Consider the following 281,208-nt stretch of genomic DNA (forward strand, 5'->3'; position numbering starts at 1 on the left):
CAATTGCGATTTCCGAGGTTCTGAGATTAAAGAAGAATTAAATATATAACGTATTATTAAATATTGGTTGCAAATACTAAAGATGAATGAAAGTAGACATGTTTTTAAGTGTTATCATTTTCAGTATTGTTAAACTCAAAGTAATCAACAATGTTGGGCATTATCAGTTAAAAAAATATTATTTTCATATGGTATGGGGGAAGCTTGGCTATCACAAGGGGTGGGAAATAAATTGGCATTTTTAAATATATTTAAGCAACGTTGCAGAGATATAGACTAGCTGCAGTAAATGACAGCCCAAAACTTGTAACATATAGATGTTTTAAAACCATTTTTGGCTGCGAGAGTTATTTATGTAATTTTGATAGATCACATTTGTTAAATGTGCTTTGTAAGTTTAGAATATCAGCACATACTTTACATATTGAGACAGGCAGGAGACAAAACGTTTCTAAAAATGAACAATACTGTAATTTTTGTCGTGATATCGTTGAAGACGAGTTTCAATTCCTGTTATGCTGTCCACTTTATTCTGACATAATGAAAACATACTTACCAGCTTATTATTATACTTACCCAGATCCAATTAAATTTAATAACTTAATGAATACAAATAAACATTTACAGAGAAACATAGCATGCTATTTGATACAGGCATATACTATACGAGATAGTATTTAAAAAATGTGTTTTTCTTTTCTTCTGTAATCTTCACTAGCACTTCTTGTACTTATTATTTTTGTAACATTCTTTGTACATAAGGCCGGAGGCCAAAGAACTGAATAAATTATTATTATATTAAAAGGATCATACAAATCTCAATTGGTATATCCGATAACCCACACTTTCGCGTGGTGTTTCTGTTAATTACCATGCATTCAGCTCTGTGTACTGACAATACAATGCAATACAACCGATTACTACTAAATCTTCAATTTTATCGAGTCTGAAACACTTGGTGTGGTGTGGTGTGGTGTGGTGTGGTGTTTCTAATACATAGTAATGGCGGGTCTTCTTAATCAACATTAAATCTAATAAGAAACACAACGTTACAGATAAAATTAATAATCAATATAATTACATTATCTGAAACGATTTCTTGAAGTTACTATAGAAAATATCGTTATTCAACGCGTCTATGGGAATAAATAACAGGTTGCTCACAGCATAGTCACTTGAGTGGATATTGATTGAGTGAAACGCAAAACATCTACTGTTTACATATGCAATCAATATGCAAATAAATGGATACGTATAACCGATTACTTTCTTTTCATTGTAAACAAATGTCTTGGCTCATTGATATTCAACAATGGTAATATAAATTGAACCAATCACCAAAGATTTCAACATTATAATGTAAATATGATTCTATATTTGGGTTCATTTTGAAAGATTATTAATGTAAATTCAGAATATTTCGTTATGATCGATTAAATTGAACTGAATACAAGGAATATTTTGCATTTTTGTTATACATTATATAAAGTGGTTTATTTTCGTGGTATAAGTCGGAAACACTCACAATATAGTCGCAGGAATTGGTATTGATTGTGTGGAACGCAAAACATTTACTGTTTACTATGCCAACACATGAATCCAAATCAATGGATACGTATAACTGATCGCATTTTTCTCTACATTTAATATAAAGTGTGAATACACCCATGAAAATTAGTTTTGTTTAGAATCAGGTAGCTCCATTTTTTTACCTTTCTAAATTGTTAGCTAAAATTTATAAATTGTTAAACATGATATATACATGTTGTTAGTAGTTAGTTATAATGTTCCAAACGTATCTTGTTATTTTTGTGTTATAGGTGGAAACACTCGAAAGTGTAGGTTCGCATATTTAAACCCACAGTTCTTCTGAGTATTGTAAATTCTCGGGCTATATTAGGTATGATTGTTGTGGGTGCAATAAATAATATATCATTGATGAATTCATTACCCAACGCACGACTATAGTAATTTTCAATGTACATATATATGTAAAACGCTTTGCAATTTCAGAGAAGAATTTGAATTATGCATCTACGTCAAAGTCCACTTATTTTTTACAATAATCAATAGTAATTTAGTAAACCAAGATCATTCTCATCAGAGCTATGAGCGGTCAAATATAATCATTTCAACATCACTGCTAATGCATGTCTTCACTGAAAATGCTTGCGGCACAATTCTATGATTACAAAAACTGGAAATATGCAAGCTTGAATAGGTTTTGTTTGGAGACCACACAGTCGGGAGTCGATGAATATAAATGACGTGGATCCACTGTCAAGATTAGTTTTTCCGATGTATTTCGCTGAACTTGGTGTTATGTAATTTTCCCCACAGGAAATTTGATTTTCACAGTCACAGTTAAAGTCACTGTTTGATATCAAGTAGTGCGTTGTCATGGGAGATGATAAATAACAATTCATCTGAATATGTACATTGACTATTATTTATTTTATTCCGTCATGTAATTTGGGGGTAATATACAGCTATCTTTAATTTAAAGCGTGGGAGTCGTCACCTGCTCATGCGTCAGATGGCCATAGCGTTTCATTGTTTACAAACAAGCGTCTACCCATGAGCCTTTGCGTTTTTAGCGTTTGTTGTTATCGTCGCCTGGGACTGAATTCCCGCGCGTGCGCGTGATGACCCTCCCGCTTTAATACATGTAATTATAATTTACCAGTCGTGTGAATTCTCCAACGTCTTGGGATCAGTTTTATGTTAATTATATCGAGCGTTAGTGCTTATAATTCGTTTACAAACTAAGATTTAATTTTATTAATTATTTAACTTGTTAAATAACCGATCACTGGTAGCATAGTGGTTGTCGCATCAGACTCATGATCGGTAGACCCTAGTTCAAATCCTACTTTAGGCTGAACATCAAATGGGTCGACCCCTACCCTGGGTGAGTGTGCCACAGACTCAATGGGAAGGCCAATTCCACTGGCCGAGATTCATTCACTTACAAATGCGACTTTAAGGTCCGCAGGTGCTTGTGTTCGACCGAGCCTGGTTGACGCCAGGATAGCGCATTAAAATTGCCATTTGACAGGGAGATGGCCACACAGCCCTGTCATGTAGTCCCAAACAGGAAATGACTTCTGTGGCAAAATGCACTATGTCAGTGTCAGCACTAGCACTTGCAGTTTGCACTTAAAAAAAGTCAGGAGTGACAACAGTGACATTCAATGTCCGGAACTGTCGCCTGGCACAAAAACAATTTAATAATTAACATTATTTAAAAAAAAATATTTAACTTGTTTGATTATTTTGTTGGTTACGTGTTTTGTATTATATATTTATTAAATCAGGTGAATATATAATTATTACATATGATGAACTTTTTTTATGACAGTGCATGAGGCGGCGAGACTAGATGTTCCAACACAAACCTTTGAGTGACACTGACTACATCGTGACGTCACATTGCTTGGGCTGATTTGATTTTTTTTTGTTCTAGGGAATAATCACGTGCATTTCATGAATCACAAAAATTACTTTTATTTTTGATAAACTACCAAATCCTGCTTTATAAATATATACATCATTATGCATCTTCATGTGTCGTCTTTGTTTACTATCGCCTAATTTTAAACGCATGGGTGAAAAGGACATATCATCCTTATTTGTCTATTTTCTTGGAATTGTCCCTTTTCCCCAACTCCCCATAAACTAGTCTATCCACTTGTTGTTGAAATTACACGACATCCTCGAATTATTGACCGTGTCTGTATTATCATTATATATCATGTGATGTGAAACACGAATCTTCGGTTCAACTCAAGTCCAGCGTGCAATTCAGATCTGATTTCAACAGTTATTGTGTTTTGCACTATACCTGTTAAGACCATCGCCTTCCATTACAATTTATCACCATACTTTTACGACATGGCTACATTGTATGCTGCTGTTAAAGAAATCTGGATAAAAAAGTATGGTCACCGAATTATTGTGGAAATAATGGCAATTCACATTAACCTTTACTTTCTATGGTAAAATGTTTACGTCATATCTCAAAATTTCGTTCGGTCACATGTGGTGAAAAAAGGATATGAAGTTATAAGAAATTATGTTGATTACATTTTTTTATGAAATGTTTAATGTTTAGCGATAATTGAAAAGAAAATGATTTTTTTTTTGAAGAAGAAAATGTTTTTTTTTAAACATAAATTCATACTGAGAATAACTTGTGTCGAAATCAACATTTATGTACCTCTCCACTTTTGAATTAAAATAAAAAAAAAGAGATAATTGTGTTTCTGTCATTTAAAAAGTAAGAACGCGTGCGAATGACAATAATATAACGCAGTTGTGCATTCTACGTCCTAACAACACATCGTCAATTATCTCATGAATACGTCATGTACCCATAGTATAATTAAATTTGTTATGACATGCGTCATACTATTGAATATAACTGTTTCTTCGTCTTCAATATATATGTCATCATCAAATAAAAAATGCATGATGTTTTCTATAATTTCGCCTATAAAATAATATTTATATTAATAATTGAAATCATTTTAAAAGATGATATCAAATTAGAGCACATTGAACACAAGATTTTCTAGAACACGATTCTGACAAATGTCAGTTTGTTATTCGTCATTATACAATAGTCTATAATTAAAGAGTGGCAGTCAGTTGTATCGCGTCGTGTTAAATAAGTTCAAGTTGTTTGTATATACATAAATCTAACTCCCACTACACAGGGACCACTGCCTAAACAATAAAATTAAAGCGCGGTGGGCGTCGAGCAGCGCGTGTTCGAATTTCATGTAAATAAACAATGTATTTTACACGCGTTGTATACGTCGCTATGAGTCCCATCTCGAACAGGACGCGGCACGGCGACTGCCGCCCTTTAACAATCGCGAACCACCTAGTTATCAGTAAATCTTTGGAAAAACATGTGTCTGTGCTGACACGCCTGACACGTTTCCAAAAACGGATTGTTTATTACTATTGGCAGATTTTTTTGACGCGGATGATCACGTGACATTACATATTCGCCGGGTATACAGGCAGCTCGATTTAACCTTGTCACGTGACCATCCACGTTGTCTGGTTATTATTGCGAAACGCGTGAAACGAATCTGACTAGGTAAATAATACCTAATTGGGTTATTCGCACACGTGTTATAAAAGCTCTGACGTACGCCAAACAACAAGTACAGTAAAGTACCTCTCACCGGGTTTCTGTTCTGTCATGGTATCCACATAAACCCTCGTTTTATATATTCTCATTTTTGGGGGGGGGGGGTGATCCTTGACGCCGGCATAACAGCCGCGAAAGGTGAAACAAATATTAAAACGTTACGCCGACGTTAGGGGCTTTAATATAGGGGAGTTGTAGTCCCTTTGACATTATCAAAATCCTCATCTTTCTAATTACAGTGCGCAACACAGCCTCTCACCCACTTAGTTCTTACTCGCTTGTCCCCTTACGTGTTTTCCACGGTCATAACAGACTCGGTGAGTATTTCTTGATTACTTAACTACGGTACAGTACTAATAATTTATTGTCTTCCGATTTTCATAGTCGGAGTGTCAGGAATGAACCATCTTTCACATTTGAGCTAAAATTGAGCAAATCCAAACAAACTGTAAATAATTAATACAAATGAACCATATTGTCTTTTATTCTTGCTTGTGACCATCATGAATAATCAAACCTCCGGCTACTCGCGACGAAGATTGCGAGCTACACACCTAAGAGGAGTTCGCAAAGGATTGAGAAGGTCAATGTTAGAAACAAGCGTGATAAAATACTAAAAGTCGTCACCTGCGCATGCGTCAGATGGGCATAGCGTATCATTGTTTACAAACAAGCGTCTACCCATGAGCCTTTGCATTTTTAGCGTGTGTTGTTATCGTCGCTTGGAACTCAATTCCCGCGCGTGCGCAGGTGACGACCCTCCCGCTTCAAACGTTGTTACTCTCGTCTACTGGTCGACATTCACACAGAATATGTGCTTTTATTATTAGATTAATATTATATTCTTTAATATTTGCGCCTTAGGTAAAATATACTGCAAGTCGTCTTTTTAATATCAAGTCAAAAACGCGCTGTGTGAAACTTTTTTAAAAAACAGAAACCAGCGTGTATACCAGCACATATTGTCGGATTTGAAAATGTATATTACCATGAATACGTTGATTGTGAAAATGTATTCTAACATGAGAGGTAGCGACTCACTAAACTGCAATATTCGGGTCCAAACACAACAAATCCAGGGCCTAATTCTGTCAACTTATTTCCAAGAAATTACAAAACGAACATATGCAAAATCAAATCATTACAGTCTCCCCCATGCGATATCTTTGCTTGTGCAAAATTCGAACTCGCTCTGTCGCGATGAAAACGACACTTTAGGTTTAAAATACGACACAACAATGCAGTTGTATTCACAACCAAATTCCCACGCGCACCTTATATTATTTATACCATATTTGGTCATGTAAATCAACATATATCTATTTGGTCTTTATGCTAATTGTAAACTGGCCATTGTATTCATGAGCAGAGTGTAATTCCGTCTACAGTGTTATAGCTACATGTATTACCTATTTTGTTATAATTACTACTGTAAACCAGACCTCGTATCTTGATCAAGGCGGTACAGTCTCTCTTCAAGGTGCAATATCTGAGGTTTACGAAGTCCTTTCTCAACTACTGAACTCACAACATCAACCACAACAGTAAGCGCATCTAACAACAGAGCAATTACGATTTCAATCGAGATTCTAAATTTAAACAGGAATTAAAAGGATCATTACAATGTAAAGAGGTATATCCGATAACCCATACTGTCACGTGGTGTTTCCATTGAAAATGCAATGCAATACAACCGATCTTTCAATTTTATTGTGTTTGTTTTCGTGATATAAACCCGAAACACTCGAAGATGTGGGTTTACAGATATAAACCCACTCGTATTTTTTGGTCGCGTTGATTAGAGGTGCGCGAGTGCAATTTACTCAACTGTAAATCCACACTTTCTCGTAGTGTTTTTAATACATGGTAATGACTGTTGTCTTAATCAACTTTAAATCTAATAAAAAACACAACGTCACAGATGAAAATAATATTCAATACAATTACATTATCTGAAACGATTTCTTGAAGTTACTATAGAAAATATCGTTATTCAACGCGTCTATGGGAATAAATAACAGGTTGCTCACAGTATAGTCACATGAGTGGATATTGATTGAGTGGAACGCAAAACATCTACTGTTTACATATGCAATCAATATGCAAATAAATGGATACGTATAACCGATTACTTCCTTTTCATTGTTTAAACAAATGTCTTGGCTCATTGATATTCAAGAATGGTAATAAGAATTTAACCATTCATCAAAGATTTAAACATATTGTAAATATGATTCTATATTTGGGTCCATTTTGAATGATTAATAATGTAAATTCAGAATATTCAGTATATAATTATCGAATTGGATTGATTAAATTAAACTGAAGACTTTTGAATTTTGTCTGCACATTATATACAGCAGTGTGGATACTTTCCTTGACACATTTGTTTAGAATCAAGTTGCTTAAATTGTTCAACTTTCTAAAATGTTACCTAAAAGTTATAAATTGTTAAAAATGATATATAGTTATCCACAATGTCCCCAAACGTATTATCGTATCGTGTTTTTATTGTGGTTTAAGTTCGAAACACTCGAATGTGTAGGTTTACATATAAACCCATAGAGTCTTGTAAATTGCACTCGAGTTATACCCACATGACACTAAATGATCTATGTGGAAACCACATTTAGTCCCGCCGCCATATACATTCCCATTGAGAAAAGAAGTCTAGTAGTTCATCATATGTAATAATATGAGTTTATTACGAGGATACCGCAAAGTGTTCACCGATGCGCATCGTTCCATATTTGAAATTCGCATTTCCTAATATGGTAGTGGGATGCACATACCCAGTGCGATACCGCAAAATTACGAAATTTGACAAAATTGGTTTAATAGATATATAATGTCAAATACGTAACCAACAAGATTATTAAAATGGTTAAATAAATAATAAAATTTAAATCTTAGTCTGCGAACAAAATTATAAGACACAGTCGATCGACATCATACTTCAGAGTACATATTGGATAATCATAACTGTTAAATTGAAAGTAGCTGCTTATTTTTCCCAAGCTTACAACTGGATTACACGGCGTAATAAAGTGAATAATAGCCAAAGTACTAATATTTGGGATACTATTATTGTTTTTTTTTTTTTTGTTTTTTTTTAATTAATCGTATATTAAAGTGTGATGTAATAAAGACAATGCACAGATTTTAATTAATCGTTTATTAAAGTGTGATGTAATAAATACATTGCACAGATTTTAATTAATCGTATATTAAAGTGTGATGTAATAAATACAATGCACAGATTTTAATTAATCGTATATTAAAGTGTGATGTAATAAATACATTGCACAGATTTTAATTAATCGTATATTAAAGTGTGATGTAATAAATACAATGCACAGATTTTAATTAATCGTATATTAAAGTGTGATGTAATAAATACATTGCACAGATTTTAATTAATCGTATATTGAAGTGTGATTAATAAATACAATGCACAGATTTTAATTAATCGTATATTGAAGTCTGATTAATAAATACAATGCACAGATTTTAATTAATCGTATATTAAAGTGTGATGTAATAAATACAATGCACAGATTACTATTATTGTTATGTAGACAACTGTGATGCTGAAATGATTCGTTTGGACGCTATCTTTTATCACACATAACTCCATCGTCCGTTTGCGAGATTTCGTATTCGCCCCCCCCCCCTGCACGAATATGTGGAAGCAGTAGGCTGTAAGACGTAAACGTTATAGCCAGCAAATTCAAGACGATCTTTGTTTGCCAAATTACTATTGATTATTTTAAAATTAACATATGTCTGCTGAGTAGGTATACGTAGATGCATAATTCAAATTCTCCTCTCAAATTGCAAAGCGTTGTGTACATATGTATGTAGAAATCTACTCTAGTTTAATGCGTTGACCGATGAGCCACCAATAATATCTTGTTCATTGAAATCGCAGTTATCATATTAAATAACCAATTAGGTCACATGACTACACCGTGACGTCACATTGCTTGGGCATCGGTTCAAGCTGTTTTATTTGTTTGTTTTTTAGGGAATAATCGAGCACGTTTTATGAATCACAAAAACTACCCTTATTTTTGATAAACTACCATATCCTGTTTTCTAAATATATATAACATATGCATATTCAATGTTATCTTTATGAAAAAAGTTATATCATATTTAAATGTTCACTCTGTCCAGGACATCCGCATAAACATATACTGATGTGGTCTAGTCAAATCATGGTATACTAGTATATTCACTTGTTGTTGAAAACCTCGACATCCTCGCATCACTAGTACTGACCGTGTCTGTATCACAATTATATATGAGATGTGAAACACGTATCTTCGATTCAACCCAAGTCCAGGGTGCATTTCAAATCTAATTTCAAAAGTTATTGTGTCTCGTTGGCTTCAATTAAAATTTATCACCATACTTTTACGATATGGCTTCGTTGTATGCTGCTGTCATTAAAAGCTAGATAATAAGTATGGTCATCGAACTACATTTCTGACAAAAATGTGTAAAACAGTCATGACGAAAATGACAAATCACATTTATTAATACTTCGGGTACATGTTTTCGTCATATATAAAAATTTCGTTTGGTCAAAAAAAGTAGACCACCGCCTACATAATATAATTAATAATCGCAAAACCTATAGTTATCAGAATGTGCTTGTCTACAAACGCCTGACATATTGTCGAAAATTGGTGGTTTTTACACGATTTTTGGACACGGATGTTCACGTGACATGACTTACCCCCCCCCCCCCCGGTATAATGACAGCCCGATGTACCGTTATCACGTGACCACCCAACTTGTAATCATTTACAAACTATATTGCGAAACGAGTGAAAGAAGCTGGCCAGGTGAATAATACGCCCACGTTTCCTGAAAGCTTTCAACTTAACGTTAAACAACGGGCAACGTAAAGTACCTGTTACCGTGGTCGTACTCTGTTATACTCTCCACGTAAACAATAATTGATTATTTTCATGCATAATTGATAATGTCGTGTATGTCCTTACGTGTGTCGTTAATATACTAGCGGTACATTTATCACGTGGAGGTGTTAAAACTTTTCGATGTTCGGTTGTTTGAGACTAAACCTCAATTGACCAATAGTAATAGTAATATTTACCAGTTATGTGAGTACACGTGTTAAAACATTATAAACGTGGGAATTTACCGACTTAAAACATCTGTAGACAGTCATGAGATGGATATACAGACTTGTCATATTCGTTCGTAAACACTCGGTACGGTACGACCAATCATACGACAACACGATGAATTGAAATAAAATATGGAAATTCTACATGGAAATTAATGACATATTTTAATTAAAAGTCACGTGTCCTCTTAACATCCTTATCTTATTTTGTGATCCTTTACGCCGGCGTAACTTATAGCCGCGTAAGGTAGAATCAGATGTTTAAAAGTTACGCCGACGTTAGGGGGCTTTAATGTGGCGGAGTTTTAGTTACTTTGAAATTATCAAAATCCTCATCTTTTTAATTACAGTGCGCAACTCAGCCTCTCACTCACCCAGTTCTTACTTGTGTGCCCCCTTTCGTGTTTCCACGGTTATAACAGACTCGGTGAGTATTTCTTGGTTACGTAACTATGGCACTATAATAATAATTCATTGTCTTCCGATTTTCATAGTCCGAGTTTCAGGAATTAATCTTCTTCCACGTTTGAGCTAAAATTGATCAAAACAACTGTAAATAATTAATTCAAATAATCCATATTCTATCTTTTTGCGTGTGTCCATTAATCAAAACTGCGCCTTCTCCCGACGAACGTTACAAGCGATGGGTCAAGTAAGAAGGTCAATGTTAGAAACACACATGATAAAATACTCAACTTATTATACGATGGAGATTGCATTGTTCATTTCATTGTAATTACATTTACCGTGTCCATTTAATAAATATGAATACATGAATAGTTATTCTAGGGTGAACACTATAAGCAGCGAAATTACTAAGCATATGTTAGTTAACAAGAACATGTCTGCTGATTAATGTATAAACGTGGAAACTTACCGTTTTAAAACATATGTACACAATGATAAGATAGATAAACGGACTGGTGATAACAGGTTCGTGAATGCTCGGCACAACTCGGCATAACTCGGCATGGTACTACAAGTCATGCGCCAGGTTGGTGAATACAATATGGGAATATTCATTTATTCCAGGCATTTCTTTGCAGGCAATTTGAAGAGAACTTTTAAACTACGTTGTGTAAATATAAAGAACTATTTTGGTAAAGGGAATTTCTCTAAAGGTTTTTCAAAAAAAAAAAAAAAGATCACGAATCACCGAAGTAAGCTTTGTTCAAACTAAATTATTATTTTGTGGAATCAGGATTAGTTATTCGCGGTTTGAGCAAATTTCACATTTTATATCAGTGGCTTTCCTTTTCAGGAAATTAGTCTACTGCGACTAAACGTGACTTCGTAATTCACACAAAAAATCTAATCACTTTGCACAAGAGCGCCATTGTGGACAATATAATCAATTACTTTGTAAGGCGTCTGCAACTGAAACTTTCGGCCAATCATATTTGTGTTGACTGACTTGGTATTATCAATGAATGGCGCAGCTCATTTCACCACCGAAATGTTTAATTTTCTGGTCTTGATCACATGAGAAACATTATTTGAATGTTCCCTGACTATATAGGTCGCCTGATTACTTAACTCTTTAACCATTTTCTGTTGACCCAGCATTTGTTGCAGTGTTGAAAATAAAATTACTTAATTCCCCCGGCACCCACTATAAATGTAGTAAACAGTATGTTGTGGAAATCTCTATATCTCTAAGGATGTTTGATAAACAAGAGGTTGGGAATCTGTGGTTACACGTCAAAATCCGGCAAATAAAAAGTAACGGCCATCAAGAAGAGCAATATTCAAATGCAATATTCAAATTAGCGATCCACCGTTCTGATTGGATGGGTTCAGAAGGACGTGGTCACGTGGAATATTACGTCACATTGAATTAAAAATGTCCCGCAGATGCACGTATCATCTGACCTGATGGCTGAAAAATTTGTTGAAGAAAAAAATTATATGGCACCGCACAAAACAGAACAAATTGTTTGATTTTGTCGTTATTATTCCATATGAAGTTATAGTTATATTGACCTCGTTGTGGGAACAGTTCGAAAACTGTTGATAGAAGGAGTTCATTTATCACCCTCTAGATGCCACTAGTGACGTCAGAGATTTAACCCATGGCAACAAATGGCTCCTTGGAGAAGTCACGCGATCGAACAGTCTGAATATTTATTTAACTACACAAACACTGTTGCACATAATGTTTGAGCAAAAATTTGTCTACAAATTCCGCTGGTCAACGCCTTGCGTATACAATATTAATAACTCAACTATTTCAGCGTCCGCCATCTTAATATCCCGAGCAACGCGATCACGAGCGCCGCCGTGATGATAATAGTTATTAATGACTAACAGTGACTAAAATCAAAGCTCTATTAAAAACACAAAAGTCATATTCATTTGATTTTTTTGAGACTTTCATATAACTTTACAGAATGCTCTGTCGGTCACGCGTAGTCTAGATCTGGAATCACGTAATCCCACGTGTCTCTCTTTTGGCCAATCACCGTGCATCATCTGTATGTGGCGTGCCAATACGTTGAAGCTAAAGGAGACCCTCGTCCCGACCCCAGACAATGACAATGTTAAAGCACACAATTGTTTCCATGGAAACATATGTTTATGAATAACAGAATATTATGTCTAATTCTAAAGATAGTTCTCTTTAAATCTGTCTATAAAATGTACCTAATGAGCGTCTTTCTAAAATTGCTTTCTAAAATTATACTTTCATATTTATCGGTGCTTTGAGAGGAAGATATATTTTATGATATGAATATGTAGGAATTGTGAGAAATACGTGAGAAACATTTAAAAAATCATTTGTATTCGTCCTTGATCTCAAATACTGCGACCCACTGTCACGCAGTTCAAACACATGGAGACTGAGAGGGGAATTTGACTTGTGTATCAATGAAGAAACGCAGACGACAAGTGACGTGAGTAATGAATAAACGCAGACGACAGCTGATTTAAACAGTGCACCCACCTGCACTGGTGAAATTGTCTGCTTCAACTGCAGTATTGTGAAATTACGTATTGGGATGTCACTGTCATGACGACCTTATTACTAGGAATTAAATTCGAACAAAATATTTGTTTTCACAAATTTCCAATTATTATCCAGAAATTGTTCGACGACAGTTACAATCATATAACGCAAGTTGATAATATTTCAGATCGAAAAGTACCATGTCTTTCATGGTATATATATATATCATCCTATGTTAACTCGTAAGTAAAAAACCCGACATCGACAAGATGCTAAAACTGACAAGATGGTTTTAACAATGAATGTTCTCATTAAGTTTAAGTGACCCCAACATGTTTACTAATATTGGCTACAAATGTATGTAATTCAGAGAAATGCTAGGCATTTTTGTTTTTTTGATAAAAATTGTACCTTCCGATAAATATGACATATGACATATGTCACATTTCATTGACTGAATATACTTAATTGTTAGTCGTCTAAGATCGCGTGTTTCCGGCGAAGTTACCAGCATGACCAGTATTTAAATTAGCCGATGAATATAGTGTGTTTCACTGCCCGAGATACTCGGTTGTTTTACTAGCATCGTAGCTAGGCATTGTGGGGGTGATTATGAAACACAATTATGTGTGTGGTTTTTGCATAAATCTGAATGGGTGATGAGATATAAGTCTCGCTCCGTATAGGTCTCACACCACAATTATAATATGTAATTCTCTCTATTTTGGAAAATGCGAGAACTGTTTTATTTAATATGATACTAGAATAAGCAATTGATGATGAGATTCAAATTTTAGCTAGCATTACAGTGGGTTTGAAATGACGGACTTTAGAGCTAGTCGTCAACAGGGTCAACTTTGTTGATCGACGTGGCCAATAGTTGTGTAATCGATTCGGCTTCACGTTTAAGTCTTTCAACATCGTGATAATGCTGTCTACTATTTGAATCAATAACTAGACATATCATCATTGTGTTTATTTTTTTATTTTTAAAACGCTGGGTACTTGACTCATTGGTTCTGGATGAAAAATAGTTTTCACCGTGACATTAGAATTTAATTGTATGTGACATATGCGACATATGAATCTATGTTAGTATTGATATAACACAGTCTAAGCGCATATGGAAATACAAATATGAAGAAAAGCTGACAGTAGATATACAAAGATATCTATGCAACGTCTAATCTTCACCAATATATTCACAAGTGTCAGTGGGCATTGTGATGTGACCTGTTTTAATAACATGTCTTCGCTGAGTACGGCTCTGATAACGATGAACTATTGCTGAGAAGATTGACGGTGTCTACCCGGGAAATACTCAATAACACTTCCATCGATTAGGGTTCTAAAGACATTCTTAATGGCATTTCGGCTAATACCTATTTGATACGACACTGTTTGAAGCGTTCAGTTCATGAAAATACTATGGGGTATCTGAGCAATTTCAATTAATGTTCGCAACGGAACATTCTTTTTTTATGAGTATGGGCGCCATGTACCGCGGGAATAACGCATAAACCATATGGCCTTGGCGAATTTGATTGCGGAATAAAAACGTTTTACGATCTCGGTTAACGTCACGTCAGCAGGTACAATGTTATATTATGCTAATCGTTGAAGTTAATGTTGTTTTGCAAAATTATACACTGTGTTCGAAAGTGGTTGCGGTTAGAGTAGAGTTTAAAGGACGGTAGTCGTCGCGCCACGCATGCGCGGGATCTCATATAAACAAAGATAGCGACTTTGACTGTTGCGCAAATCAACGAGCACAAAATGAGACGTTACCATGCTTTAATTAGGTATTTTTAGGTGATTGGACGGTATCGAAGGATTCACTGTCGGTAATTAGTGCAAGTCGTGCCCAGGTCAAACCTGATACTTGTGATTTCCATTAGAAGAGTGCTGCATTGGATTGTGGGAAAATCAATGTTTATCAACACAAATGTCGCACATACGCAGCGCGACGACCGCCGCCCTTTAATTTGTCACAATCGTTTACCTAATATTACGATAACCAGATTTTCTGGCACTGAATTTGTAATAGTATTTGTAGTTTGTTGACGATGGTGAGGTTGCTTATATATATATGAATAATTTGGTGGTCAATATTTTTTTCTGCAAGTGATAAAATATTGACTTTTGTTGAATTGAAAGATGAAAAGTTGAGAAACGATTTATGGCAAACAAAAAAATAACGTGTTTTGCTCGCGCATAAACTAATTTTTAAAATACGCGAATGCGCATGCTCAGTAGAATTATGGAGTCGTGCCATTAATTCAAATTGGCACGTAGCCCCTCAAGAGGGCGCAGTCGATAACTTCCCGTCTCAAGAGGTTTACCGGCCTCCCTTGCTAAAATACGTTACCATCGCATGCATTCTGAAATGCGGGTACGTGCTATTTTTGTTCAATGTGCGTGCGCATGATTTAAAAATAAACGCTTCAATGATTAAATAATCCGTTTGGATAGGACCGACTTTGCTTTAACAACACAGAATTAATTTGAGTATCTCCTGAGAATAATATTCGTATCGACAAAAATACTTGAGACGTAATGATTCACTGCAAGTCGAATACTGAACCATGTGCTTACGTCACTGTATAACACGAAGACAATACCAAGAAATTACTATCATGTAAGTGTATGGCTATCACGTAAAATACTTATAATTATATTTTGGCCAACGATAACCAGTTTAATCCGGTTCTAGTCTGCTAACATAACCAAATAATCCTGTGGAATCTGTTTTGGCAGAGGGATATTCATTTAAAAAATGACGTACCTCGAGACAATAACATTTTGCTTTTCGTGTGACAAATTTATTGGGAAGCTATTCATGTTGTTTTTCTCGAGAGAAATACAGCCGAGAAAAAATAACTTTGTCAAAGATTTTATAAGACGATGTGCGCCGATCTGGTAGATTCAATGTCAACCATATTCTGGGTCTCGCGAGAGTGGCGTAAATGATCACGTAAAAGAAAATCACCGTCGTCAGCGTTCTGCAAATATTATTTTGACGCTCATGCACATATTGAATACTCGATGAGTGGAGTCACAATTGTCGACCTCATACGGTGCATTTAACACCACCACATACTCCTGTGAGCTTCAGTTAGCGAGATACACTCCTTATTCGCGAAATTTGGATTCGTTCTCTTTGATCGGGGCTTTGATGCATGTAGGCATGGCAACGTTGGTTACCATAGTAATCTTTCCGATTACATAGTCAACAGCAGCTTGAGAAAGTCAGAAATGTCAACAACCATAGTGTGTTTACTCGATCAATTATTTTCGACCTAATAAAGGTTGTTTTCTCGGAGAGAAAAGAACTGAACCTCGTATCAGTCTCGTACTTTTATTTCTGCCCTAAGCCATCACAAAAAAAAAATTACTGAGAAGCGAAGGAAATTAAATCCGTTCTAATGACAGATTTTCTTTCGACTTCATTTACTCCGCGAGAGATCAAACATGGAGCGAAGCTGTGTGGTGGTTCGAGGCTGAACAAGAACGACACTGTGCCACACTGGAAAGTAACAGAGGCAGTGTGTCGATAAACTCAAGAACTCTGATGAAGATTGTTGACCTAGATAAAATAAACGACTGCTGAAACAATCGATTTCCCGACAACCATCAGTTTGCAATGTTAAATATCCAATTTGCGTTGTAAATAAAACGCACTTGTGGTTTAGGTGCAAACATGCTGCGAGAAATTCTTTTCCCAGTGAACGAGGGGAATACAGAAGTACATTAACGCCGGCAAATTAGCAAGCCTTGGCGGGAAATCAAATTCCAGGTACCAGTGCTCGGTGCATGCTAACGCACATTCCCATTGGGGAACTTGACGGTTCGCACTTCATGTTACTTCATAAATGAATCGATTCGATCACTTAGTCTTGTTCGTCTCTTCAAGGCTGCATTGCTGTGTCCGACAGCTCTGCTACGGTCACAAGTTCAGTCTCATCAATGGGACTATCTATATAAATGAATTTCATTATAAAATCTGAATTATTTGGTTCTATAATTTTTTTTTTGTCACTTATTTATCGTAGTAATTTGCCTAATACTAGTATGATCAAGTATAAAGGCGTGTCATGATCTCCGAATGTCATACATCCGGGTATTTTCTGTGTCCCCGGGAAATACAAGTACTCGAATGCGTGACCTTCACAGATAGAATGAAACTCAGGTGTGAGCTAAGACCGTGGTCTGATACATGTATGCAACGATAGATGAATAGAGAATAGTCAAAACAGTGCTTGTTTTGTTTGTCTTTGATGTTGTGTTTTCTTATTTTTCTTAGTTTATTTAAGTGTGTTTGTGCCGCGCGACGATTTGTCTTATTGCAGTAAGGACGAAAAAATATTTGTCGATAATTATATTGTTGTCGATGACCTAATTAGATTATGCGATTTGGACAAAAATATGTTTTTAATATTGTTGTAATATACTCTATACTGTGGACCAATTCGGCTATTATTTACCACAAACTAAAAATGCTCGCAAGACACACAACACACACATGATTAATTATTGTAATTTGTGAACCTCTAAGTCTGTGACTTTTATCATCTTTCACAAGTACTAGACTAAGTCAAGATTCGAAACCAATGAAAAATAAAAAAAAAAATAACAAGACATTACAGAAAACTACGACAATATACCTCATATAACCATGGTAACAGTTATAACTCTATAATGGGAGAGAATGGTGAACTGTCTCTGTAATATTAGCTACGATCATAAAATTATACGAGGGGAGAACGACAGTCATTTCCATTTTTTTTATATAATACATGTATATAGTTTGTACACTATATTTTCTTTGACAACTAATTTAAGCGTAGAATGTGTACTATTATGCAACTAAACGCCGAATCCCCGGGACGTCGAGGATGCGCGATTCGCGATTCAATGTTCGCCGTTGGAGATCATTTCCGGTTCCATTTAAGACAGCATTATTGACGGTGTATAGAATGCGGAATTGTGGGCCACTTCTGTGACGGAAAATGTGTGTTCGACAGAAACACTATATCTTGATAATTTGCTGACCTTGATAATTTGCTGACCTTGCGAATCTCGTGGAGTGTGTCTTTTATTTAGAATGTATTGAGAGCATGGGACACCTGCTTGGCATTTGTTTGATTTCGTGTAATTTCGCTTTAGAATGCATACGACGACTTTCTAGGTAGGCTGTAAAGAGTCGTTCCAGCAATAAAGTTATGTTCTGACTCGTGGAAAATAAACATTCCGTCCCCTTTTCTTATTCGAGTCACGACACTCATTGTGGTTCAGCCTCGGTGTGAATGCCGAAGCAAATATACATATCTGATGTGCTTATTATTTATACTCGAAGGATTTCTACGTCTAATTCTGCATGTGGTGCTTACAGACCTGACCTTCTGGATATCTATGCTGTGCTATCTGATCAGCATTTTAGTCTGTGTGCTAATAATTGTTCACCGATCGCAACTATTCTTAGTTACACTCATGATGATGCCCGGTACTATTTATAAAAATAGCCTTTGATACATTCCAGACCACAATCCCGTTCTTTTCTTTTTCTTTTTTATATAAATATTTATAAATTTCAATTCAAACTAAAACTTGATATTTCCATTGGGCGACGAAATAACATAGGAACTTCAAATCTGTTATTGATTGGCTTAGCTCACGCAATATCTGTTTTATAGGTGTTACTTCATTGCTCAACGCGTTCGTTGATTGGCTGGTTGGATTCAACTTCCATTGAAATATATGAACATTTATAAAAAAAAAGAGAGAGGGAGAGAGACAACGAGAAGACAAAATAATATTGACTTTATTTTCTCAAAGTAGTACACATACACCGGAAATAATTTCATTTCTTAATTCATTCATGGAAATATCATTGGCAAATTTAGATGGGGGCCGAATGCCCCCCCCCCCCTATTTTTAACAATCAGTGACAGAGCTTCGCGCCATCGGCGCTCGCGAACTTGGCCTTAGGCCAACTTATCGCCCCCCCTATTCCAGAATCCTAGATCCGCCCCTGAATATGTACTCATATACTGCATATACAGAAGTGAATATGTCGTTTGCGTGATTCAAATGACGTGTTTGTCCGAGTACTTCACCACATTCGCCATGTTGTTCCACCTATATCGTGAGTAGTGTTATATTCGTATATTCAATATTCGGTGGCGCAATTGAACCGAATACCACACCCAAGTTGCACTCTGGAATCATTCATGTTGCTTTATTGCAGTATTGAGACTACTAGTATTATGGGGCATACGCGATGGTGTAAGTATGCGCGAATCATAGCGAACCCACTGCCATGCTCGCCGAAACACTTTTCAAATGCACTAGCAAACAATGGGAAGCCGAAACAATTCATACTAAACGTTCAATTCCCAATGATATTCACGCGCTCAAATGTTGGTGATCGTTTTGACTTGCTCCGATGTCATTTGGTATTCTTAAGTCATTGTACGAGGATACCGGACATAGAGTCTGCAGCATGAGAGCTACACATATTTCTAAAAGCGGGAGGGACTTCACCTATGCCCGCGCGGGAATTGAGTCCCAGGCGATGATAACAAGCAACATACACTTAGAACGCAAATGCTCATGGGTAGACGCTTGTTTGTAAACAATGACACGCTATGGCCAACTGACGCATGCGTAGGTGACGACTCCCCCGCTTTAATATATGAGCCAAATGTTACATAGTAATATAAACTTGATTTAGAGTCTGGGGGTAATTTCATTAGGTACTACATCATGATAAATCAATGTTTTGTTTTAAAAGAGAATACTTTAACGACAGTGATATCAGGATCGTAAATTACCGCACCTTCTGGAACAGCCCCCCCCCCCCCACCACACCACCACGTCAGTTTTTGTCTATACAGACGACACGTGCGTTTTCGTTGTTACTATTACCTCCGAGCGTTGTAATCACGGGATATTTTTGATTAATTTGCATTGCCAATTCACAATATTTGTGTGTTAAATAGTGAATAGATATATTTTGGCGGAAAAAAGTTGTGTCTCCTCTAATTGGTGTCTAGCAGAGCAGTTTAATACAAAAGTTAGTATACTTGTTCAGTTACGTAAACACTCTTCGCAGCACGACATGATCATGCCCGTTACCGTAAGCTGCATTCTCGTGGACGTCACGACGTGACTAATTTGTATATAAATTATTATTATTATTATTGGTACGTCCTGGGCTTTCCAATTACGACGTGCTACTGTGTACAATTCATCAGCCAAACACGCTGTGATTCGTCGTAAACAAACATGACTGCCTACGAATAAGCTTAATAAGAATGTTGGAATATATGCACACATTTCCAGCCTATACATTCGACTAGAACTTATTTGCTCGTCAAATTTAAAGCTGGAGGGTCGTCACCTGAGCACACGCGGGAATTGAGTCCCAAGTGACGATAACAACACACGCTAAAAACGCAAATGTTGGTGACCGTTTTGACTTGCTCCGATGTAATTTGGTACGAGGATACCAGACATAGAGTCTGCAGGATGAGAGCTACACAGATTTCTAAAAGCGGGAGGGACTTCACCTATGCCCGCGCGGGAATTGAGTCCCAGGCGATGATAACAACATACACTTAGAACGCAAATGCTCATAGGTAGACGCTTGTTTGTAAACAATAACAAGCTATGACCATCTGACGCATGCGCAGGTGACGACTCCCCCGCTTTAATTTGATGAATTCTATGCTGGTCGACCAAATTATTCAGGCCATGCGATCACGTGATCGACCAGAGCAAACGATTCCTACACTTGTCATATCTAGATCAAATCAGGTCAAGTACTACATTAATGATTGTCAAATACAATTATGATATGTTGTCGTTTGTGTTTGATTGCAGTTCCCGCCCAGGCTGTGCTGTACTGACGGTTGAAGTGCGATGTTATCTGTATTCAAAGGTGTGTAATTGGCGAACTACGCATACGTGATCCAAATAGAGAATACACCGGAAAACCTGATTGCGTGTGAACTGAAAAGAAAACAGACGTTGACATCTAAAGGCTGCTTTGTGTTTGCGATATCAGTCGTAATGCGAGGTGACGTCACGCCGAGAATCTCCGCGATAAGGAAACTACTTAATTGACTGTAGTCAAATACGGCTGTTATTGTGACGAATATGTTGGCTATGCTGTAGCACGGTCACCAGTGAACATGGCTGTAAACTGGGCCAACTGGTAACGAGATTTGTTGATCGACATCACCCTTCATCGATGAGGGATAAAAATTATCCAAAGATAACGCAACCCGTGAAGTAAGTCGCGTGGGTGTAAATACCTACGTCACCGATTTACAAGGTTGTCGTCCGACCCACCGTGCGCGAAAGTGCATGTAATGGTTGGACACGACGGACAATATGAAGTTCCATTATCGATTAGTTTTCACTTCGGCCATCATCTTCTTGGCTCTGTTCTTCTTACTATCTTCTCACTCCTATAATCTCGTTGATAAACTGGTGCCGGAACACGCCTCATTCGCAAATAATTTGCGCCAGACCGGAGACACTGCTTCTGCATCTTTGAATTGCACGTGGAATACGACGTCGGGTAATTTGTTTGATATGTTGAAACAGCTAGATGATGGCAGTAGCGGGAATCCCAAGAAACAGGTACGGGTCCTCGTCCACGCACGGATGCGAACAGGGTCGTCTGTCACCGGTGGACTTTTTAACGACTACCCAGATTTTTTCTTCTTGTACGAGCCTGGTCATATGCTGGTTGAGCACAAAAAGATGGATCTTTATGGGGACAACTTTAAAGATTTAGAAAAGCTACGGCCGGATTTGATGAGTTTTTTAAACGACACCTACCACTGCAATTTCAGTGGAAAGGATTTTTATTTGAAAAGTCTAAAACGGCACCGGTTTATGCGAGAGAACAACCGAGCTTTGCGCGGAATGAAACTTCCGATTAAAGAAAATGATTTGATTAAAGTGTGCGAATCAAAAAGTCACATCGCGGTAAAGACAGTTCGTCTCAATAGCTTGATTCTCGCCGAGTCAGTGCTACGGGAAAACGAAGTCCGTGTTGTTCACGTGGTGAGGGACCCGAGGGGAATGATGCCGTCACGTCGACACATGCAGGGTATGAGGACTAGCTCTGGGGTCACGTTTGAACCGAAACTCGAACGCGTCGTCAAAGACTATTGCGATTGGCTGGAACACAACCACGTGACAGAAAACACCGGTCCTGATTGGCTCAGAAAACAGTACTTTTGTCTTAGGTACGAGGATTTAGTGGATCGACCTTTGACCTTTGTTCCCGAATTATTCAAATTCGCCGGGTTACCGTTAAATGATGCGACAATGTTGAGAATCAATTCCGAGGAATGGTGGAGCAATCACGGAGAGAGGTGGCGGGCTGACGTCACGATGAAAGAGGTACTACGAATTCAGGAAATATGCGGGGAGCATATTTTTTCGACGTTGGGATATAAAATGGTGTATAATGAAGAAGACTTAACAAATATGAATAAGAGTTTACTAATGCCCTTTTGATAAAACTTGGGATATGTTCCGTCACTGATGGAATAAGACTTCCGGAAATGTAATAAGCAACACCTCGGTTTAGTTTCTGTCTCGAAGTTAGATTTTATTTTGCAAAAATGGTTGACCGAAGGTGTGGGTTTAATTATGCAAGTCGTGGTAAAATGGTATATCACGTTATTTGTGTTTAAAAGTAGGTCCCTGGTATGAATAACACATGTACATTCCCATGGGTGAATTGTGTTATTAACTGAAACGCTCAAAATATTATTTTGCGCTACAGACATATAACAAATATTCTGACGTTTTATATTCAAAAGAGATACATTAGAAAAATAATTTACGTAAACGACGCCAGGAAAATGACTTTGTCTGCAGTGGCTGGTCCGTGAACTTAGTAGTAATTACGATCCTCAAAACGTTGTATGATTTACGCCGAACGCGGGTGCGAATTTGTGCCATCGCTCGATTTGACGTATGCTAGTTCCAGGACCCATTTCATTTAATTGAGATTGTAAGTAGAACATTTCAGATGTTGTATCAAACTTGAACTTGTTATTTGGTGCTTTAAAGGTATTTGCATGCTACATGATTACATTGAAAGCGGGGGAGTCGTCACCTGCGCATGCGTCAGATGGCCATAGCGTGTCATTGTTTACAAACAAGCGTATACTCATGAGCCTTTGCGTTTTTGACGTGTGTTGTTATCGTCACTTGGGACTCAATTCCCGCGCGTGCGCAGGTGATGACCCTCCCGTTTTAAATTTGACGAGCAAATAAGTTCTAGTCGAATGTATTGGCTGGAAATGTGTGCATATATTCAAACATTCTTGTGACGACCCTCCCGCTTTAAAATGAAGTTGATATAATGTAATAGCAATAAATACCGACGCAGTCGGGTTACCACACGATACTACGCAATTCATTCTATATAAACACTCTCCGAATATTGTCAGGTAATGTAAGTAAATTGAGTTACATTGAAAGGCGGAAAACTGTACCTAAACTATATAAAATATCTTTATATTTATAACAATTTATATTTATAAGAATCAACTTTCATTCAAATTCAAATATTTTATAATGAATACCTCGAGAGCATCACATAATCCATGGCCATAATTCACAAGCCTTCGGATGACATCATGACAGCAACTGCGTACGCGCCTGCTAACTCATTCAAAATGGAAGGCTTATTGGTTAGATGATGCTGAATTGATTCATTAATATTAATTAAACCTCGCGACGATGTCACCATATTGTTTCTGCATTGGTAAATTTGAATTTTACCTGTCATTTTTTGTTTATAAACATTTATAAAACGTTATTAACACCCCTGGCTTTATGCCCTTCACTGTACTGGTTTTGCACATTATTTCATTCCTTCACTTAGTGTTGTGCCGACCCAATTTGTTCAGCATGATGAAATCTTCAGTGATTTTTTTATGTTCTTTTACTTATATTGTTTTCGGTGCAGACCCCCCCCCCCCCAAGCAAAATATCTACAACCCCATCCAAGGGACAAACCAATAATTGGTGTAACTGCCCTGTGCGTTCATTGAATAACTGCAACAAACTCCCATTAATTCAAATGACCCAACCCTGAGTGAAACACGCTCGCACATTTTAGTCGGTGACGTGTTTTGACACGCGCATCAGGGTTATGAATATTTAATTGAGGTTATTACAAAAGGCTCGTCTGAATACGTGTCAGGGCTCTGGAGCGATCCATTTATTTTACATCATGCCAATTATTTTCAAACAAGAAATGCAACGTCACGCTGTGTCTCAAAGGTCACTATGATACAACAATCCACGTGTCCGTTTCCCACGCACAACATAGCAGTCAGATAAGAAACGCGCGGGAAACGTGGGAACATATAATATAATTAGTAGTAGAATACTGTGGAAAATGTCTCATATGTAGCCACAGATATATATGTTATTTTTTCTCAGATTTTGTCGTACTATGCTATATGTAAAATAGCAAGTTGATCGGTCAAAGCATTAACGAGACACAGCTGCGACCAATCACTGTGACTGATCAACATTATTTAATCTTTTTTTCTTCAGAAAATGATGCAGGCAAAGCATCAAGTTGATCGGTTAAAGCACTCATTAGAAACAAATGCCTCAAATTGATTACATTTTTGAGTCCAAACAAACGTGGACCTAACCCTAAATATGATATGAAAAATAAAAAGAAAAGAAAGTTTACTAATATCGTTTGTGAAATTGCTATGCATATAGAGTGTGGAGCATTGGTTAATGTATTCATGTCATTAGTCTGCGTCACGTATAAACATTGTCAGTGTTTTTAATAATCTGGGAAAGTAGGTCTTAAATGTAATGTTCAGAAAATATATTTCGTCTTTCAAAAGATCACTGTCACACTGTTTACAAATTCTCCTCATGATTAGTGTTTCGGGATATATATATATCTTTCTTTTCAATATGCAAATCATGGTTGCGGGTTCTAAGTTTGGCCATACCAATATTATGTTTTATATTAGTAATAGATAAGTATGGTCCATAGTCTTTTTTAAATGTGCCAAATTTCTTAACATCCTTTCTAAGTTGTGATTAGTATAGTTTTCTTCAATTTTGGGTTTACAGTATTTAAAGGTTTGTTTGTGAAAGTTCTGATTTTAAATTATTATTTTTATGATATCATTCACTAACGACAGTCACTTATGATCATTTGGTGATTTTATTGTTTGTTTTGTGCTTTTTAGTTAAATTGTTTTCTGTAAATATTTGAGCAAAATATTCGAAATATCAATTAATAATGCAAAATTGCTATCTCTTTTCTTTAAGCAGCATCACTTGCATTATATCTATTCAGTCAAAATTTTCTTTTGCCGAGTGACAGGTGTAATCTTCAATGAAGCTTTTTGTCCCATCGTGTAAAATCAATAATTTCAGATCCCCATATATCTATATTCTATAATAGAATTAGTTTGATGTTTGACTCACACAACTTGGTATAGATTTTAACATTTGTGTTGTATGGAGGGGTTTTGTTGAGTACAAATATAGCATTTGCTGCTTTTCCAGCGAAAGTCTGTCTAGCTCCTTGGAAATTCGTAGATGATGTCACCAGGATGCATATATAGTGTAGCTAAGTACAGACCTGATTTTGTTGTCCTATATCCATTTCTCCGATAACCTTAGTGATCTTTTGCGGAAAATCATGACTTTAGTTTAAGATAAATTAATCTCCATATTCACCTTGTTACAATACTTCTGAAGAATGTTGATTTATTTCTGTAAGCCAGTCGATTTTATTATGACATTAATACTAAGTCATTTGCATATCCGTGAAGTAAAAGTGTAACCATTCAAAGTAATTGGATCAAATGGTTTCTTTCTATCTAATTAATTACTTAGATTATTAATGAAAACGATGAATGGAATAAGGCAAATTGCACATTTTCTTAAATTGAATATCTTTGGTTTTTAATCACTGAATGAAAACAAAAATATAGAAAGACTATAGCTTAATTGCTGTACTACGTTTTCATGTTGCATAGAACACACTTTTGTAACTAGACGGAAAGTAGAGATGCACTGTTTGAGCTCATAGAGGATACCAATTTGTCTCTTCTTGGTAGATCAGAAAAAAAACTCGAGTAAATACTGACATCTTAACTTTTTTATAAAATGGACATACCAGACATGAAATGAAATTCATCTTCAATTTGGTTATTGGTACTGAATATGCAAATTATAACGGTTCGGCCATTATTTTGTTGTCAGTTTTTATTCTCAAATTATGTGCCGATAATCTAAATTTACATGAACATATTGTCAACTACTGTGAGGTACATTCCATATGCAAATATAAATTTGAATTGACTACATGTTGTGAGCATTGGTGATTGGTTTAATTTGCTTTGCTTAAACAGTAAAAAGAAATATTGAGCATTATCTACACCTCGGTTCAGCCATGCATCCACCATACCATATAAAAACAGTAACTGCACATGCCTTGTCCAGGTTACCCGTTCGTTGTCCGTTTCAAGCGTGAGCACGACGGTTAAGTAGGCATGGTTAAGAAGTGCAGCCAATCTTTAACGATGTGAACGAGTCTACGCAAACGTAATGTATAGCGCCCAGGTGCCACGTGAAGCGAGAACTGCAGAGAATTATTTGAGAATTGAGCGAGGATTCAATTTCGTCCTCACTGTGGAATCAATAAATCTCACTACCTTACATTAGGACTGGCAAAACAATCGAATATAATTAATAACCAAGCACGCGTTTAATTCATCGAAACGTGGCATAGCTTTTATATCACCACTGACTGTGCCAATTTATCCCAACTACAGAAAACTATTCCGAGATAAATGGGCTCTATTTTATGTATGGCTCTATTTTTTGAACTGCCAGCTCTACTGCTTTTCCGAAATTACGAAGATTTACGAAAAAATCGACAAGTTGAATTTAAGTTTTCTTTTAAACAAGCATTAGAGTCCGATTGGCGACTACTGACTAGAGCTAGATCGTCGGCGAAGAATAAATAAAACAACTTATATATACAGAGACCTGACTTTTTATGTTGAATACAGTCACAAAGGTGATTGATGACAAGTAACGGGGATAGAACGTTTCCTTTTTGTATTCCCATTTTACATTGCCGGGAAAAATTCAGTTATTCCCGCGGGAGATCGAACACAGGCAGACATGGAATACAGACCTCGAAATAGTTTATCCTTGATATACACTTTTAAGCTTGTAAAACAATAAGTTATGGTTAATTCGGTCAAAAGCTTTTTGAAAGTCAACAAACACACTCCACCCTTGATACGTGGATATCTCGAAATAAGTGCCTATAGTATGTATTATAAGTAGTTAAAATGTTTTTTTGAGAAACTAGCGGATTATATATTTCGACCCACTAATTTAGTCTTCGATACAGAATGTGACTGAAAATTTTAACAATACATGATATTAGGACAATTCTACTATAATTAATTGTTGACATCCTCCAACGTCTCTTTTTTGTGTATAATTGTGCAAATAAACCCGCCGATCTACTGAAGGGGAAATATACCTGATGTGAGGCGTTTGTTGAATAGACCGTGCATAAGATGGTAATTGCGCATTTTTCATTGTTTCTGGTGAAATACCATCAATAACAGGGGATTTATGCGTGCTATGGTACTGTCAACCCCAGTAGTTCAAAATCAATGTGGATATCAACTTTAAAGGCTGGTATTCCATGTGTTTAAGGGGTTAGCACATGTTCGCTGGTTCAATTGTTTGGCCTCAGTACACAGACCGAAACATATTTTACGCATACATGTACATGTTATATACCAAAATAAAGATCTTGTTTCAAACTTTGGAAATATGGCATTTTTTATTATGCAAATACCAAGTCACGTGATCACATGAATGAACGAAAATGAAGTAAAACGGTTAATGACGCAATTAATAATTAATTTGCAGCACGACTGAATATATTTTTTATGCGTGAATATTCTGGAGGAGTGCTTCAGGTACAATGTTCTTCGTTTTTCGGGAACTATAATTTGTTTTTATGCAGCCCTATTTCAAATGCTTGTATGTAAAAACTGAGTAAAAACAACATATACAGTTTGCCATTAACTCATGCTATTAACATTTCATAAAACAGACCTCTCCAAACAGAATCAAAATCTTTTCGAAAATCTATGAAGCAGACATAAAACTTATTGTTTTAATTCGATCTGTTGTTCAACAGTTTTTGCAAAAACCTGGCAGGTTAATATTTATTATTTTTTTCCCGTCTAAATATTGTATTAATCTGTTATTCATAATAATACATAGGGTTTTTCCTACACTTTGTCACTGAGATTAATATCACTTTTCTTATATATCTGAGTAATGAGACTAGTATTCCATAAATTAGACAATGAACCTGTGCTAAGAATTAACAACTTATTAGTTAATAATTTTGTGGGTGATTGGTTCTGACCGATTCTGGGCATATGCCGTTTAACCCCCCCCCCCCGCTGATTTATTTGACTGACTGCCCTTTCTACTTCCTTTTCAGTAATCTCGCTATTCAAAATTAATTCTTTTTGTACCGTTTTTTTCCAAGTCTGTTATATCAATCTTTATATGTGATTCATGATTTATATGGAGCCACCCCACCCCCCGCCGCCGTTTACTTCGAATGAAATCAATTCCCCTGCTTTATTGCAATTAACCATGTTCCTCGGACTTATGAAACGAGCTAGACTACATTGCTGATCACAGTTATTCTAGCTGTGCCATCGCAGCGCCTACTTTCGCTAAGGTTGTCGTGAGATCTACACAATGCTTCCCTCTTCAAACTAAGAATCAACAGGTTTCTGGCGCGCGTCATATTCTCATCGATGACGTCAACAATTTATAGGCTTGTTCGATGTTGATTTTGATTTGCACGATCATATTTTCAAAACAGTATTTTAACACTGCATTTGAAGCCGTCTTTGGAATTAGCGCAATATATTGATGTATTTGTGACAGGTTAAGTAAGGGAAGTCATAAACAAACATAATGACCATATAAATTAAATCTTATTAGCTACTCAACTAAAACACCCGACCCGCTATCCAATCAGTGTACACGTTAAAGCCAGACATTTATGATTTAATTTGTGTGTGTGAAAGAGTACATTTCCACCACGTGACTACCTACAATGGTACACGATGTCAGAGACGATGAAATCGAACAAGCAAGATGGATCGGTGTGCGTGTATAGGACAATTGCAAAGTGATAGTGTTTTAATTGACGATCGATTGTCGCCATAGCAACTTGGGTATACAATCTAACATTTCACTAAACCAAGCTTATTTCTTATGAATTAAAAATGAAAAGTTGTCTCGCGTGGTGCTAGAAACGCCTAATCGAATGTCAGTAAGAAAAATCCAAGATTACTAGTGAAAATGTGCATAGTTTGTCATTGTATATTTTGCATCGTTACATTTTTGTCAGAAATTAATATATCTGTCCCTTAACCATTTGAGCGCCAAACAGTAGTAGTCATAAAATAAATAATCCCTATTTTTTCCCCTAACTTTTTAATTTTTGTTATCTAGACTTGTGAATTATATAACTATCTGGTCCAAAATTAAAACAAAAATATAGAAATAATGCATAAAAATCTTCAAAAGTGGCGCACACTGTTTTTTGGCGGGATACTCTGTGGCGTTCAAAGGGATAACGTATCGTCTAATGCAGAGCAGGTAACCTCTGTGGTAAGTTTCATTTCGGCGCCAAACTATATTATACTCGCATGATCGTCTGCTGTGCATGGCCCGAAGGAACTCATGTCATGTGATATCGACATCATATTGCTTTTTGCGTAGTGGAATGACGATCAAGTGTTAAGAACGCATGCGCGTTTTGGTTGTTTCGGTTAGTCCGGTTACGATCTATTTATGTCAGGGACATTAGTATCCGTGGCAACAATATACGAGGACTAAAGTATGGTTTATATATGCGGGTCGTTTTTCATTATTAACGATACAGCATTGATAAATGGGCGTTCATGTCATATTTGTATTAATTCAAAATCACTTGTTTCACACATCAATAATTCGTTTGACTATTATGTGATGAAAAATGGTGAGTTAATATTATTGTAAAAGAGAGTGCAGCGCCCTCAGCGCAGTAAACATCTTGAATGTGAGTATTCAAGGCTCTAGCCTACTGAACCTGAAGGTACAGTTTTGAAAATCCCCGACAACCACATTTATCACGGATATCGAAACAGTACATGATTTTAAAATCTTTTTTTAGTTGTTTGTTTGTTTATATATTTATTTGCAGGATTTTGTTTTCGATTGCGAAACCTTTCGCGACCAGACCAAATTATCAGTCGACCAATGCAGCAGATACAGATATGACTTTGCATCCGACATAATCGGCAAAGATACTGTTTATAACAGTAGTTAAATGCAAAAAAATCCATTCATCAGCTTGTTTTGGCAATGCACTCATGTATTTTCATGTAACGTTTTTGTCCTGATCAAAGCTATGAAAATAGAAATAATCGAAGTTGAAATATTTACAGACCACTTTCCCGGAAGTCGAAGATACGGCGTTTCACATGTTCGCGCATACCGTTTTGGGGTATAACGTAAACTTGCACGCGTGATATTGTGCTTCTTTGTGTACCAAACGACGTCAAAAAAAAAAAAATTCACTTCTATCGACTATCAGCAAACTGACATGTTTGTATTTTTCCGTTCGTTGTGTCTGTCCTCGGTGCACATCAACAAAATCACGATGTTCTTCTCGTAACGACGCGGTGACACATAATCATCATGGGGAATTGCGTGCGTTACTGTGTTTAAGGGATGTGAGCTAAGCAAGTCTGTGGTTATCAATCCCGTTTTTACTAATACCCTTTCAAGACCACGTGTTTGTAAATCCTATTTTGTCATACCCTTTACCCAGGCCAGGCACACAAGACAACTTTTCATTTCTAATTCATAAGCAAAAAGCTTGGTTTAGTGAAATTTTAAATCGTATACCCAGGTTGCTATGATGACAATCGATCCTCAATTAAAACACAATCACTTTGCAATTGTTCCTATACACGCACAGCGATCCATCTTGCTTGTTCGATTTCATTGTCTCTGACATCGTGTACCATTGTAGGTAGTCACGTGACGGAAATTAACTCTTTCACACACAACAATTAAATCATAAATGTCTGGTTATAACGTGTTCACTGATTGACTCGAGGGTCGGGTGTTTTAGTTAAGTGGTCAGTAAGATTTCCTTGTTATGGTCATTATTCTTGTTTATGGCATTCGATGAGTGTTGAAAAACAGTACCTTCGTTTTCACGAATTAAAGAGTGGTATTATATTTACATTCCATGGTAGTCAAAAGTCATTTCATAAAAATCAGTCTGATAGAGGACATTGTTATTTCATTATATTTGTATATTCTGGAAACGGTCGATTTGGTAACCCAAAAGACGTAACACAATTTTCTTGATTTTAGCCGAACACCCTTTCCATCCTGCGTTTCTCGTAACGCAAATGGTCATCAACGTTTGTCTTACTAACCCCCCCCCCCTCCCCCTCCCTCGCCCGCTTAACATGTAGCGGATAGCCGATGGACAAATGAAAACGAAATATCAATCTCTATAGCAACAATAATTCTTTCTCAGTGTTCAACATCCGCCCCTTCAAAACAGAATTATTACATGTAATATTCAAAAACATGATTAATTAAAATTGAGCATCCACGGTTACCGTGGTTGAGCAAGGCTACACTGCACAGCTTAGTCTGATGCACCAATCAGTCGTGTGATGTACGTTTGTTTGTTACTTACTTTCTACATTTATATCAACTTCCTTCAAAGCCTCCGGCCACACGCCGACGTCATGTATCGTATGTAATAGACTGATAGCTGGCGTTCCCAGTTGACTCACCAGCTTCCAGCTGCGAGTGAAGAGCACCGACCGTTCGCATGGGAAAACTAAAAGATTAGAATTGTTAATACTAAGATAACCATGGCAAAGTAGTGGCACTATCTTGATATGGAAACCCGCCAGAATGTTTTGAGTCGGCATTGTTATGAACGAGTATTGATCCCCAGACGAGGAACTAATGTCAATGTTGAGAATCAATCGATATCGGATAAACTCACGTGATAACAAGAGAACAAGAAATCATTACAGTACCATAGAAAACACAGTCCACTCTGTACACAAAACTGAACCAAGCCGAAACACAGTCAACACCGTGCAGTACAGAGCACCGAACCAAGCCGAAACACAGTCAACACTGTACACAACACCGAGCCGAGCCGAAACACAGTCAACGCCACATAGAACGCCAAATCAAACCGAACACACCCACAATTACATAATTAATTAATGATCCTAATTTTGGTACGACATTTGTACGTATTTTCTACAGAATTTCCATGTTCTAGATACCATGGTTACATACTGAATATTTACTTTCAGTCCGATCCCAAAACTGTAATATTGTGAATATTCCCTAATCGCAAAACCAACAGAATTGACAAACAGACTTGAATTATCATTCAACACCTGGTTACTGAACATCTTACAAACGGACATCACATGATACGAGCAATCTGATTGGAGGTTAGGCTTGCGGTAGCTGAAATTATATTTCTGATCAGATGATCTGATGTACGACCATTTAATGAGCTAAGCAAACAGAAACATCAAACAAATAGCAGTGTTACAAAATGTGCAAGATCTTTCTTTAGTAACGTTTTATGGTTACGTAATTGTATATTTTTATTTTCAGTAAATCAACCAAATCGCGATACACGCTATAATTCTACATTTCACAGCAGAGCGATAGCATTTACTTTATGGCATAGAAATACATACATCTTGCCAAGTAAAATATAAAAGGGCTACGCAAATACTGAAACAAACTTTTCCAAACTGAACATTTTTGTATTCACATTATTACGCCCTGTCTCCCGACTGGAAACGTGGAATCTAATGGAAATAACTTGTTTATCGATTTGTGTATGAAATCGCTTCTAGTGATACATCAGAATCCCATACAGCCGATGGTTACTGAACTAACACATCGCGGTATAATCGTTTTTGTGTTTTTTTCAATCATGTGTTACTATTTTAATTAACGAGATGTGTTTCGCTCTCCAAATACATACATAAACCTTAAAAGTAAATGACAAATGTCCTCTGAGATCTCCATGAGAGCGATAAGGCCACGAGACTTTATGCACGTATCAACACTCGTTCGAACTTTTTATTTTCCCTTTCATACTGGGCAAAGTCACCAACATCATTGACGCGCGTTCGAGGTTCGAACACTTACTTTTTGTTGAGATTAGATGTAGACGTCGCCACAGAAGCGCTATAGTGCACTATGGAAATAGAATCCCGTCACTAAACGCAAAAGCTCGTATAGCGCAAACCTTTTCTGATTGCCATTTTACATATTTTCTCATATTTTTACATATTTGAGCAGTACGGGGTCGCATCTCCGCGCTGCCTTCGTGCATACTTTTATTCACGTGATAGCTTCCTAGTATTTGGAAAATTGAATTCAATGACGAAATAGCATGGAACATTATTTGGGGGCCAACAACAAATCTCATGGCTCTCGTGCTCAACGAGATCTCGGCGGTCATTTTTTGCGTAAGATCGAATCACTTAAGCTACCACTCCGATGTTGTGTATTGTCGATATCCTATCCTTGTCCTATGTTCTAACACCCCTTCGTTTTACAATTTTGTGCGTATGTGTGTGCGTTGCATGAGAAAAATGGTATGACAAAGTGTTCTAAAATTAAGCGCGAACGCGTTTCTGTCTTCGGTTTGTTTTGGAGAAATTCATTTTGCCGGCGCTGATAATATATATTTTAAAATTGAAAGGCATATCTTCGAAATCTAAACTGGAAACGCAACAAAAACGTGTATGGCGGAAAGACGGGCAAGGAGAATTCGGGAGAGCGCAGATGACCCTGGACGAGGTCGTGATGTCACGGACTATACAAATAATTATGATAAAAACACGTATACTAGATAAACGTTCAGTTTAGACACAACCCGCATGTAGAGACCCCGTTTCCACCCTATGGAAAAATAGAACGACCCGTCCATGTACGCTGACCATGTATCGATCGACTTCTTTCACATCTTTCTCCTTGAAATTCACGAGAAGCACTCGTCGGAATTCTAATATGAATTCACTCCTGGCAAAGATTCCTAAGTAAATCCTCGCTAAAGGTCATTGCTGTCTCTTACAACATCTGCAATTTAAATCCCATATCTTAAGATCACTATAATGTCAAATGAAAGCGCATCAATATTTATATTTCGAATGTTATATTCAGTCCAATTAGGATTCTGCTACAAATGAGTAACTCTTGGGAGGCACATCACTCAAAATTAAATTATCGAGTATCGTGACCTATGGCCGCCTAAGTCAGCTTTGTCACCTTCTGACTCTAAGGCATTGATGAAGTGCACATTTCACGCATATTTTCAACTCCGGGTTCCCTTGTTACAAGGCCTTCATGTTTGATACCTGACCTAATACAGAACATCGTTCCAACTGGGTAAGTGTGGTACAGCTATTAAGAGTTGTATTTATATTGAAAAAAGATCTTCACAGAGTTAACCTTAGAATTTATGATTGAACTTTGAGAACTTCTACTGAGGCAGCCGTCACATGCAACACTTGCCAGAACCAGGGTCATCAACAGGCACATAAGCACCAATGTAATGACAGGAACAATCTCAATGCGGTAAATAGATGACTAGATGGCTTGATGTGAGTAGCAGTCATCCCAAATACAAACACAGGGCGTCCAGTAGGCAGAGTCCATCGTCGATTGATGATGCACCCTCTCCTTCCCTTTGAAGTTCTGGTAGACAAATTGAGGGCGTCACTGATATGGATGGGGCTGCTTTTAGGACTTTTTTGAAAACTGGACTACATTGATAACAAAACTGGTATCAATGACATTGCTGTAAGATCTGGCCACCAGAAGACACATACGCTCCAGTGTAATGACAGGGACAAATCTCAATGCGGTAAATAGATGACTAGATGGCTTGATGTGAGTAGCAGTCATCCCAAATACAAACACAGGGCGTCCAGTAGGCAGAGTCCATCGTCGATTGATGATGCACCCTCTCCTTCCCTTTGAAGTTCTGGTAGACAAATTGAGGGCGTCACTGATATGGATGGGGCTGCTTTTGGGACTTTTTTGAAAACTGGACTACATTGATAACAAAACTGGTATCAATAACATTGCTGTAAGATCTGGCCACCAGCAGACATATACACTCCAGTGTAATGACAGGGACAAATCTCAATGCGGTATATAGATGATGGCTTGATGTGAGTAGCAGTGATGATGATGACCCTCTCCTTCTTTTTGAAGTTCTGGTAGACAAATTTGGGGGTGTCACCGGTGTGGATGGGGCTGTTTTGGGACTTTTTTTGAAAACTGGACTACATTGGTAACAGAACTGGTATCAATGACATTGCTCTAAGATCTGGTAAGACTAATTTTGACACATGACCGAGTTTAGTAAGATTGTCACAAGAGCAAATAATCTTGTTACGCTCCAGAACAACCAAGGAATTCACTGAGGGCTCTAATGAACATTGTGAAAATTACTTCATCCCCAAGCAGTGCTCAGTGTGTGCCCAATTCAGGTGCCCAAATTCCAGAATTGTGGGTTGCTATTGGGGACACAGCATGGATCTGGAAAGTCTAACAACCTTCAGTTACTGGACAGACTCATCCAACATAAGACGGGGATTGCAGATTGATTCATTGACTCCTGTCGCACCACTGAACACATATGCATAGAAAGTGGGAAACATCACATAAAAATTGCTCTCAAGGGGACGGATATCTAGAACGCCATCTTGGATTTCATGGGGACAAAGGTCACAGAAGAATGTCAACATTGTTTTTTTTCGTTCTGAGTTTGGTGACAAACAATTATATCAATGTCGCCACATTTTAACAAGCATTGTACATGGAATCACAATTTACTTGCGCCTAGGCATATAATAGGTAATTTATACACAAAAAAATAAAGTTAATAAAATAACGATATCCCAAAAAGTACTTTCTGATTTAAGATTGTATTACAAATTTGGATTCTACATTAAAATACCTCTCACGTGATGTATTACATTATGGATTTTGATAAAAAGAAACTGTTTTTGGGAAAGAAAACATTATTTTACTTTACTTCATCGGTACTGTCTATATTTAATACAGTCAATACAAATTGCAATGGTACTTTAATCGTAAGTATCCCTGTAATATATGACAATACAAACTAATATATGAATTCGCATCGTTGTTTGATTATATTCAATAAATCAAATAATAACATTGTCGAAATATATAGCCCGTGAATAATGTTTACGATATCGTTATAAATCGTGATTATATTCATTCTGTTTTGCTCGATTACTCTTAACTAGCTTTCACAGTACAGGATTCGTTTCACCGAGGATCTCACGAGATCTCACGAGATGTCATGAGTTGACAGTAAACATCGCAAATTCTCCGATACTCACTTGTTAACTTATTAAATTACCATATCTCTGGATTTTTATGTGGCCTCTTAACCCACACTGTGCAATCGATATGCATTATTCTCCCCTGAAAATTGCTCGCCACGGTTTTCGCTTTGGGTGATTACCATAGATGACGTAGGCAACGCCATCTTGTTGCTACGTAGCTTTCAATCAAGAAGAGCACATGATAAACAAGGCACATCACCAGGAAATCACGTGATCGCAGCAATAAACTAACCAATGAGTGGAGAGTAATTGACTTACATGATGACATCAACCAAGCACGTTCCTAGGCATTGTGGGAAACGATCCTGCAGTCCTTCGAAATCGCATATATGTATATATTGTAGCTTTGTCATGTAGTCTATTTCATTAGAGTCAATTCAATTGGTGAACTCTTTAATTTGCCAAGGAACGGAACGCATGGCACAAATAACATCAACATGCACACAATCGAACTCTGACACGTGATTATTTCGTTTATATAAACAAACTCAATCAATGATGCAAATGTTCAGTCGGAAATATATCGCTTGACGCCAGTTTCACGCATGCGCATACACTATAACTAGTAGCTATGGAATTGATAGCTTTTAGTGGACATCTGATGTCGACAGGGGTTTCTGTTGTAGAATATAAATTGACTGGAAAGAACTGTAAATATGTAACGATATTAATATTCAGTAAATAAAATGCCGTTGTTGAGTTTCAAACGTTTCTAAAATTGGCAATTGGAACTACGCAAACGGGGCTAAGCTGCTACAAATCCGCCGACAGAGGGCGGCGCTTCTGATCAATGAACACCAGTTTGAAAGAGTAATTACCACGGTATCATAAGGATAACTGGATGTCGCCAGCGAGCCACTTGCGTCAGTCACGGTTCTACGCACGCGCCGTGACCCGGCGAGGTCGCTTTCCTGCTTAAACTGAACACTGTGGGAACTGAGCACTGAATAAACTGAACACTGTGCGAACTGAACACTGAATAAACTGAACACTGTGCGAACTGAGCACTGAATAAACTGAACACTGTGCGAACTGAGCACTGAAAAAACTGAACACTGTAGGAACTTAGCACTGAATAAACTGAACACTGTGGGAACTGAGCACTGAATAAACTGAACACTGTGGGAACTGAGCACTGAATAAACTGAACACTGTGGGAACTGAGCACTGAATAAACTGAACACTGTGGGAACTGAGCACTGAATAAACTGAACAATGTGGGAACTGAGCACTGAATAAACTGAACACTGTGGGAACTGAGCACTGAATAAACTGAACACTGTGGGAACTGAGCACTGAATAAACTGAACACTGTGCGAACTGAGCACTGAATAAACTGAACACTGTGGGAACTGAGCACTGAATAAACTGAACACTGTGGGAACTGAGCACTGAATAAACTGAACACTGTGCGAACTGAGCACTGAATAAACTGAACACTGTGCGAACTGAGCACTGAATAAACTGAACACTGTGCGAACTGAGCACTGAATAAACTGAACACTGTGCGAACTGAGCACTGAATAAACTGAACACTGTGCGAACTGAGCACTGAATAAACTGAACACTGTGCGAACTGAGCACTGAATAAACTGAACACTGTGGGAACTGAGCACTGAATAAACTGAACAATGTGGGAACTGAGCACTGAATAAACTGAACACTGTGGGAACTGAGCACTGAATAAACTGAATACTGTGTGAACTGAGCACTGAATAAACTGAACACTGTGGGAACTGAGCACTGAATAAATTGAACACTATGGGAACTGAGCACTGAATAAACTGAACACTCTGTGAACTGAGCACTGAAAAAACTGAACACTGTGCGAACTGAGCACTGAATAAACTGAACACTGTGGGAACTGAGCACTGAATAAACTGAATACTGTGTGAACTGAGCACTGAATAAACTGAACACTGTGGGAACTGAGCACTGAATAAACTGAACACTGTGCGAACTGAGCACTGAATAAACTGAACACTGTGCGAACTGAGCACTGAATAAACTGAACACTGTGCGAACTGAGCACTGAATAAACTGAACACTGTGTGAACTGAACACTGAATAAACTGAACACTGTAGGAACTGAGCACTGAATAAACTGAACACTGTGGGAACTGAGCACTGAATAAACTGAACACTGTGCGAACTGAGCACTGAATAAACTGAACACTATGGGAACTGAGCACTGAATAAACTGAACACTATGGGAACTGAGCACTGAATAAACTGAACACTGTGCGAACTGAGCACTGAATAAACTGAACACTATGGGAACTTAGCACTGAATAAACTGAACACTGTGCGAACTGAGCACTGAATAAACTGAACACTATGGGAACTGAGCACTGAATAAACTGAACACTATGGGAACTGAGCACTGAATAAACTGAACACTGTGCGAACTGAGCACTGAATAAACTGAACACTATGGGAACTTAGCACTGAATAAACTGAACACTGTGCGAACTGAGCACTGAATAAACTGAACACTATGGGAACTTAGCACTGAATAAACTGAACACTGTGCGAACTGAGCACTGAATAAACTGAACACTATGGGAACTGAGCACTGAATAAACTGAACACTGTGCGAACTGAGCACTGAATAAACTGAACACTATGGGAACTTAGCACTGAATAAACTGAACACTATGGGAACTGAGCACTGAATAAACTGAACACTGTGCGAACTGAGCACTGAATAAACTGAACACTGTGTGAACTGAGCACTGAATAAACTGAACACTGTGGGAACTGATCACTGAATAAACTGAACACTGTAGGAACTGAGCACTGAATAAACTGAACACTGTGTGAACTGAGCACTGATTAAACTGAACACTGTGTGAACTGAGCACTGAATAAACTGAACACTGTGTGAACTGAGCACTGATTAAACTGAAAACTGTGTGAACTGAGCACTGATTAAACTGAACACTGTGTGAACTGAGCACTGAATAAACTGAACACTGTGGGAACTGATCACTGAATAAACTGAACACTGTAGGAACTGAGCACTGAATAAACCGAACACTGTGGGAACCGAGCACTGAATAAACTGAACACTGTGCGAACTGAGCACTGAATAAACTGAACACTGTAGGAACTGAGCACTGAATAAACCGAACACTGTGGGAACCGAGCACTGAATAAACTGAACACTGTGGGAACTGAGCACTGAATAAACTGAACACTGTAGGAACTGAGCACTGAATAAACTGAACACTGTGCGAACTGAGCACTGAATAAACTGAACACTGTGGGAACTGAGCACTGAATAAACTGAACACTGAAATGAATATTGAAATGAGACAGAAATAATACCGATTTTTATTTGCGCAGAGGAAATATGATACAATTACGTTGCCAATGGTAACAGTGCATGGATAAGTCAGATAGGATTACATTTCAACGCAAACAGGTCAAATGTTACGTCTAATTTCTCGGATCACCAGCTGACTTCAACCAATATGGTTGATGGGTATTTAGCTTTTCAAAAAATCAATTGCATTTCAAAATTAATTAAGCTGTTTCGAAACTGGTCTCACATATCAGGCCCTTCTAGACGGTGATTGTGGTTGTTCCTCGGCTCAAAAATAACACAATTAAGCCGACTCTAAACAGAAATTACGTGATTTATTTGTCACGGGTACAGTCGGCACCGTCTTTAAACCTGTGCGAAGAAAGTGCTTTTGAATTTATTTTTAGTAGTTGTATTTAAATGCTATTTCCTGTATCACTTTCAGGTTACGCCAATTCGCAAACTGTTTGGGTGTAGACAGTACAATTCGCTATGGAAAGTATCACGGCGCCCGTCATCGTACGTGTACTTCGAAACAAAGCAATTCTGTGAAACACATACACATGGGGGTTACTAATCCTGTGCATCGAATTTGAAAAAGTTGGAACTGGGTTTCTTTGCAGTTAATTTATTGCTAGCGATACACTAAATCCATTTATTTTTACTGACATTTAATTTTACGATTTTGAAATTTCGAGTATATTCACTGTGATTTAAAGCGCGGTGGTCGTCGCGCAGCGCGTCTTTGAATTCCATGTGAACAAACAATGTATTTTACACGCGTTGTATACGTCGCTATGAGTCCCATATCGAACAGGACGCGACGCGACAGTAATTTGAAATGTATAGGTTCAACAAAATGGCGAGATTAAACCCCGGTGAACAGTAAATGCATTTAAATGACAGATAATGTTTTTGTAAAATACATGTCATACAGACATTTAGTAGATTTTTTTCATTATTTGTCACCCGATCCTCCATCTGATCGTTCACAATGTGGAGCAATCCATAATTACTAGTATAACGACATAAACATAGCTATCTCTCACACCAATGTATGGCAGATAAACGTTTGATTTGAAACGTCGATCTTTACAGAATTGGATTTTGCGCATGCGCGGCGAACGTGTGCGTCGGCGTTAAAATCGCATTCTTGGGGGTATATATATATATTTTCAATGCTTTGATAATCGCAAATATTGCTCATTTTTTTCAGTCTACGTTTCATTTGTGAATATCCCTGGCGATTCCATCGGGGAATCTCCAGGTTGAATCTTTATTCCATCATACAATTCCCGGAATCCCCCTTTTCCAAATGTACGTATTAAGTGTTTTATTTTTTTTAAAGCTATGCTTGAGCATGGGTACCCAGGCTCCACCGCTTGCAGTGAGATGCGTTTCAAACACATACCACTGAGAACAGTATACACACAATTGATTCCTGGAACCTCTCACTGAACCCAGTCGAGTCGAGGCGAGGCGAGACGCGGAATGGAAATCGAGTCGAACCGAATCAGTTGCTATCTGGGAACGGCATTCAAGCGAAAAATCGCCCTCTATTTTGAAAACTAAAAATAGGCGAAACGTTGAGTGACGGTGAGGGCGATATTCAAAAATACGATCAAATGTCATCCTTCAAGCTGAACGGTCCGACGATTATGTTGAATTTTCAAAGAATCCGTAGTTGGTAGATGGTTATTTTCATATCTAACAGCCCGTCTTAAGGCGATAAAACGTGCATCCAATCGCAACGAACTCCCGAGAAATAATGTCTCTAATTTCATTCATGAGATTTTTTTAGAAATTCAATATACATAATAAAGGCAGTTCTTGAAGAAAGCCGTCACGTGAAATCTCATCTATCAGATTTTATCATCATCAAAATCCTTTATATATTAAAATGTATATTGTTGCTGCTGATGTTGTTCGTTGTATATTTTAATTATTTTACACGCATTGTTTACGTCGCTATGAGTTGCAAAACGACCACCGCCCTTTAATATCAGGAAGCAACCTTTAAAGCGAATAGGGTCGTCACCTGCGCACGCGCGGGAATTGAGTCCCAGGCGACGATAACAACGCACGCTGAAAACGCAAAGGTTCATTTGTAGACGCTTGTTTCGGCTCTTGCATTTTGGTCAAGACCACCATCCCTTGGGTAGGCAGGCAACAAATCGTGATATTATCCTCACAAACATGTGTTATGGACCAGCGGTCTAAATGGGAATAAAGTGATTTACCGACATTGACATGAATGGCAGGTTGCGTATTTATGAGTTTCTTAACAATTCTCGTTTAGTTTTATCCAGAGTTTAGTTTTATCCAGAGTTTAGTTTTATCCAACTGATGAAGTCGTCAACGGGCAACGGAATTGACATTCCGCCTGTTTGCCCGTTAGATATATGCAACAGTCGACCGTGATTTTCGAGTTCTTGAGATAAACTAATAAATTTAGTTGTTAATTTATTTTTTGTTGTTGTATCTTTTTATACTGTAATTATTTTTTTTTAAATGGAACGTTCACATAATGGTAGTGTTAACGCGACCCCGCCCCATTACGTCGTCATTTTTAGTACCACAACAAAACAATCTGATAAATAAAATACTTTATGATTTCATTCCTGTATTTAATGGTCTATCTGGCCTTGAGAGTTCGTGCGACAAAACTATGCACTATTTATAGTATAAATAGATAGATAATGGAGATGTCGTCCGATAAGCGAGGAACATCGAAACACAAACACACAAGGTGTGAGAGAGAGGGCACGCTGACGGACGCATAGTGAGGAACAGTGTAGCGTATCAGGGTGACGAGGGCTTTCATATTATTTACGTTTCACATAACGATACCGCTATGTACATTCTGTACCAGTGTTTTATTCAATAATCTGAAAAAAATACAATCAAATAATGACACCCCCTTTCCTCCTAACAGCTGAAATCAATCCGTGCTGCGAGGGATTAACTAAATCGGTCTTAACACGGATTACCTGCAGCACATACCACCAAACAAAGTAAAAACACACAGTTATGAGCCAGACGTTGAATCTGTTATCAAAATGAAATAAAATACATGCATCAACAGAGTGTCACACACTCCATACAGATATTATTTATTGTGCTGAGATACAAAGGAAAGCGAATGACGAGGGAGATTTGTTTTGTATGTGCCCAGCCAGCCATATTAACCGGCGGCGGTGACTGCTGCTGTCTGCGGGACGGATATATCTACGACCTTGGATTAAAGGAGTTCATTTGCTGGCTTTCATGGCGTGGAATCGCATAATGACGATTTGACGCGGGGCAATCTATTTATACACTATCAAAACAACCAAGGACGAGTCGATAGTACCATTGAACTTGTAAATCAGAGTGCGACATGAGTTTGAGATAGATGTATATCTTAATCTTGAAATTGATTTGTCGGGCCTGAGCTTGTTCGCAGCGCGTGTTCGAATTTCATGTAAACAAACACGCATTGTGTACATCGCAATGAGTCCCATATCAAACAGGACGCGACGCGACGCGACGACCACCGCCACTTAATATTTCAAATCGAACTGCCAAAAAAAATTAAAAATACATCTAGCGACAGTGTCTCTTGTTCAGTCATGTTTGTTACGAGATGTCGCACACGCGTACCTGTATTAAAGGGCGGTGGTCGTCGTGTCGCGTCATGTTCGATATGGGACTCATAGCGACGTAACAACGCGTGTCAAATATATAGTTTGTTTACAGGAAATTCGAACACGCGTTGCGCGACGATCACTACCCTTTAAAACTTCCATTGAAGCACATGTAAATTGCAAGAACAGAAATGCCGAAAATGAGAAATTGTAATGACCCACTAGTACTATGTGCCAGTACAGGTGATTACTTCGCAGTCTAGCTGTTTTTTGTCCATATCTTCGGGCGGAGCTACGTCACGCCGATCGAAGAGCCGGTGAAAAAAGTAATCCTGAACAACCCAATTTATATATGTTGCTTATGCAGGGGTAATCTTGTTACACTGTTCAGGAGAGTCTCAACAATCATCCCAAAGTACCGTTTTCTGAAAGTTTTAGGCCTTTGTTTTCATCGTGATGGTTGCCAGGCCCGAGAATAAGAACACATTACAACTGAGGACGCACTTCAATAACCGTCGAACACACAAAGCAAGTAAACCCGAAAACACTGATATTAAAAACTTTAAAAAAAACTTTCATGTTAAAATTCTTTGTTGCTTCAACTTCTGTTATCCATCTATTTATTTTGACTAACAAAGAAAATAAAAGATGATGCTACCCCAGAAATTAATTCGCAAACTGAAGAAAATAAAAGTGTGCCCTACATTCGTCATCCGATGGAGGGACCCTAAGAAATGGTGTATCCCAGCAAAGACACTTTTCTAGTGTCTAGTTCGTCATGTACTGGGTATATGGCTTCGTGGATATTCGTGATCACATTCGGCATACCTCGGAAAGAATCCGGTATACTTCGTGACAGTCCAGATTGCCATGCCGACAACTTACCATTGACGCTATAAGTTGGCGACCTCTACACCGATCTGTCGCATGTCGCGCAAAAAGTGTCGGGAGGTTATTCGAAACTACATCCGTAGTGTTGAAGCCAATGTTAAAACAGGAAAGTATGCGGGAAAATTGAATTTCTAACATTAGATTTAACTTGTATTAGCGGCAGCTGCTATGAACATTTAATTATAACTAATGAATGAATATTTGAATCACTAAACAATATTCCATGAATATTCGAGATGGTTCGGGCACATGTACATCCAATAAATATAATACCGGTAGTAAATAAAATACAAGCACGTCCTCCCAAAACGTTGTGGATTACATTCGCTTCGACGTACTTCTGGAAACCTCGCGAAAACAAGCGGAGTGTACGCGGAGTGGAGTTTGTTCCACCTCGTTAACATCAAGTGTGGTTAACGTGTTCGCCTTCCATCAGGATGAGTTGTATTAGATTCCCCTGCCCAACTGCTTAATCAGTATCATAAAACAGAGTACAGACTGCCGTGTGCCCGCCTTCCAAAAAACGCGGTAGTACAGGCGGACCGGTTCGCATGTAGACGAACTTGCAATTAGCAGCAAAACAAACAAAAACGTCACCGTCAGGAGTGGAATAATAAAGAAATGGCTGCTCCCATTAGCTGTTTGATTCATTCCTAACTATCAAGATCACATTTAGTTATCATCACGTGATGAACACGCATTTAACTACCCAGTATCCAAAATGATAACCCGAAATTTTGCACTGTGCAATCATGATGTTTTTCACGTAAACGGATCTAAAGTTCAGTTGACCCGAGCCTTATCAACCGTGACTTCCCGCCCCTTAACACACACAAGTGTTGTGTGATTTGTGTCACTCCTGATGTCACCATGACTTTAATCTGGCATAATGTCGCGATGACGGAACAGATCATGAAATTGTTATTCACATTTTACATTTTTTGCAAAGTTGGAACAAATAACCAACACTAGCTGGATACTACGATCGAGTCAGTTAAAGTGCGGGTCATCGCATTCGGAAAATTGAATACAGATTTCAAATTTCATTCAGTGGCAGTTACACTAATCCTAATCTGAGTGGAGATTTGTCGCGTTATCGCCTATCCCGATTATAGGCTAGGTTCGGATTACGTGCATTGACAGCTGGACAACGAACCAACGCCGGTTCTGGCAACTGAATGTACGTCGGTATTTGTTATACCGCCCTCCTGAGGTGAAAACATTTCACTTTGGACTCAAGGGTTCGAAAATTGGTTGGACTTCGATTTACTGGGACCTTTACAAAGGCATGCTACTTGGTTTTCATGGCAACGCATGAATTGGTGAATATAAAAATTGGAACATGTGTTGTCTAACTCATATTACCAATACGGAATGAAGTGTAGCCCAGCAAACCAATTTTCGATACACAGTGACAGATCGCTACTGTCATACAATGTGGTAACTTTCAAGACGAAATATATCATCGCGAGTATTTTTATGGTGCTCTGAAAAAGACTCCAAGATCACGAATACTAACTTTCAATAATAAAATATTAGAATAGATAACCATTACAAGTTATGATTGTAATATAAACGGATATGAAAATTAATTTGCGGGAATGGGTCCCAGAGGACTGTTGTGTTTTGTCATACCACCTCCAATCTGGCCGACAGTTTTGCCAAATAGATCGACTCAAATTAATGATCTGATTATTTATACGAGTTTGGTAACCTGCAGGTGGTCTAGCGACGTTAATGACGATACTGTTGTCAGTTGTCAGCCTCAAGCCCTCAGTGGCCAGTGCACGGCTGATCGACGACAGTACTTCTATACAAAATACTGATAAATCAGTGACATATACCTGCTAAATTACCACACACATATATATTTTCCCCGTGGCGAGCTAGGATGGCGATATGATTTCACTAAGTTTACCCTTCGGGGACGGTGGACGCTCTGAGAGCGCTGTGGACCATTGAGATAGCAGCTGGTCAGAAAACTGCCACGCGACGTATCACTGCCCGTTCTCATGATTTTTCCAAGAAAACCGCAGATATCTACGAGGTCCTTAAACTACTTAAAATGACCGGGTTTTGTTCTTTCGAAATCAACAAATGTGTCTAACAGATTACAAGAAGGTTAGACAGATTCAGGGGCGGATACAGGATTTTTTTTATTGGGGGGGGGGGCAAACTTTAAAATCGCTAGACTAAGTTAATATTTTTTTTTTATATTATACAAAAACAAATTGAATACACCCCCCAGATCCGCCACTGAGATTTGTTTCTGTAAACAACGTCGACCAACTCTACGCAGTCACGGTTCAGGCATAAGGATTGACAGCGCCCTCTTCAATCATTTGCTAACCGTCGTTAAAAGGGTCTCATTCACAGTCGCAATGATTGAATGCACTGGTCACACACAATACATGTAAAAATCAAATGTGCGTATCCAAACAATAAATTAATTCCCTGGAACACATGGGCACAATAAGTTGTATTCTGTATAATGTATGTCCGGAGCGAGAACATTCTCGGAAGTAAACTACACTTTTTGTAATCATGTTTCAAATTATTGAGTTATTGTTTATTTGTATTGATTGTTTGTCATCCTTAAATAAATATTTCTAATATGCTGGCACATAATATATACCAGTCGAAATTTATTAATTGATAACCAGTGATGACGTCCGCTTAATGATCAGAATGATAGGTCATTTGGAATTTATTGATAAAAATCCGCGGTTGGCTAAGAAGTTTGGGAACAACCCACGTCATCTGCAGTGGGGTGCAAGGCAATGGATGTCAGGCAAATTAAATTTCATCGGCGCCCTCTAGTGTCAAAATTGAGGAAGTCACTTCCGGGAGTTGTTGACAACTTTTCGCTCTACTCTACGAAGTTAATTGTGTCACCATCCCCTTTGTTCAAACTTTATACCCCGCTGGCTATACTCACATTAAAACGCCTGGAGGGCCCTCGAACCGTAAAACTCCTCTATAATGGAACGGTGTTTTTTCCAAAATTAAAGTAGGTCAGAAAATGCCAAAATGCTGGCTGGATTTTGGAGAAACACGGTGATCTGTCAGATTTATTAATAACCAGGTCATTTGTCATTGTCAAAGCTAATCTGTGTAGTTTAATCTGATTCATATTTACTTCTCCCAAGTTCGGTCAGATCTCTCTCGAGCTTCTAAAAATAGCCAAGCGCCCTAGATATGCCGTGTTTGTTCGTCCTGTTTTTCAAATTTTTTAAGTTGTAAATTACCCCAAGGGTCAAAAGAGATTGGCAGTTTTGATAACCTTCCAATAATCAGTAAGCTAGGGTGGCCCTTATTTAGTGACACTGTCGTGTGTTGTGTTGCATGATCAGTGTGGCTGTGCAAGCACGCACCGCTACCGTTTCTTTTTGATTACCAAATCATGGATATACAATGGTAGATTGTGTATCTATGGTAAGGTCTTAACATTTGAAAAGCACGTCTGTTCGCCGTGTAGCGTCGCCAATTATTCAAGGCCTTTTAGCAACAATACTTCCAGAGCGCCCGTTGTATGTTATGTTACCCCAATGCGGTAAACAACTCCCTTCCATGGCTCGCTTTTCACGTGTTTTACATTAAAGAGGATAGTGTGCATAGAAATGCAAATATAATTTGAGTTGAGTTGAATAGACGTGCCGGTTGAAATAAACGAGCTGCTAGTAGTGAATATGTGCTCGGCTGGAAATCGATGTTAAGATCCATACGACCCCTTTTAATAAAATTGCTCTGTGACAGGCTCGCGCGCTATATCTGCCCGGTCTCATACGACTCGGCGGCCCGCTCACCGGCAGGACCGTGAGAACTAGAAATATCATTAATTTGACTTAATAACTCCCCGTATGTGTTCTATGCCAACTGCACAATCATCTATCTAATTGCGTTGAAGTGACAGAAAAATAAAATTGCGAAAAAAATAATCCCTGGAAGGTCACGTGAATCATTTGCATAAAGCTTGCCTTACATCATGGGGGCGGATACTCCGACACAGTACCTGGCTGTGATTGGTCCATGGATGGTTCGTTCTGACTGACGTTTTCCGGTGTTGGCCTTTGGAAAAAACAGCTGATCGAGGCGATTGCTTCACTCGCTGGCCAGCTGACTGATAGCAAGTGGGTAAACTATATACTGTGAAAAAGACACTGAATGAAAAACAGCTGATTTTTTTCGGAGAAATGAACGAAGTCAAGAGTGAATCGACTACTTTAACTATGAACACTACTAACGCCACGTTTACTGGCGTGAAACTACAGGGTATCGTGCTCGGAACCGTTAGCAGTACAGGCGTACCGAGCTTTGCGATGACGGGAGTCACCGCCGCTTCACTTGTCAGTTCGGCGGCGGCAGCGGCCGCTGCTGCCTCGGGTAACGTCACAAATGCGACACAGGCCGCCAATTACAAGTGGATGGAAAAAAAATCCGTGAACGAAACAACCACTACCAAGCAGAAGAAAGAGCCGCGTATTCGGAGACCCATGAACGCGTTCATGGTATGGGCAAAAGACGAGCGCAAACGACTCGCCGATCAAAACCCCGATCTCCACAATGCCGATCTGAGCAAAATGCTCGGTAAGTTCACCTTCTGTTTTACGATACTTATTGTTGGACCTGTGTAGTGTTTAATTACTTCGCCCCGAAAATAACTTGACCCTGTATCGTTGAGTGGGTTTCACTTAGCTTGGGAAAGCAGTGGTGTTTTTTTTTTCTCTCAGTTCTGACTCGCTACTTATATATCGGCGCCTTGTTGATCGCTCAGCTGATCAGTGCCCGGTACTTTGCGACCCCTGACTGCGGCGGCCTATCTCCCTGTCAACTGATTTATGTAAGCGTCAACCATATTCAACATCCCTCCGTTGTCAAGAAGTACAGTTGAATTTAAATCGCACACTTTTTTTATTTTTTTATTATTAAACAAGCTCAAGTTATTTATTGCGTTAGGATGAATTAAATTAAAATCCATAAGCGCTGCTAGCAACTCGTGAAAAGTGTGTCACAACTGGTCCTGAAATCACGGCTATTTTTATAACGGGAAATCGCCGGATAACACTTTTTTTGTCATTTTCATAGCAACATTTTTCTGATGTGTCACGGCCGGAAAAAAAAAAAAACCTTTGTGACAAAAGATTACAAGGCTGATTTTAATATTTAAAACACATATTTTCATTATTGAGTTGTTTTTTTGTTTTTTTTTGTAATTGGACTGAATCATCGTGAAGTGCGTATCAGAAAATTTGCTTATTCGCACTCATCTCAGCAAAATATTCTTTTATGCCAGTAGAAGGACAAGTTCTTTCGCTTTTTCCTAAACTGCATCGATATGGCACAAACACCCTTTGTCTGCCCAAAAAAGCGTTCTGATTACCAAAAGTCGCCTTTTTTATGCTAATGTGGGATTCGGTATTTTGTGCGTTTTAGCGCTGGTTGAGGTGATTAGCATATTCAATGACTTGTTTTTGACAACCAAGTTGACCTGCTGTTGATCGTGACCGTGACCCCATTCAGTTCGCTCTTCATTTTTCCATCGGCTTATTGTTATGATGAAATACCGGTTTCGGGACTTTTTTTTTCTTTTTATCAACTTCTTTGTGAATATGCTTTTTGGTTACGCTGACTCCTGTGCTCCACCCCAACAAAATGAGCCCTTATTTCATATGCAAAACTCGTGTCTTATGCGCATGTGCCAAGTTGTTTTTCTCTTCGCTCCACTGACAGATCCGTTGTTCTTTTATTTCAACAGGTAAAGCTTGGCGCAATCTCAGTTTGGTCCAGAAAAGACCGTTTGTGGAGGAGGCCGAACGATTGCGCGTGCAACATATGACGGACCACCCGGACTACAAATACCGCCCAAGACGTAGAAACAAGCAACCTAAACGAGTTTGCAAACGCGTGGAACCGGGACGATTTCTGCCATCACTTGGCGACCTGACTGCCCCGGCGAATACCGATCTGGGAGCGACGCCACAGACGCCGTCCACACCGGGAATCCCATCTTCGTCTCCCCCTACGCCGAATGTTAGCTCCCTTCACACTCCAGATGTATCACCGCGTACATCGCCAACTCCTGACCAGAATCGTTTGAAATTAACGATCGGCGGTGAAACTGCTGCAACTTTGAAAACAACCAGTATCCTTTCCAACCTATTTGAGAAAACGACCACGGCAAATACGGCAAATGTCGATCCACTGGCCGCCATGAACTTACCAACACCGGTCATGTCGCCACTCAACACAGTTGAAACGGACAATAACATTTTCACTTTCCCGACAACTTTTGACGAGCTTGCCTGCATGCCGGAGCCGATGACGCTGACGCCACACCAGCAGCAACTTGCGAATACAACAAACATTGCCAACTCTGTTTTTACGACTTACGCCACCACTCACCCTGCAAGCGCTAGTACGAACAGCCTTAGCAGCATGAACGGAACCCAGCACCTGAGTACTCTTCGGGCCTTGGTTGCTAGCCCTCATCCGCTGTCGTCAACTTTGTTCAATAACAGCAGCCTTAACCCTCTTCAAATAACGCCACCAATGCTCCCTGCGTCTACGATCACCGGAAGTATTCCGACAACTCCCATCACCATGGACACGAATGTCAATTTCCCAATAAAAAACGAACCTCTTTCATGTCAAACAAGTCTTCCAGGTGAAATTGACATGACACCCCCTCTCATATCTCCCAGTGACCTTTTGAACAATAATATGGTCAAACAAGAAAATACGTCACTTCAAGACGAAATTACGAACCAGATCATTATGACTGACAATGGAAATATGAACATCTCGCAGACGACCATAGATAGCGTTATCTCCGCTTTTGAGCAGTTCACGGATGCGGAGTTGCTAGGCGACGTTGACCGGGATGAGTTCGATATGTATCTTAATACCCAGCAACCTAACTTTGAAAGCACGTTGATATCGGTGCTGGCTGACGCCAGCGCGTCTATGTACTATATGAACTGAATCCAGTCGAGCTTTTTGTCATGAATGAACTCGTATCCGAGGCTGTGTATATTTACTGCGAGTCCTCTTCCCGAATTGGCGTAGCTTCGATCAACTACCGGGAAAAACATCAACGGTGCAGCTTTATTCGAGCGCCACCACGAAAGACATTATTCAACATATTTACCACTGTTTAGAACCATTGTTTGAAATACGCATGCGCATTTCCAACTTCACTTAATTTTGTCTATATATTTTATTGTTTAACAATTTACACCAAATCGTTTATATTAAAAGTAATTTTTAAAAATTGTTTAAAAAAAAATGCAAGCATGCATGTTGATTTAGCTTCACTGCATACAATTTACAAAGATAGAGGGCCCATATTAGGCAGCGACATTCCATAAAATCATGATTTCCCTGAAACATAGTGCTGCTTCAATAGACACATATTCGTTTTTTCAGTACTTTCAACTATTATAAAGCAACAGTATCTAACATTGTTTGTCAATGGTACAAGTTTGTTGCCAGAATCATTTCATTGTAAATAATTACACTTGAAAATCACATTTTTAAGATTTACTCCGATATTTTGTTAGACGAAGATTGGGTTGGAAACACTTGGCTGCCATCTTGTTAAGTATGTTTGATTATTGACTGTTGATCTCTGCGCACTGCTCTGTGTGCACTGCTCGTGCGCAATAAAAGCTGCGCAGTGTTGCGTTTTAGTCGGAAGAGGTTATGAAGTTCGTGAAAATTTGTTCCAAGTGCAACGAGAAGTGTTTGAGACAATAGGCTCAGTGTATACGTACTTTTTAGTTATTATTACAATATGCCTTGCACTAACGTTCTTTAAAACATAATGACTATTACGAGTATTGTTACGAGTGTGGCCTTAGTAAAACCGAACTCTCGCTCAAAAAAACAATGGTTGTCATGTCAATTTTGGCTGTGACTATACATGGGAAAGAAAAATCAATGACAAGGTCTCGCGCATCGCGAGATATTGCGAGAACGGAAACTTCCTGATACATTCCGCCATTTTGAATTATAACAAATAACGCAACAAATATTTTAGCTTTGGAGAAAACCTATTAGAGAAATATCTTTTCAAGAGTTTATATTGTTTTATATGTGTTTATTAAAAGTGTTTTAAGTGTGAAGAACGGAGAAGAAAAGATTGTTATTTTGATTTTAAAAGAATGTACATGATCGTCTAAAATACGGTGCTGGACACAATAGATTGTTATGCAAAAAAACTTATTAAAGTTATTTTAAATTTGATTTGTGCTCATTTTATCCCATAAGTACATACATCAACTATGCCAATTCACAAAGCATGCCCCATAATGGTCCCAATAGCGAATGAAAACTTCAATCTCCCGTGTACCCATGTATGGTTGTCATTCTTGTTGTTGTTGTTGTTGTTGTTGTTGTTGTTGTTGTTAACGTTATGATTGTCGTTATTCTTGTTCTTGTCGTTGTTTTTGTCGTTGTTCTTGATGTTGCTGTTTTTGTTGTTGTTGTAGCTGTCAACAATCTGTTTATCGATGGAGATCTCGAGTGTTATGGGAGATGTCGGAGAACGGCATCTCATTAATTATGTGCATGAACTATTTCTATTTAAACTGCGAACCATCTTGACGTTCACGTCTGAGATCATCCATAACACTTTAATTGGGGTCATTAGACTCTCTGGTGTGAAATTTAGCAGTATAAATATCCACCCCACCAACACCAATAGTATTTTATATTCTACCGTCTTCGTGCACACTGTTCGAGTGATATTTAAAATAGGGGACGCGATCGGGGCAGAGAATGGAACATTATTTAAAGCGGGGGGGTCGTCACCTGCGCACGCGCGGGAATTGAGTCCCAAGCGACGATTACAACACACGCTAAAAACGCCAAGGCTCGTGGGTAGACGCTTGTTTGTAAAAAATGACACGCTATGGCCATCTGACGCATGTGTAGGTGACGAACCCTCCGCTTTAAACGTACTTGAATCACATTTTTGGTGAGGGTTACGTGAAAAAATGTAGCGAGGGTAACAAGCAAATTGGTAATGTTTATATAAATTCCGTGTTGTAAATTATGTAAATATAAACATCGGCTGTGGTTGTATTGCCCAGCAACAACCGTTTGTTAGAAACAAAATATGTAAAAAAAAAAACGCACCTAAATGACCCAGAGTAAAATGCCACATGTTTTGCTAATATTGTGTGACCGAAATCTGCGAAAGAGTCGAGCGATGTCCTTTGTTTTATAATACACCAGTGCGGCAAGTCTCTCTGTCGAAGGGCAGTCGTCGGGCAGCATCCTGTTCGCTATGGGACTCGTAGCGGCGTATACAACGCTTATAAAATACATTGTTTATTTACATGAAATTCGAACACTTGCCGCGCGAAGATCACTGCCCTTTAATTAAACGTAGTCCTAGATTCGGACGAACACGAATAGTATGTCGCAAATTAACATACACTCATTGAATTTATTATTACTTTAGTTGTTTTGAACAGCTCGGGACGACTCTTAAAGTCACCGATCGATTTGAAAATTGGAACCCCTGACCCGCAGATCGATATGATACTAGTATATATTGGCAGTTACGTGAGAAACCCGTGTAATAAATAAAATGCGACGATAAACACAGTGCTTGGCCCGTATTTATGATGTTTTGTATTTCTTGGAAATCAGTAATAAAAAAAAACTCATTATGTATATCAGTATAAATATTTCCTGGGTGGAGGAAGTCGCAAATCGTCTTTAATCGTCACACGTTCTGGAACTTTCTGGCGCAAACCTATTGTTGGCAAATAAAGGCAATATTTCCCACAATCGTACCGCAATTATGAAATTCATCTACAGCTTATCGCATTTTTTTAAGAGAATAATTTGAAAATCGGTGTGATATTTATACCTCAGAAAATACCCATATGGATGATCATTATGGGACATGTTTGAGGTCACGACAGCGGAAACTAAATACTAAAAATGTTAAATACAGACGGGTCTGTTCATTTGAAATTCCGACAAATAAACTAATTAAACTATATTCTATGAATTGATTATAGTGCTTTCTAATTCCATTGCACAGTTTATCACACTGTGGAATTCTGAGAGTTGAGTTCTTGTTGAACTTCGAGAGTGGCTTACGTCAACGCATTTAGACGTACACTTAGACAAACCCTAAACTTTACTGGGAAAATCAGATTGCCTCGTGTTCGAAACGATTAGAAGTTTATTGATGGGAATGAACATATTCACGTATAAATGCATGGAATAACACTCCCAATATAATTATAATTCACCCCCAAAATCGTGACAATGTACTTTGTTCAAAAATTGTTATGTGACGTTTTCACTATTCTTAGATGTATGTTAAATACAATTATATGCAAATTAGGCGAAACAATTCAAAACATTGTTCTTCTGATTCAGAGATATTTTTTTATAATACTTATTTTTCAAAGAACCTTTTTTTCTTGCATTGTTATAATAAAAAAATAATCAAGCGGAAAATAGTTATATGTAATTTATATGCAGATTAGCTAATCAATATGCACATTATCATTCATGTATCTACACAGACACACAGCATATACTGTGATTTAATCCACATGAGAGCAAACTGCTAAGATGAAACAAAGCGTGGAAACATTCAATTGGTATGCAAATTAGCTAATTAATATGCATACAATAGCAGAAGCTATTATTAGATTAGTCGTCTCAACAAACGGTGAGCATGTTACTATTATTATTATTGTGCCAAGTTATATTTTTATCCAGCCAGTGGTTCTTGAGGTAGTATTAGTAGAACAAGATTTGGCACACACGCACATACTGGTGGACGGACGGACGGACGGAAAACATACATCGGTGCGATAGTACCCCTAGCCTGGAATTCAGTCATTCCAAATGCCCTTCCCAGTGCACTCAGATTTTTCAAAATCTCACGATTATACACACGAGAGTACAAAACGGAGTATATTGTGTCAATTTTCACCAATGATGTCTAGATTGTTAACAACAACAACAACAACAACAACAACAACAACAACAACAACAACGACAAGAATGACGACAAGCACACATGGGTCCACGGGAGATTGAAGTTTTCATTCGTTATTGGGACTACTAGATTTCGGTTTGTAGTAGGAAAGAGGGTTGATCTAATTGGTGGTTAGTTGGAGGTTATATTGGCGACAAGATGGTCGGGTGGTTTGTCTGATTGGCTGAGGTGGAGGCGTTGGTGCGTAGGTGTAGTTTGGTTTAATGTCGAGTGGGTGGGTTGGTTGGTTAGGGTCGATTTGAATGGTTCTGTGTGACTGTTTGGGTATTTTGGTTGGAAGATAGGGAGATGGACTGGCCTGTGTTAAGTTGAGGTGGTGGGTGTTCGGGTTGTTCGAGTGAATGAGTGCGAGTAGTAAGTGAGTGGGTGAATGAGTGAGTGATTTTTTTTATGGATGATTGGTTGGTAGTTTGGTTGGAAGTTTGATTCGGTGCATGATTGTTTGTTTAGCTGGTTGGTAGGATGGTTTACGTGCTGACTGGTTAGTTGTAGTTGATTTATTGATTAATTGTTGCCCACGTTTTGGGAAAGTCGAATGGTAACTCAAATGTATTCGTCTAATAAAATAATTTAAATGTATGTCGTCTCTCTACATGTAATTGCTCGCGTGAGAGCAAAAAAAAAATAGCAGAGTTCGAAATTCATGTTGAAACACATATAAATGTCTTGCTGAGTGGAAAGCACCCATGATCTGCCCAGGGTCAGTGGTAATCTGCGATCACAGCTGTTCGTAAGGTCATTCAATCGTGTCCAGCTATTTTTAGCAACTGTTGCTAAGTAACTCAATGTTGTCTTCTCCAAGTGGCCATGCCAACCAATCAGCTGTTAGTTAACCCCGGAATCCCTTGTCTCGCTGCCAATGATTTATCGCTGTTCAACCGCAAGCCATGCGCCGGTTAGCTGAAACGCACGTGTACTGACGACTTGTCACTGTTGGTAATTTCGGAGGGGGGGGGGGCAAACAATTTTTACACTCTCGTAAAAAATAGTCTTATTATACTTGTTGTTTTGAAATATCATTCCGTGTTTGGCATGTAGCAGTGCCTGGCAGCAGCGTTTATTGGCACGTCCATCCTCTCAGCTGTCAAAGTTGTTTTTCTCACGAAGCCGGGTGTGATGAGATAACTTGGTGTACGTAACGGTTCCTATGTAAGCAATACGTTACTGTTTACATTGATACTGTCGAGCGGTTATCAAACAACTGTGACAGTGATTGAAATAGTCCAGATTTACGATGGACCCCACAAAGGGTAAGGGGAGTGAGGGGTAAATGGGGCTGCCGTACAGTGGCGGATCCAGCAAAAATGTATTGGGGGTTCAAGCTTCGCTAAAATATACGGAGCGTAAATCGCAGAGAAGCTATGCGTAATCCAGATGATATGAATCGCCATGCGTTTGGGGGGGGGGGTATGGCCCCCTAAACCCTTCTTCCCCTCCCCTGGATCCGTCACTGCGTATGTAGAAGATTTCTCCTGGTTTGCGGGGCGACTGTATGAAATCGCAATCGTGTACAACATGATTCATTCACGCGTGTGCCGAGCGTGACAGGAACCGGGCAACTTTTCATATCACATTTTGGACTAAATTACACTACGTCTCAGATCACATACTCCAGGCCTCCTGTTGTTAGTGCATATATTTGTCTTCTCCTGAATATCTCTAGAGGGAGGAGAAACTATTGCCCACGTAATGACTATCACCTTGATTCAACAATGAATGAATGAATGAATGAATGAATGAATGAATGAATGAATGAATGAATGAATGAATGAATGAATGAATGAAGCATGAATGAATGAAAGCATGAATAAAAGCATGAATGAAAGCATGAATGAATGAATGAACCATTTTCTAAACCACCTGTATCAAATCAAACTCAAATCGTTATCGATCGAAGACAGATAAAATGCTAATTTGTGGTGTAGACCTCATACCACATCAAGCGCGACAGCATGTCTTTTTTTTCGAACCAAAAGGGGGAGATCCGTATTAAGTTCTGTTCTGTTCGTCGGTAAATAGTAGACTTTAAGTTGGCCGTTCTTTGTTTTGCGGACTTTCAGATGTTTAAAAAAACACCTATTGACTCATTCACGTGCACTATGAGCACATCAAGTAGACCGTATGTAACACCACGCGTGGGTGTTGACTGCCCGCGGCCTAAAGTGTTGAACACAATCAGCAAAAGGTTCATTCAGGTTAATAATCTATGCTATATTATGAATGGGTGTTGATCAGTGATGAGTCAAAACAGACAATAAATCCAGGTGACTCAGATTCAGAATATAAACGGTACAAAAACAACATTGTCATCATCATTGGTTGTGAAAGTCGTGGAGGAGAGAATTCATTGACGCAGTCACGTGACGAGAGTGGATGACGTCATGAATTATTATATAATGGTGGGAACGAGGATGCGTAATGTACCTGGTCGGTCTCAGTCGCTGGTATGGTATATATTAGTAGTTGCTTTGCGTAAAACGTCGTGGCCAGCGCAGTGCACGTCGAGAAATCAGAGAAGTTCAAGTTCAGTGGAGACAATAGATGACCAAAATGATCTGAAATACTAGTATTTATGCCGGGACCGCCCACCCTCCCCAGGATGATATATTCCACAATTGAATCGGGTTTCAGTCCGAGTCGGTTCAGTCGGTGGTCCAGAGTGCACTTCGTGAAATGTGGTGCGTATTTGTGGTACGTCCATGCCGACACTGAGTCTCGAGCCAGTGTGCAGTGAAATCGTGCATAATTCATCTTTATTTTGGAATCAATATGCTTCGATTTGCAAGTTTAGAATAATTGCATGCGTGGTACTTTGCTTTATCCCTTCGCGATAAATCACTAGTCATCGCGATTAGAGGAGAGTCCAGAAATTTCGCCGTTTGGATGAAACATTACACAGGCAGATTCAAGCCCTATTTCTACTATTATTGTTGTTATTATTATTGTTCTATTGTACATTTTAAATACAGATGGAATAAATAAAGATTTGGAATAAAAGCTCTAGTTCCTAAGAGACACCAAACCATTCGATTCGGCTTACATGATCTGGTGACACGCGCCGCGAGATTTGTAGATTAACGCGAGAATTGGATACCTACGCGATAGCGCGATAGTCTGTAGTACGACCTAATGTTGCCGAATTTTTTTTCGCGAGACACGTCCACACATCATGTTTTTTGCGACGGAAAACATAAAAATACGCTTACACAAAAGTACGCGCTTAATAAAGCCACAGTTCGCGCTGGCTCGTTATGACTTGTTACTACTAGGGTGACAAAATCAGATAACCTAAATTGAAGACCCAAAGTCGAACCAATAATCAAACAGAATCGGGGTTATCGGCTTGTTTTCCCCCAATCCTCACTCTGGTTTATCATATATCGATACCCGGTGCTCATAAATGATTGATTTAAAATCGTTATGAGATACGCACGCAATGTCCGGCAGAACCCGGCACGATAAATTATTTGTCAATGACCCATATATAAGTGTAAGTCGACACGCCCCGGCCCTCCTACCTTGGGCGTGAATTAGAAGTTATAAGCAACGTTTAACATTACGTTTGAATATCAGGTTTACTCGGTATCCCGTACGTACATGATCTATATGTAAAACATAGGAGGACATTACTGTAGAATACTTTATTTTCGCTGAAGGAATGATTCAGCGAAAATATAATCCAGCGAATATACCCTTTTTTTCTATAATTTACATTAAACTTGTCGAAAATCAGTAAAAATAAACTCCATACAAAACACCAAAAGAAGTCTATTCAGTGAAAATTAAATCCATCTAAAATAAAGTATTTTACAGTAATGCATATATTAGAAGCATAACTTGTCAGTAGTTTTTTTTTTCATAATAATAAACATGCACACCGTTTCCTTGTGGCTATGGGATGCAACGTCGCCTACATTAGCGTTGCGCCGTCACCATTTCTAGAACGTCCTGGAAGTTTAGAGGTTCTATCGGGTGCTCTCGTTGCGGACTACCGATCACTTTGATAATGATTGCACACGTGCCAACTAATTTGTTATCACCGATCATAAGTGGGATGTGGCAAAATGTGCACGTTACCCAAGTACACATCCCACCTGAAATTGAACACCTAACACGGGTCGAACCCTCTACCCTGGATAAGTACGCCATAGACTCAATATATAGGAAAAATCCCGTGACCAGAGTCACTAGCCGAGAGCCATTCTTCCATTTAATTTGATTTAGTGTTTGATCGGGTCGCAATGCCGCAGGATAATGCATTGGCATACTGTCATAGAACCAAAAGCAACGATACGAAGAACAGATACTGAAAATCGAATGTATTAGCTAAAGCGCGGTAGTCGTCGCGCTGCGCATGTGCCACATTTGTGTTGATAAACATTGATTTTTCCACGCGCTCTACAAATGGAAATCACATGTATGAGGTTTGACCTGGGCGGGACTTGCACTGATTATCACCGGTGACTCCTTCGATACCTTTAAATAACATGAAAATTACTTAATTAAATCTTGGAAACGTCTCAGTTCGTACTCGTTGATCTGCGCAACAGTCAAAGTCGCCATCTTTGTTTATATGAGACCCATATCTCGCGCATGCGCTGCGCGACGACTACCGCGCTTTAAATGAACTAAACCATAACAAAATGCCGAATTAGTATTCGAGATTGTTTTCAGTTATCGCAACAAATTGCTATAAGATATGACAAGGCTCGGGATGGTATGCAAATTAGCATGATTAGTATGCACAGATGCACTCAACATGTTGCACATTGACACGGAGCGAACGTAATACGCGCGTAACTGGTTAAAGCGTGAGAGTCGTCACCTGCGCATGCTTCAAGAGGCCATAGCGTGTTATTGTTTACAAACAAGCGTCTACCCATGAGCCTTTGTGTTATTAGCGTATGTTGTTGGGACTCAATTCCAGCGCATGCGCAGGTGACGACCCTCCCGCTTTAAGGCATCCCGCTTTAAGGCCTGTGACTAATTTTAAATTGGTGAATGAGTACAGATGACGCTCTGTGGCGGTTTCTAACCTATGAGTAATTGAAAAAAAACGCGAAAGGCGTAATTTAACTTTTTATGCGTCAGGGGTGTTGGTGGTGATGCACTCTACATTGTACCGTGTGACGGGGAATGATATATTTGTGGAAGGGGGTACATGGCGTCAAGTGGCCCACAGGTAAAACACCGAGTTGATGTACGGTTGTGGTGACAATAACTGAGAAATCATTTCTCGAATTTGGATCTAGGATGCTATGACAGGTGTTGAGCTGCGGTGAATCACCTATAACACTAAATCGAACGGAGGTGATTCACGGTACTAGTATAACACTAGGGTCGCGTAAATTGTGATGGGGTTATAGGGAACAAGGATATGACATCATATTTCGTGGGATCGTTTCTCATCTTCGACTTCACCGTGAACACAGCCTTTCATCACAGAATGTTTTCACTGACTTCGAGATATTTTACGGTTTTAATTAAATCACTGTTATATCTGTACAACTGAGTACCGCAATTGGACGCCTGTCGGTATCTCTCTGTCGTCAAATAAACAAAATAATAAATAAACAAACATATTAAAAAGTAATATATCGTCTAAGCTTATTTCTCCGAAACGACATCGAAAGCTTAATTGATCTCTGATGCACGCCGAACTGCCGGCCATGGTAAAAGCTGGCAGTATTCAGTGACGGAATCGACAAGGCGGTTATAACCACAATAATAGTACATTATATCGCATGTAAAGTAGGAATACGTTTTTCCAGCCTGGTACAACCACAATTTTTTTAGTAACGTCATCGCGGTATGAGTTCCAAATTAAGACCAAACTATTTATACATTTACGGTTTTGTTGAGTGGTAACTACAACAATTAAAACTACCGTACTGCTGTGTGACATACACACTAGCGTGGACCTTGAAATGTACCCCCCCCCCGTGACCTCGCTACTACCTGTAAAATCCAGTGAGCTACTTTAATATAGACATATCTTGCTTCCTTGAGTTCGTAGAAATACTGGTATTATTGATCCCCTATTTCCGTCTTTGTACTCAGATTTCATCATCCAACTTTAATAATCATTCGAATTAATAATATTTGAAAATAATACATACATTTAATGTGTAATATCAACACCTTTTCTAGTTTTTTTTTATATAAATATTTATGAATTTCACTAATCAAAATTAAATAGGTTTCTTTAGGATATGTTTTTTTTTTTTGGACGATCATGATGGAATTACTTTAGCAACATGTTCAGATGACATGATGTACACTTGACCCGGCTGGTTGTGTTCAACTGCCGTCACTGAACGCAAACGACATGGCGGAGCCTATAGAATGTGATCGCTGGCATTTAGCGCCACTACGTATACCCTAAACAAGCGAGAGTTACTCGTCGTTCGATGCGATCGTACAGTCTTTGTGTAAACTTTTGCAGTAACGTTTGAAAGTATAAAAAGTACATCTATTGTTATTACTATTATTATCATCGACTTCTTTCAAATGCAAATTTTCATAAATAATAAAAAAAAGTTGGGCAGCAATTAACTTAATGAGAAATACAGATCCAATTAACGCGAGAGCTGGCAATGGCTTCCGTCATCCGTATCGTTCAAATGCAATTACTTGACGGAATCCAAAATAGTCGTGTATTTTTGGCAAAGATTTATGCGTATCAGCTGGTATTAGTTAATTGGATCACGTGACTCTACTGTGTGATAATTGTCAACCAAGGACTTCACCGTTCTCATATGACACCCTAAGTCATGTGTAATTAATTGGATACCGCATCGGTTCATCATATACTCGCAGTGATATTGATAGTGGTACTGCATTACTTTTGTGATTATGCCGCTAGCTGCATATTTCCAACAATTGTCGTCGAGTGTTTGTTGTAAATGAATATTTTGTCTTCCATGTGGAATGCGTCTACTGGATTTATATTATGCTATTATTTTGATATTTTCCGCTGAAATTTTACGTGACAAACAACCCGAACCAAGGTCATCGCATTTTTGACGCGGCCTTTATTATTGCACAATGTGTTTAGCAAAGTAACTTGTAATTTGTAAAAAAAAAAAAAAAAAAAAAAACTCACTGACCACCGTGGACATCATAGGAACTTTTCTGTACAGCTCATGATGAATTTTATCTAATCATAAAATTCTGAAATCAAATTTAGAAGTATACTCTGAAATAAGTGCAACTGGGTTTGAGTGATGTTGTATCGGGATTACACATCACGATCTGCAATGCAGACTGGATTCAGTGCTCCAATATTTAGGGGATTGAAGCCATAACAACTGATTTCATCACTTTCTTTCAATAACCAGTGGGAGTTATTCTGCGTATAATACAAAACGGAAATGCAACTTTAAACTACACACAAAAAAATGCCAAGACCTCAACAAAAATGCATCAGAGGTCTAATTCATATTACCCAAATTATGAGCGGGTGTCTAAAATTAAGCAATAGATGGGGTGCCAGTTCCGATCCCACGCTTCGGAAGTATGCATAATTCTGCAATTATTAAATTAACATTATAATATTGATTTATTTCAATTTGTTAAAGTAATTCCATAAATTTAAAGTGATCAATAATAAGGCCCCTCTCTCCATAGTACGTTTCCAGTACCAGTGCATAGGTATTATATTATAACGCCTCCAACACGAGATGCTCACAAATAGTGCACCTTATCTGCGATAGGTTTGTTCACGTGGAGCATCAACATTCCAATTCAAGGTGTGACCATCATACACTGGTGTGCGTGTTCACCTATTCGTCACACCGAGTAAATGAAAACACGGAACGTTCCCGTGATTTGCCAGGAATGTCGATTGATATTAAATTACACCCTTATGTCGACAGATAAACACAGTTAATGGGGCCGCAATACTTTCCGATTATCGCCTACAAGGGCCGTATTTCTTCGTGTCCCGCGAGTGGCAGCAATGGACAGCCACGTCAAACATATGAGCGCACGCAATTCAAGTACATTTGCGGTTTTGTTGATATCTGTTTGTTTGTTTTTTCGTTATTATTTTTTTTTTGACGAAAGACAAAATAGAATCACGGGATCACATAGGCGGTGACTTGCAAACAGACTCTGATTTTTACTTTTTGGTGTTTTTTTAATAAAATGAATTAAAATATTATGAAAGTGTATAGATAGCGAAAGGTGGGTTACTGTTTATTTCACTGCAACCCAACTTTCACCATTTATACACTCCCATAATATTATATTTTATTGAAAAAACAAAACAAAAAATATACAAGAGACTATATGTAAATCTAAGCGCGAGTTTCCAGTTCAGCGTACATCTTCAAATTATTTTAATATTGTTGTTTCAAGTAGCAGTTGCGACACTGTTGTCCCCGGACATTTGTCGCATAAACCATATGCATGATGTTTGTTGTGGGATGGCAAAGCTGTGCGGCTACCTCTATGTCAAATGTCAGTTGAATGCACTATATATCCCGGCGTTTACTAGTCCCACTCGAACACAGGCACCTGTGGATCTTAAACAAAGTTCCCACCGTGATTCCTAAGTGATTGAATCTCCTTTAGTATTGTTGGCCTGTGAGTCCATGGGACATTCGCCCTGGGTAGGTGTAAGACTTAGCTTCAGTTCAAGCACCGAGTAAGTCCACTACGCTACCGATTGTGGACGATTTTCTCGCTTAGTTCCAACCACAATCGTATTGAAACTTTTTTACCTGCAACTAAACACTACTTAATTAATTATATTACTGAATATATACATATATATATATTCAGACCGGTTAGGATTGTTTCAGTTAATGTTAATGACTACCTGACACCCTTAAAAGTTGACCTGCCATTGCTGCGTTGGGTCGCTGTGACCTATCGATTTTGGGATAGTGTGAACTCTAATTGGCTTTGCCATGACCTTGATCAGTATGCTCCTCGGCAACAAGATGGAGATCTGTAAACACACACTACAGATATCAGCAATTTGTGATAACACTCATCAAGATGGGGAGGTGTTTCATAATAAACTTGGTAAATGATCAAATAAAAGAGATATCACACAGTCAACTCGGTTTGAACTATTTTGACTCATTTTTTGACCATGGAACGATCCTCGACAATAAAGCAATAAATCACGTGTGGTTGGGACGGGTGTCCGTATAACGCCCAGGGTAACTACTGCCAGTGATTATTCAGACTCAAATTCCCACATTCAGAGTCGGTGAGGCCAACTTACCCCCCCCCCCCGCCAATAAGTATTCACACACATCCACACAGTGGTGGTAAGGCCAATATAGACCCAGTTTTTATTCAGACCCATATATCCACACCCAGTGGCGATAAGGCCAATTTATACCCAGTGTTTATTCAGACCCATATATCCACACCAAGTGGCGATAAGGCCAATTTATACCCAGTGTTTATTCAGACCCATATATCCACACCAAGTGGCGGTAAGGCCAATATAGACTTAGTGTTTATTCAGACCAATATATCCACACCAAGTGGCGGTAAGGCCAATATAGACCCAGTGTTTATTCAGACCAATATATCCACACCAAGTGGAGGTAAGGCCAATATAGACCCAGTGTTTATTCAGACCCAAATATTCACACCCAGTGGCGATAAGGCGAATTTATACCCAGTGTATATTCAGACCAATATATCCACACCCAGTGGTGGTAAGGCCAAGTTATACCCAGTATATATTCAGACCAATATATCCACACCAAGTGGTGGGAAGGCCAATATAGACCCAGTGTTTATTAAGACCAATATATTTACATCCAGTGGCGGTAAGGCCAATATAGACCCAGTGTATATTCAGACCAATATATCCACACCAAGTGGTGGGAAGGCCAATATAGACCCAGTATTTATTCAGACCAATATATCCACACCAAGTGGTGATAAGGCCAATATAGACCCAGTGTGTATTCAGACCCAAATATCCACACCCAGTGACGATAAGGCGAATTTATACCCAGTGTATATTCAGACCAATATATCCACACTCAGTGGCGGTAAGGCCAATATAGACCCAGTGTTTATTCAGACCAATATATCCACACCAAGTGGCGGTAAGGCCAATATATACCCAATATTTATTCAGACCAATATATCCACACCAAGTGGGGGGTAAGGCCAATATAGACCCAGTATTTATTCAGACCAATATATCCACACCAAGTGGTGGTAAGGCCAATATAGACCCGGTATTTATTCAGACCAATATATCCACACCAAGTGGGGGGTAAGGCCAATATAGACCCAGTATTTATTCAGACCAATATATCCACACCCAGTGGCGGTAAGGCCAATATAGACCCAGTGTTTATTCAGACCAATATATCCACACCAAGTGGCGGTAAGGCCAATATAGACCCAGTATTTATTCAGACCAATATATCCACACCAAGTGGTGGTAAGGCCAATAAAGACCCAGTGTTTATTCAGACCAATATATCTACACCCAATGGCGGTAACGCCAATTTATACCCAGTGTATATTCAGACCAATATATCTACACCCAATGGCAGTAAGGCCAATTTACACCCAGTGTATATCCAGACCAATATATCTACACCCAATGGCGGTAAGGCCAATTTATACCCAGTGTATATTCAGACCAATATATCTACACCCAATGGCGGTAAGGCCAATTTATACCCAGTGTATATTCAGACCAATATATCTACACCCAATGGCGGTAAGGCCAATTTATACCCAGTGTATATTCAGACCAATATATCTACACCCAATGGCGGTAAGGCAAATTTATACCTAGTGTTATTCAGACTAATATTTCTACACCCAATGGCGGTAAGGCCAATTTATACCCAGTGTATATTCAGACCAATATATCTACACCCAATGGCGGTAAGGCCAATTTATCCCGATTGTATACTCAGACCAATATATCTACACCCAATGGCGGTAAGGCCAATTTATACCCAGTGTATATTCAGACCCATATATCCACATCCAGTGGTGGTAAGGCCAATATAGACCCAGTGTTTATTCAGACCCATATATCCACAACCAGTGTGTTAAGGCCAATATAGACCCATTGTTTTTCAGACCAATATATTCGCATCCAGTGGTGGTAAGGCCAATATAGACCCAGTGTTTCTCAGACCCAAATATTCACACCCAGTGGCGATAAGGCCAATTTATACCCAGTGTATATTTATACCCATATATTCACACTCAGTGGTGGTAAGGCCAATGCATACCCAGTGTATATTCAGATCAATATATCCACCAAGTGTTGGTAAGGCCAATATAGACCAACTGTTTACTCAGATCCAAATATTCACACCCAGTGGCGATAAGGCCAATTCATACCCAGTGTATATTCAGATCAATATATCCACACCCAATGGCGGTAAGGCCAATTCATACCCAGTGTATATTCAGATCAATATATCTACACCCAATGGCGGTAAGGCCAATTTATACCCAGTGTATATTCAAACCCATATATCTACACCCAGTGAAGGTAAAGCCAATTTATACCCAGTATATATTCAAACTCATATATCTACACCCAGTGAAGGTGGATTGATACCCATTGCATGCTCAGACCCATTTATCCACGTTCAATGGTAGCGAGGCTAGACGAATCAAAATTACGTTTTTCAAAATACGTTATGATAACACAATATGTCAACACCCAGTGGTGGTAAGGCCAATTTATATCCAGTGTATATTCAGACCAATATGTCCACACCCAGTGGTGGTAAGTCCAATTTATACCCAGTGTATATTCAGACCAATATATCCACACCCAGTGGTGGTATGGCCAATTTATACCCAGTGTATATTCAGACCAATATATCTACACCCAATGGCGGTAAGGCCAATTTATACCCAGTGTATATTCAGACCAATATATCCACACCCAATGGCGGTAAGGCCAATTTATACCCAGTGTATATTCAGACCAATATATTCACACCCAATGACGGTAAGGCCAATATATACCCAGTGTATATTCAGACCAATATATCCACACCCAATGGCGGTAAGGCCAATATATACCCAGTGTATATTCAGACCAATATATCTACACCTAATGAAGGTAAAGCCAATTTATACCCAGTGTATATTCAAACCCATATATCTACACCCAGTGAAGGTGGATTGATACCCATTGCATGCGCAGACCCATTTATCCACGTTCAATGGTAGCGAGGCTAGACGAATCAAAATTACGTTTTTCAAAAACGTTATGATAACACAATATGTCAACACCCAGTGGTGGTAAGGCCAATTTATACCCAGTGTATATTCAGACCAATATATCCACACCCAATGGCAGTAAGGCCAATTTATACCCAGTGTATATTCAGACCAATATATCCACACCCAATGGCGGTAAGGCCAATATATACCCAGTGTATATTCAAACCCATATATCTACACCCAATGGCGGTAAGGCCAATTTATACCCAGTGTATATTCAAACCCATATATCTACACCCAGTAAAGGTAAAGCCAATTTATACCCAGTGTATATTCAAACCCATATATCTACACCCAATGGCGATAAGGTCATTTTATACCCAGTGTATATTCAGACCAATATATCTACACCCAGTGGTGGTAAGGCCAATTTATACCCAGTGTATATTCAAACCCATATATCTACACCCAATGGCGGTAAGGCCAATTTATACCCAGTGTATATTCAGACCAATATATCCACACCCAGTGGTGGTAAGTCCAATTTATACCCAGTGTATATTCAGACCAATATATCTACACCCAATGGCGGTAAGGCCAATTTATACCCAGTGTCTATTCAGACCAATATATCTACACCCAGTGGTGGTAAGGCCAATTTATACCCAGTGTATATTCAGACCAATATATCTACACTCAATGGCGGTAAGGCCAATTTATACCCAGTGTTTATTTATACCCATATATTCACACCCAGTGGTGGTAAGGCCATTTTATACCCAGTGTATATTCAGACCAATATATCTACACCCAGTGGTGGTAAGGCCAATTTATACCCAGTGTATATTCAAACCACATATATCTACACCCAATGGCGGTAAGGCCAATTTATACCCAGTGTATATTCAGACCAATATATCTACACCCAGTGGTGGTAAGTCCAATTCATGCCCAGTGTATATTCAATCCAATATATCCACACCCAATGGCGGTAAGGCCAATATATACCCAGTGTATATTCAAACCCATATATCTACACCCAGTGAAGGTGGATTGATACCCATTGCATGCTCAGACCCATATATCCACGTTCAATGATAGCGAGGCTAGACGGATCAAAATTACGTTTTTCAAAAACGTTATGATACTTTATAATTTTATAACATTATTAAATCATGCATTTATAAAGTCAACAACAAATAACAGCATTGTTGTTGTTCACAAAATTATTCAAATAACAAAATTAAAAATCAAGTTTTTATTTTTTTCTCAAAATGTTGTTACATCGTAAATTTATAACGTTAATATACTGTTATTATAACAATGAAATAATATATTATTTCAATTTATTTTAGTTCGGAAAATGGCAAGTCGTTACAAAACGTCAATATAATAGTTTTGAGAAAAATATATATATTATATAAAAATATATATATATATCCCGAGTGTATATATATTTATTCAGATTGTTTTTATGCCATCTCAAAACTTAGTCGCATAATAAAACTTGTAAACGTCATACTAGTGATGTTTTTTTTTTTAAAAAACACGTATTTTCACCATAACAAACATTAACGGTATAATTACGTAACTTAATTACATCATTATAGCGTTTCTTTTGGTAACGTTTTTAATCAGCAGCTGTGTATTTGTAACTCAAAGTTACGTTTTTTGTTTTTTTTTGTTCTGCCAAGCAATAGTTCGCAAAATATCATTTGGCAATACACTCGGACAAAATAATAGTCAAACAGGTGCCTGAAAAACTAATCCAAACTTAGAGATGTTACCGCGGCAATCATTATTTCAATAATGTAAAATAGATGGACAACAACAAATATTGACAGCTATCTTAATTACTTCAAATGAGTCAGATACAATTGAAATCCACGTACTAGTTAATCCGCATCTAATCATGGTATTATCACTTTGGGGCCAAATTACCATATTCGCTCATCCGTTAAAATTACTGTGAGAACGCTCCATGTTGCGGGTCTTGTATTGTTTACTGCAATATTATTACAAAGAGAATCGTGGGAAAGTGGCATGGACGGTTTTGTAATTGGTTATTTAAGTGTGTCCCGGGACAGGATAATTAAACCAGCACGCGTGCTATGCGGCGGGTGAACTATCTGCTTCACGATTCGGGCATCACACACACGTTTAATAGATCCGACTTTTCAAGTTCTGTGTTCGAAAAAAAAAAATAATGAAAATTGAAAATATTGATATGCAGTGTATATATTTTTTTATTTTATTTTTTTAAGTGACGTCATGAAAGTGTTGCTCAACACGATGCGATTTAGTCCTATTCTTCGGAATAATTTGTTGATTATCGAAGTTGAACATCGGCATAATAATATTAAAATGACCCGCACCAGTAGTACTACATCAAAATTCATATTTTTATTGTCCATGTTCAAATATTTAGATAACCTCGTTTAATTTGTCGTGTTTCATCACGTGATGCGAAAATCGATACTGCAGATGTTCCACGCACTAATTACACAGGATTCTGGTTTTAAGACACGATTATCATCGTCCTCGCAAGCCACGTGCAGGGATGAGCCACATGGCGGAGTTTACATAGATATAATGGCTTAATGACCTCAAACATCAGGTTATTATTTTCCCACGTTATTGTTTTCCCAGGTTATTATTCTACTGGTTGTGGAAACATGCAACCGACAAGCCAATGTTCGAACAACTGGTCGGGCAGTGGCGGATCTGGCGATTCATATCATCTGGATTACGCATAGCTTCTCTGCGATTTACGCTCCGTATATCTTAAACGAAGCTTCCCCCCCCCCCAATACATTTTGCTGGACCCTACACCTTGGTCGGCAGTGGGGGGGGGGGGGCATGCAACTTACCACAAATGGATAATTAAGAAGGCTGGTTTGTTGTCAAGTTTGTTTAAAGGTTGGCCTTGTTCAAGTTGTATTGTAAACGATAAGTACGTGGATCAATACAATGAATACGTGATTGCAGCTTATAACGAAGCCCTGACACGCCGCGCACAGTCGGGACCCATCGCTGAGGTTTCGACCTAAACCGGGAATTATTCTTAGACGACCTCGAATCACGGGGGCAGGATAAAGCTGGGCTCCGTGCAGAAAACAGTTAGATACTCCCGACCTCAGAATAAAAAACAAACAAAAAACGGATACCTTATTTGACATTTTGTTTAATTATTCACAGTATTAATATATTCGTTATTTTTGGCGTGAGTGTTGTTACTGTGTAGCATTGGAAACCAGTGTGTTCGACACGTGGTACATCGATCACGACGCGGCGTTGAATGTACTTATCTTACCCTATTTGCGGGTATTTACAACTATCCAAGTATCCCGCCGGGTATATTCTCTGATTTTCCATCTATTTTTTTTTTAAATACTACTAAGTCTTGTACATTGGTCAAAAAATCGAACGAATTTCTACTTCAAGAACTTGAATAATATGATTGTCTGTTTTCCGCCAGCAGTTGGTCGAAACGGGTACCGTGCTATATATACTGCATACAGCAAATGTGAAATACTACATGGAATTTGAAACGCGCACTGCATGGCAACTGCGACGCGATGCACGACGTATGTTGCGATATAGATATCGAAAACTCGTGATCACGTATTTTCTAAATTTGGGAACTTCAACAACTCAGCAAACAATAAGCGTACGATAATTGACGATTATCTGTGATTAGCTGTTAGTATAAACTAATTACGGGCTTACCTTTATTTACATTTTCAGTAATGGCCGGGAAGCCGCAAACGAGACTTCGGGGCGTGAGATTGCGTAAGTCCCCAAAGCACTTAAAGTCAAACCGCAACCCGATAAGATTAGAATAAATTAAAAATTGAAATTTGCGGACATAGAGCACTAGTTTAGAAATAATATTGACTTAGGGAAATTTTGCTCTGAAAAGAGGCAAAACGGCTGCTTTTAAATGATGTATTTTAATTTGTTTAAGATTGCGCCATACCAGGCTTAAATAAACTTTTTTTTCGAATTTTGAAATCTTATCCATGTTTATGGATTTTTCCCCTGAAAAATGTTTCCCCATATCTAGGGAGTTTTCGAGGGTGGCACATAACACGCACTTTTCTATATGAATAACTAGATTCCCCCTCAAACTAGAATCCTCACCAGAGTCACCTCCCGGGATCCAACTATACGGGATCACGGTCATTTGAAAAGTTCAATGACTGTTAGAAACGGTAAAATGTTTAGCTGCAGTAGAAGCGATAGCTTACTCCGGAAGCCCTGGTACATGTATCAGATTTTCTCTCCATGTTTTTTGGACAGTTTCCAACTCACCTACCAGCTGATGGCAGCAATTTCTTGCCGGTACAATTGAAGTAGGGTCAACCGAGGTCGGGCATAACATATGTACACAAGTCATTACGTGGTTTTACGACAAAATATTACAAGAGACGCCCTATAAAAAATAAATGCATGAGTTCTATTAATTTAAATCGAGCAACTAGTGCCATGCCGTAACCATGAATCCTTGATTCTTTCATATGTCTCTGCATTGCAACTTGAAAGTTTGGCATCATCATAGAATTGATGAACTCTACAAATGTAGCGATTAACTACTTTTACTCTAGTATTGTGGATGTACACATCAACTTAAGGGAAGACACTAATGATGAGGGTGTTCAGGTATCGTTGACATGGTGATATTTGGATGGAGTTTTTTTTGATTGATTGATTGATTCGCCTTCCCTCAAATTGTTTACAATTACTATTTATTATTGAAATAGAAAACACGTAACAGATGGTACACGAAAAAAACAACACCACAAGGGAAATTTAAAACGTTAGAATTAAATGCATAAATAGACAAGCAGATTATTTCAAATGAGTGTGTACGTGACTATCATTTGCTCTATTAGTAGCGCATGCGCTTTGTCAGAAGTGTGTTCATGATAATAATACGTCATATTCTAATGTTCCAGCATAAATAAGTTGTTATATATTATATATTATTATATAGACGCGCTTCAAAAGCAGACAAACAGGATAAATGTAAAAACATCTGCGTTTTTCACCAAAGTCTAAATTAAATACCGGCGTACAATAACAACTTGTTATGCAGACAGTTTGTTTTATTATACTTATCAAGGAAAACAGCAAGCGAACTACTTTTCATCATAGCTGTTCAGTCAGCCAAATCACACTTTAGAACGGAATATCACAACGCGCGCTGAGAAAACCCATGGTGACTAATTTTCGCTGCGAAAGGGGCGACAAATATACAACTGATACAGCGCTTAGTTTTTTTTTTATTCTTAAATGGTTTGCAGATATTTTCGACTGGTGTGGAACGAATATAATTAAACTATTGTATCAACTGGATGACAGGGGGTAATGATGATTGATTGCGACACGGAATATATTGAAATGTGTGATAGGTCGATGTACTTGTTACACGTGTTCTCTGATGTCATAGGTCGTGACCTCGAAATGTTTTTTTCACCGCACTGACTTACTTTTTTCAAGGACTCTCTCCTTGCCATTAAATAAAATACAAAGCAGGTAGTATATGCTGGTATCGTGTTTCACTGTAAACAAGCAGATGTCCCAAATATGTGTATACGCCTCGCGAAAAATACATATCTAGCTTAATTATTTTTAATATCAAATTGACGAAAATCGCACTCTATGCCGTTTTGAGATCTTGAAGGCCGGCCGCTGCAAGGCTTTGCGCCAAGTTAAATAGCAGTGACAGAGGGCGTGACAGTGACCCGGGACAAATTGTTGTGGGAGGGAGTGTTTGCTTGTAACTGAGCACGTTATTAGGGCGACTTCCCCGAAATATTTCCTTTGAATTATTTGTCCACGTTGATCAGTCCTTCTATAATCATGTGTCGCGATGTTATGTTCGCAGTTAGCAATTAAAAAAATACCGTGCGGCAAAATTGAATTATACAATGGTCACCGCTAGCCGATTATTTGTGCACGATTTTTGGCGGGAATGATGTCGTTGACATCCTGTGAAAAACAAAACAAAACAAAAACGTTTTTATATAATAACCAGCTTCGATATAAATCGGTTATGCGTGACATATGCTTCAGTGTCCAGGTACCAACTGACAGTGAGTAATATTATTTTGTAATTCAATGCATTTGTGCAATAATCACCATCCGCGGCGTTCGTGTAAGCGATAAGATACCGAGGAAAGGTCTTTGACCGCTATCTTGCGGTTATACAATGAGTTGTGTGCCCGCTTATTACGTTGCGAGCAATTGCGAAATGAACACCAGTACTTCGGTACTGCCAGGGAAGTAGAGCAGGTACAGTCACGTGACTGATATACAGGTTGACAAATTACTTGTTTTAGAACGTCCTGGAAATCATTCTCCCGTAGTTTTTTTATTTTTTTATTTCTTTTTATTTTACGATTAATTTTAGTCCCACCAATGCTGAGCGTCGAACAAATTGCGCGAAATGGAACATTTGCTGCATCTGTTCACCGTCCCTCAACACGGTGATCTGTTGAGTCGTCTCCCGGAGTGCGGATTGATTGCCTGATTTTCAAAAACATTTTATTTCAAAGAGAGGGTCTCATTTAGAAGATTTTAAATGAAGGATGTTGTATTATACGGGAGCCTCGAAGGCCTTATGAGAGTGAGTTACAGTGAATACACCGTAAGCCCGCTTGACAAGTGGGGATAATGAACCTCTAAGGGGCGATGCCATCTATTCATGAAACATAGAGAGGATTCTGGTACTCCCCCACCACCAAATTAAGGGACAATGACCCTCTAAGGGACGATGCCATCTATTCATGAAACATAGAGAGGATTCTGGTACTTCCCACAAAATCAATGATGCTATGTGGTTTGTTGATGGGTATGTTGGAATGAAAAAAAAGTAGACAGCATTTTCACATGTTTCAATTCGAATGCATCACGGTGCAACAAAAGTAGCAGCTGACAGCGTGACTAGTATTAACGTAGTAATAGCGTTAAATTCTGTAAAACATGTTTAAATAGCTACATGCCATTTTAGCGAATTTTACTCCATGCATGAATTAACTGAGTCTTAATTTAGCTAAAAGTGCCAACAATCTCATTGTGGGAATATATGACTTTATTTTAAATTAGTGACATCTTGAATTAGCGAAATTACAGATTAGCTAAATGTCAAACCACTAGTGGTCTGAGGCTAAATTAGCTAAAATAACATGCTAGCTAAAAAAAATATTTTTTTTACATTATGTTATTTTAACATATCCAAATTAGGGTGATATAGTACGGACGAGTACGAAAAGATAATAGGACACAACATCGGGATGTGTGACTAGGATTGCAACACGTGTGTTGAGGCGACCTGACTTATGTCGTGTTCTGCTACACATGGGCTTCGTCAGGAGTTACGTTTCAATCTTAGACAGGTAATGCGAAACGTCTAAAGAGGAAGTGAACCAAATAGTGTAGTTTCCTGTCATTACCTCCGCTCTCTGTGCATAAGGCATGCTATGGCTGGTAAAAATGTCGATTGCACAGCACTAAAGACATTTTATTGTATTATGAGAGAAGGGGTCCGTATTCTGTGTTGTTAATTCTGTGAATGCGGCATCGACTCCTCCCCGCGCCTGCACCGTGTCGATGGTCCTTCAAATTATTCTTTGAATAGAACGAACACCATGGGGTACGGAAGAGAACGATAAAGTGGTTGCTTCAGGTGTACTGAGTGTGTCCTTCCGCTGTAACATTACCAAACAATATGTTTTTTAGTCGAGCTGGAGGGAGAAACTCATAAGCACATACATATACGCACCATAAAATAGGCGGGAAAATTTGGAAAGGACAAGTGTACTTTTTGGCACCAGAGATAGGGGGTGGGTCAACCAAATTCCCCTTATTTTTTCTGGTATAGGGACTATGTGTTGACACTTTACCAGGAAGCCTCCTCCTACACCCCTCGCACATACTGTTAACGAGCCAATCTCATATTGAGCCCACCGTGCGTTCTTTGCCCGCTGAAATTGTTTTATCAATTAACGGAACGACGTTGTTTACAGGGTATCGTTATGCCCGGATTGTTTTGGTGAAAACATAGAAACTCAAGCTTCTCCCTTTCAGGCTTGCATCAACTCGGGGAGCGTGAACAACACGCGATCGTGTTTACAAATTTTATTTTCACCTTTCCTCTCATGCGCTGACATATATAAGGTTTCTTTTAAAGTCGTTTCCGTTCTATGTAAAATTGCTGTTCATTTGACAAGTTACTTAGTGCTTTCACCTCTCGGTCATTGACCTCTTATCTCTTGAGGCTTTCAGAATTATCGAGAAGCAGCAGCTGAGTATTACGCCTCGCAGCAGTATTGCCGTTAAAAACTACAATGTCGGAAGAATAATGCCGATCGATTAGTTCAAATTAATTGAAGCGACGTATAGCGACGTACACAACGCGTGTAAAATACATTGTTTGTTTACATGAAATTCGAACACGCGCTGCGCGAAGACCACCACCCTTCCATTAATTTGTTTTCTGGTGTACCCATGCCACATGAAATAACTACATGTACACTACAGTACTCGGAAAACATACATTATAGGCGAGTATTGTTGCTATTAAATGCTGTGAAACTGGCGACTATGATGGATGAAACTAGTATAAATGGCCAAAACCTATAAGTTTTTAGAAAGCATTTGACCTGCATTTTTCGAAAAATACTGTTTTCTGCCGCTTAGATGTGTTTTTGTGTTATTATTTTATTTTTATGGATCTAATCTAATCCGGATAGCTAATGTTCATATAGTGGCTCCATGAGAAACATTATAATGTCACAGTTTGATTTGTCTAGGTCTCAAGAATGTTAGCTTCAAGGCGTATTTAAAGCAGGGCAGTCGTCACCTGCGCATGCCTCAGATGGCCATAGTTTACAATCAAGCGTCTACCCATGAGCCTTTGCGTTTTTAGCGTGTGTTGTTATCGTCGCTTGGGACTCAATTCCCGTGCGTGCGCAGGTGACGACCACCCCGCTTTAAATGTTGTAATATGGTGACACAATATTTTCTAAAACGTTGTCAAAGTGGTTGTGACCTCACAGTAACACAGACAATTAAATAAAGAATTACTATCTTAGATGATTCAAACCATAATTATAGAAAAAAATGTTTCATTTATGCTTCATGACGTATTTTTTACAATGGTATTTTTTTGTCATCGCAAGAATAATTGTGGATATACTATTAGCCGTTTTTGGTTATTTTGCTCATTTTATGTGATCTTGAAAAAAAACAAAATGTAGTAGTTATATCTGGTTCGAATTTCGAATATGCACCAACACTCTCCATGAGTTCACGCTCACAGAAGCAAATAAAACCGCACATATTAGTGGCGAGCGCGTTGGTGGAACCGCATCGGACACAGATTAAAGTAGGTTGCTTTCCCAGTTTCCCCAGGGAAGTATGCAAATTACGTGGCGATGACGTCATGGAAGCGCCCTTAAGCAGGCCATTGACATCGTAAAGTTTACTGGCTCATTCTTAACGTTTTATTCTATAAAACTGTGTGTTTTATAACAACATAACAAGCACATTTCCGGCTATACAAAGACAAAATATTGTTTGTATGTATTATCGCACATTCGTGACTACCGCATTGTGACAATGTGGGTGTGCGTTCAATTACCATGACGACGAGAAGACAGGTAATATGTCCACTGCAATATTCTCACAAATTTCTCAGACATGAAAACAAAAACAAGTTCTCCCTCGTAAACTAAAAGTGCGGACACGGTCATAATTTTAATGAACGCCATTCATATATAATACTTGTTTATGGAACGCTCATGCCGAAACCAGCCGTTTGTCGCACCAGTTGTGTTAGCAGACGGACGTTTTCAGTGTGCGTTGTTATCGTCACTTAACGACTCAACTACCGCGCGTGCGCCGGTGACGATCCATCCGCTTTAAACTTCTATTGAACTTCAAAGCAAATGCTTGCCATCTTTTGAAACAATAATAAAACAAGAATATCTCACTGATTGTGAGTTTGCCCTTCACACATTGCCAGGAAGTGTGACTAACAGGGTCATATTTACCGGTTTTCATTCTGAAGTATTTAGTTCAAATGTTATTGATGACGCCTGTTGAGCGGTAAAATATTATGTCTTTGTCGGTGGAGATTATTTTGTTTTTAGCTTCTGACGAGATATCTCGTGAGATGAGATTACAACGTTCGAGATCACATGACAAAGGACACTTTACGTCATTTCTAGCACGGAGTGCGGTCATGCTGAGCGAGGCTGTTTTTTTGTATATTTCCGACTGCCATGAACATTTGTAAGTTCTTGAGCTAAGAAACGTTTCGTATTACTACCAGCAATCTGAGAATGACGTTTGTTAAGTTTAAAGGGTGGTGGTCGTCGCGCCACGCATGTGCTAGATATGGGTCTCACATAAATATAAAATGTTAACTGTTGCGCAGACCTGCGAGCACAAGCTAAGACGTTACCCAAGCTTTAATTAGACTTTTTTTAAGGTGGTTGGAAGGTATCGAAGGGGACACTGGTGGTAATTAGTGCAAGTCGCGTCCAGGTCAAAACTCGTGATTTCCTTTATATAAGAGTGCATTGGATTATGGGGAAATCAATGTTTATCAACACAAATGTTACACATGCGCGGCGCGGCGACCGGCGTCCTTTAATATAATATAAATCAATTTTAAATTAGTAAGGTGATAATACTTTTTTTTTGTAGTCGTGGCTCATATTTTATTATTGTTCAACCAGTGACGCGCTCATTCGCCTAATCTCGCGAGACAGGTACGGGAAATGGTCTTTTGCTTATCGCATGGTCCCAATTTAGCGCTAGATCACTGTACGGTAGTCAGAGGGTAGAAGAATATTTCTATGTGACTATCTGCCATCAGCTATATCGGCTACGACTGGCGACCCTCTGCCAGATTGTAGCCTGGAGGTAAACTTCAAATATTTATTTTTTTCCATTTTTGTGCAATGAACTGAGCCACATGCCCTGTTGATGTGTTTGGGACAAACTACAATAAAACTCTCCATAGAAACGAAATAAATATAAACACTTGAAAAGCTGCATTGCGTGCATGAATATTTATCAAAGAGTGTCAGCATAGAATGCCATGTCTTGTTTTTTTAATCAATTCTTATGATGGTGTCTAACCTATAGAGAGTCACTCTCGAGGGTACCTTCCGATGTCCTATGTAATCTGAAAACGATGGGGTCAGACGGGAGAGGGGGACTAGGCAGAGATTGGGACGTGAAAACTTCGTTTATGTGTCCCTCTTCATTGGTGTGAAGAAGGTGGACTAGTGCAATATGGTGATTTAAATCACCCACTGAATTGTAATCAAGAAATATTGCTCACCTGGCGACCCAGTGCAGAAAAAACTAACCTCGTAGTGAGTCTGCGCAGTATGCTATCAAACAGCTTGAATATTACAGTATTATTATTACACTTTCATTGACAAATTCGCTGTCTATTCAGTTGGACATGTGTGTGTGTGTGGGGGGGGGGGGTATTACGTGGCCCGGTGCTGGGCACGGAAGGTAGTGTAACGCAACGAACACTTGTTCAAGAGGAGTAAAGCTAATGTCAGCGTTTTTTTGTTTTTTAATTTTTTGTTTGGAAGAAGAAATATGTTTATACGCGTTCAAATCGTAGATACGATAATATAGTGTAAACGTTATGAAAAATAACATCGTCGTCACTTTCTGCTATTTCTCTTCTCCCTCCTCCTTTTCCAGTGGCGGCGGCACATGGGGGGCAGAGAGGGCTATCGCCCCATCGAAAGAAATGTTTGGGGGAGGGGGGTTGTCGCACCTCCAAAATCAAGCTGAAACACTTTGTGTCAGCAAAAGTTGCCCTTCAAAATGCAGGAAATGGCGTTTCAGAGGGTCTATATTACCATTTTTTTAAGAGGGAACATGCCCCGGGGGCAGTTGGTGAGCAGATGCCACCCCTGCATGCAAAATCTCGTGCCACCACCCCTGTTTCCCCTCTTCCTCTTCGTCATCATTGTCATAGAAAGAACTGATCATTCCCACCGTCATCAGCAACAACATCAAGCCTGTCCGAATTGGTCAAATGTCATGATAAACAACCATGAACTCATTCCCCCATTTTCCACTTGCATGGGATGTTTATGTTCTGTTTATTATATTTACTTTGATCTTCGTTGTTTACTTGACAACCCAACCGCGTATGATGGATAGCTATACGTAAACGGTTCAACTTTATCCGTGTTAAAGTGATCAGGACCGGAAGTGACTAGATCAGTAAATAGATCATCTACTCGATAAATATGGTGTGTTTATTTGTTTTTCTCTCTGTGTACTTACAAGTTTTAATAATAACAGGAGAACTTTGCCGAAAACAGAAATATGTTTATATGCGTGGATGCATACAACGAGTAAACACTACCGTTTGTTGTGTTACCTTTCCGTGACCTAATCTCTTTCAGCGAAGTTCAACCATGTTTGTTTAAGCTGGGGTTTCAAGGACGCTAGCGAGGAAGGGGGGGGGGACTGTTTACAACGTTTTGGGCAGTTCACAACAGAGTGAAATCATAAACACCACATGACAACAGTACTTAGGTGGATGTTGTTGTTTTCAAGTGTAAGATTGATTGCAAATGAGATTGCGGACAACAACAAGTTTACAACGCTCATCCGGTAATTGCGTTAACTGGGCGAAAGTTCGAATCTTATGAACAATATTTCCACAGAGGCATAAGAAATTAAATTGAATGAGGGACAGACCAACATTCCTACTGGGGACTAGGTCTGAATCGAGAAAAAAATGTGATTTACATATGAAAACAAGAAGGAGAGAAATCCTTGAATAGAAGTATAGAATACGCACACCTAAAAAATTGAAAATTCGCCTTTCCAGTAGGAATAATGGGATATTTATTTCAAGAATCAAAGAGTTCGTGACACTATAATCAACAATGTTCAACTTCAGTTCAAGTTTAAAAAAACTCTGTAAATTTACACGTATCGAGTTTTAGAAATGTGGATCTATTCACGATATCGGCGATGATTAACATGTCTCTAGAACGCCGCATGCAGCAAGCCCCATACAACGCATGGAACAAAAACGGACAAAATAAAGGACTCCAAATTGTAGAAGAGGCATTGTGTAAGAGCTGCCCTGAATAGGTCAATGACCCCGGAGTTATATAAATTGAATGATAACAACTCGGTGTGATTCATCGTGGTGTGATTGTGAGTTTTACGTAGGTGATATGTAAGTGACAAAAAGAGAAGTTTCCACTCACACTGGAGTACCAAACAGTAACTGTACTTTCCGTGTCAGTCGCGCCCCCTGGTGACAGCCGTTCATGTGACGTAAAAGGGTGAAGCGCAGGAACGTTTATAACATCGTTTTTTTAATCTCTAGTCGTATTTCAATGAAAAATAATGTTTTTGAGAGATTTGCTTTCACTCATTTACGTTATTTTGACGTCACGCATGCGCCGTGTGCGACTTTTTGATTGATATTTTGAAATTACGTTAGCACAGGGACACGTAAGGTATCGAGCCATTATGCTGTTTCTAATCAATACAAATATCTCGATCAACCATGGGTACAAGACAGGGAAGGGGGCGAACTAAATGTTGATGATACCATAAAATATTCAAAATTCAAAATATTTTTTTAACTGTAAATGAAAAAAAAAATGCTGTATTCCCTCCTCCCTTTGTCAGTCTCGCCAGCCCAAGAATTCTTTACCATCAATGCCGAAAATGCTGACATGAAACTTTTGTTATCATGTAATCTTTTATTGAATCATTTATCTTTTCTCTTGTTTTTCGCGTGATACTACTCCAGTTGGCCGAGTGATTTAACGGCCGATCTGCATTGACTGATACCCCTAGATGTACCTTAGCCTATGTTACTGCTAACAGGTGACATGGTACGTAAAGTCGTGTTGTCGCGTGTACGTCCCAGATCCCATTCCCGATATCCACGAATGAAAGGCGCTGTCGCACAGGAAATTGATAAAAATGTAAAACTAATTAGACATTAAACGTGCGGAAATGCATATTAAATTTCGTGGAGAAATCTCCTAAATTGTGTCTCAGTGTCCGATGTTAGGTAATTCCTTAACTTAGCACCGTGGTGTACCTTCCCCTTCAATCAGTACTGCGCTGTTCTTGCTGCGTGTGTGAACGTGTGTGTTCAGGTAACGGTAACGCCTCGATTCAATTTAAGTGTATTTCATATTTCTCAAGGTGTACATGTATCTCAAACGGTCAAATTTGTGGGCCATTTTAGTAAGCGATCTGAAACGGACCGCTGATAATAAATTGGTGTCCATAGAACCGGTCTTTGCAGTCCGGCCGTGAGCTTGCCTCTAGTACCATTTATGTGCGTTTTATGTTGGTACCATTCTATTTGTTTCACTCAAAACACTAGGCACCCGGGTAAAAACAAAATCATCGTGACTGTCTAACAAAGTATTGTTCAATCGATAATCATTTAACAGAAAAGAAAACGAATCATATCAATACATTTGTACGAGTAATGGCGGCGAATTCCTGTCACTTTCATGGGTAGCAGACTCATACCCCGCCCGAGTCATTCGCTAATTTCTTGAGTATATCCCTTATTCTTCGAGCATGCGCACGAGAAAACAAGTTGGCCGGTTCCATTTACTTTGACGCGGTCACGTAACTAGGCACATACGACTGCACTGCACGCGAGATAGGGCGCACTGCCAAAACTGAATATTCAGTTAGAATAGATGCAATCCGTCACATTTGAAGTGTCCTACTTTTCCAGGGACTTGTTATTTACCGCACAATTCCCTAAATTTCAATATTAATATCTCAGTTTGGGCTTTTGAACAAAAAGCAGGGCAACAAACATGTTTTTAAATAGTTTTGCTTCCGTTACTGGGAACGAATATGGCGTTGCAGTTGACGTTGAATAGGCTGGCTCGTCCCAGGGACTTGTTATTTCTTTCGTTATACCAACAGCTGTCGCTCCATGCTTCAGCGCACGATGAACGAGAACCGAACACCCGATGTTTGACGTTTTTAGACACTACGGAAGCATAAAGATGATGTCGCAAACTTGAAACACATCCCGAATTTATGAAATAAAATTCAAATAACGTAATACATTTGTAGTTCGCAAACAATTTTTTTTCCCGATTTTTCAGGACTGGGTTATCGTCAGAAATTATTTTTTGTTTTGCTGCCATAGAGACGTGTAACCATTTAATCACGATTTATTGCGATTTGCGTGAGGATTTCCATTTTTGGCTCATTGTAACTTGTCTTGAACTTGAATTTGCTCTCTGTGGCAGAGAGGTTTCAGAGAGGAGAATGAACGTAAAGTAATGACGTTCATAACTTGAATGAAATTTACACTGACTGAGCCAGTCCTGTGCTGGCCACGTCTCGGTGCAAAGTCACGTGGCCGGTACCCGAATCACAGTATGAGGGACTGTGCCCGACTAAATAAAGCCGGAAGCAGACGCCCTCACATTGACTATTTCTTAGGAAAAAGACCATATCTTTAAAACGCTTTTCACTTTCCCATCTTAGATAAACTAAAACGCACTTTAGCACTTCAAAACTGTTTGCGACAGTTGAACTTTCAAGCGATTGGAACAACTGAAATATCACCCGGCAAAGCCCTAAACATGCTCATACTAAAATACCAACAAAACAACTCACTAAAAAAGACAAAAAAATGCAAGTGTATTGATAAAAAAAAACAAGTAAAAGACCGACCATCGGAGAATTAAACACACCTTGGCAAATTTGTTTTTCATCATCACCAGACATTATTCATTTCTTTGTACGCACAGTGTGTCACTGCTATCACCATTAATATGATAATCGCGTTGCATGACGGGTAACGTAGTTAGCGCGCGTAGAGTCATAAATAACTGTCCTTGTACACAAGATATTCCTGTTCTGACACGTGACCTACTTTCACGACATCTGTTTGACCTAGTAAACTTGTTGTTAATACGGTCACATTGCACATTGTGGGTTAAGCAATTTATTTTCTATCGCGCGTTTAATTATGATTTCTCATATAAATGAATTGTTTTTAAATTTCCAACGTTTAGTAATTTTAACTATTAGTAATTGGTCGGGACAACTGCGCCGGCCGGCTGCGGTGCTTCCAATTCCTCGCTCTGCGAAGGTGCGCTTATGGTCTCATGTGATTGTAAATTGTACCTGATTGGCTACCCAATCCTAATACGTAAAAGTCTGACCAATCAGAGAGCAGCTTGTTTCTTTATTCCGTGTGTATGAAAAACAAACTGAGGTTGAACTAAACGCATACATTACTGTATATGGGACTGTACTTAAAATAATTGAACAACAATAAGCTATCAAAATATAAAGCGCAAGATCGTTTATGTTACGCCTGTGAATATTTGACGCAATTTACTAAAATGTTATATTATTTTTATAAAAATGAATTATTATCCGCTATATATAGATAAGTGATTTTTGTAAAAGGTGTGCTGTGGATCTTTTTAACCAAAAAAAAGCTTTTCGATTATAGAGCATTGCTTCGATCATATCTTCGTACAGGCGTGAAGAAATAAATGGATAATTGAAAGCAAACACGTTGACCTTGACCCTGTCCAAGTAGTGCGTTCAGAATAGCTGTAAACAGCTTTTTATATCTGTTTAATCTCTCCCAGGTTTTTAATGAACCCTGCGGCCTCTCCCTTAGCAACGACCTGGACACCCGAGTGTGAAAAATAGTACGACGGCTTTGTTACGTTTTTTCTTCAATATAGAGCAGTTGTTGAAGTTTCTGTTTTAAATACTGGCGCTGGGCTCGTGTTACAGTGACGTAATAGTTTGTGTCACAATTTAGTGTCATTTCACGCAAAACTGTACTCCAGTATCCCCTCCCGTCGTCCCCGCTAAACAAATGCAAACCATAATATTAATTTCACGCGGCTTTCGCTGTTCCCCGTGACAGGACCCTGGACAAAAAATCGACCAATAACAGGAAGAGGCGGGGCGAGTGATGCAATGGCTTCCAGGTTTTGAACTTGACGATATCGATGTCCCCGGGAAAGTTCAGCTACAAACCACCACGGGGGCAACTAGAACTAATTCAAAGACCACTTTTCCGCGTAGATGGTGATGCTAAAGGGTCCGTAAAAACTATAAAATGGCATTACGACACAACGTCCTTGAAAAAAAAGGTCGTTTTGTAAAAACATCACGTGACCCGCAGATAAGTACGATGCCCATGTTCCTGTCCGTCCACTGCTGAATGATCTAATTAGTGCGCATGCGTAACAACGAGTAACATCTGTCACTAATCTGACAGCAATCTTGTTAGTCACCGATTGAAATAAAAGTATACAATTAATTCACAAAGTTCATCCGTTCTTCTTCCCTAACTCAAGCACCATACATTCAGCACCCGTGTTATAGACGTAACGCGCAAAATTGTTGAGTAAAGGGAACTCCGAGCGGTATTAGTATATAACACGTACATAACGAGGGCGATGTTGACATAACTGGGTTGGGACACGAGAAAAAAAAATTAGCGAATACATTCATCATGCCTACAGCGATATTCAACGGTGCTGCGCTATTTGCATACACTATAGGTAGTGCGACAGAACTAATGAGGGAATTTCGTTGCAACTAAAGAATAAGACCAATTATCTCCGATCACTGTATATTCTTAATATGCAGGTGTTAATAAAATTGTGAAGTTTGTTTTCCTCTCATGGTAACGATTTGCGTTACTATGATTTCATTGTATGACGTCACGACTCTCAAAATGTGAACGGATGATAAAATTGACAAAATGGTCGCTGGTATATTGAAGTATGGTCAATATGTTTTTTAAAATGGTTAAAAAAATACTCAGTCACGTTGACTGACTGCAGTGTCACTTGCTAACATGCTGGTGACTTATTGCGAGTTTGTTATCATTACTAACATTTTGGCGACTCTGTGGGTGCTGGTTAGTTTTACCACTTATTGCCAGCTAGGTAGATACCATTGTTAACAGTTTTACCACTTATTGCCAGCTGGTTAGGTAGCATTGTTAACAGTTTTACCACTTATTGCCAGCTAGTTATGTAGCATTGCTAACAGTCTTACTACTTATTGCCAGCTAGTTAGATACCATTTCTAACAGTTTTACCACTTATTGACAGCAGTTATGTACCATTGCTAACAGTCTTACCACTTATTGCCAACTAGTTAGGTACCATTGTTAACAGTTTTACCACTTATTGACAACTAGTTTGGTACCATTGTTAACAGTTTTACCACTTATTGCCAGCTAGTTAGGTACCATTTCTAACAGTTTTACCACTTATTGACAGCAGTTAGATACCATTTCTAACAGTTTTACCACTTATTGATAGCAGTTAGGTACCATTGCTAACAGTCTTACCACTTATTGGCAGCTAGTTTGGTACCATTGTTAACAGTTTTACCACTTATTGACAACTAGTTTGGTACCATTGTTAACAGTTTTACCACTTATTGCCAGCTAGTTAGGTACCATTTCTAACAGTTTTACCACTTATTGACAGCAGTTAGATACCATTTCTAACAGTTTTACCACTTATTGACAGCAGTTAGGTACCATTGCTAACAGTCTTACCACTTATTGGCAGCTAGTTTGGTACCATTGTTAACAGTTTTACCACTTATTGCCAACTAGTTATGTACCATTTCTAACAGTTTTACCACTTATTGCCAACTAGTTAGATACCATTTCTAACAGTTTTACCACTTATTGACAGCAGTTAGGTACCATTGCTAACAGTCTTACCACTTATTGGCAGCTAGTTTGGTACCATTGTTAACAGTTTTACCACTTATTGCCAGCTAGTTAGATACCATTTCTAACAGTTTTACCACTTATTGGCAGCTAGTTAGATAGCATTGCTAACAGTCTTACCACTTATTGACAGCTAGTTAGATGGCATTGCTAACAGTTTTACAACTTATTGCCAGCTAGTTAGATGGCATTGCTAACAGTTTTACCACTTATTGACAGCTAGTTAGGTGGCATTACTAACAGTTTTACAACTTATTGCCAGCTAGTTAGATGGCATTGCTAACAGTTTTACCACTTATTGACAGCTAGTTAGATGGCATTGCTAACAGTTTTACCACTTATTGACAGCTAGTTAGGTGGCATTACTAACAGTTTTACCACTTATTGACAGCTAGTTAGGTACCATTGCTAACAGATTTACCACTTATTACCAGCTAGCTGGTACCATTGTTAACAGTTTTACCACTTATTACCAGCTGGTTAGGTACCATTGTTAACAGTTTTACCACTTATTGTCACCTAGTTAGGTAGTATTTCTAACAGTCTTACCACTTATTGCCAGCTAGCTGGTACCATTGCTAACAGATTTACCACTTATTGCCAACTAGTTAGATACCATTGTTAACAGTTTTACCACCTTATTGTTACCTAGTTATGTAGCATTACTAACAGTTTTACCACTTATTGCCAGCTAGTTATGTGGCATTGATAACAGTCTTACCACTTATTGACAGCTAGTTAGGCACCATTGTTAACAGTTTTACCACTTATTGACAGCAGTTAGATACCATTGCTAACAGTTTTACCACTTATTGGCAACTAGTTAGGTACCATTGTTAACAGTTTTACCACTTATTGTCAGCTAGTTAGGTACCATTGTTAACAGTTTTACCACTTATTGTCAGCTAGTTAGGTACCATTGTTAACAGTTTACCACTTATTGTCAGCTAGTTAGGTACCATTGTTAACAGTTTTACCACTTATTGACAGCTAGTTAGGTACCATTGTTAACAGTTTTACCACTTATTATCAGCTAGTTAGGTAGCATTTCTAACAGTCTTACCACTTATTGCCAGCTAGCTGGTACCATTGCTAACAGATTTAACACTTATTGACAGCTAGTTAGGTACTATTGCTAACAGATTTACCACTTATTACCAGTTAGCTGGTACCATTGCTAACAGATTTACCACTTATTGCCAACTAGTTTGGTACCATTGTTAACAGTTTTAACACTTATTGCCAGATTAGGTAACATTGTTAACAATATTACCACTTATTGCCAGCTAGTTAGGTGGTATTGCTATTAGTTTGGTGATTTATGTTAGCTGGTTAAGTAGCATTGCTAGAATTTTGGCGACTCCTCACGACCTGAGTTGGCAGTAATAGTATTGTTAACATTTTGATGACAATTACATCGAAACTATAAACGCTGAACGCCACAGCTGTAAAGTAAGTGCCAATATTGCCAATTGATACAATGGTTGCGTGACTTGCGTCAGGCGTGTTGTTAGCCAGTTTAGAGAAAAAATGAACACATGTTTTTTTTAATAATGGGATTGTCGCATTACGTATATAAAATTGTGTATGTTTTTAAAACAGACTGATTCGGAACCCGGACACTTGCCTCGTTAATTCGCGGATTATGTGACATATTGGAGCGGTTCTTGTTTTAAAGACCTTGGCACATATACTGAACGTCCGAATTAGGTTGTGACGGCAATGTATAGACAGGCAATGATAGCCTACTTCTGTTGATACATTTTTGTGGCAGTAGTAACGTCACGGTCAGCATATTGTTTAAAATATAATATTCCATCCAAATAAAATATAGGTCAAAGGGTCAGGCTGCGTGCATATAATTATAGATAATTAAAAACTAAATATATTTGAATTTTTGACGGCTATTCAACGTTTGTAGAAACCAAAATAGAATAGGTACGTGTATACAATAGCGAATTGGCTGAGACATCATGTTCACTAGTGACGTCATAACACAGCACCCTTCGAGGCGAAATGTCGCCAGGCAAAGAGGACGTTTGTCGTCTATTTCACAGCCCGTTTTATAACAAATATTCAGGGCATTTCGCAGCACATACAAGTTGTATTTATCGCCAGAATTCATCCATAGAATCTCAAATTTCATGTACGAATTGACTAAAGCCGGACCTCTGCTCCCCTTTAAATCTATGCCCACCCTGTGGATGCCTGTTAGACGTCTACGTTCCTGACCTACTGGCTGAGATTTAGGGAATTAGGGACTAGGGCGTGATCGAATAGTCCTCCTGTGGAGGGATCCGAGTACGGGGCAGATAGTACTTTCGTTCAAACAATACTAAAACGAGGAATCGCAGAGCGATACTACAACAATGTGTAATTCAAAGAATACTGTGTTTCTCATTATAATTCATTCTGGACTGGAATCAAGGGTCTGCAACTAACAGATCGTCCCTCAACAATCTATTATTTATTTTATTTATCGCAAAAATATACCCTGATTATGATATTGGAAAATCGATGATCGATCAGTTGTTGATTATACCTGTCTTGGTTGTTCTAGGATACTCCGATTGTCACCGATCTTAGCCGAACTATAACTCCCTCTCATTTAGTATTCCACAGTCACACACCACGCGCTCGATGTTCATGTAAATAAATGAGTTCATATAAGAGTTGTATGTGTCGCGTGGGTCCCATATGTCGACCACGACGCGACGAATCAGTAACGCTTCGAATAACATCGAAGAGACCAATATTCAACATATAAATCTGCAGACTATGAGTAAGTTATACGTACACTTTTCGACTGTATTGCTAAAAAATATGCTATGCGAAAGAAAAGTATCGTCACGTCTGGCGCAATGCTAAAGCGTGACCACGTTTGTGTGAAGACTACAAATATTTTAGAAAAATGTCAACAAAAACTCATCAAAAATATTTGTATTTGACGAAAAACTGAAATGAAAATAAAGCGGCGTGTCACGTGTTCTATAGACGAATTACACCATGACCTCTATAGGCATAGCACAGCCTGTGCCCCAGCATCATGTTGTAAACCACAGTACTAAATAATTGAAACGGATTTTTCTGATTTTATTAAGCACATCTGTTTCAAATGAAATTATTCATTGAACTGTTCAAATAACGATAAATATCAATTCATTTCAACTTGAATTTTAGGGATACTTACTGCCATGTGGATTGAGAAAATAAAATGCCCGGATGTTACAATTCATGGGCCTTTTTATGGGTTAGCATATGTGAATCATAGAGGTTTTTTTTTACTCTTTATACAAAATATCACTTAAAAAGTTTATTTCGTTGAAATTGTTTTCGCGACTTCAATAGTCGCCAGTCGGTCATCTTGTAACTTCCGATATAATAACATTTTATCACATTTCGCAAAATATGTTTTATCAGAGGTACATTACTTGGGGTTTGCAACTCGCACTGTACTGTATGGTGACATCATGTCAAGATCCCATTCAAGTCTCATCTCGTAGATAGCGAGACTGAGACTACGACCTTCTGACATGATATATATCAATGTTCAAGGTTTGTAATGAAAAAATAAAACTTTTCTTGCCACTATCGTAGTGAAAAATGTAATACATCGAAAATGTACAGAAAATATAGTTCTAGTAATCCGTCATATCGTGGGCAGCTATTTTGATCCACCTGGACATCCCAGTATCCGAGTTACCTCGGGCATGCGCATTCGCATTTTTCTGAGTTGGAACGCTTATGCGAGAGCGAGATTGTAACGGGATCTTGGTATCATGTCACCGTAGTTGCAAACCCCAAGTAATGTACCTCTGGTTTTATACAGTTTTATTGCCCGTTTGTTGTTTTGTGAACACGCGATATCGACTTCCATTGGAGTCCCGGATGACGATTACCCATCATTCATCGCGTGTCCCGTATATGTGTAAGTAGTACGACAAAAATGACGAATGAAGTTTTACAAACAGTAATTGTTGATTCTTTGACGGGCAAAACTGATTAATTTTCAAGAAACAAACAACAAGAAAGCTATCGGGATCGACGACATACACAAACTCAGGTGTCACATCCGTTAAATTTTACTCAAACACGGTATTTATGCTAATACCACACATATAGCATTACATGTGAAGGATTCGATGTTATACTTATCGTGGACAGATTGGAGCGTTGTTGCGTTAAATTCGGTGATCAAAAATTTTAATACAAAGTTTGCTTCATTTTGCTGTCCATTTTCAATAAAGATCCATTATCGGATCCAGTGAGTAACACATTAGTAAAATGTAACCCCCCCCCCCTCTTCCAATTCGTGTGCGTCGGATTAAGGTGAAGTGTTCGGTGGTGTGGTTAAGTGGAACAGCTATCCAGTTTGCAACAGCTATTGAAATGTTCGTCAAAACGATTTTTAAAGATACTGAGCATTTAGCGTTGTCACGTGCTCGACACGTGATACATTATTTCCAGCCACGAATCGGATCCAATTAATCTACGCACTGTACCACGACCCTCGGAACACAATACAATGCGCGTTCCTGGCATCCGTATTGTAGTTAGAAAAACACAGCTGATTGAAAAGAAGCAATTCCGTTGCTATGTAACCACAACCGAGGCGTGACGTCGTCTCGACCTTACAATATGCGAGAAACTCGAGGGTGATCTCTCAGTCGTGAGGGCGTGTTTTAAACTTTCTATCAAAAACAGATGTTGGCAGGATTGAGATGTAATTTGTTTGTTGAATTTTCTGTGTTAGACTGATTTAAACAAATACTAACATGTCTTTTCTATGGTTTTTGGATAAATTTATATCAATAAGAAGGAAAATAACTTTCTCATATTCAAGTTGAGATGATACAAATAAAAACGAGTTATTGTTGTTATTTTCCTACTTTTTGAGCATGGTCGCCTTGGTGACCCAATTGTTCATTGCATCAATTCGAACAGAAAGAGACATTACGAGTTAAAATTGTCCAATTCTTCAAAACATTTCGCTTTTAAGCATGAACCCTTCAGCCGCTATAATCCCGCCCGTGGGGATCAGCAGTACGGCAGTTCAGCTTCCGAACAACAACTTGGCCTTGGAGGAGTATGCTATGACCACTCCAGTGAGAAGTGTTTTCAGAGTGTTAACTCGACCTCGACAAATTAAATTCACAGTGATAAAAAAATATCTGAATGGAGTCTTTTACTGCTAGATGTCAATTGTGACTTTTTGAGGCGAAGAACAAACAAAAAACTCAACAAAGAACTAAGTTCTATATTCGCCGCTGAGGAGCCTCTAAATATAGTTTGTGTTTTTTTTAAAGTGAATAGTAACTGGAGCGAATCGAGGGAGATCTAATTGGCGGAGAACCAAAACGCCAACTACCATAGAGACAAGCTGTCTTAGCTCGCATCCAGGGGTTGTTTACCACTTCTTTAAATGAACTTTGACCTGGTTATATGCGTTCTGGGATTCTTTAGTATAAAAGAAATCACCGCATTGATGGCTCGTGGGTCCGTTGCCAAGAACAGACTCTCCGATGGAAAAACAAGGTCGACATGACATTGAATTACACGGGGAGGGTGAATTTCGTGTACACAGCGCGGGATGTAAAGTCTATGTGAGATTTGTTCAAAAATACCAACAAGTTGAACCTAGTAAATTTTAATAAAAATAGATCCACAATAAAAATGCGTTCGCGGATCTCGGTAACGTGGTTTGCCCCACATTAAAACTCCGCGAGGAAGGACATTCACCGGAATCGTGTTTTCTTTCTTGAACTTCCGTTGATTTTTGACAGCTGTCTTTCTGACTTGAAATTCGAGTTGGGAGAGACTTGACCAAACGCCGTGGATGAGTGAAGCTACTGGCGATTGTATAAATAAACATGGAAAGTGTATCTGTATTGGTCTGATTATGTTACGATAAACAGAGCGCATATTTAGTCACTCAATTAACATACATCTAGGTTTTATCAGGGACGTTAGAAATGAAGAAAAGAACGATGTAAATCTGTGTAAATGAAACCACATCAGAAAGTTCCACGCACGACGGGGAATTACATTTGTATTTATCAAGGAAAGAAGTTGGCCGAGTATGAACGTGAACCAGGGTGAAAGCCATCCAACCTGTCAGGACAGGTAATGGTATCACCCGGTGGTCTTGATTGACACCTGAAGGCGGAAAGCTGTCAAGCTCGAAAGTAGGTTTAGCTACGGGGAATCTGTCATTGTGCTCGAAACAAGTGTGTTTTGATGATGAAATGGCAGAGAAAATAACAAACAGAATCCATCATATGACAAACACGTCATCTTGTTAGTCCGCTTCGCAAAGGATGGGGCTCCACCGTAGCGGGCGTGGGTACCTTGGCTGCCAAGGAGAACTAGAGTGCTTGAAGAGTTGCTGTGTGGTTAATTTCACGGTAACCCTCTGCAGAAAAATTACGCCTGTCGATTTCAACACTATAAGTCACAGTGCGCGTCAAACTTCCTACATATTTTCGTACACACCAATTAATTGATTTGCTATAATCGAGGCTTTAACACATCTTTAATTGACCTGGCCTTGTCACCGTAACTAATTAAAAAAGTCGATACCAACGGCGAATGTCTTTTCACCGATAATATGAAAAAACAGGCTTACTCAACAATGACTAAACACAATTTCTTTTGAAAATTGAGAAAACCGCTGAATCAGCTGATAATCAGCTGACTGCCCATGATGAATGAACTGAAAGTGTTCGCTCCCATTCACTTCGTCATAAAAGAACCGTTCTGTTGTTGCACAGTCCAGGTCATGAGGTCAAAGGTTATCTCTCTACTTTCTCGAGTGACCTCCGTGCATCTATAATTTCCACTTGAAAGCAGGGGTGACTCTGAAGGCGAAAACAACATATTTGTTACTCCTTTGACCTCATTTGTTCAATGGACAAATCTCCAATTCGGCAGTACCCGTCGGAACTAGCCGAGTGTTTACGAGGTTGCCGCTGGCCGGCGTGGGAAGAGCTAGATAAATCGTCACCCAGAGGACGACTGCGCATGTATTTTGATTAACAAATGGCCTTGCTATCACAAAACACCCTTTTTTGATGTGTATATACTAGTAAAAACGGGAAGTATGCTTTACTGATCACTGTCAATATCCCCAAGTCCGTTCACACTACCACGCAAAATAAGCATGGGTGAATAATGAAAAAAAAAATATCTTCCACGTGACTAACTTTAATGACGTCAAGAATGCGTTCTGGACGATCATTGCGACGTCGTCTCGCCAAAGAGAAACATCGTTTCGATGTCCGTAATTCGAACAATTCAGCTTCTCCGTTTCATTCAAGTAAACGTTAGGCGATATACATATAAATATATATAGCGTTGACATTTCTGTACGTTTCAATAGAGGGCAATTAATATCCATTCTTGAATGAACTCGATTTTATTGTAGCTGCTCGAATTTCAAAGTTTGTCTCGAGCCATGGTGCGCTCGAAAAGAAAGAAAGAAAGTTGTTCAACTAGTTTTGTTTCCGCTGATATCTCTCTCATGAGTGTGGCCAATCATCGCTTTGTATCCAATCGCACCTGAGTGTGCGTGTAGCCAATCACCGCTTTGTATCCAATCCTCACCGCCACCGTTACGGACGTAGTGCGCAAACGCACACTAGTTTACACTTTTGCAGGTGCAAGTTTTAACGGCTTCAAACCGCAGCATTCCATGCACAACATAGAAAAGCTGAAATGCGTTTTCACTTGCTCCAATCCAGCCTGCCCCCGTCTCACGTTCGTTCCGGCGTCTTAGTGTCACCTCAAACACACTTTCTGGCGGGAACTCGGCGTCCACAGTCCGCTCTCAGCTATTCGCGATAGTGAAGTAAACAACAACATCGTACGATGCACAAGTAGCACCAATCAACACAACCAAGTTATCTAAAGAACACTTCAAGATTTTTAAATCTCGGCATTATAAATCAGATACTTGTTATAGTACTGGTAAAACACTGCGCGTAGGTCAAAAATCAGGAAACCCCAAAACGCCCACTGGGATATAAATATGAGTCGATGACTTTATTAGTAACCCACTTTATGTGGCGTCGCAAATCAACTTTAGTCGAGCAAACTACAATAAATTACGCAAGCTTCGTAAATAGGCACATTACATAAATACGTTGATATATTGGGTGATAGGTCATATATATAATTATAAATCGAACCACTCCCTCGCGGCTGATGATAACCGAATTCCACATGTACCAATCGAATAAGGAACATGATCATACAAAAAAATTATAATTTTATATCTTGTGTGTATCACATATTTTGTATTTTTTTCTACATATTTTTCGTATATACTCGTTCTGGGGCTGGCCCTAGGGAACCTCGTGAAAAGAGACATGGCCGTTGAATTACTGTACATTTTTTTTTACTTAATGTTTAGCTAATTTCTTTTCAAGGTCATCACAATTACCGAGAATGTGTGTTGTTTGTCCCTTTCAAATGTGCGCGGGTTTTATTTTTTAAAGTAATATAGAGTTTATGAAAATCGAGTTAGCGTTACGTGCCTGCAGCCAAGTAACGGTTTTCGCCAAGGCACGTCATCGAAAACCTACTTCAAATCTTGCTTGATAAGACTCAACACGCTGGTCGTGATGTTAATTATTTAATTCACCAATTTTTTACAATGTTTTAGGGATTTTATGGATTATAATGCGTCTTTCGACTTGTCTGACGTGTCCATTTCATCGATCGTGCAAGACTCAACAGCGTTCGCTATCTTACACGGAAATTCGAACATAAAATCCGTTAGATAAAGATCTTTCATCAAGTGTCGGATCGATTCTCGTTATATCGATTAGGTATTGCCGTGACACCGTGTTTTTGATTCATTAAGTCAACAAGGTGACCTGGCTCTAGATAAGTCAGTACCTTTTATAGGTTTTATAGTATTAGAGTATTGTTCGTGGAAACTGTAAATTGTTTTTAAATATTTTCAGTATTGGTTCTACCAAGAATTATCGATACCAATTCGTTGAAAGCAGGTCAATAAGGCTATATTTCAAATGTGATTCCGACTCTGAAATCGCCGTCTGCTGGTGGCGAACGACGCTACAAATGGTCTGAAAATAGAAAAAAGAATGCCCTTACTTAAAACAACGACGATCTGTCCTCGAAATTAACTGACGTTAAACGAATGTTCTGACTTTTATTATAGTTACGCCTACGTTTTTTATAGGCAGATTTAAAGTTAAACTTTATTTCGATTACGTTTTCCTAATTCACGGCAAGTTCTCGAAACATGACTGATAGTTAGATTTTTAGCCGAAATTTATGGACACCGTGGCGTCTCCAAGACACCTCCTGTGGTGCTGTAATTAGCAGGGACACACCTGGCAATAACGAAATATGTATATTTTAACCTGTAAAATTATTTTGAGTTTGAATTAAATTTTACGGGAACTGTGCCGGCCGCTATCTCGTACGCGCGGCCAGTGACTTTATTTTCCATATTACAGCGATTAACGTTGACAAAATGAGCTTGTCAAGACAGGCTACGAAACTCGTTGTGAATTAGGAAATCATGCCCTAGTTTCGTCACGTCCCGTAGAGTGGATCCAACACATGTAATATTTTGGTAGCTAAGGGGGTCGGTATTATTGCATAGCTCTGAGCTCATAGTTTTCTGAGAAAATTAGCGACGATGACGGTTTAAATAATGAGTTGTGGCTTAGGGGATGAGGGGCCCGTCACATTTTTCGCTATCATAGGTCAGGTGGCCCTGCGCTAATTTGAGCTTGTTAAGTAGGTGCCGTGTGGGGCTAGCTAACATACCGTTATCCGTGGGCGAAATTCCCTGACCGCGTTACACCGAATGACACATTTTACGACTCGTCATCACCAATTAATTGTTTTATGATTACGGGTAACAACTAAACTTATAATTACGGGTATTTTACATCGTAAAACGAAATGAGCGATATCCGGCGTAATGTCACGTACCGACAGGAATTATGACCCTGCTGTTAATTCAATAAAACTATACTGTTATAATAGTAGAAATAACGCCATACATATCCGATATAAGTTTATTTGTTCATTGCCAAAATTACAAAACCCAGAACCGCAAACCAAATGACTGAAAATTGATCTACACACTGTTAACCAAAAACTCACTATAAAGCCAACAATGGAGCTAAAAAGAAGCTTTTTTTAGCTCCATGAGCCAACTAGAACACTTCAACAACTAGTATACTTCTGAAATGTAAATACAACTGCACAATTAGTGTGTTATCTCGTCCACTGTTACCTTAAAATAGTTGTATTGCCAGTACCGTGCACGCCGTCGTACATGCGGAAATTTCCACCCCCGAATCTGACCTGCGTTCGACCTTTATATTGATATAGGTCATATCTCACATTGCCAAATATGGAGACTGTGATGACGTAATTTTCTACTTGTAGTGGGGATTCCCTTTATAAGGAATGTCTCTGAAATTTACAGCGCCCGCCTACGCGTCCCTCTGCGTGGTGAAGTTGAGTCATCAGGTCACGTGTCGAGATACACGCGTGTTTTGCTCTCGTCATCTGTAGTCAATTTAAACTTTCGCTACTATTTACGTTGGCGAATTGAACATAATGTCTGCTAGGAACGTTATCGCCATGTTTTAAATCTTGTGTTAGAACAGCGTCTTTCATTAGAAAAGACGCCAAACCCTCTTCGTTGTAAGTTTAACGAAAGCAGTCTATTTGTCCATGCTATTGGGTAAAATCAAGATAAAATCATGGGTAAAATCAAGATGAAATCTATTCTTTTTGTTAATTTGTTTTTGCGAAGTGACACTTGCTTGAGCAGCTGCTATTTCTCCTTTTTTTCACATTGCTGTTACGCGTGTGGCCGATAGAGCTTGTCATCAAAACGTCCTTCGATTCCAGAAAGTTTCACAATTGACGCTTCTCTGATAGATAGATAGTTGAGGTTATAACACACTTCTGACGCAAGAAAGCTGTTCTCTGTGACCATTTATTTGAAATCCAAAGAACGAAATTATGAACCTCAGTTGTATGAATTTTGACCATTTTCCAATCATAAATTACCAACAGAGTTTAACGCTACAGGGGAAATCTCAAAGTCGTTCTGGTACCCACTTTTTTATTCGCTTGTTACTCTTTGTTTTAAGGGCACCTTTAGCTCGAATTTCTAGAATTTGTTCCGGTCTTGCTCGAAGTATTCGCATGTCTAACTAGCTAAGGACTCCGTTTGGATTTCCATGGCAACTGGAGTGACCTCACTCTCATTCCAACCCATCCCAACCCGGGATTGAGGCAAGCATGACACCATAGATACTCAGTCGTGGATGACGTGATATAAGATTTTTTGGAAAAGCAACAACGCCCTCCTTCAAGCAATAAACGTTACCATGACACCACAAAGTTGGTGGAAGCAATTTATTTTCACTGTGACCAGGCAGTCAACACATTAGGTACACTTCTGATACTCCATAGCAACGTCCGCGACAACGGCGATAAACACTACTGCGTTCTTCGCCCTGTACACCCGCGGGGCGATTGGTGGCGCTATAGCAGAAAACGTGTGGTCGGTCGCTTTGCTGTGTAGATATTTCTGTTCGATTGTGGGGCAAGAATGAAAAATCCCTTTTTGTGCGCGCATGTATCCATTCCATTCGATTAATAGAATGATCCATTTGTATATAATACACGTGAAATATCTATTTTACCATATTGCTTTCCTGTGATGAAATCTGACATATGAGCGTTACCATGGAATTCAGGCATAAATAATTAAATTAATTTACTTTAATTCAAGCTATGGTTTAAATGATTGTCATTCAATTTAATATTTAAATTAAAATAAATTAAGTTTTAGAACTGGCCTGTGTTTGTTTTTGTCATTGACCCTGGTATGTGGTTGTTCAACAGGTGAACAATAGGGAATTTATAATGGGAAATGTTATAACCTCCGTAGAAGGACAGTGTCGCGAACGATTCTCAGTCAGACGAGATGCCGCAGTGGCAGTTATCCAAGATAAACATCAACCAACGTACCCAGAAAACATGAGTGGTCATGACAAGGACATTTCTCCACACAATGAAAGGATAATGACAACGCTCCAATGTCCATGACTGATAGTTTTTTTTTTTTTTTTTAGTTTTTCGACGTATCACTGGCTGTAAACAAAATGTATTATTCAATTAAGAATACGCAGACGTAATTTCCGACAGTGCCGTTGAAAGTCTTTGGTAAAGGGCGCTCTGTGATAACGGTTACGGCACAGGCAACAGATTATAGTTAAATAATTGAACAATTTGCAGACACGATTACATTGAAATGTAGTTTGTTTCTATAAAGCGCGCCCTCAGCAGCCGCCGTCTTTCAAATTGAGTCAAGGGGATTGTGGCAAAACACGATGATGGATCGATCACCCTAACCGTACTAATCTGATTGAAGCGCGGTTGTCGGCATGGAAACAAACAATGTATTTTACACGCGTTGTATACGTCGCTATGAGTCCCATATCGAACAGAACGCGGCGCGACGACTGTCGGCCTTAAAGATGGAGCCTCGACACCTGCGCATATAACAACGACGATAACAACACACACTTAGAACGCAAATGCACATGGGTAGACGCTTGTTTGTAAACAATGACACGCTGTGGCCACCTGACGCATGCGTAGGTGACGACTCCCCCGCTTTAACTTAACATTTCCCTTAGTTATCGCGTGACCGCACATAGCATACATTTAACTACTTGTTTTATGTATTTTCCAAGTAGGTGGAACAAATCGCGCTTTTCATTGCGGCGACAGCCTTGCTCGGGGTCGCGTTAAGCGATCAATAAAAGTTTCAAATAGTCGAGGGTAGAACACTGTGTGTATTCGGGGGACGAAATACAATGAAAAAAATACAAACATAGAAGATAAATCATGTATCAATGAACACAACACGTAATCCGCCAAATCAAATACGAATTGCGTCAAATGCAATCCAATCATTAATTGTAATAAGTGCCAGTCTACTTTTTATTCAAGTTTCAACTAAACCCAGTAGATATGCAGTCACGTGATAAGCGTGTTCTCCGTTTAGTTGCAGGTACCGTCCATTTTGCGCCGTCCCGAGCATCATTCGACACTTGTTAAAGGAGATTGAAATTTGGAATTTTCAATTTATAAATATTTAGCCACATTTTTAATGATTATTAACGAAACCCCAGTCTTCAAAATACATATAAATGTTCGTGTTTAACGCATTCAATTCGGAAGTTAACCGGTGAGGGCGTTTACACCCCGCTCACCGCGGCAGATGACTAAAAAGAGGTCAGCCCAGCTCCTACGTTCCAAGGCTATAGACATGAATAGAACCAGCTGTGTTCGTGGTAATCATCTGTGTTTATGGCTGAAGCCGGACATAAAATGAATAGGTACAGCGGAGTTAATTAGTTTTACTATGGAGCTTTGTAATATAACACGAACGCGACAAGTAAGGACATGCCCGCAAAAGTGTGTGCGTGCGATAGAAAACAAAATATGCGACGTTATTGAAAGCTTTGGAAAATAAATCTCTCTTAAGTTGTCTAATAAATGGTCTAATAAATGTTTTGTTTGTGTGTGCGCGCGCGCGTGTGTGTGTGTACTAAGTTACTGCTCTTCTGACTGTTATCTCCCCAGTATATTTTGCCATGGAATGTTATTTAGCAAAAGAAACAAAAACATTTTGATTTAAGCGTGAATAATTCCTACTGATTTTTGTCAATTAAAAGAGAAGAATGAGTACATTTAATCCAGTGGTCTTCGTTCTAAATTTCCGGTGATATAATTTAGTTAAAAGCATGAATCAATGAGACACGTGTCGTGTACTAAAATATAATTTTAAATTATTAAAGTTAACGTAATCTGACGGTAAATAAACCAAACTGTGCGAATATTCACTAAATTAATGACGACATTATATTCCCATCGATTCGTCATAAAACACGTCTGGTCTCAGGCTTTTCGAGGCTACCAACACAGCATTCAAGTTAATCGTTAGTAATTAACTTCGTAACCCAGCTAACTGCTGAACCCGATAATCACACGCTACATGAATCATCGATGTGTTTCAAATACTAATGCTACTTATGTGTTTGTTTCGAATGACTGATTCCGCGGAAGGCCGCTGGTTTATTTTCGCTGATGACGAAACAGGTCAACGCGATCATGATACCGCTATTGTTTTATGGGGCGCCCTCTATCCATAACTGTGGGAAGCTATTCTTGTGAACTGTGAAACTTACTATGGCAGATGGAGTAAAAACGAATTATTTTTCCAGTCGTGCGTTGAAAGCCGTTCTTATTTATGTCGTATATATATTTACATTTTCTTATTCATATATGAATGTTTGGGTTAGTTATGAATACGACACAGCTTCAAAGCCCCGCCAAATTGTCCCAGACGCGAGAAAATCTTTCTTCAATTGTGATGCTTTTACTATTAGTGTATTTTGACCCATTGTAAAAAAAATCTCCAATTAAAGGAAATTTGTTTTTATCATTGTAGTATAACTGTTGTAATTTCCACAGTCGCATTTAGTTTGGCATATATAGTACAAAAAGTCCATTGAGGGGGTCTTGCTCTGTGATTTGATTTACATTTTTGTATTTTTATTTCTTTACAAATTTAACAACACAGAAAATATAGCATAAATACGGTGAGCCAAAATACATATTTTATTGGAAGATAACCTAGTTTATAATTATGTGTGACATATTTCCCGCTGGTACAAATTCAAAGTACGTATATCTGCATGATATTTACTGAGCTTGGCATTATCCTCGGGGGCGGACATCCGGGCATTTTCTACCGCCTGGCAACCCTCGCGGTGAAAACAAAGACCAAAAACTCGCAGAAAACAATACTTTGCGATGGTTGTTGAGAGTCCCCTGAACAGTGTAATAAGATTAGCCCTACGTGTGTAACATATATGAATTTAGTTGTTTGGGATTACTTCAAAGTTGAGTTTGTGTTGTTTTCTCGAGTTTTCACCGGCGTTCCACAGCAGCGCGCACAAAGCCCATAGAAATACGTGGTACAATGGTGCGCGTCTTAGCAACGTAGAACGTCCGTGACGTAGCTCCGGCCCGAGGATACGTATGGAACGCCGTCACTGTCTTATGTGGTTGTCACTAAGTATATGGCGACATTGCTGCATTATATCACGAGTTGCTTTTAATATATGATGAAAATACGTTTATATATGGTGTCGTTTGACCAATATATGGCGACATTGCTTCTATATATGATGGTGTGTTTTTAATATATGATGACAAAACGTTTATATATGGTGACGTTTGACCAATATATGGCGACATTGTTTCAATATATGATGGTGTGTTTTCAATATACGATGACAAAATGTTTATATATGGTGTCGTTTGACCAATATATGGTGACATTGCTTCTATATATGATGGTGTGTTTACAATATATGATGACAAAACGTTTATATATGGTGTCGTTTGACCAATATATGGTGACATTGCTTCTATATATGATGGTGTGTTTTCAATATATGATGACATTACGTTTATATATGGTGTCGTTTGACCAATATATGGTGACATTGCTTCTATATATGATGGTGTGTTTTCAATATATGATGACAAAACGTTTATATATGGTGTCGTTTGACCAATATATGGTGACATTGCTTCTATATATGATGGTGTGTTTTCAATATATGATGACATTACGTTTATATATGGTGTCGTTTGACCAATATATGGTGACACTGCTTCTATATATGATGGTGTGTTTTCAATATACGATGACAAAACGTTTATATATGGTGTTGTTTGACCAATATATGGTGACATTGCTTCTATATATGATGGTGTGTTTTTAATATATGGTGGCGCTCTTTTCTTATACAGTGACGTTAGTTTTATATACAGTGCGCATGCTTCAACATATGTTCACGAGACGTCAATATACGAAGGTGAAATGTCAATATATGATGGGGTGCGCACTTCAATATATGAAGGATATCCCAGAATGCAGCGCCCCTGCTTCGCGCATGCGTGTGCTATTATTAACAGCGGACCATGATGGAGGGAATACTAGAGAAACTTGGTTTAGGAAATTTATCTCAACGGTTTTCCGACGAAAGAATAGAACCTTCTACTGTATTAGCCATAACGGATGGTGAACTTGTTCGTCTAGGCATAACTACGATTGGGGATAGGATACGTATTCGAGAGATGTGCAAGCTGAATCATGAAAGTGGAAATGACAGTACCGATACCGGTGAGTCAAATACGCCGCACATGAGTTTGGCAAGACGTGTTTCACATGAAAGAAACATGTTGTTTAGGCCTGGTACCAGTAGTAGGACATCGAATTCAGGTCGTAGGACATCTCGAAAAAGAAATCATCCAGCTGAAACTACCCGTCCGAGAACATGGACGGCTAACTTGTTTTGCTTAGCGAATAGAAATACAACGACTGTTCCTTCACAAAGTGAACGAGCCGAACTTCATAAAGCAGGTCTTGGCGCCAAGAAAATTCAGTTTTTTGCCGCTGACGACGAAGAAACTGTAATGCAGAGATTGACAGACGACGATAAAGGTTTTCCTCAGTTACGTTGTTGCGGTGGATTTGAGTTATTACATTGTGTGTCTGGTTCTAGATTACTGACACTCATTTCCTGTCCATGGACCGTGAGTGACTTGAAGGCCAGTTTGGGACCCCAATCTAAGATCTACCTGCGTCCAATACAGACAAATCTGGACACTAAATCCGCTGCACCAGTAACAATATCCACTCTTCAAGAAATATGCAAAGGATGCAAAAAAAGTTTCTTGGTTCGAGAATTACGATCACACCTGTGGGAGTGTACTGCTGTTTTTGATGTAAGTGAAGATGACGTGCCTTCTGAAAAAAATACACCCAATATTGAAACCACTGAGTCAAGCCACAACATGGATATATCTACAGCCAACATCGCTTTGGAACAAAGAAGTAGCTCTGGAAGTAGTAATGTTTCTTTGGAAGTTTCTGGTGAAATTGAAAATAATCCACCTTTGGTGAGTATTTTTTGAACATAGTTTTTTGTTTAAAAAATATTTCTGTGTCAGGTGCAGCATAGAAAATAGAAAATTATCCAAAATTAAATAAACTAAACAGGTGTGAAAGACCAACGACCAATTATACCAATCGCTATGTTAACAAACATCATTCCACAATAAACAAACACAACCAATTAACAAAGTAACAAACTACATTGGGGTACTTCTGTGACATATTAGGCTAGGTTCATTCAAAGTCAATCCATTGCTTATAAATTGTACATTCTCTGCTGTTCTTGTATTGTTTTTTACGTTCACTTGTATCATTATGGATAATTTGGAACTGGGATTGGTTCCTGTCTTTTGAGCCAGAATATTCCAACAGTGAAGTCTCACTACCAGCAGCTTCAAACTAATGAAATACTTATGACCAGAGCTGCATGTATACTAATTAACTCATTAACCTAACAGTACATGGCATATTGTTTCTTCGACACCTAGTACAGGCAATAGCATACAAATCAACACTCACTGTTTTTAAACAACTTAAAATTTATTTCATTCTGGGCTAATCGTTGTTGGTTAACACATAGAAGAGTTCAAGTTTTCCTGCAGGGGATTCCCCCTTGTCTCGTTGTCATATACATGTACATTACACACGACACAGCCCAACTGCAAATTTGTTTATGACTTTCAACAACAAAATATGGATATTTATCACAGTAAACAATAACAAATCATAAGATGCATAACAGCTATAATTTTGAAAATCCATCAAAACTCATTTCTATTTCTGGAATTAACACAATATATATTTTACTATCATGCATTTTGTACAAAGCATCTGATCTTGTGTGAAATGATTTTCACAAACTATGTAATTTTGGCTGTAAGATTTTGGTTTGTACCAATATTAGAAATTCAATTCTTATGGAGACTTTGTTTTTTTTACTTCAGACAAGGTAACATTAAAAAAAAAAAATTCCCAAATTCAGATCACAATTATTTTTGCAACCGTAATAATTACAGACAGTATAATTCCAAAAGTTTCGCATGAATTGTGACTCTGATTACTTTTATATCTGCGTATGTGTGTGTCCGGACCTGTATCTTACACATGGCTAGACCGATTATGTTCAAACTTCACACATACATCATACATAATATTATGCATATGCACATCAATTTGTTTCACGATCTGATTCAAGATGGCCAAATGGCGTCCATTTTTGTGCTGAAAAATCATCAAAATCAAGAATTCAAACTTGGTACATATGTTGAACATTATGGGACCTCGATGTATATCATTTTATTCTTGAATTTGGATTCAAAATGGCTGGCTGAATGCAGTTCTGGAGCCGTATTTCTGACATGATTTGACTAATTACGTTAAAATTTTATATATTTACTATACATCATGTTATAGATATATAGATGTATTCAAAATGGCAGACCAGTGGCTTTTTTTTTCTGTATTAGTATTTGCTATAGGCCTGAGGCTTTTTTTTTGACTCCTGAGTGCAAAGAACACAATGGGAGTCTTTTGTGTTTACCCTGTCTGTGTGCATCTTTTCTACCGATGTCTCAAGAACCGCTGGTTTGATTTCAATGAAACTTGCTACATAGCTGCTCTGGGACAATGCACCTGATTAATTTTGGGTAAAAATCATGTGCATATTAATTTCCCTTTTTCCATAATAATTAGTAAATTTTTGACTTTGTCACTCATACATTGTATCTCAAGTACTAATCATCACATTTTAATGAAACTTGGTACATAGATGCTCTGTGACATTACACAGACCTTATTAGTTTCACATTAGAATCTGTGCATAGTAATTGCCTCATTTGCAGTCAATCTATATTGTTTGGGGTTTATATGTATATGTATTCATAATAATTATCTAATTTGCATAATTACTTTCCACATATTTTTTTAAGAATTAATCATCACATTATAATGAAATTTGGTACATTTGTGCCTCTGAACAATACACAGACCTAATAAGTTTTGGCTTGAAATCTATGCACAATAATTGCTTAATTTGCATAATAATTACCCAATTTTTCTATCTACATGTCAAAATCAATTGTTGTATTTTAATAAGACTTGGTTTTCAATGACTTTACTCATTCATTACTCACTAGTTATGATTATTTTCAGTCTGATGAAGAAACTAAACCTCCATCCAACTCTGTGGATATAGCAGTAAATGTAACCTTTGACTATTGCGAAAAAAACAATATTTCAGACCCAGTAGAAATATTGAAATATTTTCAAAGTCAAATGGTGACTGGAAGGAAATTGGACATTGATGATTCAAGTGAAGTCTTAGAAGGCCAAACCAATTTCATAATGGTTGACAGATTTGAAATTTTAAGTACTGGAATGGATGAAATTGCCTTACTCAACAACCTGAGATTGACATTAGAAGTAGAATTCTATGGTGAGGTAGGTTCTGATGACAACAGCATCTCATCTCAAGTGTATAAAAAGCCTTTGCTGAGTTGTATATAACTATATATAACTGAACTGGTTTATTGCTTCTTAAAATTCACTATTGTAACCTATAGCTAGAATGTTATCAGTTACTATATTTACAATTACAGGAAGCCCATGATTTTTGGTGGTTCAAGGAAAGAATTCTTTACAGAAGTATTGAGGGAAATAAATGATAAATATTTTGAAAATGGTTTAAAGCTTCACCTTGCAAATGACTATGAGGTTGTTGGTATCATAATGGGTAAGTTCATTGGATTTACATTAACTTGTGAATGAAAATACATGGCATGATTCAGTTATACTAGCCATCTCTGAGTAGATGCATATTAAAAATGTACAACTCATTGTCTTACATTTTCCTCAAAAAATAGGTTGATGGTGTCAGAAATAAAATATTAAACTTCTATGGTTCTTTATATTGATACCAATTTTTATACTTATTCAAAAAAACAATTTTAATAAAATAATTACCATATATCATTCTTCATTTGTGCAATTGACCAATATTTTGCCTCTCTTTTTACAGGACTTAGTACATTGCAAAATGGTAGAATACCACAGTTCATGAAAGAAGAGGTTCGACAAGAACTTTTTGAAAGTACCATGCCATCACTTTGTATTAAAAAGCTCAGAATTGGTTTTGATAAACTTGGCATATGCAAGGTATGTATGGGCATTGTTGTAAGAATGCAGATTTTAAATCTCAAATCACTAAAAACAACGTTTTAGCTTAAACTTTGTCATGGGTTACGCCCAGTTACAGCATTTTACCAGCGAACAACTTCCTTGTTTTTGAGAAGTTACAAGTATTGATTATTATTACTCAGTTATGAAATGCAAGTAAAACTCAACTTAGTTTCATCGTAAGCGAATGTTGTAGATTGAATGCTGAGAACTGATATCCGATCGACCTGAAACTGTTTTTTGACTTCAAAGGCCTAGCCATTTATCAACTAGTGACCTGACGACCAAAATAGGTCCACTGTGTTTGTATGGTGTCTTCAGCAAAACAAGGTATCAGTGCTGTTAATTTAAAGAAGTCAAAAATAGCATTTTTTCACCAAAAATCACAAAGATATTCACTAAAAATAGAGAAGTGATCATATTGTCACAAAATGAACAATTCAAATAGAGGTCAACATACCACTTGTCAAAGCATTTAAGCTGGTAGTTTAAATAAAATAGCCATTTAAAAAAAATAGTTGATGGATACAGAACGACAGAATTAGTTACATGATTTATTTTTCCCACTCAAAGCGTGGTTTAATTCTGCTTTCTAAACATTTCATTCATGTATTCCTGTATTGATTATTAACGACTGATTATGCAAACATGTGATACGCTTTGTCTCATCAATGTCAATGATGTCGGCCATTAATTTAAAAGTGATGGTGAATTTATTGAATTTTTTTCTCAATTTTATTCAAGCAGTCTCTTTTGAACGGTCAATTTTGACTTCAACAATTTCAGAAAAAATCTAGGTTTTGTGCATTGTCATGTTTTTTGCTTTCAACTTTTAAATGCAACACAAACAAAGTTCTCTCAATAAGCTAGCCAGTGTTAGCACGTTTGTTTAGTTTAATGCGTTAACATCAGAATTAATAAATGTCTTTAACAGGTTGACAATAAAAGTCAAGTTTAAATCAGTTGAGATGGAATATCTATATACACCTGTAGTTACAGACAACCTGTCAGTTGTCAGAGTTGTACCTTCTACTCAGAAATGCTTTGTGGAGAACACTGGGTGTTCAGCAAATTGTACATATTTACATATTACATGTTGAATAACTTTTTTTCAGAAATGTCAGTTATTTTATTTTTTAAATATTCCTTCTTTGATTTTATTGTAGCTTTGTAAGAAGCTGCCACAGTTTATGTATTTGTTTGTACCAAATGAAAATAGCATTTTGACCTTTCGGAAACTAAAGTTTCTCTTAAAGCCTGACTTCAGTCCTGAGGGATCAAACAGCCGCAAGTATGAAAATGAAGTTTATGCAGTCTTCATTGCATACCTGAGAGAAGTAGCAGGCAAGTGGATTGAATTTTTATAAATCTTTGCATACATGTTCTTGTATGTCAAATGATGATTGCATATTAAGAAATATAATATTCAGATTGTGTAAATCATATTAGAATAGACTGATAGCTTAGTTGTTTTAACAAACAAATGCAGTTCCAGGTAACTGAAGTGGGCCTGAACTTAATGGATTGGTTTGGCTTTTGCTTGCCAAAAACTGTTTCAATTGTTGAGCCGTTTTTTGACTCCCGTGTGCGAAGCACAAAAAGGGAGTCTTTGCAGTTAGTGTGTGTGTGTGTGTGTGTCCATCTGTTCCACTGATATCTCAAGAACCATACATCAGTTTTTGATGAAACTTGATGCATAGATGCTCTGGGCCAATGCGCAGATTTGATTAGGTTTTGGTGAACATCCATGCATATTAATTACCTAATTTGCATGATAATTACTGTAAAATGACTTATTTTCACTGGGTTAAAATTTCGCTGATTTACCATATCAGGCATATTCAGTGGGATTTAAATTCACGGTTTCGTCATTTAGATAATGTGTTCTATGCTAAATTTTACATATTCACTGGGTTTTAATTTAGCGCAATTTCCAGTCAGCGAAATAAGCAAAACTAAAACCCAGTGAAAAATTAATCCTTTTACAGTAGCTGATTTTTAGCTGTTCCATGACTGTTCCACTGATATCTAAAGAACCACTCATTGGATTTTGATAAAACTTGGCACACAGATGCTCCAAACTAATGCGCAGATTTTATTAGTTTTGGGTAAAAATCTGTGCAATATTAATTACCTAATTTGCATAATTAATTAATTTTCAGCTTTTGATATATCAAGTAGTAATCATCATATTTCAATGAGACTTGCTACATAGATCTCCTTGGATTATGCAGACACCTGATTAGTTTTAATTGGATATTAATTACCTAATTTGCATAATGTTCCACTGATATATAAAGAACCACAAATTGGATTTTAATGAAACTTTTAAAGAGAACTATGCAGAAACCCAATTAGTTTTTGGTAAATATTTATGCTTTAATCACCTAATTAACATAATTAATAATAATAATTAATAATTAATTAACACTGATATCTCAATTACTGATCATCACATTTGAATAAAATTTTCTACATAAATGCTCTAGGACAATAGACAGGTCTGATTAATTTTGATTAATATTAATTCTCTAATTAGCATAATAATTCATAATTTTTTTGTTCTGTTCTGTTCATATTAGTTACCTGATTTACATAATTAGTTTTCAGCTTTTCCATCAATATCTCATGTACAAGTAATTTTGAATTAATTTTTAATGTGTCTTCAATACTCTCAGCACACGGGAGTTCTTTCTAAGCTTTCTTTGATTTCATTTTGTGACAATACTCTAATTTTGATGATATTTTTGTGCTTTTATGTAAAAAATACTATTTCTGACTCAATTGCTGTAGTATTTTATATGTAGGCACCTAAAAGGAGCATTTCTGATTTTATTAGTCTCTGTTCGGATGAAGTCTGAAAAGGGGGACTTATAATTCGGTCTCTGTCCGTCCGTCCGTAGTCATATTTCAGAATCCTTTGGACCGATTCCGTTCGTTCTTAGCATGTGTCTAGTACTTTATGTGGAACATGCAGTGGTTTAGCGAATTGATTCGAAATGGCCGACTGGCAGCCATCTTGTTTTTTGAAAATGTTGTATTTTGGACATGCTTTGTCAGTTTTCATTCAAATTTGGTACATAGATTATACATGTTAGGATACATGTCCAATTTCTTTTGCAATTGGATCAAAGATGGCCGACTGGCAGGCATCTTGTTTTGTTTCATTCAAATTTGTTTCAAAATCGGATTAAGGATGGCCAATTGACAGCCATCTGACTTTTTGGCCTTACTACTATATTTCCAAGATTTATGTGCCATTTTCATTCGTATTTGGCACATACATCATACACATGTCACTTTGTTTCATAATCAGATCAAAGATTTATTTGAATCCATGTTACTGTATCTCTGTCACCCATGTATCGTTTTCATTGATATTTAGCATATCATAAATGGATACATGTACATGTCAATTCAATTTGCAATTTGATCAAATTTGGTCGACAGGCAACCATCTTGTTTGATTAAAATGTCACTTTTTCTTTGCTATGTCTTAAACCGGAGGGGTCTTCACGCAACACATGTTCGAATTTGATGTTAATAAACCATCTGTTGTAAACGTCACTTGGGATTCAAGTTTCAAGGACAAGCTTGCGAAAACCCCTCCACTTTAATATGACGAGCACAAAAAGAACTTTAAAAAATTTATTGGGGACTGTGTCATTTTCAATTACTTGTTAATTTTGTGGCAATATCTTCAATTATTTAATTTTGATACTTTCAACAATTTCTCAGAAAAACTATTGCTGATTGCTTTGATTCGTATATGTACATTCCTTGAATTGACCAGCATCAGATGTGTTCATTTTGTGACAATATCTTTAATTACATACAGGCTGCTTGTTTATTTGCTACTTCGCTACAGGACCAATAATATTTAGAACTCTACTTCATCAATTCTGTAGTGTAGTGTAGTGTGGTGTAGGGTGGTGTGGTGTAGGGTGGTGTGGTGTGGTCTGGTGTGGTGTGGTGTGGTGTGGTGTGGTGTGGTGTAGGGTGGTGTGGTGTGGTGTAGGGTGGTGTGGTGTTCCGGTTGTGTGGTGTAGTGTAGTGTGGGGTATGGTATGGTGTGTGGTGTTGTGTGGTGTAGGGTGGTGTGGTGTAGTGTGGTGTAGGGTGGTGTGGTGTAGGGTGGTGTGGTGTAGTGTGGTGTGGTGTGGTGTAGGGTGGTGTGGTGTAGGGTGGTGTGGTGTAGGGTGGTGTGGTGTTCGGGTTGTGTGGTGTAGTGTAGTGTGGTGTAGTGTGGTGTATGGTCTGGTGTGGTGTGGTGTAGGGTGGTGTGGTGTGCGGTGCAGATACATAATTCTTGACAATGTAAAATTGACCCCAATACATCATTCTATTTCTTAATTTATTGTAGGTGGTAGAAGATCGGGGATTACATTGAACCACATTCTGAAGTTTGTTACATGTGACTACCATGAGCCAATTTTAGGATATAGAGAAGGTCCTTCATTATCGTTCTATGAAAAGCTAAAAGATGCATTATTCTTTCCTACTGCAAACACCTGTATTAATATGCTGAAGCTCCCAAGAGCATGTCTTGATCAACAACTTCCAGAAAAAAAAATACTGTTGGGCCTGTATGATGAAGCCTTTTTAAACCATTTTTTTGGAAATATATAAAATGTTGCTTCTTTTAATTTACTTTTTCCCAGCATGATATACTATGACTACATTAATCACTTTTTAGCTCCGCTGCCGACTTTGTCGAGCGGGGCTTATCATATGAGTAATTTTCCGTCGTCCGCATCAACTTTTAGCTCCGCTATCGACAAAGTTGACACAGCTGTTCATATTACTGATTGTCCGTCGTCATCAACTTTACAACCTCAACTTCTTCTTCAAAACCGCAAGTTAGAACGTTTTTTAATTTGATATGCTAGTACCTTTGATGGTTCTTTCTCAGATTTGTTGAGTTCATGTCAAAATCTCATTTTTGGTGAATACTTTTGGGAAAAAGTAAACTTTTCGACTTCTTGTAAAAAACCGATTACTTTGATATTACATATATAGTTACTACATGTGTACCTCTCTCAGATTTGTTCATTTCATGATGATATCTTAAATTCTCTAACTTTGATGAATATTTTTGTCATTTTTGGTGAAAAGTGATATTTTTGAATTCTTGTTGAAAACAGTCCGATTGCTTTGATACTATACATATTGTTCATTTTCTAATGATATCTTCTGTTCTTTAATTGAAATGTTCATTGCTAACAGCGGGGCTATCTCAGCCGTCAGGCTGCTTGCTTTTTTTACAAAAAGAAATAATTGTTTTTTTAGTCCTATTAGCGTGATCGCAAAAACTAACCTGACCGCTAAAAAAATCCCGACTGGACGCATCTGCGGGTATTTGACTGATATTAATTATTCATGATGTCAATGATTATTCATGAGTGGGTGTGTGAAAGTAAACGTGTCCTTTTAAAGGTTGATTCGATTCGATCGCAGAGATGGATGCTCGTCAACATCTTTTAATTAGCATAATCACTGGAGTGATTCCGCTCCAGTTTTCATTCCAACGCAGGGGGTCGCCTGCAGATGCATCCAGTCGGGATTACTTTCGCAGTCGCGTTAGTTTTCGTGATCGTGTTAAAAAGGCTGAATTGACAATTAATTATATTTTTTTTTGTAAAACAAAAAAGTCCAGAGTATAGTTTCTTATTCCCGGTTTCTAGCATTTTCTCAGAAATTATGCAGCAGATATCGATGAAACTTTGCAGGTTGATGAATAAGTCTCTGCCGAATGTGCACATAATTTTTTTTGCCAGATCTGAAAATCCTAAATGGGTCTTTTTCATGATTTTTATTCAAAATTACCTATCCCAACACCACTGAGCATGCTCAGAAAAATTAATTAGCTTAGATTGTAATGCCAGGGTTTTTAGTGATGTCATGACCTGGTCATGACCTTGATCTGAATCAGTGACAGATGGGTCGTACCATTACCAATCTCTGGAAACTGTAGAGGGGTGTAATGGTTACATTTTGAGGTGATTTATAGTGGTGATACAGAAACAAACCAAGGTCCTGGTAATATACAAAGACCTGAATTAACAAAAAAGTCAAGTTATTATTAAAGGTACATCAAGGTTTACTCAGATTTATGAATGCAGTTTTTTGAGCATGTATGAGACATAGTTTGGTTGCACTTTGGTTGTACTCTGAGATTTTGGACATGGGTCAATGGAAGTTGTTTGGAGAGGTTCCATGTATTATTTCAACATGAGTATTTTATAATTAAATGACGAGAACTGAAATTCATGTTTTGTTTTCTTTTCTTGTGAAACTTTACAGTGGTTTTGACTCCCGTGAAGCACACAATGGAAGTCTTTGCGGTTAGTCTGTATGTGTATGTGTGTGTGTGTGTGTCCGTCCATTCCACTGATATCTCAAGAACCGCATGTTGGTTTTCAATGAAACTTGGTACATAGATGCTCTGGGCTAATGCGCAATTCTGAATAGGTTTTGGTTGAACCTGATTTGCCATTCTCCGTCGCAGAGACTATGGGTCTTTTATCGCTAAGCTAGGAAGTCGCCAATGAACGTCCCACTAGTCTCTGCCACAAGCTTATTTAAATACTAATGACCGGACCTACTTTTTGCTTTGCCATGAGTGCATTCGCGTCTCTCCCTGGGGGTGCCCAAGCGACGTGACAGGGAGTAGATGTATTTGCTGTTGCTATGTGAGCGAAACTCGTATAAAATGTATACATTTATTTTGAAATCACGCCCACTAGCATTTTATGTTTGAGAAAATTATCTAAACACCTTTTTACACATCGATTTTGTAGTTTGTTATCTTTTTCCCAAAGTTGCCCAGTTGTCACGTCACATAGCAGTAGAACGAAAACTGGGCAGGCCCGAGCCGCCCGCGTTACCTCGAGGCAACAACGCGAACGCACCTACGATTTGAACTGACTATTCACATCTACGTCTACTACCGCATGATTTACTTTTCATTTAACATTTTGAAAAAAATTAACCACTGAATGTAAAAATGTTTGATATATTTATTTAAAATAACACACATTTTTTTTCAACAGAAGCTTAGGATATAAGAAACAAGTTTTAAAAAAAAACGCGGAATACCAACAATTTTGGTGTAAAATGTTGCCTGTGGCAGAGTCTAGTTGCGGCTCTCTGTGGCTCCCTAGGTCACGAAGACTCTGCAAGCGAGAGTGCTGATTTGCATGATAATTAGCTAATTTTTAACTGTTCCTTGACTGTTCCACTGATATCTAAAAGGCCATTCTTTGGATTTTGATGAAACTTGGCACATAGATGCTCTGGACTAATGCACAGATTTGATTAGTTTTTGGTAAAAATTCATGCATATAATTCTCCTAATTTGCATAATGATTAGTAAATTTTCGGCTCTTCCTCTTATGTCTCTGGTACTAATCATCACATTTCAATGGAACTTAGGACAATGCACAGACAGATATGTGAAATATTAATTACCTAATTTTGCATAATTAATCAATTTTCGGCTTTTGATATTTCAAGTACTATTACTTCATTTCGTTTCAATGAAACTTGGTACATAGATGATCTAGAACATCGCAGAGACCTGATTAATTTTGGTAAAACTGCATATTAATCAACTAATTTGCATAATTAGTTAGTTTTCGGCTTTTACACTGATATTGCAAGTACTAATTGTCTCGTTTCAATGAATCTTGGTACATAGATGTTCAAGGACAATGCACAGACCTGATTAGTTTTGGGTTAAAATCAGATCATATTAACCTAATTTGCATAATAATTCATATTTGTTGGTTCTAATCACATTTCAATAAAACTTCGTACATAGATGGTCTAATTAGTTTTAGGTTTGTACACATCAATAATAATTACCTAATTTGCATAATAATTTACTTTTCAGCTTACTGCTAATTCAGTCAGGATTACTCATCACATTATAATTAAATTTTGTACATGTGAGTTCTGAAACTATATACAGACCTGAATCTATATTGATTATCTATTAGCCTATTTCTGATATCTAAAAAACTCAGATTTAAATTGAAATTGTCAAGAAGTGCTCTGGAAACAATTAGACTAAAAACCATGGATGAAAATTTTGATAATGTGAATCACATTGTTTTCATGTCGTGCATCTCAAATAGCAGACAAATCTTAGTTGCCACACTTCTGGTTTGAAAAGCAAATTTTTAATTAATTTTAATGTGTCTCCAATACTCTCAGCACACGGGAGTTCTTTCTAAGCTTCCTTTGATTGTGTTATGGCATATGTATAATGATTGTTACTATGTTTAAATAGTGGTATTCAATGTTTACTTTGTTGCAGTGAATAAGTAACAATGGTTACTGTATTTAGATAGAGATGTTCTACGACTACTATTTAAAAATTATTGTGACATTTTTTATATTGGTTACTGTGTTATGATGAATATGTAACAATAGTTACTATGTTTAGATAAAGATGTTTAATTGTGACATTTTTTACATTGGTTACTTTGTTATGATGAATATGTAACAATAGTTACTATGTTTGGATAAAGATGTTTAATTGTGACATTTTTTACATTGGTTACTGTTTTATGATGAATATGTAACAATAGTTACTACTATGTTTAGATAAAGATGTTTAATTGTGACATTTTTTACATTGGTTACTTTGTTATGATGAATATGTAACAATAGTTACTATGTTTGGATAAAGATGTTTAATTGTGACATTTTTTACATTGGTTACTGTTTTATGATGAATATGTAACAATAGTTACTATGTTTAGATAAAGATGTTTAATTGTGACATTTTTTATATTGGTTACTGTGTTATGATGAATATGTAAGAATAGTTACTATGTTTAGATAAAGATGTTTAATTGTGACATTTTTTACATTGGTTACTGTTTTATGATGAATATGTAACAATAGTTACTATGTTTAGATAAAGATGTTTAATTGTGACATTTTTTACATTGGTTACTTTGTTATGATGAATATGTAACAATAGTTACTATGTTTGGATAAAGATGTTTAATTGTGACATATATTACACTGGTTACTGTGTTATGATGAATATGTGACAATGGTTATTATGTTTAGATAAAGATGTTTAATGATTCAGTTACTTTGTTATGTAACTTTAACAAAACAATATTTCTTGAACTTAGTAATTGAGAAGGACTGCAATTACTTGGTTACAGTATCATGAATAAAGAATGCATTGAGAATTCCCACTCTGTATTTAGTATGTCTATCACTAGCAGTGATTCACAATTAATGGGCTGCTTGTGGCTATTCCTACTTTGTGAAACAGAGGGACACGCCAAAATGGATATTTAACACTTTTGCATCAATATTGACTGATTGTCCATATTAAATCATATCTCAAAACAACTTTGTGCTAATCCATCTCTTGGTGTACTGCTTGAATGAAATGCCCATCTCCAAGAAATCGCTATGGACACATTTGTAGTTTAATGATTTTGGACAAAATGGCAGTAAATTCGTCAAATTTGATTGAAATAACAAAACTCACTGTATTATGTGTGAGTATTGTGTGCAAATTTTTCAACTGAATCTGACAATATTTATGTGATAAATCGGAATTGACATAAATAAAATCAAAATGACCACCAGTCATCAGTTTTTGTTCAAATCTGAAAATAATTGACATGCACCTGTAACCCAATTTGCATAATCAGTTTGAATGAAATTGTTCAATATCTGAGAAACTGCTTTTAAATGTCAGAATTTAGCATATTTTAGGTCCAAAATGGCCGCCAGTTGATCATATTATATAAAACTGTAATGAAAATTGACGTGCATATGTATGTCCCAATACATTATCAAGTTTGAACGAGATCAGTCGAAGCATGTCAAAGAAATGGCCCCAGACAGATGAAGTCCTAATTAATAGTTCTCGATTTCGGACTTTGTTCAGGGACTAACAATACAAATTATTTTAATCACTATTCCTGTAATTATTTTTAATGCATTTAAGTATATGTCTATATCGTAGTTGACAAAAGACAGTGTACAAGGGAGCCTGTTTGATTTGCATATTTTCCATTTATGTTTTTGAGGAGGCACTGTCAATCACACAAGCTATTTTTGTTTACTGTACTAATAATCATGATTATGAGTAAAAGCATTTCAGGAAGCTCATATCAGAGAAACACTACAGTGTATTTATTGACTGTGTGGCACATCAACATGCATATGGTTATTAATTATGTCTCTTGCTTTTACATACAAATCAATACCATAACAATCAGAAGTTGATGTCTGAGGTACATGTGTGGTCAACTCCTGTAAGCAATGCTCACTAAATTCATGTGATAGAGAGTCCACTACTGGTCTTGTATCACCTTCAGAGGCTCCATCAACCATTCCTTCAACACCATACTCCTCTATTAAACTACCAGATAGCTCAATCCCCATGGGGTTGTGTAACTGCCCTCCTATCCAGAGGCGTAGAGGTGAGGATCTTGTGGTCCGCATTCTGTGTTGTGACCAAGCATTTTTCCAGGTATTCAATTTCTCATTGATTCTTGGCTTGAAGATATAGTGAAGAGCAATTATATGAATTTTGCTCAAGGGATCTAAGAGACCTTGATCTTCCATAAAATAGAACAGTTGGTGATACAAACTCAATACGCCATCGAACACATCTCTCCAAAGTCTTTCAATACGCTGATTATGGACACTTTTGCCAGTGATCATGCTTCCACGTTCTGGTCCTCTTTGTGCAATCATATAGTCTGCTATCAGAATATTTTCCATTCCCATGTCACTGCGTACTCTACTAGGAACACCATACATATCGACAGCAGTTTTGAAACATTGTAAAAGTGTAGTTGATGTATTATTATCTGTGCAGTCCAACATGACGGGTAAACGACTGAATCCATCGATTCCACCAACTATGATGAAATTCCATCGAATCAGTTTATGGTTTGTATCTACATGCCATAGATGATTGGGTCCTTTAACATTGTATATTCTCCTTTGTAACCTTCCCCGTTTCCTTCCCTCAACTCCAATCTCATCGATTCTATGGATGCTGTCTCTCAGTCTCATTCTTTGGACTTTAATGCTGTATTTTTTGACAAGCATATGTTTTAGCATATTCTCTCCACAATATGGATACTCTGTTGTTAATTCTTTGACATTGATATCAAGGTGGTCATCGGAGATCTCGGTAAAATCCATCTTCGATAGTTTGAATTGACTCATCCTACGGTAAATAGTACTTTCAGATACACTTAAAAGTGAAGCTATTTCTCGAATAAGGAAACCCTCATCTACGAGATTCTTTAGTACAGTTTTCGGGATGTCAAATTGTGGAGCTCCACAAGTTTGCACTTTACGCGGTGCTTCACTTCCAAAGATACTGCATACAGACCGCAGAGACATCATGTCAGTACGATTACTTACACCAAGAAATTCCATTTCATGTACAGAGAGCTTGGGAACTAGATTTGGCGTTATTTTCTCATTTTCAAATCTGCCGATCAAGTTGTTCAAATTCAGCCGGTTTAAAACATCTGCCATCGATTCCATGATGAACCTATCTTCTAAAAATTCAATATGGATGCCAATTAAACGAGCATGCGCAAATGTTATTATGGGAAAATTGAACGAAAATTCGTAGTTGTGGTACACATACAATAAAATATGCATCAGATAAACCATCATATATAGAAGCAATGTCACCATGTATTGGTCAAACGACACCATATATAAACGTTTTGTCATCATATATTGAAAACACACCATCATATATAGAAGCAATGTCACCATATATTGGTCAAACGACACCATATATAAACGTTTTGTCATCATATATTGAAAACACGCCATCATATATAGAAGCAATGTCACCATGTATTGGTCAAACGACACCATATATAAACGTTTTGTCATCATATATTGAAAACACACCATCATATATAGAAGCAATGTCACCATGTATTGGTCAAACGACACCATATATAAACGTAATGTCATCATATATTGTAAACACACCATCATATATAGAAGCAATGTCACCATGTATTGGTCAAACGACACCATATATAAACGTAATGTCATCATATATTGAAAACACACCATCATATATAGAAGCAATGTCACCATATATTGGTCAAACGACACCATATATAAACGTTTTGTCATCATATATTGAAAACACACCATCATATATAGAAGCAATGTCACCATATATTGGTCAAACGACACCATATATAAACGTATTGTCATCATATATTGAAAACACATAATCATATATAGAAGCAATGTCACCATATATTGGTCAAACGACACCATATATATACGTTTTGTCATCATATATTAAAAACACACCATCATATATAGAAGCAATGTCACCATATATTGGTCAAACGACACCATATATAAACGTTTTGTCATCATATATTAAAAGCAAGTCGTTATATAGTGCAGCAATGTCGTCATATACTTAATGACAAACACATAAGACAGTGACGGCGTTCCATAGATACGTCCCATTTCCGATATATTTGCTCTTCGCACATTTCACTCAACTGCGTGGACAAAAGAAAATATATTTGAAATTGGCGTTACCACCGTGTGTTCATGATCGAGTTATTGCAAAGGTATTGTACGGCAGTATTGTTTATTCCGATCATTTATGTTGATACTGTCACAAGGCAAAACGCAAAATACGATTATTGCAGCTGTCGCATGATTTATTTCTTGATGTGAGCTCCCTTTCCCACTGGGACCGGGTGCTGTGAAGATTCAGTCTAAAATAGTCATCAGAATTACACTTTCACAACATGTACATTTCAAAGACAAGTTTCACCACAGATGGCGCTCTTCGCAGAGATCAAACATTTTATTTTTTCTTTCCAGCAGTGTCTGTAATACTAAGGTAGACATATATAGTTAAAAAACACACAGGGACGATGATAATATCTGATGTGTATGATTCTACATATCGAAAAAATGTAGGACTGTCAAATTATACATGTGCGAAGGTGGAGAGAGGTTATCGCGAACCTGTTGGTACTCCCGAAATATTTCTGTTTTCTAAACCTGTATACTAGTAGTACACAGACTACACAGAGTACACAGACTCGTAAATATTTTGGCTTTTGGAGAGCGCCATCTAGCAGTTCTAAGTCATGTGCACCGGGTCAAAGGTGTTCGCCGCCATTTTCAAAACATTATTGTATCAATCTATTTTGATCTACTAGTATTTTGCGTTATGTGACTTGTCATCTTAAACCACGATGACTGTTATTTGGCTTACTTGTTGTATCTAAACTAAATGTGTCACCAACGATGTGGTTGAAACCCTGCTTAAACTCCGCGTTACCCAGCAGCGCTGTTTGCATCTCCTGAATATAAATCCATTTCGTATTTAAATTATTTGTGTATTGGAACTGAACAAGACATGGAGAAGGATATATTGAAAGTCTGTCCCAGGCGTCGAAGCACTCGAAAATCAATTTCCGTCCAAGTAAGTCCGCATGTTTAGTATTTGTTTAAGAGTTTACGCAAAACAAAGAACAAAGAACTAATCGGAAACCACGACACGATTCATCTTGTGTTTAATTTCTCAATATTGAAACAATGGTCACGATTGAACAATTTGCGCGTATTGCCAGCATACTTGCGTTGGCTACGTATTCATGCTTGAATTGTGTCTGGGTTTCCTGTCTCTTATTTATTCAACGAATCTTGCATCAAGTTTAGTGAAGCCCTATGACGAGCAAGGTGACCTTGGTACCTTCATGTGGCCACACAAATAGTATACGTTTGTCTCGGCATTCTTTTGTATTGTATGTGAACTTGACCTCTGAGTTTGGGAACTTGTGTCAGACTTGTAAGATTTCTTAAAAATGTACATTTTAGAGGTTATGATTTCACTGTCTGTCCGAGGTTATGTGAACTTGACCTCTGAGTTTGGGAACTTGTGTCAGACTTGTAAGATTTCTTAAAAATGTACATTTTAGAGGTTATGATTTCACTGTCTGTCCGAGGTTATGTGAACTTGACCTCTGAGTTTGGGAACTTGTGTCAGACTTGTAAGATTTCTTAAAAATGTACATTTTAGAGGTTATGATGTCACTGTCTGTCCGAGGTTATGTGAACTTGACCTCTGAGTTTGGGAACTTGTGTCAGACTTGTAAGATTTCTTAAAAATGTACATTTTAGAGGTTATGATTTCACTGTCTGTCCGGGGTTATGTGAACTTGAGAAAAAACTATCCACCCATGATTTAGAGTAATTTCCGAACTACAGAATTTCTCAGTTTTTGTTTCAGTTGTAGACCACTTTTGCAACCAACTGTCGGGACATCCAATGACTGAATTCGAGAAATTTTCAGGTTTCCGTTCTCCCCTTCAGGTCATACAGAGATTAGAGTAACACTAATACATGTACCGTACTCGGCCGCGTTAGCACCCAGGGGCCTCAACTCAGAAAATCACGATTTTTTAGGGGTGGGCGCTTACCAGAGCACCCCCCTCGAAAAAGAGTGCAAATGAAAAATTTGATTCATCAAGTAACAGATTACGTCTTTGAGGGAAATCAAATTACGAAATTAATTGAGTCGTCATTGATTTTCACAATGAAGAAACAGAAATGATCACAAAAAATATGCACATTTTATTACAATATTAATTACATACCACCAGAATTTACGAAATTAAAAACATTTGAGTCTGTTGGAACACAGTCGAAGTCAAAATTGTCATATCTCCACTGACGAAGGTGTTGGATCGTACCCAAACTCTCGATGAAAATCACTTTCCGCCATGATGCATTTGCAGATTTCACCTGCAGTGGCGTCCTTTGACCTAATTGGTCAAGTTGGTAATTAACCAATCACAATGCTGTGTTGTACTGTCGCAATTCTTCGGAAATTCCCGAAGACTTTCCGGTAACGCAATGCGGAAGTGAATTATCGATGTCGAAGTACGATCTGTTGGAATTGATTTCAGCGAATAAACGACATAGTTTTTCCAAAAAACTAGTAACTAGCCATTTTTGAGAGGTAAACTGAATATGGCATGAAATATTTACCTCATTTTACTTGTATTAACAGGTCATTGTCGAAGCGTAGTTTACGCACGGTTACCGTGTTCTACGCATTCACAACATGTTCACAACGGTCGATATCCTCGCTGTATCATATAAAAACGATTACCAAGATTCGTTACGCAAGACCAAGTTTTAAATTAGTTGCATTTTGAAGGGGTGGGCGCTTTGCCGAATGTGACCCCGAATATAAAAATTGCGCAAAAGTAGGGGGTGGGCGCTTGCCCGGGCATGGGCGCTAACGCGGTCGAGTACGGTATATTTTTCCCCTAGAGGTGCATATATAATTATATTAGTGGGTATTATATAAGGGGATTCGGGTTAGAGTTAGGGTTAAAATGGGAGATGTGAGATGGGAGGGGGGCTACGAAAGTCTTTCTCTAACAAGCCTAACTTAAAGCGCGGCAGTCATCGTGCCGCATCCTGTTCGATATGGGACTCATAGTAACGTATACAACGCGTGTAAAATACATTGTTTGTTTACATGAAATTCAAACATGTGCTTCGCGACGACCACCGTCCTTTAATAACCTGCATCCATGTTTCATACATTATGTTTTTCATACATGGATCCTATCTGACATATGTAAGATCCCTAGTAACTATATTCCCGACAGTATTTTTAGTCAAACCTGCATAACTGCATAAAAGCGAACATGCTTAATTAAATCAATGTGAGAAATTTACTGTTATTTACTATATGGGGGCTGCCATCTTGAATTTGACCAAAATCTATAAATAAAAACACAAGTTTTGAAACAAGTTTTTCAGATTCCTACAAATCAGATTGAAAATAAAAAATTCATTGTTTTTTTATGGGAAAGTTTCTTTGCATTCTTGTATCGATCAACCTTTTCATGACCAGACTTTCTCACAACATTTTTCTTTTTTTACTTTTTTTCTTATATTCTTCAATATTTCTGGAAATGAACCCTAATTTTGTAGCCAACAGATATAATTTGAGTCAATTTTCAGTTTTTACTCAAAAAATATGGCTATTTTGGTCCCAATCGTCTGGAAGAAAGTGCAGACTATAAATGGAACTACCCGGTAGGGGGTATTTTGTGAATTTGTAATGAAATGAGGGAACCGGTGGTGGAAAAGTTAATGTAATTAGAAAACCAAAAATGAAAAAAAAAAGTATCACTGGACAATTTTTACATGAAATGTATGAAATTCATGAAAAATGATAACAATTTGCATTTTTACGCTGATTTCTGATTTCTGTGGTGAAATTATTTCTTCAATCACAACGTTACATATAATGAAAAAAAATTGTATGATATTAATAGTACATGTATTAAGTAGGTACTTTTAGTATGGTTGTGAAGAATTATTAAAACTTTCTGATTAATACTAATAATTTTTTTGTGAAATAATGCTAGTGAAAATGGTTTCTGATATTGTCCATTTTTCCGACACAGGTTTTCCCCAAAAAATATATTTTGTGCATGGTAAAAATAACAACAAGCTGATGACATGTGTCCTATCAATAATTATTTTATACTTTTATAAATATATTTTTGCATCCCTTTTTATTGGATTAAGTGTCCGTGAATGACCTCATTAAGTTCATACTTTTTTTTGATTATTCAGTCAACTGATGTACTTGCATCACCATGCTTAGTGTACCAGACAGAGTCTCCTGTACCGAATGTACCAGATAGGAACATCGTTGATATGCCAGTCATGGAGGATCTAAATGAAATACAAAGCTCTCCTGTGTCCTCTAATACTGGTGTACTTAAAGGTAATTAGTTTTTATTTATTTTCATCTTTCCATGACCAGATTTTCAAACCCAAATTTTCCTGCACTTTTTGTTCTTTATTCTTAAATATTTCGAGAAATGAATCCTAATTTTGGAGCCAACAGGCAAAATTTGAGTCAATATTTAGTTTTTACTCAAAAAATTTGCCTTATTTTAGTCCCAACCTTCTGGAAGAAAGTGCAGACTATAAAGTGAAGTATTTTATGAATTTGTGATAAAAATCGTGAAAAAAAGGGAACTGGTGGTGAAAAGGTTAACACACCACTTGCTAAAGGCCTCTGTGGATAGCCGAAATGATTGGTGAAAAAGTGTGAATAGGCAGTGTGTTAAATTTCCTTTTTTCTAGGGCTACGTCAGCTGTAAGGCTTAAAAGTAAGCTTTTCAAAATAAATGCCTGATTTTATTCATCACCTAACACATAATGGTGTATCATATTGCTAGTATTATACATCTGTCGTCTTTTCCTTCCATGGCTACATCATGGAAATTCCGAAATCCAAAAAGTTTAGAGCAATATCTTTGTATGGAGTCCAGTCAAACCCTGGTGGCAGCCATGTTTGTTTTTAATATTAGGGGATGCTTACATGCATAATTATTCCATATTTGGAATTCGTATTTTCTAATATGGTAGAATGAAAATACCCCGTAAAATATCGCAAAATTACGGCATTACGGTGACAGATGTATAATAACAGTAATTATTATATGCCAAATTTATTATGATCAATTAGACATGTGTCTTTATTTCCTTGAAAATTAAGTCAAGTTTGAGTCCATCACTGTAATGTAGGTGTGAGTGTAAACAAATATTCTGTATATACTTACATGTATACATAGTCTTGATACTTTAGCAGACAGTGATCATTAGGCTTTCGATGCTTTTCCGCATCGAAAGCCTTTTGTAATTGTAAAGTTTATTAGGCTTTCGATGCATTTCAGCATCGAAAGCCTTTTGTTATTGTAATGTTTATTATTATTATTATTATTCTTATTCTGCCGTTTTTTTAAAACTCTTTTTCTCAAAGACGGGTTACCCACTTGACCTGATACTTTACAGAGATAATCTATAGGCAATTCTCTAAAACGTCAAAGTTTCCGATTTTCGATATGTGACGTCATTCGGCCGTCATCTTGGATTAAAGACGAAATTTTCAATGCCGAATTGCACACCTTTCTGAGGGTCTGAGTGCTCCCAGTTTTTTATGGTAGCAGCAGTGGAACAAGGGCTAAAAATATCATCAAAAAAAACTTTAGCGGTCACGTGACTTTTTTTACTAGAATTTTCAGAAATTTTGTTTTGCATCTCATTTGCATATTTTTTGACTAATTCACTAACCCTGCATATATTTTGAAAGATCAAGTGCCATAGTATTTATTTTTCCAAACGGCTTCTCCAGGCGATGAGCCGTTTTTTATAAAATGATTTTAGAATGTTTTTTCACATTTTTTTTATTGTACCATGCAAAGCATCATGGGAAAGGGGGGAGGGCCCTATACATTCTGTTTGAAATATCTCAAGCACTATCACAGATAGGTACATGCAACCAGTGCAATATTGAAGCTATGGAATAAGTGATGTGACTAACACATTAAATGACCATATATGGTCATGTGACCTCATTAAATATGCAAATCTCTAATATCTCAAGTACTATTCCATGTACAAACATGGAACTAACGTTATATTGAAGGCAATGGACAAGAGAATTGATCAAAATATTCGTTGACCATATATGGTCATATAACTCATTAAATATGCATATCCATAATATGTTAGGCGCTATTGCAAGTACAAACATAGAACCATTGCTATATTGAAGGCATTGGACAAGAGAAATAGCTAAAATGTTCAATGACCATATATGGTCATATAACTCATTAAATATGCATATCCCTAATATCTTAGGCACTATTGCAAGTACAAACATGGAACCAATGCTATATTAATGGCATTGGACAATAGAAATAGCTAAAATGTTCAATGACCATATATGGTCATAGAACTCATTACATATGCATATCCCTAATATCTTAGGCACTGTTGCAAGTACAAACATGGAACCAATGTTATATTGAAGGCATTGGAAATAAGAAATGGCTAAAATGTTCAATGACTATGTATGGTCATAGAACTCATTAAATATGCATATCTATAATATCTCGATCACTATTGAAGTTAGAGATATGAAAATAACGCCACATTGAAGGCATTGTACACAAGAAATGGCTAAAATGTTCAATGACCATATATGGTCATAGAACTCATTAAATATGCATATTACTAATATCTCATGCAATATTGAAAGTACAAACATGGAGACAATGCTATATTGAAGGCATTGAGCAAGATAAATTGCTAACATGTTCAATGACCATATATGGTCATATAATTCATATAGTGTAATCAGTTCACCATGCTGTGACTAAATCAACATACATTGTGATCAATATGCCTACAGTATATAGTAAAATAATCACCGTACATGTCTCCATTACCCTAGATATTACAGAAGTGTAATGTCATAATTCTCTTGCATGAATGCAATTCAGCGCTAACTCAGGCATAGCATCGAAAGCCGGTAATCGCTGCTTGCAGCTATATTTATTATTATTATTATTCTTATTCTTATTCTGCCGTTTTTTAAAACTCTTCTGCTCAAAGACGGGTTGTCCACTTGACCTGATACTTTACAGAAATAATCTATATGCAATTCTCTAAAACGTCAAAGTTTCCGATTTTCGATATGTGACGTCATTCGGCCGCCATCTTGGATTAAAGGCGAAATTTACAATGCCGTATTGCGCACCTTTCTGAGGGTCTGAGTGCTCCCAGTTTTTTATGGTAGCAGCAGTGGAAAAAGGACTACAAATATCATAAAAAAACTTTAGCGGTCACGTGACTTTTTTTACTAGAATTTTCAAAATTTTTGTTTTGCATCTCATTTGCATATTTTTTGACTAATTCACTAACCCATCATATATTTTGAAAGATCAAGTGCCATAGTATTTATTTTTCCAAACGGCTTCTCCAGGCGATGAGCCGTTTTTTAGAAAATGATTTTAGAATGTTTTTTCACATTTTTTTATTGTACCATGCAAAGCATCATGGGAAAGGGAGGAGGGCCCTGTACATTCTATTTGAAATATCTCAAGTACTATCACAGATAGGCCCATGCACTCAGTGCAATATAGAAGCTATGGGATAAGAGATGTGACTAACACATTAAATGACCATATATGGTCATATGACCTCATTAAATATGCAAGTCTCTAATATCTCAAGTACTATTCCATGCACAAACATGGAACTAACGTTATATTGAAGACAATGGACAAGAGAATTGACCAAAATATTTGTTGACCATATATGGTAATAGAACTCATTAAATATGCATATCCCGAATATGTTAGGCGCTATTGCAAGTACAAACATAGAACCATTGCTATATTGAAGGCATTGGACAAGAGAAATAGCTAAAATGTTCAATGACCATATATGGTCATATAACTCATTAAATATGCATATCCCTAATATCTTAGGCACTATTGTAAGTACAAACATGGAACCAATGCTATATTAATGGCATTGGACAATAGAAATAGCTAAAATGTTCAATGACCATATATGGTCATAGAACTCATTAAATATGCATATCCCTAATATATTAGGCACTATTGCAAGTACAAACATGGAACCAATGCTATATTGAAGGCATTGGAAATAAGAAATGGCTAAAATGTTTAATGACTATATATGGTCATAGAACTCATTAAATATGCATATCTATAATATCTCGATCACTATTGAAGTTAGAGATATGAAAATAACGCCACATTGAAGGCATTGTACACACGAAATGGCTAAAATGTTCAATGACCATATATGGTCATAGAACTCATTAAATATGCATATTACTAATATCTCATGCAGTATTGCAAGTACAAACATGGAGACAATGCTATATTGAAGGCATTGAGCAAGATAAATTGCTAACATGTTCAATGACCATATATGGTCATATAATTCATATTGTGTAATCAGTTCACCATGCTGTGACTAAATCAACATACATTGTGATCAATTTGCCTACAGTATATAGTAAACGGATCACAGTACATGTCTCCATTACCCTAGATATTACAGAAGTGTAATGTCATAACACTGTTGCATGAATGCAATTCAGCGCTAACTCAGGCATAGCATCGAAAGCCGGTAATCGCTGCTTGCAGCTATATTCTTAAATTGTTATTGCCATATCTCAAAAATTGGGTCCATGGCACTATGTGAAACTTTTCAATATGAAAATAAATCACACTCCACATTGTAGTAGTTGGTATATTTTGTAATCTCTAAATTCTGTTAATATTTTCCCACATCCAGATGTAGTGGCTTTTGTTGAAGTACGATCCAAAGCTGAGAATCGAAGTCGAGCAGTCGCTAAACAGTTAGAACTCCTTGGTGCAAGGGTAAGCGTTTTTTTTTTGACTGTGCTTAACATGTAGTACGTAACTTGACTTAGAGTTGACACGGCCAGATTAATAATAATAATAATTTGTTGCCCTCAACCACAGTGATACCCGCTGATATCGTTTTCTTCCCATTTACATGGAGGGTTTCACTAGCTGATGTAAATACCATGATTTTTTGTACATTTGATGTACTTTCTTATGATTTATTTTTTAATTTTACACAAAATGAGCTGAAATATCCATTGGTTAAAAGTTTTGAAAAAGATACTTACAGCCATACAAATAAATACATCATTTTGCCCAATTTGTGTAAAACACCCATAGAAAATTAGTTTATTTCAAAACAAGATACAAATATTTTGTAAATTTCTTTTTTCATCTACTAATTTTGGAAAACAAGATTTGTTAGTCTGTATGCTACTGTTAATTTTGAACACTGGTTTTCTCATATAATTTGACAGGTTTCTCCAAAACTGACTGATGATGTAACACATCTGGTCTGGAAGGAAGGTAAAAACAGTAATAAAACCAAGGCTATGAAGAAAGGAATTCATTTGGTGTCTGTGTTATGGGTCGAAAGGTGAGTTGGGTCAGATGAAAGGCCAAAGAGTTGGGTCACCCTCCCTGATTACATAGCTAATTTTTCCGTAGTGTCAAGTTGATTTATTTATTTATTTATCTTATTATTTTGGCTTGTCACTTCAGAGATTATCACAATATGTAAATATAGTGTGATATCACAGCGTTGCTGTGCGATAGTCTATAAAGAAATTATTGAAATTTTATTCTATCCATAATTATCACAACTGAATGATACAGTGGTACACATGATTATCATGCAGTGGGACATTTTTTGAATTCAGTTCCCTGAGCCAACTGTTTACCCAGCACTGTAGATCAGAGTACAGTCTGCTACACCTTCCAAACAATGCGGTTTAAGTTTTGGGGAGTGGTTCGCATATGCACTTGCAATTATCGAGTAGCACTGAAAACACAATACATCAGAACTTGAATGTCCGGAAATGTCGTCTTAATATTTCTAATTCGTTTTCAGTTGTCGTCAGAACCAGGAGCATGTGTCTGAAGTTCTATTTCCAATTCTCAGTGATGACGATACTGCAGCACTTCCTATGGTTAAGAAACGGGTAAATATTTTTTTTATTAAATTTCATCATTTTCGAATATTTTTTTGTTATACTGTAAACAAACTTAAAGTTAACAGAAGTTTATTTTATGGAATTTAAGGAAGGTCATTGTAACTTGAAATTATCAAATTAAAACATTTTTTTTTTTGTCTTGCATCAGAAGGGTTCTTGGATTGAATTCCAGGCAGTATAAATCCGAGTACAGTCCACCCTGCTTTCCAAACGTGTAGTATTTGGTGGGAAGATCACATGTGCACTTGCCATTATAACCAAATAGGGGTTTTTCAGACAACTAGTTTTCTATTGGTAGACAGTTGACTTGTGTACTTGTTGTTGTGTTGCCATATGGATGACCTCATGTACATAAAATGTCCTTAAAGGGGCACCTTCCAGTTAAGCCTAATCTCACAACAAATTTACTTTCTGGATTAAAATAACAATGGATAACAAAAGATAGATTAACATTGTAAACAACATAAACAATAGTGTCCCATGATTCTTTGATGCAATCCATGGGATTGAGCGGTTCCCCTTTAATATTGATGCCCTTTTAGATTTACATGTTATCCTAATTTAATTTAACTGGGATCCATGAAACAGACTGGGATCCATGAAACAGACTGGGATCCATGAAACAGACTGGAATCCATGAAACAGACTGGGATCCATGAAACAGACTGGGATCCATGAAACAGACTGGAATCCATGAAACAGACTGGAATCCATGAAACAGACTGGGATCCATGAAACAGATGTCCCTGAAACACAATGATTTTTACTGTTAAGTCACCCCAAACATTTTTTAACACCAAAAATAAAAATGTTCACAGTTTGTCATAGTAGTGAGTGTTGCCATGGTTACCAAACATGGTCACATGTATGTGTGTCATTTCAGAGAATGAAATCAATGCAACCGTGCACACTTGAAGAAGACATGCAGAAAATGGAAGCCAAATATGAAAAAAAATGGAAAAAGAAAATAGCGGCTTTCAACGCTGACACTTTAGGGAGTCCAGGTCAGTTAATTAGAATGCTTCATTACTGAGTTGATATTATGAGAATATTTCAAGAATACCGCAAATTATGCACGAAAGCGGTACGTTGATTGAATTGACCGACACTTAACGTACTGCATAAGAGCATAATTAGTGATATTCTTGTGATAACATTTTTATTGATAATTTAATGAGAGATTATAGCCCGAAATGACAACGAAAAACGTTTTGCGCGGTGTGAACGTTTGAGTGACTGGATTGTCCATTACACACTATACACGTCTGTATCCAATGTAAACCGAGAAAGTGTTCAAATGTAACATTAGTAACCCGGAAAGTGTCAATGTTGGTGACGTAGAATTTGAACTTGAGTGAGTACTGATATGTTTTGGAATGAATGCTGAATTCTGCTTTTTATGGAACGGCAAATTATATATTTGTCTTCAGCGCAAAATGTATAATAATATGAGGTTAATACGAGGATGCACAAAGACAGTACAGTGGGAGTATTGACCAACACGCAGCGGAGGTCGATGCAACCGTGTACTGTCTGAGTGCATACTTCCGGTATCCTCGTAATAACCTTAGTATTATACATCTTTTCCTCCCGAAGATACATCATGGGAATGCCGAAATACAAAAAGTTTAGAACAGAATCAGCGAACTTCTTTCTGTGGGGTCCGGTCAAACCCTAGTGGCAGCCATGTTTGTTTTTATTATTAGAGGAAGCTTATGCACGTAATCGTTCCATATTTGAAATTCGCATTTCCTAATATAATAGAATGAAAATACCTCGTAAAATACGGCAAAATTACGACACGCTGTAACTTATGGCGTTACCGTGACAGATGTATAATAATAATTAGATATAATTGTCAGCAAAACTTAGGTCAAAGCCCTGTTTAAGTACACTGGTCAAAACTCAAATCTGAAAGTTGCATCGTTATACAAGTTGAAAGCTGGTGTATTGTGCTGTTCCTCGACTACCGGGTATTAAGGTTATTTTTTTTATCTTCTTTGCAGTAAATTATGTCATACGTTGCTATTAGAATTCTGCTTTGGGGGGCGCACTAACACACATGAAACAACTCAGTCTGGTGTGCATCTCAGACTAATTCTAATCGAAAAATTCTCCTGAGAGAATCTTGCACATGATTCGTTGGCCTGTTGACATGTACATTTCAACGTGTGTTGTTTACAACGTATGTTATTAGTACTGTAGCTATACAATGTATTACATCAATGTTTATACTGAAAGTTTGCTGTTTATTTCTTACAGGGACACCGAACTCAATCAGAGACCACTTCAGCCCAGTAAGTCAATTACATAAAAAAAAATTCTTGAAAGAATACATCTTTATGACTGCTATAAATTAAATAGAAAGATGCTTTTATCAAAATTTTACTTTCTTTGAGGAAATAGCACACTTGTTCAAGTTCAACATTCGTCTTAACCCTTTCGGCGTCATTATGTTCTCAGCCCGAAATTTGGTGCAAAATTTTTTTAAATTTAAATATATTTACTTTGTTCATTTTGAACTTGATGAAACATTTTTAAAAATTATACAGCTCTAGTTTGTAAAAGTTGACAAAAGTTGACTTTGGTGTCATTCTTGTTCACCGTTTTCACAAATTTCTCATAAATCATTACCAGTGTGCCTTCTAAGTCGATATGAGGCACACAGATTTGACGTGATGCAACTTGTTATGCTAATTTAATTGCATGTCATTGATGCAACAGAAAATGTTCATCGATATAGTGATCTTGAAAACATTTTACTATAGTTACAGAATTTATAATTGAGAAAACAAAATAAGTGAAAAAACGAAATCAGACACCATACAACATTTTATAGATACATACATATACATACACATTTTTTTTTGAAGATCTCCCTCCTCCAGCAAACAAACTGACTCAACTTTATATTGGGGGATACATTTTGAGTCCTGATCCCTACAAAATCAGTTCTGTTCGAGTGCACCGTTACTGTGACCAAATTCCTGCAACGGTGCACAGTTCAAAATGTTATGAATAGTGTTTAATTTTAATTTTACTGGAATGTATGCATGTCTAGCATATCACATTGGAGTTACCAGCCCTTGGATATCAGCTCTTAGTTTTAACTAATTTGTTTTCAATCTGCAGGCTGGCAGTATTTTTACACCGCCTTTACGCATCATTGTACCAAAGACTCCGCCAAGTATGAGGGAAAAAATGAGAATAATGCGTGAAAACCAGGCCTTGAAATTAGGTTAGTGGTTACCGTGGATACATACTATTAAATACTGAAAGTTCACTAAGTTTAAAAAATCATTGTTGTGAATACAGCTGAGAAATCCTGTTAGTTGGCATGTCTGCAATGGATTTTACTGTTACATTGACATCTACAAACATATTATTATTGTATCATGGTATAGCTACAATGTATTGTGTATTTAACCTTTTGAGCGGCAAATTTTTATCTTGCTCAAATTTGAGTGAATTTGTTCATATTTTCTGTCATTTTCACCGAATTCATTCTTAATGTTGGGCCAGACAGACAAAATGTAGCATTAATTCAAGTTTTTGATGAAAAAATTTGAAATTTGTGAAACATTTCATGTGAAAAAGAGCAGACTATAAAGGAAACTATTTTGTGCATAATATCTGAAATTTTATTTGACGCTCAAAAATGAAGTCAATTACTGGTAAAATGAAATTTTTATTTTTGGAAACCCTGCCTAGAAAAATAATTAAATTTGCATTTTATGCAAATAAGTTGAAAATTATTTATTTTTATGCAAATTAGCTGTGGTCATCCCACCAATGTTGTAATTTTTGATTTCATGTACGTTTCAATGTTGTACTGTAAAAATAGATCATGAAAACTTGTTGTTAAACCATGAATGTATTCTAGCAATAACCTCAATTAGAAAAAAAAAAAATTAAGCAATGTAAAGAACCATACCTACCGGTATCTTTTTTTTATCCTGTTACAGTAAACGCCAAATTTGTTTTATGTGGCCTGAATTTTTGTATAAATCAAAGTGCCCCTAATATTCTGTGACAAATTCCATATTTGCCGTATTTGAAATGCATTTTTAATAAACACGCACATATCTGTAAAACAAAAATTGTATTTGTACGCTGGTACATTAAAATATGACTAATCTTGACCATTGACTCTTTATCTGTCATTTAGGTAAGTACCGGGTATATGCACTACTGATACTAATAGAGAAAATACGGTCACTGTTCTATGAAACCACCTTGCCCTATTAAAGGAAGAAATTGTTATTGCAATCACACAGCAACAACAACTCTACTGTAAATGTCTTAATTATTCACTGGGTTTCAATTTTGCAACACTGTCAATTTCTTTTAATTTAAAATCCAGTGAATATGCTCAAAATAAATGGTTTTACTGAATTTGTAATACAAGAATGATATTAATTATATTTATTCACAGTCGTTCAGAAACAAATTTATTTTGATGTAAACTAATGTGTTTACCTTGATTGAGACAGTACTTTATAAAATATTTTGTAATTGTTTTTAGGGTTAAGCTGTGAAAGGCCAGTAGTTGGTAGATCTCCATTAGCGTTAGCAGAAGAAAACCCAACCCCAGACGTAAAAAGAAAAAGATTATTTTGTAAGTTTACCGATATTTTCTCAATATCGTTTCAAAACTCATATGTTTACAGAGGCTAAATCCCAAATTAAGGTTTTCTACCATTTCAAAAAAAAATCCAGTGAGAGGGTTGGGTTACTGTAATATTCAAAATTTTGAAATAAAAATATAGCGGTATATAAATGTTTTCCACAAAAGGACCTTGAAAATTGATCAAAAATGCATTTTTTGAATAGTTTAATACCATTAGTTCCCATGGCAGGAACATTACATCATATCTCCAAATTTTGTTCCATGACCTATTCTAAAAGAGTGATATGTAGTGTTATAAGGGCTACATATGACTGTCACGAAAAATTGGAGAATTTGAATATCAGTATAAGTTATCCGTGGAATAATATGTTTACATGGAATCTTGTGGTAAATGTTTCAAAATGGCCACTTTTCAGTCGTATTTCTCCATAAAAATGTCTCCCCCGGTAAATATGAATGACATGCGTGTATGTAAATAATTTGATAATGTATGTATGTGATAATTTTTAAATGTCATGTTTTTATGGTCGTGAACGACTTTAAAGAAGTAATTTTATGTACATGTGTGTGCTCAAGAGAAAATAAATGAATACTCACATGTATGTAGGCTAATCTATTTCCAGACTTTGTCAAATCGAGATTTAGGGATTTAATAAATATATTTTAAAAAATGTGCATGTCCTATCAAACCCTGGTGAGAAATTTTTCCAAATTTCTGGTAATTCAAATAAAATTGAGTTTGGTTAAATATTTTTTATAATGAATGCGCAAATCATATCAAATCAAATCAAATCTGATACTGTAAAATACTTTATTTTAGCTGGAATTAATTTTCGCTGAAAAGACTTTTTGGGTGTTTTGTGTGGAATTTATTTTCACTGATTTTTGACGAGTTGAATGTAAAATATAGGAAAAAAGATATATTCGCTGGATTTTGTATTCACTGAATCATTCCTTCAGCGAAAATAGTGAAAATAAATTCCAAGCAAAAATAAAGTATTTTACAGTAGACTAAGTTCATGTAAATATGAGCAGTTTGTGTCAGGTGATTATCGATTGGTGAGGTTTCTTGAAGCTCTATTATCAGATTTGTTTGGTTTGTAGCCTTTGATGTATGATGTAGTATGTACCGTATACCAAATGAAAGAATTACAGTATTTGCAAAAAACCGTAAATATTCTAATTTAGACGTCAGGTGAGAGTGAAAGGCCCTGATTTGATTCTAAAATATGCATCACAAACAGTTAAAAGTTTACAGTCCAACACAATTTTGGTATTTCCACATGTACAAAAATTGGTTTTAATTTTGTTTCAAATAAAAACATACATGAACACATAGCTTTATGTAGCAAATGATCACAGTAGCGTAATTCGGTCACACTATTTCACATGCGAATATCATACTCGGTTTCAATGTGTGGCAAATGTTGATTATTACTCAGTCGTCATTATAATAACGTAAAAAAAAAAAATCAAGTCATGTTTTATTTGTTTCACATTTCGCTCAACAAAATATCAAATATCACGTCCATTCTTAATGATTGATAAAAGGGACAACCATGTGCATGCATTGTAACCATGGCAACTGGTTTCCAAACACTATACAGTACTGTTTTTTTCACTAACTTCAATTGTTTTCTTCCCAGCATTCAGTAATCTGAGTTCTGAATCGTCAGATGAGGACAGTCATTTGCAGAAGCTTCTTTCAGAGACGCTCTCTAAGAAAGTGAAATCCTTGAAAAGAGCGAGGAGTAAAAAACAGCTCCAGGATTCCCCGTCTACGAGTCATCCACTCTTTGATTTGTCGGAAAATGAAGCATGTGATGATGGTGACAACTTTGATGGGAAGGAAGATGAAGAAATTAAGGATTCTTCTAAACTTCTCCATGTTAGGAATATTGATGTCGAGAATGAACATGAAAAACGTAAACTTCATCCTGATGACGTGAACATGGGAAGAAGCTTCGTTCGTCAAACCGATCAAAATCCAAACCAGAAAGAGAGACGACTGAAAAGTTTAGGTGATGTTGGTAACATTATTCATGCATCTCCCAATAGGAGAAGATCAATGAAGACTGTGCTTGGTAACACAGAACAATCCAACATACTCAGTTCAGATCAGAAGAGGCAAGAGAATGGGCAGACTAGCAATATGAAAGTTGTTTCCAGACGTAGATCGGTGAGAACAAAGAAATTGGTAACTGCGAGCAACGAGTCAGATGCTGATAACTTACTACATAGTACGATACAGCACGAATCAACCTCAAATCAAAGCTCCGGATTGGTTGTTGACGATGATAGGGCAAAAAAGAGGTCCATGAGTTTGAGTGATGTTGGAAATATTATTCATGTCTCATCTGATGAAGTAGGGCAGCCCATCCAGATTAAGACGCTTAAGGAGAAATCTAAGAAACTCAGGTATGTTGTGAAAGATCCTGATGTTGGAAAAGGTCAAGAAAATGAAATGAAAAGCAACAAGAATGGGAAACCTACCTCGAGAAGAAGATCCGTGAAAGTACCGACAGCGATGGATACGTCTGAAACTTCTCAAACCGAGAGTCTTGATGATGACGATGATAACATTTTACTCATCCCGATTGAAGACGATAAAAGAAATGTTCATGGACAAAAATCTGTATGTTTGGATTTAGATGATGTGAAAGATGAAATTAAACAGTCAGTTAAACTGCCTTCAAAACGATCTGTGTCCCTAGGTGGGCTTGATAATATTGGCCTTAGCACTAAAGTTGTCATGGCAAGTGAACATAGTGGCTCAAAGAATACCATAAATAAAAGACTCAACGAATTAAAACAAACAAGTGAATCCCAGTCGAGAAGAAAGTCTGTTTCATGGTGCGGTAATGTGGGAGGTGGGGAGAAAGTCCAAGGTGAGGCTGATTTAATGTTGAATAAAAATACTAGGAAGGTTGAGGAACCAAGGCGACGCAGGTCCATTTCCAGGAAAACAGATGCAGAGGAAATAGGAGACAGTGAATCAGGGGATAAAGCAAGTGAGGAAAAAACAGACAAAAACAGACAGAAATCTGTTCTTCATGAAACAGAGGGAAATCTTGAGTTACCAGTCCCAATAGATGACAACACTCAGAATAGTCGACCGACCAAAAAAAGAAAATTATTTTCGGCAAATTCAATGCCTCTGCTTACAGAACAGTTAATAGAACCACGGGAAACAACGAAGTACAAAGACAAAGAGACTATTGTTGTCGAAAAAGCAAGTGGAAGGCCAAGAAGAAAGTCAGTAACAAAGATTGTCTCTGAAAAGAGACGAGCTGACAGTGTTCCAGAAACAAATGTAAATGCAAAAAAAAGACACAAGCAAGAAGAATTTCGTCAGATTTTGAACTCCATGATGAGCAGTAGCGATGACGATTCAGACGACGAGTCGGCAAGTCAGACTGTCGTCACAGAGATACGCAAAGGTCGTAAAAGTATAGACGACTTCAATCTAGCAGTTGCAAGTGCCAGGAAAAAGCGTCTTCGTCCTGTAGACAGCATGTCTTCTGAATCTGAAAATGAATGGGATCAACCTGACAACACAAAATCTAAAAAGTCGGTGAAACGACGAAAATTGGTTAAAAATAAGGTGAGAAAATATTTTTCTTTTTAAGAAATTAGTACATTGTATATTGTTTATTACAGGTATCTACTACTGTGGGGGAGGGGGCTAAATTCTCAGTTATTATGGTAATAGTGATTTTAAATGCATTTTAAAATAATATTTATTGTCGGACTAGTAGCTTTCCAGCAGGGATGATAAAATAGGAAAGTTTTCTGGCCTGGTGTCTGGTACTCAATATTTCCTTTATTTTTTGGTCCGATCAAATTTAGGTGACTGGTTTTTGTTTTTGACGATATTTTTCAATGTGTCTACAATCAGTTTTTGGAGATGACTGGGACAATTGTATTTTTGATGGAGGTCAATTATTTATTTTCTAAAATTATGTCGGTCTGAACAAATTTAATTTGTGACACTTGGTTTAATCATATCGCCATGGTAATCAACTTGCCTGCGCTTATCCATGAATCTGTCTTTGCAATGACATGTGTTTTTTATCTACATTACAGCCAAAGAAGACATTGGTAATGACAAGCATTCCAAAATGGTGAGAAGCATTATTAACAAATATTCTTACAAGACTTGTACAAGGCCAACAAATTGAAAATATACAGATGGGTTGGGGTTGGTTGGTTGGTTGGGGGGATCTTGTCTGCAAGAAAGTCAATTTGAACAAAAATTATTAAAAAAACTATGGAAAAAATGTAAACTGGCAATTTTAGTGCAGTGACCAGACATTTCTATCTGGATTTTGTGAGCAACAGCATAGAATAAAACCATATGGTAAAAGTCCAGGAATATATTGTGGTATGTTGACAAACCCTTTGATTTTATTTAATAAAATAAACCTGCATATTTCGCTATTTTTTCACTTTTCAGAATTATGCATATTATTTTTGGTTTTATGACAATAAAAACAATTTTTCTTTGTTTCTCTAATTACCATAGTGAACAAGACTTGGTTTTATCTGTTGTGAAAAAACTCCAAGGGTTTGACATAGTAGATTCTGTGGTGGACAACACAACGCATGTAGTATGTGGAGGAAACAGACGAACATTGAATGTCTTATCTGCCATTGCTAGAGGCTGTTGGTTACTCAGTATGGAATGGGCAAGTATTACACCTCCATGAACATTCCGAGATCCTGATTAGAATTTAAACAAAAGTGGCCGTCAAGATCTTGTTGATATCCATGAGATTTGTTTTTGCCCCTCAAATATTCTCCCCTCTTCATCAAGTAAACTGCTCCAAATACCATGGTTTGCATATTTTATCGAGGTACAGGTAGCAAAGATTGCTTCAATTCTTTTTTTTTAATTTTCCTAGGTACTGAAGTCATTAGAAGCAAGCAAGTGGGTTGAGGAGGAGCCATATGAACTTCACGACTTCTTTCCTGCCGCCCAGGTATGCCCTCTTAATCCTTTGACTGCCAAGGTCAACATCCACATAATAGTTTTATTCATAGTCTGCTTTTTTTCCACATAAAATGTTGGAGAAAGAGACAAACTTATAAATAAACAAGTCTCCTGTTCTTTTTATTTTTAATTTCTCGTAACCATAAAAAGTTCCATGACAATAACAATGGAAATGGCCTAAGCCATAAATAAATAAGCCTAGATTGTTGACAGTTCCCGGGCCTAGTAAAGAGTCACTTATTTTCAAACGCTGTAGGCCTTACATACCTTGCTTGAAATGCCTTCGGTATTTCGTTAACACTTCTACGGCGTTTGAAAAATAAGTGAATCTTTATTAGGCCCGAGAACTGTCTATAGTCTAGTAGTAAGCCCTGAACCAGTCTTAAAAGAGTATCAGAAATAACTCTGGCTCATCATTTCTCAGTCTGTTCTTGATTGCCAATGTCTTCTTATAATTAGTACCGGCTAAAGTTTTTGACCTCTTAAGCCCTGACAGAGAAACTCTGTGCGAACATAACAGGGTATTATTAATATAGAAGGGTCAACAATTTTGAATCATTCCAGATTTCCAGACTGGAGAAACAAGCAAATGGCGTTGAAGATGACTATCGTCAAGATATATTCATAACCGCAAGCCCACTCTACATTGCTGAAAATAGTCTGCCGCCACAAAACCGATTGACAGAGTTGGTGACTCTTTGCGGAGGAACCGTATGCAACACGTTGCGCACCGCGAGGCTGTGTGTCGGGAAAACAAAAATTAAAAACGATGTGCCAATGATAGAAGAAAAATGGATTTTAGGTGAGTTTCCCAAATTGCTGAATTGAAGATGAATTGTTTTCTCCAGCGCATCTGTTTGAACCCTGTGCCTCACAATTTTTTTTGTTTTTTTTTTTGCAAATTTACAAATGTAGTTGTTTTCTTTTTCAGAGGATGTTTTGTCAATTCACACTAATCTAATCTAATGCATGTATTCAAAAGTATTATTTAATAATAATAATATATCTTGTTGTTGTAGTATTAAATAATCCTAACAGGGATATTTTTAAACAAGAAAACCCTCATGCCAAGGCCATGGGTCCCCTTACCCTGGGGAGCAGATCCTCTGGCAACCATAATTCTGATTGACCAGGGATCACATGTGGCCACAGTCATCAACTGTGACCTGTCTGATAGTAATTTTGGCCCCAAGGAAGCCATTTAATGCTCCATTTTAACTTGGTAGGGAGAACTCCTCACCTGGTGGCACTGCTGAATTGCAGTGCTCCCTCTGGCAGTTTTTTTCCAGAAAAACCCCAGCCTACAGGTATTTAAAATGCCAAAAATGATCATGCCCACGTAATTCTCACGTATTAAACACAGTACAATTCAAGGGTGACACCGTAGTCATTCTAACGTACGTAAGAATGACTGTTTTAAGTATGTTCTCACATAAATTTGAACAACCAGACATGGCATCATTCTCACGTACTAGGAAACAATCATTCTCACGCACGTGAGAACTGACCGGAAACTGTCAAACTCCCGCACGAAAAAGTAATTACGTGACAATGGCTAATTTCCAGCCCAACTCACGTACGTGAGAAAGACGTGAGAATGGTCAAAATTTTGACCTATAAATAACTCCAGCCTAATATAAAAAATACAATAAAAATCTATTCACTTTTAAAAATTTTTCCTGGGATGTGAAACGAAATCGTGTTTCTCAAGAATTCACTAGTCATCATGTAACTAGCCTGGCTCCAGTCTGACTTATATTAGCGTGTACGTTACATAATCTCTCAATCCAATCACCGAATGAGTCAGCACAGTTCCTTCAATATAATTCATGAATTCAATTTTCAAAATATTGAAAAATTCTGACTGCTAAACCACCTACATCTACATACTATCTACCGGTACCACCTCTCACCTATGTAAACAATATAGTATAAAAAACAAATCAGCCGACAAAAAACTGACACCACTGCCATCACTCTACAACGTGCTTTACATGGTTCCATGCGATGTGTACTGTGAAAACATTATTTTTCAGGGGATTTAATTTCACTAATTTGAGCATTCCATGTAATTAAAACCTTGTAAATAATTTAAGTTTTTTTTTTCTTTTCAAGACCCAATTCCATTTTTCTTTTTCAGATTGTATTACCCAGCATGCAATACTGCCTCTGGATGGTTATTACATTCAGTGATGTTTGACCTAGGTTCGCCGCAGCAGAGATAGTGCTTGTTATCCATCCCCGATATTGTGCTGTTGGGATACCGTGGAAGTAATAGACCATTTCTGTTCACTGTGAAATCCTGTGATCTGCATGAAATTAATTGTAAAAGCCGGCAAATAAATAGCTTTGTAATGGTGACAAAACATCACATAGGATTCAACATACACCGAAGTATTTTTTGAGTATTTTTAAACTCAATAATGTACTATACACATTAGATGTTGGTAAATTTTGATGAAGTACATTGTAAGGATATTTTAATGCCGTATTCTTCTCTGAAACGTCATTATTTTGACATTGAATGATAAAAAAAATGTAAAGCTCAAAATTGAATCATTCGATTTTTACAGCTGATGTTTGATCACCACATTCTGCAGGATTTTGGCAGTGAGTGGAAAATCACTTATTGTCAGGATGCAATGAAGTATGGACCGAGTCAGTACAGTGAGAATATTATGTGATATGAACTTGTGCAGAGACCGTACTTGGCATCATCTTAGTGACTTTGTGCAGAGACCGTACTTGGCATTATCTTAGTGACTTTGTGCTGAAACCGTACTTGGCGTCTTCGTCAGAAGAACCATATTATTGTGTGCCTGGTTGGTACATTCAGTTTGTAAAGCTGAGGACTGGGCAAGTGGTAACAAACAAAACAATACAGTTGTAAACCAACAGTTACATTTATCATATACTAGATTAAATACGGTGGTTATAAGTTTAAAACTTACATCAGCCATATAGAAAATGTCATTCCGTCATTCCTTATTTGGAATTTTTATTTCCTTATAAGGCAACATGCAGATAGCCAGGTTGATATAGTCAAATTAGGACTTGCTTTAATTTATGATTTAAGAACATAATTTTATTACACATAGATATGTTCATTTCTTTTAGAAATGCATTTTCAATATTAGCAAATGTGAACTTGAAATGTTGACTTCTATTTATTTTTTATTTTATTGAATACATTTTGCAGTGACAGCACATAGAAAATATAATTTAGGGCGAAATTTAAAAAATTAGAGTAGATCCGCCGCATCGTAAGCAGATGAATGAATTTACTTTATAACATGTGTGCACTGCCCAGATAATTGCTCGTTCTGTTCAGACCGGACCAGACCTTCCAGTTTGGAACGAATATATCTAAAACCAAAACTGTTGTGAGTACTAGCTAAAACGTCAAGACCAGATAGATGAAAATTTATTTATATATTTACATTTACCCATATTAACATTCATGTTTTGTATTTACCATAGAGTCAATTCTATTCAACATTATCATATTTAAGCTGGTACAACCGAGTTTTCTAGATTAGAAGAAATCGGTTACCAGACATTTTAACTTTGACAAAGTTACTTTTAATGTAACTGACTTTATAAGCTATAGTATGATAGGTCCATGAAATTCGTAGACGTGAAGTGTCGTAACTGAATGTGAACGTTTCTTTCACATGCTTCTCTACTTATGTTGTTTATTTTAAGGACGTTATAGACCTTTGTTTTGATGTAACTTCTATTTATGATGAAGCTACGTGTATTTAATGAAATAATCAGATATACTATGAATTATAAAATGTCCATTTCGATTAACATATATCCTTGTCATAAGAAACAATGGTAAAATTCTCTGAAATAGACAAAACATGCTATTTTCAACCCATCTTGTGCGTTTTCTCAAAACATTCACCTCATATTTTTATGTAAAATTAAATAAATTGACATTTTTCAGACATTCTACATTAAAGCAAGGGAGTCGTCATCTGCGCATGCGGCAAACAGCCATAGTGTGTTGATGTTTACTAACAAGCGTGAGCCTTTAAGATTTTAGTGTTAGTTAATTTATATTGACGCTTAAGTTTCAATTCCCGACCCCTCTGCTTTAGATGCAGTATATCATCAAATTATGCTGATACAGCGTCCTCTCAAAACAGTCCTTATTTAAAAACTATGATTCGAGTATTCAGTAAATTTCATAAAAACTAATAACCAATAAGCTTTCTTTTAGAATAATAGTGCCAATCATTTTCAACTTTTCAACATACTGTAGAATATTTTATTTTAGCTGGAATTAATTTTCGCTGAAAACACTTTTTAAAGTGCGATAATCGTCGCGCTGCGCATGTTCAACATTTGTGTTGATAAACATTGATTTTCCCACAATCCAATGTGCTCTTCAAATGGAAATCACAAGTATGAGGTTTGACCTGGGCGCGACTTGCACTGATTACCGCCGGTGACTCCTTCGATACCTTCCAATCACATGAAAATAACGTGTCAGTTCGTACTCATTGATCTGCGCAACAGTAAAAGCCGCCATCTTTGTTTATATGAGACCCATATATCTTGCACATGCGCAGCGCGACGACTACCACGCTTTAAGCATTTTGTATGGAATTTATTTTCACTGATTTTTGTCAAGTTGAATGTAATACATAGGAAAAAATGTATATTCGCTGGATTTTATTTTCACTGAATCATCCCTTCAGCGAAAACATCAAAAATGAGTTCGTTCTAAGTGCGGGGGGGGGGGGGTCACTAACGTGCTCATGCGCACTTACGACAATAATGTCCCTTCAATATGAGGATTTTAAAATCAATATCCAGATTATGCAATGTATTTTTCATGATTTCTGACTAATCTAATTAATTAATTAACCTTTCAATTAAAATTTTAATCTCAAATAAAGCTTTCAAGTTGTTCTGTTCAAATGTCATGTAAACAATTTATTGTAAATCGTTTTAATTTTTCAAGGGGCAAATTTTGCGCCGATTTTGTGAAATTCATGAAATTTTGTAGCGTTGATGTCAAAGATCTTCAAATTGAAAAAATTGACTGAAGTTTTAATCTACTGTAAAACAATTTGTTTTTTCACTGACATTTAATTTTACTTTGAGCATATTCACTGGGTTTTAAGTTCACAGATTTACCCCGGGAAACAATGATTTCTAGATTGATATTTAACTTATTCACATGGATTTAATTTAGCGAATTATACTTATTAGCGAAAATAGCGGTAGTGAGATTAAAACCCAGTGAATAATTAATTCCTTTACAGTATATTAAATATTAAGTGATATTTTTGACTTCTTGTTAAAAAACAGCAAGTGTGATTGCTTTGATAATATACGTATAGGTACTACAGGTAAACCTCTCGCAGATTTGTTCATTTCATGATGATATCTTCAATTCTTTAATTTTGATGAATATTTTTGTAATTTTTGGTAAAAAGAGATATTTTCAACTTGATGTTAAAAACCGCATGTCTGATTGCTTTGATACTATACATGTAGGGACCTCAGGTAGACCTTTCTCAGATTAGTTCATTTTTCAATGATATCCTCAGTACAGCGGAGCCATTTTGCCCAAGGGGCTGCTTGTTGTAATCTTTTACTCGTCATACAGTATTTTAAATCCCTCTTGACATGTATGCCATTAGAGAAATAAAGATGTACCCCGGTACTCTTATTATTTAATAAAAACTTTGTCATGACCTGAATATTTTAGATAAATAACCGAGGGGCAGTTTTAAAAATGTCACAAAGGTTCAATTAACTTGTTGCTATGAATTTTAGAACGATTATCAAGCAATTCATTATTCGTTTTACTCATTTCCTTCTGTTTGACGAAAAATTTGCAGACCTACAAATACGTTAACTTTTTTTCTCAATTCCAACAATTCCATTTCGTAACTACAAAGTTGAAAACTATCTTCATTAACTGTTTTCATATTTATGGAAAGAGTCACAATTTTATAATAATTTTATAATATCTGATATTTCGTTTTCAAATAGTAAAAGTAACTACATTGTTTACATTCCAAGCACAGCTTCTTTTCCTGCAAAGTTCCAGGTTTTTTATTCATTAATTGTGCACGAGAAGTACACCCACTTTGTTTCCATGGAAACAAGTTGGACAGACAAATTAGGTACCAATATTTGGGACACGTGCAGTCCAAGAACACACATTCAGATTGCTTGCGTGTACTTATTTGTGAAAAAAGGGAAAACACAACATATTGGACAGAATTGAATTTATTATAAATTGAGTTCTTTAAAAAAAAAAGTTGTTTTTTTCTTCAAAATATACATGTATATAAATAGTTCATCTAAAACTGTCTGAATCAGATATATCTTTCTTTGAAATTCTGTCAATAAGAGCCAAGTGTCTTGCTTCTCAGTTAAAACTAGCAACATTCTGCATTTCATTTTGCGTATATTTCAAACTGTTACTATGGTAAAGGGATGGGGAGCAGAATTATGAATGCAAGGGATAGACACCCATTTTGAAAATAACTTTCTGTTTGGGACGATATACTTGTATTTGATATACGTGTAATACCAGAAAAAGCAAGCCTTGAATTTCTGAGGGGAATTTTATGGAAAATTAATTGATTTTCAAATGGCGGACTGATACATTCAGAGTGAGCAGTCGGCTGAATCTATTTTTCTCATTGCCAAGTCAAGTGTACTGGTAGTTGAATCGGCTTCATTTAAAAAAAAATAGAAAAAAATACTCCTGAGCTCGTTTCCATGACAACAATAACCTTTGTGTAATTGTGATTTTTCTATAGCAAAACTCTAGTGTCCTTTTTGAATTGAAAATTAGACAAAGTTTTCCTTCTGACATTGTAATGGCCAGTTACAGAGAATAAACTTAATAAGGTTTAGCCATGTCCATTCTTAAGTTTGATTGTCCAATATAATATACTATGATATTGTTTTCGATTAAAAGCGTGCAGTATAAGTGTATGACGAACGGCTTGTGAACTTGTCTTAGTTGCAGGTATGTGGACTTTGTAGCATGGCGCCCTCTACGGGCAATGACGTATAATTGTGAATTACTTGTATAACGAATCCTATTAAAAGTGAAAATAATTCAAATGGAAGCCGGCGCGTGTACCAATTCTCGTGATTTTTGACACTTTCCTGTCGGCAAAATAAAAAAATGACAAGATTGGATACTATAGTAGTTGGGCAGCTAAGAGGCCACAGCTACCAAAAATCATACCCAACAGAAAGCAGATTAATTTAAATTGTGTATAAGCACAGGGAGCCCAGGAACTATAATCAACTGTAATACGCAGTCTCTACCCCCCCCCCCCCCCCCCGCTCATAGAGACTGCGTATTACAGTTGATTATAGTTTCTGGGCTCCCTGTGGTATAAGCTTCTTGAATTTACATAACGGTGTGTGCACGCAGTCGACTGTAAACGCAGAGACGCGTTACTTGGAACTCGGACTATTATAGAGCGAGCCTGAGCGTTGACACCCGTATTTTGTAAAGCTCGATAAATCTGTCTACATGGCGCCCTCTAGTGGTACGTATGCCAAGTCATCCCACGGTCACGGTACATTCCATGCTGTCAGGGGCTCGTAATTCTGTCACCGAATGGTTCTGAAATGGAAACGAGAAATATCTTAGTATTTGCATGAAAAACGTTTAAGTTGGGTAACAACAATTACTTCAAAGAGACCACAAACTTTACGCGATATCTTTATTAAGACAAAATATGTATAACTTCTTTTCATCACGCACATCAGTTAGAAACCTGTGCCTCACGCATTTTTTGTTTGTTTGTTGCAATTTTACGTAAATGATCGTTTTCTGTTTTGTTGATCGTAAACAACCTTTAATGCATATTGGAAAGCGATATTTAATAAGTATTAAACGTTGAACATGTATATTCAACTGAAGTTGTTACAGTTGTAGTGGTATTAAATCTTTCATCGCAATGTCGGTTTCAATTTTCTCCAGGACGAGAATGAAACCTTGTTTGGCGTTGAACGCCCATATTTATATTGCGAGAACTAGTACAGCGCCACCACACGACGTATCACAGCCGGTTCTCCAACACGACTGATTTGCCGAAACCCCCGCGGCTAAAAGATAACGACCATCGAGGAATTTAAAAATATTTACGCCCACCGCGTAAACCATGCATCTCGCTGTCATATCTACTGGTAACCTAACCCAACACAGGGACCCTGGGAAGGCTGTTGTTTCGTACGTTTTAAGGAGCAGCCGCTCAACGCGAGACGTGATCACAATGTCGATCACACTTAATTATATTACAACAACAGAAGCGTAACAATAAGCTGTCCAGCATTAAGTACCAAATATTTCTTTTTGTTGTTTTGAATCTGAAGTCCTGAACTTCGAGATCAGCATCGAGCAAAATAATTGGATTGACCTTTTTGAAAACCGTTATCCAATCATACGGTCGGCGGCGATTCAGACTAGTTCATTTTATTTGGGTCTGTTATTTTTGTCTTGGTATAATAGCGATGGTCCCAAATACTCTCAAACAATAACAACAATGTTCTTGGCTATACAATGGAATTGTTATTATTGTTGGGAAAAGGACGGTGAAATTGTCGCTATTGTGTGAGCACGGTGAATGGTACCGCGTACGTGCTCCGCTGGTTATCTAGTCCAAGCCATATAGGTTACTGTAAAATACTTTATTTGAGCTGGAATTATTTTTTGCTGAAAAGACTTTTTGGGAGTTTTGTATGGAATTTATTTTCACTAATTTTTGACGAATTGAATGTAAAATATAGGAAAAAGGTATATTCGCTGGATTTTATTTTAACTAAATCATCCCTTCAGCGAAAATGCGTTGTATTTACAGTATGAAGTATTTTATCGTGACAATGCTACGGGTAGCTCTGATACTTTTTCGACGTAGCTGTCATCTTTTCTAGTTCAATTTTGTCAAAGTTGACACATGGTTTCCCAGTAAACAAACCGTTAATTTATTGTAAAGTAATTGCGAGTTATTATAGTAACGAGTCTGGCATGATTGTACGTGTTATTGTACATATGGCCAGTTTCTAGATAAAACAAACGTGGTTTACTAAACTGCGTAGGGACACAGACATTCACAGATTACACGGCCAGGACGACGAGTCACATGACACAAACTGGTAGAGTTATTTGTTTCCTCAAGTTAATTGATTTATTTTAGCCCCGATAATCATGTATATGCTTTCAAGTGATCTCCAATACAGTTTAATATAAGACTTCGCCTTCGCCTTAGTTATATGTGGATTAGGTTAGACGTAAAACACACAAAATATATACTGATAGGCCGCGTTGTGCTGACAGGCAAATACCGTTTTGAGCTTATGGTCAGTTACTAGTAGTTATAATGCTTGTCACGATTTATCGCATTTAAAGCTGGGCTACAGGGGTGACCGTAACAATTATTTGTCAACTGCAACGGACCATGTTTCCCATACATTCTTAATGTCGTGAATAAAAAAAAAGTATAGCCCTTGATTCGCTTCTAACATGTATGCCGATATATATACATACTGTAAAAAATGTCTTTTTAGCTAAGCATGTTATTTTAACTAATTTAGCTAATCTTTAATTTCGCTAATTCAAGATGTAGCTAATTTAACAGAAAGTATTAAGATTCAGTTAATTCATGCTAAGAGTAAAATCCGCTAAAATGCATGCAGCTATTTCAACGTGTTCTACAGTAACGTTAACATGATAAACAACCCCTTCCTTGACGACGAGACTGTGATAGTAGTCATGGAAATAAATACCTTCATATTACAAGTCGGAGTCGTTACTTTGGTCGTTATTTTATGTTTATTTCTTCTACAAGGTAAGAAGCAAATTTTAGCACTTAAATATAATCTTTACACAGCAATAAATAAAGTGTTTATAATCACTATTTTATTGCGAAATGGTGTGATTTGTAGCTGTATTTCGAATCTGCACCTGTCGGAAAATGTGTGTCTGTGTATCGTGACAATCGGATGCAGAACGTGAAGGTAGCACTGGTCTTGCCAATATATGCATGAATCATGTTATGATAAGTATATCTGTTTGAATTGGTATATATAGATACAAGAATCTGATGCACAATGTTAAAGAGTAACGATGTCACGCCGTCGTGTCCGATGCGAGTCCTACACGACGTATACAACGCGTGCACAGCTGTTTACGTGAACACGTGCTGTGCGGGACTAGAACGCTTTAGTCCTAAAACACCATGAGGGTTGTTTCACCTTCAACGCACTGACCATCAATTATTCAAAATGTCATTCTAAACACTGTAACAACGGCCATTAATTAATAATAATTTTCTTCACCAATTATCATCCAACCTCGTAGACTTGAAGTGCTCGGTAAATCACAGTTTTGTCCTTAACTTTTATAATTGTAGTTTTTTTTTAGTGACCTTGCTGCTGAACTTTCTGAAGTCAGTGTTGTGTCAATACACATTATTACAGTACTGGCCTGATATTTAAAAGATCTGGGATTTGTTTTATTACAAATAAATGTTCATTGACTTTTTATTCGCCAGAAGTTCCCTCGCCCCAAAAACTTTTCAATTTCCGGCGTTGTTTTGAAAGCTACGACACCGTTGCCAGGACGATATTTCCAACCAATGAGCATGATTATACCGCGATCGTACGTAACGGGTGCGAACCAAACTGATTGTGTGTTTGTTTGTTTGGTATTGAAGGCTGTGTATACGTGACTGACACGCCGGTAGCGCAGAGCAAACAGTATAAAACGGGTACCAAATGCGTACGAAAACTTGCCATGGCTACCGATATTCCTTGTTATTGTTTCTTCTCTGAGGTTACTATGGCGACCCCCGCAAAACGCACAGTATTTCGACAGTTCTCCCCATCAAGTTGACTGAGACACTTGTTATTAAAGTGCAAATGTAAACACCGCAAATATATGTGCTCCGTGTATATAGGTGGTTTGAGTCAGGATACATAATTGAACATTTTGATTAATTATATTTCCAACTCAAATAATCCCTACTATTAAGCGGGAATGTGCCCTGTGGTAATTCAGTGGTGTAGTTCACGTATATCACATGAAAGCTACGTCATTCATATTGACAACTGTGATTGGCTATGAAAATCATTCGTCGTTTAGGATTGTAAACCTCTTCAAAACATTGTTTTTTTGTTTTTTTTGACGCATTCGAAGTAAGTGAAGCACGTAAGAAGTGACATACATCAATATTTAATGAAATGTATCACCATGCAAATATTGCTTCATTAATAACGTTAATTTAAGATTTAGATGTGTATTTTTTAATTTCTCTATCGAATTTATTTAATACCACACATGAGACCCAAAAACATTGCTATTCTTTTCATTCATCAGCGACATTTGATATTCCAAAAAAATCATACTTATTTTCGATCTTATATTCAATTAAGTATTTTGTTATTCAATCTTAACAATATATATTTTAATTGTTAAGTTTGTGAATATATTGATATTAAATTCAGATCTATATTGTTTAATGTGGTACTCGTGTGCATACGTTAGTTGTGTTTCCATGGTGACTACTGTGACTTGAAATAAAACAAGTCACACGAGATACCAGAATGGAGTCGATTAAAAGGGTCACTTAATGGTTAAAATATTGACAAGTCGATAAATCTCACGGTTTCTGAATCAGATTGCCAATAGAAATAAATAACGGCATCCGATATGAGTAGTCAAATAATACCAGGCGTGTGTGTGTTTGACTTGCTAATATATTAGTTTTAATGTGATACGATCGATTATTTGAGAACAGTCATTGAATATTGTGAAGTGGTATCCATGACAACAGTAAATACGCACTCCCGGGACGATACAACAAATTGTACTTTTCTGTCAACGATAAGTTTTCTCATGATCACGTATTACTAGTAATATCCAGTAATTGACCATATATGTGTGTTTCCGGGGATTGTTATAATACGGCCGATTACGTCAGTAACTTCGAGATTTTTCAAGATTTGTTCACGATGCACCAAGCAAGTATAACCGGTTTAGGTTTTGTGTGGTATGTCAAATCAAACAGTTACCTGCCATGTCCTGGTTATATAAATAGTTACTCAGGAGACTTTAGTGATTAAGATACGACTAACATCGAACGAGGATAAACAAAATGGCGGATAGGGTGACGTACTCGGACACTGAAATCTACAGATACTATATGCCCATTTTTCCATATTTGCCATTCTACAAACCCAGATAACAATTAGATTGTTTATGAGGACACTAGTCAGGTTACTGCTTCACAAAAACAACAAGTATACTCAGACAATAGCAATACAGCGCTGACAACAACCGCGAGGATCAATGATCTTTGTGTCATTGCTCGAGGTGTTTATGTGTCAAGCGGACGTTATTCTATATACCACTTTCAAACTTCATTGGCACGTATGGTTAAATGTGGATATCGTTTTTGTTTTATACTTTACTATCTCAAGCTTAAGTTGAGTATGATTCAACGTTTGCGTCGAGTACAGAAGAGTATTCATTCGATGAAATATTCACCAGCGTATGTGCGCATGCGCTTTGAAATACTGGTACGTATGAAGAACTCAAATAACAATTCATTAACCAATTTATTTGTTGCAGAAACTTGAAAACTTCTAAATATGTTTGCTAGTGGCTCTTGATTCTGTGTCGTGTAGGCATCGTCCACTCGGCGTCACACGGTTTCGTTGTACCTTTGAAATTCAAGATCACGTATTTGGAACAGAAGAATAGTTGCGTGCACTCCAGCGATGTGCTTCGGCTACCTTAAATGATATATTGTTATGTCTGCTCACCGGGCTAATAGGAAGAGAGTAAAGGGCAAATTGTTTCCCCAACATTTGCCACAAATAGAGTTTAGTTATAGTGATATACATGTGGCACTCACCCACAGTAAATAACACTTATATCTGTTTCGTGTTGGGTGGGTCAGATAAGTTTAAATCTACTCGAGAGAAAACAAACAATAAACACACGAACTAAACTACATGTAATTCAATTCACAACGCCGTACAACTATGATAAACGCCGATACCGTTGTCCCGGCAATCAATAAAAATGAAAGTCTGCCAATAAAACCAAAGGAATTATTTTAACAAAGCCATCAAATTGAATAATATTTTTTCCGTTCTCCGTGAACCTGGTTAATAGCCTGTGGCAAAAATATCTACTAAGAGTTACGCCCTGTCCTCGGTGTCTCCGACGACAGTACTTTATTGTCGTTAGTTTAATAATAGAGACGTTGCCAAGGACGCTGTACTAGTATATAACTTAAAATTGTACGCGCCGTTAGGGACTATTGTTCTTTTATCAGGCTGGTCTTTACGTATAAACAGTTAACCCCCGGTGTCGTTCTCGTAGTGAAGATGGTACTTTCGTAACGGTGGACTGATATCGAGACCAGAACTTAACAAGTGTTCGTTTGATTAAACCGTTATCGGATCGGTTAGATTATCTGGAATTTGGGGTCATCATTTGATTGCTGATCCTAGTAGAATCTTCGATAGAATCACGATGTCCCGTAGATGGCCGCAATGCACAGGCGTTTAACTCCCGGCTTTAAATACCACTCGAGTTATTGTTATAATCAACGGCCACCCCCGTTGTTTGTGTAATGCACTTTCGTATTTTGTTTTCCATTGGAATTTAAATTCTTAAAGTCTATTTTAGCTATATGTAATCTTGGAAATTACACGGGCAGTTAAGCCAGGCATGAGTACACCACACCGCAGGGTTCGGTGACTGGAAAACACATGGAGACATAATTGGTTATACATTCACGATTATCTTCGTACAATTCAAACTTTTATGTTTTAAAAGGGACTATTCGACTGTGACTGCGTTTTTGTTGATGTTTTTTTTTTTACTTCAACCCTTTTCTGGTCAAGTCAATGTGAAAAAAAACACACGGCACATAGCTGGTGTGATGAGGATTAAACAGGTTGGTGGCGGGAACAGCATGGATCATAATAATTTGGAAGGCTGACGCAGTAAGATGGAACCATTATGTCGATAAATCCCAAAGCCTCTGGTCAATATTCAAGTTTTTGTTCCGCCATAACCGTCGTGAATAATTTTACACATTTTAATGTAATTTTCTACAATTTTCAACCAAAAGTTCATACACGTAATTTGTAATTCAAGTTGACTGCACGTATTGATAAGTTCTTTTCTTTCTTTTTGGGGAAAATGGGAAAAACATATATGTAACCGTGATTTGTGATACTAGTAGTAGATTCAAGTTTGTTGTATCGGTTAAACAGTTTTTGTGTTAACAGTCGCTGCCAGAATGCTATGCGAATAGTACTGGTACAAACATATGACTTCAGCTCTGTCACGTGACTTTGTAAGCGAACCAATAAATTCCTTCAATGACAAGACTATTCTGCCCATTCTGTTAAATGAATTTACACTCCGTGACTGACTCGACCACATAAGGGTTAATGATGGTGTATTTACAGTATTTCTTTCGTTTGTAATAATAACGCCTCGCACGTGGTTGTGCTCTCCGCTGCCCCAGGGGAAAAATATTGGGACAATGTTGACTAGTTGTTAATAAATTCCCATCCAATAAGGTATAAGACAAGTTATGCGGAACTAAATTTAATATATGCATTATAACAGCACATCCCGTCGATGATGAGGTAAGTCGAGCAGCAAATTGGTTTACTGCATCAACATTTGAATAGTTTAGAAATAAAAAATGTAACGTCATTTTTATTCACAAGAAAACCCGGAACAGTGCTTACATGAGTCAGTCGGGATTATCTGACACTGTCTTCGTGTCATCGTTTTCATTCCATCTCATTTATATTTAAATAAGCCAATAGATTCATCTGTCTCCTGATATACGTGGTTGTACGAGTAGATTGGTTTTGATGAAAAAGTATATTAGTCTACAGCGATAATCCGCCAACGTCTACGTATCAATTTAACTTTGCATGCTTACATAGACACTTTATTACAAACCAATGCGAGTGCATATCGGAACCTCAGACTAGAGAACGAACGTGTCACAATATCTTATATATATTTGACCGGACGTGGTATCAGTGTTTTTCCTATGATTTAATAACAATGGAGGGGGAAAGTCTCCCCAAATAAAATCTTTGCTAGTTGTACACAATGTTTTTTTAAAGCTCAAATTATTTCATTTTATTTTTGCAAGGGAATAAGAAAATCACAGGGGGAACAGCGCCTCTGTTACCGTTTTTTGTCACAGTGGGAACGTAACACCGGGTATAATGAATAATATAAAATTTGAATTAATAATTTTAGTACAGCAATGAATTAAATTCAAATACAGCAAGCGTAATTCTAGTGAGATGGCTTTCAGTATTTTTTCTTCTTAATTTATTTCAAACTACTAGAATCATAGACTGGTGATTTTTTTTCTATATAAACGGGACAGGTGATTCTTACTGATTACTCACCTTTGGGCTAAAAGCTGCCATTTGTCATCGGTAACGATGTGCCGGATTGATCCTCGTCTTCGTCGTCTTCTTGCCACGAGTCGATCTCATCATTCAACTGGAAATAATTAGCGATCTCTTCGGGGCCCTTACGAGCTATATCGATAGGCGGGTGTTTTAACGGATTCCCTTCTAAATTCGACGAGTTCTGGTAATCGGTCCAGTCGAGTTCTCTCAGGCGACCGAAGTTGCGCGGGAGACTCTGAAGTTTATTTTTCCCGAGCCAAAGACTTCTCAGTCGCACGCATTTGCACATACCGTCCGGGAGACGTTCTAAGAAATTGTAGAGTAGGCCGAGAGTCACTAGCTGTGTCAGAAAACCGATCTCTTCGGGGATACTCCTAATTTTGTTGTCGCTAGCGTCCAAGAACTCGAGGCCTTCGAGATTACACACCTCTAGCGGTATGGTGTCGAAATAGTTGTTAGCCATGTGTAAACTTTTCAATTTTTGCAACTGCGTAAATTCCGATGGTAACGAGGTTAAAAGGTTGTTGCTAATAGACAACCTCTCCAGGTTTCTCAGAAAGCACACCTCTGTCGGGATATCCGTCAGGTCATTCGTGTCCAAGCAGAGCACGCGTAGGTTTGACAGTTTCCGAATTTCTCGGGGCACCTCCATCAAGCGGAAATTCAGACAAGATTCCCGCTGGGGACTCATGTCGAGTATCTCGAGCTCCGTCAGATTGAATATCCCAATCGGGATCTCCGTCAACTCTTTGCCCCGGAGCTTCATCCGTTTCCCCTTATAGAACGGGTCGTAGTCTATCCTTAGCCGGAGATGTCTCCTCGACATTTTGCTTAAGTAAGTGCTTAATGGGTGGGATAAAAACACGCGACAACCGAAGGAGCGAGTAACACCAGTTAAGTTGACATTCGGCGTGTAGGCTCTCTATTCACGGGAGCTAATGTAATAAGCTGTCGGCTTCCACGCTGTCACAGTCACAATAATAAGGCACGTCAGTTATAGTGAAGACTTCAATATAGCGTTATTTGCATGTCTATTATATGGTAGGTAGGGGCAACAGGTTGGTGAGGTGCGACTATGCAAGAGTTGCTCGTCTCTGTTTGTGACCGTCCAATACTCAGAGCTTTGAGAGGCGTAAACAAACAACACGTCGCACCCGAAAATATTCAACGAATTTCTAATTTGGTTTTAAAACAATGGGAATTGTTTAAATACAAAAACGGCGATAACGCAATAACAACGCCTTCAACATTCGCGTACGTCGAACACCCTTCACAACTATCAACACGAGATCTAACGGAATTACTGAACCAAATATACGGGAACGACGTTCACCCATTTCCCCTCCACACACTACCCTCACCCCGATATAACAATGGAATCTCCCGATCAAACATAACTTTGACAGGTATTCGCCAAGCAGTGAACACTAGCCTTCGTCAAATGACGTCACGGCGGATCGATCGAATCCTTCAATTTTATAGTCGGCGGTGACCTTTCCAGGCAACAACTACGAGCGACTAAGTGGCCTATTATTGAAGTCTCGTAACACTCACAATAATTACCGTTCGTGGATGTGTACAATCGTTCGTTTTAAAAAAATAACAACACTGAGCCGCCAATGGATACAATAACATTCCATAATGGTTGAAACAGTTCATACTCATGGAACCATGCATCTTTTCAATTATTTGCTTTGTTGACGGTATATACGGTAATATATGCTGTATATTGAATTTTAACGGCATATATGGGGACGAAATTTCGCGAAAACTGCTACACAATTTTGCGTTTTTCTGTGGCTCGCGGAATTCACGAAAATAATAGGGTACAAACTTCTAATTTGGTAAATAGAAACACATGGACATCTTAAGGGATGGACCGTTATTTCTATCGAGGTTGATTATAATTAGGCAAATTTTGTTTCGAGGAATGGCGGAATAATTATGTGCATAATTGGAATCACGTGATGATCCAAATATGTGTTTAAAGCATAAACGGCAAAAATAGTCTACCACCCAGTATAAATATTGGTTCATCCCTAGCTTTAGAAGAACTCCAAATATCATTGATTGATAGAAAAACGGCATTTGTGTTCAACAGTTCATAATTAGTAAAGAATAAGGTTGAACAATTAATTTGCGTAATTCATAAACTTTGACCCACTCTCCTTTGCGAAAGATATTCCATTTTATGTGTATTTGTTTCCTTTTCTGCGTTAAATTGGTAAACATCCACCGGACGAAAGAGCTCATAGTTGTTTAAATGAACGCAATATCCGTTTGCCTCTTTTGTATCGGTCCGCAAAGGGAGCGAATTCTCAAATAATCGCTGGGATGAAAAAGAAACATTTAAATTTATTATTAGAAGAACCGACAATATAATAACACTTTGAGTGTTAATGTTGGACCGTTTCAAGACACACAACTAGCAATAAATTCCCGATGTTAATTCATGTCGGAAAAGAGCTTAGTTAGGACGGTATAATATTGACTCGGGTGCGTAGTAACCATGTGCGTAGTAACCATGAGCGTGGAGTAGCGAGCGTTAAGAGCAAATCAATAGTTGTATTTCAATGACGTCTACCAATTTCAAAATGGCGTTAATATAATCGATGGGCGTTGTCATGACTACCGGATGCGGTCGATACCCAGTCTATTTGCGTTTGGGTTCGTCGTGATACGGATACGAAGGAAATGAAAACTTCATCCACTGAGATCCACTCTTATTAGATTTAATTAAGTTTTTCACATACACTCTGATTACTACTGGCATTTAATTAATATCGATGAATTTTTTTTGCGTGAAAGATAGAGTCGAATTCGAGCATTGAATCTGTAAGCATGTTTATAGCCACAATCTCTCTGTCTATGATAAAGAGTTTGTGTATAGCACTGATGTGATGTGTAAGATTATTACAAAAAACAAACAAAAAAAAAACATAAAATCCAATGGACTCTTGTTCCACTGCAGTGAAAAGCTGAAATTCTCAGCAAGAATACTTGAAGCTATTTGTCTGGCATTTTTTTGCTATCCTTTCTATGTGCATGTGTAGATTAATAGTCGCAATAAATGTCGTGTCAGTATTGGCCGGAGGCCGGGTAAACATATGAAGCGGGAGGCAATGTAAACATTGCAGTCAGTAGACACGTAACGTCAATACGAACATGGGGTACGTTTACGCACACTCACTTTATTGCCAGAAAAAAATCTGGTTTACAGTATTTTAACAAGCATTTAAAGACATTACAACATTTACAACATCGTCACGATGATAGTCACTGCAGGGCAATGCCATACCAGTGAGCCTATACTCGACAAATCTCTAGAGGGCGCTGGTTTACAAACACAAGAACATTACCGCAGAAATATTATGCATTTTTGTCCCCTTTCACACATTATTCAAACGAATGTATTTCAACTCTGTTTTTCTGTTTTCACATGGGCATGGGTTAGACGGAACAAGTTGACCAAAGTCACATGACATTGCCTGGGTTGGGTAGTTCTTATCGGGTGGAATTTTATTTATTTTAGTAGATTGCACTAGGAGCGGTTAGTGGATTGAATAATCTAATAAAGAGGGCATTAGTTTCAAGCCGTATTCAAGATGGCTGGGCAACTATCGCATTTATTTGATTATCACTTGCACGCCAGTTGACTGGGAGCCCTACGTAAACAAATTAAGTTGCAGTTTTTGTTAACTTTTATGATTCCGCCCAGATATATCTACTAAAACGGATACTAGTATGTATGACAATACCACGAAATTGTTTGCAAAGTTTGTTTCAAAATGCGTGCTCGGAGAAGCTCCATTCTTACGTAGTGGAATAGATATAACACGTACCCAGAGATGGAGACTGTTAAAATTGGCATTTTACACTGGTATCTATGTTAACATTATTTCATCGTATCTCAAAATTGTGTTCGGCGACATGCAATGAACAAGTTATATATTATTATTTATACGAACCCAAATATTGTCAAAACAACGAACAGGTTGATACAAGTTTGTTGTAATATATTCTTGTATTATGAAAAGCCTTCTCCCATAATGCATTGCATATATGTATAGTATTATGCTCAGTAGCGTATTGAATTCGGCGCAAACTGTCTAAATGTGTTTTAAATATACGCACGTGACCTATCCTCGGGGGGGGGGCGGACATCCGGGCATTTTCTACCGCCTGGCAACCCTCGTGGTGAAAACAAAGAACCAAAACCCGCAGAAAATGGTACTTTGAGGTGGTAGTTGAGAGTCCCCTGAACAGTGTAACAAGATTAACCCTACGTGTGTAACATATATGAATTTGGTTGTTCAGGATTACTTCAAAGTTGAGTTTGTGTTGTTTTCTCGAGTTTTCACCGGCTCCACCGGCGTTCCACAGCAGCGCACACAAAGCCCATAGAAATGCATGTACAGTGGTGCGCGTCGTAGCAACGTAGAACGTCCGTGACGTAGCTCCGCCCCCGAGGATAGCGAAAATAAAAGCGAGGGGACCACTCAATCTCCATCCCAGAGGCCTTTGCGCTTTACGCAATAGTGCCTCTGCCACAGGCAGCCTTCAATTTTGTGGTCAATCACCTCACTACGCACGGCCATTTTCTTGTACCTGTTAGATCTGAAAACGTACTACAAAAAGTGGGAAAAAAACGCATGTGACATCCGAACTATTTATTAATGTCAGACCTCAGTAAAAACGCAAATACGAACCATTTTATCGCGGACTATGTTTTGCAAGGTAATGTTACTGTAGTGAAATGGCGCACGTGATACACTAAAACTTGGAAGAAAAAACGTTCTGTTATCGTATATAGTTGGGAAAGAAACATTAAAGACTAATTTAACTGAAAAAAGTTTCCTAACATTTCCGTTCATCTTGTATTCTGGTGAATATATCAATACTATTTCTGGCTTGAACGGGTTCGATTTTGCGCGTCTAACAGCAATAGAACACATAGGTTCTAGTAAGTTTATAAAGTTCGTCATTTATAGTAGAAACTAGTGCTTTCGCATGTAGGAAAGGATTGTAATTTTCTAACGCAAGTCATGTATATTTTGTATAAATAACTGAACATTTTATTTAGAGTCAGGGCGTGAAACCTCTTAATAAAGTGATTAAAGTAACCGAGTGACTTACGCATAACTTTGTTAACTGACAGGGTCTTGTAGTTCGAACATATTCGAATATGCAAATGAGTTCTATGCAAAGCTGCTTTGTGCAGTGATGATAAGTAACGCGCATCGAACTGTGCGGAGTTCGGGGACCACTATGTTTCGAGCAACCCGAAGTCTACTATCAAGTTATGTCGGTTTAGCTCACGCTATAATTGTTCGACTTAAAAGGGAAATATTTAAGTGTTCCATTCTGATTCATGTGCAAATTTATTTCTTATTGAAATTTAATAGTGAGCAAAAATGTTGCCACTTCACCCCAACATTTGTTTCCATCGATATAGCGCCACCAAGCGTTTATAATAATACATTCTCGCCCGCAAAGAGTTGTGGGTAAAATAAGCAAAAATGGCGACTTCCATGCTGTTTTGATGCACGTGAACAACAGTAGACCATGGCCAACAGAGCAGCTCAGGTGGGTGTGTGTTTGTGGAGTAATTGTGTTTTTGGTGATGTAGTATCAGGGAGATCAAGTTTATTTTCAGCTGATCTCTAGAGGGACTGTGATACTATGTACCCCATAAGGGATGCACCAATAGAAACTCGGGGGGGGGGGTAAACAACTATAAGCATCTTTAACGCGGGGGAGGGGGTCATACCCTGTATACAATGCTACAGGGCATCATGCAGATATTTATAGTGACACTGTTAAACTGCGCATGTGCGTAAAGAGGACTCAAACAAAAACAAATGTACAACAAATACATTTCATTTCAAATTCAGGCTACCCATGGATTAGCCCTGAGTACAGTCCTGTAGGTTGGTCGCTTACCGCTGATCATTCGGCCCCACAGTCCTGAGAAGTCATATAGACCAGGGATTCAACACTTGGCTACAAATTTATGGCGGAGAGCCTTTTCATGCTGTTTCCATGATTGCAATCGGCCAAAACGTAGAACGATTAATCTAGTGATCATAGACAAGTATCTTGTGGCCAAAAAATAAACCTATAGCACCGGAACTAGTTTTTTGCAACGAAACAACGTTTTGTCTATAAATACGTTAAGAACAAGATGACAGCCGATATAGCCCTTCACATAATGTTGAATCCCCAGTCTTTATGAATCCTTGGACTGTGAATGATCAATGAAAGGAGGCCAACCTACAGAACCGTACTCGGTTCTACTTATGGCTATGGTTACCTATGTGCTTTACAGTTAATCATAATCTGATATGATCATAGAATGTTGAAGCATGTGAACTGTAAAAGTGGAGATATTAGTTCATGATTCGTGTGTCGCCACTGATGAAATGACCTGAAACACTATTCAAAGTTAAACAATTTTCATTCCGTTGCCAGAAAATAATTGCCATATATATCACAGAACAACTTTTCTGAAGACGCACTCACATAATTTGTGAAACAAACAAACATGATGGTGCCAATTTCAAACTCTTAGGGTATATATATATATATCTTCCATACATGTATATATTATATACATGTTATCTATAGAGCACGCTTTGCGAGTGGCTGTCAGTCATGCTCGTTATAAATTGTTAAAGAGCATTTAGAACTAGATACCTTCCGACCAGTCACAGCAACGATAAATTTGTCGTCGCTAGTGCCGGTGACTGAGCGTTGCAACAATTAGTTTTTGAATAGAGGGCAGTACAAAAAAGCAATAATGAATCACAGCCTCTTGTTCGCATTTGAAACTAGATTTATAAATATTCATAAAAATTTACGCCATCCATTGGATTATACAAAATTATTGTAATATCGGTAGTCAGTTTTTAAACTGAGTGTGAATGATATCGTAAAGACCAACTCGATACCAGTAGAAGTGTACACATGCACTGCGCTGAGATTTGAATCAATTTTTAGTTTTCAGAATATACAGCAAAGAAAAATAATGTTGAATTGCAGCATGTACAAATCAGAATATATGCATCAAATTTGCATTGTTACACCATCAGTGATTGGTGGAAAGTCAGCTGATTGGACCCTAACCTGGGTTGCAAGACCATATTTGGCCTTATCACCCCTGCTTCTCTGTGCTAGGTCTCCTCATAGAAACCCCCCTGGGTTTAGTAATGAAATAACCAGAAACTTATTAGAATATTCAGGAATTGTAGGGCTCTGAATGAAATCTAATTAACATAAATGGTTATTAATGTATTGCCAGATGCCATAGTAATTTAGCATGAGTACTTTTAGTTTATTTCTGTTTTTTAAATAAAATTATAACACATCAAATCCACTGTCACATACACTGAAAAACCAGTAACCCTCTCCCCCGGTATATATTTAAGGATGCTGTACACCTTTTTATTGCTTTGAAACCCAAAATTCTACTTTTTTGTATTTTTCAATGCTGGACTACAGGGAGCAAACACTCAGTAGGAAAAAAAGTGAATTGGATGTTTTTATAGGGTGTAAAAATAAATTTTTGTTAATTAAAAACAAAAGCACATGTCATTGTTTTGAAAGCTATGTTTTAATTAATCAGCCAAAGACATAATAGACAGATAATTTGCATAATAGTCACCACCCATAGCAAATATAAACAGTCTCTTGCATTCAGTACAAGCTCAGACTAGTAATACGAGTATTAGTAGTCCGAGGTACAAGTTACACGCATTCCATTTACGATCGTCCACAAATTTAATTTCGTTGAATTTCTCGCTCTTCAAGCAGTCGACTATGAAACCGTCTTGGGGTCGACTATGACAGTGACGAAAGAAAACAAATGCAAAGAAATTTTGAGAAGAACGTCGACAATATGTAAAGCGATTATTATGAAAATTTAATTATGGAAGGTACCTTCCACGATTTAATTGATCAGACCATGGAGGTATAAACAGAAGGTAGAAAATTTGAGCACATGGCAGACTTAGTTTTCGTGACCAAATTACGTGTCATGGACTCCGACCACAATGAGTCGGAAGTGAAACACTTGGGCCCGGACTTGGCTACACCATGGCTACACGTAAAGCACGAGACAAGCAGCTGTAAAAGCGTATGTGTGAGCATCCTTGTTTTACCTGTTTTATTTTTCTTAATCTTCACATTCTCAATAAATAATTTGACGGATTCAATGAAGTTAGATTTGTTATACATGATATAGAAAGTGAACTAAATGTAAGATACCGGCAGTAGTCCCCGCCAGCAGTTGTTCCGGTACTATGTATTACGCATTGAAGATGGAAAAAGAATCATCACACTAATTTTGTCACAACAGTTTTGGGAACTAAAAAACGGAAAACACGATTTATTTTACAAATCAACAAAATAATAATGGAGCAAACAAACTGAAAATTCACCGCCCGATCGACAGACAACTTTAAACCTAAGCGATCGCATCTCCCGATTCAGTTCAGCATTCGCTGTGGCTTCTCTCCCCCTCATTGCCATTCAAATCAGATAATACAGATCTTCGTCGAGACATCTCGCTTGGAAAGAAAACTACATGTAGTTGACTCTGGTGGTGCGTTCAGCCACGGTTATTGGTTCAGCAGCTGAGCAAGAGAATGACCTTCCATGGAGGGCAATGTATGGTAATGAGTCTTCCAGAAAAGGAGTGTCTCCTCCCACAACGTATTAATAAATATGTAAAACATGACTTCATTTTGGCGCGGTTTGTCACGCCCTGAAACAGTGTTTCCTATTGGATTCGGGAGCATAATTTTGTACTTTATAACCAATTGCGACCACGCATATCCACACTGCATGATTATGACAGACAGATACCATGACTATTCATTATGAGTTTGTTTTGATCCATGGGACAAACGGATTTTGAGTTAGCCGACGATACGTTGCTGCTAAGTTGTTTTTGCCATTTTCTCGGTTAAACAAAACAGCGATTCACGGCAACTGCAGGCCTTTGATCTCGAGTTTTAGTGGACGCATTATACTAATTTTTCGCACAGACACTCTTCGATATGTTCCCTCTCTACCCATGCTGGGATTTTTCTATTTTCTTATTTGTTTCGAAATTACATTCTAATTTCTGAATACCGGAAAGAACCAGATCGCATTGTTTTTTCAAGATAGCTAAATTATTATTTCTTCTCCAACTATCATGTAGATATATATCTCAATTAACACGGAATGGTGGTGAGCGTCGTTCGAAAAACTGTTTTGTTGCCAATCTTCCACTAAATTTGTTCATTCATTGGTTCAATTACTTTTTTACCGAAAATGGCTTTCTGTGTTTACACAGAGATCACGTGACTATACACGTCCATACACACACTATCTTGTCGATTTCATATCCAGTGTGAAATAAGCTTTCCATCAATATATAGCTTTGTGTTGTTCAGTAAATATTTTATATGAAAATATCAGTTTAGAAAATCAGTACCAAAAACGTGTACAGCATCCTTAAGATGGGATGTCAGTTTCAGTTACAATTAATCTAAAATGGGGTATCAGATTTTATCTAGACTGGAAACTAAGAAAAGAATAAAAATGTTTTGTTCTGTTGCAGCAATGGGGCACCTTTGCCCGTGTCTGGTATCTGTTAGATGCATCGCAGCAGCCGCCGGGAAGAATAGCGGCATTAGTGTCACCGCTACTACAAGGAAAACACAAACCAATTTACCATCCACTCAGTAAGTATGATACAATTGTTCAGTTTTTGAATTGAACTCATGTAGGACTTAGAATATAATAATTGAACATCTTTTTATATTCTGTTGGATTATGTTGTTATGGGAACTATTTTTTTTGACACAGCGTCGTCCGTCGTCGTCAACTTTACAATTTCAACTTCTTCTTCAAAACCGCAAATCAGAATGTTTTCCAATTTGATATGCAAGTACCTTGGATGGTTCTTTCTCAGATTTGTTCACTTCATGTCAAGATCTCAAATTCTCTATTTTTGGTGAATATTTTTGTCATTTTTGGTACTACAGGTAGACCTCTCTCAGATTTGTTCATTTCGTGATGATATCTTCAATTATCTTATTTTGATGAATATTTTTGTCATTTTTGGTAAAAAGTGATATTTTTGAATTCTTGTTGAAAACAGCAAGTCCGATTGCTATACATACTATACATATTGTTCATTTTCTAATGATATCCTCAGTTTTTTGATTGAAATGTGCATTGCTAACAGTGGAGCTATCTCAGCCGACGGGCTGCTTGTTTCAAAAGTTCACCAGTGTACTTACAAAATGACTGTAACCATGTCTCATTTAGTTGTTGATTACTACTCAATTGATTTAAATATCCCAGAAGGCAACAGCAAATAACTGCTTGTATACTATCAGGGGATTAAAGTTCACAAAGACATCACAGACATTGTCATTGATGCTCAATAAGTTTTCTGCAATGACCTTTGATATTTCCAAAAATATTCCTATACACGAAGGGAATTATTTTTCGATTGATCAGTTTTAAAACTGGTTGCCCTCTCTTCTCTGAAGTTTTAGCGCTGACCAATGCAAACAAATTGTGATGATAGGTGTGGAGACACGTGTCAAAAAACAGATATGGTCGCAGTGTGCCCTCTAACGGGACTGATTTTGTTGGAATCCTCACTACTGCGAAAATCAACCTTCAAGAAAAAAATGAAATTATATGTGACTTGAAGCACAAACAAAAATGATTTGGCTCTTGATTTTCTTTGTAATTTCATTTATTTTGTTTATAAATTTTCATTCTCAAACTACTGATATAGTAAGATGATTTTCAAGATAATGTTTGATTTTGTGTTGCACCAATGATGCCCCAGGAAACTAGCACAGCTAGTTGCATTACAGCAAATCTGTCTTTGTCAGTGGCATGTCATATTGGCTTCAATAGAGGGCGCACTGTATGGTACTTTAAATAATTATAAAATCATTCAGTAAGATCACAAATATTTAGAATAATTTGTCACATACTCGGACAGTTATACAATGTAGACATAAACACAAACGCTTCATTTCGCAGTGCATCGTTTCCTATCCTTCACTCACTATCTGGCTTTTGTATTACATGTATTGCATACATTGATTACAGGTGATATCGGTGACCACGTAGTGATTTATAATACCAGAGAGGTTGCTTTCTCTGGTGATAAATGGAACACTAAGCTGTATCATCATCATACTGGGTAAGTAGGCATTGCTGACGAACTGGTCACGGCCATATACATGATTATAAATACTATTCTCAACTTACTCTTAACCTTTTCATCTTTCACCCCACTTTTTTCTTTTATTCTTCAATATTTCTGGAAATGAATGCTGATTGTGTAGCCGACAGAGAAAATTTTAATAAATTTTTGATTTTTACGCAAAAAAATTTGGCTATTTTTGTCCCAATCTTCTGAAGGAAACTGCAGACTGACTATACACAAGATTATTTTGTAAATTTGTGAAGAAGGAACTGGTGGTGAAAAGGTTGCTTTGATATTTTATACAAAATACAATAAGTGAATTCTTTATTTAATGGCCATTAGTGATTTTTTTTTTCATTTTTGTTGGAAAAATACTATTTTTAACTTCTTCTTGAAATATGAATTACTGATTCCTTTGATATTTTATATGTAGGTGGACTTCTATGAGATTTATATTTATTCTAAATTCCTCTACACTGAGAATGAACTTGCTAATTGCAGGTATTTTGAGTGGCCCATTTTTTACAGAAAGCAGTCTGCCATGCAAATAAAAACTGCTTTGTAATTACACAACTATCACTGGGGACCAGAAATGTAAAAAAAAAAACACCCCTAGCTTTCTGATGAGTAGATGATGATTAGTTTCGCTAAATCTAAATTTTTTTTATTTATTTCAGATACCCTTAGTAGGATTATAGCAAGAAAATAGAAAGTGCCTGTCTAAAAACTTTATAAAAATGAAAAATAGTTACTATGTTGTAACCACACACAATCTATTTTTTTTATTTATGGTTATTATGTAATTTACACGCAATTTTCATTGAAAATTTGATAGGTTTGTAAAGATTCTGCCTGTCAAATGAAATTTCATCCATGTCTAAAATGAGTCAGACAGATGGCTTGCTAAAAACCTGACCCTAAGTGCTTCAGTTTCACTGAAGCTAAAGGTTTTCATTTATTTCAGATAACCTAGGGGGTTCAGTTCCACTAAAGCTAAAGGTTTTCGTTTATTTCAGATAACCTAGGGGTTCAGTTCAACTAAAGCTAAAGGTTCTCGTTTATTTCAGATACCCTAAGGGGTTCAGTTCCACTAAAGCCAAAGATGTTCATCTGCTGGACCCTACTAAAGTGAGTATATGTTACAAAGATGCTGCAGAATATGCACAAATACTGAGAACATAGTTTGCAAAATTCTTGTAAAAAAACTGCATTATAACTCTTCCTGATCAAACCAATTGGTGTGTGATATTCAGGCCTACTCACGTTAGTGCAGATTAATGAAACTTTTTTGAGTGTAAATGTTTGATTCCCTGCACAGTCCAGAAACAGGGATTATAATGTCACCTGTGTGTCACACCATTCGTTTGTCCATTCGTACCTGTGTTTCAGACATGTCTGTACCAATGACATTGAAACTTGACATGTCATCTACATGGCGGCGGTCAAATGGTGGCCATTCATTGCATAAAATGTCATCAAAACAGAGTGTTTCTGCCATTTTGAAAATGGATTTTGGTCGTGTAGGAATGGAATGTTCAAATTTAGTACATACATTAGACACTATAAGCCCTTGACACACACTGTTATAAAGTAATACATTCCATTCCCATACTGGTCTATAAAGGGATAGTTTTAGAAACCGATATGGAAACAATTATTTTAAATTTGCTACCCATACTGCATATTGATTGGTTGAAATAATGCTTGCTGACTGATTTTACTTAATTAGCACTCTTTTTAAAGTCGCTGAATTTCTCCCGTTAGGTCGTGCACAAAGCCATATACGGAATGTTACCCAAGGTGCTACTAAGGCGAACAATGATGGAAAGATTACACCTCTACCCTGACAACGTAAGTACAGAATCAAGAGTGGATTAATATAAGGGCAATGTAACCTATACTATGTTGCTAAGATATAAGTGTTCTAGTCTGATACATATATAATACCAGAGGTACATTACTTGGGGTTTGCAACTACGGTGACATGATACCAAGATCCTGTTTCAATCTTGCTCTCGCATAAGCGTTCCAACTCAGAAAAATACGAATGCGCATGCCTGAGGTAACTAGGATACTGGGATGTCCAGGTGGATCAAAATAGCAGCTCACATTATGACTGATTACGATAACTATATTTTCTGTACATTTCCGATGAGTTTTTTCACTATGAATGTGGTAATACATGTTTTATTGTTTTATTACAAACCGTCTATGTCATGTCAGAAGGTCGTAGCATCAGTCTCAATATCTACGAGATGAGACTTGAATGGGATCTTGGCATGATGTCACCATACAGTATGTGCATTGCAAACCCCAAGTAATGTACCTCTGATAATACACATATTAATATTGAGGAGTGCAGCTTTCTTATTCAATATCTAAACTTATGGGAATCAGAAATAAAAAATAGTGAAGTTCATTGGAGTGGACACGGATTATTAGTACCTGTTGATTGTTTTCAAGGGAAGGAAGGATTGTGTATTGGTGTCGAGAAATGAGACAATTAATGTAGATGATTGTGATGGGAGTTGTGAAAGAATGGAGGGTGATGCCAGATTTTGGTAGTGGGAGGATCCATGAAACACGAATAGATCTTCTCACTAAGTGAAAGTCTATGTAGTATGTAGAAAGATTCATGGACCAAAATTTGTCAACATTACCCTTCCCAGATAAGACTGTGAAAGTGGCTCACAGTTTACAGCGGGTATGTGGCATTACCCTTCCCAGATAAGACTGTGAAAGTGGCTCACAGTTTACAGCGGGTATGTGACATTACCCTTCCCAGATAAGACTGTGAAAGTGGCTCACAGTTTACAGCGGGTATGTGGCATTACCCTTCCCAGACAAGACTGTGAAAGTGGCTCACAGTTTACAGCGGGTATGTGGCATTACCCTTCCCAGACAAGACTGTGAAAGTGGCTCACAGTTTACAGTGGGTATGTGGCATTACCCTTACCAGACAAGACTGTGAAAGTGGCTCACAGTTTGCAGCGGGTATGTGGCATTACCCTTCCCAGATAAGACTGTGAAAGTGGCTCACAGTTTACAGCGGGTATGTGGCATTACCCTTCCCAGATAAGACTGTGAAAGTGGCTCACAGTTTGCAGCGGGTATGTGGCATTACCCTTCCCAGATAAGACTGTGAAAGTGGCTCACAGTTTGCAGCGGGTATGTGACATTACCCTTCCCAGATAAGACTGTGAAAGTGGCTCACAGTTTACAGCGGGTATGTGGCATTACCCTTCCCAGACAAGACTGTGAAAGTGGCTCACAGTTTACAGCGGGTATGTGGCATTACCCTTCCCAGACAAGACTGTGAAAGTGGCTCACAGTTTACAGTGGGTATGTGGCATTACCCTTCCCAGACAAGACTGTGAAAGTGGCTCACAGTTTGCAGCGGGTATGTGGCATTACCCTTCCCAGATAAGACTGTGAAAGTGGCTCACAGTTTACAGCGGGTATGTGGCATTACCCTTCCCATTAAGACTGTGAAAGTGGCTCACAGTTTACAGCGGGTATGTGGCATTACCCTTCCCAGACAAGACTGTGAAAGTGGCTCACAGTTTGCAGCGGGTATGTGGCATTACCCTTCCCAGATAAGACTGTGAAAGTGGCTCACAGTTTGCAGCGGGTATGTGACATTACCCTTCCCAGATAAGACTGTGAAAGTGGCTCACAGTTTACAGCGGGTATGTGACATTACCCTTCCCAGATAAGACTGTGAAAGTGGCTCACAGTTTACAGCGGGTATGTGACATTACCCTTCCCAGACTGTGAAAGTGGCTCACAGTTTACAGCGGGTATGTGACATTACCCTTCCCAGATAAGACTGTGAAAGTGGCTCACAGTTTACAGCGGGTATGTGGCATTACCCTTCCCAGATAAGACTGTGAAAGTGGCTCACAGTTTGCAGCGGGTATGTGGCATTACCCTTCCCAGATAAGACTGTGAAAGTGGCTCACAGTTTACAGCGGGTATGTGGCATTACCCTTCCCAGACAAGACTGTGAAAGTGGCTCACAGTTTACAGTGGGTATGTGGCATTACCCTTCCCAGACAAGACTGTGAAAGTGGCTCACAGTTTGCAGCGGGTATGTGGCATTACCCTTCCCAGATAAGACTGTGAAAGTAGCTCACAGTTTACAGCGGGTATGTGGCATTACCCTTCCCAGATAAGACTGTGAAAGTGGCTCACAGTTTACAGCGGGTATGTGGCATTACCCTTCCCAGACAAGACTGTGAAAGTGGCTCACAATTTGCAGCGGGTATGTGGCATTACCCTTTCCAGATAAGACTGTGAAAGTGGCTCACAGTTTGCAGCGGGTATGTGACATTACCCTTCCCAGATAAGACTGTGAAAGTGGCTCACAGTTTACAGCGGGTATGTGACATTACCCTTCCCAGATAAGACTGTGAAAGTGGCTCACAGTTTGCAGTGGGTATGTGGCATTACCCTTCCCAGACAAGACTGTGAAAGTGGCTCACAGTTTACAGTGGGTATGTGACATTACCCTTCCCAGATTGACGCATACTTTGTACCAACTATACCACAACACTGTCATGCATGCATTGTGGGATACATAAGAACAACCTGTAGCATGCCCACTGTGTGCACAGTATGCTAATAACTTTAAAGCGAGAGGGTCATCACCTGAGCACGCAGGGAAATTGAGTCCCAAGCGACAATAACAACGCAAAGGCACATGGGTAGACGTTTGTTTGTAAATCTATGGCAATCTGACGCATGGTGATGACTCCCCCGCTTTAATGAGCTTTTGATTTTATTGTCATTTCTCTATTACTCAATTTACAGTATTATTATTTAACTATTACCAGTATATTTCATATAAATTTTCTCATTATGTATTATGTACTCTTAAACAATACGTTAATAGGATTTATGAATTCACTGTCCTTATCATTTTTTTTTCTGCTATCAGTGAATATGAAACACCACAAACACATATTTTCGGCTTTGACCTCCTCCCTCCCTGTCTATTGTGGTTATTAGAAGGCTGTACACGCTTTCTACCATACTAAACTGGTCACCAGATTCAACAAGTGCTGCTGCTCCTTTTACTATAAGTCCACCTTTGCAAGTCACTTAAGATTTCAAAACTATACAGCGCCACCAGTGGTTATTCTTGGCTATATGCGTCCAGTACACAACTAATGTACTACACATTTTTTACACATCATAGCAAGAAATAAAATTATTTTATTATTACATTTCAGAAAATTCCTGAAGACATCTTAGCTAATATTTCGGAGCAGATTACCCCACCTAGAATTATACCTCGCAAATTAACAGAATACTCGCAAGAAGAACTTGACAACTTTCCAAAACTTTGGCATCCGTAAGTATTAACTCCTTATCTGCATGAAAAAAAACATTATATACTGTTTTTCTTTCAAATTAAAATACACATCAATTAAAAATTGCATTTATTGTATACTGTAGAATGACTGGGTTTAAATTTCGCTGATTTAGCATTTCAGGCATATTCAGTGGGTTTTAAATTCACTGTTTTATCATTTAGATAATGTGTTCTGTGCTAAATTTTACATATTCACTGGGTTTTAATTCAGCGCATTTTCCAGTCAGCGAAATAAGCGATATTGAAACCCAGTGAATAATTAACCTTTTTACAGTAGTTGATTGGTGCTCCAGTTATTTTGCATATGTGCATGAGCTATTGGTATAGGGCAATTTTAAAAGGTTGTTTTTGTGCCACGACTGCATGAAAAATATGGGTCCCATATCACCTGTTGACGCTGTTTTTTCCCCGTTCATTTTGGCTATCTGGAGGCTTTCAGCAGGTGATGTGATGACAACATAAAAAGCGACACCACTGTGGTTTAACAAGGTAATTCTTGTTGGATACACAGGTACGATGATAAGCGATGACAATTTTGTGTTAGTCAAACATATTCAGGGGTTTTTCTAAAAAAAACTGCAAGAGGGAGCACTGCAATTCAGCGGCGCCGCCAAGTTGGGGTAGACAGGGTTCTCCCCACCAGGGAGGGATTCTAAGTTAAAATGGAACATTCTATGGCTTCCTTGGGGCCAAAATTACTATCAGACAGGTTACAATTGGAAACTGTGGCCACTGTGATCCCTGGTCAATCAGAATTTTATGGTTGCCGGAGGATCTGCTTCCCAGGGTAAGGGGGCGTATGGCCATGGCATGAGGGCGCTGTGCCCCTGTTCCTTTGTTTAAAAAAATCCCTGATATTTATAATCAATTCATCACAGAACACACTGGATGCTTAGAAATAGTTTGATTGCGTAAATAAAATTGAGCGGGATCATCGTTGTATTCAAAAGTGCAAAATTGCATGTCATAAACATTTTACCAATTTGTACCAGTAAACAACAACAGACGAAAGCTGATCAGTTTCTGCTTATTCAAATATTTCATATAATTATAGTCCAAAAATGAATCTCAAGGATTGATTTTAGAGTGCAACATTTAACCTTTTCACCACCAGACTTTCTCGTCTGAATTTTTTTGCACTTTTTTATTATATTCTCCAATATTTATGGAAATGAGGCCTAATTTTGGAGCCAACAGGCAAAACTTGAATGAAACTTCAGTTTTTAATTAAAAAAATGTGGCTATTTTTTTCTCAGTCTTCTGAAGGACTATTTTATGAATTTGTGAAGAAAAGAGGGAAAAACGAGGTTAAAACGAGGGAGTCGTTACCTGCGCATGCGTCAGATGGCCATAGCGTGTCATTGTTTACAAACAAGTGTCTACTCATGAGCCTTTGCGTATTAAGCGTGTGTTGTTATCCTCGCTTGGGACTCAATTCCCGCACGCGCGTAGATGACGACCCTTCCGCTTTAAGAACATGTAATTTTTACTATTGACGTTGTTTGATACTGTATGTATGTAGGATTTATCATGAACTAAGCATGTCTTGCTTGTTGTGCACTAATTGTTTTTGTATGTACAATAACAATCAGCGAACGAATACTACGCTGCTTACTGTAAACCGCCTTAATTTTGTAGGAGGCTGATTTATGCAAATTTAGCGTGAAAATTGCAAAATGTTGTATGGATAAATATTTTTTTCGGGTCCTTCCATGGAATGTCAGTGTCTTTTGTGAAATTATTGTCTTCATAAATTCTATAAAAACCCGATATCCTAAAAATGTCCAGCAGTGAAAATTAAATGGTTTAAAGTAATCAAATTTAGTCTCATTAATATTGTATTTTTAAATAAAAAAAAAAAAGATTTGTCTTATCGTAACGTGATCATCATATTGCTTTACAGTGGTGAAGATCCTGAGCTCAGGTAGAATTTGAACTTGAACTTTCAAGGTATAATGTTCCAGCTCACCACCTTCACATATTACTTTGAAGTATATTATTAAAGGAAGTGGTGTATGTTAATTGTGCCACCACAGTTGAAATAGAGAAATGTCCAGCCAATCAGAGTGCTCCTTTTATCTGGTTCAGAGAATATGATGTGATGTGCTGTTCTGACAATTGGAGCTGGTACAGACATGTGACAGATGGCATGACCTGATTAAACAGACTGACTGTGGCTCACTGTTAGCAGATTTCACGTTTTGTACAATAGATATCGTTTGGTGCTGCCTATTCTAGTGTTAGCAGTGTGTCATTTCGCAACTATCTCAACAGTATTGGTGCATAATAGTGATTCTCCCCTCTCAGCCCAATGTCGACCCGTTATGAATACATTTCCTGTTAATCCTGTGTAACAGTGTTGGAGACATCGCTAGTCAGTCTAGTGCATATTATTTGTACCTGATTAGTCAGGTTTTCATAATGCACTCACATGGTGTCATGTATCATAACCAATTACAAAATGTACTGTAAATGCATTAATTATTCACTGGGTTTTAATTTTCGGTATTTTAGCTGATAAGTAAAATCTGTTAAATTAAATCTACGTGAACATGTAAAATAACAATAAAACTCATTGTTTCCTTGACAAATTCATGAAATTAAAACACAGTGAATATGCTCAAAAAGTGAAAATAAATGTCAGTAAAAATAAATGGTTTTACAGTATGTAATTTAATTCCAAAATCTGTTAAATTAAATCTATGTGAACATAAAAAAATAACAAAACTACGTTTCCTTGACAAATTCATGAAATTAAAACACAGTATTATTTTCAAAATAGTGAAATTAAATAGTTTTACAGTATGTAATTTAATCCCAAAATTAAAATTTCATTTTCCTGTTACCAAGTATTTTATTTAATCTGACCAAGATTTCCACCAGTATTTCAAGTTTGTATGTATAACGTACACACATTGTTTATTTTGAATAGTGCTGTATGAAAATAAACTTGGCATATCAAAAGATGATGCAATGTTGTTGTTTTTTTACTTCTGTGTGCAAAGTACGTTAACCCATAGATCTCATTCTAAGGTATATGGTTCACCTCACCATAAAAAATTTTACCTTGCATAGTGCAAATACTACATTCACAGGAACGTATTTAAACTAATCCCAGACAAAGTATTTGTCACCCATCCATCATAAGCACTTATGGAAGATCATTGTTTATATGCCCTTGGATATGTCCAGGCATGTACATTTCATCACTGGGTGATAGACATACCATAGCTGTTGAGTTCATTTCTAATGTAGGTCAGATTGAATGTATCGCGACCTTTTCTTACATCCTGTTTTAATGTGGTATATCAAAACTGTCAGCTGACATCATAAAACTTCTGAACAGTTCACCATAATTGGTTTATTACAAGCACATAGACTCCCTGTAAACACACACAAGGCCAACAAGTTTGGGTTTCTATATTATATGTGTTTTATTTTCTCAAAAGTGTGACTTGTGTGACAAAAATGACAATGTATCTCAAATTAAATGCGAAGAAAAAAACATTTTGCTGAATTTGTTTTCAAATTAATTAATTTTTAAATTGTGCTTTTATATTTCATCCTGTAATGCGCATGATCCTAACTTGGAACACGAAAACACTGAACTGAACACTGAAAAATTGCAAAGTAAGGTAATCTGCTTTACCCTTCGAAAAGAAACCAATAATAGTTTGGCAACAATCAACATAAATTCAGTTTAAGGTAGCGAGAAGAGAAATTTTCATTTTTTTCTTAATTTTTTCAAAAATTGATAAAGCGGTTCCTTTAGACCTTTGAGCACTATAATCTTTCCCAGAAGAATGCTGGTCCTAGTTTTCGTGTGTGTTTTTAATAAAATTTTGCACCAAATGAACATAATTTCATAATGACTAAAACTCGTGAACAAAATTATGGCAGTTTATGATTTTTGATTAGTGACAAAAGTTATCTTTGGCGCCTATAGCGTTACTAAAATTTAGATAACAGTATGAACGACTTCTGAATAGCATATTTTCACTATGTGATGTCTCCCATGAAAGGAGAATGCATATATATGCTGTCTAAGTATAAACTAAGGGATAGAACAACATCAGATACTTTTTATAGGGAAAAAATGACAAACTATTAACAAACAACAAATATTTAGACGGCTAAACCAAGAATTTTCCATTGATCATCCCCACACTGTTTTAAACGAAATTTATAAAAATACTGATGAAATAATACTGTTTGTATACTATGAGGTCATTACGAGGATACCTCAAAGTATGCACAAAGAGAATACAGCGAAAGTATTGACTGACGACTCGGAGCAGTGGAGGTTGATGCATACTTTAAGGTATCCTCGTAATAACTTTATTATTATACATCTTTTCCTCCCAAGGAGACATCATGGGAGTGCCGAAATCCAAAAGGTTTAGAACAGAATCAGCGAACTTCTTTGTTTGGAGTCTGGTCAAACCCTGGTGGCAGCCTTGTTTGTTTTTATTATTAGAGAACGCTTACGCATGTAATCATTATATATTTGGAATTCTCATTTCCTAATATGGTAGGATGAAAATACCCGTAAAATACCACACATTTTATGCATTTAACCTTGGTCAATGTGAATAAACTGTTAATTTCTTTGTTAATATTAGATCAAATGATCATAATTATATGGACTTATTTTTGTGTACTACAAAATAATACTGACCTGAAATTTAATAAATATACCGGTAAATTCTTTTCAATTTGGCCCTGACATATCCCCCCCTTAAAAAAAACATAAAAACCCACACAAAAGGCATAGCATAGTTTCCCTCTGACGCTGTTACCACTAATTGGCGAAGTTGTGAACCAATACAAAGATTTAAATTGCTTTCACTTTGACAAAAGGACATCAAAGTAGCACATTAGACTACAATCGATAGGTGGTGATTTAACCTATCAGTATTTACGTAGAAAAGATAACAATCCAAGGCAGTGTCAAAGTACTGGTAATCACTGGTTAGGAATGTGCAGTGATTGCATCATAACGAATGTCATTTACATATTTTGTTGCGGTTGCCGTGCATAATGTAAGGCGATTCACCTTTAACAACATCAGATATCACAGTGGGTGTATGGTTATTTCACCTTTGGGATGTTTAGAATGCTAGAAATTCAGTGAAATTCAATGTTGGCGTACACTGATGGACATGTTCGTCAACTAGATCAGATTTTAGTCGCCACACGAGTTTTGTTATTGTTTTTTTCATCGGTTTTAACATTTTGATACCCTAAAACATTAAAACCTTGCAAACACACCAAAAAAATACTGTAAATTCAAACAAAATAAATATTTAAAAAAAAAAATACATTGTACATCAATTTTAATAATTTTCTATAATTTATTTTGGGCAAGATAATTTCCCCCTGGCTGCAGTTCTTTATAAAAACTTTTTTGAAAATTCATGTCAAAAATATGCAACAACTATTGACATCAGTCTTCGACATTTTAAAGAGCATGCGAGTACAGGAAGAGAAGAGAAACAAGATCTTTATCTGTGTTGATATGTTTTATTTTCATACACATAGTGAAAAAAACAATATAAATATTCCATTTTACAATGTACAAAATAAGGTTACAAAAGCAACATGCATAGAAATGGACGTAAACAAAACAGACTCTCGTACAATCGACTAAGTTTCTTATATCGGTACTATATTTATGCTGAATATCGACGCTTTGAATTATCGCCCCTCCACACCCCTATTATTTGATGAAAGTGGTATGGTCAATCCACAGAAATTGACCAAACCATACTTATCAAGGAGCATACCAAATACATCATTTTATTAAAATTATAATACAGAATGCATCATGATAATTTCATGCTTCTTCACTAAAGAACGTTGGTCGTCTCTCAGCATTTGTTTGAATTTTGTGTAAGCAAACAGAGTATTTTACATCGAACAGAATGCAGAGCGAGGACCAACATCTTAACAAATTTTTTACATATATAAAATTTATCTTTTTATATATAACAAAGTAATAGACAATACAATTTCTAAAATGAAATGTGACCAAATTTATAGAATATGTAGATATTATATTATATATATACAAAAAAGTTGCACTGTACAGAAAACCTAGTTTATCAACCAAAAAAAAAAACTATGGTTACCAAGGCAGGCTCTTCATTCGAAAACACCTAACTAGTTTTGCTGAATACTGAATATGATATGCAAGTTCCTCTTTTTCTTTCTCTAAAACGATGGAATCATAATGAAAAGCCTGTTGTGCGCTTCCTCAGCTTCATCGTCCACTATAAAACTAGCGACCAAAGGTCATAGAAATTTTTTTAACAAATGAGAGTAATAAAAGTTCGGCGAGAGGTGCTCTGCTGTTTGAGAAATGTAAATAGCTTGATCTTACAGTGATTGATAACTTCATTTTGTGTAATTACTTAAATATGCATTCCCCCCCCCCCAAGTTTACAAGTCAATGCATGCTGGGTAAAATCATTATGAAATTATTCTAAAATCAGTAAAAACTTAAGAAAATATAAGTTACTACGTACGGTATGCATTGAAGCAAAACAATGTTATTTACACAGAAATGTTGAAACTATAGAAGTGGCTATGCTTACAATTTAAGTTTCAGCGTGCACATTACATAGTTGATGCATTATTGAGCATGCTCACAACAGAAAGGGGAGAGGGATCATCAATTTTATAACATCAAGTTTTACACAAGCCTTGAAATTTCTTACAAACGTATGCATAAATACAAAAATGTTATAAATATTCACTGTGCGTCAATGGTGGAATGTTTGTCTATATTTTACAAAAATTTTGGTAAGAGTGGATGCCTACAAAACTGAAGCTAGTATAGCAATATATCTGCCTAAAACTGCATATTCCTAGACTAGAAATGATCTATTTGATTGACTCCAACTCATTTTCTAACACATGGTAAGCTAAGCAACTGGGGAACCCGTCTCCCAACAAAATGTTGAAATGTTAATTTTTAGGTCTTATTGTTTTATAAGCAGAATGTCTTGATTTCACTTAATTTGGATGTATAATTATCAAATAAAATCAATGCGTCCATACCAGAGTGTAAAGAGTTTTGTGACTATACAAATAAATAAGGAGTCTAGTTTTTACAAGTAGCCAGCCTATTGATTCAGACTAACAAAGCACTGTGAAGTCGGCACAATAGAGGTCGGGTTCGAGGAAACCATCTCTGTTAGTTTATTCACTTCCAGCTGCCAATTGGGAACCTTCTTGGTAGTCATGTGACGGCGGGCATGCTTCGTCAAGTGATCACTACGCATAAAACGGCGTTCACACATCGGACAAACAAACTTTTTCTCTCCTGTGTGCGTTCGCTTGTGACGTGAAAGTTCATCCGATCTGGCGAAAGTCTTTTCGCATTCATTCCAGGTGCACTTGAAAGGTTTTTCACCTGCAAAATAAGAATTGACATGAATAAATTAAAATATAATTTCTTTACATCACAATAAAATCGCAAATGTTCATGGGTAGATGCTTAATTGTAAACATCAAGAAGGTCAAAATATGAAATCCAGATAACCAACTGTAAACTGTTTTAATTTTGCTGGACAAAAAATTTGTAGCAGTTAAAATTTCTCGGGGGGGGGGGGGGGGGGTCTTAGCAACTTTGAGTGTCGGTGACTTTTGCAATATTCTGTCTTCATTAATGCCATAAAATTACCGTATATTACAAACTCTCTGAATAAGGTCATCAAAGTTCAAATCCTGATTTCAGAGATTATTATCTGATGCACTTGTTGCCTCACCTGTATGGGTTCTCATGTGAGCCTTTAAATGTGAACTCTTGAAATATGTTTTCCCACAGTTAGTATAAGTACATATGTGGCTTCGGCGTCGACTGAATTCCTGGACTGGCATCTGCACAGCTTGCTTCTGTGACTGTACGACGTGTGGCAATCCCCCAACAGGTGCGATTTGGACAGGAGAGTTTGTTTCTTGTTTGGTCTGGTTCATAATCAACATTAAAGTTCCGGGTGGTACTAATGTACCAGCCATAAAGACTGGATTGGTCTGGTTGGCAACTTGTGCGTTTGCATTCACAGCAGGCCCAACCTGTCCTAATGAGACAACATTTACTCCTTTTGGCTGTGTAATGACTTGCATACCCTGCGTGGCAGTAACGGGTATCATACTTACTCTTGACGAATGAGGCACAGCAACGATTGGTTGCGCCATCGATACCTGTGTAATGTTGGCAGGTGATGTCACTTTGGGCATGATTGCTTGAGGTACATTTGTCCGCACACAAGTATTCTGCTTAGTCCTTGTACTTGGCGTTGTATTGTTCGTAAGTTTAGTAGACTGTGTACTGGACACTGTCACACGTGCTGATTTTTGTATTCGACTGATGACAGAAACGTGAGCCGCTTTTGCGGCGAGTCCTGAATGTGTGACATCTGAAATGAATTTTGGCGTACTTGGTAATGAAAGCGAAGAAGACGTCTGAGATGAAACTGTTTTCAGAGACGGCAGTGGTAGTTTCAACACTGGTGAAATCACTGACGGTACCGCCGAAGTCGTTGACACAACATTGCAGACAGCACTACCTTTAGGTGGAATTGACATTGTGCCACTTCCAAAAGTTAGTGAGCCGTTTTTGTGTGATGACGTCATGACAGTTGTGTACCCGCTGATACCAGTATGGCAGACAGTCAATGACGGTACAACTGGTACTGTTCCGGGTAGCATCAATGTGTGTTGCAGTTTCGTTGGTGGGGGAGTCATTGGCGGAGACTCAGGGATCTATGAAGAAAGAAGAAATAAGTCAATTCAATAACTGTATTTCGTCCAGCGAAGCAATTAAAAAACATGATTTTTTTTATATTTTTGGACACTGCTACATTTCAAATTCTTTAGTCATTTTGAAATTAGTGAGTAAACATATTTGACTCCTAAACAACAAGATGATGTGTGTGCCAAACAAAATTTTGTAAGCATCCATCCTATCCATTCTTCAATTACACTTACTGCCGAGAGAAACTTACATTGGCACTTGATGTGAAAACACTTTTGGGCTTGACGATCATCGGCGGGGGTGGAAAAGAGTCCATGCTGTCTTCATCATCTTGTGAATATGGAGAAGGTGGCGCATTAAGCTCCGGCGATCCTCGATACAAACTACTTGGCGACAAAGACCCATCCTGACGCTGTGGAGACCACTTACTCATCGATAACAGTGTTTCCACTGCGTCAATATCAGATTTGTCCATTCTAGTGCATTTCGGACTCATTGTCTCCGAACACTCTGTGATTACTTCTTCCACCTGAATAAATAAATAAATAAAAAAAGAATGAAGATGATTTGAATATATGTTAACACTGAAAATAATTGGAAAAAATATAACCCAATATAAAGACTATTTGTCAAATTGAAAACAAAACATTTAAAGTCAAAGTCATGCCCAAATGAACCAAAGATGAATTGCTAATCAATCAACTTAATGCGATTTGAAAGTGTAGTAATTAATTTATGCAGGAGTGAAAAATCTCATTTTAAAAAAATTATAATAACCAGATAAATTAAATTTTATTGTTTGCTGTTTCTATTTTTATACAGGCAATGATAATAACAGAGAGGGACATGTAGAAACTAGGGGTTCTAGGATCTATAGCCAAGCATAATGGAAACTGTGCATTCAATACTGCAATGACCTTGTTTACAACAGAAACTCATTAATATTTAAATAAGGTATGGGGGCTTGTTAGGTGCATTAGCCAATCAAATAACTAGACTGCAGTCACTCCCTAAGAGCATGATGAATAATGACTCAGACAAGAGTGGTGTGTTTTCCCTTTTAGCCAATGAATTGGCTGTGGCCGAGATCACTCCCAGAGTGCATGATCAGTTAAACTGTATGATGAAATCTACAAGAAGGAAAAATTTCAGATCAGCTGTTTCATAGAAACAAAGACTTTAAATAAATATACACCTGTGACCAGGCAGAAATGATCAACGAATTAGAGGCTTATTTCATATCATGCAGTGATCACATGCCTGCGATAAGGACAAGTTAAAGCAGGATTTTTTTTTCTGGAAAAATAGGGATGTTTGTAAGAGTATATGAAACTGTTAGTATAAGCACTGTGTAAACCTTGCGACAATGAAAGCAAATAATTTTAAAATAAATTAACAAACAAATGTTTATATAACTGTTTTCTAATCAGCTAATTACCTTGCTCGGTTGCAAGTGATTAAAATGTCACACTTTTTTTAATTCACTATATATACGTGGTAACCAGTAATTTTTTAGGTCTTGTTTAGTTGGCATTGCTGATAAATTGGCATTAAAAATGCATTATGTTAAAAAGAAACGACCATGAACTTAGAATCGAGGGTATTCATTGTGTTGGTGCATTTCCAAAAAAAAAAAAGATTTGGTCGTGATCACACAGTATATGGCGCATACGCTGACTCGTTTCACGTTGCGATCAGCTGATTCAGCCCTCGTCAACCAATCAAAGCCCAGCTGGTCAGCCAACCACCCCTCCAAAATGTTACGTGCACTGAAGCAGGCGTGAAGCTAACTGGTATTATGCAGGAAGCTGCCTTGGAACACCTAACTTGGTAGACAAACAACAAGTAACATTTGAAGATTGAGTTTAATATTCGTAGTCATAAACATTCCACACTTCAAAAACACAAATGCCATGTAAATTCTAACGTCAGGTTCGTGCAATTGACGAAAAAAAAGAACAGTTTTCGGATTTCAAATTTAAAAATTTAAACTTAGAAAACAAAATTGTGAAAATGTATTTGTCTCTATATTTTACGCGTACAATGAGGATATTTGAAGCTAATGATAAAGCGCGAACCCGTATCCAAGGGCTACTCTATTTTAGAAACTTTGAACACCTTTTGGAGAAGAAAAAAAACACATACAAAAATCATGTAGAAGCTCAGGAAGCATTGCCATCAAACGTTCTGATGGAGGAAAAAAGAAAGAATTTTATATCGAATATAAATTTTATATCAAATTTTGAAACGCGCGTTATTTTAGAAAGTCGGAGCAGCATCACTTTCTATTTTGACCAAAGTTACACCACTTTCGCTTCAAAGCGGCATTCATAGCAATTAGTAAAAAAAATACAAAGAAAAAACACACAATAAAATCGTTTCCTTCGGTTAAAAGATGGGCGGCAAAAAACAAAACAAAAAACAATATCTCAACTAGATAGGGAAGTCCGTCAATTTCAACACAATGGTTTCCGTAGCTCGGACGCCAGCAGCTGATTTTTCATGGCGTACGCTGGCTTTTCTGTGAAGGTAAATCAATTACCATGGATCAACTAATAAATACTCACGTAAACGGCTTCTGGTGGCGTTTGTGGTGGTGAGAGAGGTAGACACTCCATGCACTTTACCGGAGAACGAATAAAGACAATGAAACAGGGAAGGCTGACAAAATCTCTACTCTGAGCGTTCTTCTGATGCTCATGGTATGAATTGCTTTTAGGTGTGTTTATACATTTTACTCATAACAGTTTTACGCGTGTTTGGTGGGTGTGTGAGAGGATTGACCAATAAGATTTCAGGGGTGGTGCCTTCGACCAATCAGCGCTAAGTGTACATGTGATTCTGTCGTGTTCACGCACGTGGTGAATGGCTGGGCTCGTGTGTGAGCTTCCGTGCGTAGTTCTTTGATTGTAAACAAATTGCATCACTTGCAAACTGGTACGCTAGATCAATCGTATAATTAAAATAAGAACCATGGTAAGAATTGTGATTTTTTATAATGTATTTCCGATGCTGTAGTTGCAGTAATGCCGTTTATTTTGTATTTGTTTTCGAAACCGTCATTCAACCTTCCAACTTCGGGGGTCACGGACAATCGAGAGTGCCAAATATAGACCATGACGTCACTGGCAACTCCCCTCGTCTCACGCAAACAAAACACATATGTTCCTACGAAAGGCATCGAACACTATCTGTCTAGACTCTTGCAATCATGGCCAATGCATTAACGCACACAGACAATATTCTTCATCGCAACCACTCAAACTATTATTTTAAAAGATGATAGGTTATACTAAAATTTGTTTGCGAAATAGCAATGTAGTTCAATACTAGTATGAGTTAGGATTGAACCATTATAAACGGGGGTTATAGCTCATTTAACAACACAGGAAAAGTGGTGGTGCAATTGTCTTAAAACTAGTTCTGCACGACCAAGACAGGGCACAATTATCCAAGATAGAAAACAAAAAAGATCTTGTCGAGAACCCCGAGTAGGAAAAGCTAGTACATTCATAGTTGCACGACCCACCACCCCAGTGTTTATAATGGTGCATCTCCAGTCTCTGATGTGTACTTATTCATCTCCTTGGAGACGTAATGGACCAAGACACATTGGTTATTTATATTAGATTCACATGGAATTTTGTTTTAATTTGTTAATAATTTGGTACGATTGGCTAGAGGGTCTTGTCATTGTTTTTTACATTTAAAAAAAAATATTCCTTAATTTATTTCATTTTTTAAAAATCATTTTCATAATTTAAATTTTTCACAAATTGTATAATGACTGTAAGGCCTTCTTTGGATGGATGACTAATCTACCTGTTGTTATTTGAAATCCTACGAATAAGATCTCCAATGGAGATTGTTCGCATCTTCGGGCGTTAGCAATCAGAAAAAAAAAATAAAAAATATGACTAAAATAAAATAAAATAAACAAGTAAAAAAATAACAAAGCAAGGAGAAAAAATGAATAAGGTCAGATTGAACATCGATATGATGTATTAAGTTTACGAGCGTTGTGCCGTTGGATGGAGACTAATAAGAATTGCGAGTCCACCTTTTATTCGTCACGGGAACCCCTTATTTTGCGCCACGCTCCTCTTTGCTTTTCCCATGTGCGACACCCCAAATTCTTGGCAGCAACATACATTTACTGCAGTTGTACCATTAGACTAACTAACATTTATTTAGCACTCAAAAATTCGTTTGAGTTGTTTCTGTTTTGCTGTTTGGCCGTCATATTTTACTTCTTTGTCCTTTTTCCCGCATTCGCCAGGCAGGTCTTTTTACCATCCAAGTAATTGCCTGGACACACTGGTACTGATGAATATTGAGTAGGTCGACCAAGTCAAATATTTCAAAATCGTGGTTTTCGTTAAGAAAATCACTCACAAAGCTGAGGTCTGGTTATCATTAAATACTTAATTCCAATAAAACAATTCGAAATGCAATAACATTAATTATATCCTTTTCAAAAAGAGTGGTAACGCAGTGTGAAACCTTTAGTAATCTATGTTTGAAGTTACGATGTAATTACGCCAGGAAAATTGAAATAACAGACTGAAAACACATGAAATGTTATGATCACGATCCAGCACCATGGGATATACTTCCGATGACATTTCCTACAGTCGGTCGGCGTAGACTTTGGACTGTATGCTTCTTACGCGCAAAGTTATCGCCGTTCGACTTTTCAATCCAGTTTTTCCTTTATAATTATATACTAGTATTCTGTAAACATGTCTTTTTAGCTAGCATGCTATTTTAGCTAATTTAGCTAATCCTTCATTTCGCTAATTCAAGATGTCGCTTTTTTAAAATTAAGACTTAGTTTATTATCACAGTGAGATTGGTTACTGTTAATATCTAAATTAAGATTCTTTAATTCCATATACTTTGAGTCAAATTCGCCAAAATGGCGTGTAGATATTTCAAGTTAACTGGAGCGTACCTAGGATACAAATGCACAGGCGATTTGACAGTGTAAACCACACTTCAAGTTCACAACACGAGGCTCGTGTGCCGTGCTAAAAAAAAAATGTTAATTGAATCACGAATGGTCGACGGGTTATCGTCATATTACCGGATTGTATTGATGAGCATCGCTGTAAACCGTGAACTCACGGTGTCACCTGCTGGCTCCGAGTGGTGTCAGCACGCGTCGGACACATGTACATCGTCACGTACACACGGAACCAGATTTAGAAACTACAACAATCATCCGATTCTTTACATAATGCTTTAAAATTGAAATAACCGGAGTATTTCTGAGTTTCATTGTTAACAATTTGTGTCATAGCATCGCCTACACCACACTGATTTCCTTATTGCCTATTACACTAGAAATAAAATATTACTAGTATCTCATTCGCCCCAGGTATTGGTAACCACGGACGAGATAATATCACCCGAAGATAAAATTATCCCCGAGTTTTCCCAATATTTTGGTAAAATTATGCTGTCTTGATTATTTTTGCTTGTTCCTGGTGGAATAAATTATTCATAGACATTAAATTCGTCTTGACGGAAAGCACTCTTCATATGTATACTGTATAAACACAAAGCAATAGTCTATATAGACTTGCATACAGCCCCTTGTTTATTTGTTGTTGTAAAATAAAATATTGTGGGAGTGTAAATGGCGAAAGCCAAGTTACCACGAAAGTCGGGTTACCGCACACAAAACAAGAGACTGTGTGCGAGTCTATAGTCAGTACTAAAACTGAAAACGGACCGGGCATCATTGCGACGATAACAATAACGAATGTGATTGTTTACTTTTTTAACTTTTAAAAAAAAATTATGGGCTCGCCGTACTTGGTATAGAGCGAAAGTATGTGTTACTATAGCAATAATAAACAAGTATGTCTTTATATCTCAAACGTTGGTGGCTATATGATAGTCACGGTGTCTTACAATGGCCTGTTCCATGTCTTGAAATCTTACAAAATTTACATTATTTATTATATTGGAAATGGGTTTTTAATATGGCCTATGGAAACGGCTGCTTTGTAATTTTTTGCATATTATTAGTTTTATGAGTAAAAAAAGCAGATTGACAAGTATTTTGAAAATTCTCTGTATTCGATGTGATACCAATTTTGGAACGAAATAGTCACGTTATGATACGCGCTAAAATATGCGCACACTGAATCAAAAACGCAATCGTAGACATGCATTATACCTTAAAAGATAAAAGATGTAAATAATTCGCACGTGACCATGAACTATTGAAACAATCTCCCCTGTTCATCCACATTATTAAAACATCTGAACGATGCAACTGCTTGAATATCGCGACGAGCTCGCCCCTCGTGGTCACGTACATGTCAATGAACCTCACTTTCCGCACACCACGGGGCTGACACCACATAGTTGTAATCGCTAGACGTGGACGTGACACTTCACCTGATAAGGGTGTTTATTTATCTGAATGAACGGACATGATATTGTTATTTATTATTATTAATTTATATATACTTTTAAAATATATATTTTATAGACCAAGATGTTTTTAGAAAATGCTCGGATGTAAATTCTGTGACGTCACGTGCAACCCAAGAATTAGAGGAAGCCACGATTTTGCATAGTGCATCCATCACCGTGGCATATTCATCCTATGTGACGTCACGACAGGATTTCCGATGCGGTGGGGTCACGGCAGGGTCACCGCACAGCCAAGGAACCCGAATATTGTTATGCAATTGTCATTATTTGAGGGTGTTGTGAACTCCTCTTCTTGACTTCACAGTATACCCTCATATACCGGTGATCGCACCGGCTCTGCAACAATGGCACGCTGAACCAGGTATTGTCACTGATAGCATCATCGTTATCATACCCTTGCATCACACGTTCGTGGCAGAACGTTTCATATGGTGTCTGTAAAACTGACCAGGTCACTTCTATTTCATTTATACGCGGGTATGCAAGGCGCCAGCTTTTGGTGACGATCACGGCCCGGGAGGCCAAATTCCTTAAAAACCCATTCTGAACTAAATTTTCAAGATAACCCCTTCCCGTTCTTGAAACAGGTGTTTAAAAGAACACCATTTATTGACATAGCTTTGATTCCTGAAAATTTCAACAAGAAAAAAACCGTTGACCCTTGAAAATGTCAAAAAGGGCCTCTTTACCATTTAAAAACTTACAGACCCCTTTGGGTGCCTTGTATATATGCAACCTTTTGGGGGTATAGTTTTACATGCAAAGGGGTTAAATCTATATGGGGGCCAAACAAAAATGTTTTTTTTTTTTTTTTTCTAAAATGAGTTTATCATTTCGTCAACTTATTCATTTTCTCTAAATTCCCACTGTTTTACATCGTTTTGTTCCGCTCTTACCTTCTTGCATTACAGCAACGAATGTCGGGACCGGATGTGACGTATATTTTATAACTACTAGTATGTCTCACAAAAGTTGAGATCAACTCCATTGTCTCTCTCTCTCTGATATTGAATCAACTCAAATAGCAAGGTTTATTAAATATGATATTCCTAAGATGGACTATGGTTTAGCATGGGATAAAAATTGGTCGGGGCAACACATCCTTAACATAGCTGGAGGCAACACCCCAACCCTACAGATTTATATGTTTGAGAAATTGATTTCGTCGAGAAGGTCGCCATTGACATCATGTTTCCGTTGTTTAGTTGTTCATCAAGACATTCTGGCGGTCGAGAATACGGTTTCTATCAAACCGGGGAAACTAAAAGAGATGTTTCCCAGGGTCGTTATTGGGCCAGAACAATGTCATATAGTCTGAAAAACTAATGAATATTGTCATAGGTATAGCTTATCAATAGCGTGCCAGTCCAACCAGTTGCTCGAACTCCTCATACATGGCTACTAGTAACTAAAGCATGTAAAATGTCCTTGGCATATATTGTTTGTGATTACTTCTGGAAATACCGGTAATTGACAAGTGTCTCGGCGAATCAAACCTTGTTTACGTCGCATCCAACTCACCCCCCCCCCCGCCCAATGGATAGAGCGTACGGTAATACAAGTCATACCAGTTGTTCATGGATCTGCAAATGTCACGGTCTTTTATGACGTTGTACAATCGTTTTGTGAAATCGAGGGCCAAGTATCATCATAATAATTGTTGAAAATAGTGGTAATCACTCACCACGGCTTTAAATAATACTAGTATCATTGTTTCTTGCAGAGTGAATGGATACTGTTATTATTGTTTTACTGGTAGTCGTACGTCTCACTCAGGCTGATTACTGTAGAACACGTTGAAATAACTGCATGCAATTTTAGCGGATTTGATTCTTGACATGAATTAACAGAATCTTAATTTAAATAAAGTGTTGACTATCTCCTTGTGAGAACTTACTTTTTGTTAAATTAGCTGCATATTGAATTAGCGAAATTACAGATTAGCTAAAATAGCTAAAATAGCATGCTAGCTAAAAAGACATGTTTTACAGAACCTTTTCAGTGCTTGTACCTCTGCGTTGTCCATGAAACTAATTCTGTATTTTGCATAATAAATTACATCATCATAAAAACACGATTTCCTGTAGCAGATATAAGTCCTGGTGGCGAGAATGATAGTTGATTTAAATCTATAAGTTTTTAAATTCGCTAACATATTAGTACGAGTAGAGTAGGAATCCAGGAAACAGCGCCACCTAGAGTAAAAAATATAACTACTTTGGTGAGCATCTCTGCCAGTATCAACTTCCGGGAAAATGGTCCATCGAAACGCCGTATCTTCGACATCCGGGAAAGTGATCCTTCGAATCGCCGTATCTCCGACAAGTTTGATAGTCATTCATACTGTTGTACTTTTATTTGTACGAAATAATAGGAAAACATATTTAATATTTGGTTGTTCGAACAAACAGAGGAACTTTGAGTGAACTATCTTGTTTCGAATACATTTTTTCAATGACCTATAAAATTAATGAAGAATTATATTGTAATTATTGATATTGAAAAAATATGCAGATATCTAACATTCAAACAGCCAGTGAAGTCATCACAATAATTACTAATTAATTTGTCAAAGGTTAATTGTAATTATTGATTTAAATATCGAGTTTAGTCATTTTCGACGTTATAATCGATCAGCACTAATTTGAATATGAATTAGTGATGACCAGAACAAAGTTATATTTATTTTGGTTCATTTCTAAACGTTTATTGGCGCGCACATCTGCTTTGCAGTTATTGACAGGCGTCGTGGCCATATTGGATTTGGCAGCTGTGAAAAATGAGCGTAATGAACTTCTTTCTCCTATGTCGACTGTGATTCGAGTGTCTTCAGTTGGTTTGCTGTATTCAGAGAGCGTGAATAAGCAAGTGTGTCAATGAACAGTTTCCAATCTATCATTCACTTGGGAAGTGTCAACAGCGACTTTAACAGTAGCAGCTCTAGTGACATTCCAACGTTTTGTATGACTTGGGCTCATTTTCATGTGGCGGTCGTTTTGTTCCACAAAATCCTGAAAAATCTGTGAGGTGTAATTTGCATTCAATTGTTGTTGTTGTTGTTGTTGTTAAAACTATTAAATGCTACTTAAAACATAATATTTATAATATGAACACACTGGCACGCCCAACTACAATATAATCTGTGTCATTTATACGAAACTACAATTGCTAAAATACGTGACTGACTGTTATGATGAACATGACAAGACAATAAGAAAATATAACATATCACACAAAGTGTCACCCCGTGACAGTAACGACGATACATACGAATATTTTTTTAAATAATCTGGCACAATTTATAACAATTTCTTGTAATACTTTTAAATTTACAATTGTCAGGTCAAAAGTTAAATTGAAACTCCTTAGTAACATATGCAAAGGTTTGTAAAACGCGCGGGTCAACCGAAAAAAAGGTGAAAACTGCTTTGAACTTTGAACTTGCACATATGAGTGGTGTATTTTAAACTACTTTGAACTTCACAAAATGAACGACGGACTAAAGTCAAGTTCAAATGCAAGTAAATTCATTCGTTAAATCAGCAAACTCATTCATTGACGATTGCCAACCGCTTGCTTATTTCTGAATATTATTATCATATTATTATAATAACAATATGCATTGAAATAGACGATAATCATTTCACAGGGGTGTACATTCAGATTACCTGTAGCCTGACAAGGTCGCGTGAGTTGTGCCCTCCGCGGTGCTCCAAACCCAAACTCCAAACTCTGTTGCCGTTAGGCCGGCAAAGGCGTCACTCACGCCTACATGTCAGGCTAGATTGCATGTTACTCAACAATTATCAACAGTGGAAGACACAAATGCGCAGGGCTGCAAAAATACAATGTGAGCCATCGGTGGGTCAATGCGTAGATGACTAAGGCTGTAATTTGACAGGATTACAGACGATATATCATCATCGACTGAGGGCGCCCTGTGCGCCACCCATCAGTCGAGAAACTATTATAAAAACTCAGACCACTAAAACAACAGTACAAAAATTGTAAATGCATAATGTGAGCAAATGAATGTTGCACAAAAGTAGGTCTTGGATCCCAATTTTGCTACTTCCGGGAAAGTATTATTAGATAATCAAATCATGGAAACAAATGGACATTTATTTCTAAGATAGTGATGACTCCGAATGAAGCTTCTGGTGTGTTTTCCAGGTGACAGCTGTCAACAATTGTCATTATAATGATAGCTACATTCCATCTTCACGTTTTATCATCGTTTCCACGTCGTTTCATGCTTTGTGATAGTTACATTTAGGATAGACAATAAAATTGTCAAAAAAAAAAAAAAAAACGCTTCTTGGCAAATAAATTGACCATATCCAAAAATAATAATATGACGCACTCCGCTGTGCTCCAAACCCAACGATGTAGTTTTTCACTTTTCATCGACGATTTTTTGTTCGTACCAATCAAATTGCAGGAACGTCAGATAGTGACAGCCATCAAAGAGTAACCATGCATTCACGACAGAGTTTATTTGTTTGTTGACATACAATGTGTGATAAGGTGCTGGCAAATTTCCGCCCAATGTTTATCATCTTGTTGAAAACAGTTTGTGATTTTTGCAAACAATGCAAACACGCCAATGATTGACGGTGTTACCATGACCACCAAAATGAATATTCATTGCAAGAAGGAATATATTTCGCCGACGAGACATACACTATTCCGTCAGGCGTTAGTGAGGTCTGATGCCGTTCGGCAGGCGAAGGCCTGCTCACGCATTATCACAGACTTGTTATCAGGCGAGTCTGTATCCCTGAACGCGCATATTTATTTTTTTTTTTTGGGGGGGGGGGGGGTCCGGTATACTGCCCTCAACGGTTCCTGTTACTGTTACATGTATCTGTGTCTTTGGTTGCACATAAGTAGTATATTTTATCGACTAAGACATTAAACTGTTTCTGAAGAGAAGTATGAATGTGTCCCGCTGCCAAAACCGAGTTCTAGTAAAACTAAATTCAGTTGCCGGATCAACTTTTTGGACTGCCGGAGTTTTAGAGTATTTACACATAAAACAATAAAAAAAAGCGTAAAATAATAATAATAGTAATAAAAAAAAAAAAAACACCAAACCGAATACTCCAACAGTAACATGTTTAACATCTCTATTTTAAAGGGCGGTAGTCGTCGCGCTGCGCATGTGCGACATTTGTGTTGATGAACATTGATTTTCCCACAATTCAATGCGCTCTTCTAATTACAAACCGGAAGTAGGTTTGACCTGGACGCGACTTGCACTAACTACCGCCGTGACTCTTTCGACACCTTCCAATCAACTCAAAAATACCTGTTTAAAGCTTGGTAACGTCTCAATTTGTACTCGTCAAACTGTCAAAGTCGCCATCTTTGTTTATATGAGACCTTTATATCTCACGCATGCAGAAATACAAGTTTCGGGGGCGTAACTACGTCACAAGACGTTCCACGTTGCTACGACGCCCCACCACTGCACATGCATTTCTATGGGCTCTGTGCGCGCTGCTGTGGAACGCCGGTCGAGCCGGTGAAAATTCGAGAAAACAACACAAACTCAACTTTGAAGTAATCCTGAACAACCAAATTTATATATGTTACACACGTAGGGATAATCTTGTTACACTGTTCAGAGGAGTCTCAACAATCATCCCAAAGTACCGTTTTCTGCAGTGCGAGTTTTGGGCCTTTGTTTTCACAGCCACGGATTGCCAGGCGGCGAAAATGCCCGGATGTCCGCCCCGAGGATATAGTGAATGTTAGTAAGCAAATAACACCGAATAAACGGCAAGGTAAAGACTATGTCTAATTATAGTAAACACGTACTGCGTGCGTGACTCGAACCGGCGCTCGCGTACGGCACCTAATCGCCTAGCTTCACGCCACTACACGTCTTCCCCTCGGCCACCGGGTATCCCCATAAAAGGATGCTTAATAACCGAGCTTATTACGTGCAGAGAACATGAAACCCGTCCACGCGATCCGCGCCACACAGCGTGGCCAGAATGCGGCAAAGGCCTTCAGATCTGGCTGTAGTAGGATGGTGAAAGTAATGGTACAGCATTATAACAGTGAATAAGTACTGAGAAATAATTTTAATGTTCTGTCGATATAAATGATGTTTAGAACTAAGTAGTAAAAGGCCCGGATGTAATTCATCTTCAATCTCATTTAGTGAAAATTGTTTACACATTCTAACTTCTAAGGGAATCTTTGGTTAGGTATGCTTTTATTTCTTAATTGCTGAACTGTGAAAACTGTAGCTGCTTTTGAACTGCAGTATACATTCTAAACCTTCAACTCTCAACTTTTTTTTCTTCAGATTTTGTCTCCAGAAATTTACATAGTTTATAAATTGCTTTAGAATTTGGTGATTCTCTTCTTTCAATAAATATCGCAATAAATTTGTTCATAAATAACAATTTTAGTTTTTTGTCATATTTACTTGTAAATTACTTGACATTGTTTTTGAAGGTTTGCATTCTGCGTACCTGTGTTTGTTCTAGTGAAATTATTTTATTATCATTTAACTGAACTTGATCTCCTGCAGAGTTATATAATGAAGGTCATTAAATAGAATAAGACTAAGGACACGTCCTTGTCGGGCTCATTTTGTGGTCTGTAGTATGGAATTTCATCGATTTGTTTAGATACTTTTTTGTTGATCTTCAAGTTATTTTCACCAGTAGGTGCGTAAAAACCCAGACTCGTACAACAAACTAATTCCTTCAGTTTAAAATGTATTAAAGCAAGTAAGTGGCCCACCCACTTCTGAGCATGAGACAAAAAGCCGCCAAATAAGCTCTCGTTGAAATCCTACAACTTCTCACGAGACTGTGAACGGTTACGAAATGCAATATTATATTATTCCGCCGTTGTACATCTAAAAATGTAGTTCTTAAGATAAGTTAGTTAGAAAATGAAGAAAATGCGTACCTTTATCCAAATAAACATTATCTGTAATAGTTTCAGAAAAGATTTTTTTTCTTGGACGGGAATTATTAAGGCTTGTGTTTACTTTCAAGGGTGTTACCGCGGAATAGTTTATTAACGAGCAGTGGAGAGGTAGTAGTAGGCGAGACTGGAGTGCGGTGGTGAAAAGTAGTTCCTTTTCAACACGCCGATGCAGTAATGTGCGATATTTGCGACAGTGAAAAAACTCGATCATGTATTCCTCCTTCTGACTAGCACTTGTTAATTGTATCCCTTTGAAATTAGCCAAAATTCCACCGAGACGAACTAGTGAAGGGGAATATTCGAGCCAGGTATGTCTTCTCTATTGTTTCAGTTGTGAAATATGTTAACGAAAATCCTGGAAAATGTCGGACAGAGCAGTTCAGTTGGCTTCACTGGGGGAAGCATTTTCTGTGCACATGTGGCGCAGTCACAGAGTTCATGATTGCACAATTATAACAGTGTTTATGAAATGTGCTTGTCCATTCGCCGTCGTGTATCATCATAATATCGGGCACTGCCTCGCATTTTTTCAGAGGGTTATATTCAGTTCAATTTCATTAATTTTGACAATCTGCGGAATTTCCAACAGTTAATTCGCGTCGTGACTTGGCGAGGGCGCGTCACTTCGCGGCGTGGTGTTTTATTTTTTCATTTTATCGTCGGGCTCGCAAGCAATATGAATCCACACTGATTAATTATGATACTTTTAAAACAAAAGAATATTGTCATTAAAAATTGAAGATAAGCTGTTAACTACAATACGACCGGCTGTCGCCACGAAACATGTCAACGAAGTCTGCTACATTGAAGACGTGGGCAGATCCAGTTTTTGATTTGGTGTGGTGTGTGGACTTTGTAATTTATTTTGTGAATGATCTGCTAGACGTGTACTAGTATTATTTTTTAGATAAATAGCGATGTAGTATTTGATAGCACACTCCCAAATTATTATTGTTTTAAGGTGAATGGATTTTATATTGTATACGTGTCGCTAAGGACTCCGTTTCTCAAACACTACTGGTATACAATCTTATTCATGGGAAAATATTTTCATTCATTGTTGCTCGCTTTTATTAGACATGTGCTAAATGAGGTGAACATTGTGTGTGTAGGAACTAATCTCGCCATCTCAGACTACTTGATCATGTAAAATTAATGAAAGGGAATTTATTGGAAAAAATTGAATTGGAATATTTTATTTAAAGTGACTCGTAGTTCATAAGAGAAATGTGAAAGCTGCTGCCAATGTTTGTTGGGTTGTTGCCAATTTAGACTTGAGGAAATGTGTATCTGTGCCAGGTGGGTTTTTTTCATGCTTCAAAACTCAAAATTTCAGTTTAAAAACTAACAAAACAGGCTAATTGTGGTATTCATCACTTGTTTTATCATTACATCAGTAACTGGTTAATAATTTTCAAGGGGTATTTTTGCAATTTTCCAAACTGCCTCCTCCTCTTAGTTCGCTCAAAATGAAATCATTGATGTTGTTAATCTGTTATTTTCAGGGTGGGCATTGCAAGAAGCACTACATCAAAAACCCTGAGGGGTTGTGCCTTTACCGTGAGCAGCTAGACTGCAATTTTGAGGCTCCGTGGAACCCAAGCTGATATTTGCTGAAAACACAACGTTTTCAATTTGCTGTGTAAGTATTAATGTAGCCTGACAAGGTCGTGCGATTGTGCCTCATTGAAACTCGTTGCAAGAAGGCGTGGACTTTATAAATTCGCATTATTGTTTTTGACAAGACATGCACTATTCTGTCGGGTGCTAGCGAGGTCCGATGTCATTTGACTGACCAGGGCGTCACTCGCGCTTACATGTCAATAAAATTATCTTCCCTTCGCTATTGTATGCGTTTCACAGATTGAAAAAAAATTACCGGTACTTTTCTTTTACAGCTTGCTGCGTATTTCTTAAATCCCTGGTCAAGTTCCCCTAGTGTTTTGGTTACTTTTATGTTCACCAAAATGAACGTAATTGGAAAAGACATTGTTGTGGATGTTGTTGATGACTGCACTAAACCGTGTGATGTAATTTCTAAGATAGCCGTCATTCATGACTTAGAGGTAAGAGCAGTTTATCTTATTTGCAGATTATTTGTTTTTCTCCACTGATTCTTGTTAATGGTATTTTTAGGATTAAATTTTGGCAAATATTACTGCCAGTTTTGTTTACTAGGTCTGAGCTTGCATCTCTATTAGAAGCAAATATAAATCATAACTTTTAACATAATTAAAATATTACTTAATTTGACTATAAAAACACCTAATTTAAATAAGTGAAGGTGCTGCTACCGTATTACCCTGGGCATGCGCCCAGGGACCTGAACATACAAAATCGGGAAAAATTGGGGGTGGGCGCTTACCAGAGGACCACCCCAAAAAAGATTTTAAAAAGTTGTTTTTGTGATCGTATGATAAGGTCAAATAAAGGAATGCTTTCGTACACTTTGTACACATACTTATTTCTTGATTTATGCGAGATTTCAATAAACGTGAGCACTCGGTCAAGAACTGTGGGAACACTAAGACACAAGGTTGAATTTCAAAAATAAAACTTGTTTTATGTCAGCGAATGAAGTTGTATTACTCATTGAAATTGGCTACAAAGTATGGTAAGTATTGTAATCAATGCACGGTTACTTTTTTAGTAACCGTGATCAGTGCAAGTCGAAACGACCTGGAAAAACTACCGCTTGTAATCCAAGATGACAATGACCTCATTAGCATAATTTTGTTCACGCACGTATTAATACATCGCATCATAATTACTGAAGAATAGCAGACAGGGTTATGAAACAAATAAACCTTTTATTACTGATGTGAAATAAATACATAAACATATCCAAATGGCGATACATAAAAAACAGACTGAAAATGAACTCCGGTCGACCTCATTAACATGATTTAGTCACGCACCCACACACATGACAAAATTATGATGCAACATGTTCCCATCGTCAGCATGCCTCATTATGGTTATCGTAATGGACTTGAGGTCAGCAAAATGTTTTTTCTTCAACGACAGAAAAATAGTCCACATGACCGTAATGCCTTAGCTGTGATGAAGGATGGAAAGAAAGTAGCAAGTTTACAACGCGATGTCTCAAAAGTGCTAGCTCTCGTTCAGTCAGCTGGCATCAGTGTCGCGTGTATATGAAGAGGAAGTTGTGCAACCACATTTGCCGTGTTCGCAGTTTTTCGCCAATAAAAAAATTACTGAGACAAAAAATCGCGGTTTTTCAGCATTTTTGTAATAAAGACATTATTCTCTATCAATAATCTGCCCAAAACAGGAACATGTCTACTAATTCTTGTGTTTTTTCGATGTTTTTTGTAAATTCTGCGATTAGGCTGCAAAAGTAGAACATTCCAGAGGGAGTGAAACGGAAGAGCCAAACTTAACGTGTAAAAATAGTACGCGTATTTTGACCTCTACGTGGCCAACCAATGGCTGGACATGGATACGTTTGCGGTCCTTGCCAAAAAGCCCCGCGTCCATCGCCTGGCAATGCTCTTTCGTTTCACCCCTCCAGAATGTTATTTTTTTTATCGGTGAAAAACTGCGAACTCGGCAAATTTGGTTGCTCAACTTCCCTTTGTCATATACACCCAGCGACACCGATGTCAGCTGACTGCTCCCGTTATAGATTCACAGTCAGCGAAGTGCTACGTTTTGAAACCAAAGCTAAGTGCTTCAAACCACTCACCAAGGTATGGATTATTGCAATATTGGATTCATCTTGAATGAAGAGAAAGCAGAACGTGTGCGGCACATGCTGCGTGTTTCATCTTACGTCGTTAAGTTCCAATGAGTTTTTACGTAAAAACACAAACAAAACGGCCCTTTTCAGGGCCACCACACACTACAAAATAAGAACTACCGTAACAAACGCACTATTTAAATAAATCAAACGCGTTCGTTTTTGACAAAACATTATTGTTGACCCCGTTCTTGGCTAAAATCACCCTGGGCGTTTAACAGAGGATGTTCCCAACATGTAACTTTTGTGAAAACGGGGGTGGGCGCCTTCCCAGGGAAGGGCGCGTGCCCGGGGTAATACTGTAATAGAGCAAATACAGTAAGTCATTAAATTCAGATCAAAATAAATTATCCCATGATTTGTTGACGTCTATTTTAGTGCTTTTATTAATTTTTTTCAAAAGATTGACACTCCACTAGTTAAATTTACATATGCAATGAATGCTGGTATTCAGAGTGCAATACTGAACACTATGAAATTGTTACGTACAATTTTAGTAAATTTGACTCGATGCATGAATAACATTGCTGGAATATAGTTTTCTTTAAATTTGCGAAATAACTTGCTAACTAAAATATTATCATTTTAAACCCTGTTGTAAGTGAAAGATAGTTTTCTTGCACTAAGTCAGATATTAAAACATCACAAAATAACCTGTTCATATATTCTAATGTATATTTTTCATTTTGAAAAATTGCACTTCACTCGCATCTATCTAGTATTATGATTGAATGATGTAAACTGGGCAAAAAACCCAAAGTGTTTTGCCAAGTTGCATGTAGTCTTGCTAATTGTCTGAATAATTTTCAGAATGCTTGACTTTTTCCTACATATCCAGAAATTTTTCAATACTGTAGAATACTTTATTTTCGCTTGGAATTTATTTTCGCTATTTTCGCTGAAGGGAGGATTCCGTGAAAATAAAATCCAACGAATATACTTTTTTTCCAATATTTCACATTAAACTCATCAAAACTCGGTGAAAATAGTAGTAGTTTGCTGTTGTGCTATACTCTATTCCATTGAGACCAAAATTTAGTCCCCCAGTACGCGTTTCATCTAAATAACCAGTAAATTTTTCAGGCGTTGGTTTCATGGAACTCAAATCGGTTTAAGACAGTTTTAATGTGATGCATGCTTTTTAGGTACTACAGGAATAAATTGCTGAAATTATAACTTGCAAATTGTTTACAAACAGGTCTAACACTTAGTCTTGTGTAACTTGTCTGCGCTCCATGTTCTCTGGAATATTCAAGACCTTGGTTTCTAACCCTTGTATTCGCTTAGTCAGGTACCCAGGTTTCGCCAAAATTGGGCCCTCAGAAATAATCCTTGTAGTTCTAGCATTTTGTATTCAAATAATGATTCAAGGAATTTTTTTTAGATAAAAATCGCATTTCTGGGTGCCAAATATGCTCAGGGGCCACTGAAGAAGTGATTAATCTCACCATACCAAATTAAGACCTGGTATATAGCTAGTTTTCACTTTCAAATCGAGCCATTTTGAAGTTTTAATTGGATAGCTAATAACTTGAATCATTCTGTTAAAAAAGATCTTTTCCAACTCTCCAGCCATTTTCAAGTCTGTCATGGGTATTCAAATGTTAAGCCAGCCAACTATGCCATAAACATGAAAATAAAATATTTTATTGGTTGACATGTTGTATAGTAATATTAAACTTGTACACATACTACTTTAAAATCTTGTTAGTGGTGGGTGTGTGCTATCAGTTGTGTGGCATCTGCCATGGTTAGGCATATCTTCAAAATGGGAATTCTGCTTTTTCTCTTTTTGGCTTTCTAAATTGTAATCACTGCAGATAAACATGACTGAATTGTGACCTGTTCTTTGGCATTGTTATATTTAGCCCACAAGCCCCATTACAGCCAAATCTTTCTGACATACTGGTCATGTTATTTTAACTGCTGCGTCTATTGTATAACCAGGGGATACAATTGACAAGCAAAAATCATTTAGTTTAAATTGACACGCAGACTTTAAAATTAATTTCATGGTTGTCCTGGCAATTTAATTTCAAACATAATATTTATGATTTTGATTGAGGGCCTTTGTTTTCTTGTACCACAAGAATCTAATTTGACTCTTTTAAATTGCACTAGTTAAAATTGCAGTTTCCTCTGTATTGTCACTTTATTTTGAAACCTGACAATATATTTTTTTTAATTTAATTTTCACAGGAAAAAGATGATGCTTTCTTTGTCATGGATTTTGGTGATATCGTTAACAAGTTTGAAAAGTGGGAAGCTCTCTTGCCCCGTGTACACCCATTCTATGGTATGTCAAAACAAGTACTAACATGAATGTACTATCTGCATTGGTACATTTAATATGACCCTCACGACTTCAATTGTCAGTTAATCAGACTTTCCTCCACTGTATTTAATGACGTTAAAAATAGTCATTACAGAAGAGAAAAGAAGTAGTTTTGATTAAAGAATGAACTATTTGCTTCTTGTCAGCAGCTTTTTTTAAAAATTTATGATGGAGAACAAGTCTGATAGTTGCTCAGCTTGAAGTAAAATAAAAGGTTTTCAACTGCTATTCTGTGAATCTATCTTGCGTGAGATAGTGAATAAATAAGGTTATATTATGTTGGGTGCAGTATCTGCTAAAATCGCATTTGGATTCGTGTGTAGCATCTCATAATAATTAGAATGATTTTGTTTTCTGACAGCTGTGAAATGCAATGAAAACCCAGCTGTTCTGAGACTACTAGCTGCCTTGGGTACAGGATTTGACTGCGCTAGCAAGGTAAGTAGTCACAATAAATTCGCTAAGAAGTTGATGGTGAATTTTTAAGCACTTATTTTACATTCTTCTTTCTACAGTTCTGCATTTTGATTAGAAGCACACATATACACAAACGCGCATTTATTGTTTATAGCCTGTCAGTTTGAATTTGTTCTAAAAGTGTCTAGTATTATGACATGGAGTGAATGATATACGAGATACACAATATTCGTATTGGTTCAAACAAATTGCTAGGTATAATTTGTAACAAGCTGGAAAATCTAATATTATTCATTTTGTCTCGTACTGAAACAGAAAATTACTTCGATGGCTGTGATGACTTCTTGCCCTCATTGATTTTAATGAAAATAATATAGAATACTTCTGAGCCATTTGTTACAGCACTAGATACATCAGGCTTTTAGCAAGCCATCTGTCTGACTCATTTTAGACAGGTACGAAATTTTGTTTGACAGGAAATTTGTTTACTAACCTATGCAATTACAGGGGTTGAAATACTCTGGTGCACACTGCACTATGCACATAGATTATTAGCTAGCGTAAGTAAACTCAAAATATAATTAACACAACATTTTCTCATTATATTCACTAAGCCTAAATTAAGTTCAACTAGCATTGCAAGACAACTCAAAAAAAGCTAATTCGTTTGTGATTGAATCAATCAACTCGGAGAACCCGTAAATTTTATTTAAACTTTAAAAGTGGTGCATTTCACCACAAGTTAGTGCAGGTAAATTTCAAATTCAACATGCAAATTGTGATTGCAATTACCCGTAATAACCATAAATAATGAACAAAAAATAGATTGCTAGTCTGTGGTTACGGAATAGCAATTACCTTTCATTTCGATAGTTTCTAGTTAGGCGCTTTCTATTTTCTGGCTTGTATATAACCCTGAGATACATTAACAAAAAAAATCAATTTCTATAACCATTTGTAACATTTCTTGTTCACCAGAGTGAGATTAAAGAGATCACTGACATGGGTGTGTCACCATCTCGTATTGTTTATGCCAACCCATGCAAACCAAATTCTCATCTGAAGTTTGCAGCCCAAAGAAAAGTCAGTTTAATGACTTTTGACAATGAGATGGAGTTGCAAAAAATTCGCAAAATCTATCCTGATGCTGAGTAAGTATTCATTATTTCTTGCTTTGCCTTTAATCAGGGATTGCCTTAACCCCATATTTTGCTTCCCGGACTCCAATTATTGAAGAGGGACCCAGTTTTTCAGGCAAGCTGGGGTCCAATCTCTAAAAGATATCCAGGGTCAAATTTCAATTTCTTAAAATTTTCTAAGTGGGACTTGTCTTGCCGAGACACTAGCGCAAGCCCTGCTTTTATAGACTTGTGGTACATGTTTTGATAGCTATGAGAAGTTGTATATTAACAAATGTATTAAGGGTAATTAATGATTGACACAAAAATGTATTTTGAGTGTTATCTTTTTCTCTTTCACTCTGTTCACTCAAATCACTTAAAAAAAGTATGTAAAATATTTTTGCTGAAAATTAATGAAGTTATCCTGCCCTGAACTATCCACACATGTCATTTTACCAATTCTTGGGGTTTTCAATTCTTGTATTGTAATTTTAGATTGATAGAATTGAGATTTTGATAATTATTTTTACACAAGTTAACTGGCAGAAATTTTCACTTCTAGATTGGTACTGAGGATCTTGACTGATGATTCTACAGCTCAGTGTCAGCTTGGTTTGAAGTATGGTTGTCATCCCCAACATGCACCCAGTTTACTGAGAGTTGCTAAAGAACTTGGACTGAATGTAGTTGGTGTCAGGTAAGTCAGACATGATGAAAACAATTCCCATGCAGGGTCCTCTCTAGAGTTGTATAGTAGGGATTTCTCTATCTTGTTTACATGACAGTATTTTATTAGAGCCCAACAGCCCGAGCCAGCAAAAACGACTGTTCAGCTTGAGCAAAGTTTGACTCAAATTAGTCCTTGGGGGTTGAACTAGAATGGGACGGAGACTGACATTACTTGAATGTCTTGAGAACCCCTAATCAAGGAAATGTTACAGCTTGATTCTTAATTGACCAAACTGAACTTTTAGACCATGTCTTCCACAACTGTATAAGCATACAAGAAATAATCAATAGTTCGTCATTAAAATGCTGCCGAGTAAACCTAGCATTACTTTTGGATAAATCGTGCTTTTGATTCAAGTGTTAGTAAATATAATAGAGGACAGAAAACAAGAAATTACAAACATTTCATAATTAAATATTCACTTATTCATCTTGAAATATTTAGTAAAATTTCAATTAACCAATGACATAACAAAAGTAATTAGCACTTTATACATGTAGATTATTCTTGTTGCCCCCCCCCCCCCCCCCCGAGACAAACACTGGCATTGTCTGATCAGTGTATTTGTTTGTTACGAATTATTGGAAGTCAGGTAATTAAACCGGCACATTATGCTTTAGAATTTAATTTGGTGCTTTTAATGACCGCTAAAAACAGAAGCTTTTACTATATGCATACGAGGAAGTCTTACTTCTGACTTTGTGTATAATAGTTTGTAGTACATGCGCTTCTACTCATGGTTGAAGAAACCCAAAAGTTATAACATGTGCCAAATTAGCAAGTATGTAACACTGTTCATGTGTTGCCTGTTTAATAGACCGGATGGTCTTGTTCAAAATAAAATTAATCAGTGATAAACTCAATTAAATTGAAAAGAAATACCAAACATCCGGTGTCAGTAATGGTAACATGTTTTTTTCCCCGTAAACAATTTATTTCATTCTTGGGTGCTCTTTGATACCTTGTTATAAACAGAAATCAAATCGGCGGGTATGTTGCAGCAATAAAATAGTTAAGCTTTCATTCCAGAACTCTGACTAATAAAATATTAATAGTTTGACATTTAAAACTACTGGTATACTGTATTCCTGAATTTATTTAGTTTGCTTTTTGTTGCGTCATGCAGGTCATAAAGATCGCCTCATTTTTACATTGCAAGACACGATTACAGTGCATGATTGATTCTGCGTGTCCCAAATATTCCTTTTCTGAAATTTGGATTCTTTTTAAAAGCCTTCTGATGGATAAATGCGACTGGTTTATAATAAATAGCAAAAAGCCCTCTTATAAATTACCAATCTGCTGAAAAAATTTGAATGACTCTTAGAGGTGCTGGAAGCAGAATTTGAGGTTACTACCAGCTCCCAAATTGAAACTCTTCACAATTTCTGTGAGATGAATGTTTCAGCTAACATTTTGTTTATCTCTAATGTTGCATTCCAATTAGGTTTAGCCTACTCCCAATTGGCACTTTCGTTCCCCAATGGCTAAACCTAATTTCAAACAATTCTTTAGACACTAAACATGTTCCTCTCCTATTTATTCCAATACTATACCTTCCATGTTATTCACTCAATAACCTTGAAAATTACAGCTTCCATGTTGGGAGTGGTTGTAGAGATGCCTCTGCTTTCTCTGATGCCATACAGTCATCACGTATGGTATTTGATTATGGATCCGCCCTTGGCTTCGACTTTCAACTGTTGGACATTGGAGGTGGCTACCCCGGTCAATCATCAGCTGCCATCTCCTTTGAAGAGGTATAAATTGTTTTATCTTCAGTGATTTATTGTGCAAACTAGGGCCAAAAAAAATCTTAAAAATTTGTCAGTTGTGTGTGGTAATTTGCAAAAATATGCAAATATCTATGAGCAAGTATATCGCAAGAGTAGTCGCCAGCACTGTACTTTGACTGTACTTTCCAATTATTTATAGATGGCTGGGTGCATCAATCAAGCTCTGGACGTGCATTTCCCAGAAGGCTGTGGCGTTAGAATCATCAGTGAACCAGGTCGTTACTTTGTAGCATCTGCCTTCACTCTAACTCTAAATGTGATCGCTAAACGTGCTGTGGCTAGAGACATCCAAACGTTCCATGTTCCCGGCTCTGAGGGTAGGTATAGACTTATTTGACCAATAAGAACATTGAATTTAATTTCATTGTACTGTCTCTGCCATATTGTTCCTAACACCAAATAGCAACTTTGTCAGCATCTGAGTTGCTGACTAGTTTACGTGATTAGAACTGTTTACGTCAAACCAATCTCAACAGGAGCTGGCAATGTAGCCATTGTTGCCGTTTCAAACAATATGGCAGTGGATTTTGCAGAAACAAACTAATTTGAATGCAACTATTTTATCTTTTTTTGTAAAATGGTTTCTGATAGTAAAATATTTCATCAGATCTATAAATTTGGCTGTATAACCTGTGCTTTATTTCTCGTATTGCTTCAGATTTAAAAAAAAAAATCATTTTTACTTTACTATGTGACAATTAGTTTTATTGACCTTTTGATTCTATTCAATCGTATTGTTGTATTAATGGGGTTATGCTTGGTTGAATGGGGAATTAAATGTTAGGTTTCCATCTTTCACAGATTTGGTGGCGAATACCGTTGCACCCAGCCAATGTGATGAACCAGCTTACATGTATTACTGCAATGATGGAGTATATGGATCTTTTAATTGTCTGTTGTTTGACCATGCTACTGTGCAACCAAGTCTCCTCAAGGTATGTTAACTAGCCTACGTTGGGGATATCTCCTGGGTCTCTTGTCTTGTGAATGGCTGTGATGACTTCTTGCCCTCATTGAATATTGTGAAACTAATATAGAATGCTTCTGAGCCATTGATGTATGTAGCCTTCTTGAGGGGGGGGGGGGGGGGGGTCGTGTTTGTGCTCAACCAAGGCACCCGCAACGCCTGCTGTAAGCCTCCTTGTATAAATGAATGGGAAAAAATAGCATGAGCAGGCGATGTGAGAAAAACATGCGAGTCGACAATATTGTGGTATGATTATCGCACACTTCAAATTTTGTGAAAACAATATTTGACAACGTGGCAATGGGTGCTTTAAAATCAGTCACTGATTGTTTTATGCTGACCTTGAAGTTGTTCATTTATGCAAGTGTGGAGTAGTTCTAAAAGATCAAATAAAGTAATAAAATTACGTTATCATGATTATTCTGATGTCTTACAGAAAATGTTATTGGGAGAACCCAAATTTGCTTCTAGTTTGTGGGGACCATCCTGTGATGGTCTGGATCGTATTATGGAAAACTGTTTACTCCCGGAGCTTCATGTTGGTGACTGGATTGTGTTCGAAGGTAAATGCAGTTATAACTATTGTTGCAATTTGAAATACACTGTTACTGCATGTACCCTATCTGGGCTTTTGATGTATATTAATTAGTAAGTCTACAATGTGCTAGATATCATTTGGAATCACTGGAAACTGTTTGGCATTGTATGTTGGTAGTCGTAATTACCCATTTAGGAAAACTATGGTAACTATTGTACTTATTCCGATAATAGTTGGTAACTATGGTTACTTATTTCTTTAGAACTTGAATTAGCTAAATAGTGCAAAATACGAGTTTCTGCTTCATACAATGTATGTATATATATATATACAGATAGAGATATAGATATATAGAGATAGAGATAGAGATAGAGATAGAGATAGAGATATAGATATATATAGAGAGAGAGAGAAAAAGATGAAAGTATGTATCAAAATGTCATAAAATTATGAATTTCAAAAATGTCTGATGTGCTTAAAACTGAGCACAGTAACGCAAGTATTTAGAGCGATCTGTGCTTTTAAAATCAGTCTGAATTGTGAGCAATTAACTTGCAGGGGAAGCTTTCCATGATTGTTACTTTTTGTGTAAAAATTGCCACTTCTCCTAGTGAACCACGATAAATTATAAATCAACATGTATTGCAAGAGAATTAAAATGTTCATCACAATGAAAGAAAAAGTTAGTGTTCGTGGAAAATATCTAGTTTTCTGTTGAACTGCACATTTTGAGGTTTTAGAATGACAATTCTCTTGGCTAATAAAACTATGTAACCACGAGCAACCAACAGTAATATGGTTTGTCTGTTGAGTTACGTTTGCCAGATGGCAAAATTTATTGATGAATTTAACAAAGATAATTATGTATTTAAACACATTCAGTCAATTATTTATTGATGCCGATTTTACATTTGCATGAGTTGTGTGCTGAATTGAGGCTGTACCTATTCAACAGCGTACATTGTGATTGAATGAATCTCGAAGGGTGGCATATAATGCAAGCCCACGAGGGCTATGTAGCTACCACAAGCCACTAGCAGAAAATTTATATTATCAAACTTGTTAGTTGATGTACAGTTTTAATGCTGTGTTCTATAGAAATTGCCCATAAGACATGTTTGAGGTTCCTGAAGTCCTTCTATTATTAGCTTCGCTGTCGACTTTGTCAAGTGGAGCTTATCATATGAGTGATTGTCAGTCGTAGTCAGTGTCAATGTTTTACTTTTTCGACTTCTTCTTGAAAACTACAAGCCTGAATGCTTTGATACTTGGTGTATATGTACCTTGATTTGTTAATTTTGTAGTGATATCTTCAATTATCTAATTTTGATAATTATTTTTGTCATTTTTGGTGAAGTGATATTTTTGAATTCTTGTTGAAAACAGCAAGTCCCTGCTTTGATACTATATACATACTGTTCATTTTCTAACAATATCTTCAGCAGACAGGCTGCTTGTTAAAAAATATTTATGGAAAACAACATGAAAGCGTGCATATTTAACTAACAAAAAACTGGTGTAAACAGACAGCCGGTTTTCTGTTGCGAGCATGCCCCAGGAGCACAAAACTAGTTTTGAAACTTCTAAAAAATGTACTGATATGGTGGCGCATTTATAAAGTTGTTTTAAAAGCCTGTTAAAGCAGAGGAATTTAGTGTTCAGCAGATTATTCATAGAGAACCATCAAAATATTTTGTTCTAAAATAACTTTTATTACATTATAATAACGAGTCTGGTACATTTGAAGAAGAGAAATAATCACTCCTGTTCAAAATTGACTAGTTTTCACAAAGTTGATGTCGCCTAGCTAGTAGTAGAAATAGGAATTATAGTATTTGCTCTTCAGTAGCACAGTTGCTTAAATAACTCTATGGTCAAAATAATTAATATTTAAAAGATTCACTGTGCAAAAAATGTGATTTTTTTTTTTTTTTTTTTGAGAAAGCTAATGAGCAAGATGTTATAATTTTCACACAAAATTAACATATCGTCCTTGTGGCCAAAATAATGTGATTTGTTGTATACTATTTGAGCGACTGTCAATGTGTTACAATCTGTCATCAATTTTGATGCATCGTTAGTCATTTCCGTTACCCAGGACTAATGCCCATATTTTTACGACTGTGGTAATAATTACTACATCGTTAATTGATTGATAAATGTCACAAGGTTGGATTGAAAATACAATTAGTAGCTGTGGTGCTGGGTTTCTGCTAGCTAAACTTGGTCAGGTGGCAATGCCATATCACCGATGATAAATTGATAACGATCTGCTTGAAACATCAGAAAAACAGTTTAATAAAATAAGTCTGTTTTGTTACTGTGCTCATCAGTGTGATGGCAATTAGCATGTGAATATTTAATTAATGTTGCAATATATATACTGTAAAATACTTTATTTTCGATTGGAATTAATTTTCATTATTTTCGCTTAAGGAATGATTCAATGAAAATAAAATCCAGCGAATATACCTTTTTCCTATACTCTACATTCAACTTGTCAAAAACTAGTGAAAATAAATTCCATACAAAACACCCATCGTCTTTTCAGTGAAAATTAATTCCAGCTAAAATAAAGTATTTCACAGTATAGTAACATGCTCTTTTCTGCTGCTCTCTTTAAAGAACACAAGTTGTATTTTCCAATTTTTTGCATGAATAATACATTTAGTAATTTGGCTAATGAAGGCTCAGGAAAAATGTTATCTATCATTTCTAAAACTATTATCTTTAGCAGAAGCCTATTTTTCGTAGTATAATGGAATGTCTGCTGTAGTTGATTTCTAAGTTTGTTTTCCCAAGAGGAATAAATCTGTGGAAATATTTTTCATAACTTTGTTCTATTCTGTCTGTACAAATTAATCACACAGCACACAAAGATGCATCTTAAAACTGAGAATTAAACTGATTAGGAAATGACCTTGTTTATCTATTCTATTCTATTCTATTCTATATTGATGACCTTCATTTCCAATTACTGTTTAGAAATTGTTTTTGAAGTCTTTGTAGCTTTGTGGTATGAAATAACAGATAATTGTTTTCATGTTTCAGATATGGGAGCCTACACCATGTGTGCTGCATCAACCTTTAATGGATTCCCCAAACCAATTTGCTACTACATGGCTAATGAATCTACATGGTAAGTTCGTAATATAGAATACAGAAGTCTGTTTCAATGCATATTGATAGATTTAGAAAGAAAAATTGAGTGAAAGACATGAAGTGTGAAATAAAACCAAAACTTTATTAGCTCCGCTGTCGACTTTACAAGTGATTGTCTGTCGTTCACAGGCATTGACTTTTTACTCTTTAGACTTCTTGAAAACATCTCTTATTGCTTTGATACTTGGTGTATATTACCTTAGGCAGACTTCTGGTTAGATTTGATACCTTTTTGGTAAAAAAGTGATATTTTTGATTTCTTGTTGAAACGGCAAGTCTGATTGCTTTGATACTATACATATAGGTATCTCAAGTAGACCTCTCTCAGATTTGTTCATTTTTGCTGGGAAAGGATTGACCATCTTTGTTATTAGTCCAAGAAAATTGTTCAGCTTGGAATGTGTCTGAATCCCTCATTAGTATGTAGGAATGTACCAAGAAAATTGTTTTTTCTGGAGTAAATTGTAGTGTATTTTACTTATGAAAGGTCAAAAAGTGCATGGAGATTTTATGAAAATGTGTGGATGTTAACAGAATGATGTCATGTGGTCACAGTTGCGCAATCAATGATGGACTATTTTGGGCGTAGCCATAAAATGTGTCACTGAAGTACTCGCACGTGTGCATGATTCCAATAGTTTGTGCTGTGAAGAAACTCCATTAGAAAATAAGTATTGTGTAATTTGTAGTGAGAATGTATTCAAATAGATTTATGTTTATGAATCTTGTTTCTTTACAAAGTGTATTTATAAAATAATTGTTTATAAAAATATTTTTCATATTTTTTCTAATATCTTCAGTTAGTTATTTAAAATATGCATTGCTAACATCAGAGCTAGAAAGCTAGAAAAATTCAATTGAAATATTGAATCTATTTAATTTTGCAGGAATTTTCTGAAGAGAATCATGCCATGTCCTGTCGAGATGGAACCGGCACCACCACCTTGCAACACAAAATGCTTTTCTGATTCCATTACCTGCCCAACTATGAGAAGTGGCCTTTCAATTCCACATCTGGAACGTGGAGACCATCCAACTGTTATGATAACGCCCATTCCGATTGTGCCTGACGTTGATTATTAAATGCATAAAATAAACCATGTGTGTTAAGTTTCACTTTGAATAATTGTTATACTAATGATACAAATCTAGTTTAGTTGGTTATGAAATCGTAGCAGTTTATTTGTTGGCCGTTCATTCTTTTTATTTAAAAGGAGCATCGTGTACATCGTGTAGTGACAATTTTGAGTACCGGTAATGTGTATTTCATTGTATTGTACTGCTAAATGGGTAACTCTTTCACTGTTATTAATATTCTCATTCAAGTGCTCTTTACATTAGACATGGAAGAATTAAATGATGGAAACCATCACTGAACACGAAAAATTTGCTGCCGTTATCTTCATAAAATCTGAGGGGAAACTGTACAAGGTTTTCACAGGCAAAATTGTGCACTTGAGCATTTAAGTCGCATCAACGTCTAGTACGTGCTGCTCGATAAAATCTTGTTCTGCCTTTGTGCGTACATTGCAGTAATCTCGTGATAGCCACGTACTATGCACCGTTTAACTCGTAATAACATTGAAGATTTCTATATAGAATTGATTGAACCAACCATGTATGTCAAGTCTTGTATTTAATTACTTGGTTTAGCGTCTATAAAAAGAGAAAGCAAATTATATATTTATGAAAGTACCAAGTTTTGTAACTGCAACTTTGAAATATTCTGCTGTCGTATCTGCACAAAGATTTATGGTATTGTAATGAATAACAAGTTTAGGTTGAGATTGAAGTTCAAACAACTTTTACACATTGAACAATTCTTAAACAAGAATACAAACTAAGATCTATATTTTTTGGGTCCAATTTGGTTGTCATGTACTGCCGATTTATACTATATAAAACCCCCCAACAATTATATTTTAATTTTTTTTCGGCGTTAAGTGGGATACATTTTTCTTTTATTTATGTTAAAATATAAAGTGTACGTTTGCACGCTACTGGTTAGTATTAAATAATTTAGCAAATGTAATTGTATTCCTTCATTGTGTTGATGGCTTTTGTATGCTTTTCACCCTGCAGTGAATCAAGTGCGGATTCAGCCATACCATCTGCATGTATAATTTCTCATTTAACCCTTATCTGGTCAAGTCGATGTGTGAAAGTACACTAAGTTGACAAAATAAGGGTTAAAGTTGCGAACTATTTTGTCAATGGATTTCATTTCAGAGAAAATTCACATTTCTTTGAAGAGTTCCAGGTAGGGAACAGCTTGGGGTGCAATTCCAATGCTTGTTCTTCTGGTACTTTTGTACACATTAATAGTTTTCTTTTGGGGTGGGGCTATTTTTTGCATGTGCATGGAAATGGAAATGGAGAATTTAATGTAAAGGTATTCTCGTTAGTGAACATCTGAACATTTTCACCACCTGACAACCCCATTACTGGTACGAGTAACTATCAAACTTTCAGACAACTTGAGACTATCCTGGAAAATGAAGATTACCCCCTCCATGTGTAAAATGTTTCAATTCGGTTGTTCAGGATTAACTCAAATTTGAGTTTGTGCCGTTTTCTCAACTTTCGGGCTTACGATCCTGATCAAGACGTCCTGAACGTCCAGGGTCATGTTACGCCATTAAAAGTAGTTTTTGGAGCACTATTGCAGATGGACATTAACCAGTGCTTTATTGAAGACTGACTCGTGACCTGATTAACATGTTTAATAATCGTGTATCGTCATATATGTTAAGTTGCAGGAACGTGTTAGCTGCATTTGTATATTTTAATCCCTAGCCATGTATTGTCTGCCTAATGCTTGAATGCAAACCTGTATGGCTTAGATTTACTCTTTTTTAATGTTTACGTACTGAACGCGACTCTTTTACCAAAGTCGTGCTCGGTTGCCAGGGGATGGATTTGTTTTTTTCTTAAGTATAGTAATTTAATTTTTTAGCTCCGCTGTCCACTTTGTCGAGCAGAGCTTATCATACGAGTAATTGTCCGTCGTAAATGTCAATGTTTTACTCTTTCGACTTTTCTTGAAAACTAAGTCTGAATGCTTTGATACTTGTATATGTGCCTTGGGTTGACCTCTCTTAGATTTGTTCATTTCACGATATCTTCAATTCTCTAATTTTGATGAATATTGTTTTTTGGTAAAAAGTGATATTTTTAACTTATTGTTGAAAACCGCAATTGCTTTAATATTACAGATTCATTCATTTCGTGATGATATTCTCTGATTTTAGTAAATATTTTTGGTAAAAAGTGATATTTTCGACTTGTTAAAAACCGCATGTCTGATTGCTTTGATATTACCGGTATACATATAGGTACTACATGTGGACCTCAGATTTGTTCATTTCGTGGTGATATCTTCAATTATCTAATTTTGATGAATATTTTTGGTGAAAAGTGATATTTTTGAATTCTTGTTGAAAACTGCAAATTTGATATCTTTGATACCAAACATATTGTTCATTTTTCAATGCTAACAGCGGAGCTATCTCGGCCGACAAGCTGCTTGTTGACCAATTTTGTGGTTTCACTAAAATTTTGCCAACTGGTAGCCAATTTTAGCTTGTATTTTTCAATTGTCCCCTTTTTCTAATACTCTTATTAAACCGATGTTTGAATTTGATGCATAGGCAAAATTGTTTGTCTCAACATTTTCTTTGCACTCATTCTTCAAATCATATGCATCATATAGCCTGGAACTGTCATTGACATGGTGGCACAGCGAACATCAATAAGGGCCGCGTTACAGTGCGCTATCGTGCATTGAGCTGGGAATAGCCGCTGTATACAATCAAGACCTATTGAGACTTGCCTTTGCTCATGTAGATTTGATCGTAAAACGCAGAAATAGTTGTTAAATTTGGTGACCAGTTTAGAATGATAAAAAGCATTTAGTCTTCAAATAACCACAATAGACTGAGTGAGGGTCAAGATCGAATATACGCGATTCCTGCGTTTCATACTAAATGCTTTCTGTTAATAATTTCAGTTTAAAATGATATTCATGAGATATGTCTACGTCATAACCTCGTTAAGTTATTAGCATATGATATTAGGCCAGACTTTTTTTATTCCTTGTTTCGTGAGTTTTTATAAGGCCATTTTTTTTGAGGATGGGAAAAAAAAAATATAATTCTTTTTTCCCCCATTAGATTTGTGTGATTCTCAAGGAAATGTAAGTGAGATCATTGATCGGAGAAGAGAAGAGAAATGAAATAAACTTTTATTCCAAGAAACCTTGTTTCTCATCTGCGCGAGACTTCGGTACTTTGATCATGACACTCCCACGAAAATGCAACTTGGATTTATTATGCAGCGGCGGTAAAAAAATGAAGATAAAAATAATATATTTTGGGCTTACAATTCGGCGGGCGCGAGAAATTATGCTGAAATAAAATTATATTTTATTTCATTTTCGGCTGCTGTTCATTTGGCGGGTTCGCGAAACAAGGGATAATACAAGTCTGGCCTTACAGAATGCATGCATCATCACGGTGAGAGCAATTGAAGTTTACGTTCTATGTAAGCAACCTTCAGCACTGTCAATGAGGTTTCACCCCATTGATGGTGGTGTTCGTTTTTGAAGCCCACACGCTACCAGATATACTGTAGAATACTTTATTTTCGCTTGGAATTTATTTTTGCTGAAGGGATGTTTCCGTGAAAATAAAATCCAGTGAATATACTTTTTTTCCTATATTTCACATTAAACTCAACAAAAATCAGTGAAAATAAATTCCACACAAAACGCCCAAAAAGCCTTTTCAGCGAAAATTAATTCCAGTGAAAATAAAGTATTCCACAGTATACAACAGCTAACAAACCACACCTACCCAGCTCCTGCTGAGGATTTGTACACACTCCCACCATGTCATACGCTGTAATATGCAATTACAATTCTGGTTCCCCAATTACTTTGGTTATGGGGTATGTATATATGGGTAATAATTCTTTTAGTTGGGAACGCTCTAAATCTTTCACTGAAATTGGCCGACTGGTGATCACTTTTAGCTCACTTTCCAAACATGAATAAATTATTTGTTTTTAGTGTGTAGGATGAGAAATCTTGTAGACTATAAATGACTAAAATAAACCATAATGATTTAAAAGTTCCAGTATTTCAGTTTCTATGTTCACATATCTGACTGTTTCTGCAATCTTACCTAAAAACTACGGTAACCAATAGACCACTTTCATGACCTCTAAAGGTCACACATCCTGGTACTTTTATTAGTATGACAGCATCACAAACATGTGCAATTGTTGCATTTCAATGTGTCCATTTTTTTCCCCTAACAAATATTTTAGCTAAAACAGTCAAGTCCACAAAATTGTCCTGAAATAACAATAACATAAATTTAGTTTTGTTTTTCTTATCAATGACAGTACCAGGATGTGTGACCTTTGAAGGTCATGACAAACAATAAAATCTGAAAGGGTAGGCTCCAATTTGTTTGTTTGAATTCCTGTATTTTTTCACAGTGATATGCAGAAGAAGTAAATTCTGCAATACTAAATTGTTATCCACAGTTTGTAAAGTACCATTTTAGAAGATGGAGTTTTAACAAACGAACATCTGGTATTCTATGAACTGTTCTTATTTTAAACCAGATTGCCCGAGTTGTGTAATAGTTTATTCCTAATAATTTATGTGTATTTCCAAAATTTGACTTTTTTTCTTAGCTGATCTCCTATGATCAATGGGAGATGTCATTGCAGAAGGTCACCATTATTGTTTGCTGCAGTTTATGCAGCTCTCTTGGTCGTGGTATACGTTGCGGGGCGACCAGAGATCTATGGCCGCAACGTAATATCAAAATAGCTTAAGCGGCCAATAAGAGCTGCTAAACTGCAGCAACATTATTGTACCCTGGGTGGTCACTATACACAGGTTTGATTGTACCCTGGGGGTACACAGGTTTAGTTGTATGCGGTAAGTTCGCTGTCGAATCGAATCCATCATTTAAGTTCAAAGTTGTAAGAGGATGTGACATGGCCAAACTTTGCCACCAAACGAATTAGGGATCAGCTGGGGGAGTCACTAATTAGCGTTCTGAGTTCTCGCCCTCTATCGGTGATGTTGAATTCTATGCTGCTGGTATCATACTGTAACCATAATGTTAGAGGGCGGTGGTCGTTGCGGCGCGTGTTCTATAAGAGACCCATAGCGACGCGTGTAAAATACATTGTTTAAGCCAAATGCGAACACACATTGCGCGACGATCACCGCCATTTATGTTGTCATGGTTCAAACAAGCTGAATAAGTAAAATTCATAACGAAACTTGATTGGTGCGTGACACGCACCGTCAGGGCGAATCTATAGAGCGCACTCAATGTAGCCTAACTTTATGGGGGGAAATACCACAGAGAACATATTGGACATGTGTCGCCTTTATTAAACATGTGTTTTGACATATTTAAATAATTCAAAGTTTGATATTCTATCAAGATAAAATAATGTTTGGGCTGCAAATATTGCAGTACTAAAATTTCGATGAAATATCCGAAAAAGTGAGTTTCTAAATGCTAATGTACCTGCATGCATCAAATAAATATTTGAAACTGTGGCTAAAAGTTATCTCTTAAGGTTGTGTCATGATGCAATCTCAAGTTATGTAAATATGCTGCCGAAGTTCGCGGAATTGAAAGACTGTTCAGAAAGTTCTATTTAGTTGGGGTTTGTACAATTTGCTCTGTTAACATCATGCTCGTGTTTAAACTCCGCCTCGTTTTTTGTTGAAGTAAAATTACACCCATTGTCACTTACGATATTCGATTGAAATATAAAATGAAGTTTTTTTGGGGGGAATCAATGTGATAATCAATAGTAGATACTAAATTGTCTCATTGTATCGACTAATATATATCATAATTGATAATATTTGATAATTGATATGTTTTTGTGATTATGTGTACTGTCATTAACATACTTTAGGTTTAAACGTTTAAAGCGGGGAGGGGGTCGTCACCTGCGCACGTGTGGGAATTGAGTCCCAAGCGACGATAACAACACACGCTAAAACGTAAAGGCTCATGGGTAGACGCTTGTCTGTAAACAATGATACGCTTTCGCTGGTTCCCGGCGTCCTTTGCGAATGGTAGGTAGGACGCAGGTAACCATCCTGCGTAACAAGGGTCACGCGCCATCCTCCGGTAACCCTTGCCACCACAAGCGGTGATTTTATCAAGAATCGTGATAAATAAATACGTTCTTGCATTAATTGAACTGGAAAAAAGTATCAAAATGATTCAAATACTTCATAAAGTAGTTGGTTTAAATAAATATAGTAAAAGTATTATGTTTTATCGTGCTTTGTGGACGTAAATGGCTATTTTGATAAAGGACTACATTTTTATGGATTGATTACAAGGCGTAAATAGTTTCCCGGGAGATTTTAAAATGGCAGCCTCCGATCCGATTGTGAAATCATGCTATGATGCCTTGAATCCCAACATGTAGGTAAGTGTTAATTTGGAGAACTTTACCATTGTTTATTCACCACAGAGACTATTCAGGGAACAAGCCGTAAATTGTGTGTGTTTATCCTTAGATAACTAATACATTTATTTGTTGTCTGAGGTTTATCATCGGTTGCTAGTGTGGTAAAATATTAATCGTCACCGTTGTTTTTCTGCTCACTGTTCTGTGGTTATATAATAAAATTTTTATACAAGGAAAACAAATTACTAGTGGTGGTCGGTGAATCACGGTTTTTAGTAACCGTGGGTGAATAAATAATGTGTTTCTCAGAAGTATTGGACAAGGTGCATTTTAGATTGTCTTTTAAATAAGCTAATATAAACAATTAGATCTCATTTTTTTACAATTTATTTTAATAATATACTACATTGATATACATAGTGTATATGCTATGCTTTCAAAGTCCACATTTTGGCGATGGCCGCTACAAATTGACACTAATGACACAGGAAATGTTTTATTAAAAACAAAAATAAGAGAAAAAAAGATAGATAGTTACAGCTATTAACACTTTAATCAAAATAAAAGTTATACCTACCTACATTAATTTCAGTGTTTCCATAAACAATACTATTTTATTTGTCCTATACAAAATGTACCCACTCTCAATGCAAGTGTGCTGCTCGACAATATAAATTTGACATTGATCATGTAAATATTATAAGGATTAAAATTATAATAAGATACTAATTTAGATTTATTTTTATCTTGGCTTCTGCTATTGTTGAAATAGATTCAGTCACAATGCGCACTATAGCTGCTACGTGTATGTCATTCTAATTTTAGTGGGCAAAATAACTTTCACAGTTTCTGGTTGTTGTTGTATTTCATTTTCAAGTATTTCTGTTACAAGTACCATTTTTCATATATTCTATTTTGACTAAACATGTTCATTTTTTTTCTCGCAGAGTAAAAACATTTTGTAAAACCTACAAAGAGCTGAACACACAACTGTCTTTTTTATTATGGCTCTTTTCATGGCATTGAGTGGCACTCTGACTGCTGTACAGCTGGACCAGTTACCACAGTTACAAAATATTGCTGAGAATGTTCCTGGCATGCAAGAGAATATAATAATGTATTGCACAACAATATATGTTGTCTGTGTTTGGATTCACAAAAGAGCATTGCTCCCCAGGGATGTGCTGCACTAATTGTCTTTAAGTCAACTGCCATAATTTAAGTGCACCTCCAATATAATCATACCTGTGTTAAATTTGTAACACCTCTTTTACCTGGGTACTTTACCCCATGAAAAACTCCTGATAATTCAAATCCAATACCATATTTGCTCTATTAGAAGCACATATATATGTGTAAATAAATAAGTGTTTTGTCTATTGACAGAGCTAATACAGTAAATGTGGTTCACAATTAGTAGGTCAAGTAAGATAAGACCAATTTAAAGGGTAGTACTAGTAATTTTCAGTCTGTGAACAAATATTTTTTTAATTTTCAACAGATATTTGTCTGCATTGGTGTAAGGCTGAATTTCAATAGTGGTTTGCATGTTATGTATTGTCATCTGTATTAACTACACTTTGCATATCAACACAAGTGCGGTTACAACCAGAACAAAGGTCACATGACCAATAATGGTACAAGTATTGATTTAAGGTAGAAGCCTACTCAGCATTTTTTGAGAAAGTTGGTCATAAATCGCATGACAGTGTTCATTGGTTTATTATGTAAAATCGTGGAGCTATTGCCCCATAAAATAGCATTCTTTTGTGTGAACAGTGTCGTATTTTGAGAAACTTGTCCTAATATTTTTCAAAAATCGCTATTTTTAGAACAATTCCATAGAACGCAATGTTAAGCAAAAATTGCATTTTTCAACATTTTTAAAACCAAGGTTTTTAAAAAAATTCAGGAAAACAAAAAGTACCCCTCATTAACAATATATATTTTTTTCAGCCTATGTCACCAGCCTACAATTTGACATATGGCATAATATCTCTGCCATAGGAATCTATGGTAAAAGCACTATAATACTGCCAAAATAGCCACTATCCACTAAAATACAACCATGATTTTCTTGAAAATTAACCTGGTGACCCCCAACTTTTTTTAAGTCAATATATTGCCTAGAAGTACAATTTATTAAAAAATAGATAAATTCTGCGTATATGAGTAGACTTCTACCTTGAGCGTTGGGAGGGTCAAGGTTTACCCTTGAACAAGTGCCTACATTTGGACAACAGTAGTATTTCAAATCATTTGTTTGTTAGACTTTCATAATAAATTTATTTTTATAGTGTATACATGTAATAGAATCCCATTATAAAATTATATGTATACATGTATATCACAAGAATGTTTGCTATACACATATATATACGTCCATTATCCATTCAATAATAAATTAATAATACCACACATTTGCATCAATCAATGTGCCTTTACTTTATCATCAGATTAGCATTAACTTATAAACATGTTAGTATTCCAATTAATACAACAATTTCTTCTATACAGAATATATATAAATAAGTGCATGTACACATGTCAATTTAAAGATGTTTTCTCAACATGGAAGAGATCTGTATATCCATGGCCCCTGGTAACCTTTATTAGTCCCCAAATATCAAAAAAATTATTTATAATCCCAAGGTTACAAGTTGTAATTGAACTGTATTTTTATCATAATGATGGTAATTAATAAAGATTGGAATCCTATGTGAAAATTTTCATTGTGTTATGATTTGTTTTTTACTTATACTAATATAATACAATGTTTGAGGCCACTTAAAGCTTATTCGTTGTAAAGTGCTCCAAATATTTACAACTTTATTACTGAAAAAGTAAGATTTCAGACATCCTCTAGTTATAGATGTTTTACCATAAATGCTTACTGACTGGACATGCATTAGTATTATAAAGCTACACAGGTGACTTTGTACAGTAACCATATCTCTAAAAAAAACAATTTAGCACCCTAGCTTTAAATTTCATTATCATGCAGAGAAAGAAATAATTTGTATAAAAGTGACATTGCAAGTATTACCAACCTATGGTTTGAAAAAAAATGGTAAAACGCGAGATATTGATCGTTATGAATATTGTACTTGTATCAGAATCACTATCACTTGAGAGTCCAGTTTTCAATCTTGACACGAGTAATGCCACTCTAGTTAGTAGGTCATATTTGTTGAATTTCTGAAATGGCGATGAATTAATTCCTTTCAATCCATTACATGATTGTCCAAGGGTTTTCATAAATATCCTTAACTTTTGTAGTACTTGTGTACCTCGAAGTAAAACTTCTTCCGGAACTACATACGTGTGTCTACTGGATTTACAGTGGATGAAGAGTGCTTCATTAAAATTGACACAGAACGACATACTGCATCTGCTGACCCTGTTTCACGACCTATGGCTTGTGTAACTTTATTTGGGCCTAGCCGGTGGATTAACGTCTTGATATTACACACTCCATACTTCTGTCTCAAATCATGTAAAAATACGAACAACAAAGAAATTTAGTGTTTGACAATGCAACAAAAATAATTATTAATTAAATTAAAAGTTTCACGGTTTTTACGAAAACCAACAAATTATCCGCAATCATGAGTTCATATATAACATTTCCTAATATTGCTCCACCGATTGCATAACAAAATACTATTAAAAACAAAATAAGGAAATCTTATCTAAATACGATTCTAAGATGGTCGTTATATTATCAGCTTCGGCTTTACGGCTTCCGAGCTTGATATAAAATGATAATCCAGCAGTCGAAAAACTAAAACAGTGAATGACGATCGTGCCTCCGCTTGTTTGCATTTCTGTGTTTATGTAAATGTAGTTCAGGGTTCAGTGCGCGGAGGAAGATGCGCAGTGACTGTGCGCACAAGTTGTGGTTACAGAGGTCCGTGGGGCCGATGGTAGAGAATGGCAGGTAACTAGTAATCGCCATATTGTTCCATTTGGGCCGGTTTTCCGGCCGGAAGGCACGTGACTGAGTGACGTAATTTGAAAACATTCCAAGTTCCGTTCTGCGTAAACATGTCTATAATACTACAATAAAGCCATGCTCAAACATACTGCCTGCTTAGATTTACACATTTGAGATGTTTCTGACATTCCTCGCTGTTTCTGTGAAAATTTATAACAAAAGAAACAGTTTTTTATTCACCCAACTTTCGAAAGTAAAAGGAAACCCCTGAACGGCCACGAGCGTAAGCGCTGCCGTCAGGTAACCAAGGGAAATAGAACAAGCAACGAGAAAGTGACGGACCAATCAGAATGCCGGATTCATTACTAGTTACCGGCCTCTTGTGGCTTGGTACGCCATGACACTTGAGGCGGGAACCAGCCAATGATACGCTATGACCATCTGACGCATGCGCAGGTGACGACTCTCTCATTGAATTGCTTGAAGTCATATGAAGTCAGCGAAATTATTAAAATTATAAAAAAAGTCTACTAATAAGGACGACAGAATGACGGATTGTTATTTTGCATTCGAACAAAAATAACACATGACATAGAAACCCGCAATTGGTCTATTCAGGTGAATATATTCAGTTCCTCTCTCTGATATTTTTCACTTCGCCATTGGGGCTCGTGGTTCTCAAAATATGTATAAAGCGACTCAGTAGTTTCAAGCAATGGCTCTTTATCGTCTAGCTATTTTTAATAGCTACTTAGGACTACGATTACCAAATACTATCTACTATATTTCATAATAATGAATTTGAAACAATATATGATATTTAAAGCGCGGTGGTCGTCGCGCAGCGCGTGTGTCGAATTTCATGTAAATAAACAATGTATTTTACACGCGTTGTATACGTCGCTATGAGTCCCATATCGAACAGGACGCGACACGACTGCCGCCCTTTAAAAAAAATACGTATAACTATAGTTGATATTCCCCAATCGTACGGTATACAATACATACTCATATAATTTATACATTTAGCATTGTTCGTTGTCGTCATTGCAAAATATTAGACTGGATCGCACTTGCTTTTAGTTCCTGTCTGTAATGGTTACTAGTATTTGAACGGCCGTGGTTTGACACCACCTGTCAACACTGAGGGTTGTGGATTTCACCAATCACGAAACGTCATGAGCGGCCAGCTGCATTTTTTAGCATGTCACGTGACTTTTAAATGTCAAAGGCCGTTTTGTGGAACTATTTACGGGCTTTATTTCTTGACACTATTTAACGAATTGACGCGCGCCGTGTGATATTTAGAAAACGTTTAGTTTTTAAATAACTGCTGACACATATATTGTATATATGTCAACTAGATGCAGTTAATAACTATACAGGAGTGTAGATTTTAGTCATATTACAAACGATACAACGTTTATTTATTGTGCACTATTTTTGTGTGCGGCAGAATATGCAAAGTGAAAAGCTGTAATAGGTACAGACTTCACTTGAATTTGTTGACAGCGCGTGGATTTCGACAGCTTCGCTACTTGCTTTTTTCAGTTCTTGACCGACCTTTACCAACAACAATGACTGAAACAACATCAAAAGATCAGCAACTTGCTGAATTACAGAATGAAAGAGATCAGTTGATGAGCGCAGGCCACCAACTTGCTGTTCAGTTAATTGACGATGGTGAGTAAACTACACGTTTTTTTCATCAATTTTAAATTTCAGACGTTTGTTTCTTTGTTTAATTTTTCGATCTAAAATCATTGTTTCTGTTGTTAAATCATCTTCACTTGTCCGTGAGTAACCTCCTCCCGAACCATTAATGATGGATGTTGCGTTTTCTGTGTTTTAATTTAGGTATTTTTGATAACATTAAAATTGAGTCATGTTCTTTTGTATTGCGCATATTCAAAATGGCGGCCGTCGCCGAACGACATGTGTTCAAAAGGTTTTGAAATGAAGCTGGTTTATTCTATCGAATTAAAAGTGCACTTTGGATTTGTTTTACTTTGTATGTACGTATTATTGGATTCTGAAAGCTACTTGAAAGTATAAACGCAAAGAAACGTAACTATTTTATTTTGACAATGAACCCCTTTATCACACACAAACGTCCTTTGTGAAACAACAGAATCGGCATCGATGATGTCGTCGTCCAACTATTGTTCACTATTTTTGAATGTCGTACTTTCTAAAATATAGTGATGAAATTCACGGATTACATAAATTACACGAGAATTAGTCAAAGTACTAGTATTTTAATCAGTGTTCTCCCCAGACTTCATGTCAATTTCACGGCCAATTTGCATAACAATGCATCTAATTTGCATAATTTTTATTTGCATAATAATCAGTTTTTCCCCAACAAATATTGTCAATATACAATTAATTAAAGACAAGATATTTTTATATCTGATAAATTTTATATCATTTTACTGCATTGTATTTTTTGTTTTTGTATCAAGTCAAATAAAGTTTGAAATGGAACATCATAAAAAGGAAAAAAAAATTGAAAAACTTGTGTTATAGCCAGTCAGTGAATATACTGTTATCCATGGATGTAACTGGTTCATCATTGTGTATAAGTTTTAGTGCCCATGTCACTGTCGGTTCATATAAACGTCGGGGAAAACATTTTTTGGTTAAATATATAAAGTCGGCAAGATATCGAAATATGTTGAAATTAATAAATCAATAATTAAAAAAAAATTCTACAATGGCAGTTCGGCGATTTTTCATTGCAATATACCTTGCGAGTACAACGCTACGATCACCATAACATTGTCAGCTGACGGCATTGCGTTGGACGGGTATTCACCGCTGCTATTGCGATCATCGGTATCTGACTTTTTGGTGTGAAATACACAAATTGTTTATTAAAACTATTCATTGATGATTATCATAAGCATTACATCTAAATTGCCAACGAGATGTTGTTTTTAAACATCGCGGAAAATCATGCATTCTGCGCTGCCATCTTTGTTACCTTGATCAGAACCCCTGATAGCCCAGCATGCATCGGTCACAATGTTGCAACGTGCATTATGTCGCCTTAGGGCAGCGTTTTTCTGTACTAAGGTACCCTATGAATGGGGTATTTCCAGAGGTCAGAGTTTGTTTTGTCTCATCCCGTCTCGTCTGCTGTTGAATTATTCATACTTTTCTTTCCAATGCAACTTAATTTCACTTGTTCTTTTTTTAATTTTGGAGTAAATAATGTCACCAGCGATTGAGTGATAACAAATCAGAGTGCAGCAAATCGGGGTTGATCTTCCAGACGTACGCCGTGACTTGTTTTGTCACATTGTTGCGGTTGCGTGCAATGGGCAAATTATTACTATTCTAGTTATTTTTTTTTTGATTTGGAGGCTCTGCACCTTTGAAAGACTTCGCAACATATTGCAGACTTCCGTTTTTATCACTGTCTTTGTATGGCTAACAAAAGCGGGATTACCTAAATCGATCAATACATGTTATTGTTTTAAATACGTGCAAGACGAGACTGACACTTGTAAACAAAAATATAAGCATCACGGCTGAGTGACCAAGCGTCACGGACAAAGGGCAAGCATCACGACCAAGTGTCCAAGCGTCGCGGTACCGTGTCGCTTCAGAGGCCTGGGGAGAACACTGTTAATGTTAACTTGATCTGTGGAAATTGCAATTGTCTGTTCTGGTGGCATTGTGTGTAGTTAAAAACCAACTCTATTGAAATGCATTTCTTGACTAGAACACTGAAGAAAATAATCTTGTTAGCATGAAGACAATAGATAATAATACTTTGATGTTGCACCGAAATATAACTATAATCGTTTTTGTATTCAGAAATTAAAAAGGTACAAGACACTGAAGGGGATGAGATTATTAAAAGCCCAAAAGGTTTTAAATTTATTGATCTTACACATGACAAACCCATCAGAGTCTCTGAGAGAGTTATTGTGCCAGTAAAGGACCATCCAAAAGTAAGTTATATTATAATACATTATTTGTTATTTTAGTCAAACATGCATTTGTGTAAATACTGTGGAATACTTTATTTTCGCTGAAAAGGTTTTTTGGGCCTTTTGCTTGGAATTTATTTTCACTGATTTTTGATGAGATTAATGTGAAATATAGAAAAAAAAGTATTTTCGCTGGATTTATTTTCACGGAATCATCTCTTCAGCGAAAATAGCGAAAATAAATTCCAAGCTAAAATAAAGTATTCTACAGTCACAGATATAGCATTTCAATAATTCAAATACAATAACTTGGTTTACAGCGCACTTCTATTGAAAAATTTACCTGCTGTAAAGCAAATGCAGATGCCAATATTGGCACGATCAACCCCTCCCATGTGCTTATTGTATTGAGAAACAACATTGTTATAAGCAAGTCTCACCTACAAGTGCACATGTTATAAATGGAATATTGAATAAGACTTAAAATGCGATTCATTTTTGACGCCTGTCATTTACATACTAGTGAATAACTTGAGTGAGCTTTCTCATCCACCATTTGAATAAATTGTCAATTTGTTCATTAGATTTTGCCAGGTTTTGTACTGCGGAATGAATGCAGTGCAATTACTGCTCTGTTAATTTGTATGCCCAAGTGTGTAGACAATTTGCAGTCGTATCAGTGGCTGTGCAACTGATGTTTGTTTTTTCATTCTTCCAGTTTAACTTCATTGGCAAAATTCTTGGTCCACGTGGCAATTCCTTGAAAAGAATGCAGACAGAAACTGGTACAAAAATATCCATTCTTGGGAAAGGATCTATGAGAGATAAAAAAAGGGTGAGTTGTGTTTTATTTGTTGATGCTTTATGACTGACAAACTGTTTTGTACATAAAAATGGCAACATTGCCAGCTAACTTGTTTTGCTGTGCAGCTCTGAATGTTAGCTCAAACCAGGAACTAATGAATAAGTTGGCGCTGAGATTAAGTTCACTTTGTATTGCAGGAAGATGACCTGAGAGCTGGTGGCGAAGCTAAATTTAGCCATTTGAGTGAAGAGTTGCACATTCTTGTTGAAGCATATTCATTACCACCTGATGCTCATACTAGAGTTGGACATGCCTTAAGAGAGCTACGAAAATACTTAATACCTGTGAGTGTGTTATCCATTTTTAGACCTAGATTGGTTTTGTATGAATGTCCAGGGCACATCTTTGTACCATTTCTTTTCAAAGCTCACACATACACATACTTCACACATACTTCATCTGATACATATGACACGTTAGGTAATTTGGTCGAAAAATGTTGACTTGCAACCATTTTGCTTTTACAAATTCATGTACGTCGTCTTGTACATGCTTTCGACAAATCACTTCAAGCTTTATGCAGAGGTTGTCCATAACACTTCAGTGTTCTCCCCAGGCTTTTGAAGCGTCATCTTACCGTGGTGCTTGGACACTTGCTCGTGTTGCTTGTCCTTTGTCTGTGATGTTGGTCCAGTGTGTGAAACTCGTACCAGCCAAGCAGGCCAGTAACTTTAAAAAATCACTGGCCAAGAGTGAAATGCACTGGCCCAAAATATTGTGTATACCTTAATTTTTTGGTTGATGTCTCATTTGGTATGTGTCTTCAGTGATAACGTATTACAAACATAATGCTCATTCCTTGCGAAGCAAATTTGGAAATCACTTTGTTATGTCACGTTGACAGTTATCGTACTTAACTTGTAAGCTATAAATAAATACAAGAATATGAAATGTGTTTTAATTGCTTGTTGAGGGAAAAAAAACATGTATTCTTACAGACAACTCATTCAATTGATTCAAATATAAAAATCAGTCCATAAGTCAAGGTCAGCAGAAACTTCATCTAGGGCAATAACACCCGGTTCATCCTCATCTTCCATGTCAGAGCTAATCCTGCGTACAGTGCTGTGTGGACGTGTTCAGTTGATAGATGTCCCCCACCACAGCCCTGCAGTTTAGAGAAAATGCTCCTATTGTAGCGAGTAATCTTTCTTAGTTTACGCAATCTCTCAGCAACATAAAGATTTTCGTATTGCAAACATTTTAATGCATTGACTTTTGGATGAACGCTCTCAAATCTGGAACAGACTTGTATTAGAGATTTACATGGTGTGATATTCATAATAATTTTTTTTAACAGGATAACAATGATGACATCAGACAGGATCAGTTGAGAGAACTTGCAGTTATAAATGGCACGCTTGATGCTCCCCCTTCGGGACGTGGTGGTCGTGGAGGGCCAATGAGAGGCAGGGGTGGACCAGGTGGTTCTGGACGTGGCGGCTCTGGATTTAGAGGAGGGATGTCGTCCGGGCCAAGAGGGCCAGCACCTGCTGGGGGCAGAGGTGGTTTTGGTAGCAGTGCACGTGGTGGATCAATGTTTGGCAGTCCGGGTGCTGGAAGGCCGAGTAAGCCAGATTCATTTGTAAGTTAAATTTGTATGTACTGAAAATTGTTCTTGAAATAATTTTGTGGTAGTTCCCTTTCTGAGACTGAAGATTTTACAACAAATGTTCAACGTTGGTTTTGCTCCAAAGAAGTATTCTTCACTTCATCTTCTTTTGCAGCCTTGTACTGTGGTGTGACCAAATTTACTAATCGACATGACAACAGTATTGATATTACTACTTGTCAACGTCTGCATTCACTTGAGATAGTAAAATTAAAAGACATTTATAATTTCACTTGTTGACAGGGATTTGAGGAGCCGTACGAACAGAGCTACGACCAGTTTTTTGATTCTTCTTCATCATATATGGACAATTCAGGGTAAGTTGAAGTCTTCAAAGTATTTTCAGTTTCGCTGTTGATTTTGTCGAGTGGATTTTATCATGCAAGTGATTGGCGGTCGTCCGCGTCATTTTTATTTTTTCTTAAAAACTACAAGTCTGGTTGCTGTGATGCTTGATATATATGTACCTTGGGTAGTCTTTGCTTAGATTTGTTTAACGTATGTGTTCTATTGCAGTGCAAGTGGTGGCGATGATGGTTACTATGACTCCAGCTACCCAAGTGGGGGTGGTGGTAATGATTTTGGGCAAAGCTATGGTTAGTATCTTTTCACTGTACTTTTTTTAGTATATACACATTGATATTAAGAGCCAACTGACTGCGGGTACATACATACTGAACAATTTAATCGATCAGATTGAAAAATTTGGCATGAGGTTGATTGTTAATCCCCCGTCCGGACGCAGTCCGAAAACAGGGACTTGTGTTTTGACCTCAGTGCTTCCGTCAATGTGTGCGTTCGGACCTGTATCTTAGAAATGCCTGGACCAATCACAATCAAACTTCACACATACATCATACATAATATTATTAATATACACATCAATTTGTTTCACGGTTTGAGTCAAGATGGCAGAATGGCGGCCATTTTTGTTCTAAAAATCATCAAAATCAAGCATTTCTTGGCTGTTTACTGATGGATTTTGTTCTAACTTGGTATATACGTTGGACATTATAGGACCTTGATGCACATCATTTTGTTTTCAGATATGATTTGAAATGGCCAACTGGTGGCCATTTTGTTTTAATAAATGTAGTTCTAGTGCCATATCTCTGACTTGCTGTGATTATGTTCAAATTTTAAACGTTTATTATACATTATGTCATAGATGTACAGATATATTGGTTTGACAATCCTATTAAAAATGGCAGAATGGTGGCAAATTTTGTGCTAAAAATCATCAAAATCAAGCATTTCTTGCATTTATGGACAGATTTTGTTCAAACTTGGGATACATTCATTAGACATTACGGGTTCCTGATGCACGTTATTTTATTTGTTAGATCAGATTCAGAATAGCCATTTTGTTTCAATGAATGGGCTTCTAGAGCCATATCTCTGACATGCTTTGACTCGCTATGTTCAAATTTTATATATTCATTATACATGTATTCAGAATGGCTGATTTTGTTTTATTAATGCTGTTCCAGAGCAATATCTCTCAATACTCGTTTGACGATCAGATACAAATGTCAATCATTTAAATGTTAAACAATCATCATAATCATATTCCTGACATGTTTATATTCCAGCTATATATACTATAAACATAACTTTATATCTTAAATTCGATAACTAACTGGGACTGTGCCATGCATGGCTCGTTTTCCTAACATTTGATTCAGTGTGTTAACTATGATTAGTTTTAGTTTTTACTCTAGCAAATACAGTAGTCTCCTCAATGGCCTTCATGAATTTCAAATTGTGCCAATAAATGTATTATTATTAAGCAAATTAACCACTCTTCTGCAATGTTTGGTCACAAACACTGCACAAGGTTGGCACTATCAGTTGTATCCAAAAAACACATTTTGTATTTACTACTTTCTATGTAACCTTCATACTTGAAAAAATATTCACCTATGAACTGTTTATTTCAGGTGGTGATCAAAGCTGGAGTAGTGGTGGTGCCCGCTTCAAATCTCCACCAATCAAACCTGGTCCAAGAACCCATCCATATTCACGATTTTAAACCAAGTGTCCGACTAAAAGGTAGCTATTGCCAAGTTGTTACCACCAGTTCTTATCAAAGTCTAAATATATTTGAGTATAAAACATTGTAAAATGTCTGCATTGTAAACGGACAGTAAGATTTTAATAATTTTGAAGCATAGATGAAGTAAAAAGTTTAAAAGATAAACATTGAGTAAATGATTTAAATTTCATTGCTTCAGATATTATTTAAATGTTAGTGATCATAATTACCTGTAGTTTGTCATATTCATAAGTGTTAATATTTTGCTGCCATTTATATGAAAAACTGTTGAATTGTTTTTAATTAGAAGGCTTTAAATCGTGTATACTATGCCTGTCCAGTGATCATTAAAACAACAATCATGCATTTTCTCTCACTGACCCCATTTAAACTGGGATATTAACATGTTAAGTTTGTTTTAACATTGAAGGAATACCAAACAAGATATTCAATAGAGTAATACAGGAGTGTGTTCAACGATCCTGATTTAACACTGCAGAGTATTTATTTTTGTCGCTTCTAGCTGTTTATTTGTTCTTCTGATATACACACTTAATTAAATTTCTAACTTAAAGCTGAAGCTAGCACAGCAGTTCATTGAACACTTGTGATAATTGAACTGAACCGTTTCAGTTTGAAATGTTATTTATAATATAGGTGTTATACTGGTACTACTTATTGTTAAACTCTCCTGGTCATTTTCTTATCTTAAAATTCATTTTTGTCAACAAGATTATATGTATTCTTTATTTTTATTAGTTATTAGAAACCGTAGTTGTAATTATGTCATAAAGTTGTCTTTTTATTTCATCTATAACTGTCCAAGCCGTAACTCTTCTAAGTTTTTAAGAAAATAAAGTTATTCTATAAATAAAATTGTTAATTCTGAATTTTAGGGATTTTCAATTTAATTCGAAATTGGAATCTTTCAGATTTCTTCACTTAGTTTCCAATTTACACCATACATATTTCAACCTGTGCGATGTTGGTCTTCTCCACTTTTTTAAAAGTGAGAAAGTATACTAATAATCGTCAATGCCATAATTTTGGGACTGCATTGATTGTAATAGATTAGTTGTAACATTTATCCATCTTAAAATTTGACTATTAAAAGAATGGATGAATGTCCACAAAGGCAGTTAAAAAAGCTTATTTAAAAAATACATAATTAAAGTTTTGGTCATTAGGAGAAAAACAATGTGGAGAGTACTGCCCTATCGGTCTTTAAGATTTAATGTTTCAATTGCTTTAAATGCCAGAGATAAAGATACTATCCCCCCTCAATTTCAGTCTGTATTCTGTAGGTGGCAAAATTCTCCCACTTGCAATGGTCACATGATACTCAAAGCCCTAAATTGAAATCTAAAGACAATTCAAATAGATTCATCACCTACACAATGTTACTTATTCTAACTTCTCTTGAGGTATAGTCGTGTATTTTACCAGCTTTCACCTACTAATTGTCTCATGCTGTCATTCACATATAAACGATATTATTCAGGGATTTTTTTAAACGGGCGGAGCGCCCTCATTCCATGCGCCCTCTTACCCTGGGGAGCAGATCCTCTGACAACCGTAAAATTCTGATTGACCTGGGGTCACATGTGGCAAGTCTTCAACTGTTACCTGTCTGATTGTAATTTTTGCCCCAAAGCCATAAAATGCTTCCTTTTAAATTAGAATTATCAAAAACTTCACACCTTGGCAGGGAGAACCCTATCTCCCCCAATTGGTTGCGCCGCCGAATTGCAGTATTCCCTCTTGCAGTTTTTTTTCTAGAAAAAGCCCTGTCATTAATCATTAGTACAGCACATCTTAAATTTTCATTAGTTGTACTTATTGATAATGATCAGATCATGAACTTCAGTGTTCTCCAGACACTAAAGTTCAATGTCAAAACTGCTGAAATAAGTTTAAAATGTATTTCATTTGAAAAGCATATTTTGGCAGCAACCAAACAATGACTTTTTGTCCATAAATTTTACACCAGTCAGTGTGTTTAAGCAAGATCAGTTTTATAAATGTGAATAACTTGTTAGAAGTTGTAAATATTTCCTTTGCATTTTCTGGGGTTTGTGCTGTTCTAGCAAGCCTGCTGTTCATCTCATCAAACTCCCTTTTAATTCATCTGAATGCGGATAGCTGACATAATGAAGATAAATGGTAGTCTGTGTATATTGGTACACATCCAATCATTAAACAAATAAACTAAATGATAATACTATCACCAGCTGGAAGTCTTTCATTAATGTTATAAACACCTGAAGCTTCAGTCCAAGCATTAAATGATTTAAATGCCTAAATGCAGCTGTATTAAAGTTAAAGAAGAATATAGGGAGCTTTATTTAAATGAGGCCTGTTACCAGATATAACCATTTTTAAGGTAATGTATTGTTTAATGAGCTTTTTGTGAGTAACCAAATAATTTAGTATGGCATGAATTTTTTTCTTTTTAAAAAAATAAATTTATTTTAACGTCCTTGTATTAATGCCCTGATTGTTGCTGTAATATAATAAATGAGACCCGAGGAAGATTTTGTTCATGTGATGTTGGTAATTCAATATGGGTTTGCCCAACCAAAGTTTAAAAAAAAAAATGTTGCCACAATTACTAATGCCTATAAGATGTCTGTTAATTTGAACATAGATCAAACAAATTTGACAAATAAGATGCTAAATGTACTGAATTCAACGCCCACTCCTCTCCCTGATCTTTTCATTGTTCTATTTACACTCGACACATTGTTAACCCTTGTGTGAATAATTGTACTTTCATTATTAGGTTGTCATTTTGTTAACCATGTGCCCCTTTCAAATGTAGAACAATGAAAACAAACTTGTATAATATTACCTGTATTCGACAACTATTATCGCTTTTCATTTTGAATCTATCATTATCGATGGCTAATATTTATTATAACACTTTCTGTAGGGTAACTGACACATCTGACTGAAATGCATAGAGCTTGTGAAGTTATAGAATTAAGAGATTCTGAAGAGAAATGGTAGGTAATAAATTTCTGTACTTGTTTTGAGAACCCCTGCTCTGGATATTCTGTGGTACTGCTAGAGTTATTTTGATAAATTCATGGGTGACTTCAACAGACTTTGTCTCAATTTGTTCAATGTGAAATGGGGGTGATATGTTGATTTTGTTCTGGACGGAAAGTACTATATCAGGCTCAATTACAATTTATGGATGTCTGAATCATAAACCCGGTGAATTTAACCATAGAAAGGAATCGTTTCCTTCACAAACCTTGCAACATCAAATCTAAAAATCTAAAATTAAACCCAGTAAATACCCATAATTTTCAAGCTTTCCATGTTGGATATAAAAACAAAATTAAAACAATATCTCAATCAATTAGTCAATTCTTGAAGAAATTGTTTTTGCATTTTCATTTTACAGTACCAAAAATGTTGCTACTGCATTTTATGTTGACAAAGCATTTTGAATTTTACTTGAATGTTCAAATTAGGTAAATTCTGATTTTTTTTTGGCTGATGGTTTTAACCCTTATTTTACTGTGTTCTCTCCACAGATCATCGATACGATTCACAAACTAGGAAATGTATGCAGTTATTGTCACTAATGCATTTCCTTAACTCTTCACAATGTCTCTCGTAAATATTCACAAAATACTGGTGTTAAATGGAGTGTTATCTGCTTTGAAGAATTTTAATCGTGACATGCTGTAATTCGTAAACTGCAGATGTCTGTGCTACTGGTGTTAAATGGAGTGTTATCTGCTTTGAAGAATTTTAATCGTGACATGCTGTAATTCGTAAACTGCAGATGTCTGTGCTCAACAAAATTTAATTGTTGGGTTACAATTTTAACCTTGTCAAAGTCAAAATAACTTTTTAAAATCGTCTGTCAAAGTATATATGGTAAAATATTTTTGTCCTAAAAATGAATAAAATGTATTTTTTAAATAAATTCTTTGTTACATTTAGATTCTTTAGTATGGGATTGGCTCAATTGTGGCCCCAAATTTAGAATTCACCTTGCCTTAAAATAGTCATGCGCACGAGAAGAGAGGTTGAAAGTGATTCAACAGGAAATTTAAATAATGCAAACTATCATCTGGCTGCTTGCTACAGTAGAAATGGAGGCAATTGCATTGAATCCGAACTTTCAGTTCATAACTTCCATGTGCAAATAAAAAACCTGGTTGACCAAAGCAGCAAGAAGCCTCCTTTACATTCGGAGGAGTACTTGTCCTGTTGGAACAGACTTCTGAATGATTGCCACTATTATACATGCTTTTGGCTCATAAGAAAAAAAATGAAACTCGTAAGCTGGAATTCTGTCCAGGATTCCATCTAATGGCGGGTTCCTGCTTAATCTAAGGGAAAGTTCTTTCAAAATGAAAATTGAGCCATACTCTATCTCAATTGATACCTATACATGTATGTTAATTGGAGTAAGGTGATTATTTAATGCAGAAAAATGCCACCTTGTAAGAATGCTGTATTTATTTGTGAACATTCATAATGTTACAATCTTCATCATAAAAGTCGCTTACGGGAAAAGTGGAATGAAGACGGTAAGTCTGTTGCATGAAAATTTCAAAAGAAATTGCATGTGAATTTAGTGAAAAGTCGGGAATGTTGAATGAAAAGAACACATTTCATGTGTTAAAGTGAAATAGAATGCAGAAAGTTGACTGGTCATTTGGCAGATTGTCCTGCCTGTATATTTCTGTAACTTCTTCCAGGTAAAAGATGTATGGAAAGTCGGAACAGTTGGAAAAGTAATAAACAGTGTTGCATAGAAAGTCTTTTGTGGAGAAGCTGAATAACTAAATTTTAGCTGTTCCACGACACTTCCTCTCATATCTAAGAAACCACTCATTGAATTTTGATGAAACTTGTATATGCACCCAATTTCAATAAAACTTTGTACCTAGATTTCATAGGACTATGATACCTGACCTGCTTGGTTTTAGGCTAATGTTTGCATGTTAATTACCTAATATGAACTATTGGCATTGCGCAGAACATATTAGTTTTACATTAAAATCTTAATTATATTAACATATTGTCTGATTTGCATAATGATACCTTCAGACCTAATTTTATGCATAATTGATTAATTTGCATAGTAATTCCTAATTTTCGAGTTGCCAGTTTTCCTTGGAATTCCGCTAGAGGGCGCATCCAAAATACCCGGATGACGAGCCTGAGTGGGGTTGTTTGACGTTATCCTCGGGGGCGGACATCCGGGCATTTTTAGCGCTTGGCAACCCTGGCTGTTAAAACAAAGGCCAAAAACTCGCAGAAAACGGTACTTTGGGATGGTTGTTGAGACTCCCCTGAACAGTGTAACAAGATTAGCCCTGCGTGTGTAACATATATAAATTTGGTTGTTCAGGATTACTTCAAAGTTGAGTTTGTGTTTTCTCGAATTTTCACTGGCGTTCCACAGCAGCGCGAAAAAAGCCCATAGAAATACATGTACAGTGGTGCGCGTCTTAGCAACGTGGAACGTCTTGTGACGTAGCTCCGCCCCCGAGGATTTACGTTCTGTATTCTTACATGCGTAAATTTATAGATTGGAAAAACAAAAAAGTTCCAGAACTCCGCAAATTTCTTCAGGATCGTGGTATAACTTGCAGCAATGTTCGTAAAGCTAAACTTTTTGAACTTGTTGAGTTTGCAAACGAGTTAAATGTTAGCCTTTTCGAGACCGACGATCGCGAAGAGTCAAACAGTCGTCGTCGTACTGTAAAACACGGCGAGTCGAGGATAACTTTGGTAGCTCCGTATAACCACAGTCCCTCTATCCCAGAGGGACTGGTATAACGTAAAACCTTGGCAAAAAACCTTCATACTTTGCCTTTGTTTGAAATAGCTGATATATTCTCATATTTGTTGCATCGAAGTGACTGGACAACAGCCAGACTGAAAGAATATCGACTTGATAATGGTTATTTACTGCATCATTTCCGTAAAGCTTCATCATGTGCAGAATACAGAATTTATTTTCATTATGGCAGAGTGTATTCGGAAATGATCCATGAGAGAAAATCTTTACAAGCCATGGTTTATTATTAAATCAAACTCTAAAATAGTTTCTGGTGTTTGTAACTGTGTAGTGTAAGTTTGATTTAATATTTCATTCACCAGGCGATCAGCAGATGCAGTTAATATATAAATGGACGCACGTTTTTTTCCTTCCGTAGTAATTTTAATTTCAACTTCGCAACAAATGCCATCATAAGGATTATGAACAAGAAGAACAATGTGGGGATAGGCGACAAGCAACAAATTTTCCATCAAATCCGGCGCAATGTTATCGTTTGCGCTCGTCTCGGGAAGCTGACAGTCTTCGTTTTTTCAATCTATGTATAACTGCGGTTGAAAGACGACTGTCTCCAGTTATTGAACTCAAAAAATACTGGTACAGGATGGAAAATGCCGTGAACAAACCCGAGAATATAGTTTGACGTCCACTCAGGGTCCGACGAAGCATTCGAATCCACTGGCGTCGAAGTGTTGATTTCTTGGACGAAAGAAATGTATGAAAAGTTACGCCATTCATCTCAGGATATTTCGCTGTTTTTTTCTTTTTAAACGAACTCGAGGAATAGCCTGAGGCATTACAATACCAGTTAATAAGTTTGACCAATTCTTGCAAAACGTTTGTAAAAAAAAATAAGACTTCGGCAACAGTAACTACTAGTATATTGCTTGCAGCAGACGCCGCTCAAATTTCAACCCCACCACGAACGTTGAACGGGCTGTCATCCGGTTACTTTGGGAACGCCCTCTATCGAATTTCGCGAGAAAAATAGTAACTCGGAAATTAGGAATTATTTTCGGTATACACACAGATTAGTTTAATTTTGGAAAACTTGCATATTTATTTATTATTAGCCCATTTCTGATATCTCAGAAAATAAGGTTTAATTGAATTTGTCAGAGGTCCTAGAATTAATTTGACTGAAAACTACAGATGTAAAATCAAATGTATTTTCTCTATTACAAGTATATACATTTTGAAAATAATGTCAAGCATCTTTTTGAAAGGCTAATTTTGAATTAATTTTAATGCTTCTCCAATACTCTTTAAGCTTTCTTTGATTGAAATTTTATATTTACTTTTTGATGTTTCATGCAACTCTACCAGTCTTCCAGACAATTGCCCTAGAACATTTTCTGAAAACATGTTCCGAAGTCGTGTTTTCGATTTCTCATGCGACTTTTCTGACTCTCTAGCTGACTTTACCCACGTCTCAATAATTTTTTATTACACACTGTAAGACAATTCCAGAGAAACTTGTTGGGGTAAATAAGATAACAGTTGAAGGGAATGTCAAAACAATTTACTTGAAAGCTTTAACCATTGCATAAAAGGTCAGGATATCAGCATGTAAAATAAAAGTTGTCTAAAGTCTGTACAATTGCATGAAAACTCAAGAATAGAAAGTAGTTACGTGGTTGTTGATTCTGAAACGTTTTAAAACTAGTAACAGTATGTAAAGTCGAAAACACTTTGTATGGAAAGTCGAACAACCTGAATGAAAATTCAGAAGTGGGGACCTTTTGAATAAAATGTTGGAAAAATTGGTATGGTAAACTAAAGACCATGACAAACCAACAAAAGCTTTATTGTTTATTAGACTGGTATTCATTAACATAAAATACACATAGCTCTACTAGTGACAGCGAAAGTATTTTTTTTATTTGTACAGATTTCTAAACCAAATCCCCCATACAGTAGGCATTATAGGTACTCATTGTGAGAAATGTTAAGACTTGTTGTGAAACGTGTAGCTGGATGTATGCATTTGACCAAACTAAAAAAAAAATAGATAACAGGCGGAGACATTATCTCTTTCATACGCTTAGCAAGATTTATAAGATTGTACATAAATAGTAAAAAAGAAACATGGTGAAATAAGTGATGACGGAATCTACATGTATATAATTTTTTTTTACTGGAAAAAATATATTGACTTTGAACTTTATTTTTGTGATGTCAAGTTTATTTTGAAAATAAATTTAACAAGTAGTCTGCCGGCTAAATAAAATGACAGAATCGAAGTTATTGTCACAAAATATACAATATTAACCCAAACAGCTAGCTGTTTTCAAAATCATTGAGACACTCATTGTACCTTTTGAAAAAATGGCTAAAATTTGTTTAAGTAGAAGTCTAAAAAATAATAGACTACGGATGATGCGCAATGAGTAATATGAATAGCTCCAGTTGACTTCGTCAGCAAAAACTTAGTTTACTACGGAAGTTTTCATTAATTGTGAATGAAAAAATATCACTTCCCGAAAATACTGTGAAATACTTTATTTTAGCTAGAAGTAATTTTCACAAAAATGATATTTTGAGTGTATTACATTGAATTTAATTTCACTGATTTTTGACGAGTTGAATGTAAAACATAGAAAAAAAGATATATTCGCTGGATTTTAAGTTCACTGAATCATCTCATCAGCGAAAATAGTGAAAATTAATTCCAAGCAAAAATAAAGTATTTTACAGTAATCAATTATGTAAATATAATTATAATACATATAGATGGTATATTAAACACATTACAAATGTGTGTCAGCCATTCAGCCATTCAGCAGGATATAATCAGGCCGACGATTCACCATTATCATTTCCATCCATCGAACGCAGAGGGATAGTATCTGCAGGGGAACTTTGTACCTGCATCATAAAAAAAAGTAAGGAATATAATGACGAATTGAACTAGATGAAAGACGTATTGCTGGCTTGATTTAGTCAGAGTAAGTATTGACCAAGTCAACACCCCAAGAGTAATTGACTATTATATTGTCATGAATTTGTTTTCGCGTATCTGTTAATCGACTTAATTAGCTGATTATTAGCTGAATTGCTGTGTTATGTCTGTCATCGTTTAGGCCTATTTGAAGTTTTGGACGGAACTTGGCTCAGTGATTTGGAACTAATTACCAGATAACCGTCGCGATTCTGACAGTTGGTATTCCATAGTTATTAATGTAGTGAACGATTAATCAAAAGAGATGACGTATTCAGTACTTAGTGTGATTTGCTTTATGATTGAAGGTTACGCCCTAGAGTCTTTTTACTGCTTTGTATGGTTAGAGTTTTGAAAATGAATAAAGAGAGTTTGAGTTGGTCTTGGGGAGCACAGCACGATAGACGCAGTAGAGAGAGGGGAGTCCGGGAGAGACTTGGGGCGAGCCTGGACGCAGTCTAAGAGAGTCTTGGGTCAGCCTTGTGATAGTCTTGGGGACTTCTCCCCAGGGCGCTGTGTCTTATAGAGTGCTCGATTGACCGACTAAGACGAGAGTTGAAACGTATTTCGTTGTGTGTGTCTTATTTGACTGTAAAGTTAAAGTGATTTTCCCGATCCCGCACCTCAAGGGGACGAGATATAGAGAGATGAGACGAGATTCCCCCTCTGACAAGTGTGGAGAAACCCGAGAGAAGAGAATTTTCCCCTTGATAATATCTACGACTAGTCCATTATCCATAATTGGTCAAATGTACAAGTAATATTGCTCCATTCAGTACGAATATAACACTTTACGGTCGTTTTGAGAATTATTTGGACAGTCAGTTAGCAATATATCTAGGAACTTTGCAAAATACTTGGGTCTTTTCCAACTCAGACTTGATGGCGCCGTTGTATTGACACGCGCACAATTGGGATCATTCAAATATCTTGCTAGATGCGGGTAAAACGCTATTTTCAAAACGACACACGTTGGTTACCATATATTAACAGGTTATATGTTGTATATGCATTCAAAGTGTTATTTTAAATTGTTATAACCATCTGAGTCCACCTGACATAGGACAATTTACAAAACAACTCTAGAGTGTTGAGTAACTCCAGATATTAATGAACTCGTCGTTGGCGGGAGGGCTCAAAGTAAAGTTTCTTAGCATTAGACGCGCTACAGTTTCGCGACAGTTCTGAGCCAAACTAAAAGTTGTTTTTACATTACTGGTGCATTATGTATCAAATTCAGATTTTATACCGAGGTGGGAGAGTACGTCAGGGATACACGGACGGAAAACTTTATTATAACCATTTGATGGACTTTGTCAAATCAAAAGTGCCTTCCTTGAGTAAATCACTTTTTCAACTGCAGTTTGAAAATGACAAGGGTATGACGACCGTTATTATGACTAGTCCATTTTTGTAACAGGTACAACTGACTAAAATGAGCGAGGGGTTGACATTTTTCGACAAATTTAAGCAAAACCCAACTTTGCAAAAAGTTGCAAGTCATTTTGCTAACTGACAATCCGAATAATTCTCAGAACGGCTGTAATATGACACACTTTCGGGATTCGCTGTACTCCTACATAGAACAAGACTCACATTTGCACTGATGTCAGCTTTTCCATCATCACCATGTGGTGCAGAATCTTTAACATCAAGCTCAATTCGGCTATAAAAATAAAAATGTACATGGTATTACTATTTCAGTTCTGATATAATTTGTGGGTGATCAGTCAAAATAGGTATTGCAATTATTTTTTTTTTGCATATAATTGTATAGCATAGAATTCAATGGACAAAATATTTCAAAGTGGTTTCGCATAAACGAATGAATTCTCTTAACTGAATTTAATGTGTTTTGAAATACGCGTATATATGGTGAAAAGACTATGATTGTAGCCGATTATATTATTGATTTTTCTTCAAGGATAATTGTTCAAATGATGTATAGCAACTACATTTGATAAGAGTAAAATAATTGTATCTGCCTGCCTGCCTGACAAAGATCTGATCAGGGTAATCAGCATAGCAAAAGAAAAAATCCCGATTCGAGTTCTTGGTTGCTATCATATGCAGAATTGTATTCATGAAGAATGCTTCACCAATGTGTATAATATTTCCTAAATCCGAATATGCTGCTGATGCGTGAATATGTTGCTTAACGCGCGGTGGTCGTCGTGCAGCGCGTGTTCGAATTTCATGTAAATAAATAATGTATTTTACACGCGCTGTATGCGTCGCTGTGAGACCCACATCGAACAGGACGCGGCGCGACGACTGCCACCCTTTAAATATGAATGTCTTACCGGAGCTATAATAAAGGTGAATGGGTTGCTGAAATATGAATATGTGGTTGCTAGAATGTGAATCTGACATTCTCCTTGCTGGATTGTGAACCAGTTGCCAAAATAACGAGTTATGCTGTTCAATTCACGGGGGCGGAGCTACGTTACATAATGTTCCACGTTGCTAAAACCCGCACTGTACTATGTAATTTATGGCACTGTGCGAGCTGCTGCAGAACACAGAATATCCCGTGAAAACTTCGTAGTTCGAAGAAACTGCTTAAACTCAACTTTGAAGCATTCCTGAGCAACTAAATTTGCATATGTTGCACATGTAGGGCTTACAAGTTGCATTGTTCAGGAGAGTCTCAACAACTATTCCAAAGTACAGTTTTCAGAGAGTTGTCGACCCTTGTTTTCACATTAGTGGTTGCCAGGCAGTGAAAATACCCGGATGTTTGCCACCGAGAATATAGAATTAATAAGCTAAGCACAACATAGCATATGGGCATGAGAACTGAACACTGAATATTCAATGAACACGAGATTGAGAGTTTCTGCTGAGATCGTTTTGGTTTCACTAAAGAAATCTTATATATATGAAATAACACTCACCATCTTCTCAACTATGATGGATACACATTTATAAACACACGTAGAATGACAATTATTGTAAACGTAGCATCATACAACTCTACTTTTTTTGAAATCAGGAAATGTGCTCGAAGTTTTGTATTTCACAGACGGATACTAGGAAAAACGACATTTAAACATACCTGTTAGGCTCGGAAAATTGTCCTCGGTGTGATTCGTGTGCTGACCCAAAGTCTCGAGTTCCACCTAGGCATTAAAACACACATACCGCACTTCTGGTAAATAACGTTTATTTTAAATGACGCCCTCAAGCACTACGTGATGCGAATAATTATATAACAAATACGTAAATTAGTGACAGACATGTTTATATCTACTGTGGTGTTATTTCGGCAAAGGGGTTTGGTAAAGCTGTACACTTTCTTGGGACTCACAACCAAACAGCGAAACAACAAAGTCCGGATTGAAATTGTAGTCGTTGTCTGCGCACGTTGTTCTTATTTGATTTGTTTCATGCGCTCAGTTGTATTTTAGTAAGATTTTGTAATCGTTCCTAACTCAATTTGACATGCAACCAACGAAGATTGTATATACCACATCAACTCTCGGGGCGGAGCCACGTCACAGAACGTTCTATTTTGCTTGGACGCGTGTCGCGAGATGCCCAGGAACGGCCGTCGAGGAGCTGGTGAAAACAACTAAGAACAAACTCAACTTTGAGGTCCTCCTGAGCAACCAAATGTCTTTATCTCGCACATGTAGGAACATTCTTGTCACAGTGCACAGGAGAATAAAAAAACTACCAAAAAAATGATGGTTGCCAGGCGGTGAAAATGCCCGGATGTCCACCGGAGAATTATTCAACCGTTTAAATGCCATGATTCCCCCCAAAAAGCAGTCCTAGTTGTGGACAAATTCGACTAATGTCTTTTTGAAAGGTTTAAACTGTATAATACCTTTTGATCCTGTCAGCGATTGTAAAATATTCATCATATCATCCATACGGGTCTGCATTCGTTCAGTTGATTCATTTAGCTGTTGCTTCATATCAGCCAGCTCACTGTGATTATCTCGTTCATATACCGTTTGTTCCCTTGGTGACGGAAGCACATCGACACTGCCTCTGTCTCCAGGGTGCTTACTTCTAGATAAACGTTCTGAGAGTTGATTGAGTTGTTCCTAAAACATTTAATGAACAAAACATACAAAAACATACTTGTAATAACAATGGCATAAGTTACTAGTGCAAATATAGATGTATGCAGCAATAAATAGCTTGGGAAAATAGGCTATTGAACCGACACAGCTATGAATATGTCAGTGGTTCTAGGGACATATCCACCGACAAACTGTAAAGTATATTCTACAGTATGAACTGCATTGGTCAGTTTGAGTATATATATATCATTTTGAACCGGTAGGTGTCGATAATGTTTTTTTTACTCAGTTTAATGGCAATTACATCTTGTGGTTGCTATGAGCGTTGGCGTGATTGCTAAGGACACGTGCACCTACTCCTATGATAAATGTTGATCCTATCCCTCTGGTAGCATATCTGTATTTATAATGGCTTGCTTGCAATAAATTGCATGCATATTAATGAGTACAAGAAAATAGTACACGTTGGCTCACATATAATATACTATGCCATATCGTAAAACAATGAACTATTAAACATGGTTGCCATGGAAGTGGTTGCTAGGGCTATGATGGCATGCAAAAGAGAATGTCTGAACACCAAATATGTAGGAAATCAGCTAGATATATCAAAGATTATGGTGTTTTTTTTACAACTCAGGGAAACGTTTTATTTAAAAAGATCTGGGGATTTTTTTAAATAATACATGCATCAATAGAAGCTTTGCATTCTGTGCCGATGCAGACTCAATATACATACCAACCTATATTGACAGGCGAAATGGTGGACGAAACAGCTCCACTTTGCTTTAAGAACATAACAGTATTAAAGCGTTTTTTAAAGAAAAAAATTGAATATACCGTCATGAAATGAACAAATCTGATAGATACATCAATGTACCAATATATCAAATAACAAAGCAATCAGGCTGGTAGTTCACCTCCACAAGACAACAACTGCATTTTGTGCATAATTCCTAAATTTCTAACCCAAACAATTACAACACATTTTATGCCAATATATGAATTTAAACTACCGTACATATAAATTATATAGGTGAAACGTTTTTTTTTTGCATATTTTTGGGGAATAGAATCAACAATGTAACAACCTCATCAGATATCAATCAGATAAAGGAATACAGCTCTTGAGATATCACAAATTGAATATGTATCTACTTAATTGAAACACCAAATCTATTAAAAAAACTACTAAGTGTAACACTTATCTCCTCGACCAGGTAGGCAATTGCACCAAACCTCAACTAAAAACGTTGGTTTTCACAACAATAAACCTTTTTTTCCTGCATATCTCCCAAATTTCTTAACAAAATATTAGACCTAATGTTATGTTCAAACTTTGCAATTATACAATACATCGCCATAAGTAAAAGTTGGCATATTTGAAATTCAAGTTTTTACATTCATACTACCCATTTTGCATAACATATATGATCATAATCCTCAATGTTATATTATTCTATTTTTGTCCAGGCAAAGCATAGAAAAAATAATTAACAACAAAATCGTTAAGAAAATTATTGTTTAGGTAAATGTCTCAAACTTAAAATGCGTTTGTAGCCACCGGTCACTACTACCAATTATTAATCCCAGCACTTCAATAATAATATTAATCTTAACAAAAACAATTGACTTTCTGCATGCTTGCTGAAAGCCTAATATTAAAAAATATTTTTAAGAAAGAAGTGTTTGTAACACATACAAGTATATTGTAAATGTAATAACAATATGAATGTAAATACAATAACCAAAACAATAGGTTTTTGTGCGATTACGATGCTGCTACCAAAGCTACCAATTACAATCAAACGAACACTGAATTCAAACTCAAAAAGACATGTCACATCGTCACACAGACTACTCGAACTGATGTACAATGAACACGGTCACATATAGAATAGTTAATTACCTACAATACTGTCTACCAGCTGAGACATCAACAGGCAAACGAAAAAACATAAGTTACACACTTTCGAACCCGTGATCATGTCAAGCGTCTCGCCACTACTAGCATACGCATTCTCTTTTTCTCTCAGTTTTAAAAGTGCTAACCTTTCTGACGTCCTTGACATTATATTGTGTTATAGAACTCGTAAGCAGAACTGAATTTTCCAAATGTTGGTAATGCTTTCCAAATACATAATGTGCTGAAACGGTATTATTCTTATATAATTTCCTTACCCCATTACGAAATGCCATCAAGATAAGCATTGTCTTACCTTGATTTGAATCGTCATTTTATTCATGCCTTCATTTTCTCTTGGAATGTCCTCATCATCATCATAAAATTCGTCCAACGGTGCACACTTCTCATGAATATATTTGTAAAACTTCTGCTTGTCATTTTCTGATAATTTATCTTCAAGACTGTGAATGATTTTAGCTCTCTCCATAAGTGCATTTGATTTCACGTTGTCATGAACTCTGAAAATAGAACAATTGCATGAATGGATATTGTGAGAAAAACAGCATAACTATTACAAGCTTGCTCATTTGGAATCAGGATATTGAAGAATGAATGATAATTCAGAATTGACACAAACTAATGATACACTCGCCGCCTGGTATGGTAATTTCTTGGCAAAATTGAGTAAACAATGCTTTTATTCACAATATGAAGCTAAGAATTTTAACCCATATCTTGAACAATATACCTGCTAGTCTCACTAAAATTGAACCTGGTTGAATTTTTGTTCATGATTGATATGTTGTAAGATGGTTGGGTTAAAGAGATGTTATGGTGCCCAAAAAAGAAGACAATTTTTGGTGAAATATATGGTGATATTGGCTAACCCATATTACATATAATTATCTCTATAGTGTGTCATCTGAACGTGACAGAATGGTTATTATTAACGTATTTTGAGAAACGTTTTCTAATATTTTTCAAAAATGACTATTCTTAGAAAAAATCCATAGAAGCAATTTAAAAAAAAATATTGCATTTTTGACACTTTTTAAAACCTATCAGTCATAATATATATTTTTTCAGTCACTGTTACAGCGGAGAACAATTATTTTCTTATTTGAGATATGGCATAATATCTCTGCCATAGGAACCTATGATAAAGGCATTATAATACTGGCACAATTCACACTATCCCATCGTCCGCCTGCACGGTGTTGCTTCGTTCGAACATTCCTCCCTCCACAACACCGTGCGGTAATTCTATTCATAACCGTGTATGTCACGTGGTTGCGCGATAGAAAGTTTACCGACCAATAGAAAGCTTTGTTACAATGACTACCAAAAAGCGCTTAGGGCTTTCCATTTCTGATGTCTTCATCTTCGGCTTCATTTCTGCCAATATATGTTGCAGTGACACCATGAGCTTTGAGGTATCACACCTACTCTTCTACAATACTCAACAGTGGCTCAACACTATTACCACGCTCGATGGTCGCAAGGCTGGTAAAGCATACTAACATAATGATTTACCATTTCCAGCGCGACTAAAAAACGAACACATCAGACTCGGAACTGAACGGCTTTTGTCCGAATATTGTATTGCCTCGACATCCAAGCCAACACAGCTTCCACTGTGCGAGCATTTTCACCGCCTGGCAACCATCATGGTGAAAACAAAGGCCAAAAACTCCCAGAAAACGGTACTTTGGGATGCTTGTTGACACCCCCTGAACCGTGTAACAAGATTACCCTGCATATGCAGCATATTTAAATTTGGTTGTCTAGGATTTCTTTAAAGTTAAGTTTGTGCTGTTTTTTCGATTTTAGCTGTTTTCAACGGCTTTTCGACCGGCGTTCCACAGCAGCTCGCACAAAGCCCATAAAAATGCATGGTAGAGTAGTGCGCGTCTTTAATAGCGTCTTGTGACTTAGCTCCGCCCCGACAATGTTGATAGCTTGGCCAAACGCGTTGATGAAAGAAGCAATATGATTGGCTGTTGGTAAACTGATTCTAAACTGTGAGGGCATTGTCACATACACATATTCCTAATGAAATACTTCAAGGTGATAGTGGAGTGCTTCGCCGGAACATTCACCTTGAAAATTCAAGATGCACTATCCGCTCAATACAAGTATTATTTTCTAGAAAATTAGGATTGTGACTCACAACCATTTTACGTCAATATTATATTGTACAATTTATTACTAAATGAATTAATTATGTGTATTTGCATTGATTCGCAGTCTTCAACTTTACGCCGCCTTACCTGACAAAGGTTTCACTTAGTAATGCAATGAAGAGATTCAAGAAGATAACTGCTGTAATTGCAAGATACGTTCCAACCAAAATATCAGTCATTACAGGATGTTCGTCTTTCAGACCCTGACCAACAAACAACAACATATTAGTGTTTAAGTAAAGAGACAATTAATTCAAATTTTTAATATGACTTGTCCATTGTTCAATGGTTTTCCAACTATATTTGATAGTGAATATCTATACTGAATTCCCTAATTGTGATTTACATAAAATAGATTAATTTGTCTAAACACACTACGTGGTACTTATGCGTAACTGACACATTATGACCTTATCTTCTAAAGATATGTTTTATTATTATACCTGATTTGTCAACTTGTTTACAAGGACAACCGCTCTAGAAACATAATTGACAATGATAGCAATATTTTTTACCAGATTATGCGACATTTAGGAAACATAAACTAAACCTATTTGACTGTTAACATAACAATCATTTAATGGACAATTGGAAATATTCAAGAGAACAACATTTATTGAATTGTGACAATACAGTCAAATGTAACGTTTTTGCGTAGTCAGTGTCCTTCATTCCAGTGGGAGTACCCCCCAATCCTGACATATGCGAGTTTCAAGATTACCAAAAGAAGAATCACATTTGAAAGGTGATGTATAGTGCGTTATTTATCAAATCTGAAATTTGATATTGTCGGTAACTATGTTCATGCCATGTCGTCGCTTTTAGAATACAGGCGATCACAGAACAATGGGGATGACTACCAAGTAAATCATTGCTTTAGTAAAGCCACACATTTTATTGAATCTTACATCATAGTTATATTCGTCAACCAGTGTCATCCGGAACAAACTGAACATGGTTTCTGACACAGTCTCAAAGCCATCTACATCACCCCCAAACATCATCCAAAATGCACACACTGTTGAATAAATAAATCAGACACTTGTTCGGTTGGTTTAAATTAGCATACTATACGTTGTCAATTACTGAAACGGCGCTTTATCATTGGTGGATGAATAGCATGTGATTCAGGTACATGTTCTATACGTAACCGATAAATAAGCGTCCACGCCTGTATCACTTCGCTGTATTATAATTGAAATCAAGGACTCCGCCTTTGTCCACTATATATTACTGTGCACGACAAAAACGCAAATTCTTACGGCTAATTGTTTGTGAAAAAACATCAACAAAAAACGACACGCCGTGGCCGTCGCATGTACAGGTGACTCTTTGATATCAAGCTTTTACGCAGTTCAATCAAAGATAAATAAAAGTTTTCTGGCACGTACCGTATGGAATATAGAATACAAAATACAAAAAACTGAATCTTGCAATATCACCAAGAATATTATACAACATTACAATGAACGGACCTGAAATAGAACAGTCATCAGAGAATATTATTATTTTAGAGTGGGATCTATTTGATGGACTACTGTGCATCTATCTTGTATTTTTTTTATCTTTAATGTTGTTTTTAATAGACTCCCAAATATGTGATTTAAACACAATATGTACAACTTATTATTTACTCTCGAAAATCTACAACTATTATTATACGTGTTGTAGGGGATGGGATGGAGTCGCACCGACAGCAACAGAAAGTTTAAGTATGACACCACACACGTACCGATTACAAGTAAATGGACGAATTCTAAATAAGTCCACCGTTATATTATGAACAGAAAAACATGTCAAGGTTCCCTTTTAATTAATTTCAATTAGTACATCTTGGTTTCGAAAGCAGGTAAAGAGCAGGCTTGGAGATGACAGTCCTGTGAAACATAATTATATTTAATGTTATGTTTATATTAGTTGCCTACCCCGACTATAACCATCATTCTTATTTATAATAATTACAAATATTACCTAAAGATGTAAACGCCCTCGCTGGTTTAAATAATCTAATCCACACGAAGATTACAGTGAAAGCAAAAAGTCGTATGTGTAATTTTGCGGCAGCACTTGCGTAATCCTCAAAGTTCGGGGATTCTGTTGTAGAGCCATCCCAGATGGTTTTATTTTCTTGCCATGGCGGATTACAAAGTTCATCAGACACAGCGGCTATATCCACTAAATGCAGTACAACTACTATCACTAGTAGGACATACACAATCCAATCATATATGTTCCTGTTAAAATTATAACGCACAATTTATACATGAGCTGAGGAACAAACATTGCCTGACATTTGACAATTTCGTTTCACTGTGATTAGTCAGGAATTTGAATATTGATAGCCGATTGAATTACAACCAAATTACGTAACGTAAACCATTTACATGAATTTCAAATGTACAATTCAAAAATCAAACGACTATAGCTAATTTGAGTACATCACGCGAGAGTTAGACGCATAACGTCAAAGCACGTGTTGTTGTACTCAATTTTGTTTTAACCACAGGTAAATAAACGACACAGAACGTCGCAAATGTGATGTACACCTTGGATTAAATATGACAACATCATAGTGCCTTCCGTATATTCAAATGAGTATCCTCTTACCAAAAATCGCGAAAATATGGAGCTGACTTTTTATCTACTTCGCCACGTTCGTTTTCCAGCCACCCCTTTTCCTCTGGCCATTGTTCAAGTTGATCACAATGTTCCAGATCATCATCTATGATTTTCTTCTTCCATTCTTGCCACTTCTGTAAGGACATGAAGTATACTGAATCATTAGTGAGCAGGCAGATGTTGAGCTACACATTCCCATATTCCATGGTATACACGTTGATGTTTTACTATTGGCTACGTATCCATCATGATCTGAACATTGAATCAGACAAATGTCTGATGGGCAATCTAGTGACAGTTTGTGCAAAATAGAAGCATCATTATCGACATAATACTTAAGCAATGAAAATGTTATTTTTGAAAAGGGCGGTGGTCGTCGCAAAACGCCTGCGCGAGATATGGGTCTCATATAAACAAAGATGGCACAGATCTACGAGACATTTATAAGCTGAAATTAGGTATTTTTTAGGCGATTGAAAGGTATCGAAGGAGTCACCGGCGGTATTAGTGCAAGTCGCAACCTGCTCAAACTCATACTTTAGATTGGTTTATAGGACAATCAATGTTTATTAATACCGTTGTCGACCTGCGTGTAATTTCGTTTGCCAATTTATATCATTCCGTCGCTAAAAGGAGAAGATTATTTCAAGTCCAAGTTCAAAAACACAAATCCAGAGAGTCGCATTCAAAAAATAATATGTAACTTACTTTGATTTTTTGTTGTGATGAATGGTACTCCTTTAGTTCTTCAAAGATGAGAATTATGGTATAACCACATGCTATAATCTAAAATTAAATTAAAATCACGATGATTATAATGGTATAACCACATGCTATTATCTATGATCAGATTAAAATCAATGCTATACGTGTACAAATAAAAACGTTAAAGGGGAACCGCTCAATCCCATGGATTGCATCAAAGAATCATGGGACACTATTGTTTATGTTGTTTATAATGTTAATCTATCTTTTGTTATCCATTGTTATTTTAATCCAGAAAGTAAATTTGTTGTGAGATTAGGCTTAAATGGAAGGTGCCCCTTTAAAGAACTGAAACATGAAAGTTCCTCTCTTTAAAATATAAAGAACTTTTAAAACGTCCGATCAGATTTCATACTCGCGCACCGGGGTCAACAAATAACACGGGGTCAACAAATAACACGGTGTCAACAAATAACACGGGATCAATAAATAACACGGGGTCAATAAATAACACAGGGTCAACAGATAACACGAGGTCAACAAATAACACAGGGTCAACAGATAACACGGGGTCAATAAATAACACAGGGTCAACAAATAACACGGGGTCAACAAATAACACGAGGTCAATAAATAACACAGGGTCAACAAATAACACAGGGTCAACAAATAACACAGGGTCAACAAATAACACGGGGTCAATAAATAACACAGGGTCAACAAATAACACGGGGTCAACAAATAACACGGGGTCAACAAATATCTCATGGCGTGTATCGAATATCGTAGAATATAACAAAGATAAAACATTAGGATGCCGTGGTATCACAGTTGCTCATAAGATAAATATATGTATCACTATAGCAACTCACCCACAGTATTACGCGCCATACATCTCCAGGGAAATCATAACAGCCCCGAGCATCTGGTTTTGCCAATGCTAATACAGTCCAGCATAAAATAAGTAGTAGGTCTAATAAGAAACGTTTCCAAGCACCTTTCCTGGAAACAAAATACATGGACACAAATGTGTGGTGTATAAATTAAATTCTGTCAAATTATGATTGTATAAGGAACATGCAAGAACTTTTCCAATATTTGCTTATTTCTTCTAGTTCATAAAGATTACAAACAGAAAGTTATGGAGAATTTCATTTCAACATCATTTGTTAAATATTATTATTATACATCTGTGACATAAGCTACAGCGTGTCGTACTTTTGCAGTATTACACTGGGTATTGGCATGCTTCCATATTATGAAAGGGGAATCCCAAATATGGAACGATTACGCACGTGAGCGTCTTCTAATAATAAAAACAAACATGGCAGCCCTCGGGGTTTGACCGGACCCTACAAAAAACATTTGCTAAAGTGTTCAAAACTTGTTGGATTTCGACATACCTACGATGTATCTTATAAGGTTATTAGGAGGATGTCCCAAAGCATGCACCAAGACAGTATGCGATCGTATCGACCTCCGCTGCGCGTCGGTCGATACTCCGGCTTTACTATGCATACTATATGGTATCGTAATAACCTCATATTAATCCCCCAAACATGGCATCGAAACAATATCCGCCGCTCGTGAAAAAAAACAAAAAAAAAAACTGTACGGTCATGTTCGAATGTGTTTCGGATGAATACCTTACTTGAAAACATTCCAACATATTTACGTCACGTTATGTATAACTCCGAAGAAAGTTTCGCCGCGGCGAATATGAAATTGTGCAAGGAACGCAAACGAATGCTTTTCGCTAGCATTTGGGGTTGTTGCATCTCGTTAACTCATGAATAAATGTAGAAAAGGTTGTTAATAAAGTTATGACTTAGGCTGTTCGGGATCGCATAGATGTCACACGGCCTCCGTGCATAATTTGCGGTGTTATGTATACATACCTTGCAAATTGCTCCCATTTGACTTCTATGAGTTTCGTGAAAACAGGGTGTGTAATTAAATCTAGTTGATTATTCTCAACAATAACTTCCATCTGTAAGTGAAACATTAACTGTTTAGTCGTAACCTATGCGACTACATAGAGGGCCACATCAATCAATTGAGATCGAGCATTCCAGCACTATTCACGATCCTGGTCAAATAATGCGAATACATCTGTAGCTATGAACGCATTGATCTGTCAGACGTTGCCATAAATCAGCTATATTTATCAAAACAACATTAAGAAATATGCGGGGATTTTATATTAGTAATTACTTACAGGGGTTAGACCAGGTTTCGCATCCACACCTGTGAACAAAAGAAAACAAAAACACAAACCAGTTTGCATACATAATACAAACGTAGTACACGTTGGTGTAAGTCAACGTTTACTTACAAATGCGACAATCAAATATAGCTTTCCAGAGTAATTTGAGATAACAAGATTCCAGGCTAACTTCTTGTTGCATTACTGAAACGTGTGGATGAGCATTGTCGCATATGTGGGCAGTGGGAATTATTGTTTCTCTGTCCATCTATCTGTCCATCTCTCTGTCCGCGTGTTCATACCCCCGATTTGGGGCTTCAAGACTCCAAGGTCACTGTGCTTCCTAAACTATAGAACTACATGTACTTGCATATTCATAAGTACGTGATGACATCACCGCGGAAACGCATAGCGCTTCAATGGAGTACGTGCAGAGCTTACACTTTATTTATCGCCACCATATATGGGCATTATCGATGACCTGATACGTGAATGCATGCTTTTCATTGGTCAACCACTTGACTCATTGTCATATACCTTCCGGATGATCAAATGGGGGATACAAAAGGGACTCTTTTCTGTCTTGGTATGGTATGGTATGGTATGGTATGGTGAATTTCGTTGCATTTCTCGTGAATATTAGAATCACATTTTCCAACACGTGGCGTTATTCTCAACGGTATTTCTGGTAATTATAGTCAGAAATACCACCGAGAAATTATAGGAGCGACGCCAAAGTGCATGAAAAATAAAAAGCGATAAAAGCATATTTCTTTACTCATATCACACCATCAAAACTATAACCAGTCGATAATAACTTAGCTGAGCACTCACCAAAGCAAAAAGCAGGCCCCACTAAAGCGACGTCATTTGGTCACGTAAGTTTGTCCTCTTCAATCTGGAGAAAATGGCTGCCACTGAAATTACGTACGGTCTAGCGACCTGAATCCCAAGAAAACCAACATCAAACCGATCATCTGTTGACGGTTTTGTTCTGATAAGTGTTTAATAAACTTATTAACGATTGGTGATAGTTTTGATGGTGTAATATGAGGAGGAAAAAATGCGCTTTTAATGACTTTTATTCATGTGAGGAACCCGAGTTCTTCTTTATTGATAAAATCCCAGGACACCATATGTAGAAGATATGAGTAAAACATGATCACAAAGACTAACTATCGGCAAACTTATTGAAATACCACGTGACTAACCAGGTTTCCGTGTTTCCAGTTGATTCAAATAGTAGAACTGTTTGCGATTTTTGGGATTCTTTACATGGAATTGATTTAACGCTTCTTTTGCCTGAAACAGAAAATAATTAAATTAATGATACTAAAGCGGATTTAATTTGTAAAACAGTCTAGCATAACTCATCAATATCCCGTTTTCTTTATAATGAACTGTTTTCAGGGTTCATGGTGTTAAAATAAATATGCCAGGCACATTAAGTTTGAAAGGAATAACAAAATAACAAACATTCTTTTCAGTGTTTTGAATTTTGACTATGACAACTTTTCGGCAACTATGACGACTATCGCTAATGCGGATTCCGCAAGAAGTTCCCAACAGGTTTCAAAGAAGACAGAAACAAAACAAAACAACAACATAAAAACGAGTATGCATTTGTTAAACAACGCTTTACCACTTGTGACATTTTTGATTGCATTACAACAATACAGGATTCGCCGTTCTTATCAATGAGATCAACTTTAGCACCAATATTCAGAAGATAACGACAGGTCACACTACGATCTAAATAAACAAACAAACAAACAAAAATGCCGAGATATGATATCATTCATATAGTGTTGTGCTGTCTATATTATTGTTGTATGGTATTTATAGTACGTTTGAATGTATACATTCATATTTTCGAGAGGACCTCAGATGCTTTTCGAATAATAATATATTTTTACCCACTACTTTATATTTTGTAAAAATAAAAAAACATTTTCACCGACTTGTAACAAATAACGATTTAGTTTAATAAAAGTCCGCCATTTTGCATGTTAAACTCAGGACGAACTATGGTTTTGATCATCGTTGAAATGCAGTAAAAAACCTAAATGTCGACACAAAATACGTCTGGGAGACAACTTTCAAATCGAGCAAATAAAAAGTGTAGCTCACCCCCCATAGCTGCCACCATTATTGGTGTTCTTCCATTGTTCCCGGCAGTGTTTACATCTGCGCCACGCTTGTATAATACACCCAGGGCCTCAACTGCGTCATATGATGCAGCAATGGCCAATGGAGTCAGTTGTTGTCCATAAGTCTTGTGTTCTATTTTAGCTGTTCAATAGAATACTAGAGGTTAAAATATATTGGAAAGATCTTCGAAAGAAATTAGCAAACAGAATATAAGATTCGGAATTAATTCGGAAACAAATTTACTACTCCCATTCCCACATCGGAACATGTTGATAATTGAATGACGTTGAAATAATTTAGAACTGTCGGCGTGCAATCAACATCAGATTGCAAATCGAGGTCATATATAGAATGAATTGGCGGCATGAATAAGCCTGTGCCCAGTAAATATTTTGACAGAGAAGCTGTGCAGGATCACAGCTTGAGAAAAACGCAGTTTCAGTTCATACTAAATTCACAAATACAATTATGAGATATATTATACCAGTGCTATAAATACATTATTGTGACGATACCCTATTTAAGTTAGTCATGTCTAAATAGAGCCTAACACATGGCTATTTGATATGATCATGCGTTCAAAGTTATGCCCACGTATATATATTCCATATATATATATTTTTTATTATCGTCATATCAGCTTAATACATTACTTAAATAATAATATTTGTATACACTTCAGAAGAACACTTTATACGGGTTCAACCGTATCAATTAGTGATGCTGTCCATTTCTTACTTGCCTTTTCATAATTTAGATGTAGTTCATTATTAATGGTTGTTTTGAGCTGGGACATAAAAAGCAAAATTCGTTCTTGGGGCGCATTTATTTTGCACTATCTCTTAAAGAGAGAGTGCATGACAATAGTTAGAATTTGGTCGATAATTAATATGTTTGTTCCGGTAATAAGTGTTCTCATGTTTAACATTACGTCAGTGTCAAAGTAAATAAAGATAAAACATCTGGTTTTGCCCCAGAAATTCCGTACATCAATACAAATATAGAATATATGGAGATTGTCTTCAGCGACGAAACACTTATCACAGAATGGTGTGCTTCGTATTTTCTATTTGTACAGATTGTATCCATTTGGCAAGATACAATGAATAAATTTAAATATAAAATTTGACAGTTTTCTGTCATAAGTAGTGTACATACATCTTTTCCCCCAAATATGTTTCCAATATTCAGCTGGTATGTCACACTTTTTTGACCACATATATTCAACATAAAGTTTTTCAATTTGTTGTTGGGTCAAATTTGCGTACATCAACTTTGAAGTTATATTCAAAAGCATACCGTCATCATTATTAGTGTTAATACCAGATTCCGTGACACTCCCAAGCAAACTTATCCATGGTTTCAGGGCGTTACAAAGCATGTAATATTCATTTACCCAGTTAGTCTTGTTATATAAATGACGTAGAATCTTGTCCAGGTCTATTTTGTTAGCAGTTATTATGTCTTGCATATAGATAATATTAGACTTAATCCAGTTAGAAAAAAATATGGGTTTTCCTTTGTAAACAATAAATCTATTACGCCAAATAATTTGTTTTAATGTAGATTTGGTGCAAATTTGTTTAGAAGGTATAATATTTGAATGGTGTAATGCATGAATCATTTCTTTATAAAATGCTGGCAGAGATCCAAGATCAGGACAGTGTTGGGGATTTGAAAAATTACAATGAAAAATTATTTTGTGCATGTTATTTTTCCTGAGATAGACAAATGGTATTAACTTCCAACTGGGTTCCGTTTCTTTATCTGGATTTCTTGTCAGCAGTCTTTTTACCCACGCTGCCTTTAACGCTTTATATCTATTATTTTGATACCACCTTGATCATAATATGCTATCACAGCCTTTCTTGATATTCTATGTATTTTACTCCCCCATACAAATTTGAAAAACATAACATCAATCTCTTTCAGGGAATTATAGCTATAATCCATAATGGATAAAATACATGTTAATTGTGACAGGGCGAAAGTCTGCAGAATTGCCATTTTACCATACAGGGTAATATTTCGTTTTCTCCAGGGCATAAGATTTTTTTCTATCTGGGCTATCTTAACTTCCCAAATCCTATTTTTTCAAAGTGTTAAGTCTGTATAGAAGTACACCCCCAAAGCTTTAATCGGCTAATTAGGCCAGTTGATATTTCCCAGACACTTTTTCCAGTTTTTCCATTTCCCGATCCACATATCATCTGTTTTAGTGTTATTTAAAAGTGTCCCTGCCACATTGCTGAATCATTTGACCGTTTCAATAGCTTCATAAAAACTATTATCATTTGCTAAAAACAGGGTGGTGTCATCAGCTACTTGGCTAATTTTAATTTGACTTGCCACAATGGTATTGATGATATTAATCCCTTCTATTTTTGGATTATTTCTAATTGTAATAGCTAGGATTTCAACCACTAAAAGAAAAAGTAGGGCTGACAGAGGACAGCGCTGTCTGATACCTCTAGTGGGCTTGAAATTCCTAGATATATGACCATTGTTAATTATGACGGAGTTTATGTTTGTGTACATAGTTTTGACATAATTAATAAAACTTTGGCCGAAATTGAATTTTTCAAGAGTCTTGAATAGAAAAAGTAGTTCGACAGTATCGAATGCCTTTCTAAAATCTAAGAAAAGAATGATTCCTGGCAAATCTTCGATGTCAGTATACCATATAATGTCATAAATCAGTCTAATGTTTTGTCCAATGAACCGACCAGGAATATATGCAGTTTGGTCCGGATTAATCATTTTATGGATAAATTTCTTCATTTTGTGTGCTAAAACAAAGGCTAGAAGTTTATAGTCTACATTTCAGAGACTAATAGGACGCCAATTGTCAAAATTAGTTTTTTCATTGTTTTTATGCAAAAGCCTTAATATTGCTATACGCTGAGACTGTGCCAGTTCCCCGTTTTGTAAGCCATTCTTAATTGAACCATGCACCAATACACCAATAGATTCCCAAAAGGTTTGATAAAACTCAACTGGGAGCCCGTCCAAGCCAGGCGATTTGTCTTTTTTCATTTTAAAAATATCCTGTTTACACTCGTCTAATGAAATTGGTAAATCAAGTTGAGCTTCTTCCTCGTCTAATAAACTGCTATTTACCTGAATGTCATCAAGGTATTCTCATATAGTTTGTATGTTTGGATTGTTTGAAGTGTACAATTTACCTGAATGTCATCAAGGTATTCTCATATACTTTGTATGTTTTGATTGTTTGAAGTGTACAATTTACCTGAATGTCATCAAGGTATTCTCATATAGTTTGTATGTTTTGATTGTTTGAAGTGTACAATTTACCTGAATGTCATCAAGGTATTCTCATATAGTTTGTATGTTTGGATTGTTTGAAGTGTACAATTTACCTGAATGTCATCAAGGTATTCTCATATAGTTTGTATGTTTTGATTGTTTGAAGTGTACAATTTACCTGAATGTCATCAAGGTATTCTCATATACTTTGTATGTTTGGATTGTTTGAAGTGTACAATTTACCTGAATGTCATCAAGGTATTCTCATATAGTTTGTATGTTTTGATTGTTTGAAGTGTACAATTTACCTGAATGTCATCAAGGTATTCTCATATACTTTGTATGTTTGGATTGTTTGAAGTGTACAATTTACCTGAATGTCATCAAGGTATTCTCATATAGTTTGTATGTTTTGATTGTTTGAAGTGTACAATTTACCTGAATGTCATCAAGGTATTCTCATATAGTTTGTATGTTTGGATTGTTTGAAGTGTACAATTTACCTGAATGTCATCAAGGTATTCTCATATACTTTGTATGTTTTGATTGTTTGAAGTGTACAATTTACCTGAATGTCATCAAGGTATTCTGATATAGTTTGTATGTTTTGATTGTTTGAAGTGTACAATTTACCTGAATGTCATCAAGGTATTCTCATATACTTTGTATGTTTTGATTGTTTGAAGTGTACAATTTACCTGAATGTCATCAAGGTATTCTCATATACTTTGTATGTTTTGATTGTTTGAAGTGTACAATTTACCTGAATGTCATCAAGGTATTCTGATATAGTTTGTATGTTTGGATTGTTTGAAGTGTACAATTTACCTGAATGTCATCAAGGTATTCTGATATAGTTTGTATGTTTTCATTGTTTGAAGTGTACAATTTACCTGAATGTCATCAAGGTATTCTGATATAGTTTGTATGTTTGGATTGTTTGAAGTGTACAATTTTGTGTAAAAGTCAACAGAGTGCTGCAAAATTGGACCATTACCCGTGATGTTATTTTCTGATATATTCAGTTTAGTAATGACGTCATTACAACGTCGTTTACGTTCAAGGTTCAGGAAAAACTTAGTTGCTTTCTCACCTTCCTTAAAGTACATTGCCCTCGCACGTATTTGAGCGCCCCTAGCTTCGTATTTATAATAATCCTCTAATTGGTTCTTAATTCTCTCGTAGTCATTCAACAGGTTAACATCTAAACTATCATCAATTAGCTTATCAAGACGAAGTAATTCTCTCTAAAGCATTTCTCTGCCTTTCCTTCTTGTTTTGCGCTTGTTTGCGTATAAAAGATAGACAATTCTTTGATTCTTATTTTACAGATTTCGAGGATCAGCTGTGGTGAAATGCCATCGAATTTAACTTTCACATTTTCAATTTCGTTTTGTAAGATTGTTCCTGTAAAATGCTAGTATTAAGACGCCAAACACCCCGCCCTCTATATACCAAATATTGATATTAAATCAGTAATCGGGAAAACGAAGTAAAATGCTGGACGTAAAAATAGGTTTATTGTAATGAAATATCATCTATCCAAATCTCTGCAAAACACAAAAAAAGAAAACAAAAAATGCAATATGAAAACAATTTTAATTTTAACTAAGGCATACTTGAGTATACGCTGCCGCTCGATTTATCTCAAATGGTGGAATGATAGTTCTAGGGCCCATTGTATTTTAACCTGGACGCGTCCAGAACCAATCGTTTTGAGTTTATTTTGTTTCCCGATTTCGATCGTTTTATTGTTGTTTCCATCTCTAAAAACAGGAGAATAGGTGGGGTGTTGTTACAATAAATAACAACACACACGACCGGTTCGCTATACCGCCGTGGCAACGCCATGTAAAACTCCGAACTTAATTTACACCCAAAACGTTTGGAATTATCCAATACGCGGGAGTCTGCAACAAATATGTTCATGACTGACCTCCCTTATCGAGTAGAAACTTCACCATTTCATGATGATTTGTCGCTGCAGCCACGTGAAGTGGCGTTCTTCCGTCTTTGTCACCAACATCGACATTGGCGCCTTTATCAGCAAGAAATCGGGCGACGTCAACATGCCAGCTACTTGCTACCTGTGTTGTGAATTCAAAGAAAACGATAATCGATGTTTACTCAATAACGTTATTGAAGATTTAGATCGAATTAGATCTTGAGAGATTTTTGCATAATCTCGCGATATGATTAGAACAACGAACGACATTTACATAACCACACGCAATTTAAGTAATTCAACTCAGCGACAACTACTTGATTAAAAAACCAACTAATAAATAATGACATTCCGTGAATTTTGTGATAATATGTAAGCATGCATTCTGAATACCTCATGCATAACAGTTTGTCCATATTTGTCCGTACAATTAACATTGGTGCCTCTTCCTAAAAAGCTTTCTACACGTTCTAATGAAACGTTTTCCTCTGGTGGCAAATCTTTAAAATATAATATGAGTTCTTCATTGACCTTTGAGTCGCAGTCTCCCAGTCCTTTGTAAATACGGTTGTCGTCATTGTTGTCTGTCGAAACAATGATAAACATATTGCGAGTAAAAAAACACAAATGTATCTTGACCTCTGGGTCACATCTCATTTGCATATTGTAAGACGACGTGAGTCGATAAATAAAGATGGCTGCATTACTTAGTTGAATCTGTTGTTTGTGTTAAATCCGACGCATCCGGCATTTAAATATCGGCCGCGATCGTTCAATTGGCGACGAGGACGGGATCGAAGTCACAAGTTTAATTTGAGATGGCTTCAAATATTGATATTGGTAGCATTCCACCGTTTGATTGCAAAAGTGACCCCACTAGCGTATCGACTAGATGGAAAAGGTGGAAGAAAGCGTTCGAGTTCTATATCGTCGGAAAGGGTGTCAAAGATGACAACCAAAAGAGAGCCTTGCTGTTACACTGTGCTGGCATGGACGTACAGGACTTATTTGAGACACTTTTTGATCCCGGACCTGGAAACTTGCCTGAAGGACAACAAGACGATGCAGGTAATTACGAGAAAGCGTTACGAACATTGAACGCGTATTTCATACCTCAGCTAAATGCAATATATGAGAGACATGTGTTTCGTCAAATGAAACAAGAGGAGGGTGAAACTATAGATCAGTTCATTTCAAGACTGCAACGTCAAGCACAAAATTGTGAGTTCACAGATACTGATGAACAAATCAGAGATCAAGTTATAGATAAATGCAAGTCGTCATTTTTTCGCCGTAAGCTCCTAGAAAAGGGAAAATCCCTAACCCTAAAAGTGGTGCAAGACACAGCACGGGCCTTAGAAGTAGTTGATGTTCAATTAAAGACTATGGAAGGTGAATTTAAACGTGAAGTCAACCAAGACCATAACGGTCAAAGGTCACAAAAGAAGCCAGGGAGAGCGAAAAAGAAATGTTATCGTTGTGGTAAAGAGGGACATTTCGCCAGGGATAGGGAATGCCCAGCAAGATCTGCAAACTGTGACAAATGTCATCTAACAGGACATTTTGCAGTAGTATGCAAGACTAAGAAACATACCAAAGGTAACGCAGAGAAAGTTGGTACACAGGGAAACTCAGACAAAGAGAAATTGTATTGTGTACAGACAAATGGTGACTATGTGTTTGCTGTTCAGCCAGAAAATAACTCAAACGACACCGGTGTGATTAGTGTCACGGTGGGTGGAGTAGTTATTTCAGACATGCTCATTGATTCTGGAGCAACATGTAATGTGATTTGTGAAACAACATGGTCTACCTTGAAACAAAAAGGAATTTTCTGTCAAGCTGAGAGGTCAACACAGTCGCTGTATTCTTATGGAGCAGATAAGCCATTGGAAGTCCTTGGGAAATTCCAAGCCACTGCTCAAGTTGCTAATAATATGACAAATGCTGAATTTATCGTGTTTAAAGGCAAAGGTCGTTCACTGTTGGGACGAAAAACAGCACAAGAGCTTGGAGTGTTGAAGCTTGGACTGCAGGCAAACATGATTCACACACAAAATGTGCGTGATAAATTTCCTAAGTGCTTTAATGGGTTAGGAAAATTGAAAGATTACCAGGCGAAGATCCACATTGATCCAGACATACCACCGGTGGCACAGAAACCACGGAGAACACCATTCAGCCTCAGAAGCAAAATAGAGGACAAGCTGACTGAATTGATTAAATTAGGTGTGATAGAGAAAGTAAATGGGCCCACACCATGGGTCAGCCCAGTTGTAGTAGTACCAAAACCATCTGGAGATGTCAGACTATGTGTAGATATGCGTCAGGCAAATCAGGCAGTAGTCAGAGAGAGACATCCGATACCTACCGTAGATGAAATATTAGAAAGCATGAACCAAAGCACGGTCTTTACAAAGTTAGACCTCAAGTGGGGGTTTCATCAGATCGAGTTGGAGGAATCGTCTAGAAGTATCACAACATTTGCTACACATAACGGTTTGTTCCGATATAAACGGCTGATGTTTGGCATTAGTTCTGCCCCAGAACTGTACCAACACATCATACAACAAGTATTGACTGGATGTGATGGAGCCGTAAATATATCTGACGATGTGGTGATACATGCTCCTGACAATGAAACCCATGACCAAAGATTAATTGAAGTTCTGAAATGCTATGAAGAAAAGGGTCTGACACTGAATGCGGAGAAATGCGTATTTCGAATGTCTCAGTTAGAATTCTTGGGAAGTATGATAACTAGACATGGTATCCGTCCAACTACAGAAAAAGTAGAAGAAGTCTTAAATGCTCGAGCACCAGAGAATTCAACAGAAGTGAGAAGTTTTCTGGGATTAGTAAATTTCTCTGCACGATATATAACTAACTTAGCCACAGTAGCCGAGCTACTCCGCAAATTAACACGCAAAGGAACCAAATTTGAATGGCAAACTGAACAACAACAATCATTTGACCGCTTGAAAGATGAGTTAGCTAATGCGCGGACTTTAGCCTACTTTGATCAGAATGCTGAAACTACAGTGATTACAGATGCTAGTCCAGTAGGACTAGGCGCTATCTTGATACGGAAACAGAACAGTGAAAATAGAGTTGTGTGTTATGCCAGTAGAAGTCTGTCAGATGTAGAAAGGAGGTACTCTCAAACAGAAAGGGAGGCCCTTGCCATAGTTTGGGCTTGTGAGAGATTCAATTTATACTTATGTGGTATTGAATTTAAGCTGTTAACAGACCACCAGCCGTTAAAGGTGATATATTCACACAAGTCAAAGCCATCTGCGCGAATTGAACGTTGGGTTCTACGTTTACAGCCCTACAACTTTACTGTGGAATACATACCTGGGTCGAAGAACATCGCAGATGCACTGTCTAGACTGGTTGACAATAATAAGAGTGAACATAGTGATGACACGGAGGAATACATTCGTTATGTAGCAGAATATGCGGCACCACATGCGATACCAATAAGATTAATAGAACGAGTGTCTGAACAGGATGAGGAAATTACTGAGCTTAGAGAATGCATAGCATTGGGTAATTGGAATAATTGCCCTGCTGCTTACAAGTCAGTTAGAAATGAGCTTACTGTGTTAGGAAAACTGGTACTCAGAGACACTCGATTAGTCATTCCTAAGAGTCTGAGAAAGCGAGTTATAGACTTGGGACATGAGGGGCACCAAGGAATCGTAAAGACGAAGCAACGCTTGCGCACAAAAGTTTGGTGGCCACGCATTGATCAAGATGCAGAGCTAAGATGCAAGTCTTGCCATGAATGTCAGTTGGTGACACAGTCATCTGTTAGTGAACCGATTATACCTACCCAACTACCTACAGGTCCTTGGCAAGAAGTGGCATTAGATTTATTGGGGCCACTACCAAATGGTGAATACATACTTGTTGTCGTTGATTATTACAGTAGATATTTTGAGGTGGATTTCATGAAGACTGTAACATCAGAGAAGATAATAGAACGTATCGATTCTCACTTTTCTTCACATGGGTATCCAATTGGTTTGAAATCGGACAACGGTCCTCAGTTCATTTCAGAGGAGTTTGAAAACTACCTAGAAGAGTGTGGCATAAGACATAAACATACAACCCCCCTATGGCCTCAGGCAAATGGAGAGGTAGAAAGACAGAATAGATCTCTCTTGAAAGTGTTGAAGATAGCACAGCTTCAGAAACGCAACCTGCACAAGGAGTTAAATAAGTTCCTTCTAGCATATCGGTCTACACCGCACACGACAACAGGAATGTCCCCAGCCGAAGCAATGTTCAAAAGAAAGTTAAGAACAAAGCTTCCAGAAACAGGGGAAAACAGGTTGAGAGAAGATGACAGAATGATAAGAGATAGAGACACTGAACTAAAACAGAAATCAAAAGATTATCTGGATGCGCATAGAAATGTAAGAGAAAGCAGCATCCAGCCAGGAGACAAAGTATTACTACATCAGAGGCAAAGAAACAAATTATCCACACCGTATGAAAAAATGCCATACAAAGTGATAGACAAAATTGGTAGCCAAGTGACTATCCAGTCTCCAACAGGTGTAAAATACAAACGTAACACGTCACATGTGAAAAAGTATGTTGAGCCGACTGATAGTGAAAAAGCTGAAACTCAACAAAGCGATAAAGAGACTGATAATTCATGTGATGTAACTTCTGGATGTCAAAGTGATGCAACCTTACCTGAACCACCAGATAGAGCAAAACGTACAGTTCAGGCACCCAAGTATTTAAAGGACTATTTGTGTTATTGAACTATTGAATTGTTAAATGAGATACATAGATAGGGTAACAGCATGGAAAACGAGGCATAATAATCCTCCCAGCTGTACGTAGGTTTTGGTAGTCCACCCTGACCTACTAGAATAGTTTAAGTTTATTGTTAAAATAGAGTTAGTAGTTATTTGGAAACAATGCCAGATTTTGAGTTTGTAAACTGTTGTTTACAAACATGCAATGAGTTAACATGCAATTATTACAAGAGACATTAGGTGCTAGGAACTATATCGTCCCCCAGGACACTTTCGTTTAAATGAGTGATATAGTGTTCCGGGAAAAAGAGGGATTGTAGTGTATTGACTAAACGTATCTTGACCTCTGGGTCACATCTCATTTGCATATTGTAAGACGACGTGAGTCGATAAATAAAGATGGCTGCATAACTTAGTTGAATCTGTTGTTTGTGTTAAATCCGACGCATCCGGCATTTAAATATCGGCCGCGATCGTTCAAATGTGATTGGTTTGTTTTGATTAAAACTAAAATGCTGATGATAATGAGGACAGCAAATTACTACGCACCATGTCTCATTGACAATTGACTAGTGATTCTTGAGATAACAGTAGAGTTGGGAGATACATATACAGAGGGCGCAATCCTGTGCTTTGGCACATTTGAGTCAATACAAACTACAATGCAGAATGCAAATATTTAAGCAATAACTCCTGCCTACGGCTCGTGAATATATGTCGTGAATTGTGCAATATCTTGTGGTATATCCGACTTCGGCGGGGGGATTATTGCTATTATATTATACAAGTATATTGACAATTCGATAGTGGGTCTTGTTAAAACAAATCACAAAATCAAAATAAAAGTAAAATAATAAAATAAAAAAGCATTAATAACAAAATTAATAAAAAAAATAAAATTAAAATAAGTTTATAGCAAAAATAATTAAAGTCCGTACCAGATTTTAATCAGATTGAGTTCAAATTAAATACAAATAAATTTCCTTTATTCCTCGTGAAAATGCAACATATTCACAGTGAATAGAACAGCGTAAACACAAAAATTAACATAACAACGCCATTTGAAATACAGGGTCGTGTACAATTTTTATCATTGAAGCAGATTTTCCACGTTTTCATTTCGGTTTTTGTACAATTTAGACTGTAATTGGCCCATTGAAAGTACAGTTGTGAAATAAACCGGTTTTCTGACTCATCATACTACTTGTAACTGTGGATATTCGTACCGTTCAGCGGTACTTGGTTCAAACGAAGTTCGAGACATGGCGGTACGTGGTGGTGTAGCATGTACGGTGACCGGCACGCCGACCGGCAAGGCGATCTCAGACCCAACATCTGACCTGGATACGTCTTTGGTATAACCAAGGCTTTGTGACAGTATGCCTGACAAGTTTTGTCGTTGTTCTGAGGTAAGTTTGTTGGTGTAAGATCGGATTCTCGCATCGTTTTCGTGTCACGTACATGTGTTTCAACTCCGGCCAAATGAAGGACTTTGCACGCCGTCGCTCTAATACAGTGGTTTGTGTACATTCAGGACAAATCTGTAGCTTTTGAAATTACCTTCATCATTTCCTCTGATTTATTTAGCCCCAGTGGAGAATTACAATACAAAATATCATCGTCGAATTCGAAAGACGCAACGGGCACCGTTTTTTTTGCAATTTTTTCGTCCTTCAATCCTTCAACCTCATCTAGTTGGTCACCAGTTAAAATTAGAGATCATGTTTTTTTTGGAGGTTCACAATCCATTTCAAAGTCACAACACGGAGAACACAACGCTCTGGTGTTCGTTTAGGCACCGTGTTGAGGGACGGTGGTTTGGGTTTGTGAGGCGAACGGATTCCGCCATTAACAAAAAGCAATATTATGGTTATATAATTTTTCAGATGTCTTTAATTCGGTAATTTTTCCAATATTTGTCTAAAATTCAACCACTATATTTCCCTACAAATCAAATACTACCGGTTTTATGTATTTCCGCATTAAACCTGTAGTCAATTCATGTTGCAGGGCCACTTTGTTTAGCTGCGCATTACCAGCCAATATACCATTAATTGCGTATGCAAATGTTGTGTTTGGACCAATCAAATCGATGGATACACACCGTCAATATACTGGTATAATATAATATGACAGAACCCCACACCCTCCCCGTGGCTTTCGTTGCGTATGGAAGTTATTTTCACGAGTGATGCGGTGTATCCTGCGGCCGTACTTTCACGAGCGAAGCGAGTGAAAGTACAGCAGAATACACCGCATCTTAAAATGTATTGGTATTATCTGTTATTAGTAAAATAAGTATTGGAAGCGTAAAATTGTTTTTATTATTTTGTTTTTCTTTCATTAGTTATTATAAATATTTGGGAAATTTTATGATTGCATAATCCAAAAGCGATTTCACTTTTCAGGCGCGCATTAATGTCAATATGTACACATGTTTCTAACATAATATAATATTTGTACAGACTGTGATTTTGGATATTGAGAAGGTATGATAGAGTGAGTGAGAAACAGCTACCCATATTTTATTATTATTATATATAAAAATAAACACAACAAACAAAATGTTTTTGTGTCTGGTCATCGTCTAAGACTTGTAAAATCAGTTAAAAACAAGTGCAACGTTTTTTTTTCAGAATGTTAGAAAAAAATTTAGAAAACAAATTGACCTGAAACATTTAACTTGCTAAACTTACTGCGCAGAGAATATAGTTTGTAGCTGGGTTAGTTTACACGAACATATAATAATCCGATAACCACTTGACACGGAAGTATACACTCTCAAGGGAACATTTTTGTCCTCAAGTCTATATAATAAAACTAAATATTGACAGAATGACCTCTCAGTGTCGCTAGTAACGGCTTCACTAATTACATTCTAACATATGAGCATGATAGTACTTGCAATAACTGCAATTACTAAAATTATAACTTGCGGTATTATTATTTCTATCTGCTATTTTCCTCACAGCAAGAGAAATACTGGCTCATGTATCTTGAGATTATTGGTATAGTTTCCAGTTTGTAGGTATAATTTGGTAAGATATAACAGCCCAAAATGCCATTGAAAAGTATTTGTCTTTTTGTGCCGTCTGCATTCAGTCGTAATTTTCTCTCAGTGACTGGCTACATTGTTACTGATGTAAATCAAAGGAAAGTATTCCAAAGTTATGTGAGTATGACGACTATTTTACAAACAGAAAAGACATTCGAATCCGTCTGTATCAATTTCGAACATTTCCCTACGTCATGCATATTAAACAGTTGCATGCAAATGAAGAATTGAATTATTTTTTACTTGGTTGTGTGCTATTTTTTCCCGCGACGAATTTTCTAAAATTTAATCCCACTTTGTGCAATATTTTCCCTGAGATTTAGGCATGTAGAATGTTTTGTTTCTGGTATTGCCCATGCATGATTTTTTGTGCAAATTTTGTTTTCCAATTCAGCTATCGCCACAGTGTTTCTAATGGTCCATACCTTACCTGAACGCTTTAAGTGTTCAAGCAAGTGGTAAAATGCCACCTCAGGTGACCTATACTACAACTAATAAATCAATAATTTTACATTATTTGTATTCCAACGTTCGATGAACCAAATGACACGACCTAGCATCAGCCGATTACTGTTTGTTTGCACTTCTTTACTCACCTTTAATGTCATGATCTAATATCTGCCTAGAGGTAATGTACGATCTATATTTCCCAGGCATTACGTTGATGGGTGGAAGATGATGTGGCGGTTTTTCGTCGTGATTACCATTGTTAGTCACTGTGTTCTCGTCTACCAGGTCAGATCCTTTGGACTTACATTCAAGTTCAAGTTCTTTGTTCAACTGTTGTGGGTGGATCTTTGACTTATGTCGATTGTGCCCACGCGCTTTGCGCTCACTCTTGTCCGCAGATGACATTTTACGACGTAACTTATTTCAATTACCTGAAATCATGTTAAGACAAAAAATATAATAATTTTATCTTTGCCAATACAAGTTATCTCGTTTTCAACAGGTTTTCTGTCACCCACCTCAACAATCTAACGGCCCGTTCCTAACCGATTGCAAAGATCTGAAGGTTATGGAATCCATATCATTGTATCGATGGATATCTATTATACAACTTGCTACAGCGTGCAAGTATCTCCCTTATCCCTTTTGTAAATCCGCACCTCCACACTGCACGTATAGACGCAGCTAAATACGGCATTACTTTAACTATTATCGTATCTACGCACATCAGTTATAACCAAATAAATTGATAAATTTGTGGATAACAATGTAATATTAATTTCAGAACAAATAACTTTACATCATGAAATTACCATGGATAGCCGTTCAAGATCCCACGGTGGTTCAATAAAAAAAGTCATAAAGAAACTTTGTTAAAAGTTGAATTATCCGCGGTGCACTGTACAAATCCTCCACTTGATTGTCAACCCCATTTTTACCGATCACGACATGGTTGGTCACTAGTAGAAGAGTTGGTACCACGCACACCCGTATATGTTTAAAAACAAATTGAGGCCTTAGTGATGATAACAACAAACGCTATAACGCAAAGGTTCATGGGAAGACGCTTATTTGTAAACAACAGCGCTTTAGTACAATATTAATTAATGCTGTTCACTAGCAGAGAACCAAGGTAAGAACGATATTCCCTCACAAGCTGAATTATTTCAATGATTGAGTTTTTGGTTTGCATTGTATGTAGTCTGTATGCAAATTATTTTCCTAGCTGCATGTAATGTGGGCGAAAATAAGTTTGAAGTTTTTTTTTATCCAAACAGAAACATTGTTTTTACTATTGTAAACATGGCACAGTGCTTATCAATGGAACAATTATAACATTACTTTACACTCACTGTAACTGCCAATGGTGACTAAGACGATCAGTCATTTCGCTCAACATTTCGCTTTCACATGTAATATTACCAATCGAATTTTGAGAGTACTTTCTTTTTATTAGTATGTCAAATAGTAACACCAGAACTTAAAGTTTGTTAACGGTTTATGTGCGTACCTCTAGTCTACCAACTTAGGAAGCGAATTCACAATTGCTGAGTTCCTCAAACTCGTTAGAAACCTTGACGACACATGCACTATGCCATGCTGAGAGATTGATTACGTATGTCAAACTTATTTAACATAATTCCGGGTGATTCCCATGGTAATAAGAAACAAATAAAACCTTAAGAAAAGACCTAATTTGAATAAGTATATATGCAACGGATATTAGGAGGCCCCGAACGGCTTTCTATAAATTACATAGACTACATTGAAGCATTGTCATTCAGATAAAGACGAATTGTAGTGTATTCCAGTACGCTATTTCCGCGAATTGGGAAACGCGAGACAAGTGCCAATCGAGCCACAGACAGTTTGGTATTCATTTGGGGTTTTATAAGTTCGCGGAAGACGGGAACGATGAACGCGACCGATTGCTATACCTTTACAATCCGATAGGGACCGAGTTGTTCAGACTGCCGAGCGCGTAGGAGGTTGACAGAATTGGACTTACAACCTAACAGGAGACGAGCACGCTAACTCCACTACCACTTTAAGTTTTTAACACCGACATTTTTAAAAACGTTCTTCAGATGTTTACTTCAGCAAGTTAACTGGCCTAAATTTAGATAAAACACAGTGTTCGTATGCAAGTTACTTACCATGTGCGTTTTTTTTGTTTCTAAAAATTCACTGGAGTGTACGTACAGTTATTCGCGGCTTGTCACATTCACAGTTTCTGAGTTCATGTTCAATACATATCTTTGTGCTTGGAATATTCGAACAGCGATCAACGTAGTCGCACTATTTATACTGCTATCAGATATGTTGCTAATAAACACAGAATCGTGGCAACAGGGACGTATTTATGATTTACATTAAACGGGCTGTAACCAATGGTTAGAATCCATAGGTTGCCTGTTGTATGTCAAAGTTTGTTTAATAGTTATTTACAGGTATTTATTATCTAACACGACCTTAAATGATAACCTTTTTGGATGATGCGGTTTCTCTTTGCTCAACTCGTATATAAATCGATGAAATAGCGGTAATCTCATTACGGTCGGAGTTGGTTGCCCATGAAAGGTTTCTTTCATTAGAAAAAAAATGATGTTTTTTTTCACACATAAAGTACCGTTTATTGGGTTATTTGCAACAATGCGTAGAATCGCCATCTCTCGCGAGATATCTATCACGTGATATTTCGCTTCTCACTCTAACATACGGACTGTGATTTCTTAACGTGTACAGACAGAAATGAGGATTATAATTACTGCTTGCCACGCAAATACACAAAGCTACACATTTCCGTCTGAAATCCAGATGACACAAATAAATTTGGTACTATATTTAGAGGTTATTCACAGCTAATAGTTGCGTTCGCACACAGCTCTTTAGCACGGGCTAAGAGGTAAAACACGGTAGGTTATGCTTTGAAAACGTGTGCGAACGCTTAACTTAGCTTGAGTACGAGCTAAATCTGACCCGTTTTAAGACCCGGCCTAGACCCTCATCACTGGCTAACAAAGTGTGTGCAAACGCAAACCCGGACTAAACACCCCAAAACATTGTATTTAATGTCTATTTGGAAAAATCTACTATTATATTCATTAACTAACCATTTCGACATTACAATCAACGCGAGCACATCGAAAGACATATTTCTCGAAAAGAAATGGGCTGACGACGAGTACTACTCCCGTTTACTCTGCATTCTGCACTTTCTGAATTTGCATTGTTATTGGTTTTAACCAGAGAAATAACATGTATACCTTCACGTACGTGCATGTTCAATTTATATTTCTGTTTGTGATATCAGAACGGCATTCACTACTATACAAACTGACATTTGATGGGCTGCTACTAAACAAAGAATCGTGGCAACATGGACGCATTTTTGATTTACAATAATCATGATGTCACCGATGATTAGATTGCATGTTGTATTTCAAAGTCCGTTTAATAGACCTCCATATGACAGATATCTATTATCTAACAAGACCTTAAATGATAACCTTGATGGAAGACCCGGTTTCTCTTTGTTCTTTGATTACGATGAAATAGCTGTCATTCCATTACGATTAGTCAGAGTTGTTGCAACATGACATATTTATATCTTTATAGAGATAAATGATGTGTATTTCATACAGTTGAAGTGCCGTTTTGGGGGGTCATTTGCAATGCTTCTTCTGAACGTTGTGGCATTATAGAATCGTCACCTCTCATGAGGCAGGTTGCTTCTCACTCTAACAAGGGAACTGTGATTTCTCAACGTGTGTGGAGGACAGGAATGAGGACTATGAGGTGTTGCTCGCCATGCTTATTAAACTCAACATATTATCATTGATCGGACTTTATGTTTTTTATTTATCATTCTCTATGTAGAGCAGGGTTCATAATAATACACGTAAATGAGGGCACATCGCAGCACCAATTAATCCCACCTTTACACTAAGGCAGCAACATGAGTAAAACGTGCTACGAAAGGATCTGGGACCCAGACATTCTCTTAAAGTGAGAACATGCTTCTATAACAACCAATATGGAAGAAATGTGTTAATATAAACATACAATTAAAAAAATGACGTAGTTTACAGTTGATGTTACCACAGGGCTGTATGGAAAAATATGAGTTCTCCAAACGCCCTCTATAGTCGTCGTCACCTGCACATGCGTCAAACGGCCATAGCGTGTCGTTCCTTACAAACAAGTCTACCCATGAGCCTTTGCGTTTTTTAGCGTGCGTTATTACCGTCGTTTGGGACTCAAAACCGAGCATGCGCAGGTGACGACCCCTCCGCTTTAATTTATCGGCGGTACGCTGTGCCACTTGTCAACCCCATTTGTACTGATTACGGGAGGGTTAAAACACGCTGAAACGCAAAGGTTCATGGGAAGATGCGTATTTGTAAACAACGACACACACCATGGCAGTCTGCCGCATGCGCAGGTGACGCTTTGGTACAATAATAATTAACGTAGTTTATTAGCAAGGTCAGAACGATATTCTAGCCCATAATCCTATGAAAAATCCACTATGGAGTTAACGCATTTCTTCCCAATACATCATATGAAAGCTTAGAGGTATAGGCGAATATATTAATGTATATGCCGTATCAATTTTTGTCTGAGGAATTATCAGACGGCCAATCTAAACATTATGAGTGTTTGACTATTCAAAATTTTGAAAACGGATCGTCAGTTATTTAGATTTCCTGACCAGATCTCGGCTATTATTGCCAAGTTGATAAGCCAAGGGTGTCTGATTCCTTGACTTAAACGTGCATTTAAGAAGTTTTTTGGTCACCATCATGATTTAGTGGCTTCCTATAGGATTTCTCTCTGTAACATGATTGCAAATTTGTTTGCTTGATTGATGTATGTGGTCGTGTGACTGTGACTTGGTGTGGTTGTTTGTCCAGTAAACTTGATTTGACATTTCCCCCTGACATGACCCTGGAACATCACGGCGGGTGTGGCATGCCAGCAGCAGATGCTTACCGTTCACGTGCACTTGGCTTTGTGAGGGTTTGTGATGTTCTGCTTCCATCGATTTTGTCAGTACATTTTTCCTAGACTACTGATATTAGGAGAATGGCTTATTTGATACGACTATAATTGTTCATGTCGTTAGATGCGGTCTTCGTTTGCAATTCACAGGTCATTCTCGTGGCTGAAATTGTCAAAAACGGTGTTTTCAATTGTCGGAATATACATACATATAGATATAATTTATGTTTAAAGTCGGTAAAATTGAGTGGAACATTGATACAGTTAAACGGAAAGTCGATAAAGTTGAGTGAAACATTGACAAATTTAGGCGGAAAGTCGATAAAGTTGAGTGAAACATTGATTGAGTGAAAGATTGATAAAGTTAGGCAGAAAGTCGATAAAGTTGAGTGAAAGATTGATAAAATTAGGCGGAAAGTCGATAAAGTTGAGTGAAACATTGATAAAGTTAGGCGGAAAGTCGATAAAGTTGAGTGAAACATTGATAAAGTTAGGCGGAAAGTTGAGTGAAACATTGATAGAGTTAGTCGGAAAGTCGCTAAAGTTGAGTGAAAGATTGATAAAATTAGGCGAAAAGTCGATAAAGTTGAGTGAAAGATTGATTGAGTGAAACATTGATAAAGTGAGGCGGAAAGTTGATAAAGTTGAGTGAAAGATTGATAAAGTTAGGCAGAAAGTGGATAAAGTTGGGTGAAACATTGATAAAGTTAGGCGGAAAGTCGATAAAGTTGAGTGAAACATTGATAAAGTTAGGCGGAAAGTCGATAAAGTTGAGTGAAACATTGATAGAGTTAGTCGGAAAGTTAATAAAGTTGAGTGGAACATTGATAAAGTTAGGCGAAAAGTCGATAAAGTTGAGTGAAACATTGATAAAGTTAGGCGGAAAGTTGAAAAAAGTTGAGTGAAACATTGATAAAGTTGGAAAGTTCGTACAATTGTGTGGCAAGATGGTAAACATATGTGGGAAGGCGGTAAAATAGTTTGAGTGATACATACATTTCATATATATCAATTACTACAGAAATTTGTAGATTATGCCCAACGTTGATTTATTTATAAAACTGGTCCATCATGCACATATATTTTTACCAAAATCTCTATGATCAAAAGGTTCATAAATGCTTTTGTAGAATTGTGAATATTCTTTGAAAAATCAAGCTTAGATTTATAAGGAAAAAAACAGTTTGGCAAGGAATTGTAAATGCAAATAAAATAGACCCCTTTCATACGTCGAGCGCCCTCAGACACTTCCTGTTTCAAAAGAGCCAGTAGGTATGAAAACCCCACCGTCCATAGACTGACACAGCAGCTATTCAAGAAGTACTGTTTTAAAGCTAAGAAACGCTATGAATTTTGAGTTTGTTTTTATTTTTAGGTTTAAAAGGTCTGAAGAATGTGAAAGGGCCTTTGAGACATTGAAGACGAGCCTGACCTGGAACTCGTTTTGTATGCGAACCAAGATCACATGTTTGAATTGCAAACAAATGCATCTTTCCAAAGACTTGGTGCTGTACTCTACCAGACGTGTGACGACGAAATAAGATCAGTTACATACACCAGTTAAAGATTGAGTGGAAGCATTCGCTGTGCTCGGTGGTTTGACACTGAATGTTATGACGGTAAATTAGATTTGACAAAAATTACAAAAATTTCATTGTACAAAAAAACTTGATTCTTTATTTGGTTATTGTACTAGCAACAAATTTGATAGTGATATGATTATAAAAAAGAAAAAAAAAGTATATTAAAATAGCCAAATTAGAAAATGCCGTCCGTGACAATGATAACAAAACGTTTTTGGGATTCTTCCGAAACGCAGACCAGCACACACGACCTTCAATCAGTTCAACCTAATGGTTTAATTATTCCAACTCCTTATTAATGTGGAACATATCACTGAATTTGTGGTTCAGTAAAAAATCTGCTGTTCAGGATGATAATTTAAACTACCTACAGAGGGATCAAATTACTGACTTTATTAATTCGAGGTTAGTATCAAGGAGAGAGCTGAAATTAGGTAAAGCTCCGGGCAGTGATGACACACCGCCTGAATTTGACAAATTCTGCTTTTCTCAATTAATTAAATTATTAAATGACATCTCTAATAGTCTTCTCGATACAAGCATTTTTCCTAAGCAATGGTGGGAGTGTATTATATTCCCGATATAAGCGCTATGTAAATGGAATGTAATTATAGAATCCTCTAGAAAAGGGCGGATTTCGGGGCAGGGTATAGCACAATAGATAACATATTTGTTGTCCCCAATGATACAACAATATCTTACAACCAAACCGGGTCGTTTTTATTGTGCTTTTTTTTTTTTTTTTTTTATAGAAAATGGATTCGACAGGGTTCATTGAATAGCTTTATTTTTAAACTTGTTAAAGCAGGTATAAGAGGTACAATGTATTTCATTTTTAACTCTACGTATTTACAAGTAAAATCATGTGTCATCACAGACGATAGTATGACAGGCTTCTTTAACTCTCCTGTTAGATTTTGGGGAACTCGGTCACTATGTATTCTCTTCGTTTAGTTAGCGTGGTGAAATATTGGCTGAAAATGCTCAAAATGAACCCGAATCGTTACGTTTATCAGTGCTACAATTTGCTATGCACATTGGCTGACTCAAGAATGTTGGTTATAACATTAAAAGAGATACTATAGTTACGGATTTAGGGAGTTGTGGTACAACTGGGGTGCGGGTGAAGAAAGTGCGTTTAATGACATGTTTCGTCAGCGGTGTTTCGACATTGAAAATGGAATACATTGTACCTCTTATACCTGCTGCAAGGAAGTGTTCTGTTAGGAAAGATACCCTATAGTAATTGTGTACTCACCATTTTATTCACTTTATGCTTTTCTGTAATAAACAAAATCAAAATAGGGTTAAATAGAAATCCCGCGTGTATATTGTGAGATTTTTTTTTCTATTTTATGGCAATTTAATAGGAACTAATAAAGTTTATTATAAACTAATACTAGCACAATGACTGTTGTAAATACAATAGAAGGAACATGAAACACTGCTGACAATAACGTTTCATTATGTCATGTCGAGATCACCAACAATTGAACAATGATGTCAATACCCTACAAAACACGACGACCCCTATAAGACCAGAAAGCGCCAACTTACCTTGGAAATATACACGTAAACACAGCGCCGCCATTTTGAACTCTGAAAACTTTTCGTCATATTGCCTCAAACCCTGCAAATAGAAGTGTCATGAAATCACGGGAAGAAACGGTGTGCATTGCGGTGTGATAACTGTCATAAAGGTCATACTCTGGAAGGACAGTTGGAATCCACCAAGCTTTGTGATGAACAAGGGGCTGATTTATCGAGAGTTTCAGTCACCTCATGTTGATAGAGAACATGTGTGTACTCAGTTTTATTGGCCTGGTATGCAGGATGATATTATTAGATATTGCAGGTCATGTGACATATGTCAGAAGACCACTCCAGGAGGTCGTGTTAGCAAGGTACCATTAGGCGATATGCCCTTGATTGAAGTTCCGTTTCAAATGATTGCTATGGATCTGATTGGTCTGATCAGTCCAGCGACTGAGAGAGGTCATATGTACATTTTAACTGTTGTAGACTATGCTTCACGATTCCCCGAGGCTGTGGCATTAAAGAACATTATTTCTGAAGTGGTTGCTGATGCGTTAGTCAGTATATTTGGTAGAGTTGGTGTAGGTTAAAACAATAGGTTAATGTGGTGTGTCCTATATTTGCAATCATTTAGCTACCCCATTATAGCAATTAAAGACAAAGAAAATATAGGTGTAGACTATTTAAGCAGGATTGACAATACTGTTACAATATGTTTTGCAATTTTGAAAAATGTAAATTTATTGGACAGAAAATGTGTCATGTTCAGTCTTGATGAGGGGGTAATGTATGCATCCTTTATTTTATGTTTTTGTCATATTACCTAAAACCCTGCAAATGGAAGTGTGCATGGAATCATGGGAAGAAACGGAGTGCATTGCCATGGGATACCTGTCATAAATGCGATTGACAGGTCATACTTGTTTTCAACTCTGGAAGGACAGTTGGAATCTACCGGGTATTCTTGTGATTTACATAACAAAGGGTGTTTACAACTTTGGTAGGACAATTGCAACCTACTAGGTGTGCTGTGATTTGAATAACACAATATGTTTATGATCTACTGAGTTGCCTACGTGACACAGCTGCTAGCAAGATCACATTCTGATTGGCTCATGTGGGAACCCAGGTGGTGTCACCGAATCTGGGCCATTTATGCCTATAAATTGGACACACTGAAGATAGTTGGGGTCCACTATTTCTACTGTGTATCCTGTGTGTAGCTACTACGATATTCTGAGAGAAGTGATACATGCTTCAACCATCATTCTGTGAGGTTTGTATGAACTGCTCTGCGATCTCCTGTTTTCAACGGTGCCCTCCAGAATAACAGCGTTCCTCTGTATTTCTTTGTTGTGTTGCAGAAGCCATCGACTGTCATCCCTTTTACATCCTGAAACTGTGAGTTATCACCAATGCACACTTCCCTAAGCAATCCTCTATTTTAGTGACTTTATTCATTGTATTTTTCTGTTCTTTATTTCTTGTAATTATTTTGAGGTATTAAAGCTAGGAGATTTAACTCGATATTTTGGTGTATGTATTTCATTTCCAGTACTACTGTCTGGTCTACCCCATGCTAGCAGTGGAGTTCTGTGGGTGTCCCTCTCAATTGCAATTAGCAGGCCTTACACTGTGACAATGAGTTTTTTTAACTCACAGCATATTGAAAAATATGTACACGGACGAGGCCACTCTATAGGTCAACTTGAAAAATCACGTTTACGCTACGATATTTTTCCCCGAACATTTCCCTGATCGGTAGCATGATTATTTGTATTCGCAACAAATTGCCTTTCACAGAACTTATGACATTAGTATGACATTTCATAAACAGTATATTTAAAGGAAAATAGTCAAAACTAACTAAATACATAAGTCAGGAGATGTGATTTCCCAACACATACCCAAATCACGAAATCTACCCTTCTACTCCATAGATCTTTTCAAAGATTCAGTTCCGTGGAGATCCATACAAAGAACCTCGTATGGTCTAATTAGACCGGAAGTGAGAATTTATTGCTACTATAAATATCCAAACATATGTAGTTTAAGGTAGTAACTAATCACTGATTTAATGACATTTAATGAACAACTTAAATTAATAAATTACTGAATATCATGGTAACAATTTCAATGATACAATGTATCTCACACGAGTGTCGATTTTACAAATTATAGTCGTTATTGAAGCCACGGCGAAGAATCATTTTATTTATTCAATATTTATTTATTCAATACACAGTTCAACGGGTAAACTCATTAACAGAACTGGAAAAAATCCCAAATACCAATGTTTTCAGCAAATAATTTTGAAACCTGTCACAGTACAAAAAACTATGTGAATCGACACGGAGATTGGATGGTACGACGATAGTTTATTAGCGCCAAATATGCTTTGTTACATGAAAGTCACCTGATCGGAGCACGACCTGGGTCACAGAACCATATTTGTCCATATTATCAACATGACTTTGCAAAAGAACCACATTGACATTTCCAATTTTTTTTAGCGCCGAAGTTGCCAAAAAATGTCGAAAAACTCGAGAATTTCATGGACTCGAATAAAATAAAGCTAGCGATTTTTAAGAATGGTTATTAATTAACATTTTCCCCGATGCTTCAAGGCGTCTGTTTTTCTTGCGATGTAAAATAAAATATATAATAATAATAATAATAATAATACTTGTTTAATTATTTGGGGTTTCAGCCCACAAATTACGGGACATGACCCCCATGAATTACGGTGTAAGAAAACACAGACAACCATGTCGTGTTGAAATACATTTTGTATTTTCACGTTAGAATATTGTTTAAAATAAAATATTCAGTCCAAGTCAAATCGAGGTCAAAGGGTCAATGTGAACCACTCTACAAACTTATTAATATTAGTTTGCAAAGTGTCAGTTGGAGATGTAATATACCTCTAAAGCTTGGTATTGTCAGCAAAAGACAGATATATCAAGGTGGGTGATGTCATTAATATACATAACAAATAATAAAGGCCCCCAGGAGTGACCTCTGTTCTACACCAGATAATGTGGGAAACCATTTAGACACATGGCCACCACAACTACTGCCTGCCTATGACTTAGGTAAGATGTTAACACATGATGTAAACTACCACAAATACCAAGTTTAAAGGCCTTGTGGAGTAGCAGTGGGTGACACACAGTGCCGAAATCCTTACTGAAATCAGTATATATGGAATCCACCTAGCAGCAGAAAAGTCAGTGTATTTAACCAGATTGATCAGTTTTTAATAAAGCCATGATGATTGGCAGTAATATTGGGGCGAATATGATTATACAAATGAGGAAAAATAACGGATTCAAAAATTCTGGCAAAAAGCTGTAACAATTGGACGACAATGAGCCTGACTTAAAAATTGGGACAATATTGGCACATTTCAACGAAGAAAGAAAATGACCCAAATGTAAAGATTTTTGAAATATTATATGAAGGACTATAGTAATAACGTCAATACACGGCTTAATAACACAAGCATAAATACCACTAGGACCCCTAGATTTATTATTATCAAGGACATTAATAGCCTGCCGCTCTATTGCTATGAACTGAGAGTTCATTTATTATTCCGGTCACTAAATGCGTACCCGCCTTTGTATTAAAATATGTTATATTTAGCCTCTATGCGCAGTGGGCTTGTTGTTCTATATGTAAATTTAACAAACTCTACTGCCTAAGTCGTTGCTGTTTATGTTGATTTTTCAGATTTTACGACAACAAGCAAGACAAGTTGTGCAACTCATGGTCTTTGATTTCAACCACTAAATTGTAATTATCCAGAAATTTCGTTACCTTATAGTTCGTCATCAACGCACTTTGATGGTATTACCACAATGTTGTATGTATATATGTACGTTTCACTGAAATGCTAACCATATTCTTGTTTTTGCCACTATATGTCAGTGATTAGTGTAACAGTGGATATGCTACACAGAACGATATGGGTTTTGTTCTTGGCGTCATTGGTTATTGCGTATGTAAGATGTTTCGAAAAAGACGATTGGTTGAAGCGAGCTTCTCAATATCACCCAGGTACAATATAGTTAAGTTTTATTCAATACGCTAGTCGTTATCCAAGCGATCACATGGTCGTGACTACAATATCATGACATATCAAATATTATTTCTGATATTATTTTTAATGCATAGCGACTAGATTGAAATAGATTTTTTTATATGAATTATTGGTACGTTGGTAGTTGTACGTTACACTGCAAGACCTGGTTCCCACTAATTAACGTTATCACTTTAATATGAAGATGGCCTTGTTAAGAAGGGGTAATATATTACGCTTGATAACTGGAAAAATTCTTAAATACAGAAAAGCATTCCGTAGTGTAGAATGAATTGAGAATAACGCAGATTATAAATAAATCAACAAAATACAACCCTACCTGGTCGAAATACGAACACAAAAAATGAGCATTGGACTACTAAACTATGATTTCTAATTTGCATTTTCTAATCAACATTTGCACTACTCTTATTTGTTTGGGTGTATTCATCAGACTATTCGAAACAAGGTGGTTGTATTGACACGACGTAATCAAAACACAAAATTTGAGCAAATAATTTGTTTTCAAATAATTGAATTGAAATTGCAATCAACTGTACATAAAATACAGTACCGTCTGAACTTGACATAGAAAACGTTTATACACTTATACTCATCAATGTATACTTAATAACAATTCCCTATTTTGTGTATAGAAAAAATATTACAAACTACAATAACTATTTGCTACTCAAATTTTACTCTAAACAAATTATGAACACATCTGTAGAAAGTGGTATTCTATTTCCATAACTCTTCTATTCCACAGAAAATGCTGTCAACTTTCTGATCAATCTTTATATTTCATAAGTTAATGGCATAAGTTTCCAATTCCAGTTTCATATCAACATACGCACCAAGGCTGAATAATTTCGATGAATATTTTGACCAAATATTTTTTTATAAAATAAAAAAATATACTCTTTATTATGAGAACAATATTATAAAGAAGTTATTGCAATGTAAATATTCATGTTATTACACTAATGACTAATATTCCTCGGTTGAATTGTGTGAGAAATCATTGTGTCAACCTTTTGACATATAGTGCGCGTCACCAATACACATTTAGATCTCATACTATGCTCGTCAAACAATTGACAAATTAAAAAGCCATATCACTTATTTTGAGATAAATGTGTTGAATAGTAATAATTTTACACTTATTGAACCGTATCTACGTTTATGATGAATGTATATTCCTCACTTGAGAGGACATTTATAATTTGATATTGCAGTGTAACGTGTTCCATCTATATTAATTTGTATGTGAATGTTTTGTTAAAATAAAAAGGTCCAAAAAAGATGTACGCACCTGTGAACAATCAGTGTATAATCTCCACGAGCTCCAGTTGCAGTTGACTTACTCGTGGTCGTGTAGTATTTTTGTTTTAATATTTGAACGACATTCGTACTTTGCCATACAAAACGGGTGCAATATTGGTATTATCTCATTAGTGATGTCATTATATTTGTCTCGTATTTTTCTAAATGGGAGACACCCTGTATTTATTTTTAAAACTATCGTACATTTTCATTTAACAAGTGTTAATTATTATTTTTATTATACTTTATTTAGGCTCAAAGGATCATAGAGAAATTACATTGAAAATGGCATTATTTATAAAGGAGGCGTCTATCATTACGCCATAAATTTAACCTTAGGAATAAATCAATGTTTATTCAATAACCAATTATACTATTTTCACTCTAAAAACAATCGGTGTTTATAGTTGTATAAAGACTTTCTATGAAGTATTGAAAATTGAAAATATTACACAATTACCGCGTGCTCTGCTCGACCCCTCTAATTAAAAAAAAAATCTACCGAAGTGCATTGTTTTACGCTACAAGCAGAACACGCAACTGCCTGTCAGTGCAATCGTTCCATACATTTAAGCCATAGTTACTTCCCCAAAATTCCTCAAAATAAGATTTTTCCTTTCATAAATTGACCTAAGTTGTCTGCACATGTCTCCAGCATCATTTCCAGAGGCAGAAACCATGCATCCAAGGTATTTTATATCAACAACAAATTGCAACGGTTTGTTACACAAATATACAGAAGGAACTCTGGTTTGTTTCCAATATTTTGGGAAAAATGCCATACATTTTGTTTTTGTTGAATGAAATATAATATCATGCTGTATACCATAATTCTCACATATGTCAACCAATTTACGAAGCGCCTTCACCGACGAAGACATTAACATCAAGTCATCGACGTAAAGTAAATGATTTATAGGCACGCCTGCTAAATGACATTCCACTTTTGCCAAATGAAGCTCATCACTGAGTTCGTCTACGTTTAATGCAAACCATTTTGGTGACAGTATATTTCATGTTACATTTACATACCGTGAAGATAATTTTCACTGTGTCATTTACTACATAATAGTGACCATGTTGTTTCATTACAGCAAATAGCCATTCCTATCTTGACTGGCCAAGAATACACTTTGCAGGACATTTCAGAGCTGACTCGCCAACTGGCAACAATTTATGTGAACTATATGACATCGAAAGTTTCGACCAAATTTTACGGACAAATGCTAGCAAGTTCTCTTGGAACGCGAATGGCAGTGGACATATTTTGTTGGAAGAATGTGAGATCACGTCAGTGTGTTATACAAATGGTGAATGCGCTACAGAGAATGATGAACTGATTGGTCAACCTGTTATAAGTAAGTAAAACAATTATAGTAAAGAAAGTCTTGCGGTTACACTCACACCACAGTACACATACATAAACTAATTACACTTTATTATCATTGTGTACAATTTATGTGGAATATGTATCGAATGTACGTAATTATAACGACTTGATTATTCATTTGATCTGGTTATGACTGACTGTCATTTTTTAATTCTGAGAAACTGATAAATAAATGTTTTCATATTAATTATTGATACATATTTAACTATTTAAGTAAATGACCACTGCAAGTGTTTATTTTTTTAAGTTATATTTTAATTTATATTGAGGCGTTTAGTTTGCATGGCATTCGTTACATATTTAATTACAATATCT

The 281,208-nt window shown here is 36.9% G+C and overlaps 10 protein-coding genes and 1 long non-coding RNA gene across 13 annotated transcripts; 7 read left to right on the forward strand and 4 right to left on the reverse strand.

Annotated features, from left to right (window-relative positions):
- The first annotated feature begins 21,350 nt into the window (after window positions 1-21,350).
- On the forward strand, window positions 21,351-23,707 carry LOC102805028 (carbohydrate sulfotransferase 1-like). The gene has a single exon (XM_006812491.2). It carries the CDS (start codon window positions 21,667-21,669, stop codon window positions 22,804-22,806), a length of 1,140 nt encoding a protein of 379 aa, XP_006812554.1. The 5' UTR covers window positions 21,351-21,666; the 3' UTR covers window positions 22,807-23,707.
- Window positions 23,708-49,053: 25,346 nt separating this feature from the next.
- sox7/17 (protein) lies at window positions 49,054-52,922 on the forward strand. Its single transcript, NM_001164978.1, is given in 3 exon segments — window positions 49,054-49,109; window positions 49,112-49,268; window positions 50,437-52,922. Coding segments are annotated over 3 exon segments (1,416 nt in total). The 5' UTR covers window positions 49,054-49,076; the 3' UTR covers window positions 51,663-52,922.
- A 40,291-nt stretch (window positions 52,923-93,213) lies between these two features.
- Window positions 93,214-97,058, reverse strand: LOC144364026 (uncharacterized). Its single transcript, XR_013422805.1, has 2 exons — window positions 96,975-97,058; window positions 93,214-93,555 (listed from the first exon to the last, which is right to left on the reverse strand). It is a non-coding gene; the product is annotated as an uncharacterized LOC144364026 (long non-coding RNA).
- A 5,711-nt stretch (window positions 97,059-102,769) lies between these two features.
- On the forward strand, window positions 102,770-111,545 carry LOC146731606 (uncharacterized). Its single transcript, XM_085492950.1, has 6 exons — window positions 102,770-103,747; window positions 105,894-106,194; window positions 106,354-106,473; window positions 106,759-106,895; window positions 108,083-108,260; window positions 111,280-111,545. Exons 1-6 carry the CDS (start codon window positions 102,770-102,772, stop codon window positions 111,543-111,545), a joined length of 1,980 nt encoding a protein of 659 aa, XP_085349076.1.
- An 8,549-nt stretch (window positions 111,546-120,094) lies between these two features.
- On the forward strand, window positions 120,095-141,541 carry LOC102805140 (uncharacterized). The gene is made up of 15 exons (XM_085493106.1): window positions 120,095-120,405; window positions 123,585-123,738; window positions 128,139-128,224; window positions 128,689-128,807; window positions 129,282-129,372; window positions 130,268-130,388; window positions 131,647-131,681; window positions 132,517-132,622; window positions 133,910-134,002; window positions 135,661-137,618; window positions 138,101-138,138; window positions 138,540-138,702; window positions 138,919-138,996; window positions 139,572-139,809; window positions 141,148-141,541. The coding sequence occupies exons 1-15, from the start codon at window positions 120,340-120,342 to the stop codon at window positions 141,198-141,200; spliced, it is 3,399 nt and encodes a 1,132-aa protein (XP_085349232.1). The 5' UTR covers window positions 120,095-120,339; the 3' UTR covers window positions 141,201-141,541.
- A 4,817-nt stretch (window positions 141,542-146,358) lies between these two features.
- LOC100370194 (uncharacterized) lies at window positions 146,359-155,444 on the reverse strand. Its single transcript, XM_085492848.1, has 2 exons — window positions 154,464-155,444; window positions 146,359-146,625 (listed from the first exon to the last, which is right to left on the reverse strand). The coding sequence occupies exon 1, from the start codon at window positions 155,293-155,295 to the stop codon at window positions 154,471-154,473; it is 825 nt and encodes a 274-aa protein (XP_085348974.1). The 5' UTR covers window positions 155,296-155,444; the 3' UTR covers window positions 146,359-146,625; window positions 154,464-154,470.
- A 4,520-nt stretch (window positions 155,445-159,964) lies between these two features.
- LOC100369451 (large ribosomal subunit protein uL13m-like) lies at window positions 159,965-173,151 on the forward strand. Its single transcript, XM_002731562.4, has 7 exons — window positions 159,965-160,055; window positions 164,077-164,200; window positions 165,594-165,687; window positions 166,761-166,821; window positions 167,458-167,544; window positions 170,928-171,049; window positions 172,974-173,151. The coding sequence occupies exons 1-7, from the start codon at window positions 160,035-160,037 to the stop codon at window positions 172,996-172,998; spliced, it is 534 nt and encodes a 177-aa protein (XP_002731608.1). The 5' UTR covers window positions 159,965-160,034; the 3' UTR covers window positions 172,999-173,151.
- Window positions 173,152-176,573: 3,422 nt separating this feature from the next.
- On the reverse strand, window positions 176,574-182,548 carry LOC100370343 (uncharacterized). Its single transcript, XM_002731567.4, has 4 exons — window positions 182,399-182,548; window positions 180,082-180,360; window positions 178,843-179,839; window positions 176,574-178,487 (listed from the first exon to the last, which is right to left on the reverse strand). Exons 1-4 carry the CDS (start codon window positions 182,447-182,449, stop codon window positions 178,198-178,200), a joined length of 1,617 nt encoding a protein of 538 aa, XP_002731613.1. The 5' UTR covers window positions 182,450-182,548; the 3' UTR covers window positions 176,574-178,197.
- Window positions 182,549-193,394: 10,846 nt separating this feature from the next.
- odc1 (ornithine decarboxylase 1) lies at window positions 193,395-210,101 on the forward strand. The gene is made up of 13 exons (NM_001164973.1): window positions 193,395-193,543; window positions 194,741-194,877; window positions 195,134-195,301; window positions 199,198-199,294; window positions 199,695-199,771; window positions 200,729-200,901; window positions 201,434-201,568; window positions 203,196-203,361; window positions 203,537-203,714; window positions 204,199-204,332; window positions 204,801-204,927; window positions 207,954-208,041; window positions 208,952-210,101. Exons 3-13 carry the CDS (start codon window positions 195,191-195,193, stop codon window positions 209,145-209,147), a joined length of 1,482 nt encoding a protein of 493 aa, NP_001158445.1. The 5' UTR covers window positions 193,395-193,543; window positions 194,741-194,877; window positions 195,134-195,190; the 3' UTR covers window positions 209,148-210,101.
- Window positions 210,102-220,761: 10,660 nt separating this feature from the next.
- On the forward strand, window positions 220,762-231,861 carry LOC100369600 (KH domain-containing, RNA-binding, signal transduction-associated protein 2). 3 transcript variants are annotated; one of them, XR_438095.3, is made up of 10 exons: window positions 220,762-221,148; window positions 223,291-223,427; window positions 224,125-224,241; window positions 224,409-224,555; window positions 225,572-225,856; window positions 226,127-226,200; window positions 226,400-226,479; window positions 227,824-227,935; window positions 230,851-230,923; window positions 231,464-231,861. XR_438095.3 is itself a non-coding variant. In XM_078014288.2 (9 exons), the coding sequence occupies exons 1-8, from the start codon at window positions 221,043-221,045 to the stop codon at window positions 227,913-227,915; spliced, it is 1,038 nt and encodes a 345-aa protein (XP_077870414.1). In that variant the 5' UTR covers window positions 220,762-221,042; the 3' UTR covers window positions 227,916-227,935; window positions 228,349-228,794. The 3 variants fall into 3 exon arrangements, 2 of the variants coding, with proteins under 2 accessions (XP_077870414.1, XP_002731609.1); XM_078014288.2 differs by lacking the exons at window positions 230,851-230,923; window positions 231,464-231,861 and adding an exon at window positions 228,349-228,794; XM_002731563.4 differs by lacking the exons at window positions 230,851-230,923; window positions 231,464-231,861 and having other exon boundaries at window positions 227,824-228,794.
- Window positions 231,862-236,523: 4,662 nt separating this feature from the next.
- LOC102805363 (uncharacterized) lies at window positions 236,524-258,293 on the reverse strand. The gene is made up of 19 exons (XM_006812493.3): window positions 258,081-258,293; window positions 257,679-257,829; window positions 252,455-252,616; window positions 251,967-252,076; window positions 251,536-251,626; window positions 250,337-250,365; window positions 250,017-250,108; window positions 248,991-249,120; window positions 248,122-248,199; window positions 247,402-247,547; window positions 246,766-247,028; window positions 246,186-246,269; window positions 245,703-245,812; window positions 244,882-244,997; window positions 242,925-243,129; window positions 240,504-240,726; window positions 239,730-239,793; window positions 238,268-238,337; window positions 236,524-236,598 (listed from the first exon to the last, which is right to left on the reverse strand). Exons 1-19 carry the CDS (start codon window positions 258,291-258,293, stop codon window positions 236,524-236,526), a joined length of 2,412 nt encoding a protein of 803 aa, XP_006812556.2.
- Between the last annotated feature and the right edge of the window lie 22,915 nt (window positions 258,294-281,208).

Source organism: Saccoglossus kowalevskii, chromosome 18 (assembly GCF_978046115.1).
Source record: "Saccoglossus kowalevskii chromosome 18, keSacKowa6.1, whole genome shotgun sequence".
Lineage (NCBI taxonomy): Eukaryota > Metazoa > Hemichordata > Enteropneusta > Harrimaniidae > Saccoglossus > Saccoglossus kowalevskii.

Coding starts and splice junctions, on each gene's coding strand:
- LOC102805028 (XM_006812491.2), top strand. CDS start 21,667: ATGAAGTTCCATTATCGATTAGTTTTCACTTCGGCCATCATCTTCTTG.
- LOC146731606 (XM_085492950.1), top strand. CDS start 102,770: ATGGAGGGAATACTAGAGAAACTTGGTTTAGGAAATTTATCTCAACGG. Junction 106,896..108,082: donor ATAAACTTGGCATATGCAAG/GTATGTATGGGC, acceptor ATTTTATTGTAG/CTTTGTAAGAAGCTGCCACA. Junction 108,261..111,279: donor ATACCTGAGAGAAGTAGCAG/GCAAGTGGATTG, acceptor AATTTATTGTAG/GTGGTAGAAGATCGGGGATT.
- LOC102805140 (XM_085493106.1), top strand. CDS start 120,340: ATGGAGAAGGATATATTGAAAGTCTGTCCCAGGCGTCGAAGCACTCGA. Junction 128,808..129,281: donor TCTGTGTTATGGGTCGAAAG/GTGAGTTGGGTC, acceptor ATTCGTTTTCAG/TTGTCGTCAGAACCAGGAGC. Junction 137,619..138,100: donor GAAAATTGGTTAAAAATAAG/GTGAGAAAATAT, acceptor TCTACATTACAG/CCAAAGAAGACATTGGTAAT.
- LOC100370194 (XM_085492848.1), bottom strand. CDS start 155,295: ATGTCGAGGAGACATCTCCGGCTAAGGATAGACTACGACCCGTTCTAT.
- LOC100369451 (XM_002731562.4), top strand. CDS start 160,035: ATGGCCAACAGAGCAGCTCAG. Junction 160,056..164,076: donor TGGCCAACAGAGCAGCTCAG/GTGGGTGTGTGT, acceptor GTTCTGTTGCAG/CAATGGGGCACCTTTGCCCG. Junction 164,201..165,593: donor ACCAATTTACCATCCACTCA/GTAAGTATGATA, acceptor CATTGATTACAG/GTGATATCGGTGACCACGTA.
- LOC100370343 (XM_002731567.4), bottom strand. CDS start 182,449: ATGGAGTGTCTACCTCTCTCACCACCACAAACGCCACCAGAAGCCGTT. Junction 179,840..180,081: donor TTTTCACATCAAGTGCCAAT/GTAAGTTTCTCT, acceptor CTTTCTTCATAG/ATCCCTGAGTCTCCGCCAAT. Junction 178,488..178,842: donor TCACATGAGAACCCATACAG/GTGAGGCAACAA, acceptor CTTATTTTGCAG/GTGAAAAACCTTTCAAGTGC.
- odc1 (NM_001164973.1), top strand. CDS start 195,191: ATGTTCACCAAAATGAACGTAATTGGAAAAGACATTGTTGTGGATGTT. Junction 201,569..203,195: donor CTGAATGTAGTTGGTGTCAG/GTAAGTCAGACA, acceptor TGAAAATTACAG/CTTCCATGTTGGGAGTGGTT. Junction 208,042..208,951: donor ATGGCTAATGAATCTACATG/GTAAGTTCGTAA, acceptor TTAATTTTGCAG/GAATTTTCTGAAGAGAATCA.
- LOC100369600 (XM_002731563.4), top strand. CDS start 221,043: ATGACTGAAACAACATCAAAAGATCAGCAACTTGCTGAATTACAGAAT. Junction 221,149..223,290: donor TGTTCAGTTAATTGACGATG/GTGAGTAAACTA, acceptor TTTTGTATTCAG/AAATTAAAAAGGTACAAGAC. Junction 224,556..225,571: donor TACGAAAATACTTAATACCT/GTGAGTGTGTTA, acceptor TTTTTTTAACAG/GATAACAATGATGACATCAG.
- LOC102805363 (XM_006812493.3), bottom strand. CDS start 258,293: ATGTTTATCATTGTTTCGACAGACAACAATGACGACAACCGTATTTAC. Junction 250,109..250,336: donor CGAAACCTGGTCTAACCCCT/GTAAGTAATTAC, acceptor TTTCACTTACAG/ATGGAAGTTATTGTTGAGAA. Junction 244,998..245,702: donor TTGACGAATATAACTATGAT/GTAAGATTCAAT, acceptor TTTGTTGGTCAG/GGTCTGAAAGACGAACATCC.